The following is a 281723-nucleotide window of genomic DNA, read 5'->3' on the forward strand; positions in this document are numbered from 1 at the left end:
CTGAATTTTGTATAGTTTTGTAGCTCAACTCTCGCTCTCCATTTTTGTAATGGACAACTTTTTGATAGCTATTCACGCTTTTGAGATATGCGCCTTTAAAGTTTGTAGGGGGTAGGTGAGAAAGTAGGAGGGAGGAGACGCAGAGAAGCCAGAGTGTTTGACTTCTCTGCGTCTCTTCTAGTTCTCTTTTTCTCTTTCTTTTCTTATCATTGTTCCACCAAGCGTCTAGAGAGAGAGAGGGAGAGAGAGAGAGACGCAGAGAAGTCAGACACTCTAGCTTCTCTGCGTCTCTCTCGCCCCCTCTCTCGCTGTTTCAGGTACCTATCTTTAAAGGAGCGTATCTCAAAAGCGTGTAGAGCTATCAAAAATCTGTGAACTACAAAAATGTAGATCACAACTTTCTCTACACAACCAATACAAATTTTTGCAAGTTTGAACAGTTTCTGGCACCAAGACTTTCTAGGAAGAACACAAGTTCCTAATTCCAAGTGAAACCTACATTTTAGATATTCTTGTCAATATCCCCTCATCTTTCCCATTTTGCAATGAATGAAAAATTGGGGGGATAAAGATGAAGACAAAAAGTGTGACCCACATTTTAGAGCCAATTTTGTTTGTGTTGCAACCATAAAAGTGATGTCACCTTGGCTCAATTTTATGTATAAATTATGTACAATTTCTCAATTTTTTCGGTTAAATTGACATATTTTATGGAAGAGAACACTTACAGTAGTCTTGTTCTTATTCCAATTAAAGATAATTTTTTGTTTTTCCAATTCCTTTGCTGTCGTCACTTCCAATTAAAATTAATTTATAATAATTAGAATGCATCGTTTTTATTTCTTTTTTTCTTTTTCTCTTTTTCCATTTTCCAGAAATTTGTAGATCAAACTTCTCGGAACATGGAATAGGTCAAAGTTTTTTGATCTCTATTGATGACATGTGTCATCAAGATGAAGAAGCCATTTCTGGTTGACTAGTAAACATTGGTTTACTAGAAATCTGGAATTTTTGTATGTCTCGTACTTTCTGACGTGATCACTCACGCCCCCTTTTTGGATTACAACCGGAAATTGAATGGGGCGACAATATGACATCGGAAATTGATTCTTGTTATGTTTGAATTTTTTTTTGTTTTGTTTGAATGTCGCCATTTTCAGCGAACTATCATTTTTATATTTTCGAATTCCTCGATTCCATATCTCCATTTTTGTAGTTGACAACTTTTTGATAGCTATTCATGCTTTTGAGTTATGCGCCTTTAAAGATATCCTGCAGAGGAAGAGACACAGAGAAACGAGGGTGTCTGTCGTCTCTGCGTCTCTCCCCCTCCTCCCTCTCGATCGCTCTCATACCTGTCTTTGAAGGCGCATATCTCAAAAGCGTGAATAGCTTTCAAAAAATAATCAACTACAAAAATGAAGAGCTAGAATAGATCTACAAAAAACAATTAAAATTTTTTGAATCCGATCAGTTTTGAGAAAGTTACAAACTTTCAAAATGGGTGTTTTTCCCAGAGCTCAGTTATTCCATGTAGGCAGTTTTTCACTAAGATTCTCACTAATTTTCTGTCGCAAATTTTTGTAGCTTATAGTCAGCTAGAGTACGTTTGTCATAAGGAGACGCAGAGAAGCGAGAGTGTCTGTCTTCTCTGCGTCTCTCTCCCTTCTCTCCTTTGCTATCTTCAAAAACGCATATCTCAAAATCCGAGGGAGCTATCAAAAAGTTGTCAACAGCAAAAATGAAGGTCTTAACTAAATCTACATTTTTTTAATTAGCAACTTTTTGACAGCTATTCAGACTTTTGAGATATAAGCTATTTAAAAAAAAATTAATAATTTAGGAAAAACACCCAACTTTGAAGACTTGTAACTTTAACAAAAGTAAACAAATTTGAAAAATGTTAATTAGTATGTGTAGATCGATTCTAGCTCTTCATTTTTGTAGTTCATCACTTTTTGATAGCTATTCACGTTTTTTAGATATGAAGGCTCAAAGTTTGGTAGGCGACACGACGAGAGAGGGGGAAACGCAAAGAAGTCAGACACTCTAGCTTCTCTGCGTCTCCTCCCTCCTACTCTCTCACCTACACCCTACACACTTTAAAAGCGCATATCTCAAAAGCGTGAATAGCTATCAAAAATCTGTAAACTACAAAAATGTAGATCACAACTTTCTTCATACAACCAATACACATTTGAACAATTTTTCCCAGTTTTTCTACTCATATCTCAAAATGTAAAATCCTTATCAAAAAATAGTCAACTATAATGCAAAATGAGGCTGATCTCTGATCTGAAAATATTATTTGGTGTGTGGTAACTTATTTTTCATCTCTTCCGTATTTTCCAGATAAAGTGCAAATAACGAACTCCGTTCCACTTCTCCATAAAAACTTTATTTCCTTCTTCATAGAATTCCAATAATCCCCCTCCTCAATATAGTAAAAAAGTGAAAATCTTGTGTTCCGAATGTGAAAATCTCAATATTTTTCTATCAAATTCTATTTTCGAGACGTCTTCTTCTTCTTCATCTTCACCTGCTCCCCTCATCTCTTCTGATTCTCGAAATGTGAGGAATAAATTCGTAAACTCAATTTTCGCCTTTTTCAACAAGACGTGACTTCTCTTATTTTTGGACTTTTTCTATGGTTCAATTTTTTTTTCGAAAATTTTGAAATTTGGAGTCTTATACGTCATGCACGTTACTCTTTGCAAATATTCTCATGCTTAGTTGGGTTCTATTTTGTGATCTACTTACTTATAAGTGCAAGCGCGCTCTACGTGATATGCAGCCACATGGATAACACATTGTTTTTGTTAGTGTGCAATCGCGCTCTGTTAAACTTTGAAAACGTTCACTGAAAAACGATTATGCAAACGCGCTCCATCGATAATCTATCAGTTTTTTTAAATGTTTAGTCTGAAAAACTGAAGTTAACAGTGGAGCACATTTGCATAACATAACCACTCGAAAATTGTTTTGGAAGTTCAATGGAGCGCGTTTTCGGATATAAAAAGTTTTGAAAAAAAAATCAAAATTAGCCATGGAGCGCGTATGCACAATTCCGCGTTTTGAAAGTTTCGCGAAATTTCCATAGAGCGCACTTCCTCACCCAGACAAATTTTTGGTCTTTTTGATCTTACCTGAACTCAATTTTGTCTTTTTTTCCCTTGAAAAAAAATTTGCATAGGGAAATAATTTTATTCTGGTCGCTCCGTAGAGCGTAGTTTTTTAATTTTGAGATCTCCGGTGAGAAAACGCGCTCTACCGAACTCGTTTGTTCAGTAGAGCGAGATCAGTTTCAGTATATTAGCACGGCACGCTTCTCACAACCGAGCTCTACCGAAACCGAAGAAAATTGTGTGCGAAATTGAGAGATGCAGAGAAAAAATGAAAGGGGTTTCGGTGGAGCGCAGTTGTAAGAACAGTGCCGAGCTAATAGCTCAAGTTCACACTACATACTTTTTATCCAAAAAAAAAGTTTAAAATTCGAAAATCTCAAAGTTCAAAATCGTGAGTTTTGTGCTCGCTGGTCCGTAAATAAGTGTACATACTCATTTTTAGAAATTTTTGACTCAAAAATTCTCACTTTTTGAGAGTTTTCTCCCCAAAAAACGTCATAAACATTCTTGACAGCCCCCCTCTATGTGCCCCTTGAGAGAACGGCCTCCTCCCCCCCCCTCCGTCTCTCCCTCCTTTCCTCATGGTCACTTGTTCCACTCTTCGGTCGGCGGGGGTATAGCTCAGGGGTAGAGCGCTCCCTTCGCATGGGAGAAGTCTGGGGTTCAATTCCCCATACCTCCAAATCTCTTTTTATTTTTGGTATTCATCACCATTTAATGATTTTTTCAGATATGAATGAAGAGTCGCCATTAATTGAGTCGGCTATTGATGTCCCCCGGCTCCCAGATATTGTTTTCGTCAACGTTGGCGGCCGAAAAGCGCGTCTTAACTCTGAAATCATCACACGACGCCTTGCCACGTCACGTCTCGCTGTATTCTGTGAGAAGAGTCATGTGGAGAGGCTCACGGATTGTGATGCGTATTTTGAGACGACGTCCGAATACTATTTCGAGCGGAGTCCCATCATTTTCGAGTATGTCATTGATTTCTATGTGACTGGGAAGTTGCACAGGCCAATGGATATTTGCCCGATTCGGTTGAGATATGAGTTGGATTATTGGCGGATTCCGACACCGTTCATGTCGCCGTGTTGTATACTGGAAGAGAATAATAATATTGCAGGGAAGATGTCGACGGAGAAGGTGAGCAACGCAAAAAAAAACAACTAATAAAGCGATAAAAATTTTTTGAAACATTTTTCACCAGAAAACCCCACTTTTTGGAAATTAAAATAAGTTTAGGGAAATTTTCGAAATATCATTGCTACGAAACACCAAAACTTCACTGAACTCGGTAGAAAATTTATTAATGGTGTAATTTTTGTATACTGTATAAAAACTTTTTTTGATATGCGCCTTTAAACTACAGTAAGTTTTTTGCACTGCTGAAGCGTCAATAATCCCTTGGGTCATTTGGGTACGTAGGGGCTTGTGTTTTACAATAAATTCGTAGTTTATTCGATTTTTAAACGTGTTTAGCTCCGCCCACGATAACCTGCCGCTTTTGGTTTCAGCCCGCTAAAAAATTGGAAAATTCTTGCGGAAACTTTTTTTTCGACAGTACCGCAAATGCGCTCCACCGACCAAAAATTTTCCTAAATTTCGGAGTTACAGGCATTCGTCGACTCATCACTACCGTCCTCTTGTTTCGACAAAGTGGTATTTGGCCCTCAGCGACTGAAGCTCTACAGACTTATGGAGAACCCAAGATCTTCGTCCGGCGCAAAAATATTCTCGGTTGGCTCCGCACTTTTTGTGCTTCTCTCCCTGCTTGGACTCATTTTAAGCTCGATGCCAGAACTGCAAGACGAGAATAAAGAACCACATTATTTACTGCATTGGTTGGAGTTGTTGTAAGTGCGCTCTACCGAAGATCTGCTTGTTTTAATTAGAATTGCAGATGCATGGTATACTTCACGTTCGAATACTTGGCACGTCTTCTTGTGAATCCGAAAAAGGCGGAATTCATCAGAAGTCCGCTGAACGTCATCGACTTGTTGACGGTGTTACCGTTTATGATTGAGGCGTTTAATGAGTTGCAGTGGATGAAAGAGTTTAGAGGTAAGAACTTTGAAAAAATACATACAATTTTCTTAAAAACTCACTAAAACTCACTAAAAACTCACTAAAACTCACTAAAACTCACCAAAAACTCACAAGAACTCACAAAAAGTTTTTTTTTCAAATTTTCTCAATTCCAGGTGCCATGCTGGTTGTCCGTGTGATGCGACTCGCCCGTGTCGCCCGTATTTTCAAACTGGCTCGCTACAGTACTGGTCTACGTGCTTTCGGTGAAACTATGAAGAAAAGTGCGGCGGAATTGAGCATGCTCGGCATGTTTTTGGTGACAGGTAAGGCACAGTAGAGCATTTGCATAATTACGTCAAAATAATACTTTAGAATGTTCGAGTAACAAAAAAAAGTTGGAAAAAAATACTAACAAAAATGAATTGGTCCCATCGGAGTAGTAGTTTTGACGCAGTGTTTTTCAGTTTTTACAAACTAAAATTTTTTTCGAACACCCCAGAAACTGCTGACGAAAATGAATTGTGGACTCTGACTCCAACTCCAGACATCAACTTTTTTTTTCCAGGAATCATGCTCTTCTCGACAGCTATCTATTTCTTCGAACGGGATGAGCCGAATTCGAAATTCTACAGTATACCGGCTGCGTGTTGGTGGTGTAAGTTTATTTTACTTCCGAAGATTCGCGAAAATTCATCAAAAACCAAAAATTTAGTTAATTTAAACCGCGCTCTTCCGCAACGATAGAAAATTGTGTGCGAAATTGAAAGACGCTGAGAAAAATAGACAGTGTTTCAAGGGCATTTCAGTGGAGCGCAGTTGTAAGAACTGTGCCGAGCTAAAAGCTGTACGGAATGCAGTTTTTGATTTCCAGAATCCGGAATCCGGAACCGGAATTACCAAAACACGGAATTTGGAATCCGGCATGATTTATAGAATTTGCAAGGCCAAGTAATTTTTTCAAAAAAAAACAACTAAATTTTAAATTCCGGATTCCGGAAATCGCAAACTCAAAAACCGGAATTCGAAATCCGGAACGAAATTTAAAACGATCGGAATCCGGAATTCCGTACAACTCTGCTGTGCAAATGCGCTATTTTGCAGGAAATGAGAAAACCACTTTAACAGTCTCATTTGCCATTTTCTGCACTTTTTTTTAGAACTTTTCGCAATCACCGCTTTGAAAAACGTTATGGCGCCGATCCCTTGCGCAAATATCAGATTATTGTCCAATAATGCTAACGCGCTCTACCGAAACTCATGCATGCCGCGTCGTCGTGTGAAAACTTTTGAAAAATTTCAACAAAAAAAACACTAGACTTCTATAAGTATGGCACGGTTCCTACAACCGCGCTCTACCAAAACTGAAAAAAATTGTGTGCGAAATTGAGAGACGCAGTGAAATAGAGACATTTCTCAAGGGGATATCGGTGGAGCACAGTTGTAAGAACTAACATACTTGCAAACCGGGCCGAAACGGGCCGACACGGGCCGGCGCGTAACTCGCTTCAAACTGAGTTTTATGAGCTGAAAAATATACCAAAATGTAGATCTCAGCGAGTTCTATGTCCGTGACCTACTACGGGCCGGATGGCTTATTGTTATTGTGCCGCGGGCCGGAAAAAAGTGCCAAAAAACGCGAAAATGGCCAAAAAAGCCATTCTAGCCCGGCCCGCGGCACAATAACGAATAGCCATCCGGCCCGTAGTGGGTCACGGAGATAGAGCTCGTCGAGATCTACATTTTGGTATATTTTTCAGCTCATAAAACTCAGTTTGAAGCGAGTTACGCGCCGGCCCGTGTCGGCCTGTTTCGGCCCGGTTTGCAAGTATGAGAACTAATACTAGAAAATCGCATTTTCTTAAACTGTGTTGCCACCGAGCTCTACCAAACAGCAATGACAGTCTCGGTAGAGCGCGCTTGCACTTAATCCACCATCCCCGTCAACCCTTCCCATTATTTCAGGCGTCATCACAATGACAACAGTCGGCTACGGTGATCTGGTGCCGATCACAGCCGGCGGAAAAGTGGTCGCCGCGTTGGCATCCGTCTGCGGAATTATTGTTCTCGCCTTCCCGATCTCCATGATTATCGACAAATTCGCCGAGTCGACAGGCGGTTGGAGTGGAGGAGAAGGGGATGAGGAACATGGTGGACATCATCATCTTCCAAGGACAGTCCATCCGTTGAATGGAGCAGGAGGAGGAGCTGTTGGCGGTGGGGGACAACCGGTGAAAAAGAAGAGCAAACGATATGTTGGATTTTAATGCAGTGGAGCGCACTTTATATTATTTGTTTTCTGTAAATAGTGAATCGGGTACATGATCTCTCTCTCTTTCCCAGTTTCCACAGTTCTCATATACAGAGTCTCTCAATTTCCTATTTTCTTTCATTACATGGCATATTTCTGTACTTTTTTTTCTGAGGAATGGAAAGTTGAAGACGTGAGGATTCTGGACACGTCTCCAGAATGTTTCTAGCGTTGAAATAACCCGAGTTATATGATAACCTTGTAACTCGATTCATTTCAACACTAGACAAATTCTGAAAACAGATTCAGAATCCTCACATCTTCAGCTTCCCAGTCATACATATTTCTTATAAACATTCCTGAACCATCTCCCAGTTTTATCCCCCTCAAACTCGTAGTGTTTCATTTTTTGTTCTGGTTAGGCACACCTTTGGGTTATTTTCTTCAAAATGTATTTAACACAATTCGGAATTTTCAAAATTAATAAAAAAAGAATATTGTCAACGAAATTACACTTGATTTCTATCTTTTCAGAAAGTCATACCAAACAAAAGGTTTCGCTCAACTCACAACAGCTGACCCGTTTTCATACCAACCTCCTACAGTAACCTGAATAATCGCATTTATCATTAGAGCGCACTATTTCTACAGCGATAGAATGTGCATTGTATTAATGTGTTGAAACACAATGTTATCATCGTAAAAATATACGAATATGTACCCTCGATGTACCCCTTTGAATTGTCGAAAAAAAATTTTTTTTTAGTATTGAACTTCAGAAATTCATACTTGTCAACGGGCCGAAACGGGCCGACGCGGGCCGGCTCGTAACTCGCTTAAAACTCAATTTTAAGAGCTGAAAAATATACCAAAATGTAGATCTCAGCGAGTTCTATGCCCGTAACCTACTACGGGCCGGATGGCTATTCGTTAATGTACCGCGGGCCGGGCTAGAATGGCTTTTTTGGCCATTTTCCCGTTTTTTGGCACTTTTTCCCGGCCCGCGGCACATTAACGAATAGCCATCCCGCCCGTAGTAGGTTACGGGCATAGAACTCGCTGAGATCTACATTTTGGTATATTTTTCAGCTCATAAAACTCAGTTTGAAGCGAGTTACGAGCCAGCCCGCGTCGGCCCGTTTCGGCCCGTTGACAAGTATGCAGAAATTCGAAATTCTGCGGAAAATGTATAAACTTGAACGGAAAAATTTTAAGTGAAAAAAGAATGCGTGAACTTCGCAATGATTGCAAAATGAATTTTTGTTTTCCATTTTGTCTACCGTAACCTGACCCCTTCGTCTACTTTTCTTTTTTCATTTGTTTATATTAGCCCGACACGCTTCTTACAACAGCGCTCTACCGAAATCGAAGAAAATGGTGTGCGAAATCGAGAGACACAGAGAAAAAGAGGCATTTTTCAAAGCCATTTCGGTGGAGCGCAGTTGTAAGAACTGTGCCGAGCTATTATTTAGAATTTATATAATATTGATTCATTCCTACTATTAAATTTTATAAATTCAAGATAATCTCATGGAAGATGAAAACTTCATCTGTGCCCTTTGTGGAATAAAGAAAAGGTAAGTAGCTGAATAATGTATTCTTGATTTAACTTGAATTAAATTATTTTTAGATTCAAATCTCACTTCACAAACCATTTGACAAATCGTCACACGAAGGTGGAAGTTTTGAATGCGATCAAGAAGGCGCAGATGGAAAAGAAGAGAAAGGAAGGAAGGAAGTCATGGAAGGAACTCCCGACGATTCTGGAAGAATCGGAGCCAGAAGAAGAGGCTCAAATACTCGGAAATCTGCCTCTGAATTTTAGTAAATAAATTATTGCATTTTTTTTTCAAATTTTAATGTAACAACTTGAGTTCACTAATTTTTGGTACAGAAAACTCCTTGACAACCTCCCGAAAGAAATTCGATGAATTTTTCGCTCTTTTCACCAGAAAAAAACCGAATTTCTCCCTTTTTACAGTCCCAAGTTCAAAAATTTGAGATTATTAGGCGGTTTTCTGAAAATTTCGATTTATTGACTTAACCAGAATTTTTCCTACACAATTTCACTTGAAAACTTGCAAAAAAACCATATTTTTCAGCGAACTTAAACAGACCGCCCGAATTCAAAAATGCCACGTGTCAACATGCTCGTAAAATCGAACGCATCGTCCGCAGTACACTCTGCACACATTGAGAACTACCGTAGTAAATTCAAAAATTGCGACCCGCCGGAAAACTTTTTAAAATAATTATTTTTAGGATTTCCCGCGCAAATTTTACAATTTTCCCGATTTTTCTTGTTTTTTCTTCATTTTTTCCGATTTTGCCACGAAATTCGAGTAATTTAATTTAGTTTTCACTTCAGATAATCATAGAAAACGACTCGAATCATTGCTTCAACTTCTTGTACAGATTCGTCCAGCATATCGCTTGGCATAGAGGTTTTTAAAGGGATTGGGATGGAAACTTGTATTAGAAAGTTATAAACTGGGTTATTTCTGGTAAAAATTGGTGGGAAATTCGAAAAAAATCCATTTTTTCTGAGAAAAATGCTTTCTGATACAAGTTCCACCCTGATTTCTCCATGATTTCCCTCAAAAACTTGCAAATTTCCAGAGAAAATCATCGTCAACTCCACGGAAACGAGCGGCGCACTCGAAAATGGTCCGGCGTGGGAGTAGAACGGGCGGTCCGCAGTCGTCGGTGAACAACACCTCGTCGTCATCGGGCTCAAATGAGGCACAATGGAAGGCGGGACGAGCGGATACTGAGCAGAGTGCCGCCGACTCGTCGAGTCTAGCTAAAAGTGTGAAAAGTAGTGATAGTGCCGAGAGCAGTAGTCCACTTTCTAGACATAGTGTGAGTGGAAGGCCTTATTGTATTGATGAACTGGGTCTATTAGCACGACACGCTTCTTACAACCGCGCTCTACCGAAATCCAGCGATATTGTGTGCGAAATTGAGAGAATCAGAGAAAAATAGATATTTTTCAAGGGGGTTTCGGTGGAGCGCAGTTGTAAGATCTGCGCCTAGCTAATAGAATCGGTGGGAATCGTCTTCCCGGGCTATTTTAGCCGAATTTTGTTATTTTTCGATCTCTTAGCTGAAAAAGGCTATTATTATGAGGTTGGGCGTATGAAGAAGTGCGAAAGGCGAATTTTTGGCCGAAAAAAAAAACCTAAAATTAGGTGAAAAACCTTACTTCCAGCTGAAAATGGAGAAAAAAGCAAATTTTCAGCCAAAAATACGCAAAAAAACCTAAAACTAAGTGAAAAACCTTACTGGATGAGCATTTTTCGAGTTTCAGCGCTTTTTTTTTGGCTGAAAAGGCTTCGAAATCGTTGTAAACCTGTTTTCGAACACCGCCGGGCGTCTCTGTAGACAGTTGAAATCCGTACAGAATCTTAAATCGCTTTCCAGGGCTATTTTGCGAAATTTTCGTGTAAAAAGTCTCAATTTTTCGGTCTTTCAGCTGAAAAAAAGAGGTTGGGCGTATGAAAAAGCGAATTTTTAGCTAGAAAAAAAGCTAGAACTAGGCAAGCAACCTTACAGGATGAGCATTTTTCGAGTTTCAGCGCTCTTTTTGGCTGAAAAGGCCTTGAAATCGTTGTAAAACTGCTTTCGAACACCCTGACGGATTTACAGAGATTTTTAACCGAAACGGCCCGTTGAAACGCATATTATATGCAGAATAACGGATGATATTGGAAACCAGCGTTTTTTGAGTTTCTGAGTCCTTTTTTCACTCAAAAAAGTCTCCAATCGTGCAGATTGATCTAGAAAATCGAAGTTTTCAGTTGTAAAATCTTGATTTCTAGCCGTTTCTGCAGGTAAAGCTTTGTTTTTAAATTCGATGCGTTAATTTCGATCATTTCTAGACCAAAACTATCTTTAACGGCTCAAAAAAGTCTTTTTACCTCCGTTTTTCCATGAAAAAGTGAAGCCGAAAATGCGCAAAAAACGCTGCTTTCGTGAAAGAATGAGCATTTTTCGAGTTTCAGCGCTCTTTTTGGCCGAAAAGGCCTTGAAATCGTTGTAAAACTGCTTTCGGACCCCCCACATATTCACAGAGATTTTTAACATGTTTTCGAGAAACGCGCTGAAGGTGCGCCAGCCTACTGAAGAATTCGAGAATTTTGAGCAAAAACCGTGAAAAAGTTGCAAAATTCGGCCATTTTTGACGGAATTGTTGGAAATGCGCTGAAGGTGCGCCAGAATCACTAAAAAAATCGGATATCCGGACAGACAGGCGCACAGACTGACCGACATTCAGACCGAGTCCTAATGCGCCCAACCAGCGTTTTTTGAGTTTCAGAGTCGCTTTTTTACTCAAAAATGCTTCCGATCGTGCATAATCACAGGGTCTAGGGGTGAGTACTGAAAGTAAACACGCTCCGGTGAGATCAGCGAAACTTTTAGAGCGAATATCAAAATACATTTTTTATTTAAGAATTTTATTTATTTTTTCAATAGAATTGATCTCGAAAAGACGTGCGACGGTCGAAAAACTGGCCAAAAATGCGGGAAAACTGGCATAAATCGGCTCAAAAACTGGTTGATTAGGCTGCGTATCAAAGTGCCACAGTGAAACAGCGAATTGCAAAAATTAAAATTTGAATTTGCCGCCAATGTCTAGTGGATACGCTTTCACTACTCACACCTAGACCCTGTGCATAATGATCTGGAAAATCGAAATTTTTAGTTGTAAAATCCTGATTTTTAGCCGTTTCTGCTGGAAAAAGCTTGGTTTTTAGATTCGAAGCGTTAGAAAATGCGAAAATTCTAGACTAAAACCCAGATGATATACGTTTCATCTGCCTTTTTTCCAGTCCAGCCCGTCGATCCACAAGAAATCAGGCGTCAAAGCGACTCGTTCGAGCAGCAACTGGCGCGCGCGCGGCGCTGGTCCCGGACGAAATTCTGGTGTTCACGACTCGAAGTTCACTATCACAAGCGAGGATTTCCCGGCGCTTCCCGGAGGTCCTCGTGGAAACGGAGGGACCGCTCAGTCGACACCGGCGAAATATGCGAAGAAGGACAAGGAGAAACATAGCTCCTTTAATGTGAGAAAATTTGAAAATTTTAGGGGAAAAGATGGTCGAAAATCGCGAAATTCGGGGGTTTCCAGTGATTTTTTCATTATTTTCAGACTTTTTCGTCCAATTTTCCACCAGAATTTTTGAAAAATGGTCGAAAATCGCAAAATTTGGGGATTTCTGCGATATTTTCAGACTTTTTCATCCGATTTTCCACTGGAATTTTCGGAAAATGATCGAGAATCGCAAAATTCGAGGGTTTCCAGCGATTTTTTCATTATTTTCAGACTTTTTTTTGTCCAATTTCTATTAGCAGTTCACCCCCTCTTACAACCGCGCCCTACCGCAAACGAGACGGCAAGAGACGCAGACTTTTTCTCGCGCCAACTCAGATTTTCACGGTTTTCGACCTATTTTCGCTGTTTTTCAAAAGGTTTTTTGTGAATTTTTATGAAAAATAGCAAAAATAGATCAAAAACTGTGAAAAACTGAGTTAGCGCGAGAAAAAAACTCTGCGTCTCTCTCGTCGATACTCTCTCGTTTGCGGTGGGGCGCAGTTGTAACAAGGGGTGGGCTGTTAATATCTTAAACCGAAAAAAATTTGGTGGTTTTCAGCGATTTTTTCATTATTTTCAGACTTTTTAGCCCCATTTTCCACCAGTATTTTAGGAAAATGGTCGAAAATCCCAAAATTTGGCGATTTTCAGCGATATTTTCAGACTTTTTCGTCCAATTTTCCACCAGAATTTTTCGAAAATTGTCAAAAATTGCAAAATTTTGCGGTTTTTAGCAATTGTTTTGTTGTTTCATAACTTTTTTTTTCATTTTCAGACGGATATGTCGACGACAGACGACAGTGGAGTCTCCTCTTCTGGCCTAAGCCGTGGAAATACGCCTCCAGACAACACGACGTCCACTCGCACTTCTCATCCAAATGTCGTCAAACTCGGAAAGGAGAAATTTGAGAATAAGAAGAAGTTGGCGGCTGCTGCGGCGGCGGCAGGAGGGGAATCTGGAGACGTTGGGAAGAAGAAGAGTTCTGGAACGTCTTCTCCGAGTAAAGAGAGACATCCACGTGAGAGTTACAAGAAGACGCATCATCAACTTCGTCTCGCCGCGCATCAGACGAGTGTGGGCGCGTCGCCGAAAAAGGTGAAATTTCCAGCAAACAAATCTGGGTTCTGGGTGATTTTGGGGCGAAAATTGCGGTTTTCCAGCTAAAAATCAGTATTTTTCACGTTAAAATGTTCGAAATGCTAGTTTCTGCACTATATTTCCCCTTAAATTCAGATATTTTCCGAAATGGTGAATTTGGAGATGAGTTGCTGAAAATCTTTGCTTTCTGGCAAATTTTCAGTTGAAAAATCTAGGTTCTGAGTGATTTTGAGACGAAAATTGCGGTTTTCCAGCCAAATGTCGGTGTTTTTTCTCGTGAAAATGCTCGTTTCTGCACTAAAAACCAGCGATTTCTCTTCGAATTCAGATATTTTTCGTCACTTGCACCCTGAAATTGGTTATTCCATTTTCTCTTTTTATGGAATGTTTCTAGCTCGGAATCGCTGCTTTTTGGCCAATTTTCAGGAGGAAAATATGATTTTCATAAAAAAGACCGAATCGCAGAGATTGAGAAGCTCAAAATCCGGGTTTCGGGTGATTTTGAGACGAAAATTGCAGTTTTCCAGCCAAAAGTCTGTATTTTTCTCGTGAAAATGGTGAAAATGCTCGAAATGCTAGTTTCTGTACTAGATTTCTCTCCGAATTTCGATATTTTTCGGCATTTGCGCCCTAAAGTAGTATATTCTCGTTTCAGCAGTATCAGAGCGTGCTAAAACTGGAAATAAACAAGTTTCTGTCCAAAATAGTGACATTTTAGCTGCAATTTTCGTTCAAAAATTGGACTATTCACGTTATTTTTCATCAAAAAACAAGAATCTTTGCTTTTGATTGCTCATTTTCAATGCTCTGAGCCGTAGTGAATCGAGCCTGAAAACTTTGGGAAAATAGACTTTTTTTAAGATTCAAATCCTCTCAAGTTTGTTGAAAATCAGTGGTTTTTGAAGATTTTCACCACGAAAATTGTGTTTTTCGAGTAATTTTTACTGAAAAAAACTAATTTTTGCACATAAAAACACATTATTATGTCGTGTTCAAAATCTCGTTGGAAAGACCTAATAATTCCCTTTGAAAGACATTTTGAATATCAGATGTTCGTTTCACTATACTTTCTAAAAAAATCTGAAATTTTCTAGCTGAAACTGTGAGAATCGAAAGGCCCGAAGGCCCGGCTTCAAAAAATGAACCAATTTTTTGAACTGTTTCAACGAAAATGTGAATATTTTTGAAGGTTTTTCAGAATTTCTTCTAATTCTGAATGATAGTCGAAAATTTGACTTTTTCACGAAAAAATTTTGAAAAAATTTGAAATTTGAACTTTTGCGGCAAAACACCCGGGCAGAGTTGCGCGGAATTCCGACTTCCGACTTCCGGCTTCCGACTTCCGTTTTGAAAATTTTACTTCCGGCTTCCGACTTCCGACTTCCGTTTTCGGATGTTTACTTCCGATTTCCGTCATTCCATAATTGTGGAATTTCCGAAAAGTATATTTTGCAGAAATACAAGGAAAAATGGTCTAAAAGGACAGAAAATAGGCTATTCTTCAGTCAAAAACTAATTTTCCACTGATTTTCGCGAATTTTATGAACTTTTTCTATGAGTTTTTGAATCTTTGCGAAAAAATCTACTTCCGACTTCCAGGCGTTTTTTTCACTTCCGACTTCCTACTTCCGTTTTCAAAATTTTAATTCCGGCTTCCGACTTCCGTATCAGAAATTTTACTTCCGACTTCCTACTTCCGACTTTCGTTTTAGAAAAAAAACCACTTCTGCGCAACTCTGTACCCGGGCCTTCGGGCCTTGACAAGTATAAGATAGTACGATTCCCACTATCAAATTCCCTCTCTTTTTGTCCAAAAACCACCTTCTCTTCCACCTTTCCAAATCAATACACCTTCCATTTTATTACCCTTTTCTCCTCCTATTTCCATCTCTATTTCTCTTCAATCTCTTCTCCTTTTCATCGAATGATTCTATGTTGAAACTGTCACTTTTCAACATACACACACATTGAAACACGTGCAATATAGCGGAGGGTAACGGCCTCTAGACGTTTTTCATATTGACGAACTTTTGCGGGTGTTTCTAGAAGGTTCTAGACATATTCTGGAACTTTTTCGAGCATTTTTTAAAATTAGAGATCTGAGAGAAGCCGGAGCTCTGATTTAAAAAAAAGTATTGATTGAAATCGAGCGATTTTTAATTATTTTCCCCCTTCCTTATCTCCTTTTCCCCCCTTATATTTTCTGCTATATTGTTCTACGAAACAAGAGAAATGACGATCTGAAATTGTGCTGTGGGACAGTATGAGGATTCGTCCGGTGAGTTTAGATAGGATTGAAAACAAGCTGAAATTCACAGAATTATTGCGAAAATTCGGTATTTTGAATGAAAAAACGACGGAAATCGACGATTTTTCACATGAAAAAGTGCAAAAAGAGCAAAAACTGAAATTCTGATTATCGGCTTGAAGAATAGGTTTTCAGGGCTAAAACCCTCTTATTTCTTGCAAGATCACCTCAAATCACGGGACCTGAAACTTAACAATTCAGAAAACTAGGATTTTCCACTGAAAAACATGTTAAAATGCCATTTTTCATGCCAACAGCTCCAAAAATATTCTAGAACGACGCTGGTAAAATTAGGGCGAAAATGCAACTTTGAATGAAAAAATAACGAAAATAGACGAAAAAAAAAACTGGAATTCTAATTATCGGCTGAAAAAATAGGTTTTCAGTGATTAAAACCCAGACTTGTCAAAAATCGGGCTGGCCCGGTCGGCCAGGATTCAAAAATGGGTACCCATTTTTACCAATTTTTTTTTTTGAAATTTTTCGAAAAAAAGAGTAAAAATGCTTAAATTATCATACATATTCACATTTTGATTCAATTTTAAATGTTTATTCGAAAACTATACTTTTTAAAAAAAAGTTCAAAAAATTTACAAAAAATTTCCAAAAATTTCCAAAAAAAGTTGAAAAACAAAAATGTTTTGAAAAAAATGTTTCAAAACGGGCCGAGCGGGCCGGGCCGGGCCGAGATTTTTCCTGATTTTGGCCCGGCCCGTGACAAGTCTGTTTAAAACCCACTTTTTCATGTCAAATGGCTCCAAAAATACTCTAGAACGACCTTTAACAGGTTATCTGGTCTAAAAACCTTATTTTTCTTGCAAAAATCACCTACATTACGCATTCATCTGACCCAGAACTTAAAATTTCAGAAAACCCTGATTTTCCGCTGAAAAACAGTTGAAAATCACAATTTTTATGTTACGCGGCTCCAAAAATACTTTAAAACGGCGCAGAACGCGATATTTCAGAAAACACCAATTTTCAACACAAAAATAGACTTTCAGCGCCAAAAATCCAAGTTTTCAAGTGCAAATACCCTTAAAAATCGCCTTTCAACCTCCCAATTCTTCCAGAAGACGATCAACGCGAATGCGGCAAACACGACTCCATCGTTCATGAAACTCTCGAAAGTCGGTCAAAAGATTCCGGAGAGAAGAGGCGGTGGTCCACGTCAGAATTCTCATTTTAACCCGTCGTCCGCCACGTCTCCACCAGATGACAAGGAGAATACGCCGAAGAAAGAGTACGCGGCGAAACTCGAATTGGTACAACATGTAGAAATAATAGAGAAAAAGGAGCCGAAGAAGAAGGAGGAGCCACATAAAGTGGGCGGGACGAAGACGACGGTTACTGTAGGGAATTCGAGTGTTCCTCCACACACTGTCGTTCCACCGTCGCATTGCATTTTTCATCCGTCGGATGTTCCGAAGATTATATTGGGACCGAATGGAGGTGAATACGACAAAAGAAAATGGGGATTTTTGAGTGGAAAGCGACTATTTTCAGCCAAAAATCGGCTTTTTTAAGGCAAAATAGACTATTTTTAGTCAAAAATCGACTGTTTTAAGCCAAAATATACTATTTTCAGCCAAAAATCAACTAATTTTTCGCCAAAAATCGACTATTTTCAGTAAAAAATCGACTATTTTCAGCCAAATTCGATGCATTTCTTTCATTTTTTGACGAAATTACTCGAAAATGCCGCTTTCTGATCGATTATTTCCAGCCAGAAGTCGACTTTTTTCAGGCAAAAATCAAGTATTTTCAGTCAAAAATTGACTATTTTCAACCAAAAATCGAGTATTTTTAGCCAAAAATGAAGTATTTTCAATCAAAAATCGACTATTTTCAGCTAAAAGTAGACTGTTTCCAGCCAAAAACGTTATTTTCGACTAAAATACTCGAAAGTAAAAATTCTATAGAACTTTTGTGACTCAATACGAAAAAAGAGAAAAAGTAATTTTTTGAGTGGAAATCGACTATTTTCAGTCAAAAACAGAAAATTATTAGCCAATAATCGAGTATTTTTAGCCAAAAATGAAGTATTTTCAGCGAAATACGATGAATTTCTTTCATTTTTTTCGACAAAAATACTCAAAAGTGAATATTCTTTTTTGTCAATTTTACCTAAAAATTCTCAAAATTTTACTGTTTCGGATCAAAAAGCTGTCAAACCCCTTCAAAATTGCCGCATTTGTGTTCTCAAGACGGAAGAGTGCTGAAAATTAAAAATCGAAAAATCTATGTTTATGAGTCTAGCCTACAAAATCCATTCAGAACGACCAAAATCCATGAATTCTGTAAATTTTTCCTATAAAACTGTGAAAATATCCCGAAAACAACATTTGAAACATGGGATTTGGGTGGTTTTTTGAGTGGAAATGGCCAAAAATCGACTATTTCGATGCATTTTTTTTCATTTTTGACTAAAATACTCAAAAATAACACATTTCTGTGTTCGAAACAGTGCTGGAAATCACCTCCAAGAACTTATTTCATTCAGAAAGAACAAAACTGGCATAGATTCTGTCAATTTTTCCCCCCATAAAACTATAAAAACAACATTTTCATCCAATTTTCTCTCAAAAACGTCCATTTTTCTCATCCAGAACTGAGCAACATTCCACCAACAATGCTGACGGATCAATTCGGTATGGCGGCGATGCTTCCGATTCTCGACATTGTCAAGAACAGATCCACAAACATTGATGAGTCGTGTCTTAGCAATGAGGAGCTCAACGAGAAGTATATGAAGGAGAATATCGAAATGACGACGATAGGATTCGATTTAAACGAGTTGGGAGTGCCGATGAAGACTCAGGAAGTCAAGTAGGGCCGATTTTAAACTGGAAAAATATAGAAAATTTGTGATTTTCAGCAATAAAACTGTCTGGGAATCGTTTGCGGGACCGTTTGGAGTTCAGCCAATCTTGCCGACCAGTATCGGGTTGCATGTGAGTTTTTGGAGGATTTTCAGAAGATTTTCAGCTAAATCATACTTGTCAACCGGGCCGTCACGGGCCGGCGCGTAACTCGCGTCAAAATGAATATTATGATCTGAAAAATATACCAAAATGTAGATATCAATGTTCTATGTCCGTGACCTACTACGGGCCGGATGTCTTCGTTAATATGCCGCGGGCCGGGCTAGAACGGCTTTTTTGGCCATTTTTGCGTTTTTTGGCACTTTTTCCCGGCCCGCGGCACATTAACGATTAGACATCCGGCCCGTAGTAGGCCACGGACATAGAACTCGTCGAAATCTACATTTTGGTATATTTTTCAGCTCATAAAACTCAGTTTTAAGCGAGTTATGCGCCCGCCCGTGACGGCCCGGTTGACAAGTACTAAATGACTCATAAATTTCTTTTCAGCAAAACCAGGTGCCGAGTGCGTACTACACGGCGCGTACACTTCAGACGAACTTCGACATGCTTCAGAATATTCCAGACAAGTTCGGCATCGGCGCGATATTCTACATCTTTTATAATATGCCGAAAGAGATTTGGCAGCTGAATGCCGCCCGTGAATTGTAGGGATTTGAGAGTTATATATAGAATGAGACATCGTTTTTCAGACAATTCCGTGGGTGGCGATTCAATATTCGGGAGAAGATTTGGGTTAACAAGAAGCTCGGGGAATCGGAGGAATGTAAGGCTGAAATTTTCAGAATTTTCACTATATTGTCTATATATAACATATTTCTGGGCAATTTCAGTCAAATTTCGAGCTGAAATTTAATAATTTCCAATCTAATGTGGCATTTTATCCTTTCTAATTCTAAAATTTGCTCAATCTCCTTATGTCCAGACAAACCAAAGAAAAGTTATGTAAATTTGAAAAATGACATATTTCTGAGCAAAAAGTGATATTTTATGCTGAAAATTGCATTTTCATAAGGATTTCAGCCAATTTTCGTGCTGAAATTCAAGGATTTTTTTTGTCAGAAAATATAAATGTTTCCAGTCGCCGACTCATTCAACTCTGGACAATTCCATGACGATGTGATGACTGGACTCTTTGAGATTTACGACGCTGAAAAGGCTCGCATCTGCTCCGCTGAAATGACGCTCCGCCGTTCGGAATTTGAGATTCCCGTTTGGGAGCAAAAAGTTCCCGATTTATATCACAGACAATATGTGTCATATGTGCCAAAAGAGGCGTTGTGGGGACCGCGTGACGATCGAAAGAACTCGGGATTCATGCAGGGAATCTCGGGAATGTTACCCAATTTTCAGGGAAGACAGAGGTGAGGATCGTCGTTTTTAATAGAAAAATTCTGAATTTTTTAGTAAAAATCGTTTTTTTTTTTTTGAGTGATTTTGGTTAATTTTTGGGTCTGAAACGAAAAAAACACCGGTAATCCCTCTTTAAAGTTATGTAAATTTGAAAAATGACATATTTCTAAGCAATTTCAGTCAAATTTCGAGCTGAAATTCAAGAATTTCGAATCTGTAATCGTTGAAGGGCTGAAAATTTAGCCAATAATGGATCATTTTTGTTGAGAATCACACTTTTGTAAGGATTTCAGCCAATTTTCGTGCTGAAATTCATTTATTTTTTGTCTAGTGATTTTGGTCAATTTTTGGGCTGAAATTGCACTAAATTTGAAAAATGACATATTTTTGAGATGTCAGTCAAATTTCAACCTGAAATTATAGGATTTTTCGTCAGAAATTCTGAGAGTTTCAGCTTTTGCTCCTTTCGATCCGATTCTCTGAAATGTATGGAAATGACTCAAATTCCAGATAGTTTCCAGACATTTCGACTAAAATTCTCTATTTTTGAGTGATTTTGGTCAATTATTGGGCTGAATTTACACTATACTCATGTCTGAAACGAAAAAAGTAGTAAAATGACATGTTTCTGAGCAATCCCAGTAAAATTTTGTACTGAAATTCAAGGATTTTTTGTCTGATAATTCCAGCGTTTGCTGTTTTCGATCCGAATCTCTGAAAATTCTGAAAATAACTCGAATTCCTAATTTCCAGACAAACCAATCTCACCATCCCAAAACCGGCACAATCATCGGAACGTCGTCTTCTCAGTTTCGCCGACTCGCCGGATCTCAATCCAAGTTTCGAGAATCCATTCGGCAATTTCCAGCCGACGAACAGCGTCGACGACGCGTGTCGCAATCAGATGTATGCAATGCTCCTTCAGAAAATGCAACAGCATCAACAGCATCAACATCAGATGGCACAACAGCAACACCACCTGCAGCAACATCATCAAATCATCGCCCAGGCGGTAGCGGCAGCGGAGCTGAATCTGAATCAGAAGACGGCGACGTCTTCTTCGAATTTCTTCCAGAAATAGATTAATCGTGTTCATATATATCATCTGAAATCGTTCATCCAGAATTCTCATGTCTCCTCTCATCCCTCCACAAATTCCTAAAAATTCCAAAATTACCCATGTTCCTATTAGAAAAATCTATTAGATTTGTTATAAACGTCCCCCTAGAATTCTTCTAGAATTCTTTCCAGAAGATTCTATATCATCTCTTTCAGGGATCTCATTGATATGTGTAGGGTTATTGGCCCCGCCCCCTATTTGGGTTTTTGATAGTTTCTATCGATCATCCCACCCCTTGCTCCCCCGAATCCCAATGCATCCGTTTTTATACTATACAATCGAATTGCTTCACGACTTTCCACGATTTCCCATCATTATATTATATCATTTTTATTTGTTCTTGATGATATCGAAAAGTAGTAGCAGATGATGTTTCCCTTCCCATTTCTCATAAATATGTTTCGACGAAGAGAAAATGATGACAACCAGGTTTACCGAAAAATTGTAGCCGTAGGAATAACTATAGGATAACTATCAAATTGTAAAGCAATAGAGAAGAAAAAACGGATATAGAGAGATAGAGAGAGATCATCAAAATTTGAATTATAGCAGAGAGAAAACTGGGAAAAACCAAAAATTAAAGAAAATCCAAAAAATTATGAAGAAGAGAATGGGAAGAGTAGAAATTTGACGACGGCCGAGATGACGTACGAGTAGACGTTGTATTGGGCGTAGAACGATCCGAACCAGAAACCGTACATTCCGATGATTTTAGCCCAGGAGAATGCGATGCGAGTTCCCTTCTCTCCTGGATTGAATTCGCCGGTCGCGTAGTAGCGGGCTGCAAAAAAATTAATTTAATTTTTGATAATTTTGAGCGATTTTTCCTTCCTTTACACGCTTCTTACAACCGCGCTCTACCGAAACCCAAGAAAATAGTGTGCGAAATTGAGAGACCCAGAGAAAAAGCGACATTTTTCAAGAGGATTTCGGTGGAGCGCAGTTGTAAGAAGCGTGTCGTGCTAACAGTTTTCGATAATTTTATCACCGTTTTTTCCGCTTCAATGAAAAATGGTGTAGTTTGTAGTGTTGTTGTGTTCTTTGTGTCTTCTTTTTAGAAGATGACGTCGTCTATCTTCTCTTTGAACGAAAACATTGGAGATAAGATAGAGAAGGCGATGGTTTTTAGGCCAGAATTTGCGGTTTTCTACTTGTTTTGTGACTTTTTGAAGGGTTGAAACAGCAAGTTCGTCCAAATTTAATTTGCAGATTTCCTGATTTTACAGATTTTCTCAACAGAATTTTGAATTTTAGATATGCAGGTAATCTGTAAAATCAGCGAATCTGCAAATTAACTTTGGAAGGCGCAGATTCGTTGAATTTTCTGTTTTTTACTATTTTTTTCCGAAAATTTTGAGACCGAAAAACTCGAAAAAAAATTTGAATTTAAAAAAAAGTGATTTTTGAGCTAAAAATGAAATTTACAACGATTTTTAGGCCGAAAATCGTCAAAAAATATTTTTTAATGCAAACGCGCTCCATCGAGAAAAAGCGCATATTCAAACATTTTCTAGGCAAAGACTCTCTATTGAGAAATTTCGAACGGAATCTCGTTACGTTCAGTAGAGCGCAAATGCAACAGTGAGCCAAACAGTTCTTCCAACTGCGCCCCACCGAAATGGCCTTTAAAAATGTCTCTTTTTCTCTGAGTCTCTCAATTTCGCACTCAATTTTCTTCAGTTTCGGTAGAGCGCGGTTGAAAGAAGCGTACCGAGCGCTCAATTAAACGTTAGAATTCCGTTTTTTAGTTTCTCAATAGAGCGTGTTTGCACAAAAGATGATTTTTGACGAATTTGTGCCTAGAAATCGTTGAAAATTGAAAATCCATCGAAGGAGCATATTTGCACTAACAAAATTGCATTTTTAGGCCACGGCACAGTTCTTTTTTTGTGCAGAAGTTTGTGCAGAATGCTTAAAATCGGTCGAATGGACCAAAGTTTACACATTTTTTATTGCAAAGTTCTCTAATTCTCTAATAAACTGATAACCGTCTCTTCTAAATATGTCAAACTTTCTTTTAGTAGGAGGGGGGGATGCACTTAGGGGGAACCCCCCTCACAGATTCTTCACGTGAATCTGACAATGAGAATCTCACTTCAAATGAAATAAATGACCACCGAAAACTTGCTAACCCAATCATCTTCTTTTCTTTTTCAATATCTGATGTAATCTATCTTCTATCAAAAGTGAGGGGGGAACTATCAGTTGCTCTTTCTCCTCCAAATGCAACATTTTTCGTTTTCTCCGAAAAAAAAACAGATAACGAATTGAATGGAAATGAGAGAGAGGGAGAGAAGGTGCGAAGGTCGTGTCCTTCTTCTCTTTATCATCCTTCTCTTCTCCAATCAGTTCTCCCTCCCCACTTACTACCAAAGTTCGCCCCGAATGATTCGATAAATTTCGAAACGAATCACCAATCGTATCACTAATCAGTTCCAAACAACGTGCAAAACCCCTTTCACAATTTTCGATTTTATTTGTCTATTAGAATCAAAAATAATAAACTTTGCGAGTGAAAATCGAGTTTTTAGCTGTTTGGCAATAATCGTGAAAAACAATCTGAACATGCAAACGCGCCCCATCGAGAAATTGTCTGAGATTCTCTATGGAGCGCATATACAAATATTTATTTTCGGCAAATTCGCCCTATTGAGAAACTAAGAAAAACCGAAATCCTAACGAACTGTATTAGCACGACACGCGTCTTACAACCGCGCTCTACCGAAACCGAATAAAATTGTGTGCGAAATTGAGAGACTCAGAGAAAAAGAGACATTTATCAAGGGCATTTCGGTGGAGCGCACTTGTAAGAACTGTGCCGAGCTAATGGCTCATTTTTGCATTTGCACGTTAGGATTCCGTTTTTTTTTTAGTTTCTCAATTGGGTGTGTTTGCTTAGAACCGCGTTTTTGGTACATTTTGAATCCATAGAGAATCTCAGGCGATTTCTCTATGGAGCGCGTTTGCACGAAAGATGACTTTTGAACAATTTGGGCTTAAAAATCGTTGAAAATCGCATTTTTAGCCCAAAAATCGTTATTTTTTTCTCTTAATTTCTCCCGAAAAACAGTGTAAAACTCAATTTTCACTCCCAAAATTATTTTTTTTTCAAAAAAAAAAGAAACTTCAGACCCACCAAATAACAATTTTTGAATAATCTAAAGTTTCAATCTTTTTGATCTACTCGTTTCTCTTCTAAACTCGAACTGGAAGGTCAAAAAAGGAGAGCGATAACAACAACAACAAGACAAACAATGACTAGTTCATTTATCGCATTTTTTGTTTTTTTTTTTCTGAAAAAGTGCATTTTTTCGTCTTTTTATCCAATTATGAGTGAAAAAACTTTTCAAAATAGTGTGTTTTTAACTGAAAATTGCAAATTTTCGGGAATTTGAAGGTAAAAAGTAAAATTTTATTTGGAAAACTAGTTTTTTTTTCAGAATTTCGACGAAAATTTCGAAATTTTTCATGAAAAAGCCTTTTTTGCTGCATTTATCGATAGAGCGCACATTCAAAATCTGGAATTTCAGAGTATTTCGAATCGTAGAACTTTCCGTTTCACAATAACAACGTTGAAATCATCAATAGAGCGCACTTGACACACCTACCCCACTTTCTAAAAATTAACAATAGAGCGCGTTTGGAAAGTTGTGAAATTATCAAAAGAGCGCACTTGCGCTCATTCTACTCAAACCATCAGTAGAGCGCATTTACATTATTCGAAAATTAGCAATAGAGCGTACTTGACACACCTCGAGTCCCGCTACCTCCCACTTGCTTAAAATTATCAATAGAGCGCATTTGCAAAGTTGTGAAATCAGCAATAGATCGCAATTGCGCCCTTTCTGTTCAAATCAGCAGTAGATCGCATTTACACTATTCGAAAGTTAGCAATAGAGCGCACTTTCGCTGATTCTATCCAAATCATCAGTAGAGCGCGACTGCATAATTCGAAAATTAGCAATAGAGCGCACTTGACTAGCCAGTCGTCATTCGAACCGATATTCTTATTTCATTAGAGCGCGTTCACACCATTTGAGACTTCCTAGGAATCCGTTACACCAAATTTGCTCAAAATTATCAGTAGAGCGCCTTAGCACATTTCTGAATTTGGCAGTAGAGCGCGATTGCACAATTCGGAAACTAGCAATAGAGCGCACTTGAGCCAATCGGTCATCATTCGGGCCAGAATTTTTATTTCATTAGGGCGCGTTCACACCATTCGAGATTTGACAATAGAGCGCACATTGCTAAAATTATTCTCATTAGAGCGCGTTCGCATCCCCAAACTTTCGAAACTACACACATCTTTTCTTGAACAACACGTTATCAATCAAAAGAGTAATCTCTCTCATCAGGGGGCCGCCCGGCGGTCTCTGATGTTTCCGAGTGTACCGCCCATCTCTCACTTATCAGAAATACCGTTCCCCCTTTCCCCCCGCAGCCAAAAATGAAACAAACAACTCTAGCTGATAACGTACCCAACATTTCGTCCTTCTCCTTATACACCTCATACATCCAATCGCGCAATTTCTCCTCGTCCTCGAATGGAACCTGTAAATTAGTCAATTATCTTTAATTAATTTAATTCCAGCCGTTAATTACGCTCCGCCCCCCAGGCTCCCGCAGAATCAATCATCATGTTAGACCGATCGGATAGCGAAGAGAAGGTGAGTCCCAATCGCTGATTTCAGCAATTTCAGCAAAAAAAAGCAATTAAATATTTAATTACCTCATCGGCATCATAGATCTTATAGTTGACGGCAATGTCACATTTCTCGCGAGTTCCCAGACCGAACGTGGCAAGGGAGAGGGGAATTCCGTTGGGGTAGGCGATGGTGACGTCGAGAACGTATTTGATTGGTGGACGGGTGTCTGGAATATGAAAAATCGACTTTTTGAGCTGAAAAATGACTGGGAAAACTCATTTTCCGAGGTTTTTTGAGCCAAAAATGTCTGAAAATCGCATTTTTCAGCTCGAAAAACTCATTTGTTCGAGGTTTTTTGACACAAAATGAGTCATTTTTCGCTTAAAATCCTCCTACTCTACATCTAGTCGGCTTCCAAAGTGAAATTTAATCGAAAAATTTGCTTTTTTTTGCGAAATTTGAACTTTCTTTGCTGCAATTATCAATGGAGCGCACTTTCACAATCTGGAATTTCAGATTGTCTGGAAATTCTAGTATTTCGAATCGTAGAACTTGTTAAAAGAGTTGAAATTAGCAATAGAGCGCAATTGAGACACCTAGGGAGCCTCAAATCTCTACAGTTGCGAGATTATCAATAGAGCGCGTTTGTAAACTTGTGGAAATAGCAATAGAGCGCACTTGCGCTCTTTCTGTTCAAATCATCGTAGAGCGCAATTGCACAATTCGAAATGACAATCTAGATTCTAGACATTCTAGAAGTTTCCAGATGAAGCCAGGCTGAAGACTGGTGAGTGCGATGGAGCGAACTTTCCAGCTTACAGTAGGCCCAGCTGTCTTACAGAAAGCGTACCGCCGTGGCCAACCAGCTTATCTAGACGGTTCAAATTGCTGACTGTCAGTCAAAAATGAGCCAGGATGACCGGTTAGCTCTGATGACAAAGTGTCGATGGCTCCTGATTTCCGACTGAAATTTTTGGTCCACTGGCAAGATCAGACTGACATTGGGCACTTACAGTCAGAGTTCTGTCATGGTGATCAGTCTGAAGAACTTTTCGCCCGTTTTGAGCATTTCTGAGTTGCTACAACTGACTGACTTCTTAGATCAAGAGGTGTACTGTACACCTCAGAATCAAGTAAGAGCCAGAGACTGATCGAAAAGAGATACTGTAGAGTTGGGAAAAGAGTCAATATGTACTTTCCATCTCTCTCTCTCTCTTCCTGACTGTCTAGTCAGAACATACTTGTTTTCATTTTTGACAAAAAGTGGTCTGATTTCTAACTTTCACTATCTAATGATGAACGGAAGACTCCTTTTGGAGTCTAAAGTCCGTAAAGTAACAAACTCCGCCCTGACTAGTTTATTTAAGAGTGCTATCTATTCGATGTTCGATGGTCATTTCGGTTTCTTCAATGTGTCTAGAATTTCTAGAATCCACTAGCTGAAGTCTTCCGAAGTTTCAGACTAGGGTTAAAAGTTGAGATGAAGCTAGAATTCTCCCAAAATAGTCAAATTTCTGGCTAGAAACTATCTTCATGCCTTTGTTAAATGACTGAAAATGATCGAGGATTTCGGAAACTAGAAAATATGTTCAAAAATGTGCCAAAAAACAGAGAAATTCCAGTGATAATACTCAAAAACCCTTCCAAAAAAACGAATTTTCAGCTTGAAAGAATGCTTAAAATTGGTCAGTGCTGGCCGAACTTTCTGTTTTTGTGTTTCTAGGCCACGGGAAGTTCTTTTCTGTCCTTTTTGCAATTTCGCAACGAATAATCGCGAAAAGTACGAAGAGGAACTTTCCGTGACACCTAGAAACACAAAAACGGAAAGTTCGGCCAGCACTGAAGCCTTTACAGGCTGAAAAATCTCTTATAGGTGGGGTTTTTGAATGTTATCATTGGAAATTTCTCATTTTTCTGCACATTTTGGAGCATATTTCCAAATTTCCAAAATCCTGGGTCATTTTCAGTCATTTAACGACAGGATAAAGATCGGTTCTAGTCAGAAATTTGACTGAAACTATTAGCTGAGAACAGTTCTTACAACTGCGCTCCACCGAGACCCCCTCAAAAGTCTGTTTTTCTCTGAGTCTCTCAATTCCGCACACAATTTCCATAGGTTTCAGTAGAGCGCCGTTGTAATAAGAGTGTCGTGCTAATGACAAATCGAATCCGACTCTGATTCTCGAAACCGACTAGATTCCGTTATACGCTTTGTCTCTGATTCTTATCTTCCATCTAGATCTGACGTCGTCGTTTCGATTCTCATTAGAATTCGACGAACCTTCAACTTTTCGAATACTATGATGAAAAAGCATTGCTGTTTCTCGCAACACACAATTCAAACAATGCAACGACGCAATGCAAATTTGCCTCCTCCCTCTGTTCGAGAGAAACGTGTCTTTCTAGTTCTCACTTGTTCTCACTAGAAACACAAAAACGTTCAATGTCAGCAACTTTCTCGCAAACAATTCGCCTTGAACCATGTTTGTTTGTGGAAAGAAAGTAATACTCTTTTATCACAAATGTTTACTCCAATTTCTCTTCCTTCGAATTAGAGAGTCTCCGCCCCCTTTTCTCTCTTTTCTCCAAAACAATATATTGGGAGAAGAAGAAGTCAGTGGTCATATCATTTGTGTTGATATGATTGTGAGAGAGGTCTCCGTTTTTCCGTTTTATACGGGATGAACGGATGTTCTCGAATCTCTTTATTATAATTTGTGATTGTTATATGTGGGTGGATGCAAAAACTGCGAATCCAGCGACCCATTTTCCAGTCGTTTCTAGGTAGATTACTGTAGAATTCACGAAAAACGGATTACTGTATCTGGGTTACTGTAGGAAGTAGGAAAAACCCAAATTCCAACTATTTCGACATTTCCACATCCAAAAACTGCGATTCCAGCGGATACCGATTTTCCAGTAATTTCTATGTAGATTACTGTAGAATTCACGGTTTTCCGCTGATTAGCTTTCGGTGCTTTTTTAGCCGGATTACTGTAACTAGGTAACTGTATCTATTGGCTGCTCTCGTGGATCGGTCTGTCGATGGATAGCTATTTCCAGAGCCAAAAACTGTGATTACAGATGCTATTTCCGATTTTCCAGTAATTTCTAGGTAAATTACTGTAGAATTCACAGATTTTCGCAGAACAGATTACTGTAAGTTGGTTACTGTAGGAAAAATTCAAAATTCCAACTATTTCGGCATTTCCAGAGCCAAAAACTGCAATTCCAGCGGATATTTCCGACCTATTTTCCAGAAATTTCAAGCTAGATTACTGTAGAATTCACGGATTACTGTAACTGGGTTACTGTAGGAAGTAGGAAAAACCCGAATTCCAACTATTCTTCGGCCAAAAAGAGTTCAAAGTATTTCGAGTTGTTTGTGTCTCATGGAATCAGAGAAGGGTCCCGCAGAAAATTGTTACATCCAGATGGGGGGCTCATCGAGTAGCCCCCTCCCCCAACTGATAGGATACTTGATGAATTGAGTTCCGATTTTTTCATCTTTTTTTCTCCATTTTGTTTGCCTCCTAGGCTTTCGATTTCTTTTTGATTTATCTTCCAAAAAGTCAATTTTTCCGTAGAAAAGGCATCACGATGCTCCAGAATCCCCCGGAACTTCAAAATTTTGGGATTCTGAATCCAATGAATCCAGATTTTCAACATTTTGGTTTGTAGAATCTTCCTTTTTGTTACGGAATTTGAAATTTCGAGTCACGCCCACAAAATGAGTGGGCGTGGCTTCCAGGAAGATTCAACAAACTAAAAAGTTGAAATTTTAGATTTATTGAATTCAGAATTCCAAAACATTGAAGTTCCGGGGGATTCTGGTGCATCGACTGTTTTCCACCGGAAAATGGACTTTTTGAAGGGAGAATTCGGCGGGATTCTGAGAGATTCTGACGGATTCTTTGCTATGAAAAAATCGCCAAATTTCCAGATGCCGCACCTGCTCGGAATCGAATGGGCTCCGATGAACATCCCGCTCACCCGACGTCTTCAAACCCTCGGCGCTCTTCACTTCTTCTTCATCACCCTCTTCACCCCGGTGCTCGTGCTCACCGTCCCCTTCTACATGCTCTACACAATCGCCTGGCCACTTATCGTCGTCTACGCCCTCTGGCTGATCTACGATTGGGGATCGCCGAAACGTGGCGCCTACCGAAGCGAATGGTTTCAGAGGCAACGGATTCACTCGTGGTACGCCAACTACTTCCCGGTTCAGATGCACACGACGGCGGAGATGCCGGCAGAGCATAGCTATCTGATTGGCTACCATCCGCACGGTATCATTTCGATGGCCGCGTTCATCAACTTTGCGACGAACGGAACCGGAATACTCGACACGTTGCCACACATCAGATTCCATTTGTGCACGCTGGTCGGTCAATTCTGGACGCCATGGAGACGTGAATGGGGACTCCTTCACGGAATGATTGATTGCAGTCGTGAGAGTATCAAACACGTTTTGGAGCACGAGGAGAAGGGAAAAGCGGTCGTGTTGGTGGTGGGCGGAGCCGAGGAGGCACTCGACGCCCATCCCGGTTGCCATATTCTAACGTTGAAGAAACGGAAGGGATTTGTGAAGATTGCGTTACAAACGGGCGCTCAACTCGTTCCGTGCTATTCGTTCGGAGAGAATGACATTTTCAATCAAGCCGAGAATCCGAAGGGATCGACGATCCGACAGTTTCAGACGATTATGAAGAGGATTCTGGGATTCTCGCCGCCGGCGTTCTATGGAAGAGGAGTGTTCAATTATACGTTTGGACTGTTGCCATTCAGGTGAGATCTTGTTCTCTGTGGGCGGAGTTAAGGGGCTTTTTGTCTGAAATCTGAAAATTTCCAGACGAAAACCTCATAACTTCGCTCATTTTGACGATAGACAGATTCCGTCTACAGATTCAGAATCCCCACGTCTTCTGCATCCCAGCCGTATCTTAAAATCGCGAAACGAAGATGGTTTTTAAGCTACTGACGTGGGGATTCAAAATCCGTTTGTGGAATCTGTCTAGCGTCAACATAAACTGAGATCTGGAGATTTTTGTCTGAAAATTTCAGGTTTTTTGTGTTAAAACCCAAAATTTCAGACAAAAATCTCCATATCTTCGTTTATTTTGAGGCTAGACAAATTTCAAAAACGGATACTGAATCTTTATGTCTTCCGGTTGTCGTATTTCCAGAAATGCAAGTGCGCTCCATTGAGAATCCGTCAGTAAATCAGATAATCTCGCGGGAATTCGAATTTTTGAGTTAAATAGAAAAAATTCTGGTTCACTAGCAAAAAACTGCAAGAAAATTGATTTTTTAACAGAAAAATGCAAATGTGCTCCATTGAGAATTTCGCGGGAATTCAAATTTTTGAGATTTTAGGATGTTTCAACGAGATGGAGCACGTTTACTGACAGTTTTTGAGCCAAAAATGCAAGTGCGCTCCATTGAGAATCCCGCGGGAATTCAAATTTTTGAGAGTTTTTGAGCCAAAAATGATGCAATTGCGCTCCAATCCAAATTCCCACCATAATTCCAGAAAACCCATCAACACAGTGCTCGGCGCCCCGATTCCCGTCACAAAGACGCCAAATCCAACGCAAGAACAAATCGATACTCTCCACGAGACCTATATGAATAGTCTTCGTGAACTATTCGAGGCGCACAAGACGCGATTCGACGTCTCGCCGACCACTCAACTCGTCATTAATTAGGTCATTAATTAGAGACTCTAATTAGGAGTTAATTACCTCGTCCCCCTAATTACCCAATTATATAATCACTTTGTTTTTTCATATTTCATATTCCTCTTTTTTCCACATTTTTCCACATTTTTTTCCAGATTTCACACCAATTATTATACGAGTTTTCTATCCGCCCCAGTTGATTGATATTCTAGTTTTCAGTGGTAATCGATCTCTTTTTTCTTTGATTTTTTTCCGAGTAAAACTTTCCTTAATTAGTTAATTAATTAATTACCCTTAATTACCCACCCTTGACATATTTCTTCTCTCGAATCGCGCCGACCGTATCCTTCAACAACTTCAATTTACTATTACTCCTCTCTCTTGGCTCATCGTCATCTTGGCTCACTCGTGGTCCCACTTCTTCCAGAATTGCCTTCACGGCGCCCATTCGGGGGAGAGTCGTGTAGAGGAGATGAGGGAAACCGTTCTTCTTACCGTAGCTGAAAATATTGACTTTAGTCTCCAGAAAAATTGGGATTTTTCGGTCAAAAATTGCTTAAAATCAGAATTTTTGGATGTAGAAAAGCCATTTTCGAACAAAAAAACGACGAAAAACGTAGTTTTAAGAGGATAAAAGGGTTTTCGGGCTTTAAAAAATGGCATTTATCCCAAAAGAATAGTCGAAAAAAGGTTATTAGACGGAAAATTGCTAGATGTCTACGGAGAGGGTAGATATAACAATGGAGAGAAGGAAATCTGATTTTAGGGCTCGTTTTCGGCTGAAATACGCAATTTCAGACCATTTTTTCGGTGTTTTAAATCGGTTTTTTAGGTATTTTATTGATAAAATTACACCTGAGACCAGTTAAGATGTTGCAAATGGGCTTTTCACTGTTTCAATCGGAAATCGGCCACATTTTCAGTGAAAATCTCGTATTTTCAGAAAAAAGTTTTTTGGATTCTATTCAATTTAAAGACGACTTCATGGAATTCAGACATTAAGAATCTTGAAAATTGAGCGATTCTTAAATTTTCGTTAAAACATGTTTTTTTTTCGAAAATTTTTCAATTTTTCATCGAAAATGTGACCATTTTTGACAATTTTTCAGAATTCCTTCTAATTCTGAATGTTATTAGCAGAGCAATTTCGTTACAACCACGCCCCACCGCAGACGAGAGAGTATCGGCGAAAGACGCAGAGTTTTTTTCTGGCATGAAACAGATTTTCACCATTTTTGATCTATTTTTGCATAATTTTCACTCGGAAATTGGCAAATTTTTAGTTGAAACTTGTGAAAATAGATAAAAAATGGTGAAAATCTGTTTCATGTTTTTTTTGCTAATAACATTCAGAATTAGAAGAAATTCTGAAAAATTGTCAAAAATGGTCACATTTTCGATGAAAAATTGAAAAATTTTCGAAAAAAAAACATGTTTTAACGAAAATTTAAGAATCGCTCAATTTTCAAGATTCTTAATGTCTGAATTCCATGAAGTCGTCTTTAAATTGAATAGAATCCAAAAAACTTTTTTCTGAAAATACGAGATTTTCACTGAAAATGTGGCCGATTTCCGATTGAAACAGTGAAAAGCCCATTTGCAACAGGGGCGTGGTTGTAAGAAGGCGCGGGCTGCTAATAGTCGAACATTTGACTTTTTCGCGAAAAAATTCCAAAAATTTGAAAATTTGACTTTCGCGCCAATTTGCCCGGGCCTTGACAACTATGGAATTTTGGATTTTTCTCAAAATGTTTTGAAATAAATTTCCAGTTTTCTATTCTATATACCCTCTCCATTACAATTTCCCCTAATTTTAAGTACCTCTGACTGCTCTCAACACGTTTATAATAGAATCCTCCTTCCGGAAATAGAATAACCCATCGTCTATCTCTATCCCAGAAGACGTCATGCAAATGTTTTTTGAGTCGAATCAACTCTTTATCCCTCGTCGCTTTTCCCTGTTGAATGAAATAATCTCCGTGATTATTTCCAATAATTCCGAATGGAGTCCATCGGAACATTACATCCATCAACCATAACGTCTTTCGACTCGCCACGCCCTTATTCTGGAGTACTGTCATCAGAGTTGGCACGTCGGCTGTGCTCTGATGGTTACACATCATCAGAACTCGCTCGTCACGGTAGTACGTCGTGACGTCATCTCCGTATTCGTAGACATCGTACCCAGCGGTGTAGCCCCAGTAGGCGATGAACGATTGAAGCCAACGGTAGAGTTTTCCCTCGACGAACCAGTAGAGGCGAGGCCTGGAAATGACAAAATGGAGCACGAAAAATGAAAATGGCATGGTTAGAATGCTGAAAACGTGAGGATTCTGAATCTATCTTCGAAATTTGTCTTGAGTCAAAATGAGCGGAGTTATGGAGCTTTTTGTCTGAAAATTCCGACTTTACTGACTGAAAACTCCTTAACTCCGCCCATTTTGACTCCAGACAAATTTCGAAGATAGATTCAGAATCCTCACGTTTTCAGCATTCTAACCATGCCATTTTCATTTTTCGTGCTCCATTTTCTCAATTCCGAATTTGCGATTTCAAAAAACTCCTACGAAATAACCAACGGCAAGGTCGGAGATCCAAAATGGCATGAATAGAAAGATGAAAACATGAGGATTCTGAATCCGTTTGTGAAATTCGTCTAGCATCAAAATGGGCGGAGTTATAACGTTTTTTGTCTGTAAAATCAGAAATTTTCAGACAAAAAGCTCTTTAACTCTGCTCATTTTGACTCTATTTTCTGGGAACTTTTTGAAATCGCGGATTCGCGAATAAAAAAATGAATGAATAAAATCGGTATGGTTAGAATCCTGAAGACGTGAGGATTCTGAATCAGTTTATGGAATTTTTCTATCGTCAAAATGAGCTGAGTTATGAAGCTTTTTGACAATAACATTCCGATTTTACAGACAAAAAGCGTCACCAATCCGCTTGATTTTCACTCTAGGAAAATTTCGAATATAGATTCAGAATCCTCATGTCTTCAGAATTTTAACCATGCCAGTTTGGATCTCCACAACTTTATGAAATCGCGGATTCGGGTATGAGAAAATGTTGCGGGAAAAATGAAATCGGTATGATGAGAATGATGAAGACGTGAGGATTCAGAATCTGTTTGTAAAATTCGTCTAGCATCGAAATGGGCGGAGTTATAACGTTTTTTGTCTGTAAAATCCGAAATTTTCAGACGAAAAGCTCCTTAACTCCGCCCATTTTGACGATGGACAGATTCGGTCTTCAGACTCAGAATCCTTACGTCTTCTGCTTCCAAACTATGATAGTTTTGATGCCCGATCCTAAAATTGCAAATATGGAAATGGTGAAATGAAGGTTATCAATAACAACTGGCATGGTTAGAAAGATGGAGACGTGAGAATTCAGAATCCGTTTTTGAAATTCGTCTAGAATCAAAATGGGCGGAGTTACGACGTTTTTGGGTGAAAAATAGGAAATTTCACCCAAAAACGTCGTAACTCCGCCCATTTCCATTCTAGACAAATTTCGAATACAGATTTCAGAATCCTTAAAAACTGTTTTTTGCATTCTGGATATCTCTATGATTTTAAGTCTTTTTTTCAGTTTTTTGCTGAAATTTTGATGTTTCTCCATCCCAAAATTCCCATTTCTTACCATATAGTTCTTGCCCACATCACGGGCAACATGAATCCAAAGTAGGTGGCGAAGAATACAGTAACCAGTGAGAGACACAGCATTGTTCGGAATGGGGCCTTCACGACCCACCATAGACGACTAGCGAAGCTGCCTTGTTCGATGACAAGGCGACTTCCGGGCGGTCTGAAACTAGGGGGGACATTAAGATGAGTTTTCTTCGCTGAAATTTTTTCGATTTTCAGCCAAAATTCGAAAAATTTTAGAGGTAACTGGACCGAACGTGACCCAGTGGTCCTGAAATGCAGTTAATCTGAAATTAGGCTCAAAAATGAGCCTAATTTCAGATTGACCGCATTCCAGGACCGAATTTGAACTTTTTCGTTTGAATTTCAGCTTTTTTATTTCCAAACTTCAGCTGTTTTATTCGAATTTCAGTTTTTTCCCGAATTTCAGCTTTTTTGCCAAATTTCAGCTCAGCTTTTTCGTCGAATTTCAGTTTTTTTTTTTCGAATTTCAGTTTTTTTTTCGAATTTCATCTTTTTTTCCGGAATTTCAGCTTTTTTTTTAAAGGAATTTCAGCTGTTTTCATCGAATTTCAGCTTTTTTTTAACCATTCTCAGCTTTTTTTCGAATTTCAGTTTTTTTCTTGAATTTCAGCTTTTTTTAACGAATTTCAGCGTTTTTTTTTTCTCGAATTTCAGCTGTTTTATTCGAATTTCAGCTTTTTTCTTCGAATTTCAGCTTTTTTTTTTTCTGAATTTCAGCTTTTTTTTCTGAATTTCAGCTTTTTTCGAATTTCAGCTTTTTTCGAATTTCGGTTTTTTTTCGTCGAATTTCAGTTTTTTTTTCCGAATTTCGGTTTTTTTCGTCGAATTTCAGTTTTTTTCCGAATTTCAGCTTTTTTTCAGTTTTATTTTCGAGACGTTTCGAAACCAGTTATTTGGAAAATGGGACATTTGGCAACTTTGCCATTTCGAAACAGTTGCCAAATGTCTTTTATTTTTCAAAAAAATGTTTCACCTACCGCTGCCCATTGGCCAAATCGAGCAACTTTTGCGTTTGCTCGTCGCACATTGTTGACTTGTTTCTTTCTTTTTCTCTAAACGAAAATAATTTTTTTTTTGACGAGTTTTCAAGTGTGAGGGAGTGGCGCCACGGATAGACGGAGCAAGTTGAAGAAAGTCAGGTGAGGGGGGGATGAAATGGGCTCCAAAGAGCAAGAGTAATTTGATATGGGAAAGTGAGAAAGGGGGGGGGGGGAATCGTAAGAATACACTAGAGAGATTTTATTGGGGAGAGAAGCATACAAACATATGCTTTTGTATTTATTGGAAAGTGAATCATTTTGGAAGAAAAGAATGAAAATCGTACAGTTTTGGGAACGAGAAAGCGCGAAAAAATTGAATTTTTCGGGAAAATTTGGGATTTTTGAGTGGAAAAAGTCATAATTTTACAAGAAATTGTGACTTTTTCGTAGTAAAAAGGTATTTAAACACTGAACTTTTTGAAGGAAAAAAGGTTTTTGAGTCGAATATATAGAATTTTCAGTGAAAAGTTGAGTTTTTCGACAAAAAAGGGTGAATTTTGGGTGGAAAACAACCAATTTTTCGAGAAATTTAGACTTTTTTGAAGTAAAAATTGCAATTTTCGATGGAAAATTAGATTTTTGGATGAAAATTTGAAAAATTGGGCTAAAATTCTGAAAATTACTTTTTTAAAAAAGAAGCATTTTCTGGAAATTTAGATATTTTTGAGTGGAAAACTACCAATTTTTCGAGAAATTAGGACATTTTTGCAGTAAAAACTGCAATTTTCGATGGAAAATGCGATTTTTGGATGCAAAATTTGAAAAAATGGTCTGAAATTCGAAATATTACTTTCACAAAAGTCGCATTTTTCTAAATTTCGGTAGAGCGCACTTGACAGAACTGATGTTGTTTTGGTAGGGAAATTAGAGGAAATTAGATTAAAAAATAGGGTAAAATAAAGTGAATCGTTTTGGAAGAAAGAATGAGAAAAGGGAGAGAATCGTACAGTTTTGGGAACAAGAAAATACGAAAAAATTGAATTTTCGGGAATTTTTGGGGGATTTTTGGCTGGAAAAGTGGTTTTTGGAGCAAAAAAATACCCAAAAAATCGGTTTTTTTTACTCGAAAATGTTCAATTTTGACAGAAAATTTACCGGTTTTTTGAAAAAAAGGGCTGAAATTCTCAAAATTACCAAAAAATTGTTTTCTAAATTTCGGTAGAGCGCACTTGACAGAACTGTTGTTCTTTTGGTAGGGAAAATTGAGGACATTTGATTAAAAAATAGGTTAAACTCCAATTTTTTGTGTGAAAAATTGGGGTGTTCGACGAAAATCTTTATTTCTCAGTGAAAATTGCTAATTTTTAATAAAAAATCACAAAAAATCGGAAAATTTGCTCAGTAGAGCGCAGTTGCGAAAACTGGGTGGTTCCAATAAAAAGTAGAAAAAAGATAAGTTTTTAAACAAACAGTGGAGCGCAGTTGCTGAAAATCAATTTCTCAGTAAAAATTGCAATTCTTGACTGAAAAAAAGGGACCAATAGAAAATTTGCAAATTTTCCGAAAAATTCAAAATTCTGAAAAATTGCGCAGTGTCAGTGGAGCGCAGTTGCTAAAACCTGGCTGTCTAATCGGAAAGTTGATAAAATTTCAATTTTAAGCAAAAATTAGCCCAAAATCGACAGAAAACGGTCAAATTTCATAATTTCTTTACTATTTAAACCGATTTTCACTCAAACTTCCAGAAAATTCCAGAAAAACCCTAAAAAAAAGAGTAATATCCGAAAAACTGCTTCCTTTCAGTGGAGCTTGTTAAAACTTGATTTACAAGTAGTAAATTTACAGAAAATCTAAATTTTTAGCCGAAAAAATAGACCAAAATCGACAAAAATCGGTCAATTTTCATCATTTTTTTCTAAATTTCACACGATTTTCACTTAAATTTCCAGAAAATTCTAAAAACCCCTAAAAATTCAAAATTACGAAAAAATTGCTCAGTGCCAGTGGTGCGCAGTTTCTAAAACCAGGTTCACTATATTTTGAAAGTTGGTGAATTTTTATCAATTTTAAGCAAAAAATAGCCCAAAATCGACAAAAAACGGTCAATTTTCATCATTTTTTTCTAAATTTAACACGATTTTCACTTAAATTTCCTCCTTTTAAAAAATGATGTAAAAATTTCCTCATTTTCCTCTAAATATTTCATCACACACACACACAACACAGAACTCTCACTGTGAGACGTGTCGTAGTAAAGGGGGAACAACTTTCGAAAGAGAGGGAAGTATTTACTCTTTTGGAGGACAAACATTAACCAATTACCCAATTTTCCTCAGAAAAAAGAGGAAAAAGAAGACGTTAAAGTCAGAAAAAAAGGGGGAAGGAGGTGGTATCACAAAAGGACAATTAAATCAAGTGAAAAGGGGAGGTAGTGTTATCAAATGAAAAGAAATCACGGGGGAGAGAAAACAGCTGATTGCTGATCTTATTTATTTATTTTGATGTGATGAGAATTTCCTCATGATATATACTTGAGGGGAGACTTAGACAGAGAAAGTTATTATTGTTATAAGAAAAGTGTATTTAAATTTAAGGCTCCGCCTCTAAAACGGTACTCGGGACACATCTTTATGGACCTATTCTGGGATAGCAAAAAAAATAGTTTTTTGCTATTCAGAAAGTAGCGAAAAAAGCAAAAAACTCCTGGTTTGGAGGTTTTTTTTCTTGGCCTTTTCTAGGACAGCCGGCGGATTTCTAGGCCATGTGTAGATTTACGGGAGAGCAGTTCAAAAGTAGCGATAAAGTACATGGATGTTGAAAAAATCACAAAAAAATCTCCCGTAAATCTACACATGGCCTAGAAATCCGCGGGCTGGCCTAGAAAAGGTCAAGCAAAAAATACCTCCAAACCAGGAGTTTTTGCTTGATTTGCTACTTTCTGAATAGCAAAAAATAAGCAAAAAACTATTTTTTTTGCTATCCCAGAATAGGTCCATAAAGATGTGAAAAACCCGAGAAATCCTTTAAAAAATACCAAAAAATAGTCTGAAAACTAAGATTTTCTGGAGTTAAAAACAATGAATTTGTTTGAAAACTATGGGTCAAACTCCGCAAACATGTATTTGAGCAAAATATTTGAGAAGACTTCGGAAAATCACTGTTTCTGTTACTAAATTTGGAAAATTATGAAAATTAAGGCAATATCTGTCAAAAAATTTCAATATTTTAATAACAAAAACAGTGATTTTCCAATTTTTTGCTCAAAAACGTGTTGCCGGAGTCTTTTTATACAAATTCAAAAGTTACAGTCTCCGGGAAGTTGATTCAACGAAAAAAGGATTTTAGCAATTTTGTTGCTTTCTAACTACTCAAAAATCAGTTTTAAACCTAAGAATCTCACTTTTCACAGAAAAATTTCAACCAAAAATGCTCAAAACCACTGGAAAGTGGCCTAAACGCCTCATAAATCATCCTCATCAAAAAATTCCACGTCAAGCCGCTAAAATGAGGTCGATTGAGGAGGCAGGAATTGAAACAATACGGGAAATGAGGAGACGGAGGAAGCCGCACGCGTTTTTTCGCGCATCTCTCTTTTCTTTTGCAGTCTTTTTTAGAAAAATGGACTGCACAAAGCTTATAATTGAAAAATGGCAAAAAAAAAGTGGAAAAGACCGAAAAACAGTGGTGGGAGGAAGGGATATATCAATTACACTGGATGAGAGGGGTGTCACCTGTTTTTTCTGGGTTTCACACTATTTTTCACTGTTTTTTGATTGTTTTTATCGATTTTTATTGAAAAAAATGGTTTTTTCTTCATTTCTTCATTCAAAAATCACTTTTTCAAGCATCCAAAATTAATTAATTCAAAAATATTCGCTCAGCGTTTTGAAACGGCGGAACAGCGGCGGACCTGCGGCGAAACGAAGCTGCAAGTGCGTTCTCCCCTTAGCTCACCGCCGTTTCGCCGCTAGCCCGCCGCTGTTTCCTCGGTGTAATGGAGCGCGCTTGCGGCACTTTTTCTTTTTCTTGCGCTTGGTCCATTAATTCGCACTTAAAAATGTAGAAATTTAGATTTAAAAATGAAATTTATTAAAAGAAAGTGACAATAAAAATACAATATTAATTAGTGAAATCAAAACAGAACAGGAGATATCAGAAAAATGGTGAAGTAACACGAATAACATCACATTTAGAGGAAATTGAACAGAAGCTGCACTGGTTACTGGTAGACTTGAAGCGCCGTTCCTCCGTGATTCTTGTCATTATCGAAATCTTCTAGCTGAAATTTGAGGAGTTATTGCGATTTGTAATAACAGAGAAATAAGAATACCTAAATAGAATCCGAGACGAATTCCTGACTAATAAACTCTGTTCCGTCGATGTTTAACTTTTCTTTCGAATCGTGGATTTTCGAAGCTCATTTCTGAAAACTGTGTCATATTAGAGAGGGAATGAAATGATTAACTTACAAAGCTCTATGTAATTTCTCGACAACGATGATATTGAATTCGGAAACGTCGTCGGGAAGGGAAGAAAGATGTCGCATGACAGAACTGATGTATTTTTCTTCAATTGGAATAGAGATGCTGTAGGATTTGTAGGAGTTTTAGCAAACCGCTATTCCAAATATTGCTTACCTTTTTAGTAGTGATGGAGAATTTTCCAGAGTGTGGAAGCTTGAGAGACAAGGCGTATGATTCTTGTACTGTACTGGCCTCTCCTCCAATCAGAAGAGTCTTTTCGTCTTGGAATAGTTAACTGACTACTTGCTTGGTGTTCTGAGTAGAGCAGTGGGGCCAGCTGAAAAATTTGTTTTCCAAACTTACCTTCTGCAAAATGAGTTCCTGAAGATGTTTATTGGCATCGTCGGCTCTTTTGATATCACTTCTCCTTGTGTTTGCGACATCAGCGTATGTCATGTACGAACGAGTCATATTCTCTTTCTCCGTTTTGACTTTCTCGTAACAGTAACAAGTTTCAGATTTTCCGCAATGACCGCTCACAAAAAACTTCATTTTTGACATTTTATTCTACGTCGATTGAGAAATTTTGATAAAAATAAGAAAAAAAAAGTGGAGGAAAAAATATTACAACGACAATCCGATATTCCGCGCTTCGCCCCCGTTTCACCCGAGGAGTTCTACCATTGGTCTCGTAACGAATTTTCTTCGTTGAAACCGCGTTCCTCCCCTGTTCCATCAAAACCCCGCTTTCGCCGCTGTTCCGCCGTTTCAAAACGCTGAGCGTGTGTGGATTTACGCTAAACAACACGCGCCTAGCGGGATTTCGGAGTGTCGTTGTTTTATTTTTAATTCTGCATTTTTCAGATTTCTTTCTAGCTTTCTCTGGACCTAATTCACTGTTTTTTTTAAATTTTTTTGTGAATAAATGATTAAAAATTGCCCTTTTTAATGCATTACATCATCAACACTCGATTTACACCGAAAAAGTTTGAAAAAATTGCTCAAAACCCCGAATTTTCCGTTCCAGATATCATCGGCAGTGATGTCGACATCAGACACTAGTCATAGTCAAACATTCAAACGAATAGCGACAAAAGTAAGGGATTTAGGTCTAAAAAACTCGCGAAAAATCAAAAAATTCCAGTATTTTCTATCATGTACAGCGGCGTTGGTAGCCGAAACCGTCACTTATCCACTGGATATCACGAAAACGAGATTACAAATTGCGAAGAATAAATTCACGAGGGGAGGTGAGTCTTTTTGAAAAAAATGGAATAAAAAATTGGAAAATTGAGAAAAATTGCATCATAAATGGAAAAAAATATCTGAAAATTGCAAAAAAATGTTGAAAATTCCAATTTTAATCATAGAAAAATTGATCAAAACGTTTAATTTAATCTTTACCTGAAAATTAGTCGAAAAATACAAAAATTCCACTAAAATGTTCTAAAAACCAGTGGAAAACGTTATTTTTGTCAATTTTTCGATGAAAAAATTGTTGGAAAGCTCCAGAAACTTTGAAAAACACGTTTTTCATATATTTTAACAAAAAATTAGTGGAAAATAAGTGAAAAATGTTCAAAAAACGTCCAAAAGCTCAATTTTCATGTAATTAAAGTTTGAAAAAAACGCCCAAAATGTATCAAAAATTCTCTAAAATCTTACTTTTTGTCTATTTTTACGAAAAAAAAACAAGAAAAAATGTTGAAAAATGTTGCAATCCTCGAAAATCCACTCAAAAACCATAGAAATGCAAATTTTTCATCAATTTTTCTCGATTTTTTAATAAAAAACGCTTTAAAATCTTACAAAACAGTTTAAAAACATGAATTTTATGACAAAAACGCTGCAAAAGCTAAGAAATTCGTCTAGAAACCTTCAAAAACTACGATTTTTTCGTCGAAAATTGGTTCAAAATCGCTTTAAAAAAATAATTCAAAACAATTTAAAAAACCTGTTTTTATGACAAAAAAAGCTGAAAAAGCTTGAGCTTTTGGGCGTTTTTTGAACATTTTTCACTTATTTTCAACTAATTTTTCGTTAAAATTTATGAAAAACGTGTTTTTCAAAGTTTCTGGAGCTTTCCAACAGTTTTTTTAATCAAGAAATTGACAAAAATAACGTTTTTCACTGTTTTTAGAGCATTTTAGTGGGTTTTTTTGTATTTTTTCGACTAATTTTCAGCTCAAGATTTCTAAGAAACCTATAAAAATGATTAAAAATCTCACTTTTTTACAAAAATTAATCTAAAAACGTTTTAAAAACTATGAAAATTCTCATTTTTCTTAAATTTTTCCATGATTTTCTATCGAAAATTCATGAAAAACTCTCAAAAATTTATCAAAAAACCTTTAAAAACCAATGCGAATTCTCATTTTTCTAAATTTTTTTGACATTTTTTGCTCCCAATTTCCATTCTTTTCGTTTCCAGGAATGATGCAAGTGACATATGATATAATCCGTCGAGAAGGAGCAATGGCTCTGTGGACAGGAGTCGCACCGGCGATCACTCGACATTATATTTATACGGGAATTCGAATGGGCGCTTATGAACAGATACGATTACTCACCTTTGATAAGGAGGTGAGAAGATGGAAATATACAGTGTCCGACAAAACCATAGGTTCACTTTTCCAGTTGAGTTTTCTTGCGATTTGAGAAGTTGCAAGAAAATTGTCCATGGGCAAAAAAAGACCCCTTAAATACTCTAAAATGTAAACAAGATTACATTTGAACACCTATCATTCTACTCAAAATATGATGAAAAATGTTGAAAATGGCCACTTGCAAACGCGACAAAACTATAGGTTCACCCCAAAAAATCAAAAATTAAAAAATAATTTTTCCCAGTGAGTGAATCAAAATGTTCTTTTATCAAATTTAGAATATTCGTCGAAAATTAAGCTCGTTAAATACATTTCTAAAACATTTTCAGTTAAAAAATTTTGAGAAAAATGAGGATTTCTGGAAATTCTCAAACCTCTTCGTTTTTCATTTGTCTCGTCCATATAAGTTTTATCTAGCATCTCATTTTTGTTCTTACAAATTGTGATATCTATGCGGTAGAGTTCAGTATAGCTTTTTTGAATATTTGACACTTTTTGAACAACTTTGTTTTTTCAACTGTATCGTATGGAGGAAAATTTATAGCACTTTTGAAAATTGTCGCGGCGGTAATCTAATTCTAAAAACCTAACGAACACATAATGATTAATATTTTGTATCCTGGAATATTACCATCATTGCTCATTGAACACATTTTGAATGAGCTGGTGATTTTGCGTCTACTTTTCTGATCTAAAAACTATTTTTGCTACTTTTTTGCTAATTTAAAGTAAAGCTACTCTAGGAAAAATGTTAAAAAAGTGAACAATAAGACCAATTCTGTGTATACAAGCAGAAAAAATTAGATAAAATGAAAAATATCAAGAAATTTCAGAGTAAGTGCGTGCCCAATTTCAAAAAATTTTCGACTCTTCTGAACCAAAGTTGTTCAAAAAGTGTCAAATATTCAAAAAAGCTATACTGAACTCTACCGCATAGATATCACAATTTGTAAGAACAAAAATGAGATGCTAGATAAAACTTATATGGACGAGACAAATGAAAAACGAAGAGGTTTGAGAATTTCCAGAAATCCTCATTTTTCTCAAAATTTTTAACTGAAAATGTTTTAGACATGTATTTAACGAGCTTAATTTTCGACGAATATTCTAAATTTGATAAAAGAACATTTTGATTCACTCACTGGGAAAAATTATTTTTTAATTTTTGATTTTTTGGGGTGAACCTATAGTTTTGTCGCGTTTGCAAGTGGCCATTTTCAACATTTTTCATCATATTTTGAGTAGAATGATAGGTGTTCAAATGTAATCTTGTTTACATTTTAGAGTATTTAAGGGGTCTTTTTTTGTCCATGGACAATTTTCTTGCAACTTCTCAAATCGCAAGAAAACTCAACTGGAAAAGTGAACCTATGGTTTTGTCGGACACTGTAGATGGGAAATTGAAAGAAAAATGGATAAAAATGATCGAAAATTTGAAAAAAAAAAACTGAAAATCGGTGAAATTGACTGAAAATTTTTGAAAATTTTTAAAAAATGATCGAAAACTTGAAAAAGATGACTGAAAATCTACTTTTTATCAAAAATTTCCTTAAAACTCATTATAAATAAATCGATTTCTTTCCGATTTAATCGAAATTTTCCTAGGTTGGAAACTAGATAAAACTCTCAAAATCCTGCTTAAATAATCAAGAAATAAACATTTTCTTCGATTTTGAAATTTTCGATTTTTCCAACTAAAAATCTCTAATTTTTCCATTTATTCATACTAAATCTTCAAATTTTTATTTTTAGCCCAAAAAATGTAGAAAATCTATCAAAATCCCAACAAAAAAAACCTTCCCAAACCCATGAAATTCTCATTTTTACATTTTTCCCCCATAAAAATACCTCGTTTTTCAGATAAAAACCGATTTTTAGTTCCAAAGTTTATTAAAAACGCTGATAATCTAGATTCTATGAAGAAAAACTACTCAAAATTAGATTTTTCTCCCAAAAATGCAAGAAAACCTTCACCAATCCGTTTTCTCTTCTGAAATCTCAATTTCCAAACCGAAAAAAACTGTCAAAAATGAAGAATAACTATCAAAATCCCCGTCTAAAACGTTTCCAAAACTTTCAAAAATATCTTCCCAAATCCATCAAAATCCCTCTCAATTTCCAATTTCCAGACGGAAAAAAAGGTTTCCCCTGTGAAAATCAATGCAAAAAACTATGGAAAAACTATCAAAATCCCCTCAAAAACCTTCCCGAACCCATGAAATTCTGAGTTTTCCCCAGCGAAATCCCTCAATTTTCAAATAAAAACACTATTCAAGCCCACTTTTTTTGTGAAAATTGTGCAATTGTATGCTGAAAAACTAATCAAAATTTGATTTAGAGTGTAAAAATCATAATTTTCGCTCTAAAATCTAATAAAAAACGAATCAAAATTCGCCTTTTTCGCCAAAACTGCAAAAAAACCTTCTCAAATCCATAAAAATCCCCAGAATTTCAAAAATTTCAGACGGAAAAAACGTTTCCCCTATGGAAATCAATGCTGTGCGGTGCGTTTTCCGGTCTGATTGCCCAATTCGCTGCGAGTCCAACTGACTTGGTGAAAGTCCAAATGCAGATGGAAGGACTCCGACGTCTTCAGAATCAGCCTCTGAGATATACGGGCGCTTTGGATTGTTTCAGAAGTCTCTACCGTACTCAAGGGTTTTTTGGATTATGGATTGGATGGATGCCCAATTGTCAAAGAGCCGCCCTTCTTAATATGGCTGATATTGCCACGTATGATAGAGTCAAACACGGATTAATCGATCATTTTCAGCTCAAAGTTAGTCCGATTTTTGGGAACTTTTTCATTCAAAATGTCCAGAATTTTCAAAATTTTAGACAGATTTTAGTCCAATTTGTGCTGAAAAACTCAAGTTTTGAGTCAATTTTTGGCGGAAAGTCCAAAAAGTTCACTTTTTTCGCAGATTTTAGTCCAATTTGTGCTGAAAAACTTAAAGTTCCAGCTAAAATTTCAGTTTTCATCCCAGAAAATCTCATTTTTCTTCAGCTTTTTTTCACTTTTCCAGATTTTTTCCACGTTTTTTAAATGAAAAACTTGCTTAAAAGTGAAAAAAACTAAAGAAAAGCAACTTTTCTGAGATGAAAACTGAAGTTTTAGCTGAAAATTTCAGTTTTAATTCAAAATGGACTAAAATCTATCCGTTTTGGGCTGAACATCTCAAATTTTCAGCTGAAATTTAAGTTTTCATCCCAGAAAATCTTATTTTTTATATAAAAACTACTTTTCCATATAAAAATATTGAAAAAAGGTATTTTAAAGCTAAAAATAATCATTTTCATCTCAAAAAATTTATTTTCCTTCAGAAATTAAGGTTTTTAAAAATAAACAATCCAGAATTTTCAATTTATTGGCAGGTTTAGTCAATTTTGAGCTGAAAACCCTAAATTTTCAGCTGAAATCTCTTATCTTTTCAGTTTCATCACTTAAAAACTACTTTTTCCATATTAAATTGTATATTTTAAAGCGAAAATCGGGCATTTTAATCTTTTTTTTTTTCATTTTTCATTCGCTTTCCTTCTTATTCCAGGACAACTGGCTAACCCATGCGGTCGCGAGTTCATGTGCCGGACTGTCCGCCGCCATCGTCTCATTGCCATCAGATGTTGTGAAGACGAGAATGATGGATCAGATTCGACACGAATTGGATGCGAAAATGTACGGATTGTTAGTTTAACTTTTTTTGATTTAAAGTACCGTTTCTGCTGTGAACGTTCAAATTTCTTGAGATTTCATTCAAAAATTTCTAAGAATCTAGTAGGAGAGGTATCGAGTTTAATCGTATTTTCAGGTTTTTATAGCCTACCGGAGCTCTACAGTATAGAGAGTGTGGAGATATGGAAGGTGACTTATATCATTAGAAAGCTGTGAAAAAGCTGATTCCAAGTATATATTCAGTTTTTGCCCTCGAGACTTGATATTCGAGAAAAACGAGGTAAAAGTTGGAAAAATTGCATAAATTATTACCTTTAATGAAAAAAAAGTGATTTTTTTTGCGATTTTCCCGTTTTCTCGAACTTTGACCTTGTTTTTCTGGAATACTATGCCTCGAGAGCAAGAACTGAATATATATTTGGAATTAGAGTTTTTCCAGCTTTCCAATGATATAAGTCTCATCCTATAACTCTATATTGACTCGAGGGCCCCCTCTAGTTTGATCACTTTGTCTGAAAGATCCATCACATAGGTGGTCTTTTATTAAACTTTCACTCTCCGCCCACCATGTCATTAAACAGTTTTATTCGTCTACGGCATGTTCTCAGCTTTCGATTGATATATAACACACATGTGTGTGTCTGGAGAAGAAAACTGGATACCTCCACGATGATTTTTTCGGAACCACCTCCTTCCATTCTCACGAGTTTTTCTCGAAAATGAATTGTAATTTTCTGAAAATTTTCTGTAATTATCCGAGGTAACTGGAGGATCTATAGCAGTTTTAAAAAAAGTTCCGAAAATTTTTAGTCGTTTTCGAGAAAAACTTGTAAGAATGAAAAGAGGTGGACCTCCCATTCAACGGCGATTTTGCACTCAAATTTTCCATACTTGTCAACGGGCCGAAACGGGCCGAAACGGGCCGGCGCATAACTCGCGTCAAAATGAATATTATGATCTGAAAAATATACCAAAATGTAGATCTCGACGAGTTCTATGTCTCCGTGACCTACTACGGGCCGGATGGCTGTTAGTTAACGTGCCGTGGGCCGGGAAAAAGTGCCAAAAAACGCGAAAATGGCCAAAAAAGCCATTCTAGCCAGGCCCGCGGCACATTAACGAATAGCCATCCGGCCCGTAGTAGGTCACGGACATAGAATTCGCCGAGATCTACATTTTGGTATATTTTTGAGCTCATAATATTCATTTTGACGCGATTAACGAGCCGGTCCGTGTCGGCCCGTTTCGGCCCGTTGTCAAGTATGAAATTTTCGGATTTTTAGGCAAATTTTTGTCTGGAGGCACTTTTTTGTTACCTAAACTTAATCTTAGGCTTAGGTTTCTTAGAAATTCGGAAGAAAATTCACCAAAAACGGTATATTTTTGTCGTTTTTGTCGTTTTTGTTACTTTTTTTCGGAATTTCCAAGAAACGATTTTCGATTCCGCAAAAAACTGCTATCACTTTCTCCCCGCACCTATCACCACTCTCGTCCCTCCTCCCCCCGTCCCCCCGAACGATTATCAACCGAGCGCATTTGCATTGCAGGCAACATAAAAAGAACACCCACGTGGACTTGTACACCGGCGTCATCGATTGTTATATCAAAATCATTCGAAACGAGGGATTCTTCTCACTTTATAAGGGATTCTTGCCCTCTTACATACGAATGGCTCCGTGGTCTCTCACATTCTGGGTCTCCTATGAAGAGATTCGCAAGTGGACTGGAGCTTCCAGCTTTTAGGATTCGGATTTTTCTTCCTTTTTTTTTGATGAAAAAAATTTTTTTTTCGAATTTTTTTTAGACCCCAGTTTTAGTTGTAAACCCCACTGGTGGACCGGATTTTGTTTTTTAAGAAAAAATGTTTTTTTTCGAAATTTCAGACAATTTCAGTTTTGTTAGGCCCCGCCCATAATTGTGAAGTTTTTCTAAGAAAGGGGGCGTGGCCTGACAAAGTTCCTTTTTTAGGCCCCAGTTTTAGTTGTAAAGAAATCCCCACGATTTTTAAAGAATTTTTTCAAAAAATTTTTTTTGCAAATTTCATACAATTTCAGTTTTGTGAGGCTCCGCCCATAAATATGGAGTTTTTCTGAGAAAAGGGGCGTGGTTTGACAAAGCTCCGCCCATTTTCAGTTTCCTTAGGAATTTTTTTTCGAATTTCAGAAACTTTCAGTTTTGTTAGGCTCCGCCCATAATTGTGAAGTTTTTCTAAGAAAGGGGGCGTGGCCTGACAAAGCTCCGCCCCTTTTTTCGTTTTAGTCCCCCAGTTTTAGCTCTCTTGTTCGGGTTCTCTCTTGTTTTTAGGTACTTTTTTCCTTTTTTTAGATTCTTTTTTCTTTTAAATCCATGTCCCCGCCCCCTTAAGCCCCGCCCTCTTTTTCTGTGCCATTTCTATGTCCCTATGTCCTCTCCCAGTTGCTCATTTTCTCACATTTTTCGGTGTATTTTCTCATTTTTTCTCATTTTTTTTCTCTCATTTTCAGATTGAATGTAGATTATAGATTAGCCTAAAATCGTTTAAATTCTCTTTTTTTCAGAAAAATGGCCTAAAATCCACCGTTTTCTTTTTTTTTTTCGCAAAATTTTTTTTCTTGATTTTTTGAAATTTTTCAGCCAGAAATTTTCAGATGTATCGATTCCAGCTGAAACTTGCGAGCGTTCGTGTCATTTCTTCATCGCGAAACGCCTCGTCCTACTATGATGCGGTGATTGTCGGCGGTGGAATGGTCGGAAATGCGATGGCGTGCTCGTTGGGTACGGTAGAATATAAGCCACGCCCACTTTTTTTTTTGAAAAACGCTGAAAACGTCGGGAATTTGTGGTTTTTGAGCATAAAACCAGCGGAAACTTTAGATGGGCGGAGCCTGGAAGAAAAATTCGAAAAAAAAAATTTTCAACTAAGCAAAAAGGGGCGGGGCTTGGTAAGCTCCGCCCATTTTTTGAGTTTTGTGTTCCAGGTTTTCGCCGAAAACGTGGGTATTTTGGCTCATTTTCAGTGTTTTTCGATTTTTTTGGTTAATTCAAAAGTGGGCGGAGAAATAGGAGGTTTTCGCTCAATTTCAGAGTTTTTTGCGGAATCTGAAATGGGCGGAGCCTAATAAGCTCCGCCTCTTTAGATTTAACGATTTCAAATTCAATTTTGCGATCAAAAATGAATTACCGTACACTTTTCTTCCTCGTGAACTCCTTTCACTGCCATCCATCGAAAAATGGGCGGAGCCCTACCGTAAACCGGTTTCCATAACACTTCGATCATACGATTATTCTCAAATATGGTTCCCCAAAAGTGAAAAAAGTCAAAACTACAGTATACTCTGTCATCATCACAAGCTCCGCCCACTTTTCGCGGCAGCATTCCTCTTCTTTCACTTTCTCCACACACACAAAAGAAACGAAACGGTCATAAATCAGTCGGCGAAAAAACACATTACAGTCTAGACGAAAAGGGAAAAAAACGACCCCATCATATCATAAATGATCAAAGTGTTATGGAAACCGGTATACCCGAAGTATACGGTAGGGAAGGCTCCGCCCACTTTTCAATGGATGGCAGTAGACGAGGGGAAAAGTGTACGGTAACTGATTTTCGATCGAGAAATTCTTAAAACTGCCATAAAAATTTGTGAAATCTCAACACGGAAACCAGTACAACCGAAATAGGGCGGAGCTTGTTAGGCTCCGCCCACTTTTGCTGTCTGTAATTCGTCGTAATATTCGACTATTTGCTAATAAGCCGGCAGAAAATCCCAAAAAAAAGGGACGGAGATTCCAAAACCCTCTGAAAATCCGCCTTTTTCAAAATTGTGGAGATTTAAAAACTCTTTTAATGCATCATTATTTCAGGACTGAACGCATCGTTTGCGTCGAAAAGTGTTCTCCTCCTCGACTCGGGAAAACCACCATCACTTTCTGCATTCGAAACGGGCGCCCCATACAAGAATCGTGTCGTCGCGATCACTCCGACGTCACAGGATGTCTTTAAGAGTAAGTGGTGTAAGTGCGCTCCATTGATAATATTTGTTTCGGTGGAGCGCACTTGCTATCTATTCTCATTAGAGCACATTTACGATCCATTCTCATTAGAGCACATTTTCGCTCCATTCTCATCAGAGCGCACTTTCACTTCGTTCTCATTAGAGCGCACTTTCAAAACTTTCTCATTAGAGCGCACTTGCTATCCTTTCTCATTAGAGCGCATTTACGCTCCATTCTCATTAGAGCGCACTTACACTCCGTTCTCATTAGAGCGCACTTTCAGAACTTTTCGTTCCATTCTCATTAGAGCGCATTTACGATCCATTCTCGTTAGAGCGCACTTTCGCTTCATTCTCATTAGAGCGCACTTTCGCTTCATTCTCATTAGTGCGCACTTTCCAGAACATTCTCATTAGAGCGCACTTTCAAAACTTTCTCATTAGAGCGCACTTGCTATTCTTTCTCATTAGAGCGCACTTTCACTTCGTTCTCATTAGAGCGCACTTTCAGAACTTTCTCATTAGAGCGCATTTACGCCCCATTCTCATTAGAGCGCACTTTCCAGAACTCGACATCTGGGATCGAATGAACGCTCATCGCGTGAAGAAAGTGAATCGTCTCTACGTATTCGACAGTTGTTCCACTTCTGAAATTGAATTCGAACGGGAAAAACAAGAAGAAGTCGCATTTATCATAGAGAATGAGCTCATCGTCGCCGCTCTCTACGATAAACTTCCCGATTGTCGGAATGTTGAAGTTAGAACTCAGGCGAAAGTCGAAGAGGTCTCGATTCCGAATGCGTTGGAGCAGATGGCCTATGTCAAATTGGCTAATGGAGACGTCATTGAGACGAGTCTATTGGTACGGACAATTTTTGAAATTTTCAGCCAAAATGTGTTAAAATTCACGTTTTTATCATCATTTTGAGCTAAAAATCATCAGAAAACTATCATTGCTGGATTCAGCTCATCGAGAGCTTTCAGAAAAGTATAATCATGCCATGGTTTGGTGCAGGTTGGGTCTCGCCACGAAATCAGAAAATTTTCGGGTTACTGTAGTTTTCGTGTCGAGACCCAAAGTGATCGGAATCTAGGCGTGTGGGTACTTTTCTGAAAGCTCTCGTTATGCTGATTGCAATGGTTTCAGAAATTTTGGGATTGCTGGCCTAGTTTGGGTTTTCTAGGCCACCAAACAAAAAAAGTTCGGCCAGCAATGACCAATTTTTGGGATTTGTAATATATTTTTCTACATAATTTGAAAAATCGAAAATTGCATCATTTATCGATTTTCCAGATCGGCGCCGATGGTGCGAACTCGAAAGTTCGCCGTGCGGCCAACGTCGGCTACACCACGTTCGACTATAATCAACATGGACTCGTGGGAACTGTCGATATTGAGGTAAGTGTGTAGTTTGTAGTGTAGATTCAAAGGGGCGGAGCCTGGAGATTTTTCTGCTAAAAATTGGGTAGTTTTGGTTGTGGAAGTGTGCGGAGATTCATTTTAGCATGAAAATTGTTCAAATTTTACAGAAATATTACCCTTTTGTCAGTTTTCCCACGAAAAACCGCAGAAATCTAATTAAAAAGTTAAGAGCCGCTTTTGGTGTCGATTTACGAGGCGCCACGTGGCGAACTCCGTAAATCGACACCGAAAACGGCTCTTAGCTTAAAAATGGAATTCAGGCGGTTTTGATGAATTGTTCAGAGATTCTGAAGGAAAAACAGGTTACATGAGTGATTTTCAGCATGAATGTCTGAAAAAAATAACCAAAAATACTCGAGAATGACCTGAAAATCGGTAAAATCTTAAAATCGACTTAAGCTCCGCCCAAATATGGAATTTTTCTTCAAATAATGAAATTCGCACTTGAAAAACTGTTCAATTTACCGATTTTTAGTACAAATATTCAGGAAATTCATGAAATTTCAGGAAATTTCAGAGTTTCTTTGCTGCTTTCAGTTAAGAGCCGTTTTAGTGTGGATTTACGAGGCGCCACGTGGCGCGCTCCCGTAAATCGACACCAAAAACGGCTCTCAACTTAACTTCGGAATTCTGACGGTTTTGATGAATTTTTCTGAGTTTCTGAATGAAAAATAGGTTACATGAGTTGTTTTCAGCATGAATGTCTGAAAAAATACCAAAAATACTGGAGAATGACCTGAAAATCTTAAAATCAAAATGAGAAATTGAAAATTTGAAGTTTTTCTTCGAATAATAAAGTTCGCACTCTAAAAATTATTTAAATTTCTAGATTTCAGTCCAAAAACTGAACATTTCAGGAAATTTCATGGTTTCTGTGCTGTTTTCAGTGAAGATCCGTTTTTGGTGTGGATTTACGAGAGCCCGTAAATCGACACCAAAAACGGATCTTTGCTGAAAAACGTCGATTTTGATGATTTTTTTCAAATTTTTTCTCCAAAAAATCGAAATTTTGCAGACAACGAACGGAAAAAACGAGACTGGATGGCAGCGATTCGCGAAACTCGGACCGGTCGCCCTGCTTCCTCTCTCCGATTCTGTGTCCGCGTTGACTTGGTCGACGAGTCCAGAAGAGGCGAAACGTTTGAAAAATCTTCCAGCCGATCAATTCGTTGATGAGTTGAATAATGCATTGGTAGGTGGGAAACAATGGAAAAAATCCTTTTTTTTTAGGAAGAAAGCTTCAAAATGTCAATTTTTTCAACGCGAAAACTTGTAAAAATCATAATTTCAGCGGGAAAATCGGGAGAAAGTGGCTAATTTTTCAGCAAACGTCTTCTAAAATGTCATTTTCAACTCTAAATTTGATTTTTAGGCAGAAAAAAGCAAAAAATCTTATTTTTGAGCTGAAGAATGCGATTTTTGTCGGAGATTTGCTTTCCAGCGTCATTTTTAGATGAAAAATGCTCTTTTTCACTGAAAAATAATGTTTTTTTCCCGCAAGAATCGTAAAAAAGCAACTTTTTCAACCGAAAATGTAATTTTTAACTAAAAAATTGACTTTTCCACCACAATTTCTCCATTTTACCCCATAATTGAGTCACTTTTAGATTAAAAATGATACTTTTTTAACTGAAAAGTAACATTTTTCAGCAAGAAATGTGTTGAAATTGTCATTTATAACCGAAAATCAGTCGCTTTTAACTGAAAAATTGACTGTTTAGCTGGAAGAATAACTTTTTCAGCAGGAAACGTGCTAAAATTATCATTTTTTATCTGAAAAATCGACTTTTCCATCACAAAATTTGCCCATTTACCCGCATAAATGGTCCCAATCCCACCGGAAAACTAAAAATTGGTTATTTCGGCAAAATTGTTCTAAAATATTATTTTTTTGCGAGGAAAAAGCAAAAAATCTTATTTTTGAGCTGGAAAATGCGATTTTTGTCGGAAATTTACTTTCGAGAGTCATTTTCAATAGAAAAATAGCTCTTTTTCACAAAAAATAACATTTTTCAGCGAAAAACGTGCAAAAACATACATTTTAACCGAAAATTAGTCATTTTTTACAAAAAATTTTACATTTTAACCGGAGAAAGAGCATTTTTCAGCGAAAAAACGTGCAAAAATTGCCATTTTAACTGAAAAATTCGACTTTTTGCAGTTCTCCCAAGAAGAGCAACAACCACTCGTCAACCAAGCTCTCTTCGCCTTCAACCGTCTGAATCCATTCCGTTGGGAGACTTTCGGACGGAAACCCGACGGAACCACGCCCCCTCACGTCATCTCTGTTCGTGATAATCGTGGAACATTCCCTCTTGGCTTCGGAAGTGCTCACAAGTACATTGCTCCACGATGTGCTCTCATCGGAGACGCCGCCCACAAAATGCATCCTTTGGCTGGACAAGGTGTGAATCTCGGATGGAGTGACGTTCAGATTCTCGATCAGATTCTGGGAGACGCCGTTCGAGAGGGCGCCGACATCGGAAGTCTCACTTATCTCAAGGAATTCGATTCGGCTGCTCAGAAACACAATCTTCCCGTCATGGTCTCTGTTGATCTACTCAATCGATTGTATCGTACCGATGCGCCGGCTATTGTCGCCGCCAGAGCATTCGGATTGAATGCATTCAACTCGCTGGGACCTGTCAAGAATTTCCTCATCAACTACTTGTCTGCTCATCGTTAAAGTGTTTGCACCCCCCCCCCCCCTCCGTGACATTTTGTATGAAATAATTGTATCTTATCTGTTGACTAGAGAAGAATGTATGCACCGGTGGTTAAAAAAAATAAAGTTTATATACAAAATTGATATTTACATGAATACATTTCAGATTATGAAACATGAAATTATATACATTCATTATGAAGAAATTACTCCATCCAGAGCCATCCATATTTCAATCGTCGATGACGTCGTTCTGCATCCTCCACCAATCCCGAACCATCCTTGTTTCAATCGTCGCATTTCCCCCAGAATCCATTGATCGTCGTCGTCGTTTTGCAGCATCCGCCAATCCGAGCCATCCAATTTTGATCGCCGCCTTCTCATCCAACTATCCATCCCGAGCCATCCAAATTTCAGTCGCCGTTGTCGTCGTTCTTCTCTTCGCCAATCCCGAGCCATCCATCTTACAATCGTCGAATTTTCCTGTCCAATCCTCCCGAACCATCCGAATTTCAATTGTCGTTGTCGTTGTTCTTCTGCTCTTCACCAATCCCGAACCATCCAATTATTGATCGTCGCCTTCCCATCGTCCTTCCATCCCGAGTCATCCAAACTTTGATCGCCGTTGTAGTCGTTCCGCTTACTCCACCAGTCCCGATCCATCCGAATTTCAGTCGTCGCCTTCTCCATACTCCTTCCATCCTGATTTCAATCGTTGTTGTCGTCGTTTTTCTTTCTCCACCAATCCCGAGCCATCCATCTTACAATCGTCGCATTTTCCTGTCCAATCCTCCGAAACCATCCTAATTTCATTCGAAGTTGTAGTTGTTTTTCCGCTCCTCACCAATCCCGATCCATCCAAATTCCAATCGTTGCCTTCTCCATCGCCCTTCCCTGCCGATCCATCCAAATTTCAATCGATGTTGTCGTCGTTCTTCTTCTCTCCACCAATCCCGATCCATCCAAATTCCAATCGTCGCTTTCTCATCCAACTATCCATCCCGAGCCATCCAAATTACAGTCGCCGTTGTCGTCGTTCTTCTTATTCTCCACCAATCCCGAACCATCCACTTCACAATCGTCGCCTTCTTATCCAACCATCCATCTGTAACCATCCAAATTTCAGTCGTCGTCGTTACAGCTTACTCCACCAGTCCCGATCCATCCGAATTTCAATCGTCGCATACTCCATCCTGATTTCAATTGCCGTTGTCGTCGCTTTTATCATCTCCGCCAATCCTGAACCATCCTTTTTTCAATCGTCGCCTTCTCCATCGTCCTCTCAGCCCGAACCATCCAAATTTCAGCTGACTTTGTCGTCGTTCTCCTGCTCCTTACCAATCCCGAGCCGTCCTATTTTCAATCGTCGCCTTCTCGTGTCCAATCCTCCGAAACCATCCTAATTTCAATCGATGTTGTAGTCGTCCTTCTTCTTCTCCACCAATCCCGATCCATCCCAATTTCAATCGTTGCCTTCTCCATCGCCCTTCCTTTCCGATCCATCCTAATATCAATCGTCGTTGTCGTCGTTCTTCTTATTCTCCACCAATCCCGATCCATCCAAATTCTAATCGTCGCCTTTTCCTTCCCATCCCGAACCATCCTAATTTCAATCGATGTTGTCGTTGTTCTTCTCCTCTCCACCAATCCCGAGCCATCCAATTTTCGATCGTCGCCTTCTCCATCGTCCTTCCATCTCGAGCCATCCTAATTTCAGTCGCCGTTGTAGTCGTTCTTCTTCCTCTACCACTCTCGACCCATCCACTTTACAATCGTCGCATTCTCCTGTCCAGTGTCCCCGAGCCATCCTAATTTCAGTCGCCGTTGTCGTCGTTCTTCTCTTCTCTACCAATCCCGAGCCATCCATCTTACAATCGTCGCCTTCACCACATCCATTTAAGTCCGGTCCGATGTCGTTATCCGTCCACTTCTCCCATCAACTCCAACCATCTGAATCCCGACATCGTTGCTCTTCTTTCCACTGAAACTCTCGATTCCCTCCGATCCAGTCGAATGTCCTCATCGATTTTCTTCTCCTCTCCAATCGAAACCAGTCTGCAAGTATCTTACCTATTCTTCCCGATTCAATCCAGCATCCAGCCATTCCATCGTCCTTCGACTTTCTTCTCCCAGTCCTTTCGATCTATCCGAATCCACATCGACGGTCTCGTCCTTTGTGTTCGCCAACCGTTTCGTATCATCCCAAGTCCAATCGATTTCGTTCCATTCGTTCGCGTTCCAGCCATTCCAAGTCCATTCATCGCTCATCTCCTTTCGATCCTGGACCGTCCATTCGCTGTCGAGCCAATCCATCCATCGAAATAATCGCCTCCATCACTAATCCATCCATCGTCCTTCTCCTTCATCTTCGCTATCTCGACATCCAAATCCTTTCGCAACTCCTCAACTCCAACTCTTCCTTCTCCTCTCCTCGCTATTCGAATCCTTAACTATCTTACCTGAAACCTACCCTACATCCAAAACTTCTTCCTTTCAACACTGAGCCTTCCGGATTCACTCGAATATCGCCGTAATTCGTCGTTTCGGATCCATTCAAAGTCCAATCGGTCCTCATCCAACTCTTTTCGAACCTTCATCGCTCGCCATCCGATTCGCTCCATTCCAAGTCCAGCCGTCGTTCTTCTCCATTCGATCCTGCTCCATCCATTCGTTTTCGACCCATTCCATCCGTCTGTTTCATCGTTTCCCTGCTCCCATCCATCGAAACCATCGCTTCCTTTTCTCCACCTATCGTCCTCCTCATCGCTTTCGATCTTCTTCGTCTTCCCATTCGAATCCTTTCGCAGCTCCTCAACTCCAACTCATTCGCCTTCTTCCTCTCCTCGCTATTCGAATCCAATCTTAACCATCTTACCTGAAACTTACCCTACATCCAAATCTTCTTTCCTTCAACACCGAGCCATCCGGATTTCTCTCGAATCATTCGTCCTGCTCCGAGTCCTTTCGCTCCCTCTTCGCATCCATTCCATGTCCAATCGTCGTTCTCCATCCATCCAATCCGATCGGTCTCGAGCCGTCGCAACCGATGTCGTTGTTCTTCTTCTCGTCCGATCCAAATCCATCGTATCCCAGTTCCATTCTTCGCTTTCACCCTCTTCCAAGTCCTTTCGCTCCCTCTTCGCATCCGTTCCATGTCCAATCGTCGGTCGTTCTCCATCCATCCAATCCGATCGTCGTTGCTCATCTCCACACTCGAACTCCACCTCTTTCGTCATCAATTTTTCTTCATCGTTCGAAGCCAATCTGAATTTTTCTTACCTGAAACCTACCCTACATCCAAATCTTCATCGCAATACTGATCATCCGAATTTCCACAAACTACTTTCGATCCATCCAATTCGACTTCGTTGTTCCTCTTCATCGCATCCATTTCGAGCCATCGCAAGTCCCTATTCGTCGTTCTTCTTCATTCAATCCACTTGATCTCGATCCATCCAATCGTCTTCTGGAAGTTCCAAGCGATGTCCTCGTCATCGTTCTTCTCCATCCCATTCGCCGTTGTCCTTCATCTGTCCATCCACATCATCGTTCTCCTCTTCCTAGCCATCCATTCATCTCTAGCTCTCCATTTTCGCTTCCTCTTCCTTACGATCCATTTGAAACCAATCTAAAATTGTCTTACCTCAGCACGACACCCGAATCTTCTTCTTCTTGGTCCAATGCGCACGCCAAAATCATCCCGATTCCCTCATCACCCATCTCGAACCATCCCATGTCCACTCGTCCTTCCAATACGTCTGAATCCCGATAGTCATGATCCGTTTCAGCCATTTTCGTCGCCAGTCCATCAGAAGCCATCCGAATCCCCAGTCGCTGTAGTCGTTGTCTCCTCTTCTTCTTCCAAGCCATCCTTCATCTTCGTTGTTCTTCTCCTTCCTCGTCTTCATCTCACATCTACCACGAATCCAATCCAACCATTCCGATTTCTCCACTCTTCTCTTCTTCTCATCTCACATCCATCTGAAATTATCTTACCTATACCATGTATCTATATTGTCACTCGCTTCTCTCTTGTCTTCAATTCGAACCATTCAGAATCCTTGTCCTTCTTGTCCACTTCCAGCCTCCCGAATCGTTATGAATGTAGTCGCTTCTTCCACTCCATCCGATTTCCAGCAAACCATCCTTGTCGTTTCCTCATCTCCATCTGGTCCAAACCATCCTTATTCGAATTTCGCCGTAGCCATCGATCTCCATCTTCTTGTCAGCCATCCCGAACCACCGTCACCACCGATTCCTCGACCATTCTGCTCTTCTTCGTCACAACTCGATTCCTATCGATCCTCTCCAGCAACTGTCAGTCTTCTTCTATGCCCCGCTTCATCTCACTCCAATCACTTCGACCTAAAATCCCCTTACCTTCTCTCCGAATCTTTCTCATCCAATCTATCCGACCCATGCAGGAATCCGGTGATCGTCGTTCTTCTCCACATCTCCAACTCATCCGTCCTGATTCATTCTTCTACCATCCGTCTTCCTTGTGTTCCTCATACATCGATCACCGCCTCTCCAGTCCCTCTCGATGCTCTTCCACTCTCCATACCGACCATCGCAAGTCATCTGAATCCTATTCGACGATGTCGTTGTTGTCCTTCTTCTGCTGAGCCATCCTTCACCATCAACGTCTTCACCTGATGACCATGTCTTCCCCCAATTCTCGCCAACCAAACCTTCTTCTATTCCTACTCAACTCCACCTGAAATTTTCTTCTTCAAACCTACAATCCAGCCAATTTTCTTCAGAATCCCGCACATTTTCCGTCTACACTCATCAAACGACGACCAAGTAGCACGATTCGCCAGTTTCACAGAACACCGCCCATTCTTCGATACACTTTTCAGATGACCTTCTTCGCACTAGCCGTCGTCGACCCCAACTTCTTCCGATCTTCATGACAAACCAATTTTCCTCTGAAAACTTGCTCCCCGCCAGCATTCTTGGTTGTACTCCTGTTTTTTGAACCATAAACTGCCCCCATTCGAATAATTATGCAACTACATTTCTTCTCAACCACCACTGCACCAATAGCTTGAGTTTAGACTCATTCGACAGAAACAGAGGACCATCTCACAGAGAAGAAATACACTTTGAACGGAATCAATTGCTTATTTTCTGTGCTTGATACATCTGGAAAAGGGCATATGAAACTTCAGTGAGCCATCAACAGCTTCTTTCCTCACCTACTCAACATTCAAGTGTTATGTCTTCGCGTTTACCCACTTTATTTTGCAATTTTCTCAAATCAATCGCTATCAGGAACATTTGATTTTCAGTTGATAAGCTTCATTCTTTTATTTTCATTTTTGTGCGACTTCTACGTCTTCTCAAATTTATCACCAACGTCGACCCCAACATCTGCAAGAAAGCTTTCTGCCTTACCTTCACAGATGTTCTACGACGTATTGAAACCAAATCATATCAGCCCTCTCTATCTGCTAGCGTGTTCGCTTTGTTGATTGAAATCATTATCTTGCAACATCATTCCCTCTTTGTTACTCTATAGCCAGATTGTGCCATCTCATCGCTGTTTGTACTTTTTTCAATCAGAGCGCAAATTGTTCGGTGAAGCTTCCCTTATGTTCCAGATTCGGATATATCAAGTGCGCAATTGCATTTGTTTAAGACTTTTGATTATTTTCAGAAGGAAAGAAACGATGATCGAAGATAAAGTTTCAGAAGTTCCAGAGTTGTCGATCCATGTAGACAAAGCGATGTCCAGTCGATTGCAAGTGATGTTGAGAAGTCCGGGAAGCCAATTTGCCATAGATGATTGTTCGAAGAAGGAGATATGGACCAATTGGATGCCAAAGAAGATCGATTCGAGAGATAAGGGTGAAAAGCAGGACAGGGAGTCTCAATGAACCAACGGAAAGGAGATGAAGAGCTAAACTGTTCGGGGAAATTATCAGGGGACCCCCCTCTTAACCCCCGTTACCACCATGTTCTTCCATTGATCTCATCATGAATGGGGAAATGGTGTATGCGGCGGAGCGCAGTGCTGTCCGACTCAATGAGCTCCATCAGGCACTAGAAAGCCAGGTTGTGTTTTGTTTCCTAAGCAATGACTGCCCGCGTCATTCAAGGACATCGACTCAAGGGGAAAGATTGTCATTGGGGAGCTGATTCGATACTACATTTGTCCCTCAGTTATGAGTTCAGAAGTAACATCTGTAAATCGACATTTCAGCTGAAGTTTGTTAATCTAAAAAACTATTTGAGCACATAGATACCAATCACCAATCCCCCTATAGACGTTGCTTGCGTAGCTTCAAGTTTGTATCGATTTTTGTACAGGGGAGGGCGTCAAGAGATTACACGGGACAACTGAGTTTTGAGTGAACGAGATGAACGTTTGACCTATGAACAAATCCGGATTGAACCTCTCACCGGTGATCTGTAAACCGATATAAAGTCGGTTGTATTAGGAAAGGGTGAAACTATAACACATAAATACCAGTCCCCAATACCGCGCGCTTCGATGTGATGTTGTTGTTGAGGAAGTCGTTACCGACGTTCTACAATGAGAGTTGAGACGAGAAATAAAGAAAAACCAGTTTTATTTGAATTCGTCCAATTGAGACGCTGCCCGTAAAATGATGATTGTTATAATCCTATCCATGGCGACATCACATCGTCCTCAGGAAGTGCTGGTGAGCGTGTTCGTCGATGTCGCTGAAAAAAAATTGAAATGAATTATGAAATAGACTAGTTTCAGTCTGATGAAACACAGCCGATTCATGCGGCATTCCATCAAACTTCAATAGCAGACAACCGTACTCGAGTGGGGTTTCTCAACGTGAACGGTCCAATTTCGGGAGGTGGCTTGTCCATCGTTAGCGCAGTAGGATACCTTGAGAGAATCATATTGATTATCGATTCATAGCCTAGAGTCCCCAGTAATAACCAACCTGCCCTCGGAATTCCCCAGCAAAAAAATGAAATTACTAACCTTTGTGTGGTCGGGAATGGATGTCCCTGAAGAAATCCTCCAATCCGAATGGATCCATGAAGTTGCTGGTCTTGGTTTTCTTGACAGCAGGCTCCTCGACTTGTTGTTGATCATTCTGAACCAAAGGTTCGACACTTGGAACGGGATTCGCCCCGGAGGGTAAAATGTCAGAAAAGGTATTAGAAACGTTCGACGAACTATTGCTCCTGGAGCGCTTCTTTCCCCCACGCCTATGGCGCTTCCGACTTTCCCCCATATGCTTACATAAACTAGTAATAAACGAAGTTTGCAAAACCTCACATCGCATATTGCGCTCCTTCTGGCTGAACAGTGCTCGACGTTTGCTCATCGCGAGACTTAACAGGTCCGTTGGGCGCATCTCCGGCACGAAGGTGTCGTCGTCAGATGACGAGGAAGAGGATGAAGACTCGGATCCGTAGAACATCTTTAATTATTTGAGACTTGAGAACGAAGAAAATGGGAAATAACTGTGGCAACGACAACGACGTGCGACAGCAATTGGGTGAAGAAAGGTGAATGAACGCGCGTGCGACGGGCGGCCCCTTATATACCGCACGCTACGTGGAGGAGGGAGACGCCTCCGCAAAGAGCGCGCACCACACTTCAAACGCACGCTACTAGCCCAATTTTTAATTATTTTCAAAATCAAAAATACGACTATAATCAGAAAAACAAGGGAACTCGAATTGTTAGGTTTAAAAAAATTTCAAACATAAAATAAAAAATCTGGAAAATCACATGACTTTCGAAACATCTCGAATGTCGGCGGCCGCGTTGCGGTTTATCGATCGGCGAATTCGCGCGACAAGTGACGAATGTTTTCGAAGACAGCGGCGGGTGCACTCGTGGGCGCGCGTGCGTCATGAGAATTCAGAATAATAAGAAATTCTCTAGAAAAACACCGGCCTACGCAAAAAGTGCATCTGAAAAAGAGCAAAAGAAATAAAAAATAACGATTTTCGGAATCACTTTGGAAACCTGGAAGAAAAATGAAGAAAAATAAAGAAAAAATTAAAAATTCATCATTAAAATCACAGAAAATTAGTAGATTTTTATATACAGTTTCAATCGCGATACTTCATTTTAGTGAGCTCCTCGCTTCTGAAGAGCACCTCGCCGGTCGCCGTTTCTTTCTCAGTGCTCTGATCAGTGTCCAGAGAGGAATCGGTGGCTTTGTCGAATCTGAAAATCAAAATCTTTGGGTCTGAAAAACGTTAAAATCCACTTACACCGACGCAATAACATGCCGGATCGGTTTCTTCTGCACAATCCTCGACATTTTCTCGCCTCGATACCCGAATCCCGTCTTCTCCCTGCTACTTTGTCCATCCTCCTCAACATACACCGCCACCGGCACAATCTTCCCTTGCTCCTTCTTTCCAAGTCCCATTCCTTGTCTCCATCCCATTTTGGAGAGCATCGTGCCGCCGATTCCTTTGTGAAGAGTGTCGGAAGCGACGGCGGTGGTGTCGCTGTTTCGTCGTTTTCGGTTTGTCGGTTTCCCAGGCGGTTTCCCTTTTGTGAACACCGATTGTTCCAGTTTCCCAGCGCTGAAAAATGTGAAAATCATAAAAATTCTCATAAAAATGGAGAGAGAGAGGGCGCAGAAAATCTGAGAATTCCCATACCGTTGCAACTCGTCATTCCTCATCTCGACGGCCGCTCGGGCGTCCATATCACCCGCTGATTTTCCTTCGTAGTAGACGGAATAGTCGACGTCCCAATCGTCAGCCCAAGCCCAGTCGCAATCCGTGCCTGGAATTTCGAGGTTTTGGGGATTTTCAGTTTTTTTAATGAGATTTTTAGTAATTTTTCAGCCATTTTTCAGCAAATTTTTAGTCATTTTCCGACGAATTCCAGCTTTCTTGGCCATTTTCGGTCATTTTCACCGATTTTCAGCCATTTTTCATCAGTTTTCCAGCGATTTGAAGCTATTTTTACCGATTTTCAGCCATTTTTCGTCTCTTTTTCAGACGAATTCCCAGTTTTTTAGCCGTTTTTCAGTCATTTCTCGTTAACTCTCAGCGATTTTTGACTGAAAATCGGCGAAAAAAAGCTGGAATTTGCCGGAATTCGTTGGGAAAGAGACGAGAAAAGCTGAAAATTTCTCCAAATCGCCAAAAATTTATGAAAATGGCTGGAAATGGTTGAAAATACGGTGAAAAATTACTGAAAATACGGTGAAAATCTGCGAAAAAAACTGGAATTCGTCGGAAAAGAGAAGGAAAAAGCTGATAATCGGTTTAAAAAATGACTGCTCAGGCAACTGAATATCAATCTAATTAGACGCGGCATCAGTTAGATTAGCTTGAATGTTGGCATGATTAGATTAATGCCGCGTCTAATTAGATTGATGAGCAATCTTGTAAGATTAATGCGCCGTCTCATTAGATTGATGTGAAATCTTGTGTAACTAGTCATAACATTTGAAAATTCTTTAGGTAAAAAAGAAATAGTAAATTTATTCAAATTAAAAACAAGAGTTTTTACAATCGAAATGTACAAAAAATATAGAAAATTATACAGAAAATAAAAATTAGAAATTAGTCGAAAATCCATTGCAATGGAAGTGGAAAAAGTCATAGTTGTTCTCTGCCCCCGCTGCTGTCCATTGTCGTCCGGACGTCCACTCAGCGAATTTTGCTGTAAAATGAACGAAATTACCAAAAAGCGGTTTGATTTCTGAACTCACAAAGAAACACTTTTTACGAAGCTTGTGTAGAGAGCGCTGATGTAGAAGAGGTAGACGATTATACCTGAGCAATGAACTATTATTCACGGTTAATTGTAAGAGAAACAATTTGCTTACCTAAGAATTTATTCGTGATTTCATCACAATGTTGACTTTTCTTCCAAACCAAATGGAAGTTGCGGAAGAGTGAAGACTGCAGTTGAAGACTTGAAGAGCCATACCGAAAAATAAAATTTTTATTAATTGAAAATCGTGAAAAAGTTGATAAAACCGCAAACGAAATTAATTCGCAGCGATTTCACAGACTTTCGAGACATAAATAAAGAAATAAAACTTGGAAAAAAAACATTAAAATAAAAATTGAAAGAAATTTTGCGCGTTTTGTACTGACTTATTCTTGGATCCTGGCGCGATCGAAGTTTGCGCAAGCAAAATCCACTAATCTAATTAGATTGTGATTAGATTGATGCGGTTGTAGGATTAGACTAATATTGAGTTGCCTGAGTGGAAAACCTTAAATTCGCCAAAATTTGATTAAAATAACTCAAAATCGGTGTGCGAAAAGAGTTGGAATTAGTCACTAAAGAGACGAAAAAACTGCAAATCTGTGAAAAATGATTGAAAATAGCTTCAAATCACAAAAAATTGGGGAAAAATGATCGAAAGTCGGCGAAAATTCGGTCATTTGAAGCAATTTTTAGCCACTTTCGTTTCTTTTCCGACGATTTCCAGCTTGTTTCGCCGATTTTCACCCACTTCTCTCTTTCAACGAGTGTTCGGTCGCTATAGGTCTTTTTACACCGATTTGAAGCTATTTTTTCCAGCTTTTTTGCCGATCGTGAGCCATTTTTTGACAAATCTCAGCGTTTTTCGTAAATTTACACGTATTTTCGGCGATTTTGAGCCATTTCCCATCTCAAAAACCTACCCTTCTCCTGCTCATCCCAATAGTTTTTATCCGTGTACCACACCAATCCGGGACCTCCTTTCTCCCACGTAACCTCCATTTCCTCTTCATATTTCTTTGGTTTTATTCGATCTTGTTCCGTCACGTCTTCATGAAGAGCCTCATGACGTTCCCACTCTTCACATTGATCGTCGTCGTTGTCACCGTCAGAATCATTGTCACCTGGATTCTGATTCCGGCGGATTCTCTCTGTCGGATCCTCTTTTTCCTCTTTTTCCGGCGGTTCTAAGGGCTCTTTTATAGTTTTTTGAGCACTTTTTGAGCTTTTTGAGGTTCCTGGTTCCAAACTTTGGTCAATATCATAGCTAAACGGCACTTCTCCAAACTTTTTCGGTCGTTTTTGTGTCTCTATGCCTAGTTTTGAGATAACTGAGGCAGGCAACCGACACATTCGGATTTGTTCCAAAAAATATTGACTGGGAGTGCCGATATTTCCATTAGGCATGACGGCCGGTGGTTTCAACTCGATCATCTCCTTCAAATCATCCACAGATATCGATTTTTCACCGATTTTCAGCCGATCTACGAAGCATCGGCGGGGAATTTCGACGCCCGATGAGTTTTGCCAGTTTCTTTTGTGAAATTCGCCGATAAATTCCTCTCGATCTTTTGGGGTGTTGAGGGAGATCAGACAGCAGCAGGTCTTGCTTTCGGAGGATTCCTGTGAGGTCTGGAAATTAAAAAATGGTTTTTAATTCAATTTTTGCGAAAATTTCTTGTTTTTTGGTCAAAAAACACAATTTTCCGTGATTTTTACAGGTTTTAAATGATATTTTCCTCTATTTAAAGTCTAATACAAGGTCTTGCTTTCGGCTGATTTTTTTGAGGTCTGGAAATTGAAAATTTGATAAATAAAGGGAAAAATACGAAAATTTCTTGATTTTTAGCCAAAAAATACGATTTTCTGTGATTTTTACAGGTATTTTTCACAATTTTAAGTCAAAAACCCGTTTTCCTCGTCCTTTTTTCCACCAAAACCCACCGATTCCGCCTGAAGCTCCGGCCGATGTCGATAATGAAAACATTGGAATTTTTCCGCCTCAATGAACCGTTTGAAGTATTTTCTTAAGTCTTTCGAGTGCAATTCTTTTGGAATATTCCGGATTATTGCGTAGCTGACTGAAAAAAAAATTCGAAGTTTTTTTTTCAGTTTTTTCCATTTTTCCACATTTAAACTCACATTTACCCACTTCCTTTTGCTCCTCCTTCGATTCTTCTTCGTTTTTCTTATTTTTCGCAAAAAAACGATCCAAAATATCTTTATTCGTCCGGTTTCTATTCATTAATTCCAAAAAAAAGAGAATTAAAAAATAACAACGACACTCCGATATCCCGCACTCGCGTCTTGTTTACCGTAAATCTACACCAACTTTTTAGCGGGAGTTTAAATTACAATTATTTCAGATGGATTTAATCGGAGTGGTTTTGCTGCTCTTTCAATGCTCCTACACAGTATCTACCGATATAAAACTGAAATATTATAGTGAATTGAGTATTTGTGTGTCTTTAAAATGAAAATAAACATTTAGACCCCGAAATCTGCGGTCGCCAGTCGACTTACACCAGTTTCGTGCTGACCGATGACGCAGGGAACACTGGAAATCCAACTCATCTTGCTCCATGGGCGGTTCAGATTCGTGTAAAAGCACGTGGCGGTGACTACGAGGTCATCTGTGGTGGTACTTTGATAACTTCGAGGCATGTGCTCACGGCTGCTCATTGCTTTCAGAAGCATTTCGGAGCAAAGAAGGAAGGTGACGATGAGAGCAGTATGTCAGGCAGATATTGTGAAGAGTAAGCGTTGAAGAAAGTTCGCTCTGTTGATAATGTCGAGTAGGGCACGTGCGCTTTGAAAAAATCTAGGTAAACGCGCTCAAAAACAACAAAAAAATTCAAAACCCACTGCTTTAACTTGTCCACGTGAAGTACACCATAAGATGCTCTGTGTAGTACACGTGGACAAGCCGATGCATGTATTTTGAGCGAAACTTAAAAAATTCTGAGCAAACGTGCTCAAAAACCACAAAAACACTCAAAAACCCTCTGTTTCAAGTTTTCCACGTGAAGTACACAACGAGGGATGTCGTGTATTTCTCGTGGACAACTGGAATACATTTTTAGAACTTCCGGCGGTGGATTTTGTCGAAAATGTTGCGAAAACGCAAAAATTTCCAGCAGAAAACGCAGAAAAACCATGACGCGACTTGTCCACGTGAAGTACACAGCGAGAGGTGTCGTGTACTCCTCTCGGACAACTGAAAAACATTTTTTTGAACTCCCGGCTCGGCATTTCATCAAAAATGCACAAATTTGTTCAAAAACCCGCTCAAAAACCAAGATCCGACTTGTCCACGTGTACTACACGCTCCCTTCTCAATAGAGCGCATTTGCCAACCTCTAATTTAGAAACCAACGCTTCACCGACACTGAAATCCTCACCCGAACAATGGTGACTGTCGGAGCGATGTGTACCCGAAAAGCTGAAAAATACGGATGTGTCAATGAGAAACAAAACGGGAAAACACTCAAAGTCAGCAGGTAACAATTGATGAGAATTTTTGATCTACATACCTGACACGGATTACTGTAGATTCGCGATCGGTGACTTTTACAAAACTCACTGCGAACAGGGCGGAGACATTGTGATTCTGGAATTGGAGAAGTCAGTGGAGGACGTGGAAGGCGCCAATTATGCGTGTCTTCCGTTTGCACCGAAGACTGAAATCAAGGAAGGTGTCAATGTGACATCGTTCGGTTGGGGGTCTGATCCAGGCAAAGGATTCGATAATAGCGCGTTTCCGATGATTCAGATTTTGAATTTGGGTGAGTATAGTATAAGGCGCGTATCTCCTAAGCGTGAGTAGCTATCAAAAAGTTGTCAATTACAAAAATGTAGCTCAAGATTTGATCTCCAGTTTTGTAGTTGATAATTTTTTGACAGCTTTCCACGTTTTTGAGTTATAAGAGGTCAAAGTTTGCATGCGAACGGCAACACAGTAACAAGACGCAGAGAAAGCACGCACTATCGTCGTCTGCGTCTCCCCAAGAAGAAATAATATTTTTTAAGATGCGTATCTCAAAAACGTAAGTAACTATCGCAATATTGTTAACTACAAAAATGTAGCCCTAGATTTGATCTCCATTTTTGTAGTTGACAGTTTTTTCATAGCTTTCACGTTTTTGAGATATCAGTAGTCAAAGTTTGCTAGCAAACAGCAACACAGTGAAGAAATGAAGAGACGCAGAGAAAGCAGACACTCTCGTCGTCCGGGTCTCACTGAAAAGCTACCATTTTTAAAGACGCATATCTCAAGAACGTGAATTCCTATCAAACAACTGTCAACTACAAAAATGAAGGTCTAGATTTGATCTCCATTTTTGTAGTGGACAGTTTTTTCATAGCTTTTCACGTTTTTGAGATATCAGTAGTCAAAGTTTACTAGCAAACAGCAACACAGTGAAGAAATGAAGAGACGCAGAGAAAGCAGACACACTCGTCGTCTGCGTCTCTCGCATACCCCCTGCTGTTTTTAACGACACATATCTCAAGAACGTGAGTAGCTATCAAAAAGTTGTCAACTCCAAAAATGTAGGTCTAGATTTGATCTCCCTTTTTGTGGTTGATAATTTTTTGATAGCTTTCCACGTTTTCGAGATATTCGGCTTTTCATATTGGTAGCTGAGGAGGGAGAGACGCAGAGAGAAACAGTTTCCGACAGTCTGCGTCTCGTCTCCAGCTTTGAGGACCCATATCTCAAGAACGTGAATTCCTATCAAAAAGTTGTCAACTACAAAAATGTAGAGCTGAATGTGATCTCCAGTTTTGTAGTTGACAGTTTTTTTATAGCTTCTCACGTATTTGAGATATGAGGCTTGCAAGATTGCGTTGTTACTGCGAAAGAAGAGGATGGCGCAGAGAAGCAAGAGCGTCTGACTGTCTGCGTCTCGTTTCTATCTTTGAGAATTCCAGCCCCTGAGACCCTCGAAACTTGCGAAGAGAACTGGGGAACCTCGATTCCATCCGATTCGTTTTGTACTGCTGAGGAAGAGGACAAGAATGTTTGTTCGGTAGGTCAAAATAGGAGGAGGAGTCTAATTGAAGATCTTCAGGGCGACAGTGGCGGTGGCCTAACTTTCCACCAGACCGATTCCTCTCGTGAATTCCTCATCGCTATCGTCTCGTATGGTTCGGATTGTGTTCAGTTGATCGGTGGATCTGAGCCAAGATCCCAGATTAACACGGATGTCAGAAAGCATCAGAAGTTCATCGTCGATTTTGTGAACGGGAAGAAATAATGATATTTGTGATATTGTGATGATAAAGCTTTATGTTGATGGCCTAGAAAATTCAAATTGTGTTTCTAGGCCACGTTTCTAGTTCAAGAATCGTTGAAACATTTTTCCATTGAAAACTTGGAAATTGCATTTCAGAGTTGCATGGAAGTGAAAATTTCTTATCCGGAAGTCGGAAGTCGGAAGCGATTTTCCTTTTCCGGAAGTCGGAACTCGGAAGCGATTTTCCTTTTCCGGAAGTCGGAACTCGGAAGTCGGAAGTGAAAAAACGCCCGGAAGTCGGAAGTCGGAATTCGATTTTTTCTCAAACTTTCAAAAACTCCAAGAGAAAAATCATGAAATTCGCGAAAATCAGTGGAAAATCAGTTTTTGGCTGAAGAAAAGCCAATTTTCTGTCCTTTTAGACCATTTTTTCATGCATTTTTGCGAAATGCACTTTTCGAAAATTCCACAGTTATGAAATGACGGAAGCCGGAAGTGAAATTCCTTATCCGGAAGTCGGAAGTCGGAAGTCGGAAGAGATTTTTGTTATCCGGAAGTCGGAAGTCGGAATGGAAAAAATTCCCGGAAGTCGGAAGTCGGAATGGAAAAAATGCCCGGAAGTCTGAAGTCGGAAGTCGGAAGTGAAATTCCTTATCCGGAAGTCGGAAGAGATTTTTGTTATCCGGAAGTCGGAAGTCGGAATGGAAAAAATGCCCGGAAGTCGGAAGTCGGAAGTCGAAAGTAAAATTCCTTATCCGGAAGTCGGAAGTCGGTAGTCGGAAGAGATTTTTGTTATCCGGAAGTCGGAAGTCGGAATGGAAAAAATTCCCGGAAGTCGGAAGTCGGAAGTCGGAATTCCATGCAACTATGTTGCATATCTCCGATTCTCAGAAATCTGATCTTTCGAGCTCAAGTAATATGGTTATAATTTGAAAATCAAAACTAAAATCGCTTCTCAATTCTCGATTCGGATCGATTTTATTACCAATATTCAAAAACAATTCATAATTCTTTCTATTTTTTAGCCTTTCGACGAGCCGTCTTCTGCTTCTCCGCCACTTTCTCCTTCTTTTCCGTTCCTTTTCCATCTGCTTTGTTGTCATTTGGAGCCCCGATTTTCGATAAATCACTCATCCCCACTAAGCTCCTCTTCGGTGTAGCTGTATTTGATTTTCCGGTCGGTGCAGATCTCAGAGTTGATACTCTCGATCCATCGGAGACACTCATGAGCTGGACGCGGAACTTCGGATCGAATGGGGGACGTTTCTACAAAAATTTTAGCTTATTGTTGGGGGAGATTGTAGTGGGGCAATTATTAATACCATAGTTGTACGGAATGTCATTTTTCGATTTCCGGACTCCGGAATCCGGAACCGGAATGACGTAAAAACCCGGAATTCCGGAATTTCGGAATCCGGAATTCGGATTCCGAATAAATATGATTAATACTTGCAAGACACGGACCAACAGACTGAAAGATAAACCAAACTGTAGATCTCGGTGAGTTCTATATTAATGACCAGAGTTGCGCGGAAGTGATTTTTTTCTAAAACGGAAGTCGGAAGTCGGAATTCCGCGCAACTTTTTTAGTGACCTACTACGGGCCGGATGGTTAGCATAGTTGTCCGGAATACAGATTCCAGATTCCGAAAATCCGGATTCCGGATTCCGGTTTTTTGAGTTTCCTTTTTCCGAAATCCAGAAAGTGAAATTGTGAAATTGTTTTGAGTTTAAAAGACAACTATAGTACTTCTTTTTTGGTTTTGATCCTCAAAAGTAGTTTCAGACTTTATTTATCATCGAAAACACTTGAAAAAATGACTTGGCCTTGCAAATTTATCGAATCATTCCGGATTCCGGATTCCGAAATTCCGGAATTCCGAGTTTTTTTTGTCATTCCGGTTCCGGATTCCTTATTCCGGATTTCGAGAATTTGATTACGGTTCCGGATTCCGGATTCCGGAAATCGAAAAATGTCATTCCGTACAACTATGATGGTTAGTCATTAATGTGCTGCGGGCCGGACTAAAATGGCTATTGGCACTTTCCCGGCACATTAAAGATTAGGCATTTGGCCCCTAATAGGTCAGAAATATAGAACTCGCCGAGATCTACATTTTGGTATATTTTTCAGCTCACAACATTGGGTTTGAAGCCAGTTACGCGTCGGCCCGTGTCAGCCCGGTCTGCAATTACAGTATCGGTGGTCAAAAGATTGTAAACTTTGGCCGTTTTTAGTTGAAATTGTCCAACTTTGAGAGTGTTCCATGGTAATTCTGAATGTCACACCAAGAAAACTTTTAATGGATCATACAGATCAAGGGTAAAACTTTATTTTTGTAGTTGACAACTTTTTTTAACGGACACTCCCTAACAAGTTACATTTCGCGATAAAGTATTTTCTCTCTCAAATCGATCTTCGCGATTTTTGAGTTGTCGTCTTAAAATGACTGTAACTCGATAGGGAGTGTCCGTACAAAAAAGTTGTCAACTACAAAAATGGAGCTCTATTTTTGATCTGTATGATTCATTAAAAAGTTTCATGGTGTGACATTCAGAATTACCATGACACACTCTCAAAGTTGGTCGTTTTCAGTTGAAACCGGGCAGAGTTTACAAATTTTTGACCGGAGCTGTATGATCTACAGTGACATCACTATCACCCAGTGCTGTTACAATGACTAATTTAGCTCAAGAGATAAACAACCAACCTCCACATGAACCCTAACTTCATCAGCGATCATCTTCGGAAGTGTCGGAAGAATCTTCTTCTCCACTTCATCCGCCATCGCTGCCAACTCGATACGATCTCTCGTTTTCAAAGAGAACATTCTGTCGAACATCGGCTCAAAAAGCGGGGGCAAGAATTCAACATTTTCAGTGATTTTCAGATGTTTTCCATCGTTTTCACTGCCAATATTTCTTTTCACTGAAGCTGCGGGCGCTGCTGGTGCTCCTGTTGGTCCTCCACTAATCTTCTTTCTTCTTCTAGTCACCGTTTTCGTATTTTTGTCCGGTACTGCTGCTGCTTTCGGTGCTACCTTCCTGACGGTGTAAGCCGGCTCGGCGCCATTGTGATATATCTCCCAAATGCACACTCCGAACGCCCACGTGTCACTTTTTGTGGAGAACGTCCAAGTTTTGAGGACTTCTGGAGAAAGCCATTTTGCAGGAATCTTTTGAGTCGCTCCAAGCTGGAATTGCTTTAATTTTGGAGGGTGCTGACACGGATTACTTACCGTAAACCTCAATCCATGCTTTGCCAATCCAAAATCAATGATTTTAACGAGACGACAATCGTTGGACACCATCACATTTCGTGCAGCAATATCTCGATGGATATAATTGTTTGTATGCATGTACAGTAATCCATAGAGGATACCGACCACTACCGGGAAACGCATCTGATTGCTGACTTTGTTCTTTTGAAGAGCACTCAATAGCGATGTTCCTTCGATAAATTCAACTGCCAGAAGAATTGGAAGCTTCTCGACGACGACTCCTTCGATTCGGATGATGTTGGGATGGATGAGACGTCTCATGGCTCGCGCTTCGGCATACATATCGGAGAACTGGAATTATTAAGGTGATTTTAACCGGTCATCTGACTAGGGAAGGCCCCGTAGAGTTATAGAATGTGACTTATATCACTAGAAAGCTGAAAAGACGCTGATTCCAAATATATATTCAGTTTTTGGCCTCAAAGCTTGTGATTCGAGAAAAACGTGGTCAAAGTTTGTAACTCACGTCAAACTCAATATTATGAGCTGAAAAACATACCAAAATGTAGATCTCAGCAAGTTCTATGTCCGTGACGTGCTCCGGGCCGGATGGCTTTTTGTTAATGTGCCGCGGGCCGGGCTAGAAAGGCTTTTTTGGCCATTTTCGCGTTTTTTGCCACTTTTTCCCGGCCCGCGGCACATTAATGAATAGCCATCCGGTCCGTATTATATCAGTGAGATAGAACTCGCTGAGATCTACATTTTGGTATATTTTTCAGCTCATAATGTTGAGTTTGACGACAGTTACGGGCCGGCCCGTGTCGGCCCGTTACGGCCCAGCTTGCAAGAATTTGAAAAACCGATCCGAACTTTGACCTCGTTTTTCTCGAATTCCAGACTTCGAAACCAAAAACAGAATATATATTTGGAATCAGCGTCTTTTCAGCTTTCCAATGATATAGGTCACATCCTCGGTCGCCTTCTCTAGTGATACTCTTCCCCAACTCACCACGTGTGCTCCCTCCTCTGTCGAACTCTTGAGTGCAACAGTGATCGGCTCTCTTCCTTCTCTCACTAATCTCGCCTTTATCACCTTTCCATATGCTCCTTTTCCCAGCAAAACCTCCGGATTCGGATACTCTATACATTTCGAAAGAAGCTGCCATGGTTGTCTTGTCACCGCTTTCACAAGCATACCTCCGTTTGGAAGTGACTGTTTCGAGTTGATCAGCGATTCACATAGACTTTGGACTGTTGCAAACTTTTCCGAACATCCTTGAACATGGAACACGTTGTTATCCGATGTGAGTATTGCGTAAGTTCTTAATCGAGTCGTACATGTTTCCTGGAAAATGAAACAAATTGGTTATTCTAGAAGACTCACGATGAGGCCAGGGGCAACCAATGCAGCCGCGCTCTATTGAGTCACGGTGAACATTCGAATTTATAGAGCCGGTATAGTATGCACACAAGTTCGAATATTCACCATGTACCATGCTTGTCAATAGAGCGCGGCTGCATCGTGAAGACTCCACGTCACTTTGCAACTAACGTAGGTTTTGTAACTCGTCATTTCGCAACCGCATCACATTTATGGGCCAGCCCCACTCAATTTTTAAACATAATTTTTTGAAATTTATCAAAAATTTAGAGCAAAAGTGCTTAAATTATCATACATATTCATCTTTTGATTGCATTTTAAGTCTTTAGTCGAAAACTATACTTTTTCAAAACGGGCCGGGCTACGGGCGTAGCCCGACCCGTGACAAGTTTGCTTCCCAATCTCTAACTAGGGAAGGCCCTCCTCGAGTCAGTGTGGAGACATGAGACGTGACTTATATCGTTGGAAAGCTGAGGAAACGGCGATTCGAAATATGTATTCAGTTTTTACCCTCGAGGCCTGGTATTCGAGAAAAACGAGGTCAAAGTTTAGACCCTTGACAAGCAATTACCTTCTTGATGTGTTTCTCGAATACCAGGCCTCGAGGGCAAAAACTGAATATGTATTTGGAATCAGCGTCTTTTCAGTTTTCTAATGATATAGGTCACGTCTCATATCTCCACACTGACTCGAGGGTCTTTCCTAGTAAGGTCTATGTCTAAATTGTTTAATTTTTCAGATCAAAAGTGTATTGCAGTTGCAAAATGACCAGTTGCGAAACGACTTAGTTGCGATATGATACAAAACGCACCTTGAATGAATAGTCTTCTGGAATAACTTTTGATTTTGCAGATGCTTGATCCGTGGTCACTGCAACAGTGAGGAGACAATGTATCGAAGTGGGTGAGCCCGTCGGTTCCAACTCTCGAACGAAGTTTCTGACCAGAAAGTCACCCAAGTCAGGTAACAGTTCTCGACATTCTCTTCTACAAAATTTCAGGCATCATTTGCTATTCTCTTTTTTCGGTAACTTACGTGTCAACAGTGCCATGAAAATAAGGGAGATCAGAGAGAGGGGTAGCCATTGTTTTGTTGTCGCGTAGTTATTGTTATTAATTTTTCATTTTTGTTAGAAACTGTTTTGTAATCCACGGGGCTGAGTCAGTTCACGTTGAAAATATATTTTAATATTGAACTTTCTAGAAAAGTGGAAATCTGGACATCCGGAAATGCGGACATACAGACAGGCATGGATAACAGTTTCAATTTCATTAAGATATCGAAAACGGTGGACAACCGGAAACATGGACACACAGACAGACACAAAGACATCTTTAAACAAGGAAACATACCCTCAGGAGACTGTTGCTTAGAAATGTGACATCCGGACATTCGGACATCCAGACACACAGACTGACATTAACATCATCAAGGAAGAAAGCAATAACAGTTGGACATCCGGAAATGTGGACACACAGACAGACACACAGACAGACAAGCATCGACTATCTATAGTCGTGGTAGTTATCGGACGCCCGGACAACATTTACACTAAAACATACGGACATCCGGACACGCCGGATACACAGACACACAGACTGAGAGACTCCTTTGACTTGTTTTTCGGAGAGTAGAATTTAAGTTTTCCTCACTTCGAATACCAAAAGAAGCAATTGAGCACTTTGAGAGCCCATAACTCTCTTGAGACTAACCTTCAAAACAATTTGTTTTCAGGCGTAAAATTCTGAGTCGTCCCATATATAAATGTCACAAGTTTCGGTCACTTTTGTAGAAACACTGAAAACTTGTGACCTCGATTTCTTAGCCCACAGATGCATTGGGCACATAATTGCAAACCGGGCTGACACGCGCCGGCGCGTAACTGGCTTCAACCTCAACATTATGAGCCGAAAAATATACCAAAATGTAGATCGCTGCGAGTTCTATGTCTGTGACCTACTACGGGCCGAATGCCTATCTGTTAATGTGCCGGGAAAGTGCCAAAAAGCCATTTTAGTCCGGCCCCCAACACATTGACGACCAACCAGCCGGCCCGTAGTAGGTCACTAACAGAGTTGCGCGGAATTCCAACTTCCGTTGGTCAGTAATATAGAACTAGCCGAGATCTACAGTTTGGTATATTTTTCAGCTCATAAAACTCAGTTTTAAGCGAGTTACGGGCCGGCCCGTTTCGGCTCGGTTTCGTTTATGACATGGTCTCCGCATTTCGAATGAAAGTAAAAAGTATACTTGTTATTTTTTCAATGATACTCGAGCCGTCTTTCCCAATTAATACGTTTTCAGTCGTTTCAGCCTATTTTTTTTCAGATGGATAATCAGTACAACTGTTTCGAGAAGTACAAATTCTTGATAAGTTGCCAAAGCAGAAATCACTGTTTCTAAATCACTGTTGATAAGACTATGTGGTTTCTGCACAATAATCATTGCACTCAATACCGAACTAAATTAAAATCGTTATCACATTTCCTAGGGAGTTATCACACGTGACGGTTATTCAGCGATCACGTCAATAGGGAGCACTATGTACTTCTCCGAAGACGTTCTCCCACGTTTTCCACATTAGAGACTACTTAAAGCCACACTTTCTTATCAGGCATCAAGTCATACATTCGGAGAATAGCGTGGTTTCTGCCAGCCGAATTTCCTTTATAATAGGGCAAGCCTGTCAAGATTCCACAGTTTTTTGAAAAATGTCACTTTACGAAGCAGCCGATGGTATTCTGGAGACCCATGTCACTTGGGAAGACGTCGAGAAGTCTATGCAGCAGTCTTTGGGGACACATGCAAAGTTTGGAGAGAATAGGAAAGTGACTAATATTAGTGATATGAAGGTAAGGATACTGTAGATTTTTGAAATGTCTTGAGAAATCCCTTGGTTTAGGGATTCATGTCTCGAATCGCCATGGTAGAGCCGGATTGGATCAACGTGGAAGAGGGGAAAACTCTTCCGCACAAGTTTGCGGTGAAGATCTCCACTCAAATTGCTCTTCTAGCCCTTTCCAAGGTGCTCATGTTCGATGGAGAAGGAGGATTCGGAGAGGAGAAATTGAAGAAACTGGGAGTGGTGACAAGAGAGTGTCATAATCGGGAAGTGGATAGTTATAAGCTTCTGAAGAGATTCAACCATCCGGATATTCCGTATTTGAAGGTTAGTAACGTGTAGATCAAATCTAGAGCTGTATTTTTGTAGTTGACAGTATTTTGATAGCTCTGCAAGGTTTTGAGATATGCGCTTTTAAAAATGGTAGCTTTTCTGTGGATTTCTCTGCGTCTCTTCACTGTGTTGCCATTCGCTAGCAAACTTTGACCTTTTGTATCTTAAAAACGTTAAGAGCAATCAAAAACTTGTCAACTACAAAAATGGCGGCCAAATCTAGCGCTACATTTTTGTAGTAAACAACTTTTTGATAGGATTTTCCGTTCTTGAGATACGCGTCTTAAAAAATAGTGATTTTTTCTTGGGGAGACGCAGACGACGATGGTGTCTGCTTTCTCTGAGTCTCGTTACTGTGTTGCCGTTCGCATGAAAACTTTGACCTCTTATAACTCAAAAACGTGAAGAGCTATCAAAAAGTGGTCAATTACAAAAACGGAGATCAAAGCTAGATATATATTTTTGTAGTTGACAATTTTTTGATAACTCTGCAAGGTCTCGAGATATACGCCTTTAAAGATAGACACTTGGAGAGAGCACGAGAGAGAAGGCGCAGAGAAGCTAGAGTGTCTAACTGTCTGTGTCTCTCTATTCTTTATCCATTTAATGGTTTTATAACACTAGAATAGCTTTTCAACAAAAAGATATTTTTAATGGGAAATACGCAGACAGTTAGACACTCTAGTTTCTCTACGTCTCTCTCTATCTCACTCACTTCAAGTCATGCGATCTTTAAACGTTTATAACTCAAAGGCATGGATAGGTATCAAAAAATTATTAATTACAAAAAAGATCTACATAAAATTTCCTATATTTTCTTAGTTGATAACTTTTTCATAGCAACTTTAGATTTTAAGATACAGCGTGTCAAAGCTAGGCACTAGGGGAGAGGAGAATGAGAGGGTGCAGACAGTCAGACATTCTTATTTCTCTTATTTCTATTGTTGTCTATAGGTATTTTCGACTCTGAGAATTCGAAAACTGCAATAAAAATCAGCTCGCAACAGAGTTTTGAGCTAGGCGAGACGCAGAGAAGCGAGAGTGTCTGACTTCTCTGCGTCTCTCTTCCTCTATACATTGAAATCGGCAATCTCTTCACTATTCCCACTGTTTCAGGTCTACGCCATGAAGAAATTCTCCGATGAGCACGATCTCAAAGGATTCCTGATAATGGAATTCGTACCAAATATCTATTCTCCTGGTATGCATGTCCCTATTCCAGCAGATGAACTTGTAACACTAATCCGTGGAATCTCTACATTCTCGGCACTCAGTGAATCCTTGTCCCCCGAAGAGAAAAAGTTCGCAGGAGGATCCGACTACCTGGAGAGAATGTTTAAGGAAGTATTCACAAGCGATAGTCTCAAAACTCATTTTAGTAAGATGTACGCGGTGTTCGGAGAGGAAAAGCATAAGCAAGTTGACAAATTGGTTGACACATTTATACATTATGAATCTCTTCTAAAAAAGTATTCCGAGATTTCCGAGTTGTTAGGCCACAAGCTTGTCTTTAACCATGGTGACTTGTGGCAATCAAACATGATTCATACAAAGGATGAGGATGGGAAAATGAAGTTGGTTGCAATGATCGATTGGCAGAGTACATCAATACTTCCACCTGGTTTGGACACTTCCAGGCTTATGATGGGGTGTCTTTCGACGGAGGTAAGGATTTGTTTTATGAGAATCTGAATGAAAGACAGTAGTGGAATCAAGGCTGTCAGAAATCGAGACCGGCCGTGAAGGGCCGCGGCCGGCTCTCTAGAGATCTCCCCTGAAAACATGAATTTATATACTTTTGACTTTTTGGTACCAATCTGACAACCAGGGTTCGACCCCCACTGGTGCCAAATCTTTTTTGGGCCGACCGCGGCTATTTGAGATTTTCAAGAAAAAGCCGCGGCCGACCGCGGCCGACCGTACGACAACCTTGAGTGGAATGACCTCCGAGTAGATTTTTGGCGATTCAAACAAGAAAAACGCATTGGAAGCGCCCCAGTCTTGATTTTTGTGATTTTAACAAGAAAAACGCGTCGTGGGCGCTCCAGTCTTGATTTTTGTGATTTTAACAAGAAAAACGCGTCGTGGGCGCTCCAGCCTCGATTTTTGACGATTTAGACAAAAAACGCGTCAAAGGCGCCCCAGACCAGTGTGTGTTTTTCGAAATTTCTTATTCGAAAATATGTATTTTCGAAAAAAAATTCGAATGCTATTCGAATAATTTTTCGAATATTCGTTCGAACAGTTGTTCGAAATTTTAATCGAACAATTATTCGAACGACTTTTCGAACATTTCTTTCGTTGAAGAGCTGCAAGATTTTGGAACCGAAGAACTTTAAAGATAAATATGAAATTTGAAATGATTTTCGTCTGTTTTTTTTTCAATTTATAATTATATTTTTGATTTAAAACTTTGCTCAATTTAAAAAAAAAATGAAGATATGTGTCAGAACTATTTCAAATGTTTTGAACAGTTCAGATGGAAATTTATCCTCAAAACTAGCAATTCTTGCGAAAATTTTCCGTCGGGAAACAATACTTTTTGAAAAACAGTAAAAATTTTCAAATTTTATTAGAAACGATATTCGAAAATTGTTCGAATAAAATTGCCTTCGAATACTGTTCGAACAATTATTCGAATAGTTCGAATAATTATTCGAACATATTCGAATAAGTATTCGAACAAAATATTCGAACAGTATTCGAAAAATGTTCGAATAATTATTCGAATAAATTTTCGAATAATTATTCGAACGTTGTCGAAAAACACACACTGCCCCAGACTCGATTTTTGGGGACTCAAACAATAAAACCGCGTCGGAGGCGCCCCAGTCTCCGAAATTTCGTTATTTAGGACAGAAAAAAGAACTAAATTAGAACAAATCCTGATGATAATCAATGAGTGTTTTTTTTGCAGTCAAAAAATCGATTATTTTTATCAATATTAGAGTTTTTCCCCGAAAATGTGTATTAGCTCGACACAGTTCTTACAACTACGCTTCACCGAAATGCTTTCTCTGAGTCTCTCAATTTCGCACACAATTTTTTCGGTTCGGTAGAGCGCGGTTGTAAGAAGTGTGTTGTGGCGTGAACAATAAACTTTTGCTGTTTTCAGTGGAAAATGACCAACTTTGAGAGTGTACCATAGTAATTCTGAATGTCACACTATGAAAATTTTTAATGAATCATATAGATCAAAGGTAGAACTTCATTTTGTAGTTGACAACTTTTTTGCACGGACACTCTCTATCGAGTTACAGTCATTTTAAGACGACCGCTCAAAAATCGCACTAATTTGCACTGAAATTGCATTATCGAGATGTAACTCTCTAGGGAGTGTCCGTACAAAATAGTTGTCAACTACAAAAATGAAGTTCTACTCTTGATCTGTGTGATCCATTAAAATTCACTTTGTGGGGAAAATTGTTTTACTATGACACCCTCTCAAAGTTGGTCATTTTCCACTGAAAACAGCCAAAGTTGATACCTTTTTGTCCGGTACTATAACTCCTGTTTTGAGGGAGGAGCCTAACTTTTTTGTCAGAAGTTTTCACTGTCTGAATCCCAATCAGAACTCTCACAAGCTATGTATAATATTTCCTTCTTTCTTCCAGGACCGCCGTGAAAAAGGACCGGAACTCTTGAGACTCTACCATCAGACGTTCACAGAGGTCCATGGCCAAGAGCTTTTCTCATTCGAAGAACTACAAGACTCGTATAATCTTCACTTTCCAATGGCTGCAATGCTAATTATCCCTGGTTCGATATCCTTCATGGCAAACGGAGAAATGACTGAAAATGAGAAAGAGGAGACATTACAGAAGGTCATTGCACTTATGGAGGATGTACTAGAAGTTCATGAGTTGAATTTGAAAAAATTCCCCGATTTTATGAGAGTTTAATTGAAATTGAAGGTTTTCTAATGAATGATTTGATAAATTTGAGAAAGATTTAATCAATTTGATGACTAGAAAAGATTTTTTGATTCCGAAGTAGGCTCCGCCCAGAAAACAGTATAGAAATGACACTTTTTGAGTTATTTTCCATCAGTTTTCACCAAATTTATCTGGCGTGCCTTTGACGCGTTTTCGAAAACAAAATAACACTTTTTCATCTAAATGCCCTAAATTTTTAAGTCCACAAATAATGAAGAACTCATCTGGCGCGCCTTTGACGCTTTATCAATTTTGAACCGTCTGAGGACGAAAGCTAGGTAAGAAATTACTCACTTTTTACCCCAAAAACTCAAATTTCCATCAAAAGTATAGTCAAAACTCGTCAGGTGCGCCTTTGACGCGTTCCAAACTATTTGGGAGGGCGGAGTCTCAAGTTTAGAAATTGCGCAACAAAATGCAATCGGTACTCATACTGTCGACACACCGCTTATCATTTCCAAAGGCAGAAAAAAACGTGCTGTCTTATCGTATAAAATTCCGGTCTGTTTCTTTTTCTCTCAGTTTTCATTCTTCAATCATGTCGCTCTATGAAGTATCTGATGGTATTCTGGAGACCCATGTGACGTGGCAAGATGTGGAATCGGATCTTCAGAAGAAACTTGGAACGAATGCGACGTTTGGAGAGAATAAGACGGCGGTTAATATAAGTGATATGAAGGTGAGTCTGACTAGGGAAGGATCCCGAGTCAATATGGAGTTACAGGTCGAGATATATATCACTGGAAAGCTAAGAAAACGCCGATTCCAAATATATAGTCAGTTTTTGCCATCGAGGCCTGGTATTCGAGAAAAACGAGGTCAATGACGGTAATGACTTGTCAGAGGTACACACTTTGACCTCGATTTTCTCGAATACCAGGCCTCGAGGGCAAAAACTGACTATATATTTGGAATCGCCGTTTCCTCAGCTTTCCAATGATATAGGTCACGACCCATAACTCCACACTGACTCGAGGAGGGCCTTCCCTAGTTAGAAAACTATAATTATAGGGGGATTTTGGTTCAAAATGTATATTTGAAAGTATGGCTGCCTGAAAATGTTCAAAATTCCAAAGTGGTGAGTGCTGGTCGAACTTTTTTGGTTTTTGTGTTCCTAGGCCACGGTAAATTCTTCCCCCGTCTGTTTTGCGAACGTTGACGGCAGAGTTGCGCGGAATTCCGACTTCTGACTTCCGGGCATTTTTTCACTTCCGACTTCCGTTTTGAAAATTTTACTTCCGACTTCCGACTTCCGGATAAGGAGTTTTACTTCCAACTTCCGTCATTTCAACACTGTGAAATTTAGGAAGAATACATTTCGCAGAAATACATGGAAACATGGTCAAATAGGATAGAAAATAGGATTTTCGACAGCCAAAAACCAATTTTCCAATGATTTTAGCGAGTTTTATGATTTTCTCCTAGAATTTGGAATATTTGCGAAAAAAATCTATTTCCGACTTCCGACTTCCGGGCGTTTTTTGAATTCCGGCTTCCGACTTCCGACTTCCGGATAAGACAAATCACTTCCGACTTCCGACTTCCGTTTTAGAAAAAAATCACTTCCGCACAACTCTGGTTGACGGAAAACACTAGAAACAAGTTAAACTAGAGAATAATCCCAAAACAGACGTGGAAGAATTTTGCGTGGCCTAGAAACACAAAAACAAAAAGTTCGGCCAGCACTGGTCATTTTTGGGCTGAAATGGATAGTTTTTCGCAAACTTGTCAAGGGCAAAAACTATTTACCGTAAAAACTGTATTAGAGCGACATGTCGCTCTATTTTTCAACCTCGTCTCAGAAAAATTTTGTGGTTTCAGAAACTCATTAAAGTTGAACGGAAAACATTTTTTTGAAAGTTCTATTTGTTGATCTAGAGGTTATTATTTACGCTGCTTCTAATCAGAATCAAGAAAATACACTGGGATAATCATATTCATGAATCTTGAGTATAGATGGGTGTCGTTCTATTAGAGGTGTCGTTCTATTAAAGGTGTCGCTCTAATACAGTTTTTACGGTATATTAAATTTAAAGAACTTTTTGCCGAAAAATGTCGAATTTTTGTCTTTACTTCAGAATTCAATCGGAACCTAGTTATGCATCAAGAAATTGAATTTTTTGAAAAATCAAAAAATTTGGTTAAAAAATAGAAACCTTTACTTTTTGGTTTTTGAGTATTATCATAGAAACGTCCATATTGTTCTACACATTTTGACCCATTTTACCAAATCCCCTGTCCCCTTTCAAATAATAGTTTCAGGGGTTCATGTCTCGAATCGCTTTAGTGGAACCTGACTGGCAGAATGTTGAAGAGGGAAAGGAGTTACCTCAGAAGTTTGCGCTCAAGGTAATCTTGAGAAAAATTATTTTCAGAATCACAAACCTTCATTTTCAGATTTCATCCCAGCTCGCTCTAATCACACTTTCGAAAATGATGAATTTCGAAGGGGGTGAAGGGTTTGGTGCAGAGAAATTGGCAAAGTTTTCGACATTGACAAGAGAGTGTCATAATCGGGAAGTGGAAATTTATAAACAACTGATTAAATTCAACCATCCGGATATTCCATATACTAAGGTGGGTGTTTTACTGTCATGGTCCTTCAGTAAATAAGGATTACATTAAAGAAACCACGTTTTTTTGAATGTCTAAACAGTTGCTGCATGACAATACTGAAAAGTATAATGAAGCTATGTACGTTTGTCGGGTCGTTTCAAAACCGAATCAGTTGACAACCTTGATATTTCGAGACCAGGAAACTTTGACAATCCACGTGCTGCGGGACACCCCAAATAAGAACCACCCTTATCAGAACTGCCCGAATTGAAACTGATACAATTGAGGACTAGTTCTCGTCCAGAGTAGTGTGTCATAGTTTCAAAACGTCTGGTTTCCAAGTGTCAAGGTGGAAATAGTATTTTGTCAATGCTGGATAATGACTGACCTATAAACAAATCTGACTTTATCCTAACACATTTCCAGGTCTACTCATTGAAACCGTTTGACGACAATGAGGATCTAAAGGGATACATGATTCTGGAATTCATTCCCAACATCCACACTTTGGAAATGTATCAGTCTATTCCCGCAGACGACCTCCTCCCACTTGTCCGTGGAATCGCCACGTTCTCAGCTCTCGCTGAATCTCTGTCTCCAGAAGAGACAAAGTTGGTGATAGATCGAGATTATCTGGAATTGATGTTCAAGGAGTTCTTCAATGAAACTGAATTGACCAAAAAGTTTGAAAATATCCGTAAACTTTTTGAAGAGGACCACCCAGAGAATGCAAAGAAGTTAATTGAAGCCTTCCAACATTATAAGGAACTCGTTCCAAGATACACCAAGATTTCTGAAATCCTAGGGTTCAAACTAGTTTTGAATCATGGTGATCTATGGCAGTCGAACATGATCTACAGTAAGAATAAAGATGGAGAATTGGAGTTGAAGGCTATGATTGATTGGCAAGCAGTTGCAAGAATGCCACCAGGATTAGATCTTTCTAGACTTCTCTTGGGATGTCTATCGGTGAAAGACCGTCGGGAGAGAGGTCAAGAGCTTTTGAAATGCTATCATGAGACTTTCAAAAGTGTGCATGGAAAGGAATTGTTCTCGTTTCATGAGGTACTGTTAGAAATAATTAGTGTCCTCTAAATTCATAAATTTGATATTAATTCCAGCTCCAAGACTGCTACAACCTGTACGCTCCAATGATGGGTATGCTGTTGGTCCCAGAACTTTATATGTTTATTGATAGCGTAAAGATTTTGGAGGAGGAGAAGGTGGCGGCTCGAAAAGAAGCTAGAGCGAAGATAGTGGCGATAATGGAGGATGTGATTGAGATTCATGAGCAGAATTTGAAGAATTACGAGGATTTTATGAGGATTTGAATGTTTTTATTATGAAATGAATAGTTGTTGAACATTACATCTGTAGGTAGCACAGTGTTTTCCAGATAGACATGATTTTTCTGTTTTTCTTGATCGGATACTTATGCAGTCAGGCAGATTGTTTAAATTATTTGAAGTTTGAGGTAAAAATGAAATAAATTGTCTGAAACATGATTTAAACAGTTTTAACCAGAGTTCAGAGTTGTGCGGAAGTGATTTTTTCTAAAACGGAAGTCGGAAGTGAAAAAACGCCCGGAAGTCGGAAGTCGGAAGAAAAAAACGCCCGGAAGTCGGAAGTAGATTTTTTTTTCGCAAATATTCCAAATTCCAAGAGAAAAATCATAAAACCCGCTAAAATCATTGGAACCGAAATTTCACAGTGTTAGTAGAATGACGGAAGTCGTTAGTCGGAAGTGAAATTTCTTATCCGGAAGTCGGAAGTTGGAATGGAAATAATGCCCAGAAGTCGGAAGTCGGAAGTCGGAAGTCGGAAGTCGGAAGTCGGAAGTCGGAGGTCGGAAGTCGGAAGTCGGAAGTCGGAAGTCGGAAGTCGGAAGTCGGAAGTCGGAATTCCATGCAACTCTGTTGATTACGCATAGCCAAATGTTTGTTTTGTGCTCTTCACTTGCCGCTGGGAAAATCCGTCTCAATGTTTGTTGGAAGTCATTCTCGATATTTTACAGGGCTTAACCACAGTGATGAAACTTTCAGAGGGGTTTTCACAGAGAAAAGTGACGAGCACAAAACAAAAATTTGGGATACGCCTAATCAAGTTGTCCTTAATACCTGGTAGCACTTTGGAACTGTTCCAAATTTGGGACCCCCTGAAGTTTCCATGATATTCAGTCAGACAGATTATTTCAATTATTTGAAATTTTGGGTAAAAGTCAAATAAATTGTTTAGGTGTATCAACCTATTTTGTAACATATTCAAACTACGCATTCATAAGTAGAATGAATTTTAGATCTGGAGTCTGATTACCCGAGTAACGATTTTTACTCCAAAATCCCTCTGAGAGTGCTCCGATTTTCCCGAGCACGCATTTCGTCAGATATATGTCGTCGTCGTCGTCAAACTACGTGCATCATATAAATTCTGAGTAGAATTACATACAATTCATTCGAATATATTTGTTCCTCCCTTTTCTTGTAGTAGTGTTCTGTCGACGACACGGATTTTTGATGCACCAGTTTTTAGATAGCGTTTTCAGGGTACACGAGATGTTAAATCTTCTCAAATGAGTATTGACTATGTAGATCATATCTAGCTCTACATTTTTGTAATTGATCATTTTTTGATAACTTTTCGCGTTTCTGAGATAGGAAGGGTCAAAGTTTTGGTAGTGAGAGCAAGGGAGAGGGAGAGAGGAAGAGCGCAGACAGTCAGACACTCTCGCTTCTCTGCGCTCTCTTCCTCTCTCACCTTCTATTGGCTAACTTTGACAGCTTGTATCTCAAAAGCGTGAATAGCTATCAAAAAGTTGTCAACTACAAAAATGAAGCCCCATTTCCGATCTACATGAATATGCAATTTTTAACATTGTGAATTTGTAACAAAAGCCAAGACGCTATGCCAAAAATAGCCTGATTTTGCTGACCTGTGTGTACCCACGCAATCACATATATTAAATTTGCTGAACTCAAGCAAGTTCAGCTATCTGGGAAAAAAAAGGAAACTAGAAATATCTCAGGTTAATCTAAAACTAATTACTTTTTCTTTCCATTTCACTGACAAACACAGAGTCTAAAAACACGCACACAAATCATATCAATCCCTGAATTTCTTTCTTTTTTTCTTCTTTTGCTTTCGAGAGAACGAAGAAAGACCTTTTCGATATAATTGTAGACTTTTCAATTGAGCCCATGTGATTGTCTGATAGCAGTCAATAACAGAAACGCGATTATTTCAGATTTTCAGACTTTTTTCAGAGAAATAATTTTGAGAAAATCTGCAAAACATTTTTCTTGACTGCTTTAAACTATGCCCATGGCAGTTTAAAACGGTAGTGGGCGGAGCCCAAAGAAATGATGCTGAGAAGGAAAAAACGCAAAGAAATTAATGTGTCTGCTTAGAAATGCAGAACATCAGTCATTGTAATAAACAGAAAAAGCAGACGTAATATAAAAAGTTTATATATAATTTTAGGCAATTTTAGATTCATTGTTTAATTACACAAAGCTCTAGAGGGCAATATGAATAGTCCGGCACACAATAAATGTTTTGACTCCTGTTGTTTCGAGGGCGGAGCCTAATTTTCAACAATTTTTCTTTCTGTAAGTCCAGATGTCTTCGGCTTTTCTAATACCACACAATTTTTTTTCATGTTTCAAAGCATTCTTTTCTCTCCTCACAACCCCTTCGCTGAGAACACGTGCATATGTATGTTTTCCGTTTTCATTTCAGTATTACGGACTAATTTGCATCACACGTGATTACTCACTTGGGAACTGTCTATGCTGATGTTTTTAGACGTCTGGCTAGCTGACGTCGTGAGAATTCTAAAACTGGTTTTTGAGTTTTTACTTTGAGATCTGAGTTGCCTACAAACTTTGAGTACAGATTCAAAATCCCCATGACGTCAGCTTTCTAGAAATACACATTTAAAATATAGACTTTGACATTTTCTAGACTGCCAAGAGGTGTAAAACAGGGAAAAAAATAAAGAATTTCGCTCAAATTTTTTGATCTGAACAAAAAAAGTGGCGATATTGGACTCTCGAAGTGTTTTGAATTCGCAAAGCAGCGACTTATGATACGTAGCTAATTGAAAAGCAACTCGAAATTAGAGTGTTGCAACTGCGCTCCGCTAAACTTGGCGCCAAATTCAATTCGCTGCGTCCACATGGAGCTTCGATACGTAATTAACAATTTTCAATTTTTCTAACGATTTTAAAATTCGCGCCAAACATTTTTTGCCAAAACTACACTGCTCATGAGTTCAAACGTTTCTTTGAGCGCTGCATGAACGCTGCGGCCCTTTTACCAAATTTTTTGAATTTAAAAAAAAATTTTACAAAAAAAAAAATCAATTTTATGATGCATAACTAGCTTTTGATCGAATTCTAAAGTATAGTCAAAAATTCGACGTTTTTGGAAAAAAGTCGAAAACATTCAAATTTTTGTTCAAAATTTAGTTTAAATTTTTTCAGCCAGGTCATCGGGCGGGGGCCGGTCTGTTGCAAGTATGTTTAAAACTACCGCCAAAAATGGGCGGAGTTTAAGGGTACAGTGCAGAGTTGCATGGAATTCCGACTTCCGACTTCGGACTCCCGACTTCCGGATAAGGAATTTTACTTCCGACTTCCGACTTCCGGATAAGGATGTTTACTTCCGACTTCCGTCATTCCATAACTGTGGAATTTCCGAAACGCACATTTTGCAAAAATGCATGGAAAATTGGTCTAAAAGGACAGAAAATAGGCTTTTCTTCAGCCAAAAACACATTTTCCACTGATTTTCCTGATTTTGCTCTTAGAGTTTTTGAAAGTTTGAGAAAAAATCTAATTCCGACTTCCGACTTCCGACTTCCGTATAAGAAAATTCACTTCAACTCTGGTACAGTGCTACACAGAAATCTGGAAAAAAATTGTATGACCACATATTTTGTCATAATGATTCCTCGATCCAAAATTCAATTTCCGGGAATCAAAAAAAAAATTCTTCAAAAAACCTTAAATACAATATAACCGAATAGATACAATCCAGATATTTTCTTTCCTCTGCCAGACACCCTTATTGTACTTTCTCCCCCCTTCCCCTATGATTCATCTATTTCATTTTTCAATTTCATATCATCTCCGTCCGCTCGAATGAACATTGTCGCCTGACTTTTATTAATATTATCTCCTCTCTTTTTTCTTCTTTGCTCCAAATGAATCAGAGCTGTCACTTCCACGACGTCATCTGAATCCATCTGAATCCATCTCATCTGAATTCCCCATCTATGATCACTCCAGAACACAACGAGATCAAGTTCCCACCATGCTTCATTCCACTTTTCCCGATCTTTTGAGCCTGTTATCAGAGAAAAAAGAAAGAAGGAGAGAGCCTTGGTTTGCCAAGTCTCCATGACAACACGTCCCCCGTTATGATTTTACCCGCTTCTTATTTTCTTTTTCTTTTTCTTTTTGAGTTATATACCCCTTCCCACTCCACACCTCCTTTAGCCGCCGGTGGGTGTTTCGTTTTGACGACGACGACGCGTTTTCCTTTAAATTTAATAAGCTTCTCTCTCTGATTCATGAACCTTCTTCTTTTTCGGTTTGATCTTATTATAGGTGTTTTGACGTCATATGTATGTTGCTGACTTTCAGAGGGCCATATTCCTTCTACTATTCCAATTTTATATGCATTTTGTAGATCAAAATTAGAGCTTTGTTTTTGTAGTTGACAACTTTCTGATAGCTATTCACGTTTTTGAGATATGAAGGCTCAAAGTCAGAGGCGCAGATTTTCGTAAAATTTTCCACTAACTTTGACCTATTTTTTCAAGCTGACGTCTTAGAATGAGCAACTTGGAATTACATTGACTAAATAGAAAAAGTCTCGCTCTACATTTTTGTAGTTGACAACTTTTTGATAGCTCTTCATGTTTTCGAGAAATGAAAGGTCAAAGTTTGTGTAGTGAAAACAAAGGAGAGGGGGAGGGCGCAGACAGCCAGACACTCTCGCTTCTCTGCGTCTCTCACCTCCTTGCTGGGATAGCTACCATTTTTAAAGGCGCGTATCTCAAAACCGTGAATAGCTACAGGAAAAGTGTAAACTACAAAAATGTAGAGCTGGATTTGAAGTTTTTGAAAAATATACTTTTGAACTACGCTGACTAAAGTAAGGTTATATAAAAACGCTGGGAAAATGGCTCATTTTTTTGTTTTTTTTAATGCTTCAGTTCCCGCTAAGTTCGTCAAAACGGAAATTTTGATATTAGTCTACAAGTAAACTTGTATCTTAGGACAAAGTTTCCAGAGTTTGTAGTTTTTTTCTCTGATTCCAAAGTTTTTCTTGACATTTTTATATCCGAGACTTTTACTCAAGTTTATAAACATATCCGCTAATCCTCTGGTTTTCGAAACAACATGACTACGTGATTAACATAAAAATTAGTTTTACTATTTTCTGATAACTTGGAACTAAATTGTCGCCAATTTTCAATTTGATTCAAATTGAGTAGTCTATTGGAGCGCATCTGCTGAAAAACTTATGACACTTCGAACTACTGTCGTTTTTTTGTCTGATCTCAAAAATCCCGTCACAAAACCAAGAAATAATTATGACTAATAATTTTGTAAAATTGTGTTGCAAAAATTTAAAAGTAAAAAGTGATCATTCACAAGAAGGAAAACAAGACCGATCAATTGTGGTCTAGAAACCAATTCCATAGAATTTTGTTGATATTTTGACTGATTTGACACTGATTACGAAATGATCTCTGAAAAGTTTACTCTTTTTTCATTCAGGTATTTCACCTGTAGTAGTTGAAACCAGCTGATTTGGTTAAGTGAAATGATACTGGGAAAGATCAATACCAATATATTATTTCAAAAGTGATTTATGAGGCAATGCTTATTTTTGAGGTTCCGGGAAGAACTGGTCACTTCTCAGAATTTGCACTTTTCCATATGATCACTCCCGGTATCAAAGAGTTAATCTGGAATCTTTGAGTTCTTAACAGGTCCCCTGACTCTTCTTGCTCTTTTAAGAAAAATAGGAACCTGTCATGAAAAATAGAGCAGACTTAGCTCTACATTTTTGTAGTTTGAAGTTTTTTGATAGCTATTCACGCTTTTGAGATAAGAGGAAGGGAGAGAGCGCAGACAGTTAGACATTCTCGCGTCTCTGCGTTTCCGTTGTTTTACGCCGCAATTTTCTCAGACCCGATGACATGCCACATTTTTGAATTTACATTGCTTGTGTAGATCAGAAATAGGCCTCCATTTCTGTAGTTGACAACTTTTTCATTGCTATTCACGTTCTTGAGATATTTGCCCTTAAAAATGGTAGCTTTCCTTGGAGAGACGCAGACGACGAGAGTGTCTGACTGTCTGCGTCTCTCCTTTAGTCATTTTGGCGCCTCAGACTTTAATCCTTCATATCTCAATAGCGTGAATAGCTATCAAAAAGTTGTCAACTACAAAAATGAAGCTCTTGACTTGGTCTACATAATGAATATAAATTTGAGAATATTTAGACAGTGAAATTTTCCCACCGAAACTTTTTCTCCTATTTTTTTGTTCCGATGCTATTTAAGTAATTTCCGGACTAACAGATTAACTTTTTCGTAAAAAGTTCAAAAAATCTCTCTTAATTCCATCCCATGGCTAACGCAGAAAAACACAAAAAATCAGCCATTTTCCAAGCGTTTTTTCGTAGCCTTATTTCAGTCTGAGTAATTCAAAAGTATACTTTTCAAAAACTTCAAATCCAGCTCTACATTTTTGCAGTTTACACTTTTCCTGTAACTATTCACACTTTTGAGATACGCACCTTTAAAAATGGTAGCTATCCCAGTGAGGTGGTTATAGACGCAGAGAAGCGAGAGTGTCTGACTGTCTGCGTCTCTCCCTTAGCCATTTTGGCGCCTCCGACTTTGAGCCTTCATATCTCAAAAACGTGAATAGCTATCAAAAAGTTGTCAACTACAAAAATGAAGCCCTTGATTTGGTCTACATAATGAATATAAATTTGAGAATAACTACACAGTAAAACTTTTTCTCTCATTTTTTTGTTCCGATGCTATTCAAGTAACTTCCGGACTAAGATATTAACTTTTTTGCAAAAAAGTTCAAAAAATCAATCCCTCTTGATTCCTGATTTTCAACTTTTTTTTCCTTCATCCAGCTGATTCACTTTTCTGCACTTTCTCTTCTCATTACCCTCATTAGTAGATCTCTCACATATACCAGTTCCTTCTGTTTTTTTGTTAGACTGAATACAATCCCCCCCCCCCCTCATTGACTCATTCGTTTTCAGACATATATTTTCTATATATTTCCCCCTTACAGACTGCCAATCTCATTGTTTTTTTCTCTTTTTTTGTGAGTTTTGAGTCACTTCGTTACCTTACTTCTCATTAGTCTCACCGTGAGAAAAAGTTCTGTGATTTTCAATGTCTCAAGTTTGAAATATGTACTTGGAACATATAAATTTATACAAATCTTGTTTTTTTTTTAAATTTCAAAACATTCTCCATGTAGTCAACAATAATTAAAGAAGAAAGAATTCTGAGTATACATAAACTCAAGAAGAAAAATTATATGTATTATTTGAGATTTATAGTCAGGTGAGAGCGTGCTCAAAGATCAGTTAGAAAATGGCGGGAAAATGGGGTTCTGGTGATTTCATATTGTTGCTCAGTCTCTATTTTTCTATCGCTTTTCTGCTTTTTTGAGTGGTTTTTTGCTCATTGAATGAGATTTTCTTCTAAAGACTCGGGTAAAATCTGAATTTAGGAATGTCCAGAAATCCCGGTGACTGAAACTGTAAAAATATAAAATCCAACAAAGGCAAAATCCGGGGAAGACCTAAATCTGGGGAAGACTAAATTCCAAGAAAGAAAAAATAAGTTAGTTAGATTCTGAAGTAGACTGAGATCTGGGGAAGACTAAAATCCGGGGAAGAACTTATCTGGATTGAAAAAAAACTAAAAAATCTAAAATTCGGGTAAGACCGAAAGAGCCCGGTCAAAGCTCAACTCGACTATAGGACGTTTGGAAATCTGACATTTGGAAATCGACTATAACATCTATCTTTCATTCTCTAAACATCCGTAATGTCTTAGTTGCGATCTGTGAGGGGAGAGACGCAGACAACGAGAGCGTCTATCTTCTCTGCGTTTCTCCTCACTCTCCTCGCTGATGGTTTGAAATTTTTTACCAAGTTTGACCCATTTTTTCAAGCTGTCATCTTAGAGTGAGCAAATTGAAATTACATTGACTAAATAGAGAAAGTCTCGCTCTACATTTTTGTAGTTGACAACTTTTTGATAGCTATTCACGTTTTTGAGATATGATAGGTCAAAGGTGACGCATCGAGTAAGCGCAGACAGTCAGACACTCTCGTCGTCTGCGTCTCTCCAAGAAAAGCAACCATTTTAAAGGACGCATATCTCAAGAACGTGAATAGCTATCAAAAAATGGTCAACTACAAAAATGAAGATCTAGGTTTGATCTATACAAATAATTAAATTATTTTGGATTTGAACCAAATTAGACCAAGTTACAGGCTGTCGAAAATTGATTTTTTGTTGGGATTTTTTTCTCACTATTCTCGTTATTCTCGTTCTAATTCTGACGTAGGGGTCACTTTCTCCGTTTAACGCCAGAACACACACACATTCAACTCAATCATATCATTGCTCTATTTGGTTTCATTCCTTCTAACAACATTTTTTCTTAAAGATTAAGCTGCATACTTTGTAGTTACCTTTGTAGTGTTTTTTTGATCAGATTAGCTCATTTAAGTTTCTAAACCAAAGTTGCCAAATGTCTCTTGTTTTGACAGCTGATTCCCGATTCCTAATTGATTTCTCAACGACCAAATCCTTTCCTTTTTTTCCAGTGACCACTATGTACACTCATAATTTATTATAACTAATTACCTTCCCAATCAACTTTGAACCTTTCACTTACTTATTAGATCAAAAAAACTTCTGATCTTTGATCTCCCCTTTTGATATTTGAAAGTAGTCACGTAATATGTAGTCATCTTTTATAGTGCTCATCGAGGTGTGAAATTTGAAAACTTTTTCTTTTTTTTCTAGAAACTAATGAAACAGTCTAGCCCTTCTTAATAAGAATGCGTTGGTGTTTTTGTTCTAGAATTCTAGAATTTTCTAGAAAAAGTTTTCCCTCCCCAGATTTTTAATCAGCTACATGTGGTAGAATTTTGAATATTGTTCCCGGAAATTCTAACAATCAGTTTTATTATTTTTCCGGTGTTCCTTTCTCAAATTAATTCAACGGAACCAGAACAATCAAATATATTTTACCTGGAAGTTAGAAAAGAACCTTCTACCTAACATCATATTAACAATATTCTCTTTTTTATTCCCTTTTTCTTTTCCTTTTTAAGGATTAAGCGGTATACTTTGTAGTTAGTGAGCTATTCAGTTTTTCATCTCTTTTTTTTCGAATGAATTCATTAGAATATCTCTATTCTAAAAGTGCTCGAGCATTAAGATCAATTTATCTACCTAACAAGAATTCGGGGCGGAGTGGAAGTGATTCATCCGATTTCATTCTGTCTGATTCGTTCTAGTCACGAGAGCGGCTTGTATGTGTGTAACGTGTCATTAGAAATGGCGAGTTTTTGGTTTGTTTTCAAAAATTTTGGTTAAGATATCTCAAATTTATATGTTTTTGTCTCATAGTCTTTACTCGTTTTTTCCCAGATTTTGCGTTAAGCGCGATTTTTTCTTCCACTAGTTTCAATTTCCATTTGTTTAACCGGCTCTATTCCAGCATGTTCTTTAAAACTCGAACGTTGTTCAAATATTTTTTCTGGGACGTCTAAATATTCAAAACTATATTTTGGATTTTCAAGGGGCGTCTAAATATTCTTTGGGGCGTTGAATTGTTTTGATACGGGACGTTTGACTTTTTAAGGGACACCTACAGTACCGGACAAAAAGGTTTCAATTTTGGCTGTTTTCAGTGGACCAACTTTGACAGTGTATTTCGGTGTCACTTGATTGTCCGACAAACTCAAGTTAATTTGGGTAGGACAGAGCAAAAATAGCACTTCATTTTTGTAGTTGACCATTTTTTGTAGGGACACTACCATGAAAGTTACAGGTAAAGAAACCCATTACTCCCTGAAATCGACTAATTTCAATGCAAATTAGCGAAATTTTGGAGCTTTTCACTTTGATATCCTGTAACTTTCAAGATAGTGTCCCTACAAAAGAATGGTCTACTACAAAAATGACGTACTATTTTTGTTCTGTTCAGCCCCCATAAACTTTAGTTTGTCGGACAATCAGGTGACGCCGAAATAAACTATCAAAGTTGATCATTTTACACTGAAAACAACCAAAATTGATACCTTTTTGTCCGGTAGTGTAAACTGGAATATAATATGTTTAACCTCCCCCAGATTGGTCTTATCAGAACTCTTTTTCCTAGAATTTGTCTTTTTTTCCTCATTGTTATTCTTCCTCAAATTTCACCATTCTCAAATATTCTGTGCTAAGTGTTCTAGTCCTCTGGATTTCATCTTTACCGGCAATTTTCTTCATCCTATAAAGGTTTGAAAACGTTTTGAATTATTTCTTCAACATGTTCAGTGTCGTTCCTTTTCTTCAAGCTCGGTTATTCTAAAATTCAGTTTTATCTGAATTTACCTAATCAGGATTATATTTTTCCAACTTCTATAGGTTATACCTCCCCCGTTTTTGTGTGGGACACAATTCTTCTTATATGAATATAACTTTCTTCCGATATCAGTTTTCTCAGATTTTCATGTATTCCGTATCCTAATTACCCTGAACTTTGTCTCCCCCTGATTTCTGCTTCATCGGCTTTTTTCGATTTTAATTTTCCCTTTTGGCAACCTGGGATTTTCATTTATTTGAATCTCAACTTCCGCTGAATTCATTTTTAATGCCTTTTGCTTTTGGTTATCCCCGAATGTTATCTCATTCAGGTTTTATCATCAATCAATAACCACTTCACTCAAATCCTAAAATTCCTATTTCAAGATCACGATTCTATGTCAAATTACTGCTTGCTGATAGACTAAGTCTCAAATGCCATGACAAAAATTATGCACTCCGGCAGTATTCAGAGATCATATTTCCAGCATCTCCTTTTCAACATTCTGACCAGAAAATTCTTCTTCTTCTTATTCACCACCAAATTTCCATATTTGCCTATATCACGCTTCTCAAGTTGGTGATTTCTAAACAAATCTCATAACTTAGTAAAAAAGTGCGCTCTATTCAAATTAGTCCACAAAGTACAGTGGAGCGTGTTTAACGCAAGATTACTGTCCTTCAAGTTCCATTCAAGACGGGTGGGGTACTGTAGCAGTCCTTCCTTGTCCCTAATTAACCCCAAGACACTTTTTGTTATTTTGTTAATGATAGTTTCCTAGAATCGTACAACTCTCACTATACGGTAACCTCATGGGGACCCGAATCCTCAGAATCCTCGATATTTATCTATTTGACGCCCACTATGTTGTTATTCGCATTTCGTATTGTGATGCAACTCGTTTTAGTGAAACTTAATGAGTGAAGCTTAATGAAAATTGGATATTGCATAAGCCTGACTTTCTAGAAGTTTCTCTCCGATATCACCTGCCATTTCATTCCTTCTAAATGAGTTTTTGCTTCTTGTTTTTACATTTTCTGATAATATTTATATGACAAGTATTATAAAATTTCAAAACAATGCAATGCGGAAGCATGCTTGACTGACTTCATTTTAGAATTTACATCAGTCTCCGCTCCTTCTTTTGCTGGTTGCCACTAGTGATATGTGTACAACTTATTATTATGGTCACCACAGCGAGACAAATCTTGTTATCAGAACTTTTTTCTTCTTCTTCTTCTAATTGGATATAGATTTTTTAAGGCTAGGTCTTTTTTATGATGTCATTAACTTTAAAAATCTCTTAAAACTTTAATTTTCGTCAAAGGTGATATTCCTACAGAAACTACTCTCCAAAAATGAAAGACTTTAAAAATTCTAGCACCACTAAAAGTTGAAAACGTGAGGATTCTGAATCTGTAATCAATTTCGGCATATGAACAGAGATACACCCAAAAATGATGCTGAAACTCTACCTAAGACAAATATTTCCTCTACAAAACCTATATTTTCAGAAAGCTTAAGATAAGAGGATTCTGAATCTGTACTCAAAATTTTTCAAACATAAAAACTTGGCGAGATACACGCATTGTTAGTGATACGGTTCTGAGGAAATGTTGTGTAGCTTTGGTGATGGTTTAGAGACTAATAAATTGAAGTTCTCAAGAAGAAATTTATAGTTTCAAAAACCTGACGTTTTGAGAATTTCAAATCAATTTTTAGATTTAGTGTACCATTAAAATTAACCGAGATGCGATACTTTAAAGTTTGGGACTTTCATGTGACTTCAAACGAAAAACACGTCAAAAATCAAAGTACCGTATCTCGCTTAATTTTGACTTTGCACAAAATTTAAAAGCAGATTCAGAATCCTCACGGCTTCAGCTTTCCAGATGTATACATTTTGTGCAGGATTTTCCTAATTTAAATTATGTTAATGAGCACACAAAACTTCTTGTATCTCCGTTCATTTTAGTCCTACACAAGTTTTGAAAACAGATTCAGAATCCTCACGACTTCAGCTTCTCAGATGTATAAATTTTGTGGAAAATTTTGCCATGTGCACATGAAACCTCTTGTATCTCCGTTCATTCTTTTCCCATACAAATTTTGAAAACAGATTCAGAATCCTCACGTCTCCAGCTTTCTAGATGTATAAAAATGGTCGCAATGCCTTATCAGATGTTCTGTGATTCTCATAATTTCTAAAAATAACAAATAAACTCGATGATTCTCCTCCTCTTCTATACATATACACACATGTACGAACAAATGCAAATTTTATATCGTGTTTCATATCCATAATCCTTCTCATTCTCCGATCCCCCATTGTATTCCACAATATGTATTGTGATTGTGCGTGACGTAAACAGAGTTCTCTCACTCTCCCTCTCTCTTCTACTCAGCCAATGCTTTCAGTCCGTTGATTTGCACCTGTTATTTCTCTTCTCTTTTTCTTATTCATTTTCGCATGTCCCCCTCAGCGACCACGTCGTCGTCGAGTTACTTGAGGCAAGATTTCGAGAATTCTCGCTTTCTGTTTATCACGAGATTCTTGCCATTTCTCACTTTTTAAATGGCTGGGTGTAGTGGTGATAATTATCGTGAAATGGAAAAAAATGACAGAATATTTTTTTTTCGAAGAATCTGTCAAATAGCGTCATGGCGTCCCCAGAGATAGTTAAAAGATTGTTCACAAAGTTTGACCCATTTTTTCAAACAGACACCTTAAAATGAGAAATTTGAAATTACATTGACTAAATAGAAAAAGTCTCGCTCTACATTTTCGTAGTTGACAGTTTTTTGATAACTCTTCACGCTTTTGAGATATGAGAGGTCAAAGTTTGGGTAGAGAGAGTAGGGGAGAGAAGGAGGGCGCTAACAGTCAGACACTCTCGTCGTCTGCGTTTCTTACATACCTCAAGAACGCTACCATTTTCAAAGACGCATATCTCAAAAGCGTGAATAGCTATCAAAAAGTTGTCAATTACAAAAATGTAGACCTATTTTTGATCTACACAACCAATGTAAATTCAAAAAAGTGGCATGTCACCGGGCCTCAAGAACATAGCTCTAAGTAAACCTTTTTGTCACTTTTTTGAAGTTAATTCTCATTGCTTTTCTATCAAATTCGTTTTCAAATTTATATCTAATCCTCGAGACTTGGTTTTCAAAGCAACTTGACAATAGGCTACGTGACTAACATGAAAACTTTGTCTCTGATAAATCCGGACAAACTAGATTGTCGCCACTTCAAACTTAGCGTCCAGCTTGCATCTTTCTACAGTAGTCAAGTAGAGCGCAGTTGGTCCTCCATGGATTACGTCACCTGATGAAATAGGAAGATTCTTCGAAAACAAAACTTCTGATTCCTCCTCTCTTCTCATTTTCTCATTTACCCCCAAACTACGCCTCCTCTCAAATTTTAGGTTTTTCCACTTCATGCCTTCTGATTTTAAACTTTTGCTTTCTCCCCTTTATTCTTTGTTTTTCCCCTTTTCTTCACGAGAAAATTTATTTCATTTTTCAGGTTTTGAGCAACGAACTTATCTAGGAGCCAGCATGGGATTATGCCAGTCTGCGGAGGACAAAGAGTTGACTCTGAAGTCGAAGGCGATCGACAAGGAGATGATGGCCAATCATATGTCACAGTCGAAAGTTGTCAAACTGCTTCTTCTTGGTTCGTCAATTAATCAGTTTTGGAAAAAAAAATGTTGTAAAATTTTTCATCAACTTTGACCCATTTTTTCAAGCTGACGTCTTAGAGTGAGCAATTTGAAATTACATTGACTAAATAGAAAAAGTCTCGCTCTACAATTTTGTAGTTGATAATTTTTTGATAGCTCTTCACGCTTTCGAGTTATGAAGGGTCAAAGTTTGGACATGGGGAGGGGGAGGGCGCAGATAGTCAGACACTCTCGCTTCTCTGCGTCTCCCCTCTCTCGCTCCGTATTGCCGGATAGGTTGTCATCTTTAAAGGCGCGTATCTCAAAACCATGAATAGCTACAGGAAAAGTGTAAACTACAAAAATATAGAGCTAGGTTGGAAGTTTTTGAAAACTATACTTTTGATCTATTCTGACTAAAGTAGGGCTAAGAAAAAACGATTGGAAAATGGCGTTTTTTTCGATGGGAACTAATTTGTTAGTCACACATTTTCTAATAAGTTCATGAGAATGGAACTTTCGATATTAGTCGATGGCCTTCTCAAAGACCTCCACTCTTTTCATTTAGACGTCATTCGGTCATGCGAAATCCAATTTTTGGTTTTCAGCTGTCCTTACAAGCTTTTCTACGAAATTAAATATCGCCTTTCAGGAGCCGGAGAGTGCGGAAAAAGTACAGTACTAAAACAGATGAGGATTCTTCATGACCACGGATTCACAGCCGAGGAATCAGAGCAGCAGAAGAGTGTAGTATTCAATAACACACTTCAGGCAATGATATCAATATTAAAAGGGATGGAACTACTTCGGATGACATTCGACAAACCAGTCCGGGAAAATGACGCGAAATTTGTGATGGAGGCTCATAAAATGCTCCAGGAGGCGAAGGTTTTTCCAGAGGAGTTGGCGAACGCACTTATAGCTTTGTATGCGGATAAAGGGGTACAACAAGTGATGGCAAAGGGAAACGAGTTCCAGATGCCAGAGAGTGCGCCACAGTAAGCCCGTTTATAAGACACTTAACAACCTAATTCCCTGTTTTTTTCTTTCAGTTTCCTTGGAAGCCTCGACAGAATCAAAATGCCCGATTACACGCCCACTGAGCAGGATATTCTATTGTCGAGAATCAAGACCACCGGTATTGTGGAGGTTAAGTTTCAGATGAAGAGTGTGGATTTTAGGTGAGACTTGATACCATGTCATGTTAAGTCATAAGGGTTTCAGAGTATTTGATGTGGGGGGTCAACGATCGGAGAGAAAGAAGTGGATTCATTGTTTCGAGGATGTGAATGCGATTATCTTTATTGCAGCGATTTCGGAGTATGATCAAGTCTTGTTTGAGGATGAGACAACGGTTAGTCGGAAATGGGAGGAGTCTGTTTTGCAACATCGCCGCACAGTTTATACCGAAACCTTAGATCGCTGATGATGCCGCTACTTTCTCATGAAATAGTTATGCTTCTAACTCATGTCGAGTCAAAACTACAATAGCATCCCTTCTGGCCGGTAGACTTCCGTTCTGATTTGCTCCACAATTGGAGAATGGACTTCCCCCTTTTTTTCTGTGAATAACAACATTTTTGTGTTATGGTGAGGTGTGAAGGCGGAGGTGGGCACGAGGGAAAAGTCATGGAGTCCATTTAGAGATATTTGACGTGACTTATATCATTGAAAAGCTGAGAAAACGCTGATTCCAAATATATATACAATTTTTGCCCTTGAAGCCTGGTATTTGAGAAAAATGGGCTTTTTCTCATGTCAAAACTTGTTAGGAGTCGAAACTTAGACCCCATTTTCCCCCCGAATACCAGGTCTCGAGGGCAAAAACTGAATATATATTTGGAATCAGCGTTTTCTCAGCTTTCTAACGATCACCAAATCGACCTTTGGCTTAGTTATAGCTAAAAATGTATTGCTCATGAAAGACCGGTTCGCATCAGACCGAAAATTACTTTCGGTGAAGGCTTTGCTCAAATTTCAATATTTTCACCAATTTGGTTCCTAACCGGTGTAGAATTTTATAAGAATTCTAAATATGCAATTAGTTTTTTTATAGCCTAAATAAGAACTGAGATACATGCCAAACTACATGACGATTATTAAACTCCTAAGTTTTGCCAATGTTAAATTTTATGGAAAACTTGAATATGTAAAAATGAAAGCCGAAAAAGTATTCTGTGTTATCAAAATCTAGCTTAACTTTTTGAATTAAAATTTTATGAGGATTTCAAAAATCATAACGGTTTTTTCTCATGGTTTTATTGAATAGAGATATGATCGAAATCCGGCAAACTTTATTAGCCCGACATGTTTCTTACAAACGTGCTCTACCGAAATCGAAGGAAATTGTGTGTGAAATCGAGAGACACAGAGAAAAAAAGACATTTCTCTAGGCCGTTTCGGTGGAGCGCTGTTGTAAAAACTGTGCCGAGCTAATATTAAGAGATTTTTTTCGATTTTGCAAATAAACTCAAAATTTCACGAGAATTCGAAATATGTAATCAGATATCTAATAACTTTTTACGCTAGTGATAATTGGCCAATTAACAATACCTTGAACACCTCCTCAGAATTTTATAAGGACTTCGAATATCTGAACAGTTTTTTGCTAGCTAAACTATTAGCAGAGATATTAGCTTGCAGAATGCCAAATTTCACAAATCAACAAGATTCTGAATCTCTAATTCCAGAACCGAATGATCGAATCAATGCGCCTGTTCGAATCAATCTGTAACTCCCGATGGTTCATCAACACCTCCATGATTCTCTTTTTGAATAAAAAAGACCTGTTCGCCGAGAAGATCAAGCGTACCTCAATCAAATCGGCATTCCCCGATTATAAAGGTAAGTAGGGCATGCCTCAGTTATTGTCATCTGTCATCTGTCACTTCAGGAGCACAAACCTACGACGAATCGACACGCTACATCGAGGAAAAGTTCGACGGTCTGAACGCGAATCCCGAGAAGACGATATACATGCATCAGACGTGCGCGACGGATACCGATCAGGTGCAGATGATTCTCGACTCCGTCATCGACATGATCATCCAGGCCAACTTGCAAGGATGCGGTTTGTACTGAAATGTTTGTCACCTTTCCCTCTCTATCGTTCTATTGCCTGTACTATGCAAGTGCGCTCCACCGGAGTGTCAGTGGAGCGCACTTGCTACACCAGTGTCCTCTATTTATACAAATCAATATACATTTTTGTTCTTTCTTTCCCCAAAAATCTTCTTTCTCTGTCGTTTCCCTCGGTTTTTGTCTCATTTTTCTTGCTTTCAGGCCTGTAACCCTAACCGCGATCGCTGATCTTCTGTACACTTCTCTATTCTTGCACCACCACCACGGGTTTGCTCCGATCTATAATCCTTCCTTCCCCCTCTTCTATTTTATTTTTGTTGTGTCTCTAACCTGGTAGTTTCTTTTTTTTAATTCGGAAATTCGAAAAACTAATTTTATTAAAAAAAGAATATTTGGTGGGGCGCGAGTGCCGAGTTCATAAACGCCCTGACGACCAACTCGATTATCCCCTGTGTGGCGCAGCTGGTTGCGTTTTGGGGCGCCGCACCGAGTCTCCCGGGTTCGACTCCCCGCCTCACCAAATGTCTTTTTTTCTTTTTTGCTTCTCTTTTATTGTGCTCGGATTTCATCAGATTCTTTGCCGGTGTCCCCTCTTCCCCCATCTCTTCCCCTCTTAAATCATATTGTGACACTTTTCAATTCTTACATTTCCCTCTTTTTGTATATTTATTTGTCTCTCGTTTCTCTCATTCCCTCACTTGCATTATGTAAAACAATTCAAATCAGAAAAAGTAAACAATAAAAATTCGAAATAAAAACTGATAAAAAACAAGTGATAACAAGAAAGTGAAGAGAAGAAATGCTATCGATTTTTTATTTGCTCTTTTCCACTTCTCTCATTTTTCTAACTGCTGAAACTCATGTGCTCACTGTCAAAGGACACCTACAGTGTGCTGAATATCCGGCTTCAGCGGTTACAGTCAAGTTGTGGAAGAATTCGGAAAGTAAGTTTTAGAAAAAACTAGAAAAAATAACCGAAAAAAATAGATTTTCCGTGAAAAAATTGTCAAACTTTGAGATTACGTAGCAGAGTCTAATGCAGCTGAAAATACAAAAACGTTAATTAGTTGTGTAGATCAAATCTAGCTCTACATTTTTGCAGTTGAAAGTTTTTTGCTAGCTATCCAAGGTTTGGAGATACGTGCGGTTAAAGATGAGTTGATAGCGCAAGAGAGAAAGCAGACACTCTCGTTTCTCTGCGCCCTCTTTCTCTCACCGCTTATCTTCAAAGGGGCATATCTCAAAAGCGTGAAACGCTATCAAAAAGTTGTCAACTTCAAAAATAGAGATCTGGAATCGAAGAATCTAAAAAATATTATTTTGCAAATTTTCGTCCGTTTTTTGACAGAATTACAAACGGTCAAAGTTTGACTTCTTTTCAAAAATTAAAAAAAAAAATTTCATGATAATTTCAGTTAGGTGTTACTCTAAGACACTGCTTTTCGAAATACGTCTAATGACCTTACTGCGAGAGAAAGAAAGGGTGAGAGACACAGAGAAAGCTAGCTTCTCTGCTCCCTCTAGCTCTCTCGCTTTAAATTTTAAAGCTTCATATCTCAAAAGCGTGAAGAGCTATCAGGAAATAGTCAACTAAAGAATTGGAGAGTTAGATTTGAGGAATCTAAAAAATATAAATTCAAAAAAGTCGTATCATTTCTGAAAAAGTTAGACCCTTTCAAAGTTTTCCTATTTCAGAATCCATCATCGACGATACGCATTCCGACAAACAAGGAAACTTCCAACTCTCCGCTGACACCATCGAGAAAGACTACACACCCTACATCGTCGTCTACCATGATTGTGACGACGGTGTGAAGCCCGGGCAACGGAAGCTGAAATTCCAGATTCCCAAGTATTATATCGGATCGGAGAGCGCATTCGACCTGGGATCGTTTAATTTGGAGACGAGAGTGAAGCATAACGAGGAACGACAGAAACATGTGGATAGAAGAAGAAGAAGAAGGGAATTTGTGGTTGTGGAGAGGAAGAGGACGACTCCAAATGTGTTTAGAGGACGGGATGAGGAACCAGACGATAGAAATGAGCCGTGGTGATAATGATAACTTTTTATTAGCCCCACATTTCAGTGGAGCGCAGTTTTAAGAACTTTGCCTAGTAATTTTAATCAATAAATTATTGTTCCATTCGTTGTTATGGTTATTGTTACATCAAAAGTAATCTTCTTATTTTTTATCGCAACTGACCAAAAAGCGTTAAAACAAATATAATGTTTGAGATTTAAAATGCACTATTGTTATTATGCTCTCCTAATTGCTATCACCATTGGCCACTCGTCACTCGCTTTCCGTCTCCAGGGAGTAGCCGTGAAGGGCAAGTTGACGTGTGGTGGGAAGCCGTGGAAGAATGCGAAAGTCAAGTTGTATGATATTGATACGAGTAGGTGTTGGGGGCTTGTGGGTGTCCTTGTGGCGAAATTGTAACAACCTTGTGACCTCTTGGAGGTAACCTTGTGGGTGCCGTGTCCTTGTGTGTGTATAAATTGTGTGTTCAGGGCATCTAGGTGACAAAGGACTAGGATTTTCGAGATCAGCATAAAATTTCCAAAATTTTGAGCCCCATATTGACTATATTCTGTCACTTTCGAAAATTGGTCCATATTTTAGACACTCCAAGCACCAAATCTCAAAGTTAACGGATTACAGTCAATATGAGGCTCAAAATTTTGGAAATTTCCTGAAGATTACAAATATAGGACTGAATTTTGTCCCAGATATCCCAGATGTCCCCTAACTGTCACCTGTCACCAACCTCTGGGTGTGAAACTGTTAATTTTGGCTAACAGTGCATCTAGGTGACAAATGACTATGATTTTTAAGATCAGCATAAAATTTCCAAAAAGTTGAGCCCCATATTGACTACATTCTGTCACTTTAGAAAATTGGTCTATATTTTAGACACTCCAAGTACCAAATCTCAAATTTAACAGATTATAGTCAATATGGGGCTCAAAAGTTTGGAAAATTTGTAAAGATTACAAATCTAGAACTGAATTTTGTCCCAGATGTCCCAGATGTCCCCTAACTGTCACCTGTCACCGTTCTACGTGTGTTTTCCTTCAGATCCCGGTGACTCCGATGACCTACTCGACGAAAAGTACACTGACAAGGACGGCGAGTTCCGTGTCGATGGAACCACCCGTGAAATGACTCCAATCGACCCGGTTCTCTATATTTATCATGATTGTGAGGACTCCATTAAAGTTAGTCGCATTTTCCAATTTCCAGACAAATAAGTTGAGAGTTTCAGCCATGTCAAAAGAGGATAACATTAATAATACCAAAAAAGTTTATACATTTCGGACAAGCCACTGCATGGATGGACATCGGGACACTCAGTCTGGAGACAGGGTTTCCGGAACAGGATAGGAGTTGTTATCATTGATAAAAATAAATATTATGAAATTTGTAAAAATCAATCAATATTTGGAGACGGATACGGTAGATCGAAAACCTTCCACTCGAGAGTTATACTTTGAGTCGTTGGGGCGGACTTTTCGCATGGAGGATCTGTAGAGATAGGCACGGAAATCCGAGTTGCACGCGATGCTGATGGCTCTGGAAAATTGGGTTTTTTAGATTCAGATTTTCATAAGGATTCGGAATATTTGATTTGTTTTCGGTTCGGGTTGAATTAGAAAGAGTTATTATCGAAAAGGTGGGAAGTTTTTTGATGCATGATGATGGCATCAACGTTCTGCAGCTGATGGTTGTGTATAATTAGAGAAATTGGCAACAATGGAGTTCACTAGATTCAGATTTTCATTAGGATTCTAAATATTTATCCAATTTTCGGATAGCTCTATATTGGGAGGAGTTATAGACGACAGAGTGAGACACCAAGAAATACAGATCCGGAAGAAATTTTACTACACAAAGAATTTCCTGAAGATTTCAAATGATTAAGTAGGTTTTCTGTACTACTGTACCAGACAGAGATATACCTATAAGTGATAGCTCAAGACAGTCTAACGAAGCTCCTCCATGAAAAGTCTGAGAACTGCGCATCATAATGAATTTACTATGAAAATACAATTTTTCTCTTCAAATTTTAATCAGAATTTCGAATGTTAACCTATTTCTTCCGTGCCGCTTTAATGAATGAAGTTATAGCCAGGAAAGAAAATATTGCAGGTTTTCAGTTTGTGCATGACCGTGGAGGGAAGGTTTTAAACCGCGAAAAATAAGTGTCAAATCAAAAATTCTATAAGGATGCTGAAGGCTCAGTCGTGCTGCGAGACAGTATTTTCTTCAGAATTACTCCAAAACGAAAACTTGCCCATTAAAATGAATCTAGATGCCTGATTTGTTAGCCATTACAATTTTTACAAACCGAGATTTTCATTCTACAAGTTTTAAAAAGTTCTAAGCTTGCGTTGTGCGGTTTTTCCCCTAGATTTAACAAAATTCCAGTCAACATTTTGTCCTTACCCATCACACGCATGTATAGTAGAAAATGCAAATGTTGTCATGAAGAACCGAACCCATGTGTTCTCCACTGTCGGGGAAATTATGAAGTAGCAAATCAACTCAATACTGAACAACACTCCTTGTAGACATGTCTGAAAATTATTAGTGAGTCAAAAGTGACAAAACAGTCCCTGATTACCTGAACCAAAAAACAGATTTCCTTAGAATTCATCTGCCGACTCGTCGCGTCCGTCCGTGATTTCTGGTACATGAGTCTCGCTTTACAAATCACGAAGACGTCGATCAACACGACGATGAATATGATCGTGATGTATTTACAGAAGATGGCGTAGAATGAGAAATTGACGCATTGGTTGGAGACGTGGTAGAGGAACATCCACATCTCACTACTCCAACTGTATTTGCAACCGCTTAGGAAGAAGATGATGATGGATGCAAAGGCGTAGATGTTCACAGCGATTATCATGGTTAGCGTTAGTTTTTCGCTGGAAAAATAGGATAGAATTTATATTGGTTGTGTAGATCAAATCAAGGGCTACATTTTTTGAAACGAGAGTGTCTGGCTGTCTGCGTCTCTCCCTTTCCCCTTTGCGGTCTTTAAAGGCGCATATCTCGAAAATGTGAATAGTTTTTGGATAGTGTTGTGGCGTGAACTAGCATGGCCTAGCCTAGTGATCGTCTAACCCTGAGGTCATACGTGGCAAGAAGATCTGCCCATATAAGCCGAGAGAACTAATAGTTTTCGGTTATTCCTTATGTAAATAAATGGTTATTTATACTCCACTCTCCTGCCACCTAACGATATAACATTCGATATAACAGATAGCTCTTTTTGATTAACTCACTTATAAAGTTGAAATTTCAACGGAAACGCCACCACACACAACCGATTTAGAGCCAGTAGAAGATGAGTTAAGACAGAGATGTCATATCCCAATAGCATTGTGAGAGAAATGTAATTTGAGTTGGATTTTAGGATTTCCAGGTCGCTGAAACATAAAAATGTGTCCAAATGGAAAAGGAAAAACTGAACCTACAAAAAGACCATCGGAACGACTAAAGTGAAAACCGTAGTGGATTGAAGGGCATCTCCGAAGGCTTGATTCCAAGTGAGATATCCAAAAGATTTGTTGAATGACCCCACTTTTGGCAAGAATAGAAGAACGGTCCAGTTGGTAAGGACACCGAAGAAGGAGATCTGAAGGAAGGGTGTCACAAAATCAAATTCGAATTTACTACCATGAATTTAGGATCGTTGGATAGAGCATGTCTAGATCTTTATTTTTGTAGTTGACAACTTTTTGATAGCTATTCACGTTTTTGAGATACAAGGGCTTGAAGTTAGGCGGCGGGGAGCGGCGGCGGCGGCAAAGGAGAGAGAGCGCCGACAACGAGACACTCTCGTTGTCTGCGCTCTCCTCTCTTTTCCTAGCAAATAGCTAAACTTTGACCCTTCATATCTCAAAAGCGTGAAGAGCTATCAAAAAACTGTCAACTACAAAAATGTAGAGCGAGACTTTTTCTATTTATTCAGTTTAATTTCAAATTGTTATATCTACTATGTCAGCTTGAAAAAATGGGTCAAACTTGCTGAACAATTCTTTTTTTCGGTTTGAAGTTAACTACCCAGGGAGTGGCGAAGAAGAGAGGGCGCAGACAACGAGACATAAATAGCTAAACTTTGATCCTTCATATCTCAAAATCTAAAAGTGCTATCAAAAAATAGTCAACTACAAAAATATAGAACTCGATTTGATCTACACAACTGTCAAAAAACTGAAGTTATCCAAAAAATATAGGCCAAGTTACACGTCTGGAAAGTTAGCTAGGATACTTACATGGAACAAGATGAGACCGACGATGAGGCTATCCGACATTTCTGTTTTGTTGAAATTTCCCAAAACGATTTATATATTGCTATTCTGGATTCCTGGAAAATAAAGGTACAAGTTTGCGGGGAAGCCAGACAGGGTAAGAATGGTTGATGGAGCAATTGAATGAGAGTTGTTTTTGAATGGAATATTATTCCGTTTTGCTTTTTCAGTTAGTCGTAATCTAATTTCATATTATATATCTTTGATTAAATTTTCGTTTTTTATGTTATAGAAAAAATGGCCAATAACTACCGTACACATGGTGAGAATTGCTATTTTTGTATATCCAATTGGTCTCTTATATTTACCAGAAAACTAATAACTTCTCAGAAAACCCCTGGCATAATTCGTATGTATTGTTCAACTATTAAAAACAAAAGAAAAAAGGAAGTGAACATGCAAAAATTCAAAAAACCAGATGGCGACAGGTGTTTTCTAATAATTTCACTGATTTTTGAAACTTGAGATGAAAATTTGAAATGAATGAGACACGTAATCACAGGCCAAAGAAATACACTCTAATTGAGGCTTATTGAGAAGTTTTATTTTTTATTTTTCAAAATGTCTCGACGGACGTCATGACTTTGTCATAGGAGTTCCAATTCTTGGTATGGCATAGAGCAAGTCTGGAGCTTTATTTTTGCAGTTGACAACTTTTTGATAGCTATTCACGCTTTTGAGATATAGCGCTGCAAAGATAAGCGTGAAAAGGAGGGCGCAGAGAACTCAGACAGTCTACTTCTCTGCGTCTCTTCCTATCGCTGTTTCAGGTACCAAATTTATAATGGTTGTGTAGATCAAATTTAGTTCTACATTTTTGTAGTTGACAACTTTTTGATAGCTCCGCCCACTTTTGAGATATCCGCCTTGAAAGATAGGAAGCGAGGGAAAGAGAGACGCAGGGAAATCAGACACTCTTGCTTCTCTGCGTCTCTCCTTATCGCTGTTTCAGGTACCTATCTTCAAACGCTCATATCTCAAAAACCTGAACACCTATCAAAAAGTTGTCAACTACAAAAATGTAGTTCTAGATTTGATCTACAAAGCGAATGTAATTTTGAACAAATTTGGTCAAATTTGATGCTGTGGACGACTTCTCTGACTTCATCAATTTTCAAAATATTTTTTGAAAATCAGAACTTCCAGAAAATTGCCAAGAGTCAGGAAATGGTCTAATCCTGACAACTTTATATTTAAATTGTAGCTCGAACCTATTTTGAAAGCAAAAATTCAGTCCACTTTTATCAAAAACTACAATGACTATCAGAAAATTGCCAGCTGTCAAATTGAAAGTGGGGACACAGTTAGCACAAATTCGAGAAAAAAAACCCAGACAGAACTTCAGACTGAAAATTGATTATATTACGAAGTTTTTGAGCTATGAACATTAAAAAACCCAGTTTATTTGATTAGGAACACTGATGAGGCTCAAACTACACCCCTGGGAATGAATGAGCAATGTCAGAATGGAAAAAAAAAGTTGATGATAGGGTCCTAGTGCTCGAAAAGTGTACACAAGTGATCTTAAAACCAGAAAGTGTGCAAGAACTTCTTCTAATCGCATGACTGAATATCCTAAAAATGGAAGATAATGACCGATAGATCATATCAGAAAGTTCAGAATCTCACGGTTTTTTAATCAGGGTGAACAATTTGATTCTTACGATTATCCGTCACAAAACTAGGTTTCAAGTGTTGAAAAAAATATAGAACAACTCTCTTCAAGATATATCAGAAAATCAAGTCTCATATCTGAAATTGAGTTTATTCGAAGGTTTATGATTTCTATCTGGTTAATAGACAGGTACTCTAAGTGTGTTATGTGTTAATACCTGGAAAGAAAGGGAATTGATTGAATCATGACAGATTCTTAAAGGTTGTTGGTCTTTTGGAACCACCGTAGTATATATGCTCCAGAGTTGCGCGGAATTCCGACTTCCGACTTCCGGGCTGTTTTTCCGTTCCGACTTCCGTTTTGAAAATTTCACTTCCGACTTCCATTTTTGGAAGTTTACTTCCGACTTCCGTCAGTCCATAAGTGTGGAATTTCCGAAAAGTATATTTTGCAGAAATACAAGAAAAAATGGTCTAAAAGGACAGAAAATAGGGTTTTTTTCAGCCAAAAACTAATTTTCCACTGATTTTCGCAAATTTTATGTACTTTTTCTAGGAGTTTTTCAATCTTTGCGAAAAAATCTACTTCCGACTTCCGACTTCCACCTTCCAACTTCCGGGCGTTTTTTCACTTCCGTCTTCCGGCTTCCGACTTTCGTTTTCAAAATTTTACTTCCGACTTCCGACTTCCGACTTCCGTTTTAGAAAAAATAACTTCCGCGCAACTCTGATATGCTCAAAGACGAATATTCATGTTTTGTAGATTCCGACACTTTTGCAAATTCTTATAAACTTTAATTATTGACTCGTAGGTTGAAAATCGCACACTTCCCGTTCTCTTGACTCAAAATTAGCTTTCGCGGAAGAGTTTTTCTGCGCAGCCGTGTAGTCCTCTCGGACAAGATTTCTCACGGGATCTGAGGCTGATTACTGAAATCAAGTTCGCTCCACTAGACATTGGCGGCAAATTCAAATTGTAATTTTTTCAATTTGCTGTTTCGTTATGATATTTTGATACGCCGCTCAGAATCTGCAGTTAGAAAAATTTGACTTCAGTACTCCTATGCACTCTCTTGAGATACAAGTTAGTATGATGAGAGAGAGAGAGAGAGAGAGCGCAGAGAAGTTAGACAGTCTCGCTTCTCTGCGTCTCTCCACACTAGCTAAAATCTTAAAGTCCACAAACTGAGTAATCCGAAAACTGTACATTGAACAATTTATTTTAAATAAAAAACACCCGATTAAAAAAAAAGAAACCAAAATCTTAAACTCTTCAAAACCGTATCTGCGACTCGCTCCTCGCACCAACTTTACTCAACGGCCCAGAAAATTTGTTGAACGAATTTCTAAACACCATCGTCCGAAAGTCGTTATTGCACATTATACTTATAGCTCCATCACAAGCGTGTATAGTAGAAAACGCAAAGGTGGTCAGAAAAAATTGAGCCCATTTACTTTGTACTCTGGGGGAGATAATGAAGTAGCAGACAAGTTCAATACTAAACAGCATTCCTTGTAGACAGGTCTGAAAACATATGGGTGCTAAAACTTGATACAGTATGACCTACCTGCACCAACAAGCCCACTTCTTTCTTATTAATTTGTTTGGTCACACAGTCACTATGCGCGTGTCTGAATAGCAGATGAGCTTTGTAAATACTGAATAAATCAATAACCAAAATCACCACAATAATAGTGAGATATTTACAAAATATCCCATAGAACGAGATATCAACACAGGAATTGGAGACATGGTACATGAACATATGGAGGTCACTGCTCCAGAAGTACTTGCACCCCGAGGCATAGAACATGATGATAGACGCAAAGGCGTATAGATTGGCGATGCCTATCATGACGATGGTGAGACGTTGACTGAAACAAGAAATAAGAATATTCTAGCTTCTTTCAGTAGAGCGATATTGCTTACCTGTACAATTGGTGATATTTCAGTGGACTTGCTACTGCACACAATCGATTGCAAGAGAGAAGGAGATGGGATAAAACGGATACTTCATAGCCGAAGAGCATGATGAAGGAGATGAGATTCGAGTTGTCTTTAAGGATTTTGATGTCGCTGGAAGTTTGTATGGCTTTAATTGAGGTAAAGCTGCTTTGAGGCACGTAAAGTGCGGTCTTTACCAGAGTTGTTGGGAAGTAAACTCGGAAGTTAGACGGAAGTGAGTTTTATTTCGACAATCTTTACTATTAACAAACACCAAATTCTGTGTGTATGTGTGTATGTCGCCGATCCTACCGCCCTTCCTACTGAACCGATTTTCTTCGAACTTGGACCAAAAGATCAGGAATTTTCCCCTCGCAATGCCCGTCTATTTTTTTAGTTAGAATAAGTCTCAACTAGGTCACTAGGTGAAAAAACACGGTTTTCAAGCCATTCAATGGTTTTCGCTTCCGAAATAGGGAAATAGGAGTTCACGGGGGAAATAATTATAGAACTTTTTCATTCTTCAAACGAATTCATTTCTTCAAATTTTCAACACGGGTTGTGTAGAAAAAGAGGTTGAGCAGCCGTTAGGCTGCGTTAACCGACTGGTATGAAACGAACGGCAAAAACATAAAGTGAATACGTTGTATTGATGGTATTACTATCATTCGAGCATAAAAATTCCGACATTTTACCTATCCCCTACCAGTAGACTTGAAAAACGAGCTGATTTTAAAACCCGGAATATCCCGGAAGTCGGAAGTTGGAAGTGAAGACTTTTCCAGGTCTACTGGTAGGGTAGGGGATACTGGTAGGGGATAAGTAAAATGCCGGAATTTTCTATGCTCGAAAGGTAGTAATACCATCAATACAACGTATTCACTTCATATTTTTGCAGTTTGTTTTATATTGTCGAAATAAAACTCAATCTGTCTAACTTCCGAGTTTACTTCCATGTAACTCTGGTCTTTACACTAATTATGAACCGGAACGACTGTCTCGCGCGCCATTTGCTTTCAAATAGTATAAGTGGAAAAATATACCAAAATGTAGAACTCAGCAAGTTCTATGCCTCATATCTACTTTAAGTCAAATGACGACCGCGGGCCTGGGTGTACTGTCAAAAAAACCGTCTACCACAACTCGCGGCAGACCAACCATTAGTCATACTGCTCAACACGTGGATCTGTCTCCTGCGAGATTTGAATGAAGCGTTGCGGACACGTCGCTTGCGTCAGTAATAAGTAATAACTGGGATAATTAATTTATTGCGCAAATGCACCTATTTCTAATAGTAAAGTAACGATTTCACAAAATATCAAAATTGCTAACCCGTCAAGGTACCAGCTCGGCTACTTCCCGCAACAGTTACGCAGCATTCACAGCTTTTGCAACAGTTACGCGACAAGATTGCAACAGTTCCACAGCAATTAGGAAAAATCAGAACATATGCAACAGTTACACAGCTTTCACGTCACTGCGACTGATGGTTCCCTTGTTTTTGGGGCATGCACCAGTTGTGCAACAATCTCACAACAGTCGCGCAGCAACTGTATATTCGCTCCAATGCAAATTGGACTTTGGCTGCATTTTTCAATTTTTTCCAATGATTATTTAATGTCTATTTGACAAGTTTTATCATTTTTCCGACTTATTTTTACTCTATTTTTTGAAAATATTATTTTTCAGAAGAAGAATGTGTCTGGATGGCAAAGACGAGTCAGAGAGAGCAGCTGATCAACATAATTCGCCTATTCGATAAAAAATTTGGACTATTGAAGCGTTTTCAGCAAGACATGATCTAAAAATGTGAGTTGTTTCCCAACCGAATTTCATTGAAATATTCTTTTTCAGTTCTAGAGTCGATGAGCTTGAGGCACCGGACGTCTACAGATAGTAGGAACTGGGAAACTTCACCGACCGTCGGTCACCATGGAATTTCAATGACGTTTCTAAGTTTTTTGTTTTCGCTTTTATTTTTTTTAATGTTATATTCTTAAAATAAATATTAATAGTTATTTCTGTTATTCTGTTCACAAATTAACTATACTGATTAGAAGCGAGAAGTAATGGGCGCATGCAGCACGCCGGCAGCACTGATGCAACAACTGTGCAGCATTCATGCAACACTTGTGCGCCTCTGACGCAGCAGGAGTAAACTCTACGAATAACTGCTGCGTTAGTGCTGCGCAACTGTAGCGGAAAGTAGCCGAGAGGCCTGATATGTAGCGGAAACCCGACATTCCAAAATTTAACATGGTTGTCAAGCACTACTATATTCGCAAGATTACATGTGTCAGTAGAGCGCACTAGCTTAACAAAACGTTCATAAACCCTTTGATCAGACTAAAAACTGTTCGCTTAGCTGCAAAACACCTTTAAAAATATCAGTAAATTCGTGTAGGCGAACAAATTTTTCAAACTGATATCTTCTAGGCGGCAGGCGATAAAAGTCTGTGAAACTCACAAAAACACCATCGGTACCACCACGAAAAGAACAGTTGTCGTTTGAAATGCATCTCCCAGTGCCTGGTTTCGTGTTAGTGAACCGAAGGAAACGTGAACAGAGCTGACTTTTGATAAGAATAAGAGAACGGTCCAATTGGAGAGAACGCCGAGGAGAGAGATCTGAAAAAATTAATACTAATTGAAAAAATTAAATTACATTCGCAAATGTGTCGTGTGCATTCTGACGTGGTGGTGTTTGCGTACTGGTCGTTGCTTACCGTAAGGCTTGTAAGTAAATCGTAAATGCAACAGGCTATTCACGGGATTTCAGTGTAGCACTGCGGTCGTGTGGCTTTTTTAATAGAAAACTAATTCGCGCTTATCAATAGAGCGCACTAGCTTAGCAGAATTTTAGCTTGCGCCTTGAAAACCATATCTACAGACGGTTGTATGCGACTAACTAGTTATAAACATACTTGCAAACCGGGCCAAAACGGGCCGGCACGGGCCGGCTCGTAATTCGCGTCAAAATGAATATTATGAGCTCAAAAATATACGAAAATGCAGATCTCGGCGAGTTCTATGTCTGTGACCTACTACGGGCCGGATGGCTATTTGTTAATGTGCCGCGGGCCGGGCTAGAATGGCTTTTTTGGCCATTTTCGCGATTTTTTGCACTTTTTCCCGGCCCGCGGCACATTAACGAATATACATCCGGCCCGTAGTAGGTCACAGACATAGAACTCGCCGAGATCTACATTTTCGTATATTTTTGAGCTCATAATATTGAGTTTGACGCGAATTACGAGCCGGCCCGGTTTGCAAGTATGGTTATAAAATGTCCTAACCCCGTTTTAAAACTCACATAAAGCAAAATGAAACCAACGATGAAATCTTCCGACATGATTAGAAGAATAAGTACGGGAACAAGGAATGTATCGGTCCGCCGATAAATATTAATACACTTGGGATTTGATTACGTAGGGTGAAAACTTGGAAACGCCTGAAAAATATTATATTTCTTATTCGTGAGAACTCTCTTATTTTTCATTTTCAGAGATCAAAAAAGTAGCGGAAAGAAAGCAAACATTTGGTTTTTTTTTGGTTTGGAGGTGTGCAACATGCAAACAACTCTACACAGGGGTATATAAAATGAACAGGAACTATTTAAAAAAATGAAAAATAAGAATAAACAACTAATTAGTCATATTACTTCTGTTTTCAGGGTGGTATTAGGTGTCTCGAACCGGTGAAAATGAAAAAAAAAGTGATTCTAGGAAATGTGTTTTCTAGACCACAAACAGATATACTACTTAATGAGATTTTAAGAATGTACGTTTCAGACGTCAGATGTGTTTTATAGGGATGCCTTCAAATAAATATCTGAGAAGCTGAGGGTATGGATAGTGCGCTCTACTGATAAACGCGGTCATTACGGGTTACGGTAGGACTGCACAACTTTCAAAGATCAACAACACCCAGAAAGAAAATATCAAAATATCAGATTCGTCAAATCTCAGTTTCTCAGAAGACCGAGTTCTCAGGCTAACAAGAAATGTTGCAGAATCACATGTTCGTTGGTTTTTGCAGAATTGGCGGCTTCGAGTGATTATGGGAATGATTATCCAGAATTAGGTTTGATAGATGTGTCTGTAACAGCACATACAGAAGACTGGAGCAAAATAATCATTTAATTCAAGTTTCATTGGTTTTTGAACTGTTAGAATTGGCGTTTCACTAGATATGAAAGTAATTTGAACTTTTTTGGTTTTTTTTCTATCAAAAGGGACCAGGGTTGGGCGGAATTGTGCCTGGAGGAAATCAGCTCAACAACTGATATTTTTGAGTTGTTTTGCAGCAGAGCTAATAGTTTTCACCAAAAAACGAAATATATCACAAACTTAAACATTTTTAGAGGCTTTAAAATTGGAATTATGTATGTACCGGTTTTGATCTATTTTCGCGACTCACGAAGTCGTAATAAAAAATAAAAAATAAACTATTTTTACAACAAACTAAGGACAAAATTGTCTTCTAAAAAATGACTTTTTTCCGTCTTTCGCTTCCAAAACTGTCACATTCCCTTTCCCTACCGTAACCCTCGTGTTTTTATTAGTAGGGCGTATTTACTCAGCAGCATTACGGTGGAGCGCATTAACCAAAACAGAAACAGAAGTTAAATTACAAATGAGAAAATGGATGAAAGGATACCTTTGAACATAAATCAAAACTTTTGGTTGACTCCGCCCCCAAAACGGAATCGAAACAGTCGGTACATACCATACAAACCCGCTGTATGAACAGTTTGAGGGGTTTGATGTAACACCAACTTGGGGAGGGAGCCGAAAACACTCGATAGGAGCAGATGATTTTCAGGGAATAATGTGTATATTGAGTATAATTGTTTCCTCGAAGTTCGAAAGATCACATTCCTGAAAATCATAAACATGTAATTTTCCATGAGGCAATGGTCAACGATTCTTAAAACTTTCTGCCTTGAAACGTGGCCTATCCCAGACTTGCGTGGAATTCCGACTTCCGAGTTTCGGATTAGAAAAATCACTTCCGACTTCCGTCATTCCATAACTGTGAAATTTACGAAAAGTAAATTTCGCAGAAATACATGGAAAAATGGTCTAAAAGGACAGAAAATAGGCTTTTCTTCAGCCAAAAACTAATTTTTCACTGATTTTCGAGAATTTTATGATTTTTCTCTTGTAGTTTTTGAATATTTGCGAAAAAAACTAATTCCGACTTCCGATCTCCGTTTTCGGATTTTCACTTATAAAAACCGAAATAGTTCTGAAAGTTGTTACTCATAAAATAGAAAGCAGCCAAAAACTCGGTTTTTTTCCAAAACTGAAACAACAAAACCTTTTTTTGGGGGACGAAAATAAAAACGCAAAAAAAAAAATTCTGGTCGAGATAAAGTGCCAAAAAATCATTCTAGCCCTGCCACATTAACGACTAGCCATCCGGCCCGTAGTGGGTCACGGAGATAGAACTCGTTGAGATCTACATTTTGGTATATTTCTCGAATCATAATATTGAGTTTTCAGCGAGTTACACGGCGGCCCGGTTTTTATTACTATTATTATTATTTATTTACGCATGCTCGATACGTGAAGGTTAATCAATTAAAAATAGAATACAATAAAAAAATACAATAAAAAGAGGAGGGGAAGTCAGAAGTCAAGTTCGGAAATGTCAGAATCCGTGTTTCTTCTAGGGCTTTTGATTTACTATTTTATTCAGCACTCTGTTTGTAAAAAATAATCTGCCTATTTTAGTTTTTAATTTCTTCCATCGGTATTATCAAAATAAAAAAGTTCCGACATTTTTTCTTACGACAAAATGCAGACTCAGTACAAAATTACTACTGTGTCTGCATTCTGACGTGAAAAAAAATGTCGGAACTTTTTTATTTCGACAATAGGAGTGGCCACGCCTGGTTTTTGTGGGAGAGTAATTAAAGTAATTTAACTGTGAATTTAACTGTGAATAATAGCCCCACTGCGATCTCCCGACAATTTCTTCAATAAGGTAAATATTTTGTAGAGACGTCCACCATTCGATCCGAAGTTCCGCGTCCAGCACATGAATATCTCCGATGGATCGAGAGTATCCACGCTGAGATCTGTACCGTCCGGAAAATCAAATACGGCTACACCGAAGAAGAGTTTAGCGGCGATGAATGATTTATTGAAAATCGGGGCTCCAAATGACAGCAAAGCAGATGAAAAAAGAGCTGAAAAGAAAGAGAAAGTGGCGGAGAAGCAGAAGACGGCTCGTCGAAAGATCAAAAAATAGAAAGAATTATGAATTGTTTTTAAATATTGGTAATAAAATCGATCCGAATCGGAAATTGAGAAGCGATTTTAGTTTTGAATTGAAAAAGCAGATATTTTAAAGGTGTATTTAGGTCTTTTCTGATGTTTTCATATTGTAATGTCTACGTTCTTGTGAGCTCATTCCCTAATTGAAATTTTCATTCCGGAAAGATCTCTTGACTGTTTTTGACAAACGACAATGTCAGAGGGCGTCCATTTTCTAGTTCTAGAATCTAGATCACTGTAACACTGCACCCTATCACTCCGAAATCTACTTTTGAGGCGTCAGCGCGACAGGAAACGCGTCAGAAGTCTACTGTGCGCATAACGCGATAAAAATGTTTTGAAAATGTTTTCAGTGGAAAAAAACCAATGTATTGGAGATTGAAAATAAGTTTAGGAGGAATTTCGTCATTTTATTGCTATAAAACACCAAAACTTCACTGATTTCGGTAGAAAACGGCTGATTTATTAATTTTTGTATACTGTAGGAAAACTTTTTTGCTATGCGCCTTTAAGCCTACAGTAAGAATTTGCACTGCTAAAGCGTCAGCAATGCCTTGGGTCATTTGGGTGCGTAAGGACCTGTGTGTAAGTTGTATTCGTCAAGCAGGTGACAATTTTTTTCGATTGATAAACCTTTGATATAAATCTTATTAGAATTTCAATTAGAATTTCTGACAACAGAATTTAAGTTAAAATTAAACGATTTTCTAACATTTATGATTAGAGAAATAAAATAGACGTTGAAATTATGAGCAAAGAACAGTTGTTACCAGCTATGATTCATAGCTTTTAACAATTAGCAAGGCGATAAGTCTGAGAAAAGAGACTGTCAATGGCAGCCTCTCAATCATTCGAATACCCGCAATCAAACATTTCATAAAGTTAAATACGAACAAATTCAAGATTAACGGATCTATCTGGAATTTTAGCAGAAGTATATGGCAGTTGATCGGCTGTCGACGGCAATTTTTTGTGTGGTTTGATGTCGTAACGGAGCAACAGATTGCCAAACATCTGGAAAACAATTTTTGTATATAGACATCAGACTCTTTTTTTTCTATATAAACTTACCAAATACAAATTACTTCTAGCCAAGTTCTCTCCAACACATGATCGTTTCCCGATACCAAATGGTATGAGCTGGTGTAGCAGTTTTTCATTCTCCAGGAATCTATCCGGATTGAATTTGTCTGCGTCCTTGAAAATATTTTCATTCGCATGTAAACCACCGAGTTGAGCTGTGAGAATTTCTCCAGAATCCAGTTGGTATCCGTTTATTGTCGTAGGAGCATCGCTGGTTTTCCAAAAGTTCACGTTAAGAACCGACGCATGTCTCTGAATTTCAGCCACTGTTGCATTGAAATATGGAGTTTCAATTCGGTCGTTCTGACTTAAAGATTTTGATCCATTATTGGTGACTCTCATAAGCTCTTCTTTCGCTTTTCTCATCACTTCAGGATGATTCATAAATTGATTAAAACCAGAGGTCAGTGTAACAGCTGTAGTATCATGACCAGCTAACCAGAGATCCGAAAGAACGTACTTCAGAGACTTTATTCTGCAATTTCATTCATTTCCAACTTTTCAATAAAAACAAAAATCTTACGTATATGCTGGGTGACCACCATTCTTGTTTTCTTTCTCCATTTTTATAAAGAATGCATCAACAAAGTCCTTTGGGTTTTCTTCATTCAAAACATACTTTCCAGATTTGACATCTTCCCATCTTTGCTCAGCCACTCGACCGATGTAATCACTAACTGCATTCATGCCTGACTTAGTTTTTGCATAGCGTTTCGGGAAAAAGTTTTTAACAATCCATACAGGAGCCATCATGTCGAAGATGGTGAAAACATCGTTTAGTTGGTGAGTAAGATGTTTGAGATGGAAGAAGTCGTTCTTGTTATGTTCATCGAAGCGTATCCCGACAAGAATGCTGTTGATGACACTTCCAACCATAAGATCTAAGAATTCTCCGTGATTCACGATTATCTTTCCGTCGACTTCTTCTTTGTTCAGTTCAGCGCATCTGAAAGACAAACATGATTAAATTATTCCTTAAAAGCAAATGTTTCTGAAACTAACCTTGCATCAATTTCCTCCAGCACTCTTTGCTCCATAATATCTCTTCCAACTCCCATGTTTCTTAAAGTAAGCATTGTGAATCTTCTCATCTCCGTCCAAATCTCTCCATTAGCGAATAGCAATCCAAAACCAGCATTGAAATGCTCAAACAAGGGTGGCAAGAGCCGATTTTTGTAGTTGTTTCCATTCTTCACAAAGACTTCATGATTGGTTTCATAGTCGGAGATGCTGATATGAGGGAACGGGCCCAGCCATAGTGTGAATACATTTCCATATTGCTGAAAGTTTAATATTGAAATGTAGAATCAAGCCATTCTCCGTTACCTTCCGGAAAAATTCGAATGCTGGAACTATTCCTTTATGTTTCCATGACTGGTAAACCAGTTGTGGAATATTTCCAATTATTGGTAAAGCCATCGGACCCGGTGGTAGTTTACGGGCTCTTTTGTATTGTCTGACAATCAAAACAGCAAGAATTGTAGTTAGAAGGAAAATAAGAATCATTTTGAGAGTGAATAATAGCTAAAAAAAAATTCCCTATTTATAGAGAGCCTGTTAACTACAAAATAACACTTTGTTATCAAGGGACGTACAGTTTCCTACAAAACACGGTTTTAACAAATAACAATTGATTAGGGTGTATTGCGCAATGTGAACAAATCAAGAGACTACGCCTATTGCAAAAACCACAAACTACAAAGTGTTTACGACAAAGAATAGTCTCGCTTCACTAAAAAAGATAAGACTCTTGTTTTTCTTGCCTATAGCATGTAGAAGAGGCTGAGGCGGAGATTATCACATTGATAGGAGATACTTGAGTTTGCATGACGTTTCAAAACAACTGATAACTTTTATGGATAGGTGTAAGAATGTGTTTCAACCGTGTAGACACTATCCTTAGGATGAAATTTGGAATAAAACATGCGCGAAACACATGTATCAACTTTGGATTTGACCCAGATTTCCAGACCAGAATATTTGGATTCTGGAGGGTTGTCAGCAATTTGTGAAAACTGATTTTCCACTAGAATTTGATTGTCTATCGATTTCTGCTAGGTTTGGCAATTTTACAGCACTTTAATTTATCTTATCTTTTGTTGAAGGCAGTAGACTAATGAGCTTTGATGCAGCGCTGGGCATTGTTTGAGAGGTCAATTAAATAGTTTGACTAAATCATGTTCGAAATTTTTTCCAAACTATTTATTCGACCAAAAATTATTTGATTTTTTCTGAAAAAAAAACGGAAATCGGAAGTCGGAATTAGTTTTTTTTTTCGCAAATATTCAAAAACTACAAGAGAAAAATCATAAAATTCTCGAAAATCAGTGGAAAATTAGTTTTTGGCTGAAGAAAAGCCATTTTTCTCTCTTTTTAGACCATTTTTTCAATGTATTTCTACGAAATTCACTTTTCGTAAATTTCACAGTTATGGAATGACGGAAGTCGGAAGTGATTTTTCTAATCCGAAACTCGGAAGTCGGAATTCCACGCAAGTCTGGGATAGGCCACGTTTCAAGGCAGAAAGTTTTAAGAATCGTTGACCATTGCCTCATGGAAAATTACATGTTTATGATTTTCAGGAATGTGATCTTTCGAATTTCGAGGAAACAATTATACTCAATATACACATTATTCCCTGAAAATCATCTGCTCCTATCGAGTGTTTTCGGCTCCCTCCCCAAGTTGGTGTTACATCAAACCCCTAAAACTGTTCATACAGCGGGTTTGTATGGTATGTACCGACTGTTTCAATTCCGTTTTGGGGGCGGAGTCAACCAAAAGTTTTGATTTATGTTCAAAGGTATCCTTTCATCCATTTTCTCATTTGTAATTTAACTTCTGTTTCTGTTTTGGTTAATGCGCTCCACCGAAAGGCTGCTGAGTAAGTACGCCCTAAAAATAAACGCGAACACAAGGGTTACGGTAGGAAAAGGGGATGTGACAGTTTTGGAAGCGAAAGGCGGAAAAAAGAAGTCATTTTTTAGAAGACAATTTTGTCCTTAGTTTGTTGTAAAAATAGTAAATAGTTAATTTTTTATTACGACTTCGTGAGTCGCGAAAATAGATCAGAACCGGTACAAACATAATACATAATTAAAAGCCTCTAAAAATGGTTAAATTTGTGATAAATTTTGTTTTTTTTGGTAAAAACTATTAGCTCTGCTGCAAAACAACTCAAAAATATCAGTTGTTGTGCTGATTTCCTTCAGGCACAATTCCGCTCAACCCTGGTCCCCTTTGATAGAAAAAAAAACCAAAAAAATTCAATTTACTTTCATATCTAGTTAAACGCCAATTCTAACAGTTCAAAAACCAATGAAACTTGAATTAAATGATCATTTTGCTCCAATCTATTTATGCTGTTCGTTCCAGACACATCTATCAAACCTAATTCTGGATAATCATTCCCATAATCACTCGAAGCCGCCAATTCTGCAAAAATCAACGAACTTATGATTCTGCAACATTTCTCGTTAGCCTGAGAACACGGCCTTCTGAGAAACTGCGATTTGACGAATCTGATATTTTGATATTTTCTTTCTGGGTGTTGTTGATCTTTGAAAGTTGTGCAGTCCTACCGTAACCCGTAATGACCGCGTTTATCAATAGAGCGCACTATCCATACCCTAAGCTTCTCAGATATTTATTTGAAGGCATCCCTATCAAACACATCTGACGTCTGAAACGTACATTCTTAAAATCTCATTAAGTAGTATATCTGTTTGTGGTCTAGAAAACACATTTCCTAGAATCACTGATTTTTTTTCACCGGTTCGAGTCACCTAATACCATCCTGAAAACATAAGTAATATGACTAATTAGTTGTTTTTTTTCTTATTTTTCCTTATTTAAATAGTTCCTGTTCATTTTCTATACCCCTGTGTAGAGTTGTTTGCATGTTACACACCTCAAAAGCAAAAAATCTGATTTTTTGCTGTTCCGCTACTTTTTTGATCTCTGAAAATGAAAATAAGAGAGTTCTCACGAATAAAAACCATATAATATTTTTCAGTTTCCAAGTTTTCACCCTACGTAACATAGTTGTCCGGAATCCGGATTCCGGAAATTCCGGATTCCGGAATTACGGGTTTTTGAATTTTTTTTCCGGAATTTTGAATTTTAAATTAAAAATTTTTTTTGAGTTTTAAAGACAACTGCATTACTTCTTTTTCGGTTTTGAACCTCAAAAGTAGTTTCAAACTTTTTATATCATTAAAAACACTCGAAAAAATGAGTTGGCCTTGCAAATTTATCGAATCATTCCGGATTCCGGATTCCGAAATTCCGGAATTTCGGGTTTTTTTCGTCATTCCGGTTCCGGATTCCGGATTCCGGAAAATTAAAATTTTGATTCCGGTTCCGGATTCCGGATTCCGGTATTTGAAAAACTTCATTCCGGTTCCGGATTCCGGATTCCGGAAAATGAAAAATTTGATTCCGGTTCCGGATTCCGGATTCCGGTTTTTCGGAAAATGGCATTCCGTACAACTATGCTACGTAATCAAATCTCAAGTTTATTAATATTTATCGGCGGACCGATACATTCCGTGTTCCCGTACTCATTTCTCTAATCATGTCGGAAGATTTCATCGTTGGTTTCATATTGCTTTATGTGAGTTTTAAAACGGGTATAGGACATTTTATAACTACGGTTAGTTGCGATATGATTTTCGAGACGCATAATTCTGTTTAGTGCGCTCTATTGATAAGCTCGAATTAGTTTTCTATAGAAAACTGCACGATATTTTGTGCCGTCACTAACCACAATTCCCGTTTTCCTGACTCGAAAAGAGCCTCTGTGAATTGGTAAAGATTGCTGTTTTTTTACAGTTCAAAGAAACATATCGAACAATGAAGGCGGAGCTTGGAGCAAAGCATCAAAAACTGTAGGAAATGAATGCGACGCGGAATCAGTGGGGGAGGAAACAACTAGAGAAGCTATTGATAAGGTAAATATTAAGAGACAACCTCTGGACCACGTTACATCAGGCAAAGTTATCCATTCTGGCTGATTTCTAGATATGTTAGTACCCCGAGAATTCTAAAAATTATATGCTATACCCTACTAGGCTGTGCCCTCTTTGACCTACCAAAACGTTCGATTGAAGTTAACATTTTTTCGAAAGATAGGATTGAAATTTTTATTTTTTTTAAAGTATTTTATTAGATGACAATTGAATAGATTTCAATCCTATCTTTCGACAATCGAACGTTTCGGTAGATTAAAAAAGTCACAGCCTTGTAGCGTATAGAATACAATTTTTGAATTCTCAGGGTACTAGCATATCAAGAAATCAGTCAGAATGGACAAGTTTGGCCGGTTTTTAACAAGGCCTAGTGGCTTGAGCGAGACATTGTCTCTTATGGATTCCTCATTTTCAGAGAACTCCTTCTGTTCGACTTTTCAATCGAAGACCCAACCGATTCCACTATTCCACAAGGAGACAACGACAGTTCTATTAATATTGAAAATGAAATTCATCTTTTTTTATTATTTTGTATAATTTTTTTAAATAATAAATTTTATCCATACAACTGTTCGCGATCAGCATATATGTTGACAGTTTCGAGCGCGATAGGTCCGGAATAGGTCGGATCAGAACAACTTTTTCGCAATTTGTCTACAATATGTCTATAATATCAATGAAGCGCAGTACCCCTCGTAACGACGTGCAAACCACATTTCACCTACATATATGCTTGCGCAATTCACCTGTGACCTCTTAAACCCAACGTCTTACCCACTCGACCAACCAACCGTTGGAAAACGTTGATTATCTGGGCAGTGAAGAAAGTATTCCCACGCGACTGGACCATGAAGAGAAGGAAAAGTTCGGGAAACGAGAAGCTAACGGGAAGAATTTCATGAAGTGTGTCCACTAAAGGTAAATATTCCAAGCTCAGCCTGGAACAACAGATTAGCAGCAGGCAATCAAAGGTGGCGTGATTCTGGATATGGAGTCGGGAGAATGAGACCACTTCGATGAGAAACAACAACTGGTTGCCGAGCCACGACAAGGACGGATGGTTCTACATGTCGGGTCGGAGGTTTAGCTGGATTTTGGAAGAAAAGTCGAACGTTTCTTATTGTGGAGGGAGGTGTTGTGTAGCATTGCTTACGTGAAACCCTGTTCACGTGCCCCGGTTATTCTAAGTATTCATTTCCATTAGAATTCAGTTCTTAATAAAGATAGAAGTAAAGAATCACGTCGAGTCGTTTCTCTCCTGATAGCAAGTAGCTATACAATAGTAGGTTTTTTAGGCGCTGAATTTAATAATTTAAACAATTTTTTTTTAATTTTTGGTTTTCACAGAAATCATGAAAAATTGAATTTGTGGAAAAAAAAAGTATTTTTAAATCCTATATTCCTGAAAAGAGGGCCAGGCCCCTCATTTGACAAGCATGGTTTTCCCGGGGCCGAGGAATTTGGCTGCGGAGTCCGCGCGTCGTTGCAGCCCCGCCGTCTAGACGGGTAGAGCGTTTATGACGTCATTTGTTTTCTCTCTGTTTCTCTCGCGCCTCCACGAACTTATGTACTCTCTCCCCTTTTCTCTAACATTCTCATAGCCGTTTTCAAAGGCTCTGGTCTTCCTCTATAGGCTACACATAAAAGATCAAATTGTGTCGCAATAACCAGCCATATTGCGCAACAAAAGGCAATCGGCACGCATACCTATAAATACATTGACTACACTGTGTATTTCTCTTGCACTTTTCTTTTTTCACTCTTCAAACATGTCGCTCTATGAGACGTCTGGTGGTATTCTGGAGACCCATGTGACGTGGAAAGATGTGGAATCGGATCTTCAAGAGAAACTTGGAACGAAAGCCACGTTTGGAGAGAATAAGACCGCGGTTAATATAGGTGATAAGAAGGTGAGTCTCGTAGCTGAGAAAACTACTCTCCGAGTTGATCGTGCATCGATCAACTGACCATAGGCACACGAAAAAAGTTGCCAATCCTTTTGATCAAAGATAGTATCAAGTGTTCTCAGCAAATTTATTTATTTATTTTATTCTTGTAGGACATTATCAGTATAGAGGACAAGAGGCTAAGAATAATTCCCTCACGAGACCATTCAAAGGGTGGAGACCATTCAAATTGGGGTATATTTTGGCCGTGTCCGTCACCTGGATACATAGGCAAATCAAAAATCGATACTTTTCGAAAAGAAAATTTCTGAAGTAGTTAGCTATGAAATCTCAACGGAAAATTGATGTAGACACTATTCTAAGCATTTTTTGTGCTTAGAAGAAAATTCCAGCTCAACACCTTCATTGTGAAATTTTTCAAAATTCATGAAATTTTCGGGTTTTTTTTCATGAAATCGTTTTTATCTCGGCAGTGACCCGAGAAGACAGCATTTTTTATTTGAAATTCGGAATCTACATAAAATTTTATTTTTGTATCCATGTTGTCCCTACTGGTATCTCCATCCCCCAAAATATACTTTTTCGGAAAGTAGGAGAAAAATTGGATTTTAATTTTCGAGCCCATCCGGTAAATCATTGTTGATGTTCCAAAACAATTTTTTGAGTTTTTTATTCAGTTAGCTAGCGAAGGCCCTCGAGTCAAAGTGGAGATATGGTCAAAGTGGAGATACTATTCAATCATCAAATGATAAAATTTTAAAAACTTTTGCAAATATCTTTTCTTTATATTATTAGCTTTTTGATATGTTTAAATATCAGTCTGTGTTTAAAAAGTTTTCAAAATTTTGTCCATCACTTGATGATTGAATAGTCTCGAAATATTCGCAAAACTCTTTTTGTTTTTTTCTCACAATTCCTTTCTTTTCTCATATAAATTTGTATTACATTACTCAAATCTTGAAAAAATCAAGTCAGTGCCAAACAGAACATCTTGAAAGTTCCTTAAAAATAATAATAATAAAGTTTTGCATGGCAGGGAATCGAACCCACACCCTTCCTCATGACAGACCGCCTCACTACCACGCTGCCGATATTTTTAACATGTCGGTAAGGTATTGACTTGTCAAGGGTCCAAACTTTGACCTCGTTTCTCTCGAATACCAGGCCTCTAGGGCAAAAACTGAATATATATTGAGAATCAACATTTTCTAAGCTTTCAAACGATATAGGACAAGTCCCAAATCACCACTTTGACTGCCTTCCCTAGTAAGTCATTTTATTTCAGTCCCAACACAGTTTTTGATCATACCACAAAAAATTCTTCGAAAAAATGGAATTTTTTGAATTTTTGAATTTTTTCCTAAATAGAATCATTCGAACTGAATTATTAAGGATAACAATTTAAAATTAGGAGAAAATAATTGGAATATAATTTAGGTTTATGACTCATTTCCATTATCGGGTCATCTGCAATTTACGCTTTCATGATGAAATTTATCGAAATGTTCAACTTGGGAAGTTGATGCAAAGATTCTTCAAATTTGCAACGTTTTTTTGACAAAGGACTACATGACAGGAAGAAAAAGGGGGAGGGGCGAGCAGCGACGGCATTTTTATCAGGAATGTAGTGACAATGTGAATCATCAGGTGGCCCCAAACCTTTCCTAAGCCTAGGTAAAAAGGGGCGTGAAATTTAGTTTTGCTGAAAAATTTTAAAGTTCCGAGTTGGGACCTTTCTTTGCGGTTGGGACCATTCAATTCGTTCTAGCTTGTACCCTGAAATCTAGGGACCATTCTTTGCCTATTGAGCCAAATTTTCTTCTAAACACAAAAATGCTTAAAATAGTATCTACAACAATTTTCCGTTGAGATTTCATACCTAACTACTTCAGGAAAAATTTTCCAAAAAATATCGATTTTTTGATTTTCCTAGGTACCCAGGTGATGGACCCTGCCGAAAAGTATTCCAATTGGTTGAGAACACTTGATACTATCTTTGATCATATGGGTTAGCAAATTGGAGATGGTCAACTTTTTTCGTGTGTCTACGGGTGATCGAACTAGTCAGAGAGTTCATCTTAACATGGTTCAAAATGTGTATAGAAATATGGAAATTCCGGCTCTATTGGCAAAGAATGGTCCCAACCGCAAAAAACGGTCCCAACCGCAAAGAATGGTCCCAACCGCAAAGAATGGTCCCAAAATTTTGGGTGACCCAACTTTCAGAATTGAATGGTCCCTACCGCAAAGAATGGTCCCAACCGCAAAGAATGGTCCCAAAATTTTGGGTGACCCAACTTTCAGAATTGAATGGTCCCTACCGCAAAGAATGGTCCCAACCGCAAAGAATGGTCCCTCAAAATTGATACGAAAAACGTTTCACCATTCTCTTAGGCTTAGGTTTCTTAGAAATTGGGAAAAAATTGACAAATACGATTAATAATCGGTTTTGTCAATTTTTTCACCAATTTCTAAGAAACCTAAGCCTAAGAGAATGGTGAAAAGTTTTTCGTATCAATTTTGAAGGACCATTCTTTGCGGTTGGGACCATGTAATTCGGAAATTTGGGTCACCCAAAATTTTGGGACCATTCTTTGCGGTTGGGACCATTTTTTGCGGTAGGGACCATGTAATTCTTTGGGACCGTTCTTTTATTTTTTGGGACCGTTCTTTGCGGTTGGGACCATTATTTGCCAATAGAGCCGAAATTCCTATGATAATACTCGAAAACCCCCCTCAAAGCGAATTTGAAAATATCTGAAATTGGTCAGTGCTCTGGCCGAACTTTTTTTGTGTTCCAGACTTTGGAAAGTTCGTCCCCGTCCGTTTCGAGAATGTTTTTTTTAAATAAATATTTTTCTTCAACTGCTTCGTTTTAACAGTATCGAAAAACTGACAACACTGAAAACAGGTTTCGGTGGCCTAGAATCACAAAAACAGAATCAGCTATAAGGCGGGGTTGAGTGTTATCATTGCAATGCCCATATATATTTTGTTACAAATGTTGTACCATGCTCCTAATTTCCCGAACTCCCCCTTTCGAATAATAATTTCAGGGATTCATGTCTCGAGTCGCTTTGGTGGAACCTGACTGGCAGAACGTGGAGGAGGGAAAGGAACTTCCGCAGAAGTTTGCGCTCAAGGTAACCTTTAGAAAAATTAATTTCAGAATCACATGATTTCTTTTTCAGATCCCATCCCAACTCGCTCAATTCAATATTATGAGTTTTGAAGGTGGTGAAGGATTTGATGCAGAGAAGCTGGCGAGGTTTTCGATTGTGACTAGAATGATTCATAATCGGGAAGTGGAGGTTTATAAGAAACTGAATAAGTTCAATCATCCGGATATTCCATATGCTAAGGTGGGTATCTTACAGTCATTTAGAGTAACGTGTCGACCAAATTCTCGATTATTTTTGAATCGACGGAACACAGTTGATGAATAGTCGATTATCGTCTCAAAAATATCGATGACTATCGACGATTATGCCACTCACAATTATCGATAATTTATCGACCGGCGAGTATCGATAGTCGGTCGACGATTATCGATAATCGTCAATCGCCCCCGGCGGTCGGTGATTATCGACGATAATGAGCAAAATTAAAATTCTCCGGAAACGGTTCAAATTGACTCAAACTGGTCAAAAATGGTGTTTTGGTGGACTTCTGGAGCTCCGCTATTGATTTACGCTGAGAAAAAATAATTTTAAGCAACAAAATTTTAAAAATTTCAATGAATCGGCAGAAACATTTAGAAGACTATCAAAACATCATTTTTGACCAGTTTGAGCCATTTAAAACCGTTTCCGGAGTCTGTTAATTTTTTTAGGCCAAACTTTTTTTTCACAGTAGCGATCGACACGTTACTCTACTGTCATTGTTCTTGAGTATGTTCTAAAATTAGGATTTTATTCAACAAACGATGTTTTGTTTGAATTTCTAAGTTCGTTGTTGCATAACCGTATTTAAAAATACAACGACGCTCCCTTTGCTTTCTTAGCATCATTTCTGTCGGGAGGTTTCAAAACCGAGGAAATAGACAATGATTTGGAAAAAAAAACAATTTTTCAGGCCTACTCATTGAAACAGTTTGACAACAGCGACGATCTGAAGGGATACTTAATTCTTGAATTTATTCCGAACATCCACACTATTGAAATGTACCAATCAATCAACGCAGACGATCTCCTCCCATTGGTTCGTGGAATTGCCACGTTCTCAGCTCTGGCTCAATCACTGTCTCCAGAAGAGACAAAGTGGGCAATAGATCGAGATTGGCTGGAAATGATGTTCAATGAACTCTTCAATGAAACTGAGCTTGCAAAAAAGTTTGAAACGATTCGAAAACTTTTTGAAGAAGACCATCCAGAAAATGCTGAGAAGCTAATCGAAGTCTTCCAACGTTATAGAGAGCTTGTGCCAAGATACACTAGGATTTCTGAAATCCTAGGGTTCAAATTGGTTCTGAACCATGGTGATCTATGGCAGTATAATATGCTCTACAGTAAGAATAAAAATGGAAATTTGGAGTTGAAGGCTTTGATTGATTGGCAAATAGTTGCCAGAATGCCACCAGGATTGGATCTTTCCAAACTGCTCTTGGGATGTCTATCGGTGAAAGACCGTCGGGAGAGAGGACAAGAACTTTTGAAATGCTATCATGAGACTTTCACGAGAGTTCATGGAAAGGAATTGTTCTCGTTCCATGAGGTAAAACACTCGCGAACAATTACCTACATAAAATTAAAGTAATTTCAGCTCCAAGACTGCTACAATCTGTTCGCTCCATTGATGGCTATGATGGTGGTCCCAGAAATTTATATGTTTATTGATAGTGCAAAGATTTCGGAGGAAGAGAAAGTGGCCGCTCGTAAAGAGGCTAGAACAAAGATGGTGGCAATAATGGAGGATGTGATTGAGATTCATAAGTATAATTTGGAGAATTATTCAGATTTTGTGAAAATTTGAATTTTTTCTATAGAATGAACAGTTGTTTAACATTGAATTTGCAGGCAAGACAGTACTCTCCGGTCCCGTACATTTCCAGATAGACATTGTTTTTCATGATCGGATACTTGGGAAATCTTTTACATTTCAGCCCAAGACCCGTCTACTTCTGTAACGAAGGGTGTCCTTTGGGGGTGCTCGCTCTGACCGAGGTCTTCACGACAAATCAAGCGAGCCTGGGGTGCATTAGTGGTAATTACCGGCTTTGGCCGGGCCACCAGTTGCTGGGGAGCTTATTTTGTGAGGGGACATTAAAGTGTTCCGCTCAGAGAGCAGTCACAACTCGGGTCCGGTCAAGCAACGTACAGTTACATATCCCACTGGTTTGCGTAGTCGCAGGACGATGATCTGTAGAGAAGCTGTTACCAAGCCAGCCTCAACATCTCCCATAAATTTCTCCACTCCCAGGGTTCCTCTTGGCCAGGGCTGTCGGATATAACGCGTTCTCTGTAGGACTCGAGCAACGCGCGCCCTAGGCTTAGATTTTTATATGATCGTGTACTATGAATGTTGTGTGACACGTATGCACAATATTGGGTTGCAGCTCCGGGTTACTGTGTAGGTGCTCATAGGTTGAAAAATGAACTTTTTGAAAATTGATCGAGGAAAGCTGAAATTTTTAGCATATATTGATTTTTAGCATATATTGATGATTCATTTAACAAAGTTTCAGAATTTTTGTAATTTTTCAACCGAGTTATGGCCAAAAACCCACTTTTTTTTGGCCGATTTTTTGAGAAAATCCAAATTTGGGATACTTAATCGGAATTACCCCTTTTCAAAACTATCATTTGCACATTTGTTAATATTTTCCCTATTGATCAAGGCTGTCGCACGGCCGGCCGCGGCCTTCGACTTTTTGGGTCGTCGAGGCCGCGGATTAACCAAATCGGCTGAATTTTTGTACATCGACAAATCTTTTGGTAATCTACAAGGCCGCCTGAGCGAAAATTTGGGTGGGAACTGAGATATATAATCGGCTCACGGCCTTTTTGACAGCCTTGCTATTGATTTAAAAAAATCATCAAAGAAAACATCGACCAAAGGGTTGAAACTTAATCTAGAAGAAACCCAAATGTTTTTTTTTGAGATTTTTTGAATTTCGTTTTAGAAATGCATACTCCGTTTTCTTTCCAACATTTGAGTGTGTGAACTACTGTCGAAAAAATAAAGTTTCGACAAGGATTTCAAAAAAAAAATTTCGCGGGCTGGAACACGCAAGCGCATAAAGTTGTAGGCGGAGCTTAAATCTGCAAGCAGCGCGGTTCTTAATTTGAAAAAAAAACAACTGAAATTAGAAATGCGGCGATTGCAGTTTAAAATCCGCCCACAAATTTATGCGCTTGCGTGTGCCAGCCCGCGAAATTTTTTTTTGAAATCCTTGTCGAAACTTTATTTTTTCGACAGTATATTTGTATTTTTTAATGAAAGTGTATAAAATTGTTACTTTCGCAAACAATTTTTCTTCTCGTTTACGTATTTTTGTCATGTTTTCACATTGTTTCACTTCAGTAATTTATATTTTTCAGAGAACAAGAGAAATGCCATCGAAGAAGTGCTTCAGATCAACGACTTCATCACTGTTCCGACGTTCTTCGTGTTAGTTGTAGAAGAAACAAAACGATTCTCTCCGATCGAACATTTTTCAGGTTTCAAGGATGGTGGAAAACAAGAAAAAGCGACATCATCGTCATGCACATCTGTTCGGATTGTTGTCGAGTTAGTTTTATGATTGAACTAAAACCGTTTCTCTCCGCCTGAATTTTCAGATTTCCCCGTGCTGCCTTCCCCGGTCAACAACAAGAACAACTTTATAACAAGAAAAATTAATTGATGAATGTGCTGACTTTAGAGGGAAGGTGAACCCCGTCAGACTTAGAATGCGAGAATAACAATAGAGGAAAGGTGTGACAGGTTTATTCAATATTGTGAATGGGACGTGAGGATACTTTAGATGCCTGGAGTTCTTCGGGAGCCGGAGCATTGGTGGAGTAGTTGTCGGAGACGCGGTTGAGACGTCGATTGATGGAGCTTCCAGCAGTTGAATGTCCAGTAGAGCGAGAGAGTGTTGAACAAGAGAAGAGCGAAGTTTCCCGTTGATTCCGTTTCCTTATATGCAGCGAATCGAGGGCGATCGTTATCTTGGGGTCGGCACAATCAGAGGCCAGGGCACGCAAGTAGTCGACGAGAGTTGTTGAGCATTTCCTCGGGAAGGTCACATAACACGTATTGAATTCATTGTCAAAACCATTTCTTATAGCCATTTTGGTTAGATATTTGTGAATCTAACAGACGCCATAGAGTTGTTAGGCTGGTTATTGAAGGTGGTGAATTAATGGCTAGTTAATTCCACGACAATGAAAGTCAGACAAAATGATGTGATGAAGACGTTGTGGTGTGAAAGATATTTTAAAGTTCCATTTTTCCAAACATAACTTCTTTCTTCAATTCTTCAATACAAATCTTCCAGAAGCCGGAATACGAGTCTTCCATCACTTTCCTCGAATGGCTTAACTACACAGCACCGCGAGACAATGACGAGATTTCCGAAGTCATCGAGTGGACAACCGGTGCGTGGCTATGCGAAACGAATCGATGTGCACACACAGGGGTGCAAAACGCAAGGTCACCTAAACGCGCTCCGTCTCACAGCGGCTGGCACCGTGCCAAAAAAGGACTTGGCTGAGTGCCAAGTTCAAGTTTAGCGTGTGTTTGTCGCATCTTTCAATGAAAAACGCGACGCACACGCATCGCGTCCGGTAAATTCAAAACTTTTCGTTGCGGACCTTACGCCTCGCACCCCTGTGTGCACATCAAGCCAACCAATGAGTCGGAAGATGATCAAACAAAAAAGAATTGGGAGAGGAAGCCGTCGAAGAGGTGGATGATGAGGAGACAGCAAAGGATGAAGAATTGGAAGTCTAGTTAGTGTTATGATTGAACTAAAACCGTTTCTCTCCGCCTAAATTTTCAGTTTTCCCCGTGCTGCTGTTTCACGAACAACAACAACTACACGTCGTCACCCGCCTGCAACCATAAATGCAACATAAATTATATAATTGTTTAATTAATATGATTTAATATTGTTGAATATTAAAATTGTTTGCAATAAATATGTGATTGAGACGTTCTGTTGAGGGCTGGTTTAGATTATTTAAGGAAATGTCCTGGGTATCAATTTTTAAATGGAACTGCCTTATAGGCGTGACATGATCAAACAATGTGTACGGTCGCCTTCCCGAGAGCAGAAACACTTCCGTTCTTCTGAAACTCAAACTTCTCAAACTGTTTGTAGAAAGACAACCCAGACTCCGAAATCTTTCATGAAACCAGAAACATCCCACGATCTGAAAGAGGAGGTTAGACGCGAAGATTGTAGCGATAATGGAGGATGTGATTGAGATTCATGAGTACAACTTGGAGAATTATTCGGATTTTATGAGGATTTGAATTTTTTCTGATTTTGGAATGAAGTGTTGTTGAAACATGGCTTTTGTATTCAAGACAGAATTCTCCGTTTCCGTATATTTCCAGTTTTTCAGAGTCGGAGACTTACTAGGGAAGATCATGGAGTCAGTTTGGAGTCATGGGACGTGACTTATATCATTGGAATGCTGAGAAAACGTGGATTCCAAATATATATTCAGTTTTATCCCTCGAGGTATGGTATTCGAGAAAAATGAGGTCAAAGTTCGGTGAAATAGCAATTAAAAAAAAACATTTTGTATGTCTGAAAGTTAATAATTTGTCATTTTTCTGTACTTTGACCTCGTTTTTCTGGGGAAACACTAAAATCAGTTTTTTCTCAGCTTTCCAATGATATAGGTCATGTTTCATAACTCCAAACTGACGCCAAGATCATCCCTAGTTAGACAGTTAGGCATGTTATTTGAATTATATGAAATTTGGCATAAAAATCAAATAAATTATTGGAAACAATTATTTTAACAGTTTATTTGTTTTGTGTTATTTTTCTCACTCTATCTAAAAACATGTGTTCTATTTTGTAACATATTCAAACTTCATAAGTAGAACAAACTTCAGATAACCTTTAACAAAGGTAATTTTGCATTCTTCCAGTTTCTACAATCGAATTGCAGCTGACGATTCACCAGTGGGATTTGAATGTTAATTTTCTGAAAAATAGTATAGTGTTGCTGCTACTAGAGACTGATTAGACAACCCAGACTCCGAAATCTTTCATGAAACCAGAAACATCCCACGATCTGAAAGAGGAGGTTAGACTATAGATTTTCCAGTCAGAAAGATATCCAGTTTTTGTAGGTGTTTGCTGAAGTGGGTCGAGTTATTTGCGCACTAAAGTTTGATCAGTTTCCAAAAATCGACACAGGCAAACATCTCAAAAATAGCCGAGAGGAAGTTGTTCAGCATCTGAGTAATGGCATTCACAACATCAAGGATTTGCTCGGAGACGGTGGCAAGGAAACTATTTTCAACGCACACGATTCTAATTGTTCTGTAAGAACAAAAAGACACTTGTTCAATGAAGTGTAATGTTTAGATTTTGGTTTGTTTGGATCTCGTCGCACTTGCAACCCTGCAGACGACGCTTACGGTTCGATGATCTGAAATATAATCTTTTAATCCTTTCGCCATCTTAGACTTGTTTTATTCCAATAGTCTAATCGAACTAACTTGGGTTCGCGAATGATCTTTATTTGAACTATTGATCATTTCGGACAGACTTCCTTTCACTCGTTTCGTGTCTTCGGCTCCTCTTTCTTCTGATTTTTTGTTTAAACATGAGAAATATCTATCTCGTTATTTTGTTATTGCTCGGCAGTCACCGGCAACTTTAGCGCGGAAGTTGGTCGGATTCTGGACAAGACCGCTGCTAAAGCCGACCAAGATACGACCAACTTCCGACCAACTTCTGACACGGACCGCATGGAACCCCTCGATCGCCTTATTGATTTATTTTTCGCGCACAAAAACAGCTGAAATATCATATATTGCAATTTATTCACCGAAAGGACTATACATAAAAAAGTATAAGTTTTAAAAATACAAAAAAACAACTAAATATAGGGACCGCAATGAACGTGGGCGGAGTTATTCATTTTCTTCTCTTGGGCCGTCATGGGGAGCTTATTGAAATGTTTGACGGTCTGCCCTGAGAGCCCAGTACGCTAAAACAGAATGAAAACTTTTGACCCCGATGTAATCGAGTACGTAGAATTCAATGAACACACTTTCCTTTCACCCAATTGTATAGTTTTCTCAGAAAACTGAAAAAACATTTTGCTTTTTTCAGAAAAATGTCACGTTTAGGATGTTCTAGGTCGAACACGCATCATTTTTTGACAGTTTCTAATAGTTCTGGACATACTCTAATAGGTTTTGAAAGAAAATTCGATTTTCATGGTGTCGAATTTTCTTGGGAGCCATCTGAACTGCGAGGCATCACATCAAAAAACTTTCTGTGATAAACTATCTATTTTCTGACGTACTCTTTTTTGACATCTCTTCAGGTACCTGGGCTCAAAATTTTGAAGCTCATTGATTCGTAAAATGTGACTTTTTCGATGTCGGAAGACAACAGATTCAAAAAGAAAATCAGTTTTCCCGGCAGTTCAGGTTAAAAAAGGTCAAACACGCATCGTTTTTTGACGGATTCAGATTCTACGCAAAATTTCGATCTAGATCCGCTTGGGAACAAAAAATTTCGTGCTGTCGAATTTTAGATATTTGATGTTTTATCTCGAAATATGCTGAATATCCTTCAAAAAATTCTCTTGAATATTAAAAAATCACGTCAAAAATATATTTTCCTACTATCAGCGTCACTTTTGTGCTTCACAGGTAGACCGCAAAGTCCCAAAAACGGGCCAGCGCCGGTTCACCGGCGAACATTCTGTGGCTGACCGACGGGCCGTTAACGGTCCGTCGAACATCCGTAGACGGCCCGTTTTCTCGCTTTTTGCGCCGCTGACGGACCGTTTTTCATCCGTTTTCAAACCATTCTGCTCCCTTCCCGCTCCCCATTAGGCTTGTTCAAAATGGCTTTTGGAGAACAGTACTCGTTATTATAAATACATATTTATTTTCAAATTAAAATTAATAACAAATAAATTTTGACACTTATAAAAAATAATACTAAAAAGAAACATCATAAATAGGTGACTAATGCTTTAGAGAATTCGCCTTTTGGCTCGCTACTCGTCGATTTTCCGCATCAAACAGGCGAGTCGTGTGTGACTTTCTTCACTTCTTCCTCTTGTCGCTCCTGTTGATGTCCAATCTTCGTTGCGATGAATTCGGTTGTTGTCGAATCGAATCAGCCTGAAAGATAATAAGATACAATACAATTCATAGTTATTGGACAACTTACTTATCATTCGAAAAGTTGTTACATGATACTCGGCACTTCTCACTTTGTCCTGAACGTCGAATCTCCGATAGCCAGAAGTTGTCAAAGTTGAATTTCTCAGATCGATCTCTGAAAAAAACCTAGTTTAGTTTGCAGTATTTAAAATAGCACGAATATCTTACTTTTGTTTTTCAATGAGCTCAATTTTCACTGAAACTTCTTCCCCTCATCGATTCCTCACTGACAAGCTCTTCCGCTTGTCGATTTGGTCACATATAGTAACAACGTAAGACTTTTGTACTTAGAACTACTAATTTATTAACGAACTTTGAGTTTACAATAAAGAGGTGAAAGGCGAATAAGGAGGAAAATCAGTCTCAGGACAAACCCCGTAAGAACTGCCTAGATTACGAGAAATGTCAGCTTAAATAGGGATGAAAAAGGGGCGGAGTTAGAGAAAGAGCGCTTAGACGGGTCAAATGATAAATGGCGCCAATGTCGGGAGATGTGTACGACGTGAAGGTGAAGAAGCGGGAAACTGTTGAGTGCGACGTGGTTGCAGGTCTAGGAGTTGGCTGTGAGTGACGACGAACAGTTACAACCTGAAAACATACACTTTCGGTAGGTCAAACATTCCTTGGGGGTCTGAGAAGACTTTATGAGCCGGGTTAGGCTTAAGGTATTGACCGAATACCTTACACCTCCCCCCTTTAAAACGAGACGACCGCCCTCGGTCGGGGAAAAAGATGTTTTAAACGGGAAGTCCAAAAGGGACTAAAATAACCCAAAAATAAACTTGCGGTTATTACGTTGAAGACGTTGATTGATATGATGTTGACTTCGAGAAACTTGTTGGTTGGTTAAGTTGAAATTGGTTGAACAGAGGAAAAAATGAGGAGGCCTGAGAACACGTCGGTTTTACAACCTTCGTATACGTCTCGGTGTCTCTTCACTTGCTTGAGTTCCTCAGGAATGGAACGGCGGTGGCATTGATGATTGACGACTTCGCGGTGGCGTCCAACAGAGCCTTCCAATTGTCTGGCTTCATCATTCTACGGGTGTTGCCCAGTACTACCAGTGCCTCTCGATGTCTTGAAACGGCTACAGTAAATCGTTCGGGTGAACACGCAAACTCCGAAAATTCTTGACTTCTTGTGGTGAGCAGTACCACGAGATCATATTCGCGACCTTGAGTCGCATCGACAGAGCCGACATGGATTCCAGCTGGTGCTATTGCTGCCACTTCTTGGCTCTGAGCCAAGTAGAAAGAAATGATTGCCATGGTCTTTCCTTCACACTCTGGAGTTGCTAAGAATCTTTCTGCCAGCCGTATGGCGTACATCATTTCTTGCTGATTCGTCCAGGAAGTGCCTTCTTTTCGTTCCTCCGAAGATGTATTGATGATGACGGAAGGCGTTCTATCAGGTAGACCCAGTCTTTTCAGCATCGTATTCTCATTGGATGGTTTCTTTGCAGCGGTCAGCTGTCCATTATAGTACAGTCGAGAAATCAGCTCCACGCTCTGACTGGGGCATCGGTAACAACGAGTGAGTGCTAAATTGGGAATCAACTGGCGGTGGATGGTGTTGGCGAAGACGGGGCCACTGTGTATGCGGTACAGGTTCTGAGGGTAAGAATGCTCCGCGTATGGTGGTAACTGCATCGCGTCTCCGACGAATAGAAACTTGCCCCGTGGGAAACAGAAGGCTAAGTTCGTTACTGTGTGGTGTCCGATCTGACTCGACTCGTCCACCACGACATTTCTCACCCAAGTCTTCCAGTTATCCAAGAATGGTTCAGTTTTGAAGGTCTGGCGCAGAGTGTCAGCCGTTCCTATGATCACTTTAGGCTTCATGATCCGGAAAAGTGTTTCCATCAAGGAGTGTGCCGGTTGCTCTGGCTTCTCTCCTGGCTTGTCAGTGATTGCATCCCGTAGGTATCGATTTCTCAAATCACGCTTGCGAATCAACAAGTTCCTCTTCAGGTGCATCACCGCAGAAATTGTATACTGTCGTGGTTTCAGGTCACTTTCATCCTCCAACAGAACCTGTTTTCTGAGAACTTCTGGCCAGACGCAAGGGAAGTCGATGTCGGTTGTTGCCGACTCGTCAACGACTTGTCTGTGACTGGCTGAGATCAGGCGTATAGCTGGGATCGAACCTTCCGGATCCAAACGCTTCAGGGTCGCAACTCCCTGGGTCACCGCGGAATTTGAGTTTCCCGTAAACACCGCGAACTCGTGGCTTGCTGACTTGACGCACTTGACCAGCGCAGACATGACTGTGGTTGTCTTGCCTGATCCTGGTCCGCAGTTTACCGTGCATGCGATAAACTCTTCTGACTTCATAAGACTCAAAACTGCTCCCTGTTCATCCGTCAAATTCAATCCGGCGATACTGTAAGCCGCTGATCCTTCACGTTTTGCTAACGGTGGGAGTGGTTTTCCGCCATGCAGCGCAACCAACAACGTCATTGCTGGCATCCAGTTCCTGAAACGAGGAATTGTCTTGATTCCCATTAGTCTGAAGATCCGCTGTCTTGGATTTTCCAACTGGTGCATCGCGAACACTGGGAGACCGACTGCTTCTGCCGCTTTCAACACGAACGAGTCCCTCCTTAGTGGTTTCACCCTAATTGTTGCTGAGCCCTTGTCGGCGACGATTGACAGAAGAGTTACCTTCAGAGCTGTTGATTCGAATCTGAGAGACAGGCGAGTGCCTTGACGCCACTTCTCCTTCGCGAAGTGCTGACCTTCCGGCAGTGTCAACTTGATAACGATTTCCGTGTATCTTCCTTCGGTCGCCCTTTCCACTTGACCATAATATTTATGACCGTCGTAGTATGCTGACGCCATAGCCTCGCTCGTATAAATTCCGAACTTTGTCAGTGTCTGCAGGCGCATGAAATCCTGTTGAGTCGGCTCGACATCTCTGCTGAACACGTCAGGTGCGTGCTCCAGAAGCTTCACACGTCGTTCATCCAGCGGATATACCTTGATTGCTTGTGGCAGAATGTGAGGCAGGTCAAGGTGATATTGGACCGATCTTAATACTCTGTCTTCCACGCCGAACGGAGGCTTGAATCCGGGTAACCACGCTCCGGGTTGGATGAGTGGTCGGATAACATCAATAGCTACAAACTTGGAAATGTCAGCACCTCTACAATCTTTCACTCGTGCAACTGCAGTTTCTTCTACGTTGTTGACTAAGAAGGACTTCGTTTTCCGGGTGTCGCAATCGACAATGTGCATGCCAGACTCATTATACAGCATATCTCGTGGCAGACGGCAACAGGTCTTCACTTTCCAGTACCTATGGTTCGAGAGTTTTCTTGCTTGCTCGACACTCGTAATGAAATCTTCCGGCCTAGCGTCCTGTCGTCTCACGATCTCTTCGATAAACAGGATGTCCATCAAGTAGATATCGGTGGTGTCAAAATTTCTTGCCGATGCCGAGTCGTACGCTGAACAGTCCAATCGAATCGCATATAAATCAGGCCTGTCATCCGCAACGACCTCACGTCTGATTGGTGTACAAATGAACGAGCCTCCGTCAGTTTCTACAGCCATGTACAGTGCATACGGTCTCGATGATGGAACCATGACGAACTTGTTCTCCTGGAGGCTCTGCGGTAGTGCATCCGGCGCCTCGTACGGATCCTCCCTGATACTCCACGTATACTTGCGAAACTGCTGGATAGAGGCCGATGTTTCGCGAGCCAGAGCTTTCTTCTTCGGATCTTTCGGTTTCTCTTCACCTTCTTCACCGTGCTCATAGTACTGTGCATATTTGTGATAGTCTGACATCATGATTTCTTCGATATCTTCGGATTCATTGACAGTTTCCATTGTTGGTGCTACAAGCCACGGATCCGGTGATGGCGCTCTAATCGGAATTCTGCTGGGAACAGTCTCAATGCTTCCGTCTTCTGCTGACGAATCTGGTGTTGGCGCTTTTATAACGTTGACAGCCGGATCTGTAACCATCGAAGATGTTGCAACATTCTCAGCTCTCCTACCGTCCGAGCTTTGCAGCTCATCTACGCGGATTTCCTCCTCCTCGCACTCGTATCCTGGCTCTTCAATTTCTCGGATGAAATCCGACATCTCATCTTCAGCTATCTGTGGTTTCTTTACCACTCCCTGACTTGACTCCGTATCCAACTTCTTCTCTTCCAACTCGAGTGCACAACTCGTGTCCTTGACCAAAATCATCTCAGTTTGCTCACAGAGCGGTTGACAAGTAACAATGGTGGATGGGAGTTCGGGGGTAGCAGCCGCGTCGGTCTTGCGACCTTCGCATGTGGCTGCCCCCCCGCCATCCTTATCGCCTTCAGGCGCAAAACTCGGCGGGGCTTCATTTGCGGGAGTTCCCGCGGACAAGTCAGCCTTCTTGTCCTTCTTCATCTTCTTCTTGACTGGGGACATCGGACGCCAAGTCGAGAAAATCTGAAAGACAGCGAAAAATTAATCAATTCGCACGCCGAAACGCTTATTCAGTCCTTTCGCAGACTTTTCAACTTTGTCAGCTTAAAAAGCGTTGAAAATTGAGAAGAATTTTCAATTTTAAATTCTATACAAGAATTTATCCGCCGAAATTTCAGAAAAACTCGATTTTAATGACAAAAATCAGCTTTCCACTTTGAAATTTAACATTCAAACATGAGCGGTTCGCGCCACAACGTGTTCGTTCCAGAATTTCGTTGCGGGACCTTCTCGCCACTCGACATGTGCCTTTGATACCGTACTCCGAGGTGAGAAAGTTTTTACTGTAGTTCTTTCACCATTCGCCGTGTATAATTGTTGAAATTGAACGAAATATTACAAATATCGAACAGACATTCGTTGAAGGGGATTTCCAGATATCCAGATCTCTCAGCATTCGTTATTTTCTCCAGAATTCATTATTTTTCTTCGGAATTCGTCGTTTTTTTCTTTTGCCGTCGCCGTTTTCCTCAGAATTCGCTGGTTTTCCTCCGAATTCGTGAATTTTCTTCAGTATTCATCCTTTTTTCTTTCAGAATTCGTCTTTTTCTTCGGAATTCGTCTTTTTTCCTTTCAGAATTCGTATTTTTCCAGAATTCGTTCTTTTTCATTGACGTGAATATTTTGCACGCCCTCGTCTTCCTTGAATTGGCTTTTCCTCTGATTGTAACACCTTATTCAAGCACTTGCGGTACTTTCTTTCCTTGTTCGTTGACATCGCGTCGGTATTTCGACCTTCGCATAATTTGTCCATGAACTTCGCCTGCGAAACGTGTTTCATTCGCCTCCGTATTTTCTTTCTTGTTTATTACTGTCTTTGATGACGACTCCTTCTTTCTGGCGACCGTGTGATAGTATTCAGGTCCCTTTTTGCTTGTTCCGTCTTTTGATTTTCACTGAGCGGTAATCATCTCCTTATTTTATTTTCTTTTTATAACATTTGCCACAAATGCTCTCCAAATTTGAGCATAATTCAGCTTGATTGTTTTTGCGTTGTCCTTACATGTTATTACTATCCACCGCGTCGGTATTTCGACCTTCGCATAATGTGGCTGAGACAACAGGACCTTCTTCTTACGTCTTCGGCTTCAGAAGACCCCTCAAGACCATGTTCCTGAGCGTTAGCGGTTGTTGAACTGTCGTGAATTTGTTCCACCAAATGTTATAGGTTCGTAAAATTCTTCAATCGTTTCGCAACCTCCTCGAACGAAGTTGCTCGCGATAACGACCATCATTCACTGAATGTGTGAATCTTTTCTTGAATTCATCGACCCGCTTGTCGAACGTAGCGGTTTTCTTCCTATCCAGGATTCCCTTATTTCCAGACTTCGTTGTCTCTTTTGTCGTGTTGAATCCGTCTTCCATCGACCGAATGAAGTTGTCCAGATCCTCTTCGCTGGATCCCTAATACGGCGCGATCGTACCATATCCGCCAATGCAGTTGTCATAACACGTGACAGTGTTTCAGAATTTGAGTCGAGCTCGGTTTATAATGTTTCCGTAACTGCCCTCTACGTTATCACTAGCCCCCGCGTCGGTCTTGCGACCTTCGCATATTGTGGCCGTGATACCAGGGCTCACCTTTATGTCTTCAACTCCAGAAGACCCATCAGGACCAAGTTCCTGAACAGCTCCGATTGTAGTTGCAGGAGCAATGACTTCAGGCTCTCATCCTAGCCTAGTCCATATCACAGTATCCAGTGTGGACGTCTCCACATCTTCTTGTTTCTTCAGCTTCAGAAAGGCCTTAATGTCCTGCCTAGAAGCGAATACAGGTTCCATCCGAACCGAAATTGACTCGACTGATGCCAAATCTCTTGATCCTGTCGTGATTATCAAGGGAATACCCCTCCTCACAATGTACTGGACTCCCATCCGGTTATCCCACCAATGCCCAATGCATTGAGTTGACCACTGATTCCAGACTGTACTGTCCTGGTTGTATATCCGATTCAGCTCGCGCTGAATTGTCAACACTTGTCACGATTTGTTCCTCGGTTACAGAAATGACGATCTTCTTGTCCTTCACGAATTCCGGATTGTTGCAGAAACTTGTTGATTGCTTGCTCCAGAATCCTTGACTTTTCTGTGTCAGCATCCTTTTCAGACCATCCGAGAGTCAATCCGAATCCATCGAAACTGCTCCGATCCGAGTGAAGAAGAGCAATGAAACGATACTCGAACGATTCGAATGATCACGGCCGAAAACTGAACCGGGCTTCCATTTCGAGAAAAATTCTCCGGCAGCCCATGTGCTACCGAATAGGGAAAGTGTGGCCGAAGCCGGTTGAAAAATTGTACGGATAAAATCAAGAGATTTTAAGGCCGTAGGCAGCGCGTCGGTGTTTCCACCTTCGCATGTGCTGCCCCGGTAAACAAACAACGAGAAAATACGTGACAAGATTAAAACGAAGCTTATAAAACGGGAAGCGCAACTTACGCCGATTACCCCCATAGAAAATTCTAAAACCTAACACTAACCTACACCAGACAAGAACCTAAAAGGAGACGCGCGCTGTCTACAGATAGGGGTGGGTGGGTGGGGTGTAAACACAAAGAGAAAGTCGGGTTATGGTCCCGCGCCAATGCTAATAAAAGAAAAGAGTAGAAAGTACGGGTGGGAAGCGTGGGTGGGTCTTAAAGTTAGTCTTAAAAGGAAAGAAAAACAAACGATGCTGCTACCAGTAACAACGTAAGACTTTTGTACTTAGAACTACTAATTTATTAACGAACTTTGAGTTTACAATAAAGAGGTGAAAGGCGAATAAGGAGGAAAATCAGTCTCAGGACAAACCCCGTAAGAACTGCCTAGATTACGAGAAATGTCAGCTTAAATAGGGATGAAAAAGGGGCGGAGTTAGAGAAAGAGCGCTTAGACGGGTCAAATGATAAATGGCGCCAATGTCGGGAGATGTGTACGACGTGAAGGTGAAGAAGCGGGAAACTGTTGAGTGCGACGTGGTTGCAGGTCTAGGAGTTGGCTGTGAGTGACGACGAACAGTTACAACCTGAAAACATACACTTTCGGTAGGTCAAACATTCCTTGGGGGTCTGAGAAGACTTTATGAGCCGGGTTAGGCTTAAGGTATTGACCGAATACCTTACAATATTTCGAGCGCCCCTTGACATTCGCTGATAATATTCACATTACTACTTAGATTACGCTATTATCTGATACAAACCTTACGAATCCTTTGAAATTCCTTGTTTTTGGTTCCAGTAGGGGCGCGCCGGCGAAGATATTCTCGATTAGCCTGAAAATAGACAATTTCATCGAAATTAGTAATAAATAACAAGTGAAAAGTTTTTGACAGATAAATAAACCATTTTTACTGGAAAGAATGTAAGAAAAACAGAAGAAATACCATAAAAATTGAAGGAAAACGAACGTAATAAAATTTTGACGCGGAAAAAATTCAGTGTCGATTTACGACAAACAAGGCGCGCTTCCGTAATTTCGGAGTGTCGTTGCAAGCTTTGGCTTCAACGAGTGGACTCGAAAAACGCGAATACTCGGAAATTTCAGTGAAAAATGATAGTTTTTTGAAAAAAACACATAAAATGAAAAAGCCTGATAACTTCTGAAACAAATTTTTGAAAAAAATCAAAACTGTCTGAACAAAAGTAGGAAGTGATCAGATAGCGAATCTACAGTAATACTTGTGAGATTGTGAATAGAAGTTACAATAATGTATCCCTCTGGTTCGGTTTTCTGATTTAAAAAATTCTTGAATATGAAAAGCTGAATGTTGTACAAGGTCAGTAAACCAAGTATTGACATTCCTCTCGCTCTATTGCTGTTAGTTGAACCACTAGCAGCATTATTTCTTTACATGATTTCACTTAGTTTTAAAAATCAAGCATAAAGACTTCTATATAGTCACTGGAACACTAAAACTACTTTTGTATAGATTTCAGTGTTTTTTCTACACCAAATATATTCTCAGCCTGTTTGAATACTTTGAAACGCCAATAAGTCGCTATTAGTCCGTTTTTCGGCCGCCATTAGCCCGTTTTTCGGCCGCCATTAGCCCGTTGTTCGTCCGTTTGCTTCATAACATGTCGAAAACAAGAAAATAATAGCCTCAAACTACTTCTACAGACTCTAAATGACATATCAATGATTTTGAAGCAGTATTTCGACAATCCATTTTTTGACTGGTTTTTAACAGTGATTTGGCGGCCCGGTAACGGACCGTCGTTGGCCCGTTTGCGGTCGTTTAGCCGCCATTGGTTCGCCACTCGCGCGTCTGCGGCCGCTCAGCCGTCGGTCGTCCGTTTTTGGGACTTAGCGGTCTACCTGTGTTGTTTGGTTCAGTGGATAACACGCTGTGTTTTTAATCGAAGGGTTTCTGGTTCGAACTTTCCCAATTTTTGCAAAAATTTGACTGAGTGAACGTGAAAATAGAAAAACATTTTTTGCGTGGTCAGGAAAACGAAAGAATTCTCCAAGAGAATTCAGTAGAAACCATGGCTGACTAAAAGGTCCTGTAACTTCGGTGAGAGTGAATATTTTCGGAAAAAAAATTGGGAATGTACTTCCATTCATCTGAAGAACAGGGCAGGATGGAAATTTTTATGAAAAAATGAGTTTGAAAAAAATGTTGCGGTCTCTAACTAAATACAATGATTTTTCGAAGTATCCCTGGTGTGCTCGTATTGTTGTCCAGATGTAGACTTCGTCAGTGAATTTCTGTAAAATACATTAATTAATTACAATTTTTTCTTGTAAATATTACCTTATGACGATACATTTAAGGTGGGAAGTTCGTATTGTTTGCTTTTTAGTGAGAACCTGAAAAAACTTAGAGATTTTTGGTTATGAGATAAAAATCCACTTACGATAACTTTTCCACTGAACTTGTGCACCTCCACTAACGAAATTCGATTTTTTCCATGAAATGTCATGAAATGTAAGATTTGATACCAATAAGAAAAATTCACTCAAAAAGAATAAATCTCTCATTTTAGACCATTTTTTCAAGTATTTCTGCGAAATATACTTTTCGGAAATTCCACAGTTATTGAATGAAGTCGGAAGTTAAATTCTTTACTTCCGACTTCCGACTTCCGGAAGTCGGAAGTCGGAAGTCAGAAGTGATTTTTCTTATCCGGAAGTCGGAAGTCGGAAGTCGGAATGATAAAAATGCCCGGAAGTCGGAAGTCGGAAGTGGGAAGTCCGAAGTCGGAAGTCAGAATTCCATGCAACTCTGTACTGTATGTCTCGACAGGTAACTCCAACTCGACCCGGGATCCTTCCCTAGAGAGAGTCTACACTATTACCTTCTTTTCCCTCCTCTATCTCTCATAAGATTGTCTGGCCACGCCCACTGGCAGCGCGAGCAAAATATTTTCATTCTTTCCCTCATTTCCCAAAAAGAAGCCTCGTCTTGAAGTTTCTTCTTTTTTTTTCCTTCTTTCCAAATCATTCGAGAAGCTTCTTACATTTTTCTCCCCATTGCCACTCTTTGGGAATCTTTACTAAGAAGCTTCCTCCCTTTCTTTTTCCCTCATTGTTATGCTCACATCTTTTTATCTTTTATAGTTATATAATAAAAGGTTTAATTATCCAAGTTTGAGGAATCAAAAAAAAAACTCTTTGGTTGAGAGCGAAGGATCCGCCCAGGAGAGCATAAGAACCGCCCGATCAATCAGACACCTTGTTGTTTTTTTCTTTTCCCACTAAAATACGAAAAGTCAAAAATCAAAAATATATACTTCCATTTCTCTATTTCAAATCTCGAGGTATGAAACTCCTACAATATACGGGTCTCACTTTGGTTCCGGTAGGTTTTCACAGTTAAAACTAAAGTTGAGAAGATACTGAATCTATTTTCGCTTTTTAATGAGTGTCTATTTAATTAACTGGTGTTTACATATACAATAGCCGGACGTTTGGAAAATTAACGGATGTGAATCATTCATTGTTTCAGCAGTTTCTCGTTTTTTTTTTAATCACGCTCCTTTATGAACACCCGTTAAACCATAAAGTACCTTAGTCGATGACATGAGAAGTTAAAAAAATAGATTCAGAATCCTCTTGACTTCAGCTTTCTAGTCATGCAACTTTCTTCAGGTCACATTGTTCGGCGTCACCTGTAATGGCTTAGTAGTCCTTGCCATCCTTACCAACCGAACTCTCAAAGACTCATTTGTAATTCTCACTGGAAACCAGGCGATCTTCTATTGGATCTTTGGGATGGTCTATGCAATTTATATAATCCCAATGCTGGTGGTGTAAATTTTACCTGAAATTTATATTTATATTAAGGTTAAGGTAATTTCAGCGACTCAAAATTCATGATGGAAAAGTCCCATTATGCTGGATATCTGTTACTGATGTGTTATGACGTAGGTGTTCAAGCACATTTCTTAGTAACTGTTAACCGATTTTGTGCGGTATTCATGCCAATGGTTTATAGGAGTTTATTCAGGTGGGTAAGTGCGCTCTATTGATGAAATGAGTTGTTAGACTTTATTCCATTTTTTTCCATTTTTCAGCGCCAAACTTACCAAACTAGAAGTATTTACATCCTTCCTTATCTCCTTTACCACGCTCACTATATTCTTCCAGTTTTGTAAGTCCCGCCCCTCCCTTTCTTACCATCCAGTTTTTTTCAGTACCCTGTCGTTGCTACTACGGTGAGGAAGACCTCAGCTTCATCTTCAACGATTATCCAATCTGTTGGGATTATGACGCCATAGATGCGATTAAAGTTTGTTCGATGTGCCTTTTTAATGTGATAGTTGACACAATTACTATCTGGAAAGTGAGAAAGATAAGAAGCTCGCAAAGGACGACAAAGTTTCAGAAGAAGGAGATTGACTATTTGCAACAGGTACAGTACAGTAACCAAGAGTGGTAACTATGGTTAGAAAGCTGAGAGATTACAAATCTTTCAACTCTAAATTCTACAGTCACAGACTATCTTAAAAAACCCCTCCTTAGCACTATTCATTCTTAAATTTTCAGTCCTTCGTCCAAGCTCTTTTCATCTTTATATCCATCCCTGCTATCTACATTGTCCCATTTTTCACTACAACTCCTCTAGCCAATTTCATCATGAAGACTTTATTTTGGGGATCCATTCATGCTGTCGATGGTGCATTAACCCTATATTTCAATGCCGAAATCAGAAAGTCGCTAGCTAAGCAGTTCAACCTTAATAAAGTAGTTCCGGAATCAATGCAGAGGGCTAGTTGATTTTTGTAAAAGTGAAAAGAACTACGTTCTCATGTCTTGGTAAAGTTATAAGTATTTATTTTTGAAATAAACGGTTTAGTACTAACAAGTTGAAATTTGCTTCCATGTTTCGTATTTCATTGTCTTTTAGGTTTCTGAAATAGCGAATCATCGTGTTTCTTGAAAAATATGTCTAGCTAAAAAACCAAACAGAAACTAGTTCCGGTTAGTAAGAAATTTAAACTTTTCGGTTCAATGCGTGTGAAACTGAAAACAGCAGGCATGACGTGTAAATAAGAGCCATAGCCTAGAACAAATATTTTAAACAATTCTTTATCTCATATACTGATCGGTGTAATAAAGGGTAACCCAGTTGGTGAAGGAGTAGATGGGTTCATGATGAGTATTGAAAACTGGGGAAGCAATAGCTAACCATAAAACAACACGATAACAGTATCGAAGTTGTATAGTGAACCGGAAATTAAAAACTAGTGAGTTTCCACTGTCTGGCGTCGTCTGGAACGGAAATTATACCGGTTTTTCGAAGAATTATGGCACAAACAACGATGTATACGTACAGAACGGTGATTAGTTATGCACGGAGTATATAGACCTAAAGAAGCGTATCTTGAAGCTTAGCATCGTCATCAAAAAATTGTAACTAATAAAAGGATAAAAAGATGAGGGATAAAACTAGGAAACCAAGAAATCGTGGAAGAACGTTTTGAACGTTATTCCTTCAAGAAAGTAACATTGTTCGACACGTGTTCGAATAGACACGCTCTCTTGAAAATCAACATCAAATATTTTCTTGAGAGTCTACTCAAATTATTCTGGAACGTTGACAGAGTTGAGCAGGAATTCCGCCTTCCGCCTTCTGCTTTCCGCCAAATAAATTTTCTTTCCGCTTTTCTCCTTCCGCCTTCCGCCATTTCAAAAACCGCATTCCGCTCAACTCTGATGACGATGTGTGTTCTGGTTGTGATATGTTTTCATATTCGAATGGATTTGCCTAGTGATTCATAACCTATTTCTGCGCCTACTCAGATGATAATGCCAGGAAGTCTGTCAGGTATATTAGATGGTCACGTCACTAAATACATGTTTCAATTTCAGAAGCGAGATGCATGAACAATACCAACTCGGCAAATGTCGCCAAGTCTAGGCCAAACTCTGCGGCTGTACAAGTCTAGGCGCAACCTTCCACCAGTCTTGGCCAAACTTTGGGTGATCAGAGCCAATGATAGAGGGTCACCAAGTATTGGCCCAATGTTGGATATTGATTTTCTCTTTGGCAGCCACTCATTTAAATTTATTTGATTTTTCTGTTTTTACCCATTTTTACGAGTTTTCGGTATTTCCCTTGTTGCATTTATCATTCCGAACTTTGTTTCCAAAATATTCAGATTTATATGTTTTGAAACTTCAGAGAAACTCAATGGGTTCACACCGGAACATCACTTTCAGTGAAGAGGACAAATTGTTCCCAAAAAACGAAAACTCGGATTCGCAAAAGTAGCAGTATTTCTCGGTGAGCTAATAACAATTTGTAGTTCCAAAAACTTATAATTGTATTTCTAGAGAACCTAGAAAGCTGTCAACTCAGCTCAATCATACGGAAACAACGGAAGGAAATTTCAAGAACACCGCCAATGGAAAGTTAATAAATGTGAGAATTATTCTTGAAAGTATGAAATTTTATTCTTGAATTTTAGAGCTCATAATCAATCGGATTTCTGGACAACGTCTACATCACCTATGTTATCATCCCCATCATCTTCACCTACATCAGATCCGAAGGAATAATAACTGACTCGTTCGAAATATATAATTTTTCTTTGTTTTTAACATGATTGTCCTTCGTTTTTTGTTTTAATAAATCTAATAAATTTATGAGTTCTAATGAATTATATTTAAGCAAAACAGGAGAAAATCAATAAGAAGCTGTTCCAGGGCCTGGACCGCGCTTTCACCAAGCCTCCCACCAGTCTCCCACAAGCCTCCCACAAGTCTTGGCCTGCTTTTACGTAACACTTGTGGGAGATGTGCGCCTAGACTTGTGAGAGGCTCGTGCTAGACTTGGCGACACTTGCCGAGAAGTGCATTCCAACGACGTTCCCTTATTCGTACTTTCCCCTTACGGAGAACGAGAAAATAACACGAAATTCGTTAGATTTCAAAGCCTCATTTGTTTATTCGGTGATATGGGAATTATGAAGCTATAGTACTCGGTAAACTCGTTCAACTTTCTGCAGCAAGTTAGAGGTTCTGGCGACTTTCTGCAGCACGATGAAGGCTCTGACGACTTTCTGGAGAAAGTTGGCATGGTCCTTTGACTTTCTACAGCTAGTTGAACTACGGTAGGCGTACGACCTGATTGTCGGTCTCTATACTCGCAACTTTCTGCAGCAACTTGCCACCTCTCCCCTTTTTCGGGGATATCGTGTGGGTGCCTCCGACTTTCTGTAGCAACTTTAAAGCGAAGCGTGTCCTCGTTGCGTGCTTCTGAGCTTTTTTTAAAGAGATATTTTCTAATTTTTTTTCCGTTTTAAACCGATTTCGTTATTTTTCTGGTTTTCTGACTTTAACTTAACAGGATCTTTAGTTCCAGCACAAGGAAAATCATGGAACAGAAACTCCGAAGAGTCGACAGATTTCTCACAATAATAGTTAGCCCGATGCGACGCCATGAACTTTGTTGTCATGTCGATGAGAGATCGAGTTGTATAAACATCTGTGTTTCGTCCAAGTGATTGGTTGAGACGTTCAAATGGAGCCGCACTTGACAGCATTGGGCTGCTTTCGAATCGTATATTTGGAACCATGTGATCCAGGATAATCTAGAACAAGTTTTTCAGGGCTGTAAAACGTGACGAACTTACGTGAAGCTTCATTGTGAATAGTAAAGGATACGCGATTCCCAACAAATTCCGTATCACTTGAGACAAGCTTTCTAAGAAGTTACAGCAAATGTAGCCAGTTCCAAAATGATCGTAACATTTTCCATCAGAAAGCAAGTAGAATATCTTCTTACCAATGGATCATTCGATGATACACTTCTGGTGAGTCATTTTCCACTTATCAAAGAGTGTAAAGTTTTTTTCAGAATCGTGGATTAAAAAGCTCATCATTGTCCTCTAGACTCTGCGATACACCACAATATAAAGAGCGAATATCGGAATGTGAAACCAAATACCCTGATTACATTACATTACTTTTAACAATGAATACCGATGGATTCAGAAAACGTGGAACTCTAGGTTTGACTGAAATTAACTTGTGTTGAATACAATTTTTGTTGCAGAGGAGAAGTATGGCCAGTTCTATGAAAAAGAGTTCCTTTGAAGAGTATCGTCCGGAAATCGCGATGATGTCAGCAATCATGCTAACGACTAACAAGCCGAATGATTCGGATTTTTCGAGTATTTTTGAACGTCTCAAAAACAAAATCGACGATACAACTAAAAACCCTATTCATGTTTTAATCAGAAATGTGAATTACAAAGTACGACTTGAAATCTATCAATGTGTATTAGACATGGACGCTAGCAAGAAGATTTACGGGTATCCTTGTTGGCAGTCATATGAGGGGTGCTCAAGATGCTCTGTTCGCGGTTCTCGAGAACGAACGAAAAAGGGAAGTATGATTTGTTGGTTTACACAAAGGGAGACAGTGAAATATAATGATCTTATTTCTCCTGAAAGTGAGTTGTTGGAAGAGTAATTGTGCCGTAGCTTTGTTCTCAGATGTGAAGAAAACAAGTCTCCCTCCTCCCTGGAAACATGGTTATGACGGCTTACATCTAATTTATGAAGGAAGTAGTCGGGACATGTTAAAGGAGTTATTGGGAAAAGGCGGAAAATTGATGCATGATATCAATCAAAGCGAGAGGAAACGGTGGGAAGTCCGTGTAGACAATCGTCTGTTTTATAATCTATAATGTTGTGTTTTTAGAATGTTCTAAACAGCTCCAGTGTTCCCAAAGGCCGCTCATCGACAAGTCTAATCGATCCTATTACTCTCAACAGTAGAACAGGAAGAGAAGTGCAAGAGGTTAACTATCAGTTGATAATATCAGAAATAAAGTTATGTATTCCAGATGTACAATCAAGCTCTTCCAACATTGTTGATTTGCTGTGAAAGAGCGGACACCTGGCAAGCCGCCGTATTATTTCACTGGCTTCTCACCAGAATGACGACAATTCCATCTTCGATACTTCGATACTGTTATCGTGTTGTTTTATGGCTAGCAATTGCTTCCCCAGTTTTCAATACTCATCATGAACCCATCTACTCCTTCACCAATTGGGTTACCATTCATTACACCGATCAGTATATGAGATAAAGAATTGTTTAAAATATTTGTTCTAGGCTATGACTCTTATTTACACGTCATGCCTGCTGTTTTCAGTTTCACACGCATTGAACCGAAAAGTTTAAATTTCTTATTAACCGGAACTAGTTTCTGTTTGGTTTTTTAGCTAGACATATTTTTCAAGAAACACGATGATTCGCTATTTCAGAAACCTAAAAGACAATGAAATACGAAACATGGAAGCAAATTTCAACTTGTTAGTACTAAACCGTTTATTTCAAAAATAAATACTTATAACTTTACCAAGACATGAGAACGTAGTTCTTTTCACTTTTACAAAAATCAACTAGCCCTCTGCATTGATTCCGGAACTACTTTATTAAGGTTGAACTGCTTAGCTAGCGACTTTCTGATTTCGGCATTGAAATATAGGGTTAATGCACCATCGACAGCATGAATGGATCCCCAAAATAAAGTCTTCATGATGAAACTGGCTAGAGGAGTTGTAGTGAAAAATGGGACAATGTAGATAGCAGGGATGGATATAAAGATGAAAAGAGCTTGGACGAAGGACTGAAAATTTAAGGATGAATAGTGCTGAGGAGGGGTTTTTTAAGATAGTCTGTGACTGTAGAATTTAGAGTTGAAAGATTTGTAATCTCTCAGCTTTCTAACCATAGTTACCACTCTTGGTTACTGTACTGTACCTGTTGCAAATAGTCAATCTCCTTCTTCTGAAACTTTGTCGTCGTTTGCGAGCTTCTTATCTTTCTCACTTTCCAGATAGTAATTGTGTCAACTATCACATTAAAAAGGCACATCGAACAAACTTTAATTGCATCTATGGCGTCATAATCCCAACAGATTGGATAATCGTTGAAGATGAAGCTGAGGTCTTCCTCACCGTAGTAGCAACGACAGGGTACTGAAAAAAACTGGATGGTAAGAAAGGGAGGGGCGGGACTTACAAAACTGGAAGAATATAGTGAGCGTGGTAAAGGAGATAAGGAAGGATGTAAATACTTCTAGTTTGGTAAGTTTGGCGCTGAAAAATGGAAAAAAATGGAATAAAGTCTAACAACTCATTTCATCAATAGAGCGCACTTACCCACCTGAATAAACTCCTATAAACCATTGGCATGAATACCGCACAAAATCGGTTAACAGTTACTAAGAAATGTGCTTGAACACCTACGTCATAACACATCAGTAACAGATATCCAGCATAATGGGACTTTTCCATCATGAATTTTGAGTCGCTGAAATTACCTTAACCTTAATATAAATATAAATTTCAGGTAAAATTTACAACACCAGCATTGGGATTATATAAATTGCATAGACCATCCCAAAGATCCAATAGAAGATCGCCTGGTTTCCAGTGAGAATTACAAATGAGTCTTTGAGAGTTCGGTTGGTAAGGATGGCAAGGACTACTAAGCCATTACAGGTGACGCCGAACAATGTGACCTGAAGAAAGTTGCATGACTAGAAAGCTGAAGTCAAGAGGATTCTGAATCTATTTTTTAACTTCTCATGTCATAAGGTACTTTATGGTTTAACGGGTGTTCATAAAGGAGCGTGATTTTAAAAAAAAACGAGAAACTGCTGAAACAATGAATGATTCACATCCGTTAATTTTCCAAACGTCCGGCTATTGTATATGTAAACACCAGTTAATTAAATAGACACTCATTAAAAAGCGAAAATAGATTCAGTATCTTCTCAACTTTAGTTTTAACTGTGAAAACCTACCGGAACCAAAGTGAGACCCGTATATTGTAGGAGTTTCATACCTCGAGATTTGAAATAGAGAAATGGAAGTATATACTTTTGATTTTTGACTTTTCGTATTTTAGTGGGAAAAGAAAAAAACAACAAGGTGTCTGATTGATCGGGCGGTTCTTATGCTCTCCTGGGCGGATCCTTTGCTCTCAACCAAAGAGTACGACGATTCCTCAAACTTGGATAATTAAACCTTTTATTATATAACTGTAAAAGATAAAAAGATGTGAGCATAACATTGGGGAAAAAAGAAAGGGAGGAAGCTTCTTAGTAAAGATTCCCAAAGAGTGGCAATGGGGAGAAAAATGTAAGAAGCTTCTCGAATGATTTGGAAAGAAGGAAAAGAAAAGAAGAAACTTCAAGACGAGGCTTCTTTTTGGGAAATGAGGGAAAGAATGAAAATATTTTGCTCGCGCTGCCAGTGGGCGTGGCCAGACAATCTCATGAGAGATTTTTCTCTTGAAGTTTCTGAATATTTGCGAAAAAATCTAGTTCCGACTTCCGACTTTCGACTTCCGGATTAGAAATTTTATTTCCGACTTCCGACTTGTTGTCAACTGTACCATGCTTTGCATTTATTTGACAACTTGAAAGCACTTTAATCTCTTTACGGTTTTGTTACGGTTTTGCCTACAAAACTAGAGTCATTAAATGCTTTTATTATTTCCGGTTTACTACTATATACTTCCATTTCTCTATTTAAAATCTCGAGGCATGAAACTCCTACAATATATGGGTCTCGAGTGTTTGTTTAATTAACTGGTGTTTACATATACAATCGCCGGACGTTTGGAAAATTAACGGATGTGAATCATTCATTGTTTCAGCAGTTTCTCGTTTTTTTTTTAAATCACGCTCCTTTATGAACACCCGTTAAACCATAAAGTACCTTAGTCGATGACATGAGAAGTTAAAAAAATAGATTCAGAATCCTCTTGACTTCAGCTTTCTAGTCATGCAACTTTCTTCAGGTCACATTGTTCGGTGTCACCTGTAATGGCTTAGTAGTCCTTGCCATCCTTACCAACCGAACTCTCAAAGACTCATTTGTAATTCTCACTGGAAACCAGGCGATCTTCTATTGGATCTTTGGGATGGTCTATGCAATTTATGTAATCCCAATGCTGGTGTTGTAAATTTTACCTGAAATTTATATTAAGATTATATTAAGATTAAGGTAATTTCAGCGACTCAAAATTCATGATGGAAAAGTCCCATTATGCTGGATATCTGTTACTGATGTGTTATGACGTAGGTGTTCAAGCACATTTCTTAGTAACTGTTAACCGATTTTGTGCGGTATTCATGCCAATGGTTTATAGGAGTTTATTCAGGTGGGTAAGTGCGCTCTATTGATGAAATGAGTTGTTAGACTTTTTTCCATTTTTTTTCCATTTTTCAGCGCCAAACTTACCAAACGAGTAGTATTTACATCCTTCCTTATCTCCTTCACCACGCTCACTATATTCTTCCAGTTTTGTAAGTCCCGCCCCCTCCCTTTCTTACCATCCAGTTTTTTCAGTACCCTGTCGTTGCTACTACAGTGAGGAAGACCTCAGCTTCATCTTCGACGATTATCCAATCTGTTGGGATTACGACGCCATAGATGCGATTAAAGTTTGTTCGATGTGCCTTTTTAATGTGATAGTTGACACAATTACTATCTGGAAAGTGAGAAAGATAAGAAGCTCGCAAACGACGACAAACCCGTTAAACCATAAAGTACCTTATGACATGAGAAGTTAAAAAATAGATTCAGAATCCTCTTGACTTCAGCTTTCTAGTCATGCAACTTTCTTCAGGTCACATTCCTCGGCGTCACCTGTAATGGCTTAGTAGTCCTTGCCATCCTTACCAACCGTACTCTCAATCACTCATTTCTAATTCTCACTGGAAATCAGGCGATCTTCTATTGGATCTTTGGAATGGTCTATGCAATTTATATAATCCCAATGCTGGTGTTGTAAGTGTTACATGAAGAAAATATTATATATGTATATTATGATTGAGATAATTTCAGCAACTCAAAATTCATGATGGAGAATTCCCATCATGCTGAATTTCTGGTACTAATCTGTTATGATGTATCGATCCAGGCTCATGTCTTGATAACTGCTAACCGATTTTGTGCGGTATTCATGCCAATGGTTTATAGGAACTTATTCAGGTGGGTAACTGCGCTCTAGTGATAAACTGACAATTTTTCAGCGCCAAACTGACCAAACTAATAGTCCTTACATCCTTCCTTATCTCCATTACCATTCTCACTATTTTCTTCCAGTTTTGTAAGTCCCGCCCGATTTCTCACCATCAAAGGCCTCTTTCAGTACCCTGTCGCTGCTACTACAGTGAGGAAGCCCTCGGCTTCACCTACAAAGATAATCCAATCTGTTGGGATTATGCGACCGTAAATACGGTGAAAATTTTAACGATGTGTATTTTTAATGTGGTAGTTGACACAATTACTATCTGGAAAGTGAGAAGGATAAGGAGTGCCCAGGGGGTGACAAAGATACAGAAGAAGGAGATTGATTTTTTGAAACAGGTATGTATGTACAGTAACCCAGAATGGTGAATATGGTTGGGAAGCCGTACTCAACTCAAGAATCTTTCACCTGATACTTTCAAGTCTGTAGATTCCGAATCTACAAAAAATTCTGCTGAATCCTTCTGTGTCCCGAGTTATAAGCCGCCAAACTGATGTTGTGTTTGGCTATGTTAGGGTAGACATTCCGACTTATAACTCGGTTTACTAAAGGATTTAGCAGAATTTTATTTCAGATTCGGAATTTACGGACTTGAAAGTATCAGGGGTCAAATTCTTGATCCGTTCGAAAAAGGACACTCCGAGGATTTCCCTTAAATTTTTAGTCCTTCGGCCAAGCTCTATTCCTCTTCATCTCCATCCCTGCTTTATACATTGTCCCATTGTTCACCACTACCCCTCTAGCCAAATTCGTCATGAGAACCTTATTTTGGGCATCTACTTATGCTGTCGATGGAGCACTAACCCTGTATTTTAATGTTGAAATCAGGAAATCGCTAGCTACGCAGTTCAAGCTTAATAAGGGAGTTTCCGGACCAACGCAGGGGATTATTGGATTGCTATAAAAGTGAAAAGGATTACGTTAAAAAAAATTTCATTATCACATCAGAGAAAAAAAATTATCACATCAGAGAATCGATGGAACCAGAACAATCATGGGGTATTTATATAATTCCGGTGAGTTTCATATATCTACATTTGTTGGATTATGTATAGCTAGTTGAATTCATTTCTAGCTGTCACTTTTGGGAGTTAGCTGTAACTGGCTGATCGTTTTTGCAATCTATTCCAACAAATCTTCAAGACACTCGTTCTCCCTGCTCACCGCTACTCAAGCAGCTGCCAACGGTCTCTTTTCAGTACTATACCTACTTTACGTCTGTCCGATGATAGTTTTGTAAGGAAACTTGAGTTAGAAAAGAGTAGTAATCAATCGTGTGTTCTTTTAGTGACTTGCAAGTTTTAAGAGACAATTCTCATCATGTGGGATACGTGTTGCTTATCTGCTATGACGTGAATATTCACATCCATGTGCTCTCGACAGTCAATCGGTTTTGTGCTGTATTCCTGCCAATTATGTACAACAATGTTTTCAGGTATGTTAGAAGTTTTGGAGCGAAATTCTAGACCTGTAATTATAGTTTTCTCAACTATGGGACTCACCTTCATATCAATTATATTAACCGCCGTCTTATTCTCTCCAAACGTGGCTTTCGTTCCAAGTTTCTTCTGGAGATCCGATTCCACATCTTGCCACGTCACATGGGTCTCCAGAATACCATCAGACTCTTCATAAAGCGACATGTTGTTCAAGAAAAAAGTGAGAGAGAAAGAAACACCAATTTATTTATATACACTATCAGATAAGATTACATCACACGAGTTTTTTTTCACTCGACCAGAAGTCTGTTCACCTAGACTTTCCATGTTTTAGGTGTCTGGCTTTCATAACACGGACTCATTTCCTCGCTTTTACATTTCAACATTATCACATCAGAGAATAAATAGAACCAGAACAATCATGGGGTGTTTATATTATTTCGGTGAGATACATATATCTATATTTTTAGGACTATATCTAGTTGAATTCATTTCCAGCTGTCACTATTTGGAGTTATGTGTAATTGGCTGTTACGAAGGTTTTCGTTATGAAGATATTCGAAAATGGTAAGTGCTGGTAGATCATTTTAAAATTTCGCACAACCCTGGTGTGGATAATTTCTGTTTCGTTTTGGGGCGGAGCCTAATACGGAAGCAAAAAATCTTTCTCAAGTCCTCAAATTGATTAGTCGTACGGAATAAAAAAAATATAAATAAAAAAAAAAGGACACATTTTTTCAAATGGATTATTTGTACAAATGTTCAATAAAATCTTTCTCAAATTTATCAATCTTTCATTTTAAAACCTTCAATTTCAATCAAACTCTCATAAAATCGGGGAATTTTTTCAAATTCAACTCATGAACTTCCAGCACATCGTCCATAAGTGCAGTGATCTTCTCCAAAGTCTCCTCTTTCTCATTTTCAGTCATTTCTCCGTTTGCCATGAAGGATATTGAACCAGGGATAATTAGCATTGCAGCCATTGGGAAGTGAAGATTATACGAGTCTTGTAGTTCTTCGAATGAGAAAATCTCTTGTCCATGGACCTCTGTGAACGTCTGATGGTAGAGTCTCAAGAGTTCCGGTCCTTTCTCACGGCGGTCCTGGAAGAAAGGAGGGATTGCATAGATTGCATTGTTGAGATTCAGACAGTCAGAACTTCTGTTAGACTCCTCCCCTAAAATAGGGGGTGGATCTCATTCTGAAACTGTTAGTACAGGTCATTGTACTCAAAAGCATCGGTTCCAGTTTTGTTTTGGGGCGGGGCATAAAGACGATCGCAGGTTATCAAAAAGTTACGCTGAGGAGAAATAAAATTATGAGCAAAGAACAGTTGTTACCAGCTATGATTCATAGCTTTTAACAATTAGCAAGACGATCTGTTCGAGAAAAGAGAGATACGAGAAACTTCTACTACAAAAGAAAATAATCGAGTTGATTTTCTGATTCATTTTCGGGGGTATTTGAGTTTAGAACTTGGAAGAATAGAACTGCGGCAAAATAAAACTGTGAAAATATAGAACAGGAAAAAATAGAACTGAAGAAAGTGGAACTACGAAAAAATGGAAGTGTTAAAAAATAGAACTCTAGTTCGAATGGAGCGCGTTTGCATTTTTTTGCAAAAAATCAATTTATTTTTGACTTTTCTCAAATAAATTCTTTTTTTTTCAACGAATAATTGTTCAAATTGAAAAAAGTCGTTCTGATTCTTCTAAAAAAATATATGCAAACGCGCTCCATTCGAACTAGATTTCTATTTTGTAGCAGTTCCCTTGCGTTCAGTTCTATTTTGTTGAGTTCTGTTTTGTAGCAGTTCTAACTTTCACTGTTCCACTTTGTAACAGTTCTATTTTTTTCCGTTCTATATTTTCACAGTTTTATTTTGTCGCAGTTCTATTCTTCCGAGTTCTAAACTCAAATACCCCTCATTTTCTCCATTTGAACTTAACTTCCAGATGTTTTATTGTTTCAGAATTCTTTGCAGCTTCAAGCTCCTCCCACTTGCATTTTTGTCCTTTTCTTCGCATAGTCAGGGATAAGACCAACGACACATGTTTGTCTGGCTTTCTCTCTCTCTTTTCTCACACTATTCCACTATTTTTCTGTGAGACAAGAGACCCAGACGTCAACAATCAGCAATGATGATCTTCTTTTTATTTCGCCTTCTATTTAAAGTGTGAATTTTTCGTTTTCTTCGTAGTTTTTGATATGTTCCCTCTTAACGTTATCAGTTTCTTTTTCTGGAAGCATTTTCACTATTAAAAAACGCAAACTGATGTATGTTTGTTTGTATGTCGCCGACACTACCGCCCTCCCTACTGAACCGATTTTCTTTAAATTTGGACCAAAAGATCGGAAATTTTCTCTTATTGATAACCGTCTTTTTTCTTTTTTCGAAACGTCGTCTCTTCTTTTCTCGCCCTCTCTCTCTCTTTCTCGCTTTTATTTTTATATACACGAACGAATTTCTTCATTGATTGTTCTGAAATCTTAAAGTTTTTAGGATCAAGTTATTGTCATCGCCTTCTGTCTCTATATTGTCTTATCGAATTGCATCTGCTCATCCAACAGAGATATCGGGATTAAAGATGCCGATAGTAAACACAACAGAGTGTATAATTTGTTTTAATGAATACGGTAAGCTATCTTTTTACTTTTAATATTGGAAAAAAATGCTCCTGAATTACAGATTCGGATTCACGAAAACCTTGCGTCGGAACATGTGGTCACTCAATTTGTGAGGATTGTAAACATCAGATGGTCTCCACAAAATGTCCGCAGTGCAACCGAGAAAAGGCTTTTGAAATTACCATCATTAATTATCAAGTGTTGGAACTAATTAACCATTTCAAGATCATGGAAGCGGGCTGTTCATCGTCAGGGCAATCGTCATTAGACGATCTAATAGTGAGTTTTCAATCAATTCGCACAGTTTAATTATCCGTTTTTCAGGATCTCGACGAAGGAACTTGTAGCGAATGTACATTAAGGTCTCGACATCTTCGTCTTTGTATCACGTGTGCGGTAAAAAGACAAAGTACCCGCTTCTGTTGAGGAGAAAATTAATCAAATGCAGAAAAACGCTGACCAAATATGCGAAGAATTGGCTGATAAATTCAAGGGAACAATTAACTCGCTTAAAAAATACTTTGAGCACTTCAACCTATTGCCCGCTACCGAAAGAAAAATCGAAGCAAGAATAGAAAAAGTCAATGATACTATGTCATTGGCGAGAGATGCTCTGAAAAGACTGGACTTATTGAATAAGGAGTTTGAAGAAAGTGCAGATGTAGTCAAAAATAATGCAAAAGCAGTCACAAAAGCTACTACCGTGTTTGTGAATATGGATCCAGTTCTTGTCGCAGGTGAGCTATTTTTTTATATAAATAAAAAATAAGTATTCGTCGTTTTTATCAATAAATCAAGAATTAATTCCATTAAAATTACAAAATTCTTTCAGACCGAAAACAAAGTGCTCGCGAGCCACTTCTCGCTGGTCTCTTCAAAGACAACGTTTGGACGCCACTTGGACGAATGCCGAACCCAAAATCAAACTTTGCGGTGGCGAGTAACAAATCACAAATCTTTGTTGTCGGAGGAATATTTAACGGGTCCCGACTTCAAGAAGTCGAATTGTATGATACGAATACAAAGTCGAGAAAAAGTGTAAGATTAATGGCATAGTGTCTTCTAGATAATCCTTGGAATTTCTTATAGTGTGCTCCAATGAAACGTGGCAGAGCTCGGGCATCTGCCGGATTTCATAACAACAAAATCTATGTCGCTGGAGGATACAATAGCGATTATATGGATTCTGTCGAAGTTTTCGATCCTGATCATGAAACTTGGGAAGATGGACCGTCACTTCTGAGACCTCGTGCGGATGGAGCTGTAGTTTCGTGTAATGGAGCACTTTTTGGTATTGTTTTAGATATTTTTGAACATATTTTTTTATATTGACATTATTCAGTTCTCGGAGGGTTCAATGGAAACGATAATGAAGAGGAGATCGAACAACTGATGGAACAGACGCAAAAATTTGAAGTGATTGGTGAAATACGAGGGAGTCGAGCGGGATTTGGTGCATGCGAATTTCGTGGAAGAATATATATTGCTGGGGGATGGAATGGCACAAGTGATACGTTGAGATCTGTCAGAAGTTACGATCCAATAACTAATTCGTGGAGAGAGGAACCATCAATGAATAGAGCCAGAAAGTATTTCACACTTTGTGCAAGGGAAAACACGATTTATGCTATCCGAGTGGGTCCAGATGATTCCAGTGAGATCAACGAAATTGAGAAGTTTGATGTGGAAGGACAAAAGTGGAACCTCATACCGCATAACAATCAAGACTCTAAATAATGAACTACTCACTTTCTCTTCCTGAATACCTTTGTCAGACTGCTGAATTCTCCCCGAAGACCCATGAATCTTATTGTAAGGTATTCTGTCGAAACCTTAAGCCTAACTCGGCTCCTGAAGTTTTCCCAGAGTCATCAGGAATATTTAACCCGCTCAAAGTGTTTATTTTCAGGTCGAAACTGCTCGCTTTCGCTCACAGTCTCTCCCACACAATTCCTAGACCTGCAATCGTCACCGTCGTCACTGTCGCGCCTGCCGTCTCTTCGAGTCAACGCTCACACCCTATCCGTCCACTAATACGTCTTCGACGTATCTGACGTGTTTCTCGTCACCGCGCACGAGAAAGGCGCTAATACTACAGCTGATGTTCATCAAATTGGAACGATGATGTTTTTATATTTTTGTTTTGTTTTTCATTGATTAAAAAAAAATTTGTTGTGTCACCCAAAATTTTTGGGACCATTCTTTGCGGTTGGGAGCATTCAATTCCTTGGGATCGTTCTTTTATTTTTTGGGACCGTTCTTTGCGGTTGGGACCATTCTTTGCCTATTGAGCCAAATAACGTCTTCTGAGACAGAAACACGGATAAATCATATGGGAATCAACAACGTAAAATGGGGGAATCGGCAAAGCTGTTTTATTTTTATTTTTTCTATTTTTTCCTAATTTTGAAACTTGCAAACACGTACCGATTTCATAATTGATTGTTCTGAAATTCGTATCTTTGAAAAATCGAGTCTGACTCATTTTCCCAATTCGAATTGTATTTTGCATTGTTTCAAACTGCTTTGCGACGCGACTTCTTCAAGCTCCGACCATTCCCTTATCAGCGTTGTGTTCACCTTAAAACTGCCGAAAAGAGCGGAGCTAATCAAAGTTTAAACTGTATTTGGGAAAGTAAAAACTTGTTAATTTCTATTTATAATTTCTTTTCCCTCCCTTAAAATAAATAGCGAATGAAATTCCAATGACACATGTTTGTCGGTCTGAATTTCTCTCTCTCTCATTTTCTCTCACTATTCCCCTATTTTTCAGTGAGACGAGAGACCTAGGCATTAACAATAAGCAATGACGATTTGCAAGATCCTCTGTTCATTTCCCTTCTGTGAGGATTAGAAATTTTTTTTTTCACAAACACAAAATTTGCTCACTCTTAATCGTTATCAGTCTGTCTCTCCTTCTCCAAACATCATTCTCTATTATTTAGAAAGAGGGTTGTCATCAAACTGCAGGTTTTCAAATAGTACCTACTTTTTCCTTTTCTATTACCTCTATCCTGTGTTTCATAATATTGCAACCATTATATACCGAAGTCAAGTAATCTGTATCTTCACAATTTTCTTGCAAACTCTTTCAAAATAGTATAACGACTCAGAAAAAAAAATTTGCTTTTCTTACCAATTGATTGCCTTTCTTCAAAATACTTTACTAAATTCGTTTCTTGCAGGTTCACTCAAACAGTCAGATTGAATAAAAGTTTGGATTCTTCGAAACAGAAGAACCAACCTGCCGACACCACGGGTTATCAAAGGAGACCAGCATTGTTAAATCGATTCACTAAGAAGTTGAATTTGTTGAAAAAACTTCAGAACTTAAACTCAGAACAAGAGAATAACTCGAAGAAGAAGAAGAAGACTTTCGAGTACTGGTGGTTTGGGAGGATGAAGTTCAGAGAAATCAAATAAGGATCGCATTTTTGAAAAAGGATTTTGGCTACTGCTAGGTTTACAAGAAAAATTGGTAGCGGTTATTTTTTGGTGTTGCTGGGTTGACCATCTGTGAGTTTTTCAAAATCAATTAATAAAAATTTTAAAGAAATACAAAGCCAACAGAGTTTTAGTGTGCCAGATCTTAATTCGCGGTCATTGTTCTTGTTACTCCTGCACACTCGTACAATAGTTTTTGTGGCGTAATTTTGCGTAGTTTTTTAGTTTTTTTCGGTTTATATCTAGAAGGTTTTAATTATCTGAGGAAATAACAGATGACCTAAAGTTCAATATCAAAAGATCATATCACATGACATTTTGACATATAAAAGAGGCGAGAAAGACAATATCAAATCTTGATGACTCATTAATCTGAGGAATTTGTTTTGTAGTTGTTTAATCAAATTTTGTTCGGTTACATATTTATAAACCTAAGGCCTGAAAAACAAATCTGAACTGATTTTCCGATATAATCCAATTTTTCGAATGGTTTTTTCTTGTTTGCGCATCTCCCTTTTTTACTGTAAATTATGTACCAAAAGATGCTTGTTTGGTTGGTATCCAAGGCTTCTTCAAAATAGTTTACTAAATTCGTATATTGCAGTTTCACTCAAACAAGGGAAGTTGAGGTTCTGAAGAAGTCAAAAAAGGATCGGATTTTTGGAAAAGGATATTGGTTACTGCTAGGTTTACAAGAAAAAGTTCGTATCGGTTATTTTCTGGTGTTGCTGGGTTGACCATCTGTGAGTTTGTCAAATTTTTTCAAACAAAAAAGGGAAACAAATCTGAACTGATTTTCCGATATAATCCAATTTTTCAAATGATTTTTTCTTTTTTGTGTATCTCCGTTTTTACTGTAAATCATGTACTAAAAGAGGCTTGGTATCCAAAGCTTCTTCAAAATAATCTACTAAATTCTTTTCTTGCAGGTTCACTCAAACAGTCAGATGAAATAGAACTTAGGGTTCTTCGAAACAGAAGAACCAACACGTCGTGGCGACCGATTATCAAAGAAGACGAGCTTTATCGAATCGATTCACTAAGAAGTTGTAATTCAAAAAACTTCAGAACTTAAACTCAGATCAGGAGATTAACTCGAAGAAGAAGACTTTCGAGTACTGGCGGTTTGGGAAGGTGAAGAAATTGAAGTTCAAAGAAATCAAAAAATAATCGGATTTTTTGAAAAGGATATTGGTTACTGCTAGGTTTACAAGAAAAAGTTCATATTTTCTGGTGTCGCTGGGTTGACCGTCGGTGAGTTTTTCAAAGTTATTTTTGAAAATTAAAAAAAAATCCAACAGAATTTTAGTTGGCCAGATCGTATACAGAAGTTCCATGACTAATCTTGATTTTATATATTATGAATTCTATTCTTTCTGAGCAAAAAACGCTCGCTCCGCCCCCTGGCGGCGGCCACGCCCATTTCTTGCGGAAGTGTTCAAAAATTGAAATGGCAGTGGGCGTGGCTGCCACGTGGGGGCGGAAAAAAAAACTGTCAGAAATCGCGGCCGATCGCGGCTTTCTAGAGTTTCACCTGAAAACATGAGCTTTCCTTGCACAGAAAAATTTGAGTTCATAATAACCCAGAAGTTATTCAAACCTAATTGACTGTCTCTTGGAATCTTTATTTTTGCTCAACGATCAATTCTCATGATCAATTCCCGATCATTGCAGACATGACTGACAATGGCAAACTCATAGACTTGAAGAACTTGTTTTGTAATTGTTTAATCAAAATATTTCAGTGAGCCGTTTCTTATTGCAGTTTACATTTTTTGGTGTTCCTATTGTGTTCTTTCTTATTTCTTTTTAGTTTTTTTGAGTTATTTTAACGGAATTCGAAGAAAGCTGGAAATCCGCCAATATGTTTTCGCATCTGTACATTTTTACGTAGAATCGTGTGTGATACGGAAGTTGCCCGCCCCTAATCCATGAATTCTTTTTTTCGCTGAAATTCTCTTTTTTCCAATTAATTTCTGGATTTTCAACGAAAATCTTTATGTTTACTTGGTTCCGAACAGTCCACTTAGCTGATTTTGAACAAAATATGTATAGTCATCGATTTTCGAACTTAATTAAACTTCTTTACTTATTTTTTCCGCTAGTGAACAAGAAAACATACATTTCACTCTCCAAAGAATATGTTAATTTATTTCACTTTGTGGTATTTATATTGAGTTTTCACCTTTGATTTGCATCACGCAAACAAAAATCCAGAAAAATCGATAAGTCTCACCACAAACTCTCGCACTTCTCGTTTTCCTTCAATTTTATTTTTGTTTTGCAGAAAGAAACAAGACGGGTTGGCGAAGGAAATATGTCCATCGTTAACACAACAGAATGTATAATTTGTTATAATGAATACGGTAAGGTGGCTTTTTGCTTAATTTTTTTAATGTTCTTGAATTACAGATACTGATTCACGCAAACCGTGCATCGGAACATGTGGACACTCGATTTGTGAACGTTGTAAACATCAGATGGTCTCCACAAAATGCCCGCAGTGCAACCGAAAGGAAGCTTTTGCAATTACCACCATCAATTATCAAGTTTTGGAACTGATTAAGCACTTCAAGAGCATGAAAGCGAGCGGATTAGACGATGTCAGTTTTTAGTCAGTTTTCACAATGTTGCTATCCGTTTTTCAGGGTCTCGACAAAGGAACATGTTGTGAATGTTCACTTAGATCTCGAAAACTTCGACTTTGTATCCCGTGTGCAGTGAAAGCAGGGATATTGAAACATGACGGAATGAAGAAGGAGTTTGTCTTGAATATCGAGAATGATGATGTAGGAGCAGCTCTGCAGAGAGCCAAAGGAATCGCAATTTGTGCAGATTGTGCACTCGATGGAGTTAAACACAAAGGCCACGAGATCTTGCAATTGGCTGTTTTAAGAAACAATTTGGAAGGCAGAATACATGAAGACGTCGAATCACAGTGCAAGAAACTGATTGATAAATTCAAGGGAGCATTTAACTCCCTGAAAAAATACTTTGAAAGATTCCATCAATTGCCGGCATCTGAAAGACAAATACAGTTCAATAATATTGAAACCATCCTGGAAAAACTCAATGATACAATTAGTGAAGTGAAACAGGATGGCCACTCAGCTCAGCAATGCACAGTTTTGCAATCGAACATTGAAGACAGAGACACGACTAGTTTAAAAGAGAGAATCGATCAGCTGCAAAATATCGGTGGTCAAACTGTTCTGGATCTACAAAATACGTTTGCAGATACGGTTGAAATACTCAAAAATAAACGTGTTGAATGCAACGCATCACCGACTGAAGAGAGAAAGAAAGATCTGAAGGATTATGAAGAAAAAGTTGAACAAATGTTAAATAATCTATCGTCGGTTACAAAAAAATTTGATATATCTCATCTGGTCGATCCAGTTCTGGTTGCAGGTAAGTGTAGTGAGAATAATAGGTGAAAACAGTTAGCTGATTTTGACAGAAAAATTTCGCATTAAAAAAATATTCGGAAAAGTTACAGTATGTCAAATGACAAATGTCTTAGAATCAGATTGAAAATTGAACATGTAGGGCAAACTTGTTTACTTTGACTATGAAATATTGAACGTTTCCAGAACATATTGTCAAAAACGAGTATTATCGGTTCGCGATCTATTGCCGGGTTGGGTTAAAGGTGCATCGAAAATTTTCTTACTGCAGTAAATTTGATGGGGTTTCAAGAAAAAAAAGTAATCGACAATATAAAAAAAGTAACAAAGCATTTTTCACGAGAAACCCTATAAAATTAAACACACTAAAAATTTTTCGCACCAAGACCCATTCAAACAACTAGATGCTCCTTTTACGTTAAGACTCCTTTACGTTAAGACACTTGGACGCCAGTCGACACAATTCCAAATCCAAAGCCTCACTTTGCGGTGGCGAGTTATGGATTACAAATCTACATTATTGGAGGAATGAATAAAGGGTCCTGGCTTCGAGAAGTTGAATTGTATGATAAGAATAACAAATTGAGAAAAAATGTAAGATAAATGGCATAGTGTCTTCTTGATAATCCTTGGCATATCTTACAGTGTGCTCCAATGAAACGTGGCAGAGCTCGTGGATCTGCCGGATTTCATAACAACAAAATGTATGTCGTTGGAGGATACAATAGCGATTATATGGATTCTGTCGAAGTTTTCGATCCGGATCATGAAACCTGGAAAGATGGACCGTCACTTCAGAGACCTCGTGCGGATGGAGCTGTAGTTTCGTGTAATGGAGAACTTTTTGGTATTGTTTTAGATATTTTTGAACATATTTTTTATATTGACATTATTCAGTGCTCGGAGGATTCAATGAAAAGTGTTATGAGGAGAAGATCGAAAAACTGATGGAACAGGCGCAAAAGTTCGAGATAGTTGGGGAAATGGAAGGAAGTCGAGCGGGATTTGGTGCATGCGAATTCCGTGGAAGAATTTACATTGCGGGGGGATGGAATAGCTCGTGTAATATGTTGAGATCTGTGAGAAGTTACGATCCCATAACTAATTCGTGGAGAGATGAACCATCAATGAATAAGCCCAGAAAGTACTTCACTCTTCGTGCAACGAGTAACTCGATTTATGCTATTCGAGGATGTCCGGATAATTTCAGTCAGAACAACGAAATTGAGAAGTTTGATGTGGAAGGACAGAAGTGGGACCTCGTACAACAAGTCTCTAAATAATGAAGGACTAACTGGACTAACTGGAAAATCCCCTATCTATGTTTGATCTTATATCTATGCTTGATTAATTCGTGTATGTATACGTGTACTGTAGGATAGTGTCACACCATCGCTAGTGTTGCCCTTAATTGTTGAATATCAATATGAATATACTGTAGGATGATGAAACTGAGTCACTTTGAACTTTCATGTATATTCAATTTAATTATGTATAGTCTGTAATAAATGTATAACAATACCATTTTATAACATTTTCCTTCTTCACATACACTATTTTCTTGACACAAAAAAGGAAATTCTAAAATTTTGTACTTAAAGCTTACAAAAACGTCAGTAACATTTGCTTATGTTGCAAAGAGATTTGGAATCAGCGTAAAATTTCCTATCAAATAGCCTTACTCTCCTTTCACCACGCCAAATTTGTAGAGGCTTCCTATTTCTGCATGTACGACAGTCCTTGTTGCAGGATCCGCTGCCAGAAATTAACATTTTCGGGTCCAAAGGTTCATCGGTAAATAGGTGAACAGCAGAATGTGAGAACTGATCGAGATAAGACGACTTCTGACAGATTTTCCTTTCTTTTATGCACAAAGTGATCCAGATCCTACTCCAAGTCATACGTCGGAAGTTTTCGACTCTGAAAAGATGAACCTGTAATCATAAGCATATATCCACTAACTGCCTTCATTCTTCATATCGCCTATCTCCGAACTTGTCAAATTTCGGTCCGGCCCGGCTTAAAGAAAAGGTACCTATTTTTGACCGAATTTTTAGAATTTTTAGAAGGTTTTACATTAAAAAATTCAATTTCTAGATGCATAACTAGCTTTTGCTGGTTTCAAAAGTATAGTCAAAAATTCGACGTTTTTGGAAAAAAGTTAGGGCCGGCGAGCCGGGCCGAGACCAATTTCGGCCCGGCCCGGCCCGTGACAAGTTTGCCTATATCCAGTATATCTAGCCGCAGGGAAAAAAGCCGAATAGAGGCTATTCAGATTCATATCGCTCATCCCTGAATGACCTTCACCCGCAGTGACCACAGAGAGGAGACTACTACGGACCTTTTTATTGTACTTCCCTTATTTCTCCGTTTCATTCTTTCTTTGCTAACGGTGTGTTTCATGACAGCATTTTAGGGCATGTTCGCTATTTTCAGTTGAAAATGTGGAAGTATGTGTCACACTGATTGTCACTTTTGTACGGGCGGTTCCTGGTGTAAAGTGCAGTTGCTTCTGTTGGTTTTCATTTGCACCTTCTTCAATTAACTTTTATACAGAAAAAATAGCAAAAAAAGTTAATTTACAGACATTCCAAACCATGGTCGCGCCTATCTCCCACTCCCCAACTAAGAAGCTCAATACGAATCTCGATCTGATACTCCAACAATTTCCTTCGTCTGAACAAAAGATGCAGGTGTCTGAACAAGGATTGCATCCAGCTAGCGACGAATTGTATTTGTTGGAAAAAGCATTTGTTTATGAATGGGAAATGCAACGGAATGAAGTTAAACAACGAACTATTGATTTTTGTTATACTGTAAGTTGCACAACAGTGCGAGGCGTAAGGTGGCGGAAACGCGCTCCGTCGCACAACGTTGTTAAAAAAGACTTGGCTGACATGGAATGATCGCGAATTGATATGCGTGGTTTTGGCTCATTATATTTTCAAACGAACACCCATGCAAAAGTAAAATGTTCCTGAAAATATTGTGTTTTGTGCTATCATAGTTTTTGAGAAAATTGAATTTTTGAAAAAATGATGAAAAACGTTTTCCGCGAACTTCAAACTTTCATAACTTGCTTCAATCCAACTCAAAATGGAAGATCTAAAAAATAAAAGAAAGCTAAACTCTTCTAGTTTTAGAAAACAATAACATAAAAATGGTACGAACTTTAATAATATGAAATTAGAAACAAAATAACACTTTTTCTCCAGTACGTAAAAACCGTATAAAAAATTCTAACCGTAGAAATCCATTGAAAATAGTGTCATAAAGTAGTGAATGCATAACTTTGTTGAAAACACTCATAAAACCCCGAGGCACTCCAAAAGCAGAAAAAATATAGAAAAAAATTTGAATTCAAAAATTTGAAAAAAATTGAAAATTACATTATTCCATGAAAATATGTATAGAAATAATATAATTTTGTCTCAAAATTTAATTTTTTGTATCTTTTCCTTTATCTTGAAACATAAACAAACATAATGTGAAGTGTTTTGGCTGAGCTATAATAGCTTGAATTGTGAATAACTTTAAAAAATTAACACTGGTATTATCCGGCTTCCATCAACGACTTTCTAAAACATTTTATAATTTTATTTAATTATTCGAATATATCTGGTTTCTAGCTTTTTAAAAATATTTGCATTTTTGCTGTACGTCACGATTGAAGACAGTTACCATTATTTTTGTGAGGTCAGGTGTGAACAGGTAATTACAAGGTGGCTATTCAGTATTGTGACTTGTGTTTCACTCCATATCCAAAAATTAGATGCTTACAACTAGAGTTCATTTTGTTATATAACAGAATACAATTTTAAGAGTAAGTTTTTCACAAAAATAATCTATGCTTGATTGCGTGGAGCGTCCTCTACTTTTGATGACAAGATACCAGACCACGGAATCAAACATAGATTTTTTTGTAAAAAAACGTATGGTGTTGTATTTTGTTAGATAATAAAATTAATTTTAATGTATGCATCTAATTTCGGATATGGAGTGAAACACAAGTCACAATACTGAATAGCCACCTTGTAATTACCTGTTCACACCTGACCTCACAAAAATCAGGGTAACTGTCTTCAATCGTGACGTACAGCAAAAATGCGAATATTTTTAAAAAGCTAGAAACCAGATATATTCGAATAATTAAATAAAATTATATAATGTTTTAGAAAGTCGTTGATGGAAGCCGGATAATACCAGTGTTAATTTTTTAAAGTTATTCACAATTCAAGCTATTATAGCTCAGCCAAAACACTTCACATTATGTTTGTTTATGTTTCAAGATAAAGGAAAAGATACAAAAAATTAAATTTTGAGACAAAATTATATTATTTCTATACATATTTTCATGGAATAATGTAATTTTCAATTTTTTTCAAATTTTTGAATTCAAATTTTTTTCTATATTTTTTCTGCTTTTGGAGTGCCCCGGGGTTTTATGAGTGTTTTCAACATATTTATGCATTTGCTACTTTATGACACTATCTTCAATCGATTTCTACGGTTAGAATTTTTTATACGGTTTTTACGTATTGGAGAAAAAATGTTATTTCGTTTCCAATTTAAAGTTATTAAAGTTTGTAGCATTTTTATGTTATTGTTTTCTAAAACTAGAAGAATTTAGCTTTCTTTTATTTTTTAGATCTTCCATTTTGAGTTAGATTGAAGCAAGTTATGAAGGCTTGAAGTTCGCGGAAAACGTTTTTCATCATTTTTTCAAAAATTCAATTTTCTCAAAAACTATGATAGCACAAAACACAATATTTTCAGAAACATTTTACTTTTGCATGGGTGTTCGTTTGAAAATATAATGAACCAAAACCACGCATATCAATTCGCGATCATTCCATGTGAGTGCCAAACTCAAATTTAACGTTTACTTGTCGTATCTTCTTCACTTCTAGCAATCCGTTTAAAAAATAACGAAAAATTCAAAAGTTTTTGTTGCACCTCGCACCCCTGTAAATCAGTTCTGCACTTTCAAAAAATATAATTTTCTATATGAAGTTTTACGTTGGGGTACTATCAGTGACACATCGACACACTGTAGCTGGAGTAGAACCATTTTTGATGTGGCGTATCACAGGAACTTATATTTTTATATGTCTACTCTTTTTTCTATACCTTTTATATCTACGCTGGCAAATCAAGTGAGTTTTTATCAGTAATCAAGTTCACCATAGTTTATCTTTTCCCAGGATTGAGTATCAAGAACCGAATATTGAAAAAAAGGGATTCTACGACTGTGAAAGTCCGATTTGTCTGGATTTGCAAAGAACGAAAAAAGACGATTCTTCACTGCAACTGATGGAACTTGCGAACTTTCATTCTGAAGAAGTTTTGCCTCTCAAGCAATTATCTCATGAGATGAATCATCGACGATTCTATTGGGTTTGATTTCACATTTTATTTAAAGGTGGACTAAGGTCAACTCTGATATTTTCATAGAATAATTTATGAGTACCAGTGAGTTCATTTTCATATCGAAGGAATTTTAAAAATCGGTCTGAAACCCGCTGAGAGCGATCGCCGGTGAGTTTGGGCATTTCGGTGGCCGGTGAAAATTGGCGTTATGGCCCAGAAATTCGACTTCGGCCGTATGTTCATTTCTTCATTTCCGTGAGTTTATTCTCATATCGAAAGAAATTTTCAATTCGGTACATTCCCCGCCGAGAACGAGCCGCAAAACAGTTTGGGCATTTCAGTGACCGTGGAACATTCTAGACATTTCACTTCGACAATATGGATTTTTCAGGTTTTCGTCGTTTTTTTCTACTATTTTTGTAGTGTTCCTATCAATTTTTGTCGTTTTCTATCAAATTCATTGAAAAACCCACAAAAATGAGCGAAAAGAGCGACAAAATTCGAAAAAATCCACATGCGAAGTCGAGAATTTCTAGGCCACCGAAATACCCAAACTCACCGGCTATCGCTTTCAGCGGGTTCTGACCGATTTTTAAAATTCTTTCGATATGAAAATGAGCTCACCGGTACTCATACATTGTTCTATGAAAAAATCAGAGTTGACCTTAGTCCACCTTTAATACATACATAGACAGTACCAGAGTTGCATGGAAGTAAACTCTAAACGGAATTGAGTTTCTTTTTCGACAGTATGAAACGAATGACAGAAAGAGGAATTAAATATGTTGTAATAAAGGAATTACTACCCTTCGAGCATAAAAATCCCAACATTTTACTTATCTGGTATCAGTGGACCTGTAAAAGCATCGACACATGGAAGTCGGAAGTCAGAAGTGGAAACTTTTTCAAGTTCACTGGTACCAGATGAGTAAAAGTAAGAGCTTTTTTATGCTCGAAGAGTAGTGATACCATCAATACAACTAATTAACGTTGTGTTACTGCTGTCAGTTTCATACTGTCAAAAATAATTTCACTTCCATCTTACTTCCGTCTTTACTTCCACGCTGCTCTGTACCAGACTCTCAAAGTTCTTCTTCTTTCACAAAAAAAGCAAAAGTTTCCGAACCTTTTGAGCAGCTTCATTTTAAAGTGTTGTGACAATTGAAACTCAATCGAAATTATTTCAGGACACTGTCGGAGCATCTGTTATGTTACTGGTTTTGTGGATTATTGCGTCTCATAATGTAATTGAAGCTGTTAAATCTCCCACTAAAGAGAACATTGACTCGGCGGTGACATTTGCCCTTAACGCATTTGGTATGACCGTCCAATCTTACATTCTTACCAAGGCAGATGCCAGAAGCTTATAAGTTTTAATATATTCGTTTTGTTGTATGGAGTGTTTTGCGAATATCGATTAAGAGACAATCTCTGACTGGCTCGAGCTGATTCATTTGGCTTATTTTTTCATATGTTATTATCCTCTTAAGTGACTCTCTTGTCTCTTAAATATATATCTCCTACTGAAAATGCTCAGTCTTCTTACAGATTTGAAAGAAATGTAATGCATGAACTTATTGATGTTGCATCTTTTCATGTACCAAACCATGTATAGTAAGCTATAAATAAATGTGTTTAACTTTATCATTTTGCTTTTCTTTTCTATTAAAAGAAAAAAAACCAGAAAAAATATTTATTGTCACATTGCTTTAAAATTTAAGATGTGCTAGAATATATACCGTAAATACTGTATTATAACGGCACCTGTAATAAAACGGCACTTGCATTATAACGGCGTCCTATCTATTCCCAAAATTAATATGATCATCCCGGTGTTTTTTTCTTGGTTTTGACTAGAAGCAGCGTGCATAGTAATTTCTTGATAAGTGAAAAAAACGACCAAAAAAGTGTATTCCGTTTAACTTTAATGAGTTTCTGTAACCACAAAATTTCTCTCGGAGTTGGTAGGAAAATATAACGGCATGCCGTTATAATACAGTATTTACGGTATCTACCTGACTGCCTTCATTCTCCATATCTCCAGAGTACGTCTGTAGAGAAAAAGGAGGAAAAACCGAGTAGAGGCTATTCAGACTCATATCGTGCCGTGATGAATGACCTTCACCCGCAGTGACCACCGAGAGGAGACTGCTACGGACCTTTTTATTGTATTATCCCCTTTCTCCTTTCCATTCTTTCTTTGCTAACGATGTGTTTCATGACAGCATTTTGGGGCATGTTTGCTATTTTCAGTTGAAAATGTGCAACTTTGTACGGGCGGTCATTTCTGTAAAGTACAGTTGCGTATATGTCTCTGTTCGTTTTCATTTGCAGCTCCTTCAATTTAATTGACTTTTCTTATACTGTAAGTTTTTTTTAATAAATATATATATATTTATTTCATCGAAGGGTGAATACCACTTACACGTGAAAATGAATTGATTTTAAGAGATACATGAAAGAGATGGTTAATAAATAGGAAAAAAAATAGATAACCGGGAATGGGAGCAAACGGGGAGTAGAACAGAAAGATAAAGAAGGGTGAAATAGTTAGAGTTATGGGCCTATTGACAAGGTAGCAGAAAAGGAAGCAAAAAAAATTTTGTGAGTATATATATAAAAAATAGTTTTTTGCATTTTCTGCTACCCTGTGAGTAGCTCCATCACTAATTGAAGTAAGACAAGAAATATAGTTAGATGACACGAATTGCTATTAGCTAGAACCATAAAAGTAAAGTAAAGTTAGTAATTTGTTGGATTTAGTGACAAGAAATGATTGAGATTGTATTTCTATATTCTGGTCTTAAAGACAGCTGTGCTCGGTTTAACCGGAAACATCAAATCAGATAAAGAATTCCAGCAACGGAGAACTCTATTAGAGAGTATTTGAGAAGATAATTTTGTCGAGTTCCTAGTTAACGATTTGAGATAGTATCTATGTCGACGTAGTTTTGAATGGTCCAATAGTTCAAATATAGGGTCATCGATAATAATTTCCTTGGTCACCATTAGTTTATAGGTAAAAATCAAATCGATACACAGTCTCCGATGTTCGAGTGATTTTAGATCACATTCGTCAAGCGCCTCGAAATACGATGTATACGTCATATTGAATTTCTTATAAACTCTGAAAATAAAGGACTTCTGGACTGATTCCAGCATTATAACGTCCTCCTTTAGAATAGGAGATGTGACCACAGTGCCGTATTCCAATAGTGGACGGGTGTAAACAACATAACATTTGATGAATATTTTCCACGACGAATATTTTAAGACGGAAAAGAATATATTTATCCTTTGATGAGCTTTCCGAATAGTTACCGCATGATGATGAGTAAAACTGAGTTGGCTGGAGAAGTGGATACCTAGGTCACGGACTGTGGACACAGCTGGTATAGGCATATCATTCAGTTTTAGGTTTATATCATTGACACAAGCTGACTTGTTTTTGTGTGAGAATATTATATGCTCACACTTTTTGGGAGCCACTTTCATGGGGCAGATCAAAATTCCCATGGTGGTCAGAGGGCGGAAAGTGAGAGTAGTTTTCCAGTTGGTTGAGAATTGGGTGGAGAAGATACTGATAGGAACTAATGCTTTTGAGAGCATTGGCGTTGAGTTGAAATGGAAAGATCCATATGGTTTGGTGAATGCCGAAGAGAACTCGGCAGAAGTACAGTTCATTGGAGGTGAGAAGAAACTGGAGAGACCAGGAGAGAAACTTCGGAGGGTTCCGACGGAGGTATCAGAGATACAGTGCAAGAGCGTGGCCGTGCGTGGAGAGAGGGGGAGAAGTGCAAGCACGGGTGACGTGGGAGAGGTGTTCAAGTCGGAAGGGGAGAAGGAAAGAAAGAAGGTGAAGATTCGGGCGAGTGTTGCGGTCATCGGACCTAGATTGGAGGCGAGGGGGCCAGGTGTTCTCGAGTATCGTAATAAGACGATAACGGGGTGGACTCAGAAGTTCGATTGGGGAGAAGTGAAGGAGGCAGTGGTGCTTGTTGAGTACACTGATAAGGAGGATGAGAACAGCAAGAGAGCTGAGTTCGTAAAATCCGTTGCGAAGGAAGTGGAGAAAGTCTGGATGATGCCGAGAAGCCTACAATGTGAATTCGGGGACGTCGACAATGTGGCCAAACAGTGGAAAGAATGGTTGAAGACATCAGCGAACGTGGAAGTTGTGGATCCGTTGATGCCCGTCGGAAATCACAAGACACCGTTGATCTTGGAGAAATGGCATCGGAAGTCGCTGGATGGTCTACAGAAGTACTTGCACAATGCGTTGCCGAGCCATTCAGTCAGATGTCAGTGGGAGAAGAACGTAGACAGTAGACCACAATCTGGATTGAAGAGAGACCTCGGAAAAGGATGCCCGATCGCCGAGAGGAGGGGGAAGTGGCTTCGCCGAAGTTCTACATTCTCGAAACCCATTGGAAGAGAAAAAACAAAAGGAGAAAAGTCACGTGGAATCTGGACGACCCAAGCCACGTCAAAGGCTGATGTGAAATTGAACTTTCCTTAACTAATCAGTTCTAAGTTCTAAGTTTGCTTTTGGCAACGAATAAACGCTCTTTGACTTGTAAGTTTTAGTTGTGTTCTTAGTTCTCGAAGTCTGTTTCTGTCCTAACCGATAGAAATAGATAACTATTGGCTATACAACACCAATGTGACAGATCCATCGATATTTTGTCAGTTGGGAATAATCTTCTGATATTTGGAATAAAGTTGGCATATCCTCTGGGAGATTCTGATTTTGGATAGCGAACGCCTAGATCTCTTACACAATAGATCGAATCCGACATTTCCACATCGACATGAGTGAACTTTAGATCTGGAGACTTCTGTGTTTTGAAATATGGATCATTTAGTCTGACTCGAGCGAAATAGTCATACTGTAACAAGTCGACACTGCACATCCCTTCACTCGTGAAATATATCATATTGAGTTGAATAGATTTTACACTCCATTTCCTCAGAATGCTATCGATAACTTCTCGTGGCATATGACGATGGTCATACTCAAGACCTTCCATTCCATCCGGGAAAACTCTGGTCTCATCTATCCAAATAGAAAGTGTATCACAAGAAATAACTGGAAGAATAGTTTTCTCCAGTTCTTTGAAACATTCTTCTTTGTTTTTTGACTTAGAGATACAGTACTCTGCAATGACTTCGAATAGTTTATCAGACACATGCAGTTTATTGTAGTTCTTTGAATAAGTCATAGTTTGTAGTGTACTGAATCTCAACGGACCATACTCGACACACTTCTTGGCAATATTAAAACACTTCTCACATCCATTGCAGATTTCCTCCAGGCTTATTAGAGATTGGATATGAGCTCCTGAATAGAATATAAGAATATAAACTGAATTTTTCGAAATTTTTCAAGAAAATATACCGTTGCTCCCAATCAGTTGAGAATGAATGAGGTCATGAAGTCTGAGCATGAATTTATTTTTCAACATCCATAACCTTCTTGTTGTAATCTTCTCAACCCTAACATCTACAGCAGTATTTAGGAAACTGTAAACAGATTTTTTTAAGTAAGAAGTTAGAAGAATGTACCAAATCTTACATGAAGTATCCGAGAACATCCTGAGTCTTGACTTTTCGATAATTGATGAAAATAAAATCCTTTGAAGTTTTCTCCTGTTCTTTCCGCTCACAAACATATTCAATCTTCATTGTTCGATGATTTCTTCTGATTAGCCGTAGGAATGTGGTGTTTATTGATTTATTTACCAATCTAACATCCAAATTCTTCCTAAAATCATCAGAGAGATAACTGAGAATGTTTTCACGGAGATGTTGGTTAGTGAATACTTTTGCATAGAGCATTTCAGGTACAGAGGTTTTGACAGACATTTTGGCAGAGACCTGAGGGAGTGAGAGTGAAAAGAGACTACACACAGTCGATGTTATCTCAACAATAGAATTTATCAAATCCGGCTCGTCGGGAAGATAAAGATTGAAGTTGGTAATTCACTAAACGTTGGTTTGCCTGGACGTACTTTGGGTCAGTTCTCAGTATTCTTTTACCACAGGGATTGTAATATACAATAAGGATTGTGGGTGACGGTGGAGGATAAGATTAATTAGGGTGTGAAAGAGCCATTCAAATATCCATCTGTACCGTGGGAAACTGGCATATTTCATCTAATTTTGAGCATTTTTTGATGAGTTATGATAATTTTCCCGAAGGCACTAATTTTGTAAAATGATAAAAATGTATTTCAATAACGGCCAACAACTTACAAACGAAAAAAGTTCCACTGGTTTTTCACAAACGATATATTGCTTCCATTTCCATTCAGCAGTGAGTTTCTTCTTCAGCATATCAATTTCATTTTCCGTTACTTTCAAACCATTTTGAGTTTTACGAACTAGTTCACTGTGAAAGTAGGTAAACGAATAATATCTTCGTAAATCCTCTTCTTCAGATTCTTCTGGGGAGAGCTCTTTAGACTGGTTTAGTGAGATGGCAATAGTCATTGTATTGTTCTGAAAAACAAAACACAATCAGATAACAAGATTAATATTGTATGAAGTAAAATAGCAAGAAAACACACAGAGGGAATGATAAAGAGGACGAGTGAAGAGGGGATGAAGGTCACTCTTCCCGTGCCGGCCCAGCCCGGTATAGATAGATTACCTCCCAAAAAACTACAAGCTCAAAAGAGTCATTATTTCAAATTAAAATTCGTCTATCCGAGAGAGAAAATGTTTTGATGATATAAGAAGGGTCAAATTTCAAAAGTTTTTATTTTCGGCCATAATTCGATAGGTTTTGTGATATTCTGTAGCCAATCCATGTTTTTGCATGATGAGAGGACGCCATAAATTAGCTGTATAATAATACAAGAATTCTTGAATTAAAAAGGAAAACCAAATTTACAGTGTTTTTCTATAAATTCATTGCTGAGTTTTCTATTTTTGCCGACGTGACCTATTAGTTTGTTAAAAAACTTTATTGAACAGAAAAAAAACAAAGATACTTGAATAAATAAAGAAAAACACGTGAACTACAGAAAATGAACATGTTCAAATTCTGTAGTTTAAGGAGAAAGCCATGTGGACGGCTCCAATAGAGAAGTCACAGTCACTTTCGCAAAAAAACCCGAAATCTGTTTCGAGCCGTTTCTGGAATATTCCGTTCAAGCATTTTATCACATCATATGTTTTTTGTTTTTTGTTTCATATGTTTTTCATATGTTTTTTTTTGTAAACTACAAAAATGGAGTTCTACTCTTGTTCTGTATGGTTTATACATAATTTCTTTTGTGATAAAATCAGATGATACCGTAACACCCTCTCAAAGTGGGACATTTTCCACTAGAAATTGCAAAAGTTGATAGCTTTTTGTCCGGTACTGTATAAGTCATTGAGAACACATGTAGATCTTTGTTTTTGTAGTTGACAACTTTTTTGTACGGGCACTCTCTAGCAAGTTACATATCGACAAAGAAATTTCTCCCACAAATCGACCCATTTCAGTGCAAAAAATGCGATTTTTGAGCTGTCGTTTTAAAATGACCATAACTCTCTAGGGAGAGTTGGTACAAAAAAGTTGTCAACTACAAAAATGAAGCTCTACGTTTGATCTGTATGATTCATTAAAAATCTACTTAGTGGGAAAATCAGAATTACCTTGACACACTGTCAAAGTTGGACAATTTCTACTGAAAACGGCCAAAGTTGATAACCTTTTGGGTGGTTCTGTAGATCTTTATTACTTGACATATTGTTATGTGGTCATTTTTTGAAACTCCAACTGACAAATTGGTTTTCAGGAATAACAGCTTAGAACAGGTTAAAAATTGTTGGAAAAGCATAAATCACTTAAATACTCATATTACCTTTTTTACTTATTAAAGTACTTATCATACTTATCTTTTTGTAGGAATAATTAACAAAGAATCTCAGCGCCAATTTCCAGCTTTTGGCAACTGTGCATGTTGCACAGGACAATTGGTTACATACAGTACAAAAAATACAAAAAAAAAAGAAAAAAAGTTGTGAGATTATCTCAGAAAGTTGAAGAAAATCCTATTGCCTTTGCCTACAATTTCCTTCCAGGTAATTGCCGACACTTGGAGAGTGACCCAGACGGCTAAGGCGACACTTCTTCTCGCAAGCTTTATGTCTTCGTTACTGCCGGTTTTGAATGCTTTCATCACGGGTTGAGCAGCACAATACCAACAAAATAATATGATCACAGATGTTGAGAACATTGTCTGAAAATGAATTCTTATACAATGTACTGTAGCGAATGTACAGTAGCGAGCATAAGTGAGTACCCTTAGGTACTTCTATGTGTCACTCAGCTGAATCATGTCCGTTTTGCCTAAACTTTTTTTTGAAAAGAAGCTAAAATATTCAGCAATACGAATATATGTATGTTTTTTGAAAAACTTCCATCACTGACTTTTTCGATAATCGAATTTTCCTGATCTTGATTTGAAAATTCGAAAAAAAAACTTTTTATTTTTCTCTTGGAGTTATTGAGTTTTTGATGTCAAAATGATGGAAAATGATCAGATAAACAAAAAATTATGTTGAATTGGCTTCTCAACTCCTGAGCATCGTGCTAGAGCTCCAGAAGTCAAAATTAGTGCCTTCGGGAAAATTATCATAACTCATCAAAAATGCTCAAAATTAGATGAAATATGCACTAAAAGACGTGGCTTGTGTTTTCCTACAAACCAACATCAAAAAATTACAGATTAAGAAAAAATAATTTTCTAATTTTTTTCACTAAATTTTTTTTTAATTCCTATTTTTCTCAATTTCTGGTATTTTCTGACTACAACACGAACAAGGAACACATAAATGTGTTTTATTATGTGTGATAAAACATCTTGCATGTAGTTTTTTGAAAGTTATGTTTGTTTTTCATCCAGAAAATACCAGAAATTTAAAAAAAATAGGAATAAAAAAAATTTAGTGAAAAAAATTAGAAAAATTATTTTTCTTAATCTGTAATTTTTTGATGTTGGTTTGTAGGAAAACACAAGCCACGTCTTTTAGTGCATATTTCATCTAATTTTGAGCATTTTTGATGAGTTATGATAATTTTCCCGAAGGCACTAATTTTGACTTCTGGAGCTCTAGCACGATGCTCAGGAGTTGAGAAGCCAATTCAACATAATTTTTTGTTTATCTGATCATTTTCCATCATTTTGACATCAAAAACTCAATAACTCCAAGAGAAAAATAAAAAGTTGTTTTTCGAATTTTCAAATCAAGATCAGGAAAAATCGATTATCGAAAAAATCAGTGATGGAAGTTTTTCAAAAAACTTACATTCGTATTGCTCAGGGAATTTTGGGCGATTTGCCCGTCAATTGGGCAGGCTTGCCCAGGGATGTGCCTATGGAGGCGCTTTGGGCGCTGAAAGATTTCAAAGTGGGCGAAAATGCGACGAGAGAGAGTGTGTAAAATCGAGAGAGTGTGTCTGCGTCTCTCCATTTCGCACACTCTTTCTCGTCGCATTTTCCAATTTCGGCTGAAAATGCGAGGCGCTCAACGCCACCCGGGCACATGCCTGGGCTTGCCGCCACGATGCCGGCAAGGCCGCCCAAATTGAGGGCGAATTGCCCATTTTATGTTGTTTCTAGCGTGCACTTCGCTTGCTCCTCTCGTCGCGACCTGCTAATTTTAGTAAAAAACAGAAGAAAATTTATGGATTCAATCAGCATTTATTAATTTGTTCAAAAATACAAAATCAAAAACAAAAATATGTATGTGAGAAGAGTTGGTGAACGAAGAAAGAGTTAGAAGGGAACAAATTCTATCTGAGTAGTGGAGAGAACGGCGGGCAGTAGTGTGTTTCGACGTTTCATAATCACGAGAAGTCTTCGGCGAGGGGCCTGAAATGATATTTATAATAGTAGAATTCGATAGTAGCAGCAGTGATCCTCGTCTTCGAAAAGATTTCGCTGTTTATCATAACACTAGCAAGAGACTGTTTAGCAAAGGAAGAAGTCGAATCATGAGCTGCCGTCCCCATAAGACACCACTTACTTGAATGAGTCGAATCCGTGTGGCTAGCATCAGAAAGTCGAAGTGCCGACAGTCAAATCAGTAGCTGCCGTTAGAAGATCCGAATAGAGAATAGTTCATTTCCATCGAACAGTGTTCTGAAGTCTCAAATTATTTTATTGTGGATCTATCAGTTATTTCACTTACGAATATCTCCTTTACTCTCGAATCGCATCATCTTTTCCGGGACTTTAATAACATGCATTTGATAGAATAGTGTATTTAAAACGAATAAATTAGAAAAATAATAAATATCGTGGCTGCAAATCTGATGATTTCCAGAGTGCAGTAGAGCGCATGTTTAAAGTGTGGGCGAATTGCCCTACAATTGGGCATCTTGCCCACTCCATCATCGCTCACAATCCCACTCCTTCCACCTCACCCTCGCCCAACTCTTGCCCAACCCTCGCCCAGTGGGCAACCTGCCCAAAGTGAAGGCAATTCGCCGAAAATAGAGGCAAAAGGCCGGCAAGGCGCGCAACCCTTGCCTAAAATGAGTGCTGAATATTTTAGCTTCTTTTCAAAAAAAGTTTAGGCAAAACGCACATGATTCAGCTCAGTTACACATAGAAGTACCTAGGGGTACTCACTTATGCTCGCTACTGTATGTACACTCTGAAACCAGAAATTAAATGTTTTTGCTGAAAATTTCAAATCATCATGACTAGAATGAACCTTTCTAATCTGCTCCAGATCTATTTTGTATTAGTTCTGACACGGTTGTTTCCAAGGACAACACCGTAACCCAATTTGTTTCAAAAACGTACCCAGCAGAATGTTTGATTGTGCAATAGTTGAATCTTCTCATTCAAAGGATCAATTTCTTGGGAATACAAATTCTTGAGTATCATCAGTTGCTCTTTGTCGGACTTGTTATGTGAATCAAAACAAAACCGAGTGTTGCATCCGTTCTCAATATCTTCTTCTATAATTTTCTTTTCAGATTCACATTCAGATCTGGAATAAATTATAGACTATCTTCCTAAAACACCCCAAAACCTACTTGATTTGTCTGCGTTGACACCATAGTTGTTGAACAATGACTAGAAACAAAACAGACTCGATTCCAAAAATACAACACTGAATCCAGAAGTCCAGTCTTGCCATGTCCAGAATATCTTTCGATACGACAGCACATAATAACATCGTTATAAATGTTAGTTGCAGCTTCTGAAAGTAATTTTCGGGTAGAATGTATTTAGTTGTTATCGGCTTACTAAAGCCCCCAACTGTTTGATAATTTGAAAAAATGATGCCAGTTATGCTGGAATGCAGTTTATCAGGCTAAATTTCAGAAAGGTAACTCATTTTTGCAGTCATCATGAAACACTTCAATATTTCAAGATACCCACATTTTAAGAGACAATGTCTAAGTTTGAGCATAAGCCCACAAGCCATGTTCCGACACACTGATCCAATCCGATAGTACTAGAAACCGATACCTCGAGGTTCTAACTCTAGAGGTATCAGTAAAAAAACAGAATTCGAAGAAGAGCTACCAAAAATACCTACTGAAGTTTTCAAAATTTCCTCAATTTTTGAGATGATAACTTTATTTTATCTTAAAAATGAGTTTTCGGCGCTAAGCACTTTTGTGTTTGTTCTCAAAATTTGAGCTCCTAAGCGTCATAGTGAAAAATTACTATTGTAACATGTATTTCAATAACGGCAAAAACTTACAAATGTACAATTTTCAACTAGTTTATCACAAACTTCATATTGCTTCCATTTCCATTCACCAGTAAGTTTTTCCTTCAGCATATCCATTTCTTTTTCCGTTACTTTCGAGCATTTTTGAATTTTACGAGATAGTACACTGTGGAAGTAAGTAAACGGATAATAATAGATTCGTAAATCCTTTTCTTCTGGGGAGAGCTCTTTAGACTGGTGTAGTGAGATGGCAATAGTCATTCTATTGCTCTGAAAAACAAAAAATTTAGACAACAACGAGTGAAGAGGAGACAAGAATAAACGCTCAAAACGTGACACATACTCAAAGTTACATTTTTTCAACTGAAAACAGAAAAAAAAACTCGCTCGAAAATACTGTCATGAAACACACCGTTAGCGAAAAAGGAATGGAAAGGAGAAAGGGGATAATACAATAAAAAGGTCCGTAGCCATCTCCTCTCGGTGGTCACTCCGGGTGAAGGCCATTCATCACGGCACGATATGAATCTGAATAGCCTCTACTCGGTTTTTCCTCCTTTTTCTCTACATAGAGTTGTATTTAGGCTATATGGAGAATGAAGGCAGTCAGGTAAATACCGTAAATACTGTATTATAACGGCATGCCTTTATATTTTTCTACCAACTCCGAGAGAAATTTTATGGTTTCAGAAACTCATTAAAGTTAAACGGAATACACTTTTTTGGTCCATTCTATTCACTGATCAAGAAGTTTCTAATCACGCTGCGTAAAAACTGCTGCCACAAAATTTCTCTAGGAGTTGGTAGAAAAAGATAAAGACATGCCGTTATGATAGAGTATTTACGGTACCTAACTGACTGCCTTCATTCTCCATATACAACTCTATGTAGAGAAAAAGGAGGAAAAACCGAGTAGAGGCTATTCAGATTCATATCGTGCTGTGATGAGTGACCTTCACCCGGAGTGACCACCGAGAGGAGATGGCTACGGACCTTTTTATTGTACTCTCATATTTCTCCTTTCCATTCTTTCTTTGCTAACGGTGTGTTTCATGACAGTTTTTTTTGGTTTTCAGTTGAAAAAATGAAAAAAAGAAATTTTTCTGTTTTCAGTTGAAAAAATGAAACTTTGAGAATGTGTCACGTTTTGACCATTCATTTTTGGGCTCCGCGACAATTCGCAACTGCGACATTCCGCAACTGCGACATTCCGCAACTAACGTAGGTTTCGCAACTGCGACACTTCGCAACTGCGACATTTCGCAACTAGTCATTTCGCAACTGCGACGTTTCGCAACTAGAACATTTCGCAACTGCGACGTTTCGCAACTATTAAACTAGCAATAGTTTAACCTAGTTTTGTCTAAAAGTGGGTCAGATAACTTTTTATTCTATTTAATTATTTTCAAATATGTTCCCAAGCACTTTAGTACACTCAAAGTTTTTAGCTGACCCAAATATGCAAATGCCCAGTGGTTGCGAAACGTCGCAGTTGCGAAACGTCCTAGTTGCGAAACGTCGCAGTTGCGAAATGACTAGTTGCGAAATGTCGCAGTTGCGAAGTGTCGCAGTTGCGAAACCTACGTGAGTTGCGGAATGTCGCAGTTGCGAAATGTCGCAGTTGCGAATTGTCGCGGAGCCCATTTTTGTCTTCTCTTCACTCGTTGTTATCTAAATTTTTTGTTTTTCAGAACAATACAATGACTATTGCCATCTCACTAAACCAGTCTAAAGAGCTCTCCCCACAAGAATCTAAAGAAGAGAATTTACGAAGATATTATTATCCGTTTACCTACTTCCACAGTGAGCTATCTTGGAAAACTCAAATAGGTTTGAAAGTATCGGAAAAAGAATTGGATATGCTGAAGAAGAAACTCACTGTTGAATGGAAAAGGAAGCAATATGACGTTTGTGAAAAACCAGTGGAACTTTCGTCATTTGTAAGTTTTGGCCGTTATTGAATTACAATTCTACCATGTTACAATAGTAGTTTTTCACTATGTCGCTTAGGAGCTCAAATTTTGAGAACAAACACAAAAGTGCTTCTCATTTTTTTTGAAAACTCCTTTTTAAGAGAAAATAAAGTTATCATCTCAAATGCTGAGGAAATTTTGAAAACTTCAGTAGATATTTTTGGTAGCTCTTCTTTAAATTCTGTTCTTTTGCTGAAACCTCTAGGATTAAAATCATGTGCTATCGGATTGGATCAGTGTGTCGGAGGTGTAACATGGCTTGTGGGCTTATGCTCGAACTTAGACATTGCCTCTTAAGAGACAATCTCTGACTAGCTCGAGCATAGGCCACCAGGCCATGATACACATAAACCAAAGTGATCCGTTTTGGCTGATTTTTTGATATGTTAGTACCCTAGGAATTCTAAGAATTTTATACCATACCAGATTAGGCTCCGCCCCTTTTGACCTACCGAAACGATCGATTGAAGTTGAAAAATGAAAATTTTTCTTTCGAAACATAGGATCAAAATCTTTTTAGAAATGGATTTCAAGTTTTATTTTGTGCATTTTATAAGAAAACTACTTTTTTCTAGCTCTCCTGCATCATATAGAAAAAATCACTTTTTTGAAAATTTTCTCATTTTTTTCATGTTTTTTGGATTTTTCGGCAGGTGAAGTACTGTTGTCCGAAGTAAATTTATGATGATAACATACATATTAGTGATGCTTATCTAAAAATATAAAGACTTTCCCCAGATTCCACTGTCTAGGTGAGTTCTGATCAAAAAAGTGACAAAATTTGATGCATTTCAACGTACCCCCCTCCATGGTAAAAAACGGCTGGGTGACGAAAATCAAAAATATCTCTGATTAAAATTATTCAAAGCTAGATTAATGCTCACACCACTTTTCAGACAATTCTGACCACATTTCAGTGAGTTACAGACCCCTCCTCCATTTTTTCGACTCAAAAAGTTTGAGCTCTTGTAACTTTCCAGATTATTACTCAAAATCTAAGAAACTTCTAGAAAACATTGGAACATACTTCAAAAACACAAATAAATAGCTAAAAGTTGATTACAAAAAAGAATGCTGGCATTTTATGCGCCAGAATACCTCCCTATCGTAGACCCATGAAGCTATCAGATATGAAATGAAACGAAAGTTGAACAAAACGACAAAATTTGACATTTATATATTTATTTGTGTTTTTGAAGTATGTTCCAATGTTTTCTAGAAGTTTCTCAGATTTTGAGTAATAATCTGGAAAGTTACAAGAGCTCAAACTTTTTGAGTCGAAAAAATGGAGGAGGAGTCTGTAACTCACTTAAACATAACCAGAATTGTCTGAAAAGTTGTGTGAGTACTATTATAGCTTTAGAAAACTCAAAACAAGACTATTTTTGATTTTTGTCACCCAGCCATTTTTTACCAGGGAGGGGGGTACGTAGAAATGCATCAAATGTCAATTTTTGATCATATCTCGACTAGACACTAAAATCTGGGAAATCTGTTCATAATTTCAAATAGCCATCACAAAGATGTATCTTATCATTACAAAATTGCTTCGGACCACAGTACTTCGACCACCCGAAAAATCCAAAAAACATGAAAAAATAGACAATTTTTTCAAAAAAGTGTTTTTTCTATGTGATGCAGGCGAGCTAGAAAAAAGTAGTTACCTTGTAAAATGCACAAAACGAGGCTGGCAATCCATTTCTGAAAGAATCTTGTTCCTATGTTTCGAAAGAAAAATTTTCATTTTTCAACTTCAATCGATCGTTTCGGTAGGTCAAAGGGGTCGGATCTTAATTGGGTATGGTATCAAATTCTTAGAGTTCGCAGGATACCAACATATCAAAAAATCAACCGAAACGGATCAACTTGGTGCATGTGTAACATGACCTGGTGACTTGAGCAAAACATTGTCTCTTAAGTCATTTGGTATTCCCTGCGTCTCTTTCTCTCTCTCTCTCTCTCTCTAGAAAATGTCAGTTTTTTATGAAATAGGGAGTGACACACATATTATTCGACAATTACCTGACCGAGATGACTTTCGTTTTTTCCTTTTCTCTCCCCACAGAGAAGATAATTACTTCTTACTAAAGGGGAGAATTAGGGTATTGAGGTGGATATGGATGTCTTAAGGAAATGCAGGTTACTTTTTTCATGGAACTAATAGGTCTCATGGTGATTCTATTGGAATAATCCAGAAAGTCAGAACTTTTCAAAAGATTTTATGAACGTTCGTGCTTTCAACTGTCATATTTGGTATAAATCTTTATTACTTGGCATATTGTTATGTGGTCACTTCTTGAAACTTCAACTGACAAATTGGTTTTCATTGATAATAGCTAAGTACAAGTTAAAAATTATTGGAAAAGCATCAATCACATAAGTACTTATATTACCTTATATTACTTACCAAAGTAATTATCATACTTATCTTTCTGTAGAAATACTTATCAAAGCCCGCCCAAAGGTACTAGAAAATGTCGCTTGTGAATTGAATTTCAGCTCCAATTTCCAGGCATATTGCACAGAACAACTGGTTATATATGATACAAAAAATACAAAAAAAAGGAAAAAAGTTGTAAGATTATCTCAGAAAGTTATAGAAAATCTACTGTCTATTTCCTATCCAGGTAATCACCGACATATGGAAAGTGCCCCAGACGGCTATGGCGACACTTCTTCCCGCAAGCTTTATGTCTTCGTTACTGCCGGTTGTAAGTGCTTTCATCACGGGTTGAGCAGCACAAAACCAACAAAAGAAAATGATCACAGATGCTAAGAACGTTGCCTGAAAATGAATTCTTAAATGTTCACTCTGAAACCAGAAACTAAATGTTCTTGTTGAAAATTTCCAATCATGTGATATTGAATTCGATACCTTTTGTGAGAGGTTTATACGAAAAAAGCGAGAAAAATCAAAGAAAAGTGAGCTTCATTCGAACAGTTGGACTCCCTATTGTTCGTCCACGTTATAAACACGCGATTTGGCTGAGCGGCGACTCAATTGGCAACCTGCCAAGTCGTGTGCAAACGCGTTTCATTGCGGAATTTTATGACGCGCACTAAATTTCTAATTTGCTCCAGATCTGTTTTGTATCAGTTCTGATAAGAACAGTTTTAATTTGTTTCCAAGGACAACACCGTAATCCAATTTGTTTCAAAAACGTACCCAGCAGGATTCTTGATTGCGCAATAATTGAATCTTCTCATTCAAAGGATCAATTTCTTGGGAATACAAATTCTCGAGTATCATCAGTTGCTCTTTGTGGGACTTGTTATGTGAATCGAAACAAAACCGAGTATTGCATCCATTCTCAATATCTTCTTCTAACATTTTCTTTTCAGAGTCACATTCAGATCTGAAATATATTATAGATTATCTTCCTAAAACACCCCAAAACCTACTTGATTTGTCTGCGTTGACACCATAGTTGTTGAACAATGACTAGAAACAAAACAGACTCAATTCCAAAAATACAACACTGAATCCAGAAGTCCAGTCTTGCCATGTCCAGAATATCTTTCGATACGACAGCACATAATAACATCGTTATAAATGTTAGTTGCAGCTTCTGAAAGTAATTTTCGGGTAGAATGTATTTAGTTGTTATCGGCTTACTAAAGCCCCCAACTGTTTGATAATTTGAAAAAATGATGCCAGTTATGCTGGAATGCAGTTTATCAGGCTAAATTTCAGAAAGGTAACTCATTTTTGCAGTCATCATGAAACACTTCAATATTTCAAGATATACACATTTAAAGAGGCAATGTCTAAGTTTGAGCATAAGCCCACAAGCCATGTTCCGACACACTGATACAATCCGATAGTACTAGAAACCGATACCTCGAGGTTCTAACTCTAGAGGTATCAGTAAAAAAACAGAATTCGAAGAAGAGCTACCAAAAATACCTACTGAAGTTTTCAAAATTTCCTCAATTTTTGAGATGATAACTTTATTTTCTCTTAAAAATGAGTTTTCGGCGCTAAGCACTTTTGTGTTTGTTCTCAAAATTTGAGCTCCTAAGCGTCATAGTGAAAAATTACTATTGTAACATTGTATTTCAATAACGGCAAAAACTTACAAATGTACAATTTTCAACTGGTTTATCACAAACTTCATATTGCTTCCATTTCCATTCAGCAGTAAGTTTCTTCTTCAGCATATTAATTTCTTCTTCCCCTACTTTTAAACCTTCTTGAATTTCACGAGATAGTTCACTGTGGAAGTAAGTAAACGTATAATAGATTCGTAAATCCTCTTCTTTTGGGGAGAGCTCTTTAGACTGGTGTAGTGAGATGGCAATAGTCATTCTATTGCTCTGAAAATCAAAAAAATTTAGACAACAACGAGTGAAGAGAAGACGTGACACATACTCAAAGTTACATTTTTTCAACTGAAACAGGAAAAAACACAAAACTGTCATGAAACACACCGTTAGCAAAGAAAAGGTGAGGTGGAAAGGAGAAAGGGGATAGTACAATAAAAAGGTCCGTAGCCGCCTCTTCTCGGTGGCCACTGCGGGTGAAGGTCACTCATCACGGCACGATATTGATCTGAATAGCCTACACTCGGGTTTTCCCTCTTTTTCTCAACAGACGTACTCTGGAGATATGAAGAATGAAGGCAGTCAGGTAGATACCGTAAATATTGTATTATAACGGCATGCCGACAAACTCCGAGAGAAATTTTGTGGTTTCAGAAACTCATTAAAGGTAAACGGAATACACTTTTTGGGTCGTTCTATTCACTGATCAAGAAGTTTCTAATCACGCTGCGTAAAAACTGCTGCCACAAAATTTCTCTCGGAATTGGTAGAATAATATAACGGCATGCCGTTATAAAACAGTATTTACGGTATTTACCTGCCTGCCTTCATTCTTCATATCTCCAGAGTACGTCTGTAGAGAAAAAGAGGGAAAAACCGAGTGTAGGCTATTCAGATTAATATCGTGCCGTGATGAGTGACCTTCACCCGCAGTGACCACCGAGAAGAGGCGGCTACGGACCTTTTTATTGTACTATCCCCTTTCTCCTTTTGTTTGCTAACGACGTGTTTCATGACAGCATTTTGGGGCATGTTTGCTATTTTCAGTTGAAAAAAATGAAACTTTGAGAATGTGTCACGTTTTGACCATTCATTTTTGTCTTCTCTTCACTCGTTGTTATCTAAATTTTTTGTTTTTCAGAACAAAACAATGACTATTGCCATCTCACTACACCAGTCTAAGGAGCTCTCTCCAAAAGAAGAGGATTCACGATTCTATTATTATTCGTTTTCTAACTTCCACATTGAACTATCGCATAAAATTCAAAAAGGTTCAAAAGTAACGGAAAAAGAATTGGATATGCTGAAGAAGAAACTCACTGTTGAATGGAAAAGGAAGCAATATGACGTTTGTGAAAAACCAGTGGAACTTTGTTCATATGTAAGTTTTTGCCGTTATTGAAATACAATTCTACCATGTTACAATAGTAGTTTTTACTATGACACCTAAGAGCTCGAATTTTGAGTACAAATACAAAAGTGCTTTGCCGAAAACTCATTTTTAAGAGAAAATAACGTTCAAAAATTGAGGGAAATTTGAAAACTTCAGTAGATATTTTCGGTAGCTTTCCTTCAAATTCTGTTTTTTACTGATATCTCCAGAGTTAGAACCTTGGGCTATCGAATTGGATCAGTGTGTCAGACGTGTAACATAGCCTGTGGGCTTATAGTACTGGCCATGAAGAATGCGACACATATGGCTTTTAGTTGAAAGATCAACTTTGTGAGTGCGAAACGGCCATTCACAACATCGATTGTTAATGGAGTATAGATAACAATCAAAGCTTTATTTTTGTAGTTGAAAACTTTTTTGTACGAGTACACCCTAAGAAGTTACAGACCATCTATGTATACAGCTCAAAAATTGCAACAATTGCAAGCAATTTCTTTGACGATTGATAACTTCTCCGGGTTGTCAACTACAAAAATGAAGCTCTACTTGTGATTTATACATTCCATTTACAATCAATATGGTGAAGCTATCAGGGACTCACAAAGTTGACAATTTTCAACTAAAAACTGCAAATGTCGCATTCTTTATGACCAGTACTGTATGCTCAAACAACTTAGGCATTGCCTTTCCGAAATTTAGAAAAACTTAATAGAAAATAAACTTATGTGATAAGCCATGATAGCTAGTAATGTCTCTGTAACTGATAAACTGCATTCCAGCATAACAGGCATCATCTTTTTCAAATTATCAAACAGTTAAGGGACATTAATAAGCCGATAACAACTAAATATCACCCGAAAATTACTTTCAGAAACTGTGTATCTCATTTATAACAATGTTAACATGTGCTCTCATATCGAAAGATATTCTGGACATGGCAAGATTGAACTTCTGGATTCAGTGTTGTATTTTCGGAATCGAGTCTGTTTTGTTTCTAGTCATTGTTCAACAACTATGGTGTCAACGCAGACAAATCAAGTAGGTTTTGGGGTGTTTTAGGAAGATAATCTATAATATATTTCAGATCTGAATGTGAATCTGAAAAGAAAATTTTGGAAGAAGATATTGAGAATGGATGCAACACTCGGTTTCGTTTTGATTCACATAAAAAGACCGACAAAGAGCAACTGATGATACTCAAGAATTTGTATTCCCAAGAAGTTGAGCCTTTGAATGAGAAGATTCGATTATTGCGCAAGCAAATATCCTGCTGGGTACGTTTTTGAAACTTCAATTGAGTTACGGTGTTGTCCCAAATTGGAACTGTCCGTATGATACACAATAGAACTGGGGCGAAGTAGAAAATTATGGATAACTTGATTTCAGGTAGGCTTTAGTGCGCGTCATAAATATAGCGAACCTTCAAATGTTGCGTTTCTGGGATTCCCGCAATGCCATCCGAGCAGGCGTTTTAGAAAACTTAAAATTGGGAGCTTTTTGGAAAATCTCGAATGTAGTCCCCTGATCTGTCGCAGGTTTTCTGAAAATCAGCCGCCTTAAAAGTACAGCGCATTAGAACAACTGGATCTAGACTACATTTTAGATGGAAACATCAGAAATACGTCAGCGACAACTAAATATAATCAATTCCCTCTAATTATTCGGTTTTCAGTGCTCCCAGTCACAATTTTTTTTAACGCGCTGTACTTTTACGCGGCTGATTTTCAGAAAACCTGTGACAGATCAGGGGACTAGATTCGAAATTTTCCAAAAAGCTCCTAATTTTAGGTTTTCTGAGACACCGGATCAAATGGAATCAACCATTTGCTCATGCGGGAATTCCAGAAACGCAAAAAACGAGGGGCGCTACATATACATACTTATGACACGCAAAGTAGTCCAAGTTCTAGTTCTAATTAGGATGGTTCAAATCAGAAACCACAAAAAGTCTTTGTGGTTTACATTAGCATTTCTGGTTTCAGAGTGTACATTTAAGAATTCATTTTCAGGTAATGTTCTTAGCATCTGTGGTCATTTTACATTATTGGTATTGTGCTGCTAAACTCGTGATAAAAGCAATGACAACCGGCAGTAACGAAGGCATTAAGCTTGCGAAAAGGAGTGTCGTCCAAGCCATTACTGGCACTCTCCACATGTTGGTCATTGCCTGGATATCAAGACAGTAGATTTTTTATAACTTTCTGAGATAGTCTTATAATTTTTATCCTTTTTTTTGTACTGTATATAACCAATTGTTCTGTGCAACATGCATAGTTGCCAAAGACTGGAAATCGACGCTGAAATTCTTTGATAAGTATTTATACGAAAAGATAAGTATGATAATTACTTTAATAAGTAATATAAGGTAATAAGAGTATTTATGTGATTGATGCTGTTTCAATAATTTTAAACATGTACCAATCTAATAAAAACCAATTTGTCAGTTGGAGTTTCAAAAAATGACCACATAACAATATGCCAAGTAATAAAGATCTACATACCATATAAGACAGTTGAAATTACGAAAGTTCAAAAAATCTTACTAGGGAAGGTCATGGACTCAGTTTGGAGTTGTTATTGGACATGACCTATACAATTAGAAAGCTGAAAAGACGCTGATTTCAAATATAAATTCAGTGTTTGCCTTTGAGGTCTGGTATTCGAGAAAAACTAGGTCAAAGTTTTGAAACAAAATTGTTTGTAATTTTTTGTTGCAACATTCAATTCTCTATAACTTTCTGAAAACACAACCACATTTTGAGATTTTTCGACATCCAGACATTCGGACACACCGACAGACAGTTAAACACAGAATTTGAGTTTTTGGTGCAGCTTTAGGCTCAAAAGTATAAGTTTTCAACGAAATTTATTGTATTACAAAAATTTTTGCGTCTTTTTTAAAATTAAATCCTTATAACTCTTCGAAAACTTGATCAAATTTTAAGGTTTTGATATAGTTTTGATGGTCTTGACTTGGCTTTTCATATAAACTAAGTTTTGAGATATTTGGAGCCTTATGCCTCAAGCCTGAAGCCTAAAAAAACTTTGACCTAGTTTTTCTCGAATACCAGGCCTCGAGGGCAAAAACTGAATATATATTTAGAATCAGCGTTTTCTCAGCTTTCCAATGATATAGGTCACATCTCATAACTGACTACATGACCTTCCTAAAGTTCTGAATTTTTAAACATTTCTGGATCATTCCATGAAAAAAGTAACCTGGCATACTTGCAACGGGCCGGCCTGGCCCGGCCCGGCCCGGTCGGCCCGGGTCACAGTACAAAAATTTGAAAATTTGAATTTTTTTGAAATTTTTTTGATTTTTTCGCAAAAAAGTCGAATTTTCGACTATGTTTTTACATATCGATAAAACTCAAAAGTACATAGGATTTTTGACTATTTTTGATGAAAATTTCAAAAAATTTCGAAAAATTTTGTGAAAAAATTGCACTCATTTTTTGACTCCGGGCCGACCGGGCCGGGCCGGGCCGGCAACTTTCTCTACCGGCCCGGCCCGGGCCGATATTTTGCAAGTCTGGAACCTGGTAGCTTTCCTCAATATCCTAATTCTCCCGTCTGTAGTAAGAAGTAATTATCTTCTGTGTCCAGAGAGAGAGTGAAAAAACGAAAGTCATCTCAGTCAGGTAATTGTCGAATAATATGTGTGTCATTCCACCTCCCCTCGAACATATTTCATAAGCAAACTGACATTCTCTAGAGAGAGAGAGACGCAGAGAAAGACTTAAAAATATGTAAAGTGTTGCGAAATGTTCAAAAAGGTAGTCAAGTGCATGAGCTCTTTCTCTTTTTTCACGGCAACCTGCCTCTAATGGTCATTAAATACGGAAGAGGGGACAGGTGGCCGTTCACCGGTTGACCTCTTCCTCTGGGTCATTTGACGACGCGACTCTTTTTGTGAATGAATTCACAAAACGTCTCCTTTTCTTGTTAGTCGTCTTCAAAGTCTTCAAAGGGAAGTTCATGTTTAGACAGGCGGTGGTTACTTGTCACAGAAAACTCAAAAAAGTTGAATTTTGTGACACATTTTTCTGAGTTAAACTTTATATAGAATCTTATTTATTTTCTCGTATGTCAAGTTCTTTTAAAATGTTACAGTGTCTGAGTTTGTCTGTATTTCCACTGTATCTAAAATTTCCAGTAATTAACTAACCGGTCATTATTTTGCGGTTTCGAAACGTCTTGGTTCTTGAACGTCTTGGAGCCACCTCGGGACGTTTTGACACCGGACGTTTCGAAATGCTGGTTTCGAAACGTCTCAACGATTTTAGTCATAAATGCGAGTAGAAGAGGAGCACACGAAAAAACGGGGTGATTCATCATCTCTCCACGTTTTGATTATAACACACACATAGTGACTGTCATAGTGACTGTCAATAGGTAAATAAACGGGAAAAAGGGGAGTTTCTGCTATTTCTTCTTGTTCCTTCCTTCTCTTTCCATATTTGGTAGTGTCTCTTCATTTCTAAACTTTTTTCCGTTTTTCAAAATAAATTTTAACTTGCACATTTCACGGTGATTCTGAATATATAACTTGTTTTTTGAAACAGAGAGGCAGAAGCTACTAACTGATAAAATAGCGAATTCGAAAGAAAACGCGATTCTGAAAAGCTTTTTTTAAAACTTACAGCTAGAAGTGAACTTCATACCGTCGTATCTTTTTTCTAGCTGTCCGTTTGAAAAACAAATTATATATTCAGAATCGTCTTGAAATTCTCTATAAATTGATACCAATTCGCAATGACAAGTACTTTATGATCCCAACTTTGTTGTCTTCTAACTTTCAAAGACTGTATATGTGCACAAACTTGCTAAAAGTGGAATTATTGACCTGGAAATGTATGTGTCAATAGATACATTTTTAAAGAGACTTAAAAATCTACATGTTACCATTCTCAAAAAGCTGTCGGTCCTGTTTGAAGGCGCATTTACAGTACCACCACAGAAGTTTTGGTGGAAGAGTTTTTCCGCGTGGCCGTTTTTTTTCTGTTCAATTCCTCGTTTCCTCGCTTTTTAAACAAACTTTCGTGTTTTTTCAACTTATATTGCGAAAAATTCTTGAAAAAAGTCAGAAAACAGAGAATTGAACATCTTGTCCGAGAGGACTACACGGCTGCGCGGAAAAACTCTTCCATCAAAGTTCATTTTGAGTCCGGTGAACGGCGCTTTTTCGAACATTTCGGTAGAGCGCGTTTGTAAGGATTTCTCCCAATTCTGATTCCTGCTAACAATGCATACTAGGAAACTGGCTCAGCACCTCCACCCCATACTTCTCATACAGTGCGCGTCATAAATATGCGCCGTCCCCCAAAATCGGTGTTTTCGGAAGAGAGAGTTATTTTTCTGGGAAATCGTTATTAAAATCGAATTCAGCGTATAAGAAAACCTATCTTCCCAAGTTTTGAAAAAAAATGTCGAAAAATACGTCCAGACCACCAAAAAGCCGCTAAAACGGCCGCGTCATAAATATACGCCACCTCCCAAAAAATGAGAAATAGTTCAAATTTTTCCGATTTTCTTCAAATTTTTTGGAGAAATTTGTTTATGAAACAGAATTTAATGATGTTTCGGAATACTTCCTTGATAGTTCTCAAAAAAATGTCTCTGAAATTTTGAAATTTTAGCACATTTAGAAGATTTTCATGATTTTTGAGAAATTACAGTAATTTTCAGGTATCAAAGTAGAGTACTTGTCTGTTCTTTAACATTTTTAAAACCTACAGCACTAAATCATCCCATTTCAAACTTTTTTGAAGCCAGAAATTTATATTCCAGGTCTTATTGTAATCAATTCAGGTAACTCGAGTTTACTAGGTCTGTCAGCTTTGCGAGATGTAGGATAGGAATGAGATTTCGGCGACCTGGAGGATCGTGTATTAGTTGAAACCGCACGAAACCCTTAATTTTGTGTTTGTTTATTCAATTTGCCTATATGTCTTGGAAATCTACCCTTGGTTAGAACCACTGAGAGCCTTTCAAACGAGCGAAAGAACCTACCATGTGTTATAGATTTGTTTCACACCTGTTCGGCCTAGAAATCGTCTGTATATCCTTATCAGACTCTCAATTGCTCATGGTGGCATGCATAATTGACTAAAACTACGCAAATAATGCCATATTTTGCTTATAAACAAGATTAGTAGGTGAGATAAGCTGCCTTAGTTAGATTAGTGTTTTGATGTCAACTACAATAAACCTGTGGAGAGCTAGAGGTTTTCCCCGGGGAAGATCACGGTAAATTATGAATGTTTTGAACTGTTCAAGTAGGAAACAGGGGTTTCGTGCGGTTTCAACTAATACACGATCCTCCAGGTCGCCCGAAATCTCATTCCTATCCTACATCTCGCAAAGCTGACAGACCTAGTAAACTCGAGTTGCCTGAATTGATTACAATAAGACCTGGAATATAAATTTCTGGCTTCAAAAAAGTTTGAAATGGGATGATTTAGTGCTGTAGGTTTTAAAAATGTTAAAGAACAGACAAGTACTCTACTTTGATACCTGAAAATTACTGTAATTTCTCAAAAATCATGAAAATCTTCTAAATGTGCTAAAATTTCAAAATTTCAGAGACATTTTTTTGAGAACTATCAAGGAAGTATTCCGAAACATCATTAAATTCTGTTTCATAAACAAATTTCTCCAAAAAATTTGAAGAAAATCGGAAAAATTTGAACTATTTCTCATTTTTTGGGAGGTGGCGTATATTTATGACGCGGCCGTTTTAGCGGCTTTTTGGTGGTCTGGACGTATTTTTCGACATTTTTTTTCAAAACTTGGGAAGATAGGTTTTCTTATACGCTGAATTCGATTTTAATAACGATTTCCCAGAAAAATAACTCTCTCTTCCGAAAACACCGATTTTGGGGGGTGGCGCATATTTATGACGCGCACTGTATTCCCATAACAGTTACCCTGAGAGGTAGAGAGGTAGAGAGACGCAGACTCATCGTCATTCATTCATTCATTCAGAAAGTCAAACACCCCAACGGAGAGACCGGCTCTCACACCGGCAAACAAGACTTTTCCTTATTCGGTACACAAACAGGCCGTCCCGAGAGAGAGAGACAGAACAGCTCATCCCCATTGCACCGTTCTCATCTCGAACCATCCCCAATTTCTGTGCTATTTCTATACCGGTTCCAGTTTTCTCTATTTGACCTCTGCTTCGGGAAGGTTCTAAACCCCAAAAATTCTATTTCTATTCTCCTATTTTTGCACACTTTTTTTTTGAGAACTTGGATTCTGGAAGTTTCTTCGGAAAATGCCTATGATTCTATCTATGGTCATAAATAAGTCAGATCTCGAGATTCCTATTTTATTACCTAGTTCCGCTATCCCATTAACCCCGATATCAATTCATTGTCTTTCTTTCGACAAAAAACTATCTATGGAATTTTTGATCTACGCAAGTGCGCCCGCGCGTACCACATTGGAATAAAAACATTAGCGCTTGTCATCCGTATTTATTTTGCCATTGAGTGTGTGTTTCTTTTCGTTTTCTGTGTGATGTCAGTAGTCACTGATTGGGCTAGTGATTTATCATGTCTATAGCTTTTTTTCAGTCATTCATCTTTTTTTGATTTTTTTAGGGGGAATGACAATTTTTGGTATGGGACTTTTGCTTTTTTTGGGGTTGAAATTCATGTTTTTCGCAGATAAAATCATCAACTTATTAGTAAAATTTTTAATTTTTCGACCAATTTTTTTTTTCAAAAATTTTTTTTCATTTTTTTTTGCGAAAATAACGGTTTTTGGTCAATTTTTGAGAATTTTTAATAAATAACTGACGATTTCTTCGTGAAATTCAGGAATTTTCGTAATTTTCGTTCATAAAACGTTTTCAGCTAAAAATATTCTTCTCGATCGAAAAAAATACCTTTTTCTGTAAAATTTTCGAATGAATTAGCATTTTTCTTCACTCCAAATATGTAATTTCACCTTTTTATATTTTTTTTCTCCCAAAAACTCTATTTTAAATCATAAAATCTCCTCAAAAATCACTTTTTCAGCTAAAAATTAGTAAAAAACACAAAAAATAATAAATTCTCCTACAGTAACCCGACTTTCGCGTCGAGACCCAACAAGAATTTCGCATGTTCCTTTAAAAAACATTTCGGCGCCACATTTAATTTTAATTATTTTTGCGTCATTTCGTCATTTTCTTCAAATTTGTTCAAATTTTCTTCTTTTTCCGGTAAATTTTAGCAAAAATTCATGTTTTCTTCGTATAAAAATCGAAAAACTATGAAAAAACGGCAATTTTCTCTACTTTTTCCGCATGACCGTCTCGACCAACTAGCTCGTCTGTCGACATGACATGTTTCGGAAGCACCTGAAAGTAGGCGCTTACGCAAATGTTCGATTTTAATCTTTTTCCATTTAGAGGAGGCATAGAGACATCATCATCGTTTAGTAGTAGTAGCAGTTGAATACCGTCCCAATTTTCGCTTTTTCGAATTTAAATCCTCCATCTTTTTGGTTTGAATTCGATTTCTTTTCGGATTTATTTCGGCTTTTATGATTTTATGACCTTATTCTAGAAATCTGAATTTTTACAGCGTTCTAGGCAGATAAAGTGGTTTTTCAGCGGAAAAAAAAGGAATTTGGCCTATTAAAAACAGTTTTTGACCAATAAAAACCTTGGAAAAGTACAAAAATTGGTGAAAAATCTGTTTTTAAAAGCAATTTTCACATAGAGACGAAAAATTTGCCGAAAATTTTGTCTAAAACTAGGTTTTTCAGAATCAAATCCTCGGAAACTCACAAAAACCGGTGAAAAAGTGTTTTTTTGTTGAAAAATCAGGTTTTTAAAGCAATTTTCACCTAAAGAGCAGAGTTTTGCTGAAAATTTGACAAAAAATGACGAAATTTTTTGCTGAAATTTTGACAAAAAATGATTAAAATTTTGCTGAAAATTTGACGAAAAATGCCGAAAATTTTGCTGAAAATTAGTCGAAAAATACCGAAAATTTCGCTGAAAATTTGTCGAAAAATGCCGAAAATTTCGCTGAAAATTAGTCGAAAATTGCCGAAAATTTTGCCTAAACTAAGTTTTTCAGAACAAAATCGGTGTTACTGACCATTTTCCATCGGATTCTCAGCATTTTCAGCCAAATCAACCTGAAAATCGACAAAATTTTGTGTTTTTAATCATTTTCACGATTTGAAAATGTCAAAAATCGGAAATTTTTTGAAAAATCTCTCAAAAATTGCATTAATAGATGTAAAATCTCCCAAAAACCCTAAAATTCCAACATTTTCCAAGATTTTCAGCCGATTCCTTACGATTTTCCGTTCAAAAGAAGGAAAAAACGGAATTTGAGCTATGAAAAACAGTTTTTGACCAGCTAAACCTCGGGGAAAGTACCAAAACCTGAGAAAAAATTAATTTAAAAAAAAAATCAGTTTTTAAAAACAATTTTCACTTTTATTGATAAAAAATCTCCCAAAACCTTAAATTTAGCCGTTTTTCAAGATTTTCAGCCGATTCCTCACGATTTCCCATATAAAATCCTTCAAAATTTGCCTAATTTTCTCAGTTTTCTCTGCTTCAAATAGTGAGACGAAGTGGTAAATACAGGTTTATTGGCCATCACTTTCATGCCGAACAGCTTCCATCATTCTCTCTGCGTCTCTCACTCTCTCTTCCTTCCGTCAACTAAATACAAATTTCCCTTTTTTCGTCACCTTTCTCTTGGCGGTGGTCGCCCCCGACAAAATGAATGACATATGCAGATCTGCTCTGGCGATAAATTTTCTGAAGGGCGCCGATTTTGAATTTCAAAAGAACTTTTAAAGCGGTTTTTTAAATTAGTTTTCACTTTTTCAGTTCAAATTTCTATTAAAATTTAAGATTTTCTACGAGAAAAAGCGTAAAATGTAGATAGATTTAATTCCTCGATTTCCTGCAGTTTCCACCAGAAAATAACTATGATTTTCGGATTCGTCGTGTTCCAAGCAGTGTGTTTTCTCGAGGCGATCTCGAGAAATTTCTCGATTAATTTCTCGAAAAATTTCTCGAGAATTTCTCGAGAAATTCCTCGAGAAATTTTTCGAAAAATTTCTCGAGAAATCCTCGAGAAATTAACGAGAAATTTCTCGAGGAATTTCTCGAGAAGTTCTCGAGAAATTCTCGAGAAATTGAGTGTTTATAGCATAAAAATATAAATAATTTGTTTGAAGGTTCCAATTAGAGTGTGATTTCAATATTTCATACTTGTCAAAAATCGGGCCGGGTCCGGGCCGACCGGCCCGCCCCGGATTCAAAAACGGGTACCCATTTTCACCATTTTTTTTGAAATTTTTCGAAAAAATAGAGTAAAAATGCTTAAATTTTCATACATATTCACATTTCGATTCAATTTTAAATGTTTATTCGAAAACTATACTTTTTTCAAAAAATTTCAAAAAATTTCCAAAAATTTCCAAAAAAAATTCAAAAACTCAAAATGTTTTCAAAAAGTTTGTTTAGCAGAATTTCTCGAGAAATTCTCGAGACATTTCTCGAGAAACGTCTCGAGAAATTTCTCGCGAGAATTTCTCGAGGAATTTCTCGCGAGAATTTCTCGAGGAATTTCTCGAGAAATTTTCGAGAAATTTCTCGAGAAATTCCTCGAGAAATTCCTCGAGAAATTTCTCGTAATGGCGTTTCTCGAGAAACTTTTTCTCGAGAACACACACTGGTTCCAAGCGTTGGTTTCTGGAAATTTTCGATTTTAAGAACCAATTTCGAAGTAGATTTTTGAGCATTTTGTCACATTTTTTCAAAGATTAGACTGACTTTGGACTCTAAATCAAGTTTTGACAGTTTTTTGTTCAAGAATTGGACATTCATCACACTTAAGCACGCCTTTTCAGCCAGTTTCTAGAAGTTTTCGATCGAAATGAAAGTTTTCTATAGATTTCCGCTTTAACTTCTAGCAAATACTTGAAATCAATCTTATGAGCTGAAAAATATACAAAAATGTAGATCTCGGTGAGTTCTATATCTCCGACCTCCTCAGAGCCGTCTGCCATTCGGTCCGGAGTAGGTCAGAAATGTAGAACTCGTCGGGATCTACGTTTTTGTATATTTTTCAGCTCATAAGATTGATTTTGAGCCAAGTTATTAGCTCGGCACAGTGCTTACAACTTCGCTCCACCGAAAACCCCCTTTTATCTGAGTCTCTCAATTTCTCACACAATTTTCTTCGGTTTCGGTAGAGCACGGTTGTAAAGAGTTTGTCGTGCTAATACGCCGTTTTTCAATACTTTTCGATATTTTCATTTATTCTGTTGATATATTCTTCTTTTTTGCCATTAAGTCATAAACAATAGTCATCACAAAACTAGTCTGGAGACGAAGTACACAAAGTAGTGTTCTTCCTAAAAAAGGGTGATAAATCACTAGTCTCTCTTCGCTTCGTTCGTAGCAATTGAATAGAAACAAGCTTCTCTTCCAAGGGGAACACCACCACTGTCCCCGCTAAGTGTCCCCTTGACAAGTTGCACACATTCTTCATCTCTCTTCTCAATGGGCGCCAATGTTCCCTCTAAATATCTCTTTTTTGTTTTTCATAAGTGGTGGCTAAAGGATATTGAGGAATGCATATATCTCGGCACCCCCACAGAAGACGGGAAGGAATCGAGGGGGATCATAAATTTTTACGAGGCGCCAAACCACCAGTCTCACGTCTCGACGAGAAAAATGTTTCATTTGTTTATTTTTGTGTGTGCGGTTTCGCCGATGTCGAACCAAACAACCGGAAAAGAGAGTGATATCAGACAAACAGATTATGCAAATATTTCAAAAAATCCTCGATTTTTAATGTTTTTTTTTGTGAGTTTCACACTTGAGTCTTATCACTTTCCAACTCGCTCGTCACTCTTCTTATCACATTTGAGAGTTCTTGAGTTCCATATGATTTCATAAGTGGGTTAGTGATTCATTGGAAATATTTCCAGCATTGATTGATACTTCGAATTCGCAAAGTATTTTGGAACCTTCCTATTCTGATATTTCACTAGCTTACTTGACAACAGAGATGAGCGGAAGAGTTGGCAGAGTAGCTTTTCTTTGGGACGGCAGCAAAAAGTGTTCAATAGATGAAATTTGCAACATGAATTTGTCTATCGATTGGAAAAACAGGACCCAAAAATATTAAAAACTAAACGAGTTACAGTCAGTTTAAGCCTGTATTCCGCCTTAATGACTGTAACTTGTTTAGTTTTTAATATTTTAATGTCTTGTTTTTTCCAATCGATAGACAAATTTATGCTGCAAATTTCATCTATTGAACACTTTTTGCTACCGTCCCAAAGAAAAGCTAATCCGCCAACTCTTCCACTCATCTCTGCTTGACAACCAGCGCCACACTAAAAATTGGTGATTTTTCATTGAAAAAGACGGAAATTGTAGTTCGTTATAGTCGAGGACTGTAATAGTGACAATCTTCTTGTGAAAATGCTCACTTGAACGTTTCGATTCAGTGAAATTTCTTACGGAAATTACTGTAACTCGCATCAAACTCATCGTTATGAGCTGAGAAATAGATCAAACAAATGTAGATCTCAGCGAGTTCTATGTCTTTGACCTACTCCGGAACGGGGTATTGTTCCACGAGAGTAGGTCATAGACATAGAACTCGCCGAGATCTACATTTTGATCTATTTCTCAGCTCATAACGATGAGTTTGACCTGGAAATCTCATTTTATCACATTTTCAATCATTTTATGCTTAAAATTGTTATTTTTGTGTTGTTCGCTTCCAAAATCTTGTTTTTTTAATGATTGTAGCCGAAATCACCCATTTTTTCTGTAAATTAGGTCAAGCAACTAATAAAATCTGTCATTTTGTCAAATTTTTAATGGAAAATTTTTTATTTTTCACTATTTTTCCACCAAAATACCCCATTTTTCCTCAATATTCCTTCTCAAACTCCCAATTTTTTTTTCCTTTTTCTCCAATTTTTCGTATTTCTCTCGCCCTCCGAAATTCTCATAATTCAAATTCCCGCCCATTTTCAGAACCAAAAGCAGAAATCCTGCAATATCACCCGAGAGTGAACAACAAGTTGAACCCATCTAATGGACGGAGGCGCCACTCTTGGCAGAGGCCAAGTATTCTCAGTCCAAAATTATAAGGTAAATGAGGGGAAAATTGAGAAAAATCACACGAAAATGGTCATTTTCAATAGATTTTTAGCTTGAAAATGCAATTTTTCGATTAAAAATCGTCATTTTTCGATTAAAAATCGTCATTTTTCGATCAAAAATCGTTAATTTTTCATAAAAAATCGTTTTTTTTTGATAAAACAGTCATTTTCAACAGATTTTTAACTTTAAAATGTGATTTTTCTATCAAAAAGTGTTATTTTCTGGTCAAAAATCGTCATTTTCTATCCATTTTTACCTAAAAATGCGATTTTTCGACTAAAAATGGTCATTCTTCGATCAAAAACGTCATTTTTTAACCGATTTTTGACTTTAAAATGCGATTTTTGTGTCTAAAATTGTCATTTTCTATCCATTTTTAGCTAAAAATGCAATTTTTCGATCGAAAGTCCGCATTTTTCGACCAAAAATCGTCATTTTCTATGGATTTTTGACTCTAAAATGCGATTTTTCGATCACAAATCGTCATTTTTTGATCAAAAAATCGTGATTTTCTATCGAATTTCAACCTAAAAATCCGATTTTTGGGTGAAAAAACTCGAAAAATCATTCAAATTAACCCATTTTTCTTCTAGAAAGGAGCCCGAATCTGGCACCGACACCCTCATCTCGTATGGATCGGTGGCGTTCTCGAAGAGGATATCAGTTTTCAGACGAGACAAGTCAGACTGAAATTGGAGGATGATACGGTAAGAGCGTTTTCAGATGAATTTTAATGGAATTTTGATGTGAAAAATGTGAAATTTTGCGATTTTTTCATGCGGAAAAATTGATATTTTCGATGAAAAATTGTGCGAAAATCGGTATTTTCGTATAAAAACTGGTAATTTTCTCGATTTTTCAAAAAAAAATTGAGTTTTTCGCTCTAAGGCTACATATTTTTCGCATTTTCCAGTTCAAAACTGCATTTTTAAAAATAATTTTGTAATTTTTTAAATGAAATTCAAAAGATTCTGATTTTCGATAGAAACCTTCAAAAAAATCACATTTGTCAACTCAAAAACATAAAATTTATTCAAAAATCCAACGGAAACAGTCTATTTTTCAACGAAAATCTTCATAAAAACGAGATTCTTGAAGATTTTTGCTGGAAAATAGACTTTTTCAATAATTTTTCATCGAAAAATGGGATTTCCAGCCAGTTTTCAGACAAATTTACTGTTTTGGATGGATTTATGAAGAAATTTGATGTTTTTGAGTGGAAAAATGTGGTCTTTTTGTCGAAAAATTATTAGCGGCCCACCTTTTCTTACAACTGCGCCCCACCGCAAACGAGAGTATCGGCGAGAGACGCAGAGTTTTTTCTGGCGCGAAATAGAATTTCACCATATTTGATCTATTTTTCATTATTTTATCCAGAAAATCGGCAAAACAATTAAAAAAACTTGTGAAAATAGATCAAAAATGATGAAAATATGTTTCGCGCCAGAAAAAACTCTGCGACTCTTGCCGATACTCTCTCGTTTGCGGTGGAGCGCAGTTGTAATGTAAATGCTCGGCTAATAGAGTTTGGAGTGGATTATTGTATAAAACTATTTTTTAAGTTCAATTTTCAAGATGTTTTTTCGAAAATCGAAGATTTTCCTTGAAAATACTCTGAAGACATCAATTTTTTCACCAAAAACTACGGAAATATCTCAAAAATTCATCTTGTCAGTTTCCTCGTTAAAAAATCGGGAAAATTACCAGTTTTTTGATGAAAATACCGATTTTCGAATATTTTTGTTGTAAAATAGCTCTTTTCCGCATGAAAATTCGTGAATTTTCACATTTTTCTTATCAAAATTTCAAATTTTCAAGGATTTTCGTTCTAAAAGTCAATTTCTCCTATCGATTCCCTCCATTTTTCCACACAGTCGAGAAAATGTCCATCGAAAAATCGTCCTTTTTTCATTTTTTCAAACAAATTAGGCATTTTTGAATTGAAAAATGAATTTTCGACGAAAAATTGACGTTTAGAGTGTATTTTTGAATAAAATCTACTTATCAAGGCTGAAAAAATGACAATTTTCAAGAATTTTCGTTCTAAAAGTCGATTTCTTCCATTATTCCATACGGTGGAGTACGACATCACCCGACGAAAATGTTTCTGAAAATTGTAATTTTCAAAGTGATTCTAACTCAAAATTTGACTTTTGCCACTTTTTGAGCCGAAACTCCTCAAAATTCTCATTATTCTGCCTCTGAAATCCCATTTTCAAATGGAAAATGTATGAAAATCGATGCTTTTATAACTAAAAATGATATTTTCAGACGTAAAATATTATAAAAACCGTAATTTTTCCACTTTTTAAGCTGAAAACCCTGAAATTTTTTAGATTTTGACCAAAAATGTGACATTTTCTTCGCAAACGCTCAATTTTCAGACGGAATTTCTATTGAAAATTCAGAAAATTCAATCAAAAATAGTCAGAAATTGATATTTTTCAATGTTTATGAGCGGGAAATATGATTTTATCACTTTTACAGCCCAAAATTGATATATTTTTGTGTCAAAAAACGATGAAAATCTGTCATTTTGCCAAATTTTTCGTTGAAAAATTATCCTTTTTCGGTATTTTTCCACCAAAAAATCACATTTTTCATCAAGTTTTCTTCTCAAACTGCCCATTTTCATTGAATAATTCCAGACGGTGGAGTACGACATCACCTCCCTGGAGCAACTTCCATTCCTCCGAAACCCCGCCTTTCTCGTCGGAAAAGATGATCTTACGTTGCTCTCGTATCTTCACGAGCCGGCGGTTCTCCACAATCTTCAAGTCCGTTTCGTGAATAGTCAATCGATATACACTTACTGTGGAATAGTGCTCGTCGCAATCAATCCATATGCAGATTGTTCTCACATCTACCGAGAGGAAATCATTCAAGTATATCAAGGAGCCGGAAAATCAGCGAGAGAAATGGATCCACACATCTTTGCAGTCGCCGAGGAGGCTCACTTCGATATGGGTGCATTCGGAAAGAGTCAATCGATTATTGTGAGTGGAGAGTCTGGAGCTGGAAAGACGGTATCTGCCAAGTTTGTGATGAGATATCTGGCTTCGGTGGCGGCGAGTCGATCGAGAAGTGATCAGGGACGGACGACGATTGAAGCGAGAGTTTTGGCTAGTAATCCTATCATGGAATCTATTGGAAATGCCAAGACTATCAGGTAAATTGCAGAGATTTTATGAAAAAATAGGGGATTTTCTCCAATTTTCCACCTCTGAAATCCTATTTTCATGTGGAAAAGGTGTTTTTCGAACTAAAAGTGATATTTTCAAACGAAAAATGTTTCTGAAAATCGTTATTTTCGCCACTTTTTGAGCCGAAAACCCTGAAAATTCACAGATTTTAACTAAAATTTGACACTTTCTTGAATGTTTTTAGCTGAAAAAACCGATTTTCTTGTTAACAAAAGATGAAAATCTGCCATTTTGCCAAGTTTTTCGTTAAAAAATTGAAATTTTCTCATTTTTCTACCCCTGAAATCTCATTGTCAAGTGAAAAACGTATGAAAATCGGGGTTTTTCGAACTATAAATGTCATTTTCAGACAAAAAATTTTCTGAAACTCCTCAAAAATTAATTTTTCCCCACTTTTTAAGCTGAAAACCCTGAAAATTACGAAGATTTTGACCAGAAATGTAAGATTTTATTCCATAAAAAATGTAAATGGAGAGAGAAATTTTTTAAAACTTTTTTTGTTTTCGATTTTTATGGCTTAAAATAAGGAAATTCCTCATTTTTCTACTCCTGAAGTCTCATTTTCAAATGGAAAATGTGTTTTTCTAACTAAAAATGGCATTTTCAGACGTAAAATATTATAAAAACCGTAATTTTTACCACATTTAAAGCTGAAAACCCTGAAAAGTCTTAGATTTTGACCAAAAATGTGGCATTTTCTTCCCAAAAACTCATTTTCCAGACGAATTTCTATTGAAAATTCAGAAAATTCAATCAAAAATAGACAGAAATCGATATTTTTCAATGTTTTTGAGCAGGAAATCTGATTTTATCACATTTTCAATCATTTTTATGCCGAAAATTGGTATTTTTGTTGTAAATTAAGTTAAAAAACGATGAAAATCTGTCATTTTTCCAAAATGTTCGGTACTTTTCCACCAAAATACCACATTTTTCCTCAATTTTCCTTCTCAAACCCTCAAAAATTGCCTATTTTTCCAGAAACGACAACTCCTCTCGCTTCGGAAAGTTCATACAAATCAATTTCTGCGAACGTGGCCGTCGAATCATCGGAGCGGAAATGAAGACGTACCTTCTGGAGAAGAGTCGTCTAGTGTTCCAAGCAGGCGGCGAGCGAAATTATCACGTCTTCTATCAGATGTGCGCCGCCCGAAATCATCCGGTACTCAAAGATCTTCATCTGGGACCGTGCGAAGCTTACGGATACTTGACTCAAGGAGGTGACAGTCGGATTCCTGGAGTTGACGATCGTGCAGATTTCGAGGAACTTCTCAAAGCGCTCCAGATGCTCGGATTCGATGGAAAACAGATCTCCGAAGTGTTCCGTCTTCTCGCAGGTCTTCTACTTCTCGGCAATGTTCACTTCGAGAATGGAGAGTCGTCGTCGGCAGTGTCCCCTGAATCCGCTCAGGAAATCTCAAGATTGTGTAGAGAGATGTGGGAGATTAGCGAAGGAGATTTGAGAGTTTGGCTGACGAGACGAGAGATTCGAGCGGTTAATGAAGTCGTGACGAAGCCGTTGACGAAGAATGAAGCTGTGAGATCCAGGGATGCTCTCACGAAGATGTTATACGCGCATCTGTTTGGATGGCTCGTTGAGAAGATTAATGAGGCGTTGAATGACAAGGAAAAGGCGTCATCGCCAAGTAAAAAACGCTCCGATCGCTTTATCGGCGTCCTAGATATCTATGGATTCGAGACGTTTGATATCAACTCATTCGAACAGTTTTCCATTAATTACGCCAACGAGAAACTTCAACAACAATTCAATCAACACGTTTTCAAGTTGGAACAAGAGGAATATGTTCGGGAGGAAATCGAATGGGTCCGAGTGGATTTCCACGATAATCAGCCGGCAATCGATCTGATTGAGGGACCAGTTGGAATGATCAACTTGCTGGATGAGCAGTGTAAACGTTTGAACGGGAGCGATGCGGATTGGTTGAGTCAGTTGAAGAATAGTACGGAATTGAAGAGGAATCCACAATTGGCGTATCCAAAAGTGCGGAGTAACGATTTTATTGTGAGACACTTTGCGGCGGACGTCACTTACAGTACTGATGGATTTGTGGAGAAGAATCGGGATGCTATTGGAGAGCAACTGCTGGATGTAGTGGTGGCGTCGAGGTTTCAGATGATGAGAACTGTTATTGGACCGGCTGCCGTGTCTTCTGGAGCAAATGGAGCCACTGGAACCCCTGGAAAACGGACCACCAAGAAAACTGTCGCTAGTCAATTCAGGGATTCACTGAAAGAGTTGATGCAAGTGCTCTGCTCGACACGCCCACATTATGTTAGATGTATCAAGCCGAACGATAGCAAGATTGAATTTGAGTTTGAGCCGAAGCGTGCTATACAACAATTGAGAGCTTGTGGAGTCCTCGAAACCGTCCGAATCTCCGCAGCCGGATTCCCGTCTCGCTATCCTTATGAGGAATTCGCACGACGATACCGGGTGCTCTACACGAAAGAAGCGGCGATCTGGAGGGATTCACCGAAGAGATTCGCAGAGTTGGCGTGTCAACAGTGTCTGGAAGAGGGAAAATATGCTGTGGGAAAGACGAAAATCTTCTTGAGAACTGGACAAGTTGCGGTGCTCGAGCGAGTCCGATTGGATACCCTTGCTGTTGCGGCGACGATGATTCAGAAGACGTGGAAGGGATTCGTGGCGAGACGAAAGTATGAGACGATGAGGAAATCTCTTCTGATTGTTCAAGCTTCACTGAAGGCGTTCTTGGCGTTTAGAAGGATCAAATATCTGCAAATGCATCGCGCTGTTATTACAATGCAATCGGCTACCCGTGGATTCTTGGAGCGTCGAAATTACGAGAGAATTCGAAATGCGACGATTGGAATTCAGGCGGCATTTAAAGCTCAGAGAGTCCGAAGATATGTGGAGAAACTGCGTTACGAGAAGTCGGCGATCACAATTCAATCGGCGTGGCGTGGATACGCGGCGAGAAGAGAGCAAATTGCGAAGAGACGGAAGGTGGTCATGGTTCAGTGTGCTGTTAGGAAATGGTTGGCGAAGCGAAGGTTGAGAGAACTCAAGGTCAGAGTTTTATTGCTGCTGAAAAGAGCAAAGATTTGGGAGAAGTTGATCAGAAATGCTTGTTTATACACTGCCCGACATAAATATAGAGCCACTTGTGATTATCAACTATCTCACAAAAATGATGATACTTCAGGAAGTTTTCAGAACGGCAAAAATATACATTTGTGAACTCCAAAATGTTGCATGCAAAACATTTTAACTCTACCTCTTTGTTTTTGGAAAAATCGAAAAAATGTGAAAAATGGCTTCAATCTATCCGACATAAGTATAGAGCCACTCACAAAAAGTGTCAAAAATGAGATAATCACAAGCTAAAAATATTGAATTCGGAATCTTCTTTGAAAGTTAAGTTGGTTAGAGATATTTCTCCAACATTTTCAGTTGAAAACTTTTGAGAAAAATGAGAATTTCTGCAAATTTTCAAGCCACTCCATTTTCCGTTTGTTTTGTCCAAATAAGTTCTATCTATTATCTGATTTTTGTCTATATTGAGTGTGTAACTCATGAATTAAGGTTTAATAAAGTTTTTGTAAACATTTGAATTCTTTTGAACAACTTAGGTTGTCTCAAATCAGAAAAGTCGGAAACTTTTTGAAATTTTGCCTGCATTTACATCGAAATTTCTGGTATTTTCCATTTTAACTAATTTTTTTTGCTTGTCAAACACCGAACTGGTCTTGTTGTTTCGTTTATCAACATTTTTCGTGAATTAGCTCTACTGTAAATCTGCAAAAAAAGTAACAACATGAAATTTTAGATCAGAAAAGTTGAAGCAAAATCATCAGATAATTTAAAATTCATTCAATGAGCAATTATGACAATAATTCAGCATAAATCATTGTTATTATCACAGATTTGTTGCATTTTCAAAATTTTACTGAAGGCGTTGCACTTTTTACCAGAGCTAAAAATATACCCTCTGTACGATACAGGTGAAAATTCATGTTGCTACTTTTTTTTGCAGATTTACAGTAGAGCTAATTCACGAAAAATGTTGATAAACGAAACAACAAGACCAGTTCGGTGTTTGACAAGCAAAAAAAATTAGTTAAAATGGAAAATACCAGAAATTTCGATGTAAATGCAGGCAAAATTTCAAAAAGTTTCCGACTTTTCTGATTTGAGACAACCTAAGTTGTTCAAAAGAATTCAAATGTTCACAAAAACTTTATTAAACCTTAATTCATGAGTTACACACTCAATATAGACAAAAATCAGATAATAGATAGAACTTATTTGGACAAAACAAACGGAAAATGGAGTGGCTTGAAAATTTGCAGAAATTCTCATTTTTCTCAAAAGTTTTCAACTGAAAATGTTGGAGAAATATCTCTAACCAACTTAACTTTCAAAGAAGATTCCGAATTCAATATTTTTAGCTTGTGATTATCTCATTTTTGACACTTTTTGTGAGTGGCTCTATACTTATGTCGGATAGATTGAAGCCATTTTTCACATTTTTTCGATTTTTCCAAAAACAAAGAGGTAGAGTTAAAATGTTTTGCATGCAACATTTTGGAGTTCACAAATGTATATTTTTGCCGTTCTGAAAACTTCCTGAAGTATCATCATTTTTGTGAGATAGTTGATAATCACAAGTGGCTCTATATTTATGTCGGGCAGTGTAGTCGAAATTCTGCAGAAAATCGCTAAAATTTGGAAGGAAATCGCTGAATTTTGGCTGAAATTTGGCTGAAAATCGCTAAATTTTGGCTGAAAATTGTCAATATTTGGCTGAAATTTGGCTGAAAATCGCTAAAATTTGGCTGAAAATTGTCAAATTTTGGCTGAAAATTGGCTGAAAATCGTTACAATTTGGCTGAAAATCGGTAAAATTTGGCTGAAAATCGTCAAAATTTTGTTGAAAATTGTCAAAATTTGGCTGAAAATTGTCAAAATTTGGCTCGAAATAATGGAATTTCAGCTCATTTTTTTTGTTGAAGAAATCTAATTTTCGTTTGGAATTTTTTCTAAAAATCGTCTGAATCCATCTGAATTCAGCTCGAAATTATAAATTTTTCAAAAAATTGTTGGAAATCCTCTGAATTTTCTTTATTTTCGATCAAAAATGCTTGATTTTTGCTGGAATAATGTAAAATTTGGATGAAAATCAATCGTCGAAATTCCTTTGAAAATCGTCTGAATTATTTGAAAAATTCTGAAAATTTGCTCGAAAACTTTCGAAATTTCGCATACTTGTCTAAATCTGAACATTGTTTTGGCAGAATTCTTCTAAATCTGGCTGAAAATCGTCAATATCACTCCCCAAAAACCCCTATAATATTCCAGATAGAAGCCCGTTCGGTGGGACATCTCCAGAAGTTGAACACTGGTCTCGAGAATAAGATCATCGAGTTGCAGATGCGATTGGATATTGCTGTAAGTTTGAGAATTCGGCTGAAAATTTAAAATTTCCGAGCGAAATTTGATCATTTTCAGACAAAAATTCCCCCCATTTTAGATTGATCAATATGCAATTTTTAGCTTAAAAATGGCCATTTTCTGACAGAAAGTTTCAATTTTTATCAACAAAAAAAAGTGAAATTTCAGCTGAAAATTTCTCATTTTCTATCTTTCCCAGTCAATTGCTATTTTTGGCTAAAATTTGCAAATCTGTTTCTGAAAATGGCTCATTTTTGGCTGAAAATCACTCATTTTTGTCTGAAAATCGTCAATTTTTATCTGAAAATCGTCAATTTTTATCTGAAAATCTTCAATTTTTTATGTAAAATCGTCAATTTTTTGCTGAAATTCATCAATTTTTGTCTGAAAATCGCCAATTTTTCTAAAAATTGCTAATTTTTCTCAGAAATTTGTCAATTTTTATCTGAAAATCGTCAATTTTTTGCTGAAATTCGCCAATTTTTTGTCTAAAATTGTCAATTTTTGTCTGAAATTCATCAATTTTTATCTGACAATCGTCAATTTTTCTCAGAAATTCATCAATTTTTTGCTGAAAATCACTCATTTTTGTCTGAAAATCGTCATTTTTGTCTGAAAATCGTCAATTTTTGTCTGAATAGTGTCAATTTTCGGCTGAAAATCGTCAATTTTTGTCAAAAAATCTCTAATTTTCAGTCATTTTTCGAGTAAATGCTCTAATTTTCTCTCTGAGCAAAGAGCATACAACAGAAGCAATGTTTGCAATCAGAGAGGGAGCCGATGACAATCAGCTCATGCAAAAATGTTGTCTTATTGTTTGCGAGGCGAAAAAATATTAGCAAATATTAGAGAAACATTTTGTGCTTTCTTCGATTTCTTCTTAATCAAAAATCCCCCTCTCAAAATGAATGGAAACCAAACTTTTTTTTGTTGTGTTTTGTCAAAATGGCAACATTCGGCTGTTGCTCCCTTTTACGATCTGTTTTATTTGCTCTTTTCGGAATATTTGATATACAGAGAATGCAACTTTTTGAGGGAGAAAAGCTTTTTGTGAATGTCCATGTTTGCAACAAATCGCTTTTGGATTGTTGACCTCATGAAGTTTTTATTCTGGTTTGAATGTTTGAAAATTCAATAGGATCATTTTCTGTCGAAAAATATGAAATTTCAGCTGAAAATTGGCAGAAAATTTCAATTTTTAGTCGAAAAATAGTCAAATTTGCACCAATTTTTGTCTGAAAATCAAAAAAAGATCTACTGACTGCTCACCTCTCAATTGGTAGATATTACCTAGGCTAGATAGAGATTTCAGCATAGTTTCAGTAGAAAATACTTGGAATTTCGGGACGAAAAGTCAGTTTTTCAGTCTGAAAATAGTTTTACATTTAGAGAAAGATTTTTTGCATAAACTCTATTTTTCAGCGGAAAAATTAGACTTCTTTGAAGGAAAAAAGATTTAAAAATAGTGTTTCTGCATTCTTTTACATATCTCTCACTTTTGGACTGAAAAAATCTAAATTCATGTGAAAAATGAGCAAAATCAGCAGGGTTTTTAGTAGAGAATCTAGAAAAAAACCTATTTTTTTGACAATTTCTTGGAAGATTTCTAGTTTTCTCTTTTGTGATCTCAATGTTCTATAACAGGATATTGTTAGACATTTTTTATGAAAAAATCGAAATTTATCTGAGAAATGAGTATGTAGACTTGAAAATTGTGATTTTTCAGTTCAATTTTATGCGTTTTCTGAAATCGAAATCGCCACTTCCTAATTTGGACTCTGAAATTTAAAGTTTTCTAGGAAAACTTCGAATTTTCTTCTCAAAAAATTATATTTTTAGTGCAGTTTCGTCCATTTTCAGCTAGATTTTAGTGACTTTTTCTTATTAGCCCGGCACAGTTCTTACAACTGCGCTCCACCGAAATGCCTGAATCTCTCAATTTCGCACACAATTTTGTTCAGTTTCGGTAGAGCGCCGTTGTAAGAAGCGTGCCGTGCTAATAATGCATAGTTAGATTTCTCACGATCACTTCCATATCCCATTCTTAACTTCAAATAAATACTCAAAAAGTTATCCAGATTTCTCAAAAAATCTGAAATTTTCGCTCAATCGGCTATCCTATCCCAACCTTTTTTGTTTTGTTTTTCCCCCTTATTCAAAAAGTCAATTGCCCCCCTCTACTCGAGTATTTTTGTGAATATTCAGTGTTGTGCTCTCACTCTCTTTCTGTGGTGTGAACTCCCAATGGGACTCTCCTTCTTCTTCTCCATCTCCGCCTCCTCCTCTTCAGAAAATTTGAGAAGAGAATTTTAGAATATTTTCTCAAAACGGGTGTCTCCAAGAGGTCCCCATGTTCCATGTCAAAAGTTGCTCCCATTAATCATCAAATGTTGGTCGGCTGGTGGCAGTTGCTCCGCCAGATATCAGATATTTGTCACCGGAAGAAAGTTTTTTGGTGGATTTTGAAGATTTTGACAATTTTGACCCAAAAAATGTCGAAAATATGGCATTTTTCAGTCAAAATCGCTCATTTTTTTTTGTGGTCCTAATCTTTGAGTTTTTAACAATGTTAAAAGTCATTTTTAACTCAAAAGACAAGTTACGAACACAGTCATTGGAATCTCCAATCCATTGTGCTAACAAACAAAAATCAGTTGAGAAGTGCTCACTTTGAAACTTATTTTTTTGTGAGCAGCCTCATTTTTCTCTGATTTTTGACAATCCAAATATGATGATGATATTATGGAGCACACTCGGACGTACTTGAGAGAGAGAGAGTTCGAAAATGATTTTTGCTTCCTTCTTCATGCTTTTTTTGTTGAGAAAAGATATTAAGAAGTTGTGTTTGCAAACATTTTCTTGAGCCCGAAAATCCGAAGTTTCTGCTCGAAATTTCATCGTCCTCGGTAGTTTGGTGTTTTCAGAAACAAAAACTGAAAGCTGACGGCGTGAGGATTCTGAATCCGTTTTCAGATTTCCCATAATCGCAAAATGAACCTATCTATGTTGCAATTCTGCAAAATCTGAAAACGGATTCAGAAACCTCGCGTCGTCAGCTTTCTAGTCATAACAGGTTTGCTGGAAACACCTATATTCTTTTGGATCATATAGTTGTGAAACTTACGGTCAAAAAAGGCGAGCTTCTGTTTGAAATTCCAGCTGAAACGGATATGACTCGAAAGCTTACGATGTGAGGATTCTGAATCTGTTTTTGGATTTCGCAAAATTGCAAAATGAACCGTGCTATAACTCAGTTCGTTTCGCGATTTTGAGAAATCTGAAAATGGATTCAGAATCCTCACATCTTCAGTTTTCTAGTCATAACAGGTTTGCTGGAAACATCCAATTTCTTTTTATCATAAAGTTGTGAAACTCACAGTCAAAAACGGCTTGAAATTCTTGAATTTATCGAGGTGAAACAGATATAACTAGAAAGCTGACGACGTGAGGATTCTGAATCTGTTTCAAGATTTCGTAAATTTGCAAAATGAACTGTTTTCATTTCGCGATTTTGAGAAATCTGAAAACGGATTCAGAATCCTCTTCACCTTATCATTTTTTCTGGAAACATCCCATTTCTTTTTGATCATAAATTTGTGAAACTTACTGTCAAAAAAAGGCGAGCTTTTGCTTGAAATTCTAGCTGAATTTCGCGATTCTGAAAAATCTGACAACGGATTCAGAATCCTCACGTCGTCAGCTTTGGAGCCATATATACCTTACCCCTCTTGCCCTCCACTTGATCCTAATGATACTCTGACGTATCACCACGTGTGACCACCTATCACTTACACGTGAGCCCCTTCGCGTTCACAAAAAGTGAAAAGTCCGGAAATCACGGATACGCTATAGAGGAGCAGGTTGTATCAATACATATCAATCGCCCTCTGGGCACCGCCACCCGCAGAGATGACAGTTTATTTGAACAAAAAATTGCCGTCGATTTTTCGTTTGGGAGGTGAGAAAACGCGAGATGATAACCACCACCTGTGTGGCGTGGCCAGTGCCATTAGTTTTCCCACGAACAGTTTTGAAGAGAAATTTCGTATCCGTTCTCTTTCACTCTCTGAATATATTTCGTTTTGGCTTCTCTTTTCTGCTAGTTTCTCACAAATAGTTGACCTCCAAAGAAGATTTATTAGTTCTTCGCACGAGAAGAGGTGATTTGGAGATTTTCGTTATCAGATAGTCACATAAGTTCCTTCTCAAGGCGTGTTTATAGCGTTTTGAAGTTGAAACATTTTCAGTTATTTGACACTGAAAAATGTGAACTTTAACTCAAAAAATGCTGAATTTCGAACGGCTAGAAGCCTTGATCTTCATTACTGTAGTTGATAACTATTTCCAGCTCTTTGAAATCCAGAAAATAGTATATTTTCATCATTTCTGACTGGAAAAATGGCTGAAATTTGACATTTTTCTTTTCGAAGAGCTAGAACTGTCCGTATAAAAGTGAAGAATTGTTCTATATTTTAGTATAAAATAACTGGAATTTCAAGATGTTTTTTTTTAATTTAAAATGCTATAACCGTCTAGATCACATCTTGAAGCTATGTGATTAGATAATCGTGCGAATGTACGTGACAGTTAACCTAGCTTATCTTCTATTGTGATTCGTTTCCAGCTTAACATGCTGATTTTGAGCTCCGATTTGTCTGAAATTCTCACATAATGTCCTAATAAGTTTTCCAACTGACTACACTTCTCACAGAGTTATGACTTCTAGTATTTGGAATTTCAGCGTTTTTGTGTATTTCTAGAGCTGATGGTGAGAGGATTTTCCTTTATGAGAGTTTCCAATATGCCTGAAATCAGTTTTTCAGTCAACCGCAAATCATTTTTCTGTACATTCCCATCACCTTTACACACCATCTGTGTCAAGACGATTGAACTTTTAATCGTTTTTCCTGTTTTTGATCCTAATTAGCCTAATTAGCATTGTTTAGATGAGAAGATGCTGATAATGTGATCTCTCGACAAACTACGTTTTTTTTTATTCTCCGCCGCCCATCATTGTTTGACTTCTCCATCTTCGTCGTCTTCTCCACTTGAAATCTCGTTTCCTTCCTCTCTCTCTCCATCAAGGAAAAACGAACATTCTCTCTTTTTTGTTGGTATGAGAATGCCATTTAAGAGGAGAGATACCTCCCATAGCCCTTTTTTTGGCGTTCACAAGATTGATAGCTATGGGATTTTGTTGGCACTAGAGGAGGGAGGAGGAGACGCAGAGAGTGTGGGAGAATCGTTTCTGAAATTCTGAGTTTTGAGCTCAAAATTTTTGCTGAAAACGGTTTTGAACCGATATCTTCGGAATTTCGAGATTTCGAGATTTCGAATTCTATAACTCATCTGAAAATACCTATAGAATGCTGAAACTTCGATATATAGAGTTTCAAACTATTCCAATCCTAGCTTCTGCTCTATTTTGAGTCGTTTCCTGCTTGATTTTGAGCTCCGATTTGTCTGAAATTTTCACAAAATGTACAAATTGGTCTTCCAACTCACTAGACACTTCTCACAGAGTTGTGACATCTAGAATCTGAAATTTCAGCGATTTTCGTGTATTTTTAGAGTTAATTAGCTAAAAAGAAAAGTTAGAACATCTAGAATCGGAATTTTCAGTGATTTTAGTGTATTTCTAGAGTCACTAGCTCTAGAAATACCCCGAAATCGCTGAAATTTCAGATTCTAGATGTCATAACTCTGTGAGAAGTGTCTAGTGAGTTGGAACACTTTTTGGATAATTTTGTAAGAATATCAGGTAAATCATTGCTAAACATCAGCATTTCTAACTGGTTACGACTCATGAAACAAGAAAAATCTAGGATTTAGAGATTAGAATTGTCTGAAACTCATATGAGATAACCAGAATCATCCAAATAACTAATTCTCGAAATTTCAGCATTCTATAGGTATTTTCAGATGAGTTATAGATTTCAAAATCTCAAAATTCCGCATATTCCGGTGATTTAAAAAAAACTAGGATTTTGTCATTAGAATCGTCTGAAACTTGTATGAGATATCTGAAACCGTCCAGATGAGCGATTTTCGAAAATTTCAGATGGGTACTTTCAGATGAGTTATAGCATCTAGAATCTAGATTTTCAGCGTTTTTTCTGAAGAATTTTGAATTTTACTGACCTCAACTCAGCTGGCAATTCCTTGATTCCTCAAACTTGAAGAGTATCTTAATGGCATCCTAGAGCAAATTCTCAGACAATTTTAGAGCTGAAAATCTCTATTTTTCTAGTAAAAACCAAGTTTTTAAAAACTTTTTGGACCTAGAAACACGATTTTCTACCTAAAAAACCGCAAAAAAGGAAAAGTCTTCTATAATTTTCCATCCCTTCCGATAGTAACAATTAAATAACTATAATTGTTTTTCCAAATTGTTTCCAATTTGACGAAATTAAAAAGAGAACTAGGTGATCCACGCAATGGACGGCGGTAAACTTGTTTCTCTCTCTCTCTCTTTCTCTTGATTACATTTTAATTCGATCACCTGCGTGTCGTCCAGATAGCCATGACCACTACCACCACAACAATCATTCCATCTAATTTCAGAACGCACGAACCAAAGAAGAGACGGAGAAGTTGACGACGAAGAGCAAGGATCTCGAGAAGACAAAGGCCGAGTTGGCCATGATGGAAGCGGAGAGGTACGTTTTGATTTTATTAGCACGACACGCTTCTTACAACCGCGCTCTACCGAAACCCAAGAAAATTGAGAGCGAAATTGAGAGACTCAGAGAAAGGGCATTTCGATGGAGCGCGGTTGTAAGAACTGTGCTGAGCTAATAAGAGAAAATGAATAATTGTTGAAGATTGACGCTTCTCGAAGCACGACACCGAGTGGAAGTGCTTCAGGAGGAGGTGGAGCGACTTGAGACGGAATGCGATCTGAAAGAGGCTCAACGTGGTGGAATGGAGACGAAAGTGGTGGATTTGCAGAGTCGATTGGAACAGGTAAAAAATTACTGAAATGGGAAAAAATAGGATTCAGATATCTTATCTCAACATTTGAATAGTGCAGAAATACAGAGAGTATCGGTCTGTACGGCGGAAAATCAATATTCAAATTTTGAGAATGGGTTCAGATTCTGAACTTCAGAATCCTTATGCATTCAGCTTCCTAATCATCTGAAAGTCATCAATTAGCTCTCAAATTGAAGCTGAAGACATGAGGATTCTGAATCCATTTTCAGATTTTGGAAATATTCAGAATGAACGGAGTTACAGTATTTCTGCTCCTTTTGACGTTTTATGAATTCTTATAGCGGATTCAGAATCCTCACGTTTTCAGGATCAATTAGATAATTTCTATATTGAAAGTTGAAGACGTGAGGATTCTGAATCCGCTATCAGAATTCGAAAAACGTCGAAAGGAGCAGAAATACTGTAACTCTGTCCATTCTGAATATATTCAAAATCTGAAAACGGATTCAGAATCCTCGCGTCTTCAGGATCAACTATAGGAATTCTATTTAATATAAATGAATTCGAAGCTGAAGACGTGAGGATTCTGAAAATAAAAATACGTTTTCAGATTTTGAATATATTCAGAATGGACAGAGTTACAGTATTTCTGCTCCTTTTGACGTTTTCTGAATTCTGATAGCGGACTCAGAATCCTCACGTCTTCAACTTTCGAAACAGTAATTATCTAGTTGATCCTGAAGACGTGAGGATTCTGAATCCGTTTTAAGAAATCGAATTGTGTGAAAACAAGTAGGGATATTGCGGTTTTTGTATAAAAAGTTAATTTAAAACCAATGTAACTTGGCTCATTTTGGGATCTTTCCAGTCCTATCGATTCATTTTTCCGCTCAGAATTCTAATTTTGAGCCAGAAAACCAGTTTTAAGTGGACTTTAGATATAAAAATAATTATATTCTGAAAGTCAATGTTCAGCTCATAAATTGATTCCTGACTGCTGAACACTGATTTTTCAGCTCAAAAAATGCTGTTTTAGCTCAAAATATTGCAGTTTTCAGGCTGAAAACACAATTTTGAGCTCAAAAAAAAGAGTTTTTAGTTTGAAAAGTTAGTTATAAACTTGCAAAATTCTATTTTAGTAATGCTAACTATGATTATGCTCCAGATGACGTTCTAGTAGGATTTCTTCTAAAAATTTCGATTTTTCTTGAAAAAATTCAAAAAACTTCCCCAGATGACGTTCCCATCTCAAAAATTCTCAATTTTCTCTCTGAAAAAGTCCCCGATCAGTCATAAAACGTGTCCCCTAATGTGACCAACTTTCTCATTAGCTTCTCCAGCTTCTCCCAGTGTTTGCGCCTTTGTTGAAACTCCCCACAAGTTCTCCATTTTTTCATCACAAATGTTTCTCTGAGAGTTAGCTGTTGTAGTTCGGGTAGTCGGCGGCTCGCTTTGCTCTACTCACAATGAGTAAATACATAAATGATGAGTAGAGGAGAAGGAAGGGATTAGAAGACACAGAGACACAAACACGGTGTCGTTTTTCCACAATTTTTATGTTTCTTTTGACATTTTTATGAAAAAAAATCTCGCTATTCTGAATCAGATGGCGTGAAGTGGGCGGAGCCTAAATTGGACTCGTTCGCCCTCAAACTTGTAGTTTAAGTCAAATTATGTGGAGTGGGCGGAGCCTAAATTTGGTTTTTTGATCCCTTGAACCCCTTGAAATCAGATGATGTAATCTAGCGTAGAAGGCGGAGCCTAAATCCGTGACATTTTGATTAAAATATTTAATGAAACTTATTTGAGTCCGATAGAACACATTTCGATCATGAGAATTCCAATTTTTGCAATCAGAATCGGCGGAATTTTGACAGAAATCAATTTACGAAGTTTTTTTCGAGCCACAACTCGTTTCCTGTCAGGATTCGGCTAGTTTTGTGTGCGGAAATGGAATCCTCATGTTCGAAATGCTATTCTTTCAAATTTATAGCGAGTTTGTTCAAAATCTGAAAATTTGAAGTAAAAGAATTCCAGGAAAATCGAAGATTTTCCCCGAAAAAACTCGAAGATTCGTGCGTTTTTTGACCCCCTAGAACCATAAAACTTGATGTTTCAGTCAGATGATGTAATCTAGCGTAGGAGGCGGAGCCTAAATCCGTGACATTTTGATCAAAAGATTTAATGAAAATCTTCTTTTCTAATGAAACTTTTAAAAATCTCATTTCCTTTCTTTTGTTTTTAGTGCAAATGTGAGTTTTCTCCCTACTTTTATGGCATCTTTTGTTAGGAGAATAACAAAAAAACGTCACTTTTCAATTTCAGCTTAATTACCAGCCATCATGATAGTTAGAGCCACAGCAGAGAACAATTGAATTATTTTTTTGTTTTTTGCCACTTTCTTAGGCTCTGTTCGATGAGAAAATGCCACTTTTTAGCAGTTTTTTAGCTGGAAAATCGGATTTTTCATAGAAAATTGAGAGTTTCATCTCGAAAATTGTCTGAAAATGTGATCTAGGGTCCCATTTTGTGATTTCGCGGAATTAAATTTAATTTTGCCATAAATCTGATAGAACACTATATCGATCATGAGAATTCAATTTTTGCAATCAGTATCAGCAGAATTCTAACAGTAATCGAGTTTTGTTTGAGCCATAACTCGTTTTCTGTAAGGATTCGGTTAGTTTCGAATGCGGAAATGGAATCCTCATGATCGAAATGGTTTTCTTTTGGATTTTTGGTTCTGTAATGTCACAGAATATCTTTGGGATGCTAAAGCAGATTTTCAGACAATTTTCGAGCTGAAAATCTGGATTTTTGTATTAAAAAAAACCAATTTACCAGCTAAAAACCCATGAAAAGTGATACTTTCGAGCTGAAAATCTAAATATGTTTCTATAAAAACTGCTTTGAAAAATACATTTTTGGCTGAAAATCTCGATTTTTCGGATTTTCAGCGAGATTTGATTCTGTGTTGTTACAGAATATCTTTGGGATCCTAGAGCAGAAAATCGCAATTTTTGGATTTATAGCGAAGTTTGATTCTTCAGGATCGGAGATGCAAAAAAAAAAAGATTTTCTCAATAGAAAACTCGCAAAAATCCATCTTTTCTCCGGTTTTTCTCATCCTAACCCCTTTTCCCAAGTTCCAGATGCAATCAGAATCTGGACAAGCCATCGCCGAGCTCACGGAGCAACTCGAGAAGGCCCGTACCGATCGTCAGCAATGGGAGACTGAACGACAGAAGATGGAGGCGGAGTTGCAAACGGAACGCGCCGCCCGTCATGCTCTCGACTCGGAAGTCGTCGCGATGAGAGAACAGCTGATGAAGAATGTTGATTTGTTTGAGTCAAGTACATTCCAGAAAAGATCGAGTCCCAAGAAGTTGAGAGATGAGGACGGTTGCTCGAGGACCACTTCGAATTTGAGTCAGTTGACAGGCTCGTTTACTGCTGAAACTGCTCCACGTGGATCGCCTGAATCCCTTCTTGACAACATGGCTATCACTTTCGAACAACTGAGAATGATCAACGATTTGCGGCAACGAAATGAGCATTGTCAACGAGAAACGGAGCGAATGAAGGCGATTCTCGAGGCGTCCACTCTTATCGAGACGCTTGATAAGAAGACGTCACTGAAGGCGTTCGAATCGATTCGCGTTGGAGAGCTGGAGGGAGCTTATAATAGGCTTAAGAATGATATGGAACGAATTGTTAGCGGACAGAATGGAGCAACTCATTCGGTGTTTGAGAGGATTATGGAGGAGAACGAGAGATTGAGGGATGAGGCTGTCGAGTTGAGATCCATGTTGTCTAGTCATTTTGAGAGACAATCTGTCGCTGGAAGTAGTGGATATCGGAGATCACCGAGACCTGACTCGGGGCATTGCTCTGGAGCGGATTCGGAGGATGGAAGTAGTGCGGCGGATTTGGAAGAGGATTTGTGTATTGAGCGGCAGTGTCGACATTTGAAGAATTTGGCTGAGTGAGTTTCAGCCCGAAAACTGAAATTTTGAAGTGAAAAAGTGGGAAATTCGGAAAATTTCGGCCGAAAAACTTGAAAAAAATATCGGAAAACGTCGAATTTCATAACATTTCAGTGGAAATTGGCCAATTTTTTATTAGCAGCTCACCCTCTCTTACAACTGCGCCCCACTGTAAACTAGAGAATGTAGGCGAGAGACGCAGAGTTTTTCCCTCGCACCGACACAGTTTTTGAGATATCCTCGCTATTTTCAGAAGTTTTTTGTAAAATTTTATAAACAACAGCAAAAATAGGTCAAAAACTGTGAAAACCTGTGTCGGCGCGAGAAAAAACTCTGCGTCTCTCTCGCCGATACTCTCACGTTTGCGGTGGGGCGCAGCAGTTGTAATTAAAATGCCCAGCTAATAAAATATCCAAAAATTCGTGGATTTTTGTCCGAAAAACTGGAAAATTCGTGTAAAAATATCAGAAAACGCTGAATTTTCATAAAATTTGACTGGAAATTTTTCAATTTTTGAAGAAAAAATCGAAAATTTTTCATCCAAAATGCTGTTTTTGTCCGGAAAAGTCTGAAATTCGTTCTAGTTTTCATGAAAGTTGACTTTATATTTTTGGTCGGAAAAACTGGAAATTCGGTTTTCTTTGTTCGAAAATTTCCTAAATTTGACGAAATTCTCATAAACTCGCACGATTTTCAGAAACCTCACCCGTATGCTCACAAATCAAAATCTGGAAATCGAACGTCTTCAACAACAACTTCGTTTCAGCGAATCGCAGACTGTCTTCGTAAGTTTCAGCCTGAAAATTTTCAGATTCAGCAGTGTTAAAAATATTCTGAAAGCGTCGACATCATCCATTTCCTTCCGCCTCTCAAGCAGATACTTTTGTTACTCACAAATAGATTGATATCTCTCAATACGTCGTGTCCGGTTTATTCGGAGAGGGGTGTTGTATTCTCTTATGCGCTGGGTTGATGACGACGTCTTCACTAGAAGAAAGTGATGTGACAGATGACTTTCCCTTTGAGAAAGTGACAATGAGAACTGAGATTTTTTTTGATTTTCGAGTCAAAATTATGGCTTTTTGACTGAAAAATTGGGTGTTTTTCACATTTTTCTTAGAATTTAGAATTAGAAATGTTGTTTTTGAGTCAAGAGCAGTATTTTCAGCATGTTTTTGTGCTGAAAATCTGATTTTTCTAGAATTTAGAATTTCCTCATCAGTTTCTGCCACTTTTTGACCTAGAAATCTTCTTCTTGCCAGTTTTTTTTCTATTGTCAACAATAAATTTGGTTTCTCTCAGTTTTCAGCCCCCAAATCCGCTATTTTCTCGTTCTCAACTTGTGTTTCTCCCCTCGATCGTTCCTTATTCTCCTCACCCATCCGAATGGATCATTTCGACCCAAATTCATCCACACCAATTATGCTCGTAAACCGTCAATTTTATTCTCTTCTTCTTCGCCTTTTCCTCGGATTTTGTTTATTTACCGCAGTTTTTGACCGTCTCTTTTCTTCTTTTTCCGAAATTCGAGAATCCGAGAATTAGAGGTTTTTGTTGTAGAATACAGCGTAAAAAAGATCTCGTTGTTACACACAGAGAAATGTGATACAAGTAGTCAACGCACAGAGAGATGTTTGTATTCTTTTGTATCATACTGGTGTTCGCTTCTTGTCTTCTTGTTCGACGAGACATATCACACGATAGAATTGTTGTGTGATTCGGATTACGAGGGAGAGAGAGAGGCATTTTTTGTTTCCAATTCAATTCATTCGATTGCATAGGTGTTGTGATGGTCAGTGTATAATAGCGATTACATTTGTACACTAAATCTGTATGTATAACTAGGATATACTAGGATTTGGGTCACTATGTGAGGAGGAAATTCTCTGTGAAAATGTTGAATAGATGCATAATTATTAGATCAGCACAGTTCTTACAACTGCGCTCCACCGAAATGCACTTGAAAAATGTCTCTCTTTTTCTCTGCGTCTCTCAATTTCGAACACTTCGGTTTCGGTAGAGCGCGGTTGTAAGAAGCGTTCAGTGCTAATAGGCGAGATTGAGTTCTGAAGTTTTTCTTTCCGCTGAAACCTGGATCAGGAGTAGAAATTCTCGAATTTTAGCTGAAATTTCTGAAAGTTTTCAGAACTGACATGAACAGAACGCTGAAGACGTGAAGATTCTGAATCCGCTTTCAAGATTTTGAGAAATGTGAGAGCGGATTCAGAATCCTCGCGTCTTCAGCTTTCTAGTCATGTCAGTTTTTTTGGAAACATCAACTTCCTCTTTGAACATAAAGTTGCAAAACTTACTGTCAAAAAAGGCGGACTTTTGCTTGAAATTCTAGCATTTATCGAGCTGAAACAGATATGGCTGGAATGCTGACGTCGTGAGGATTCTGAATCCGTTTTCAGATTTTGCCTGGTGTCGAAATTAGCAGAGGTACATTATCTCAAATTCTGGAATTTTCTTATTTTGCATTTATCTGTAAATTGAGTTATATACACACTTGATTATGAGGATTTCGAGTCTGTAAGTGAATTTGTTGAAAACCGATCTGGATTGGTTATGAGGATTCCAGATCGGTTCTCAACAAATTCAATTATAGATTCGGAATCCTCATAATCAAGTGTGTCTATAACTCAATTTACAGAGAAAATGCAAAGTAAGAAAGTTCCAGAATTCGAGGTACTGTACCTCTGTTCATTTTGACACCATGCGAAATTTGAGAACGGATTCAGAATCGTCACGACTTCAGCTTTTGGAGAATACAAGCTCTTCCCGCCAGTTTTTGGAAAAAATACGGAAAAATCACATTTTTCTATGCTTCCATTTTCCCGCAATCGATTTTTATAGCATTACAGTCATGATGATGATGACTAGATCAGATCACACGCTGTTTGTTATGTCGATGATGACTATTTGAACACCTTTAGTCATTCTCTCTCAATCCAGTCTCCTTATTGACCTCTCTCTCTCTTCCTTTTTACTCTTTTATAACCACCGCCGCCGCCGCCACCACACTTTTCGAAATGAAATATTGACAGAAAAGTGTGGAGAAAAGAAGAGAACACAACAGCCACCAACCAGTTAAAGCAAATCGTTTTCACACTGACTGCGTCTCCACTTCACTTCTCCTCTTCATCATCATCGTCATTTTTGTCGTCGCGCGCGCGCACCTGCAGTCTCTCTTTCCTATTCACGGCGATTAGCCGCCTTTTCCGAATTGTAATAATAATTATTAGTTCATCTTTTCATCGATTCTCTTTGAAAAGTTCAGTTCATTTTTCCTATTTTAGCCTGTTTTAAGACCTCCGAATTGCGCTCCGCTGAAATTTTGAGATATGACACTTTTAAAGTGAAACCTCGAATGCTGAAGAGTGTTTGCAACTGCGCTCCACCGAAATCCTCTTGAAAAATGTCTCTTTTTCTCCGAGTCTCTCAATTTCGCACACAATTTTCTTCGGTTTCGGTAGAGCGCGGTTGTGAGAAGCGAACGGTGCTAATAGGTTGGAAAAACGCGCTCTACCGAGATATAGAGAATTTCGGTGGCGCGCAATTGTAACAATCGTGACGTACAATTAGCAGTCTGATGATATAAGATTTTTGGAATCAGAGCATCTGAAAGCACAGGTTTCTATCTGAACAGCGCCATCTGGAGCAGCTTTAGAATCAAATCTCCATGGAGATAATCCTACTCCTCCTCCCCCCTCTTTCCTCTCAGGCTCACCTGGGTCTTGTTATTATTTATACATTCATCCTATGAAAAGATGAATGAAATAGTATACGAAGACTGGAGGAGACGCAGAAAGAGGGACCACCTCTTATGGTGGCACAGCTTTTCCTCTCTCCCCATTCAATTCTACTTCCTTTCCTCCTGCTGCTGCTTAGTAGCAAGGTAGGGTGGGCCTCTGGTCCTCCTTACCCGGAACGAACCGCCCAGTTTTGAATGGGAAGAGTTTTAAAACGAGAGGGATCTAGTTCTTAACCGGATTACAACCTTTTCCTGATTGGAAATTAGACAAATGTTCTAACCTCCTGACTTGAGTTTCTCCTAATCTATGAGAACGGAACTGTTCCAACTGAAAACTTCCAAATTAGAACAGTTTTCCATCAGATTCTTATCCGGATGGTTCTAATCCGTAACGGTTGCGAAACAGACGAGAACTGGGAAACACTGTTTTGAATCGCCCTGATTCATATGAACCGTTCTAACTTTACAGCTCTGTATGAATCCAAGTTCGTTCTTATCCGGACGGTTGTTATCCGTCCGAGTTCCGATATTGGGATCCCCTTGATAAATGAACAAATAGTTGCTACAAGCAGCGCTTTTTTTCTCATTGTTCATCTCTCTCTCTCTCTCTGTTTTCCTCTTGATTCTTCCAAAAGCAAATGGAAAGAAACACAAAAATCTCATTAAAAGATACCACTGAAAACATGATGACGTTGTTTCTAAGATGAGATGCTCTTCTTCTTCTTGTTGCTCACAGAGCTCTCCTTTTTTGAAGAATTGGTTTCTTCATGTGTTGTTTTGTGTCACGATTCCAATTTTCGAAATTGAAATGGATGGGACTTTGTACCTTCTCTCACACAGCACAGCAGGAAATGAGAATCGGTGGCTTTTCGTGTTTTCATTTGCATTGCAAATTTCCTCATCTTTTTGACAGTAGAAGCACTTTTTTAAAATGAATAGATGCTTTTTCCAAGCGATTTCCGCTTAAAAATTGAGATTTTTCCACTGAAATTTCCAGCTGAAATCGGCTTCCTGGATTTTACACGCCTGAAAATCGAAAAATGAGATTTTTCACTTCTGAAATTCTATCTGAAAGTTTCAGCAATTTTTGGATTCAGTGGCCGCTTTCAGACTTCTCTAGAGTTCTCAATGTATCAAATTCGCGCTGATTCAAATAGTGAGATTCATTGTCCGTTCGAAATTCTGAATTCTGAGAAAATTCAAGTTTAGAAAAGTGCTAATTATTCTGTAGATAACCGCTTTAATTGTCGGGGAGACCCGGCTTTTGCGACTTTTGCGAAAGTACATTTTTTAATGGACCAGTCGGTTCACGTCGCCTAACGGCGACTAAACCTCCTTCTCAACACCTCCCTTCTAGGTGTTACAGTGGATCGTAATTAATATGAAAACGGACGACTCGTTCGGAATCCCTGTTTTTCTGACTCTGACGATAACAAAAATGTTTCATACCGCCTCTGTGGATCAATCCGGAAACGGACGACACGGTTCGAATCCTCTTTTTTCTATATCTGAGTATAAGAAAAAATATTTCACGTCCACACATGGGTTTGAACCAACTGACTACAGCCAACGTTGCCGAATTTGACAGATAGGGTTCCTGAATGCATCGACCTTCGTTATTTGAAAGTCGAACATAGCTTTGAAGTATAGCCCTCGAAATATGAACAAATTTGATCCATCCTTCAGGTGTAGTGAAGATATGGTTGTACATCAGTAGTAGCTACTCCGAACTCCTTTCTTCTCGCCGTCACATCATCGGGCTTTTATGATCGTCTGGTAGCTTCCATGAAAGCTACTGAAGACAGTCTAGATCATCTTCGGAGACTCTTTTTCACTGCTGTTTCCAATTTTTTAGTATTGGTTCTGTTGCTGTTCGACTTCTCAGTGTCAGACTGTAGAAATAGTCGGAGTTCTGTATCATACCATTGATTTCGACCCTCAACTCTTGGTCATCCTGACTCTCAGCTTCTCGTTTGGCTACCATGCGATTTGAATCATCAGCTTTATTTTATATCTCAGTTCCCAGCCATGGAAAATTTTCGCTTCTTCAGGCGGCCTTGAAGAGAACCAAAAGATTAGTCGATATTCAAATATAGGGTGATAGGTCAGCAACATTTGCCATGGATTCTGGACAATCTCAAGTCCGGATAGCAGTGCCCGAGGTCTTCTTTTCGTCGTTTTTCTTCACCGACTCCTGTGTCATGCGTTGAATGTCCTGTATCCCATAAACTCCTCCGAGCTTCAATCTCCCATCTGATTCTGAGCGATGGAGCATGAAGGGAAAAAGGAAAATGATAGTTATCGGCAGTTCAAAAGAATGTGCTTTACGTGGCCCCAATGTCTGGACTTCATGCAACTTCTGCTTTTCACTGTATTTAAAAAAAAAGTAGGCGGAGCTAAAACCGTGGTAAGAAGAAGAAGTAAATGTTGGAAATGAATCCATCCCCTTTTAGCTTAAATCCATCCACAATTTATCCATCCCCTTTTAGCTGTCCCCAGAAAACTGTCCGTATTTGTATATTATTGATCAATCTGGAGAAAAACCATACGGCTGGAATCATCAACTTTTCTGAATCTTATGATACCAAAACATCTTTCACGTCTTCGCTTTTTCGAACGCGGACCGTATTTTTCCTTATTGGAAACAGACGACACGTTCGGAAATCTCTTTTTTCCGAATTAAAAAAAATATATATTAAAAATCTTTTTTCGCCCTCGGGATCAAACTAATAACTAACTGTAGTCAACGACGTATAACTTGCCAGATCGGACGCGTCGACACGCCGCCCTCAACCACGCGGCCCACGGGAAATCCAAGCCGAAGAAAGGAAAGAAATGACGACGCTTAGGTCGACAGTTTCACGCCTCTTTTTCCGTTTTTCATTCCCTTATGCTTTATCAGTGTTTTTGGCTCAGAACGCGTCATTTCGAGAATTTTGAAAAAAGAAAAAGACGGGCATCATGCGGGGGAAATTTCTGATCTTTTGGTCCAACTTTGAAGAAAATCGGTCCAGTAGGAAGGGCTGTAGGATCGGCGACACACACACAAACATACAGAATCTGGTGTTTGTTAATAGTAAAGATTTTGAGCGAATTTCAGCAAATTTTCGAACAAAAACGCGTCAAAGGTGCGCCAGACAAGAGTATAGCTCTTTTAAATTCTCGAATTCCCTATGTGGCCGATTTTTTTTTCAATTTGGCTATGTATTTTTTGGGTTATTTGTGTCTAAAAATGCCCAAATACTTATTATCTCTGCACAGTTCTCACAATTGCGCTCCACTGAAATGCCGTCTCTTTTTCTCTGAGCATCTCATTTTCGCACACTATTTTTTTGAGGTTTCGGTAGAGCGCGGTTGTAAGAGGCGTACCCGTGCTAATAGTCGTTTTTTCGAATTCTAGAATTTTCGGCTGCGTTTTTCCGGGCTCTCCGTTTCTGAAAGTGCCCAAATACTCATTTATAGCGAATTTCAGTCAACGCCTTTCTTGAATTTCCATCATTTTCTTTGTTTTTTTCTTCTCTTTTTCTCTTGAGCCACCACGCCCCGTCAACAAGTAGTTTCCCCCGGTTCGCCTCTCCTCGATCCCATTCTTTCTCTTCTCACACATTTGCACCCAAAAAAGAGGGGACCCTTCTTCTTCTTCTCTCTTTGAAAATTCTGTGTTTGCCCGAGAGTCGAATGATGAATGAGCCGCCCCTCTTCTCTCCAATTTTTTTGGAGTCGTTGTCTTCTTTTTCTTCATTTTTTTTGTTTCTCCTCGCCTCGTCTCCATTCGATCGATTTTTTCTTCCATCTTCTCTTCATTTCTTATTCATGAATTTCGTCGTCGACTAGTTTTTACTCGACTATTTCAGACCTCCTTTCCCCATCTCTATACCTAATTTCTGCTGAGTCTCCTCCTCATCGCTGAAATAGCTGAAATCATAATGCTGGAATTCGATGAGGTCGGCACCTCGACACCCCAACCGAGTCTACAGAGTCGAATGGCCTCTGCGGCTGCCTCGTCTGACTATTACTGTATGACTTTCGACGAGCCCGAAGAGATGGATGATGTCACGTTGAATAGTAGTAGTGCGGCGACGAGCAAGGTGTGCTGAAAAGTGCTGAAATCGGGGAAAAATGGATAAAATTCGAGAATTTTGTGCGAAAAATTGATGAAAATCGCATAAGAACTCTAGAAGTCACCTGGAAACTCAAAAACTAGAAATTTAGCGGATTTTCAGACAGTATATTGTCTTTTCAGCTTCAGAATGATAAATAGCCTATATGTCATTCTGAAAATGGAAAAATCATTTTCTGTCTGAAAAATCCGCTTTTTTTGAGCATCCAGATGACTTTTAGAGCTCAAAACTGACCGATTTCAGTGCAAAAATCGGATTTTCAGCTTTAAAATGGTATATAGTCTAACTTATAGTCTGTTTTTGCTGAAATTCAGGCTTCAAGCTGAAAGTCTTGTTATCCACAGAAAAATCTCTCATAAGACAGATTTAGACAATTTTTAAGAGTAATTTCAGTCCAACTGACTGATTTTCAGACAATTTCAGAAATTGAAGAATTTCGTGCGAAAAATCGGTGAAAATCGCATAAATCGGGGCTATATATCATTCTGAAACTGAAAAAAATCATTTTCCGTCTGAAAAATCCGCTAAATTTCTAGTTTTAGACCCTGCGGGTGACGTTTTCTGTGCAAAATCGGATTTTTAGCGTTGAAATGGTATACTATGAGTCTGTTTAGGCGAAAATTCTGGATCTAATCTGAATGATTAGAGAATTTTTGGCAGTTTTAGCGATTTAGACAATTTTTGAGTGCGAAATTCAGATTTTCAGAAAATTAGGCTGATTTTCAGACATATCCTTATCCCCCTATACCTCAATTTCTAAATTTTGCAGAGACCATCCGACTGCTCGCTGGATGAAGCCGTTCGTGGGGCTCACAAGCAGACTCAACTCCTCGCTCAACAGAATATGGTGAGGTTTTTAGTCTGAAAATCAAGAAAAATGACGGAAAAGCAGCTAAAAACTGTAGATTTTGTAAAACGCGCTCTACCGGACTCTCCCCGTGTAGTCCGCGTGGACAAGGCGGAATTTCGGATTTTGAAAATCTGACAGTTTTCGAAGTTTATTCGTGATTTTTCGCACTTTTTCGCAAAAGAACTGTCACATTTTCAAAATCCCAGTATTCCGCTTGCCCACGTGCGGTAGAGCGCGTTTACCAAAAATCAACAAATCTCATTTCCAGGATCTCAACGACAAGCTGACTCGCCAATCCGAAGAACTGACCGAGGCGCGCGCCCAACTCCGCGGCTACAGTGGACCATTGGGATTAGGTGAGCACGAACAACAAGAAGTGTGTCGTGGCATGTCGCCGGCGAAATCGTTGCTCTCATCGATAACGGATTCGGATGCGGTTGACGGTGGCGTTGGGGCGTCTGGAGACTATTCTTCACGACGTCATCGTCATCGCCGCCCCGCCGACCTCGAGCCACCGCCGTCATCGTCGGCGAGTTGCTCGTCGGGAGCAAGTAGTGTCTATCACTCGTTGAACACCTCTCAGTGGCACTGGTCTCACGTTTCGTCGTCGACACCGAAACTGTCGACATCGACACCGTTGTCGACGGCGTCGACTACTAGTAGCACGGCAACGACGGCACGACAGTTTGTCTATCCGCCAAATGTGAATGCGTTCTACAGTTTACGCGACGCGATGGGCACTCTGTTGTCACAATTGGCGCGTAGTCTGGGTCTCGCTTCCTCGTCTCCGTAGTCTCATCTATCTCTATTTTTTCTATTTCCGCCGGTTTGGTGGTTTCAGGGCTGTAGTGTGGTGGATTACGGTAGTTTGAAACTCTCAAGGCGCGTTACTCGCTTAAAACGAAACCTTTTGATCTGAAAAATATACCAAAATGTAGAACTCGACGAGGTCTACATTTTGGTACATTTTTCAGCTCATAATGTTGATTGCGAAGCGAGTTACACGGTTTACAAGTATGAAAATCGCGAATTTTCAGCCCCAAAACATGGCTGAAAGTGGTCTGTGGTCGAACTTTGACTGTTGGTTTTCTGGTTGCAAATTTGCGAACGGTGGCTTAGAACCACTTTTAAGCATTTTCGAGCTGAAATTTTGCAGTGTCAGAATCCTTTCCAGATTACCGTAATCCCTATTCAAAGCTTTAATAATAAGTGAAACGCGCGTTTAATAAAACATCTATATCTATATATATATATATATCTAAAAATAACCATATTTTCAGTGTGTGTGAGTGTCTTAATAAGTAGTTTTATAACAAAAAAAAGTCTCAAAACCACCATACCGACATTCCTCTTATCTATCTATTATTTGCACGTGTGTAACCATTCTCCCCCACTTATATCTCTTTTTGTTATATCACATGTTCCGTTCTTCTTTTTTTTTCGTTTTTTTTTCTGTCTGCTTGCCAATCCTATCCTACTGCACCGATATCGTGTTCGTTGTTACCTTCTTCTTTTTCCCCCACAATTTTCCATTTTTGTTCATTTTCCTTGGTTTTTACTTTCTATCTTATCTATCTATCTATATATCATTTTTCGAGTGTATTTCCCCCCGTTTTCCCCCGTTTTTTCACCATTTTTCGTTGTTGTGTTGTGTTACGATCTCTCTACCTCTCTCTCTATCTCTTACACAATATATGAAGTTTTAGCTCGGTTTGTGTCCATGGTTGCGGTGTGGTGATGGTGGTTTTGATGCACACTTTTTGGTTTGAAGCTTTCTAACTGTTGTTGCACTCCCCGGTTTTCCCCCACTATTACTACTCGATTTTAACATTTTGACGTTTTTTTCGTGGTTTTTAGTCAAAAAATCAAGAAAAATGACAAAAAAAAAACCCTAAAAACTGAAGATTTCAACAAACGCGCTCTACCGGACTCCCGTCCGTATTGTCCGTGTGGAAAGGCGGAATTTCGGATTTTGAAAATCTGACTGTTTTTTGAGGATTTTCGCCATTTTTCAAGGTTTTTTTCGCCAATTTTCGTGATTTTTCGTCAATTTTCGAGGATTTTCGCCATTTTTTGTGACTTTTCACCCTTTTTAATGAAAGTTGCGAAAAAATCCCCCAAAATCTTTCAAAATTTCACAATCCCAGAATTCCGGTTCCCCACGAGCGCGCTCTACCAGTTCGCACCGTGTACTTCTCGAGGACTATTGGCAACAAAGATTTCAAAACTCCCAAGCTATATTTCGTTACTTTTTCCTTTAAAAACTGATCTACCTGTCCCAATGGAGCGCATTTGCAAAAACTAGACCAAAAAACGTGATAATTCGAAACAAATTGGGTAATCGTATTAGTCCCCCCCACCACATGGTTGAATAGACACAAGAACGGTCATCGGTTAATCGGGACGATTCGATTTTAGTGGTGGCTATAAAACCCTGTTTGGTTGGCCTCAATAGAGCGCGATTGCACCTAGTTTGCAACATTGTAAATACAGCTGGCGACGACACGACACGCCCACTTTTTCTTGTTGGCACCCGAAACAGATGTTTCTATCTCCCTTCTTCTATACGATTCTCTTACAGAAAACACATCGGACGAGGAGATTATTCGACTCGAGGCGTTCGAAAAGGGTTCTGTCACGCATAGCGGTTTCTTGGAGGTGTACAACGTGCCGGAGTTTGCAAGAATTATTGTCTGTGGTGAGTGGTAAAAGAGGCAAAAAAGATTTGAACCAAGTGGGGATTGAACCCCCGACCTTGTGGGTGAGGGGAGACCGTGTTACCGCCTGAGCCATGCGAACGCGGTGAGAGTTGGAAAGAGGGGAGGTATATGAGCGCGAGAACTTTGGAAATAAAGAATACAAAAAACCACTGGCGCGGCTAGTGTCGAACCCCGAACCCCTCCGACCTGACCGCATCGTTACCGCCTGAGCCACACGTGTCGCGAGAACATAAACGTCGGCAGGCGATATAGAAGCGCGCGCTTGCTGCAAGCCTGCGGCTACTGTTAAAAGCGTATTTCTACAGTACAACTCCTTCTAAATTTCAGAACTGAAACCAAGTCTGGCTCGCCTTCTAACCAAGAATCTCCCCGCCTACCTCCTGCTCGCCGCATTCCGCTCACACGATGAGAAACGCGACGAGACGGCACTCACCGGTCTCTTTTCTTCGGTCCATCTTGTGCTCAAAGATACGATCACGCGTTCGCACGATCTCGATCTACTGTCGTTATGGCTTGTGAACTTGTGGCGACTGTTCAACCTGCTCCGACAGTACTCCGGGGAGGATAAGCACGCCGAGTGGCACGTGGCGAACACAGAAACCCAGAACTCGTACCGTTTCAAAGCGTACGACGTGGCACCCATTCGAGATCAACTGAAACTGAGAATCGAGGAGTGCTACTCGAGTCTGATGAAGAAGGCGATTGAACACGTGTTCAGTCCGAAAATCGTTCCCGGAATCCTTCAACACGAATCGAGTAGCGATCTGATGACTGCCGGCCAAGAGAGACGAGATCGTGTGGAGTCGCAGAGAAAGAGTTTGGATGAACTCATCGCTTTCCTGGATACGGTACACACTAAACTGAAGACGTACGGGGCGGATGAGGTGGTGATACGACAGGTCATCGGACAGATGGCCAATTGGATGTGCTCACTGGCGTTGAATCATATGATGTTCAGAAGGGAATTGTGCAATTTTGAGAAGGCTATTCAGATTAAGTGAGTTTTGTTCGGTAGAGCGCACTTTCCCCAGATCTCGAAAATCTTGAATTTCCCGCGGTGTTCATTAGAGCGCACTTGACGAAGATCGAAAGAATTCGCTTAAAATCTAGGAAAATCGCCAATTTGAATTTCCCGCCGATTTTGCGACAGAGCGCACTTGCCAAACTCAATTTTTCGAAAAAAAAAGCTCAAAATCGGACAAAACTGCATACTGTCGATAGAGCGCGTTTAGAATGGCATTTGCTAGAATTTTAACTTGAAATTTTGAATTTCCTCCCGGTATTTCGATGGAGCGCACTTGCTATAACCAAGTTTTACGGGAGAAAAACGCCTATTTTTCTGAAAACATTGCAAACACGCTCTATCGATATTCCTGTGAACTTCAACTCGAAATTTTGAACTTCCTGCCGATTTTCCGATAGAGCGCACTTGCCGAACAATCAATTTTTTTCAAAAATTAAGCTTGAAATCGATGAAAAACATAGATTGTCGATGGATTACATACGCGCTCTATCGAGAATGACATTTGTTTGAATTTTAACTCGAAATTTTGAATTCCCGCGATATTTCAGTGGAGCGCATTTGCCGAAACCTTTGTTTTTCCGACGAAAAAGCTCAAAATCAAAAAATTGTCGATAGAGCGCATTTGCAAGCAATCTTCTTCCTACTAATGGAATAGTTCTGTCTGTCCGTCCGACGCTTCTCCCTGAATAACTTTTTTCTCTCTGGACCGTTCCGAAAGATGTCTAGGGGTATACCCATGAACCTCCGAGCGCTTCAATTTTTTGGACCCCGGGTGTCAGATTACTGTAGGATTACTGTAGCTACCGTAACCCAAAAAATGAAAAAGGGTTCCAAACTGAACGAGGGGAGACCAGACTGGGGTGGTAACAACCTTGACCCTTCAGCATGACCCCCAAAAAAAGTTGGGCCGGTTACTGTAGGATTACGGTAGTTACAGAGTTTTGAACGTTAACAGTCGAATCTGAATATCTTGGAATGTTCGGATTCCCACTGATCGAGTACGTTGATAAATTTGTTAACTCTGTAGTCCCGTACTTTTCCTCGAGAGACTTTGCAGATTTTCCACTGCCATACCCCCGAAGGGATACTGTAGCTACAGTAACCCAAAAATCGAGAAAGCAGGTTTCAACTGAAAATACGTGGTCCATACTTTGGTAATGACACTCTGTGCATCTAAAGACATAAGTCCAAAACATTTGAGCCAGTTTGGCCACAATGTCCCAAAATTCCCAAGAGTTTCCAGAACCTTCCAGAATCTTCCAGAAGCTTCCAGAAAAACTTTTGAATTTTGGCGGAATTCAAAATTCCCGAATCTTCCAGAAGCTTCGAGAAAAACTTTTGAATTTTGGAGGGAATTCAAAATTCCAGAATCTTCCAGAAGCTTCGAGAAAAACTTTTGAATTTTGGAGGGAATTCAAAATTCCAGAATCTTCCAGAAGCTTCGAGAAAAACTTTTGAATTTTGGAGGGAATTCAAAATTCCAGAATCTTCCAGAAGCTTCGAGAAAAACTTTTGAATTTTGGAGGGAATTCAAAATTCCAGAATCTTCCAGAAGCTTCGAGAAAAACTTTTGAATTTTGGAGGGAGTTCAAAATTCCAGAATCTTCCAGAAGCTTCGAGAAAAACTTTTGAATTTTGGAGGGAGTTCAAAATTCCAGAATCTTCCAGAAGCTTCGAGAAAAACTTTTGAATTTTGGAGGGAGTTCAAAATTCCAGAATCTTCCAGAAGCTTCGAGAAAAACTTTTGAATTTTGGCGGGGATTTTTGGAAGGAATTGAAGCAAAATTTGCCAGAATTAATTTTTTCCCGACTTATTTTTTTCCAAAAATAATTCAGTCTTTGTCCAATAACGTTTGTGAGTTAAAACTTTCAAAAAATTCAAAGATTTATTCTCGAACTGAGGGCGCGACACCGACTTGACAGTGGGTAAAGAATTGTTTGTGGAAGAGCCGCGATTAAGAATATCTACAGGAAGAAGGTCAGAAATGTTTTGTACCGTACTTTATGCTGACCGGCAAGGGGCGCAATTAACAAAAAATCATGTAAAGATGAAAGGAAGAGTTATCGTTTCGAGGAAACGTCCAGAAATACTTTTTTGAGAAATTGAGGTTTTAGCGTTACTGCAGAGTTGGATACAGTTAAAACGGAGTGAAAATGTTCTATTCATGAGGAAGTGTTTGGTTTTGTGAAAACGTTTTACCGTTTTTCGATCTATTCTCAAATTTCGGAGAAAACTGTTTAGAGGAATTTCAGCGGTAACATCCTCAAGAAAAATAGAAGAAAAAGAGATTCATAAGTAAATTATCATTAATCATCGTCTCAAAAACTTATTTGAGTTCAGAAAAAGGATTCCTCCAGTTCCTGCTAAGGAACTTCACAAGTCAACTAAATCCAGCGAAAATCGCGGCGTAGCCGCGAATTTCCTGCTGGTTACATTCCCTAACAATGCAAACGCGCTCTATCGAAAATCGTGTGTATTTTAACTCAAAATTTTGAATTTCCCGCCGATTTTGCGAAATTGGACGAAAACGCATATTGTCGATAGAGCGCGTTTGCAAAGACTCTGAAATTTAAAAAAAAAAGAACGACAATGCAAACATGCTCCATTCAAAATCAGATTAAATGTCGACATTTTGAATTTCCCGCTGATGTTCGGTGGAGCGCGTTCGCTAAACTTTTTAGTCATCAAAATTGTTTTTAAAAGTAATGCAAATGCGCCCCATCGATAATCCTCCTGGAAAATTCGAAAATTCGATAGAGCGCTCTTGCAATGAAGCGTTCTGATTTTGCGGAAAAATCTCAATTTTTCAGTAGAGCGTTGCTTTGCTATGTGGAAAAAGTCGATAATAATTGTTTTTTTCTTTTCAGACACAACGTGACAGTAATCCAGAATTGGCTAAACGGAAAAGGTCTATCGGAGTGTCGTGACCACCTGGAACCCCTCGTTCAAGCGTGTCACCTTCTACAGAGTCGAAAGGATGCATCGAATCTGGATACGTTGTGTGGAGAGATGACGTCACGTCTGAAACCACGGCAGGTCGTCGCAATTCTTCAACACTACGATCCGTCGGATGAGATGGAGGACGCCAGTCTTTCGCCAGAATTTCTCGTTCAGATTCAGAAGAAACTCAACGAGAGAGCGATTGCGAACGGAGATCCCATCGAGGATAAGGTTTGTTTCTTTTTTTTTTGAAAAAACTTTTTTGAAAGCGCGCTCCATTGATAATGAATAGGAGGTGGGGACGCGCTCCACTGATAAACTTTGGAAAAGTTCAAAATTTTGAGTTAAGCAGGTGCGCTCTATTGATAATTTGCAAATTGTAGGAGGTGTAGACGCGCTCTACTGTTAAACTAGGGAAGAGTTCAATTTTTTTAGTTTAATTGATTATTTTTTCGAGCAGCGATATAAATCTTAAGTTTTTTTTGTTCAGATTTTCGAAAAATTTTCTTGTCGGATTGAAGGAAAATGCGCTCTATTGCAAATTTTGCGAATTTTTTTAGTATGGGAAAACGCGCTCTACTGATAGAATGGAAACCTTAGATTTTTTGAGGTTTTTGGAAAGTTTTCTCAACGGATTGGAGGAAAGTGCGCTCTACTGACCATTTTTAAAACGGTGATGTTGGGAAAACGCGCTCTATTGATAAAATGTGGAGAATGAGGAAAATTTTAAAATAAATTATGAAATTGCGCTCTATCGCTAAGTTGTTGAAAAAAAATTTGTTTTTTTTCAGGTTTTATTTTTTTTTCGCGAAAAAAACTCAATTATCAGTTTAAAAAAACGGATTTTTATATGAAAATAGCCAAAAAATTGGAATTTTCCGATTTTTTAAAATTTCCTCCAGATTATCCGTGGAGCGCACTTTCTCAACGCTATTTTCGCGATTTTCTTTGGTTTTTCAGATTGGAATATGCGCTCCGTAGCGGAGTTTGTCTGCAAAAATTCGAAAATTTGCAGAAAAAAACTGATTTTTTTTTCTTTAAAAATTAATTTTTGGAAATTTCGAATTCCCGCGCAATAAGCAGCACTTCATAGAGCGCACTTTCTCCATCCTACAATTCAAATTTTCAGGACACTCTAATCATGATGGGCACCTACTTGCCACCATTCAACACTCAACCATTCTCCTATTCGGATTTCCCGTTGGAAACTCTGAGTCTACCGAGTTGTCTTCATATGCAAAGTGTTTGTCGACTTGTATAATTATTGATTTTTTTTTTGAATTTTTTAAACCCAAAATTTGTGTCCTCTTACTATGAATACCGGTAGCACCCCGCCCCTTTTGTAAATTTTTTCTCTTTTTTTCTAACTTTTTTCTTGTAAATCACACTAATTAACACTAATTTAACATATTTGAGTGAAATAATGTAATCTAGTCTTTTTCCCCTCGCTTTTCTGTGCATAAAATTCACTTTTTGAATAGAACCAAATGGTTTTTGAAAACTCTCCCTGAAATACTTGTACTTTATTTATTTTCACCGCTTTTCTATCAATTCTGTCTGTGCTGAAATGAAAATTATCGATTTTCGTGTGAAATTTTGAGTGAAAAAGTCGTTTTTTGAGTCATTTTCTGTCGAAAAATCAGTGAAAAATAACGAAATCTTTACTATTAACAAACACCAGATTCTGTATGTTTGTTTGTCTGTCGCCGATCCTACCGCCCTTCCTACTGAACCGATTTTTTTCAAATTTGGACCACAAGATCAGAAATTTTCTCTTAATGATGCCCGTCTTTTTCTTTTTTCAAAATTCTCAAAATGACGTCTTCTGAGCCAAAAACACTGATAAAGCATAGGGAATGAAAAACGGAAAAAGCGACGTGAAACTGTCGGCCTAAGCGTCGTCATTTCTTTCCTTTCTTCGGCTTGCGTTTCCTGTGGCCGCATGGTTCGGGTTGGCGTGTCGCCGCGTCCGATCTGGCAAGTTAAGCAACGTTGACTACAGTTAGTTGGTTCGATCCCGGGGGCGATGAAAGATTTTTTGATTTTTTTGTTGATTAGATTCGGAAAAAATAGAGGTTTCCGAACGCGTTGTCTATTTTCAGTGAGATCTTCGCCACGAAAAAATGCGAACCGTTTTCTAAATAGGGACGACGTGAAAGACTTTTTGTTATCATCTGGCTCAGAAAAAATTGATGATTAAAAACGTTTCGTTTGCTTCCAGATTGATCGGTATCACAAAAAGATACGGGCAGTTTTCCGGACACAGGCAAAGGGAGATGGATCCATTGTTGATCCATATGGGTTCACTTTTAAAAGTTTTAATAGTCATTTGGTTAGCATTTCTCTGCTTTTTACCACTGTTTTCGCTCAGCCCATTTGTAAAGTCACGAGCGGAAGTTCTGTGAAGTCCAGATATGGGATCGGGTAAAACTCACGGCATTGAGATCCGATTACCGGTTATCAGATCGGACGATCTATGTCTGATGGCTACTGAAGGCGAGATTGATGAAATGGTGCTCTATCGCTCAGAACAAGAGGGGAGCGCGGAGCTCGGAGGAACCAATGCCAAACGGGTTGGAATTAGAAGGGAAAACAAGTCTAAAATGATTAGACGAGATCTAGGCGGGCTTCAGTGACTTCCCGGGCAGCTGTCAGACGATTAAAAAAAACTGATGACGTGACGGCGAAAAGAACGAAGGCCAGCACCATCAGAACTCCTCTAACTCGGGCAAAACTCAAGCTTTACTATTAACAAACACCAGATTCTGTGACGAAAAGATCAGAAAATTTCCTCTCGGGAAGCCCGTTTTTCCTTTTTCAAAATTCTCAAAATGACGTCTTCTGATCCAGAAACATTGATAAAGAATTGAATAATCGACAGCGGAAAAAGAGGGTCGGCAAAGCGTTGTCTCTTCTGTACTCGCCCCGGCCGGCATTCTTCCCAGCACAGGTAGACCGCAATGTCCCAAAACGGACGAGCGACGTCTACGCGGCCGCAGACGTGCGAGTGGCGAATCCATGCTGGCTAAACGACCGCCAGCGGGCCAACGCCGGTCCGTTACCGGCCCGCCAAAACACTCAGGAAAACCAGGAAAAATGGTTTTCCGAAATTCTGCTTCAAAATCATTCGGAAGTCGACACGTCAAGGAGTTCTCCTCGGAGTATTATCGGAATAAAAAAGTTCCGACATTTTTTACCGACGCGAAAGGTTCGCGCCAGTGATCTACGGAAACGCCCACTCATCATTAACATTTCTTCTGCAAGATCGGGGCACAGTTACATTGATTTCGCGGGTAAAATTTTGTTAAAAATTCCACTTTTTCATCACAAAATTTGATCTTTTCTCTCAAACTTCCATAGTGGAAATGACATTTCAAGGAAAATAGATCAAATTTGATGAAAATGTGGAATTTTTAAACAAAATTTTTACCCGCGAAATCAATGTAACTGTGCCCCGATCTTGCAGAAGAAATGTTAATGATGAGTGGGCGTTTCCGTAGATCACTGGCGCGAACCTTTGGCGTCGGTAAAAAATGTCGGAACTTTTTTATTCCGATAATAGCTGCTACTGATGCACAACCTGATCCTTAACACATGGGAAGGATGGATCCAGTTTGTTCATATTGCGAGGCGCTATATTTCAAAGCTAAATTTAAGTTCGACTTTTAAACGGCGAAGGTCGGTGCCTTCAGGAATCAGATCTGGCAAGTTAAGCAATGCTGACTGCAGTTAGTTGGTTTAAACCCATATGTGGACGTGAAAATGCTTTCTCTTTGCCAGATTTAGAAAAAGTAAAGGAGTAAGGGATCGAAATCGTATCAGAAAAGGAGAGATTTTACAATTGTGATTTACCGGAACGGATTGCTCACAGCTAACAAAGAATACCAACAAGTTAAGAAAAATAATACGATCCAGAAGTTTGAGATAATTCTGAGACCTCGATAGTTTAGGAAGCGCCGCAGGCGCTGTAACAAGTAGAAGGGTGGTGTAGAAAAGGAGGTTTAGTCGCCGTTAGGCGACGTGAACCGACTGGTTAAATGAAAAAAGAGAAAAAATGCAAACGCGCTCCATCGCACAACTGGGGAAAATTTATTTATTTTTGCGATTTTTTGGACTTTTTTCATCGAAAAAATCCGTTTTTTCACTTAAATTCTTTTTAAAAATCGATTAATAATTGATTTCAGATTAAAAAATCCACATGGCAAATCATATTCAGCATTTATTCATCATTAATCGAGCCGGAAGTTTGATTTATAGTTGGGAGGCCAGGATTGAGACGGTTTGTGCTGATTTTCAAGATGGAAATGATGATAAAATCATGATAAAACATGGAAAAATGGATTGCGGGCAAAAATTTGGCTAGAAACAGTTTTTTTCGGAAAAAATTTAACAAAAATCGATTTTTTGGAAAAATTTTTTCACTAAAATTTATATCAAAATGATGCAAATTTCTTCAAAAAAACATAAACAAATGAATTACTGGCTAAAATTTGGCTAGAAACAGTTTTTTTCGGAAAAAAATTACTAAAAAATCGAAATCGATTTATTTTTTAATAAAATTTTATATCAAAATGATGCAAATTTCTCCAAAATGCCGATTATTTCAATAATTTTCCAGCCAGAAGTCGAAAAAACGTACGAATGGCCGATAGATGTGCATTTGGAGGAGGTCGATCAGAAGGCCGTCGTGGTATTCGGTGAGAAGGAGGGTGTTAAGTTGAGGTAGGTTGATTTTAACTAATTTTAGCTGAAAATCACTGAAAAATTGATAAAATTCACATTTTTCTTAAGATATTATGTGAAAAGTGTGAATGGGGAGACGGTGACTGGCACTCGGCTCCAACAAGGCGCCCAACAAGTCAATGTACTCGAATTCTTGCAGGAAGAGGATAATTATCCGGTTAGTTTTATGTAAATTGGATTTACAGTGGAAAAACTGATTTTTAACCAGAAAATTAACGGAAAATTGGTGTTTTTTGGGTAGAAAAATGTGATTTTTGGTTTTTAAAGAAGAAAATCGATTTTTTAGTCGGAATTCTTTGTAAAAATTTTATTTTATGCTAAAATTCGAGAAAATCATGGTAAATACCAGAAAGTTGATGAAAAATTGTCTTTTTTCCAAGAAAAACCTCAAAAAATTTTCAATTTTTTCGAATTTTCGGCAAAAACTGCTGAAAATCTGCATTTTTATCAATTGTTAATCCAAAACCCGGTACGTGTCATGAAAATTGGATTTAGAGTGGAAAAAACTAATTTTTTAACTGAAAATTGACGGAAAATTGGTGTTTTTTTGGGTGAAAATATGTTTTTAGAGGAAAATCGATTTTTAAATAGGAATTCTTTGTAAAAATTTTATCTTATGCTAAAATTTGAGGAAATCATGGTAAATACCAAAAAGTTGTAGAAAATTGTCTTTGTCCAAGAAAACCTCAAAAAATTCTCAATTTTTCGAATTTTCGGTTTTCTAGAGAAGAAAATCGATTTTTAGACCGGAATTCTTTGTAAAAAATTTTATTTTATGCTAAAATTCGAGAAAATCATGGTAAATACCAGAAAGTTGATGAAAAATTGTCTTTTTTCCAAGAAAAACCTCAAAAAATTTTCAATTTTTTCGAATTTTCGGCAAAAACTGCTGAAAATCTGCATTTTTATCAATTGTTAATCCAAAACCCGGTACGTGTCATGAAAATTGGATTTAGAGTGGAAAAAACTAAATTTTAAACTGAAAATTGAAGGAAAATTGGTGTTTTTTTGGGTGAAAATATGTTTTTAGAGGAAAATCGATTTTTAAATAGGAATTCTTTGTAAAAATTTTATCTTATGCTAAAATTTGAGGAAATCATGGTAAATACCAAAAAGTTGTAGAAAATTGTCTTTGTCCAAGAAAACCTCAAAAAATTCTCAATTTTTCGAATTTTCGGTTTTCTAGAGAAGAAAATCGATTTTTAGACCGGAATTCTTTGTAAAAAATTTTATTTTATGCTAAAATTCGAGAAAATTAAAAGCTTCCTTTGGAAACACCAAAAATTTGAGAAAATTGACTTTTTCCAAACGAAAAACTCAAAAATTGCTCAGTTTTTCCAATTTTTGGCAAAAACGAATGGAAATTGAGCATGTTCCATCAAGAGAACTGTCTATAAGTTTTCCAGAGGCAAAATCGTTTAATTTGTATGAAAACTGTGAGTATTTCTAAGAAAAACTCCCAGAAACCTGTTTTTCAGTACAAAATTTCAGAAAAATCATAAAATCACTATTTCCATTACTTATTAGCACGACATGAGACTACCGCGCTCTACCGAAATCGAAGAAAATAGTGTGCGAAATTGAGAGACTCAGAGAAAAAGAGACATTTTTCAAGGGATTTTGATGGAGCGCAGTTGCAAGAAACGTGAAACCGATATTATCAAAATTTTGGAACGGTTTTTTCAAAAATGTTACGGAAAAGTTTTCGCACGACCCTTACCCAGGCATACTTGCAACGGCCGGGCCGTGACGAGAATTTCCAAGGCCCGGCTGAAAAATTTGAACTGAAATTTTGAACGAAATTTTGAATTTTTTTTGAAACAAAAAAAAATTCAAAAAGTTTGGTAAAAAATAGGTACCTGTTTTTGAAGCCGGGCCTTCGGGCCGGGCCGTGCCTTGAAAATTCTCTACCGGGCCTTCGGGCCTTGCCGGGCCGGGCCGTAAATTTGCAAGTATGTACCCAAGTATTCTTCTTCAGGTAACCGTCCGATTCGCCGCCCCAACCGTCTCAACCAACGAGAAGATCATTCTGTCGTCAATGTTTCACTCGTTGTTCACAATTGCCGTCCAACTGTCTCCATGTCCGAAGAGTTCCGGTGTGGAGGTTCTCGAGACGACACAATTCAAGTTATTCTGTTTACAGAGTAGAACAGGTATGGAGATGTTTGGGAAAATTCCCGAATTATTTTTCTGAAATTCTCAAGACAGTTTCCGTTATCACAACTAGATTCAGCTCGTCGGGAGCTTTCAGAAAAGTATAATCATGCCATGATTTGGAGCAGATTGGGTTTCGCCACGAAATCAGAAAATTTTCGGGTTACTGTAGTTTTCGTGTCGAGACCCAACCTGCTTCAAATCATGGCATGATTATACTTTTCTGAAAGCTCTCGGCGAGTAGAACCTAGCTCGACAGTTGAAAATGTGTGAAAATGGGCCAAGACGGAAATATTTCATTTGAAATTGCCAACATGTCAAAATTTCGTCAGAACCCATTTTCTTGTGATGAAACATATAAAATGAGATTCAGCTGATCGAGAGCTTTCAGAAAAGTATAGCCATGCCTAGGTTTGGATGGTTTGGGTCTCGACACGAAATCAGGAAATTTTCGGGGTACTGTAGTTTTCGTGTCGAGACCCAAAATGCTCCAAACCATAACATGATTATACTTTTCTGAAAGCTCACGACGAGTTGAATCTTGCAATACAGTTGAAAATGTGTGAAAATGGGCCAAGACGGAAATATTTCATTTGAAATTGTCTACATGTCAAAATTTCGTCAGAAACCATTTTCTTGTGATGAAACATATAAAATGAGATTCAACTGATTGCGAGCTTTCAGAAAAGTATAATCATGCCATGGTTTGGAACAGGTTGGGTCTCGGCACGAATTCAGAAAATTTTCGGGGTACTGTAGTTTTCGTGTCGAGACCCAAAATGCTCCAAACCATAACATGATTATACTTTTCTGAAAGCTCACGACGAGTTGAATCTTGCAATACAGTTGAAAATGTGTGAAAATGGGCCAAGACGGAAATATTTCATTTGAAATTGTCTACATGTCAAAATTTCGTCAGAAACCATTTTCTTGTGATGAAACATATAAAATGAGATTCAACTGATTGCGAGCTTTCAGAAAAGTATAATCATGCCATGGTTTGTAACAGGTTGGGTCTCGGCACGAATTCAGAAAATTTTCGGGGTACTGTAGTTTTCGTGTCGAGACCCAACCTGCTTCAAACCATGGCATGATTATACTTTTCTCAAAGCTCTCGATGAGCTGAATCTAATAGTGATAACTAAAAGTAAGGAGAAAGCACCCGTTTTTAATAAGTTAGGTAATACGGGTAGAAATTTCTGGAAAAAATCAGAAAACCCCTTGATTCTTTAAATTTCCAGGCGTCAAATTCGTGGTGATCACATCGGCCGCATCGAACATCGCCGCCGATTCACTTCTCTCGAAAATGTATGAATTATATACGGACTATGCGCTGAAAAACCCGTTTTATTCAATCGATATGCCAATTCGAGCACAAAAATTCGACGAAGCGATCAAGATTTTGTTGGAGAAAGCAGAGAAGAGCAATGGAGCCGTCACGTTTTAATTTGAATTTTTGATTGTTTTTTGCTTTTTTTGAATTGTGATATTTTTATTAACTAATTTATTGAAAACGGGTGCTTTCTCGTCGGTTTTCGTTGTTACAACTAGATTCAACTCGTTGAGAGCTTTCAGAAAAGTATAATCATGTTATGGTTTGGAGCAAATTGGGTCTCGACACGAAAACTACAGTAACCTGAAAATTTGGTGATTTCGTGGCGAGACCCAACTTGCACCAAACTATGGCGTGATTATACTTTTCTGAAAGCTCTCGACGAGCTGAATCTAGTAGTGATAACTAAAAATTGAATTTTGAAGCAATTTTTATTCAGCGATTCATTTTTTGGCATAATTATAGTGCATTTGGAACTTTTCGGTGAGATCATAATTAAGAGAGACGGAAAGAAATCAATCACATTTGATTGTCAGCGGAGAGATCGGTTTGGAATTTTTACAAGCGAAAGTTGGGGAAAAATCAATAATTTAGAGATAAAAAAGTAGATTTATACAAGCGGCGAGTCGTCAATCATCAAAGCGGGCGGTCCAGAATCATCGGATGGGCTCGCGGAGCCCGTGGAAATCGGAAGGAGCTCGATGTCACATGTCGTCTCTTTTTTCTCGATCACTTTCATTGGAATGTGCTGAAATTTCTCTAATTTTGAAATGATCTGAAAATTTTCATGCTTACGTGAGCAAACTCGTTTCCGTAGGTTCTGAAGCGCACTGATTCTCCACGTGTCCAGGCGATTGTTGGGGAGCGACGGGACTAAAAAGGATGAGATTGTGATTTTCGGATTCAACTCGTCGAGAGCTTTCAGAAAAGTATAATCATACCATGGTTTGAAGCAGGTTTGGTCTCAACGCGAAAACTACAGTAACCCGAAAATTATCTGATTTCGTGGCGAGACCCAATTTCCACCAAGCCATGGCATGATTATACTTTTCTAAAAGCTCTCAACGAGCTGAATCTAGCTATACAGTTGGTATTGTGAAAATCGGTCTAGACGAAAAGGAATTGTTTTTGAAAATGTCAGCATGTTATAATTTTGTTAGAACCCATTTTCTCGCGATGAAACATGTAGAATAAGATCCAGCCCTTCTAGAGCTTTCAGAAAAGTATAATCATACCATGGTTTGAAGCAGGTTGGGTCTCGACACGAAAACTACAGTAACCCAAAAATATTCTGATTTCGTGGCGAGACCCAACTTGATACAAACCATGTCATGATTATACTTTTCTGAAAGCTCTCGATGAGTTGAATCTAGCTGTTCAATTCAAAATGTGTGAAAATCGGTCTAGCCGGAAAAATTACATTTGAAATTGTCCACATGTTCTAATTTCATCAGAACCAATTTTCTTGTGATGAAACATATAAAATGAGATTCAGCTCGTCGAGAGCTTCCCGAAAAGTATAATCATGCCATGGTTTGGAGAAAGTTGGGTCTCGACACGAAAACTACAGTAACCCGAAAATTATCTCATTTCGTGTCGAGACCCAACTTGCTCCAAACCATGGCATGATTATACTTTTCTGAAAGCTCTCATCAAGATCTTTCTATTGGTGATATCTGTAACATACCGGTGTTCCATCCCCATTTCTCAGAAGTGGATCATTCGGGGTGACTTCAGATTCTCCAGTATTTGCACCATTCTCATCTTCTCTAACATTCGAGCGGGTATTTGCTGAAATCAATCGATATTATCAGTAGAGCGCACTTGCAGACCTACCGAAACTCTTATTCATTTGTGAGAAACTCTTAGTCCGATTCCATGGTCTCCGTGGGTTACAACATGCCAATCGACGGAATTCAGTCATTCGAAAATAGCAGAGAGGTTGACACACGGAATGGACACCAATCAATACTTGAAGCCACCAACGAATCAGAGTACTTCCATGAGTGATTTGAAGGAAATTGTTGATGTGGAGGAACGAGACCATCTGGATACCGGAATACGGACAGAGGAAGAGTAGATCAACGATTAGGACGGAGCCGATCACGTAGATGTACTTGTGACGTGACATTGCTTGGACACTCCGCCATTTCGAACCTCTGAGACTTTGAAAACTATTTAAAAATTCTTTTAAAATAATTTTTTGGTCAAAAAATTAGTCAACTTTGAGAGATTGTAACACAAAAGTTTGTGGTTCCACAGGTTTGAATTTTAACACATTTTGTAGATCAATCCCAGCTGTCCATTTTTGTAGTTGACAACGTTTTGATAGCTATTCACCCTATTGAGAAACGCGCCTTCAAAGATAAGGTGATTGAGGCGGCGAGAGGGAGGAGAGAGTGTGCAAAAAGAGGAGGGCGTCTCGCTTCTCTGCGTCTCCCCTCTCTTGCTCTCTATAGCCGGTAAGGTTGCCACCTTTAAAGGTGCGTATCTCAAAAGCGTAAATAGCTATCAAAAAGTTGTCAACTGCAAAAATATTGAGCGAGGTTTGATCTACAAGGTCATATAAGAATTTTTAAATTTTTACAAGTATGGAGCGCAGGGCACACTGCCAAAGTTGGTCGATTTTTTGAAAAAATTTTAAGTTGAAAAATGTTTTCCAGTTTTTCAGCATGCTCACCTGCTACCATTCGAACAATTCGACCCTTGTCCATTAATTGGTCTGTGCAAAGATCTGTTATGAATCCGGTGAGATTCATCGTTGTTGAGACATCCCTCGTCTTTGAATTTTCGAATTGTGCGGAGTATTGAGAGGTAGCAGACCTGAAAATTGTAAGATAATTGGTGGAGAAAAGAGAGAAAATGGGAAAACTGGAGGGTTCACTGAAGCTAGAGTGTCTAGCTGTCTGCGTCTCTTCAGTAAGTTTGATTTACTTTGAAAGGCTCTCTCTCGAAAACCTGAATAGATGGACAAAAGTTGTCAACTAATAAAATAATTAACAAACAATTTTCTATATTTCATTAGTTGACAACTTTTTGATAGCTCTTAAAGTTTTAAAGATACGCGCGCTGGAAGTTATGCTCCTGAAAGACGGAGAGGTTGCAGACAGCTAGAGTGTCTAACTGTCTGCGTCTCTCTTTTCGGACTGAAATGAAGCAAAATAGCAGGTTTTAAGATATGTCTTTAAATTAGAGTCCAATCTCAACAAAAAATGGAGAGACGCAGAGAAGCTAGAGTGTCTAACTGTCTGCGTCTCTCATTTTGAAGCTGTAACTTTGACGAGTCATATCTCAAAATGTAGATAGGCTAGAAAAAAATAGTTAACTACTAAAATAATCTACATAAAATTTTCTATATTTTATCAGTTGACAACTTTTTGATAGCTCCACACGTTTTTGAGATATGCACCTTTAAAGATAGCTAGCCGAAACGAGGAGGGGAGAGACGCAGACAGCTATACACTCTAACTGTCTGCGTCTCTCCCTCTCCTCAACTCACCACAACTGTCCCCAACGTCACAAAACACAGCGATGAGATCAAAACCATAGTAATCGTCGCCAAATCGATTCCTCTCTCCTCAGGAGGCAACCAATCCTGAGGGCTCTTCGATGACGAGTACAGTATGCCGATAGCCATCAGAATACTCATCGCCCAGCTGGAAAACATTGATGAGGATTGTATAGCTAGATTCAGCTCGTCGAGAGCTTTCAGAAAAGTATAATCATGTTATGGTTTGGAGCAGGTTGGGTCTCGACACGAAGACTACAGTAACCCGAAAATTTTCTCATTTCGTGTCGAGACCCAAACCATCCAAACCTAGGCATGACTATACTTTTCTGAAAGCTCTCGACGAGCTGAATCTAGCTATACAGTTGATTTTTTCAGAAAATGCTTACCAGACAGCGAGAATGATCAACACAAACTTCCGACGGAAATATCTTCGGTAGTGTAGAGGATACCGTATGACAATGTACTCGTTAGTTGTGAACACAAGTAGATTGAATATTGTGAGAAGGTTACAGACACGCAGGATGACTAGAGCAAAACGAGAAGCCTAAAGGTTACAAAAATAAAATAAAATGTCTGAAAATTTGCTTTAAAAATTACCTGGAATAGACTAATCCGTGTGGAGATATCCAAGTTGATATTGTAGAATGAGTTGGCGAAATATGGAAGACCGTAGAGCTGGAAATATGAGAGATAGAAAAAAGTTGTCAACTAATGAAATGTAGATAATTTTATGTAGATAATTTTTGTAGTTGACAACTTTTTGATAACTCTCCAGGATTTTGAGTTATAAGCGTTTGAAGTTCGAATAGGAATGGAGAGACGCAGAGAAGCTAGATTGTCTGTCTTCTCTGCGTCTCTCTAGATTCTTCTTCAGATTTTTCTTCACAGCTAAGACCGTCTAAACCCTCAAATACTAGAAATGTAAAAAATGAGAAAAGAGACGCAGAGAAACGAGAGTGTCTGACCTCTCTGCGCTCTCTCATTCTTCTCTCACTTGTTGTCTAACTTTGAGACGTTCTATCTCGAAATCTGAAAAAGCTATAAAAAAGTTTTCAACTAAGAAAATATAGACAATTTAATGTAGATCATTTTTGTAGTTGACAATTTTTTAATAGCTCTGCAGGTTTTTGGGATATGAACGTTTAAAGTTTGGATGAGAGGGAAGAGGCGCAGAGAAGCGAGAGTGTCTAACTTCTCTGTCTCTGTTTTGCGGCGAAAAACTTTTTTCTGAAGATCAAACTCAAAAAGCTCAAAAATGTCAAACGACATTAAAAAGAGAGAAGAGTCGCAGAGAAACTAGATTGTCTGGCTCGCTGCGCTCTCTCATTTTCTTCTCTCCAGGTACTTAACTTTGAGACGTTTTATCTCGAAATCTAAAGTAGGTAGAAAAAAGTTGCCAACTAGTAAAATATAGAAAATTTAATGTAGTTTATTTTGGTAATTGATAGTTTTTCAATAACTAATCACATTCTAGAGTTATAAGCGTTTAAAGACCGCTAGACTTGAAATAAGAGGGAGAGAGGCGCAGAGATTCGAGAGTTTCTGACTTCTCTGCGTCTCTCTCGAGTTTGTTTCCAAAAAGTGTTTTTTGAAGTCATTAAATACTCTTAACCTAGAAATGTCAAACTATATTAAAATAGAGAAGAGACGCAGAGAAACTAGATTGTCTGACTCTTTGCGGCTCTCATCCTTCTCTTTCCAGGTGACTAACTTTGAGACGTTTTATCTCGAAATCTGAAGTATCTACAAAAAAGTTTCCAACTAAGAAAATATAGACAATTTAAAGTAAATCATTTTTCTAGTTGACAACTTTTTAGTAGCTTTGCAGGGTTTTGAGATATGTGTCTTTGAAGATAGCAGTAGTGAAAGAAAGAGAGAGATCGCAGAGAAGCTAGAGTCTCTGTCTTCTCTGCGTCTCTCTAGATTTTTCTTCAGACTTTTTGCACCAAATATTATTTGCTAATAGTAAGATTGTCTGAACCCTCAAATACTAGAAATATCACAAAAAAAAGGGAGGTGAGGGCGCAGAGAAGCTAGAGTGTCTAATTGTCTGCGTCTCCTCTCCCTCTCTCTCTCACTGCTCCATCTTTAAAGGCGCATATCTCAGAAACATGAATATCTACAAAAAAGTTATCAACTAATAAAATGTAGCAAATGTTATAAAGATTATTTTTGTAGTTTACAATTTTTTGATAACTAATCACGTTTTAGAGTTATAAGCGTGTAAAGATCGCTAGACTTGAAATAAGCGTGAGAGAAGGGAGAGAGACGCAGAGAAGCTTGACTGTCTGCGTCTCTCCCAATTGAAAACTTTTTTGTTAAGAAGCAGTTATAATTCAGTTATATAGCTAGAGAATCGAGAGACACAGACAGTTAGACACTCTAGCTTCTCTGCGTCTCTCTCTCTCCTCCTTTCTCCAAGTGTCTATCTTTAAAGGTGCATATCTCAAAATCTAGAGTAGCTACAAAAAAGGTGTCAACTACAAAAATATATCAAATTTCCAGTAGTTTCCAGCAACTCACAATCAAACAAACTCCTCTCGCCACATCGAGTACCGCACAATGCAAAACAATCACATAGAAAACGTTGGAGAGGACGCGTCGTCGATGTCTTAACAGAGCGATGATAACGAATAGATTGAGAATGACGGATAGTGCACCGAGATGTCCGCAAAGGAACACTGCCGTTGTTGCCATCTGAAAATGCATAGAAATTGAGAGAGGAAAATAAAAAATACGTAACGGAAAGAGGGGGGATAGAAGTGTCGAAGAAATTGGATTTCGGGCTTGAGTTGTTCCGGAAACAACACACATCTCACTGACTGAATTAATGACAATGCCGTACGTTTTCAGAATACATCAGCACAATGAATGTGTCATTGTTTTGCTCTTCTTCTTCTTGAAAAACAGTTGTTTTTTTTTGAAAAATAGCTCAATTTTGACTGGGTACCACGGAGCCACCTGTAGTCCAAACAGTGTATTTTTTATTTGGTTGTGTAGATCAAACCTAGACCTTCATTTTTGTAGTTGACTATTTTTTGATAGCTATTCACGCTTTTGAGATATGCGCATTTAAAGATGGCAACCTAACCGGCGATAGAGAGCGAGAGAGGGAGGCGCAGAGAAGCGAGAGTCCCTCCTCTTTTCGTGTGCTCTCTCGTCATAATAAGTAACAATCTTTGAAGACGCATATCTCGAAAGCGTGAATAGCTATGAAAAAGTTGTCAACTACAAAAATGTAGATCTGGGTTTGATCTACACAACCAAAAAAATTTTTTTAGAAATGGATAAAATTTGACGTCAGTTCAGTATAATAAATATAGGCATTTTTCTCTCTCTCTATTTGAACTACACTATCTTTCAAGCGTTATATCTCAAAAGTGTGACATCCTATTAAAAAGTTATCAACTACAAAAATAAAGCTCAATTTTTGATCTACATAACCAATTAAAGTTCTTAACAATTGGATTATTTCTGATTTCATGGTAGAGTGTCAAAGTTAGCCGATTTTTCAGGAAAATGTTTTCTATCAGGAAAAGGATATTTTTTAGATTTAAACTTTATCGGATAGGTTTTCCAAGTTTTACAAAGTATATGTTTATTTAATTCCATCTAATGTAGGTGTGATAAAAAGGAGGCGCAGAGAAACGAGAGTGTCTGACTGTCTGCGTCTCTCTCTCTCTCTTTCTCTTGCTTATTGCTATCTTTAAAGGCGCATATCTCAAAAAGGTGAATAGCTATCAAAAAGTTGTTAACTGCAAAAATAAAGCCCCAGGTTTGATCTACATACACAAACAAAAATTTTCAAAATCTAACCAAATAGTACACCAGGACGCTTTCTCAAATATTGACAATTTTGAACAAGGAAATAATATTTTTTGTTTTTTTTCAAAGTTTTTTTGTTTTTTCCTTCAGATTTCTGAGTTTAAGACAACATGATATGTACCGAAGATTCTATTTCTCAGAACTGATCATATTTACATTAAGAGCCCGCACTTTAGCTGAAAAAAGGGAACATCCAAACCAAATAAACATAGAGAGAAAAAGTTTGCACGTATTGGGGAAGAATATGATGATGATGGCGGGGAAGTACATTGGTCCACCGGGGATTGTCATCGGATATCTCTGGTGCATGATGAATCGGAATAATTGATGGAATGGTTTCTGGTGATCCCGAACAAAAAAAGAAAATCTACTTTCAGCCCTGAAGCTTTCAGGGAATCAAAGGAACACGAGGAAAAATATATCGAAAATATTTTCATGTTCTTTATGCTCCTACCTCCCAGATTCGATTTGTTGCCTAACGATGCGTAAAAATGTACTTCCTCTTGGGAAGACTTAACAAAAAAAGCAACAAAAAAAGAAAAAAAAGGAAAAAAATTTCGGTGCCTCATGCTGGAATCGAACCAGCGACCTTCTGTTTACTAGACAGACGCTCTGCCACTGAGCCAATGAGGCGGACGGGAAACACAGGTACACAGGTGCGTATATAAAACCACCGGGGAGAGACACGCGAGTGAAGGAGTGTGTATGCATGTCGACGTAAGGATGGGAGGAGGAGTTGAGTTGATGAGAAACAATTGCCGGAGGGCATGAATGAAAAGTGATATATATCACATTTTATTTTCTGTCAGGACGGATGGGAGGAGGAGAAGTAGAAGACGTGACGAAGAAGAAGAAGAAAAAAACAGAAACACTCAAGAGAACAGTTTGCTCTTCTAGGGGGTGCTCTTGACACGAAGAAGGAACGTTCTTGGAATTTTAAACAAACCTCTTAAAGTGCAAAGCTTAAACATAAGAAAACAAGTTTTTAAAAATTTTAAGAGAAAAAAAATTTCAGAAAAAAAAATTTTTGGCTGAAAATTTTTTTTGGCTGAAATTCCTATCTAGTTTTATATTATATATATCTTAGTTATATATTTTAGGATTTTGGACTTAACGAAGACCCAAAACTAGATGAATTCGACAAAAAAAAGTTGTCCCAAATATGGTGCATCTGCTATCAAATTCTCAGTATTATCGGTGAAGTGCGCTCTACCGAACTTGTTTAAAAAAATTAATTCTGGAGTTTCCCAGAAAACGCGCTCCATTGTACTTGCGAGAAATGGTGCATCGGACCTCAAGTAACCGATATTTCTGAAAATTTCGGTGGAGCGCAATTGCCACAACAACAAAAACAATCACGATGAGGAAATGCGCTCTACCAGACTCAAGAGTCAAAATTGATTTTCACAAGATTTTCTGCTCCAAACGATTTTATCAGTAGAGCGTGTTTGCAGCACGGTGATTACTGTAGAAGTCAATTTTGGGTAATCGCGCTCCACTGTACTAACTCCACGCTCGTTGGGGCGCGTTTGCAAAGGCACCGCGAAATTCAAAATTTCGTTGAAAATGACGTTGAGTAAATGCGCTCCATTGAACTTTCGACAGGGAGTGTTTTTGAAAATTTGGGACCAAATATGGTGCATCGGTCACAGAATTTCAGAATTTCTCATGAGTTTTTTTTGAGATTTTCAGTGATTAGAATTTCTTTGACCTTTTTTTCCAGTTCCTTTTTTCAAAGTCACTTTCTCTTCTAATCAAATGAATAATTCATGAGAAAAATAGAGAAAAAAATCAAGGGAAAACAAGGAGAATCTAGCTTTGTCAGTTTTAATTAATTTTTTGAAGGGTTTTTTGAAAAAAACGTTATGGATTTGCGAAACGGAAAAAGCAAGGGAATTCAAAAATTTAAATGTTATGGTGCATCGGATAATGTTCAAATTGGCTGCGTAGCGACTCATGGTACCATTTTGGTGCACCAATTCAATTACGGTACCATTATACGTAATGCATCATTCTCAAAACTTCAATTTTATAAAAAATCTTAATATGGTGCATCGGGAAAACAAAAATTTCGTGTATTTGCCAAAGTATAGTGCATCGACCTCACTGAAACTCCAATATGGTACATCTAGCTCATTATGGCAACTATCCCCCATTATGGTACCAAAATGGTGCATCGACCTCATCAAATTTTCAAAACGGTGCATTGTTCCTGTAAACTCCAAAATCTTTGAAACTGAATCACTGCAAACGTGCTCTAAAGAACACTGCCTCTCAGGGAAATCCTGACATGGCGCATTGGGCCCATAATGGTGTCTCAACTTCATTATGGTACCGAAATGGTGCCGTTATGGGGCATCGGTCTCAAAATTTCAATTTTTAAGAGTATCCTATCATGGGGGCTAGTTAACCGCTTTAAAGTTTCAATATGGTTCTGATATTTTTCATCGACCAGAGTATGGTGCCATTATGGTGCATCGATGGTGTCAGAATGGGACATCGGCACCGTTATTTCAAAAATCTTCAAACATGGTTTTTACTGCAAATGCGCTCTAACAGACAGTAAATTTAGCTCAGGAAGTAATGGAGAAACGCTAATATGGTGCATCGGTCCCATAATGGTGCATCGGCCCCGTTTTGGTACCAATATGGTGCATCGACTTTTTTAAAATGGTGCCGTTATGGAACAATGCAACTATTATGGTACTGATATGGTGCCATTATTGACCAGAGTATGGTGCACCTGCGGTATGGTGTACTGACACCATTAATCTCGAAATATTTCAAATATGCTGCAAACGCGCTCTAACAGACAGGAAGTTTGACTCATGAAAATGTGAAAATTCCAATATGGTGCATCGGTCAGTAACTCCATTATGGTACCAAAATGGTGCATCGGTCCCATGGTGGTGCATCGACTTTACTTATGGTACCGATATGGTGTATCAGCCTCACAAGAATCTGGTATGGTGCATCGTTCCCATTAATCTCAAAATCTTCAAATATGGTTTTTTTTAAACTGCAAACTCGCTCTAACTGACAGTAAGTTCGGCTCATGAATCTATGGAAAACCCCTAATATGATGCATCCGTCCCAATGTTATGAATCTTCTCCATTATGGTACTGCATCGGTCCAATTATGGCACATCGACTCCATCATGGTACCGATATGGTGCATCGACTCCATTATAATACCGATATGGGGAATCGACCAAAATGATACCATTATGGTGCACCGGTTCCATTTTTTGTACCGATATGGTGCATCGACTATTCCCCATTGTCCCCCATAATAGTGCACCATCCCTCATAAATCTCATAAAATCTCCCTCATCGATTCTAAAAGCAACAAAAAAGTGCTCTCTCTTCTCTCTTCTCCGTCCAAAATGGACACAAGAAACAATTGAATTTTGGGTATCCTCTCTCTCAGAAGCACGAGAACTTTCTTTCTCTTTGCACTTAACCCGATTTCTCTTTCTGCTCGTGACGTGGCAACTAACCGAAGACATGATGATGATGTTCTCTTTTTGGAGAGATCCGCGTGGGGGGGGCGGACGATCTGTGAGCAAACAAGATTTGGAGCAAAAGAAAAGAAAAGGAATAAGTTGAGAGAAAGAGTATAAAATGACGAGTTGTATGTGAAAAATGAGAAAAAAAAAGAAAAAAAGAGCTACCGTGGGAACTTTTCTGATTGGATGCACTATAGAAGAAGGAAAGTGAGTAATGAGTTAATATGATCTGGTTGGTTTTTTTTTGGTGGCCGAGAAAATGCAAAAGTTAGGCCACCATCTGTGCTATGGTGCATCCGCATTTTTCCCATAATGAGGTCTCAATTTCATTATGGTACCAATATGGTGCATCGACTTTTTTAAATGGTGCCGTTATGGGGCATCGGCCTCAAAATTTCAATTTTTAGAATATCCAATCATGAGGAAGTAAACCGCTTTAAAGTTTCAATATGGTACTGATATTTTTCATCGATCAGAGTATGGTACCATTATGGTGCATCTGTGATGTGGTGCATCCACACCATTAATCTCAAAATTTTCAATTATGGGTTTTTACTGCAAACGCGCTCTAACAGACAGTAAGTTTGGTTCATTAAGCTATGAAAACCCTTATATGGTGCATCGGCCCCATAATGGTGCATCGACTCCATAAGTTTTACACGCCCACTTGTCATCAAAACAAAATTTGAGCTTGTGACATAAATGAGGAAGAAAATGTAATAGGACTGACTTCCTTGTCTCATTTTATTCTATTTTATTTTATTGTCTTCACCTTGGAAACATAAATCCTCCTCTTTTTGTTTTATGTCAAAAAAATGTGATGTCCAAGTAATAAACACAAAATTAAAAAAAAAGAACAAAAATCGCCTAAAAACGCCAAAAACGCCAAAACTTTCAGAGGTCCGTAAATTCCAAATCGCATATCTCAAAAAAAAGAATAGTTACGAAAAAGTTATCAACTAATAAAATGTTGAAAATTTAATGTAGATTATTTTTGTAGTTGACAACTTTTTGATAGCTATTCACGCCTTTGAGATATGCGCCTTTAAAGATGAAAGAGCGATAGAGAGAGGAGACGCAGACAATCAGACACTCTCGCTTCTCTGCGTCTCTCAACGTTTCTCTCCTGTTGTTCTAACTTTGTGATTTTGAACAAACTTCTTGTAAAATGAAGACTCCGAGATTAAAATGGAAAAATCTGTAGCCTAAATTTTTTGGACAAAAACCACTTTTCTGAAAGTTGTCCAATTTTTGCCCATCAAAAATGATTGGATTTTAAATAAAGTACATGGTTGTGTAGATCAAACCTAGATCTCCATTTTTGCAGTTGACAACTTTTTGATAGCTTTTCACGCTTTTGAAATACACGCGCTCAACGTTTGGAAAGAGAGAGAGAGAGAACGAGACGCAGACAGTCAGACACTCTCGCTTCTCTGCGTCTTTTCCACTGCAGGCTATCTTCAAAGGCGCATATCTCAAAGGCGTGAAGAGCTATCAAAAAGTTGTCAACTGCAATAATATAGAGCGTGATTTGATCTACAAGGTCAAATAAAAATATTTGAATTTTAACAAGAATGGACTCACTTGCACGCAGTCAAAGTTAGTCGATTTTTTGAAAATGTTCAAGGTAAAAAATTTCCAAAATGGCAAATTTAGAGTGGTAAAAGAGAATAATGCTTCAGTTCAAAATAGATATCAGAAAAGTAAAAATTGAATAGAAAAAGATAAAAAAGGTTCAGGTGACAACCGGAAACCCCAACAGGAAAGGTGATATTTGCAAAAGTTGTTATTTTATATATACCTAAACCAGCCTATCTGCCTCGCCTTCGGCGATTCAGTCGGCTGGTCTCTCTTCATTCACGTAGTCATTGACTTTCGAATGTGCCCGCATGGCCGAGTGGTCTAAAGCGGCTGTCGCTGTCCAAAGCACGCCAGTTCGGTTTTGCCCGCTGGCTCAGTTTCTCTTCTCTTTCCAAAACCGTTGCGGACAGTGCCTCAGACAAACAGACAAACACCACTTGTCTTTTATATATAAGAATGATATCAGCTATTGTGATTTATGAAAATAAGGTATTGACTATTTTCTTTGGAAATTTAATTACAGGATTAATTTCTTGGATTAATTTTTTAATTTCCTAGACAGGTTATCGGGATTATGGTGCATCGACACTTCTAGCCCAATAAACTAGAGAAATTGTGAAGAAAATCAGAAAGAATTATATATTTCTGAAAAGCTGAGAAAATGAGAATTCAGAATCTCTTTTCAAATTTTGAATAGGAGTGAAAATGGTGGAGATACGATGGTTTTTGTGTGGAACGCCAAGAATGGTGCATCGACCTTCGCTGCGTGGGAAATTGGTAATTAATGTGAAAATTTGGTCTAAAAAGTGCATAACTAGAAAGATGAGGATTCTGAATCTGTTTTTATTTTTCTTCTGGGATTAATAATCACCGAGATACACAAGTTTAAGTCCGTGGCTTATTAAAAGTGCTGTATTGACAACAAATTTGAAGTTTTTGAGCGTCTACTGTAAAAAGTGCTCTTCTATTATTTTATACCATTTGAATGATAATTTCACGAGGATTCTGAATCTATTCTCAAATTCCGTCTAGCACTGAAATTGACCGAGATACACAAGTTTGAACCTTGTACATCCAAGCTCAAAATTGAAAGAGCTGTAGCTCGCTCAATTTTTGCCGCAACAAAATTTCGAAGACGGAATCAGAATCCTCACGTCTTCAGCTTTTCATACATAAAATATTGAATTTTCTGTCAAAAAAACTGTAATGGAAAAGTACAGTAATCTAGAGTAAAAATACTTTGCGTATACAAAAATCTAGCGCTTTCAGTAAGCCTCGGACTTAACTTGTGTATCCCGGTGATTATTAATCCCAGAAAAAAAAAACAGATTCAGAATCCTCATCTTTCTAGATGAGGATGCTGAATCTTATGCACTTTTTGGACCAAATGTTCACATTATTTACCAATTTCCCACGCAGCGAAGGTCGATGCACCATTCTTAGCGTTCCAGACTAAAACCACCGTAACTCCGCTAATTTCAGTCCTATTCAAAATTTGAAAAGAGATTCAGAATTCTCATTTTCTCAGCTTTTTAGAAATATATAATTCTTCTTGATTTTCTTCACAATTTCTCTAGTTTATTGGGCTAGAAGTGTCGATTCCGATATTTTCAAGCGAAAAAAAGAAGGGGAAACTGTGCATGGAAGTGAAAACAACGGGCTCAGTGAATCGACCCGAATTTCCGTAAATCGGCACTACCATCCGTAAACCCACAGTAACCCACGTAAATCGACATGAGAACACGTAAATCTACACCTACCCCCGTAAATCGACATGAAACTCCGTATATCATTTGACTTTTTGACAAAAAAATTTAAAAAATTCAAAAAAAAGTTGTATTTTGGCGCCAATTATCCGGACCTTGACAAAGTACGATATTCAGTAAATCAAAAAAAATAGTACCGCCCGTAAATCGCAACTAACCCTCGTAAATCGACACAACCTTCCGTAAATTGGAACTAACTTTCGTAAATCGACATCAGAATGCGTAAACAAAAACTAAACCTCGTAAATCAAGACTAACCTCCGTAAATCGACATTAACGCTCGTATATCCACAGTACCGCTCGTAAATTCAAAATACCGCCCGTAAATCGCAACTAGTCCTCGTAAATCTACACAACCTTCCGTAAATCGACACTACCTCCTTAAAAACGACTGAAACCTCTCCCAAAAAAACTCCAAAATAAGTGAACTCTCTCTCGTGTGAAACAAAAGTGTCGTCAGATGGAAAAAAAAGAAGAAAAGAAACAAAAAAGTCTGAGGAAGGGGAGGATTAGGTTGAACTCATCGTCATCCTCAACTCCCTAATCCTCCAAATGATAAACTCTTTGAAAAGTCGAAAAGGGGGCGGAGCCTAATTCGAGGGGGACCTGCGACCTCTAAGACTACTGTAATGGGTTGTGTGGGATGACATTTCCGTTTTTTTCCAAATAAAACGAAAATTCGAGAATCTGGTTGCCACGTCACCAGAAGGCTCATTAAAGCGGGGTGCCGTTTGACATTTGACTAAAAAAAAGGGGGGTCTTAATGGGAGATCATAAAAAAAAAAGGGGGACACTTTTTGCAGGGATACGGTAGACATTTTTGCAAGATGAAGAAAGGAAGAAAATGTAGTTTGTAGTCGCCTAGATGGTGCATCTGCTCGAAAATTACAGTTTTTCCAAAATTTCGAATTTTTGGCTTGGCCCCTCCCCCCATGTACCCCGACTAATATTTTGGGGGCGGAGCCTAGAATTTGAATGAAAAATTAAAGATAGGCAAACTCCGAAAAAGGGTTAAGTAGGCTCCGCCCACTTTTCGATTTTTCTCAATAACTATGAGAAAATGGGAAATTTCAAAATTACTGCGTAGCGACTGTGAAATCCTTCAAATATATGCAAACGCGCTCCACCGAGACTTTTTTGAGTTTCCGTGAAGCGCGTTTGCTAACTAGTTGAAAAACCGCGAAAAGCAAGTGCGCTCTACCGAAATGTTCAGAGAAAAAGTTCAATTGAGCGCGTTCGCTCACTACTGAAATTTCGAAAAACCGTGAAAAGCAAGTGCGCTCTAACGGCTGGCGCAAATATGGTGCATCGACTTCAAAAAAAGAAAAAAAATCCGTAGATCAGAAAAAAATTACCTAATCTTTGAGTCAAAGTAAAAATCTGCACCTAGACTCTCCCGGAAATGAAAAAAAAGAAATGACGTCTCCATATCTCAAAATACAAAAGATAACTAGAACAATAGCAGAACGCTTATCTCTAGAAAATTTTCCCGACGACAACTTTTTTATTTCGGTGGATAAAAAGAAGAAACCTATCATTCAGAAGACACGGATTGAAGGCACACACACACACTTCACTTCAATTCGAACTTTGACGCCTTCATCCTCTTTTTCGCGTCTCTTCTTTTTCACTTCCGTCCACTTCTATTGTGCTTCTTATACGTGTTGCCTCAGCTTTTATAACATCTGCCAATTAGTTTCAAAGAATGTAAAAAAGAGAAAAAAGAGATTCCGTCGAGCCGGATTCGAACCAGCGACCTAAGGATACCCACTGACTCTACAGTCCTCCGCTCTACCAACTGAGCTATCGACGGCACGGAAGAACTGGGGGTGGCGGGGTAATCAGGAAAGTGAGGAAAACGGGGAGAGGGGACGAGGAGAGCGATCAGAAAGAATGATGACACATGTGTTAATTATCTATTGTAATGGCGAAAAACCAACAATTTCGAAAACTGAGAGCATTTCGGTGGAGCGCAGTTACTGAACTATTACAGCTGGAGTAAAAGATCCCAGAAAATTTGAAAGATAAGTTTTTTTGTGAAAATCGGCGGAGCGCAATTGCTCAAAATTCAATTTTTGAAAATTCAAAAGTTTTTCGTTAAAATTTTTATAATAATCACGTTTTTCTAATCTTGCCGCTCTTAATCATAAGAGCTCACTATGGTGCATCGGCTCCGAATAATGGTGCATCGACATGAAAATTGTTGTTAAAAAGCGAATTTCGGTAGAGCGCAGATGCTGAAATTCAAAAAAAACTGTCGCCAAACGTAAATTTATGAACATTTCAAAAAAGCAGCAAAAAACTCTAGATTTTTAAAAGAATTTTTAAAAAACCCCGTTTTTAATCAATTTTCAGTGGAGCGCGTTTGCTGAGCGTGCTGTGAAATAATATCAGAATTCTAAAAACCTAAAGCAAGTGCGCTCTACGGCAAAAAATTATTCGGCGGAAGTTTTGAAAACGCGCTCTACTAAAACCATGATATGGTGCATCGGTATCAGTCACTCTCAATTAAATTTATATACAAATTGGCTGCGTAGCGACTTATGTGAAGAAAAGCAAACGCGCTCTACTGCGAAATTTCTCTGAATTATGGGGATATGGTGCATCGACTTCTTCATTATGGTACCCATCATTATGCATCTGTCACAAAAATTCAATTTTTTTTTCATTTTTCGGAAAAATAAAAAAGTTCTGAGAAACCCTCCACCCAAAATAAAAATAAAATAAGTATCCGAATATATAATCGCATCCTGAATAACCGAGCGCCATACTCACCGTCTCCTGGCTGTAGTTTTCATAATAAGGGACACGTTTGATGAGATAGTAGTCGGACGTTGTGTTCTGCAACATTTTGATCTACCGGGTTCGTTAGAGCGCGCTTGCATTACTGTCTTAACTTTTTTGCTTTTTTTTGTTGAAATTCTTAATGACCTCACTTTTTTGCAATTACTCAAAAAATAAGAAGGAATTTATTTATTTGTGCTCATTGAGCATTTCATTGGGGCACATAAAAATATGAGAAACGGATAAACACCGATTTCCGATTTCCGGGTAAACTCAACTTAAACGTTCAAAGTTTTGGAAGGATTGGGAATCCTTAAAAATGGAAAGGGGAGAGACGCAGAGAAGCTAGAGTGTCGAACTTCACTGCGTCTCTCAAATGGCAGGCTCTATTTTGAAGCGTTGTATCTCAAAGGTGTGAAAAGCTAGAAAAAAGTTGATAACTGATGAAATGTAGGAAATTTTATGCAGATCATTTTGTTAGTTAACAACACTTTGATAACTGTTCAGGTTTTTGAGATACAGGCGTTTCAAGATTAGACGGTAAGATCGAAAGAGTTGGAGGGCGCGGAGAAGCGAGAGTGTCTGATTTCTCTGCGTCTCTTTTTTGAGGTATGTTGAATGGAATTTGAAAACTGAACAACTTAGATACAGATACAAATAAAGAGGGTGCAGAGAAGCTAGAGTGTCTGATTGTCTGCGTCTCTCAATTAACAGTCTCGATTTTGAAGCGTTATATCTCAAAGTGGTGAAGAGCTAGAAAAAAGTTTTCAACTAACAAAATGTAGGAAATTTCAAGTACAATATTTTATTAGTTAACAACTTTTTGATAACTATTCAAGTTTTCGAGATACGGTCTTTAGAACTTGGCAAACAATACTGGGGATTGTACTCAAACTTTGAACTATCATAACTAAAAACCTAGAATAGCTAGGAAAATGTTGTCAACTAAGAAAATAAAGCTTATTGTGTTTAAATTATTTTTGTGTTTAAAACCAATTGATAGCTATCTCCGCCTTTGAGTTATACCCATTTAGGGATGGAGAGTTCTAGAGAGAGAGAGAGCGCGCAGAGAAGCGAGACTGTCTGATTTCTCAGCGTCTTTTACTCTAGGTCAATTTTGCATAACTAATTGGTCATAAAACTACGAAAAATTGGCCTGTAAAAGAAAAATGACTCAAAAAAACTTCGCGTCTCCAGCAATTCCGAAAATAAACCCAAAAAACTCACCGAGTAGTAGTCCATCGTGGAATTGAGTACATCCTCTCCGGACTCGTCGAACTGAAACGGTTGCTCTTGAAGCATGGAGACGATAAGAGGATCGGTGACCGCCTGAGAATAGAAGAATGTAACGGAATGGAATGAAAATGTGATTAGTGGGGGGGGGGGGGGGGGGGTTTTCAGGCTACTAAAAAAAAGAGGAATGAACCTATTCTCCACCCCCATGGTACACGTCAAATGATGCGACAGGAAATAGATTTTGGATGAGTTTTCAAGTTTTCAAGTGATGATCTCATCTTTTTCTCCAAAAAAAACAAAAAAAAGAAAAATATTCCGCGCCCACCGCACCACCTTTATATCCGCCCTCGCTTCCGCGCCGCCGGCTCACTCTCATGGCGCAACTGGTAGCAAGCCACCCTATCAATCTCACTACCCTGGTTCGATTCCCTCCTCCCGCCAATAGTTTTTTTCTTCTTTAATTTACATTTTGACACTATAAACTCACCTCCTGTAAGCTGAGATTCGTCAGAATCGACTCCATTTTTGCTTCCTTTTCGCTGGATGATCAATGACGACGATGAAGAGGAGTAGAAGAAGAAGAGGGCAGAAGAAGAGATATTCCGCGTGATGACAGACTAAATGCCTCGGGGCGATATCTGACAAACTCATTCAATTATAACAAAAACAGAGAGAATGGCACAAAAATATGTATGTATAAGGAGACAGGGAACGGATAGTGTGGGGGATTGGGTCATTTCTTGTTGTCTTAAACTACAAAATCTGGAAAAATTGAGTAAATCCCTAAAACGGTACATTCAGCTCAAATATGGTGCATCGGGGGACGTTCGCCAGCGCTGCGTTCCCTTAAAGTTGCGAAAACCACCAAACATCTATATCGCTTGGCGCCACCTACATTTGTGTCCCTCGTGGCCGAGTGGTTACACAGGTGAACCGCGATGGATCCTATATGTGAAAGTGTGCATATAGCGTCCTATATGTGTCCATAAATGAAACGTGGACCGCGCGTGTGGCGTATATGTGCTGTCGTCTTTTCCTTGTACTGGCCGCGCGTGCATCCATATAGCATCCATATACGTTCCATATATGATCCATATTTGTGGGTGGCGGCCGACCGCCGCAACGACGCTCCGGAATTACACGTGGGCGTGTTGTTTACCGTAAATCGACGCGACATTATTTTTTATAAGTCCGGGCCCATTTTCTCCGTTCCTCGAAGTTTTTCAGCGAATTTCTTAGTTATTTTTGCTGAAAACAGATAATGGCAAATTTCAAAAGTAAAAATAAAAATATTTAAATTTGCGGTAATTTCTTTTTTCAATAGAAAACTTGTCGTTTTCTCAAGAAATTAGAATTTTAAGTTTTTGTTGAGAAGTTCGGGTCTGATGTTCCGCTTCACTTCGGTATGATAAGAAATCATATTTTTCAGGTGGATTTAAAGGTAAGAAGGTAAGTATTTGTCATACCGAAGTAAAGTAAAAATACCGGACTTCGAATTTCTTCGACGGGTATCATTTTCTTTCAGAGTTCAAAGAAAAGCTTAAGAATCAATTATTGTTTTATAACCGCCAATCTAATTTTTTTATTTTTATATGAAATCCTGTGTGGTTTTCAATTTTTCACGAAATATTGCCATTATCTGTTAAAAAATGAAGAACTTTGAGAAAAAAACGGAGAAAATGTACAAGTCCGAGAAATGGAAAGTGAACAAGTTGAAAAAGGAAAAGTAAAACAACATTATAGCATTACATAACAATCACAACAATGAATTAGGCCTTTCTAGTGTTTCATACGGAATAATCAACCAAATACGGTTGGTAGAATTAATGCTGATGTGCTATCCATATACGATCCATATGCGCCACACGCTTTTCGGCCGACCGCGCGTGGATCCATATGGACACATATAGGACACAACCCTGATTCTTTCTAGCTGCATATACGCCACCGCGCGATCACATATAGGATCCACAGCGGTTCACCTGTGTAGTGCTACTGTTTGCCGCGCGCGCATCCAGGGTTCAATTTTTTCCTCTGGTCAAAACCTTTTTTGCACTTTTTAAAACTGAACTTCCTTTTTCTCATAATGTTCATTTCAATACATTTCCGGTGTGGGGTGCTCCTCATCGAAATGCGATTAGGGCTCTTCTCCTTTTTTGCTTGTTACACCAAATGCACTTAGAAGACGCTGCGGCGAACTGGGATTTTGTCTTTCAAATGAGAACGAAAAGACATAAAAAAGGAAAATGGGATCCCCTAGGCATTCTTAGCCTTTTTGTCCGTTTTTGAGACAAGGATAAAACGAGGATAATTGGAAAGGAGAGAGAAGGGTCATTTGCATAGATAAACGGGGTGTTGATTCTGAAAGAATGGGATTTATTGGGGGCAGAGAGAGCACAAGGGCAACACATGTGCGCACATGTACTGATTTTTGATTCCGATGAAGAGAATCAGAAGAAATAAGGAAAAAAAAACGATGAAGGCTAAATGTTGCCATATGTAATGTCCTGGATATATTATAGTTGGCTTAAAATCAAAAAATGTTCGAAATTTTTGGGAAAATTTTATATGACTGGAAAGCTGAAGACGTGAGGATTCTGAATCTATAATTAGATTTTATGAGAAGTCAAAATTAAGCGAAATACGACACTTTGAATTTTGACGTGTTTTCCGTCTGAAGTCACCTGGATATCCTAAATTTCAAAGCATCGTATCTCGGTTCGTTTTAATGATAAAACAAATTTGAAAACTGTTTCCGAATCCTTGAAGTTTCAACATTATAAACATATAAATATCTTTCTGACAACTTCAACTTATTAGTCTCTAAACCATTACCAAAGCTACCCAACTTTACTTCCGCGCGGACTACAGTCGATGCATCATGTTGCTGTAACCCGCTACATAGTTAAACTAAACGTGTAATTTTCCGAAAAATCCAAATATCAAAGTCTAGTTGTCGTTTACAAAAATAGATGCAAAAATATTGTGAATTGGTTCAGAAACTACTTTCAAAAAAAAAATTTCAGAAAAAATTTTCAAAAAAAAATTATTTGACTTTGAGATTTAGACAACCATAACTATCTAAGAAGCGTCCGCACAAAAAAGTTGTCAACTACAAAACGCGAGAGAGAGAGCGGAGAGACGCAGAGAAGCTAGAGTGTCTTTTTTCTCTGCGTCTCTGTGTGTAGGCAACCCAACTTTAAAGACGCATATCTCGAAAGCGTGAATAGTTATCAAAAAGTGGTCAACTACAAAAATGGAGCTCTATTTTTGATCTACACAATGAATATATTTTTGATACGTTCAGACAGGCACAAACTTGGAGCAAAAGCAAGAAAAGCTTTTTTTTCTGATTTTTTCAAATAAAAAAAAACTCAGAAAGTAAGGAATACTCAATTTTTACAGAAAAAGACATCTGAGTGACTAAATTGTCAGAATTTAAAAGTTCTAGGCTACCAAAAATGAACAAATACACTACTCCAGTAGATCTTGTCATAGCGCGTCAAAGGCGCGCCAGCCTTCATAAAAATAAAAAAAGCTCAAAAGGTATTCACTTCACAACATTTTCTCCGTTTCTCTCAATTTCATATTTATGTACGCGAGTATGTTTGAAGTGCCAAGGGTCTCTCAATTTCGGAAATAAAAATTTCCAAAAAAAAAAAAAGTTGAAGAAATAAAAATGTGCACCACCTCATCTACGTGTATACCCTGACCCTCACCATTAAAAATTCAAAGAACTCTTTTTTATGGAAGTAGTGAGAGGAGGAACGTGTTGACCCCTCCCCTCGCCTTCATTCTGGAAAACTTCCCCGCAGATATTTATTATTTTGCAAAGAAAGAAACCTTGGTGTGTAGAGGAAGTCTTGGAGAGGAGGTGAGGGGGCGGGGCTTAAAGGAGGGAAGTGAGTGAGGGATGTCTTTTCAGAAGGGTCACCCCTATTTTTTGAATATTCGGTTGAAAATTGATCAAAAATTGGTCAACTTTGAGAGCGCGTCACGGAGCCCCCTGCCACCCAATTTAATCAAACTTTCATTTTTTCGGTAGATCAAAAATAGCTCTACATTTTTGTAGTTGACAACTTTTTGATACCTATTCACGCTTTTGAGATACGCGCGTTCGAAGATTGCAGAGGGAGAGTGAGAAACGCAGAGAAGCGAGAGTGTCTCACTGTCTGCGTCTCCTCTCTCTCTCTCTCGCTCCTCTCTCTTCCCAAACTTTGAGCGCGTGTATCTCAAAAGCGTGAATAGCTATCAAAAAGTTCTCAACTACAAAAATGAAGATCTAGGTTTGATCTACACAGTCGTTTTAATTTAAAAACGGGATGTCTGCCTATGCCTGCGCGGTGGATAGTTAAAGTTGAACAACTTTTATGGGAAAAAGATTTTTTGGAGGGTCGGGATCAGGCTTGGTCGGAGAAAATTTTTCGGAGAATCGGAGAATCGAAATATTCTCCGAAAAAAAAAGTCGGAGAATCGGATATCCGACTTTTTCTCCGAAAAAAAAAGTCGGAGATTCGGATATCCGAAATTTTCTCCGACTTTTTTTCTCGGAGAATCGGAGAATTTCGGATAATTTCGGAGAATCCAAAAATGTTCCCAAAAATGCTTCTAAAACGGATTTTCTTTTGCGTTTTTGAGAATTCACCTTTCTAAAACATGTTTTATCAACATTAAAAGCGTTTACCAGTAGAAATATCATCAAAACAGGGTTTTGAGTGTCGTCGTCTCCGGTTTTCTCCGAAATTCTCCGACTTTTTTTTCGGAGAATCGGAGAATTTCGGATAATTTCTCCGAAATGAAAAGTCGGAGAATTATCCGACGGATAATTTCTCCGAAAAAAAAAGTCGGAGAATTATCCGTCGGAGAAATTCTCCGAAAAAAGTCGGAGAATCGGAGAATCGGATTATCCGATTCTCCGACTCCGACCAAGCCTGGTCGGGATGTAAAAATCATAAGTTCTGTTATAATTACCAACTTTGTCCGTAATTTCCGCGAACTCGGACAATCGAAAAAGAAAGTTACAGTCTTTACAAACGTTAGCTAGCTCTTACAACTAAACCAAGGGTAACTTTTGTCAAAATCTTTACTATTAACAAACACCAGATTCTGTATGTTTGTTTGTCTGTCGCCGATCCTACCGCCCTCCCTACTGAACCGATTTTCTTCAAATTTGGACCAAAAGATCAGAAATTTTCTCTTAATGATGCCCGTCTTTTTATTTTTTCAAAATTCTCAAAATTACGCCTTCTGAGCCAAAAACACTGATAAAGCATGGGGAATGAAAAACGGAAAAAGTGGCGTGAAACTGTCGGCCTAAGCGTCGTCATTTCTTTCCTTTCTTCGCCTTCGTTTTCCGTGGCCGCGTGTCGAGGGTTGACGGCCGGCGCGCCCGATCTGGCAAGTTAAGCGTCGTTGACTACAGTTAGTTTTAAGTTCGATCCCAGGTGACGAGAAAGTTTTTTGAATTTTTGTTGATAGGTTCGGAAAAGTAGAAGTTTCCGAACATGTTGTTTGTTTCCAGTGAGATCTACGTCACGAACAAATGCGGACCGTTTCTTAAAAAGGGGGACGGCAAACATTTTTTGTTATCATCGGATTCAGAAAAATAATTGAGGACTGAAAACGTTTCGTTTCTTTCCAGATTGATAGGTATCACAAATAGATACGGGCAGTTTTGAAGGCACAGGCGATGGATCCATATGGGTCCACATTAAAAAAAGTATTAATAGCCATTTTGGCCAACATTTCCCTCCTTCTCATCACTGTTTTCGCTTCTCCCATTTTTCAAATATGACGAGCGGAAGCCGCGTGAAGTCCTGATATGGGCCACGTAAAATCCGTTGTTTTCCAACCGCTGATAACTATCATTTTCTTTCTAACTACTAACTGTTTCCGCCGATAATTCACTGGATGCTCATGGTGGTGCTTCTCCTGTTCCCCGTGATAGCACCTCCACCCCGAACGCTGTTTCTCGGCTTCGTGATAGTCTGACTTTTGGGTTGAATGGTCTAAATCTGATGAGTACAGAAGAAGAAATAGATGAAGGTGTGTTCCATCGATCAGAATCAGATGGGAGAGTGGAGCTCGGGGAAATTGATGAGCTAGAGGACACGACACAGAGATCGGCAAAGAAAAACGGCAAGAAGAAGACGTCCGGTGAAGCTATCCGGACCCGATATTGTCAGGATTCCATAGCAAATGTTGTTGACCTGACAGCAGAAAGAGACGAGATGAATATAAGTACGGATATCAGCTCGGATTCAGATGTGAGCGTAGAACTTAATAGAATTGACGAAATCGAGGGCACTCAGCTGATGACATAGGAGCCGGTGAAAAAAACCGTTGAAAAATATCGACAAAAAGGAGACGTCGGGCACAGCTCTCCGGCACCCAAGATTGTCAGGATCTTCATTACCTTTGAGATTAAAAATTATAGCAGATGATACATCAGTCCGACGGTTTCTACAGTCTGACACTGAGCAGTCGACAGTCGAACTATAACAGAACACCAAACAAATGGAAATCAGCAGGAAAAATGAGTCCGAAGATCAAATGAAACCTGGACGGACTTCAATGATTTCCCAGGCTGCTTTCAGACGATCAGAAGATCCCGAAGATGTGACGGCGGAAAAACAAGAGCCAACACCATCAGAGCATCTGTAACTCAAATGAAAGAGACGGGGAGACCACATCGAGTTCGGAAGTCGGCACGTCAACGAGCTGTTTCTCCAGTAGGTGCTACTGATGCACAACCAGATCCTCACTACATAGGAAGGATGGATCAAGTTAATCCATACTGCGAGGCGCTATATTTCACGGCTACTTTTGGTTTTCAAATGATGTAGGTGAATGCGTTTAGGAATCCGATCTGCCAAGTTAGGCAAAGTTGACTGTAATTAGTTGGATGTGTCCCATGTGGGGACGTGGAAGATTTTTTCTTATCACTAGATTTAGAAAAAATGGACGATTAAGGGAACGAAATCGAATCAGAAAAGTAGAGATTTGACAATTGTGTTTTTCCGGAACCGTCTGCTCACAGCTAAGAAACTACTAACAAGTTAAGAAAAATATTACGATCCATGAGTTGGAGAGAATTCTAAGACCTCGATAGTCTCAACCGTTGGGGAAGCGCCGCAGGCGCTGTAACAAGTAGAAGGGTGGTGTAGAAAAGGAGGTTTAGTCGCCGTTAGGCGACGTGAACCGACTGGTGAATAGTTTGACACAAAACTTTGCCAGAACTTACATATAGAGCTAATCTAAAATCCCTACCAAAAATTAGCTTGCCATGTAGCCTATGGAGCAAGTTACAGCTCTCTCAGTGTTTCCCTTAAATAGGCGGAGCCTGATCTGACCTAAGGTCCATATATTTTTAGCATACTCATCGTCAACTTCTAGAAAAACAAAATTTCACTCCGTATCTATAATCCATAATCGCTACGCAGTCAACATGATGCTAGGTGCTTCTTGCTCTACAGACTAAAAAAAAAAAGAATCTGAAACATGGCGACAAAGACCAGCGTAATAACACCCTGACGAAAAAACAAGGGAGAAATGAAAAATCGGTCTCTGTCCCCGTCGCCACCATCAAATGACTCCCCGCTCCTATAGAAAAGAGCCCCCATTACAGAAATGACTGCTTCATCCTCATCATCATCGTCGTCGGCTCATTCCGATTGCTCTTCGAAGTCGTCCATCGAGAGCATTAGCCTGCCGCAGTACACGCGTGAGGATAGTGTCGAGAAGCGAATGAAACGAATTGGTGGTGAGTAGTGTTAATTGGCTATACAACTTTTTGTCTATTTTTGTCCTGAAAAAAACCAATAACACTAGGCCACACCCCTCTGAGTAACCACCCCACCTCCTTTTGTCTTTCAGACACTGTAAAAGTGGACGAAAAGAGACTGGCGGAATGGACGGACAAACTCGGTCCACTCTATGGATCTGTCCCATTGTGCGAATCGATCATGGATCTTCACTTCCAGTTGATTCCCGCCATTGAGACGTTGAAGAAGGTGAATACAAAAGTATACAAAAGAAGAAAAAACGAATTGAGGGTAGAGGGAATCGAACCAAAAACCTTTTGATTAATAGTGGCGCCTCTTAACCACTCGGCCAATGTGTCGCTGAGAAATGATAATTGACTTTCTATATAAGAAGCTGCGGCCGCAGCAGGAGCATCGGTCACAGGTGAACCGCTGGGGAACACATATGGAACCGCGCGGTGGCGAATATGTGGCTAAAAAGAATGAGGGTTGGGCCCTATATGTGCCCATATGGATCCACGCGCGGTCGGCCGAAAACGTGGGGCGCATATGGAACGCATATGGATAGCATAATCAGCATTAATTCTACCAATCACATTTGGTTGATTATTCTGTATGAAACACTAGAAAGGCCTAATTCATTGTTATGATAGGTATGTAATGTTATTATGTTGTTTCACTATTCCTTTTTTCAACTTGTTCACTTTCCATTTCTCGGACTTGTACATTTTCTCCGTTCTTTCTCGAAGTTCTTCATTTTTCAAACAGATAATGGCAATACTTCATGAAAAATTGAAAATCACATACGATTTCATATAAATATTATAGGTTAGCTTGGCGGTTATAAAACAATTTTTGATGTTCGAGCTTTTCTTTGAACTCTGAAAAAAAACCCGCCGACGAAATTCGAAGTCCGGTATTTTGACTTTACTTCGGTATGACAAATACTTACCTTCTTACCTTTAAATCCATCTGAAAAAATATAATTTCTTATCATACCGAAGTAAAGAAAAACACATGACTCGAATTTCTCGACAAAAAGCTAAAATTTAAGTTTATTGAGAAAATAACAACTTTTGTATTGAAAAAAATAAGTTTTCGTAAGTTTAAATAGCTTTATTTTTATTTTTGAAGTTTGCCATTATCTGTTTTGTGCAAAAAGAATGAAGAAAATAGGTGAAAACTTCGAGAAACGGAGAAAATGGGCCCGGACTTATAGAAAAAAATGTCGCGTCGATTTACGGTAAACAACACGCCCACGTGTAATTCCGGAGTGTCGTTGCGGCGGCCGGCCGCCACCCTCAAATATGGACCATACATGGAACGTATATGGGAGCCAAATGGGTGCACGCGCGGCCAGTACACAGAAAAGACGACCACACATATACGCCACACGCGCGGTCCACGTTTCATTTGAGGACACATATAGGGCGCTATTCTGGCACTTTCACACATAGGATTCCCAGCGGTTCACCTGTGGTGGCTTAGTGGCTAAGAGGTTCGCCTATGGTTCAAAAGGTCAGGGGTTCGATTCCCACCACATTCAAATAAATTTGCATTGCTAATTTTTCAGGCTCGAGAGCACTCGAGCGATAAACTAAAAGAAGAAATCAGTAAACTCATCGTGGACTACACGATTTTTGCCGTCTTCCTCGAGAAGATGGTGGATCAAATGCATCATGACCCCGATTTTCTGCGAGCTCACAATGCGTTTCCAAGTGAGACCCTGTCCTTTTTTTGCGAAAATTTGAAAATTTTTCAATTTCTTTCTTTTTTCTTTCAGCGAGACGCAAACGAGACAAGTTGTGCGAGACGCCGAAAGAGTGAACAACAGTTCTGAGAGATGTGAATTTTTTCTGAAAGAAAAAATATAAATATCACAAATTCTTTCCTGGGATAATAGATACATAAATAGGGACAAAAATGCAAGATTTTGAAGTGTTTGGGGTCTCCGAAAATTAAGGCAAATGGGGTGATTGGGGTGAAGAGGTGATGAGCAGTGTGGGGGATGGGAAATACAGATTTTTTGAGGACCGACGAAAATGAAAAAAAATTGGATAAAAATTGACAAAAAAAATCGATGAAAAACGGCAAGAAAACGCCATAAAACACAACAAAACAACACTATCCGACGACGATGTTACACAGAGAAAAGGAACCATTTGAGAGTTGGGGCAGGAGAAAAAAAAAGAAATTTATACAATAAATTTATGAAATTTTTTGAAAATTTTGATACCTCGGATTGTTCAGAAAGGGAAGAATTTAAGGCAAAAAAAAGAAGGTCATATATGTTTATGATGAGAAGAATCGGAGCGAGAATGACGAGTTTCAGCATTGTTGAGTGGAAATGGAGCAGCTGAATAGTTGATTGGAGTTTTGGACACGACTTCTCGACGAGGGGATTCTGGAATTCTGGAAGAAAAAGCTTGAAAATTGCTGAAAATGCAGAAAATTCAAATGAAAATACTACTAAAAATAATAGCAATTTTGGAGGTCTTTCTCTATAATTTTTGACTGAAAATCGGCTGAAAACAGTGATTTTTCTCAAAATTTCAGCAAAAAAAAGCATTTTTTTCTCGAAAAAAAAATCAAATTTTCGACTATCAATCAGAATTAGAAGACATTCTGAAAATCATCAAAAGTGTTTACTTTTTCGATAAAACATTCAAAAAAAATTCAAAAAAATGGTTCATTTTTTGAAGCCGGTCCTTAAAATTGTCTAAAATTGAGGTTTTTACTACTAAAAACTTGATTTTTGAAGGATTTTTCCTCAAAATTCTTCCGAAATTGACAAAAAACCTGTTTCTATTCAAAAATTTCAATTAAAATGTGATTAAATCAAAACTTTTTCTTTGAAAAATAAGGATTTTTGAAGAAAATTTCAAATTGAAAAATTTCGGGTGTTTTCAACACAAATTCGCTGTTTTAATGGAAAAATTTCAAAATTTAAGGATTTTTCGGCCAAAAATTCTTGTAAAAGTAACAAAAATGTACTGAAAACTGTAAAAATTAGATTTTCCCATTGATAATCGCTGAAAATTGACGTTTTGCTGATAAAAAACCTTTAAATTCACATAAAAATGACAAAAAATTCCTTTTTTCTACTAGCTCCGTCCAAAAATAGGCAAGCGCGCTCTACCGAACTCTCACGATCATTGATTCAATTCTATTAGCTCGACACAGTTCTTACAACCGCGCTCCACCGCAAACGAGAGAGTATCGAGGAGAGAGACGCAGAGTTTTGTCTAGCGCCGACTCAAATTTTCACCTTTTTTGGCTTATTTTCGCTGTTTTTCATAATAATTCACAAAAAAACTTTTGAAAAATAGCGAAAATAAGTCAAAAACGCTAATAACTGTCTGCGTCTCTCCACTCTCCACACTATTTCCTCCATATTCTCAATAGAGCGTCCTTACCTTTCTAACAATCAGAAGAATACTTTCCTCCACCTCCTCCTCCAAGTCCATTACCCGTCCCATTACTCGGACTGCTCGCCTTCCCAATACTCGACGCCGCCGACGCCGGAATGACCGTCGCGGTACCAGTCGGCAGTGGCGCCGCACCGCCGTTAATCGTATTCTTGATAGTGTTCCAGAAGCGAAAGATGGGCGGTGAGTTGCTTCGAGACTTCTTCTCATTCGGGTATTGGGATGAGGAGGTTCTCATGATAAGACGATCGTCGTATTCAAGTGTATCACAGGAGGAGGCGGCGGAAGATGAAGATGAAGAGGAAGAAGAAGATGATGGAGACATACAGATACGATCAGAATTTGCTGATGAGGACGTTGACATTATGATGGCACCATTGGCGGTTCGATTATCGATTATTGTCGTACGCGAGTCTGGAAAAGAAAACGAGATTTTCAATTATAGATAAGCAGCTTCATTAGCCTCTTTCACTAAAAAAAACGAATTTTTCAGTGAAATTTCTGTTTTTTTTTCAGATTTTTACCCATTTTTAACTGAAAATTGTAATATTTTTCATTCACATCTGTCGAAAGTTCCATTTTTGACCGGGTTTTGCAATTTTTCACAAAAGTCCGATTTTAGTTCTTCTTCACGCGAAAAAGTTGGGCCCTTAAACACATGTTTAGTCAACTTGCTTAATACGGAATGTTATGGGCTGAAAAATATACCAAAATGTAGATCTCGGCGAGTTCTACGTCTGTGAGCTGATCAGAGCTGGATGTCGGATCGTTAATGTATCGAGGGCGGGGCCTGGTCCGGCCCGCGGCACATTAACAATTCGACTTACGGCCCGTTGTAAGTATCAGACATAGAACTCGCCGAGATCTACATTTCGGTATATTTTTCAGCCCATAACATTCCGTATTAAGCAAGTTGACTGAACGTGGGTTTAAGAACCCAACTTTTTCGCGTGAAAAATAACTAAAATCGGACTTTTGTGAAAAATTGCAAAACCCGGTTAAAAATGGAACTTTCGACAGATCTGAATGAAAATCACTAATTTTTGTCAAAAATAGCTTAAAAATCAGCTAAAAAATCAGAAAAAATTATGAATTTTCTTGAAATTTCACTTAAAAGAAGTTTTTGCAAAAATTTCAGCTACAAAACTGTAAACAAAACTTTGAATTCGTAGAATCGGGAGCTGAAAATGCTGTTCCGTAATCGGGACATATCGAAACTATAGAAATTCAAAATCAGCCGTTCCGAAACTCTCGAATCTAAGGAAAAACATTCCGTAACGGAATTTCCGTTTACAATTGCAAAACGTCCCCGTTTCAAGACGTCCGAATCTCAAAATTTGTCTTCTTCAGAGTTTCGATAATAATCTAGGAATGTAGTCAATGTATGGGTGAGCAATCCCGATTTAACTAGGATTAGCTTCCTTGTCTAATCGGCATGTTTACATTTCAGAAATTATAACGAAAACCGATCTAAGTTGGAGCACGTCTTCTTCTGTGCTCCGCGAAATTTCGCAACTACGACACTTCGCAACCAAGACGTTTCGCAACCGCACCGCATTAGCATATTTGGATCAGTTAAAAATTTTGAGTGTACCACATTAAGATAGAAGAAAAAGTTATCTCACCCATTTTTAAACAAAAATTGGTTAAACTATTGTAGTTTTATGGTTCCGAAACGTCTTAGTTGTGAAATGTCGGCGGGGCCTTCTTCTGACGCCTCCCATAACTCCAAACTCTCCAATTACTAACCATTCAACGATCTCACCACAAGTTTCTCTGTCGCCTCTTCAGCCGAATCGACGGATCCTCGCTTCTTCTCGTCGACAGACGCTTGTAACACAATCGGAGTCAACCATTCCTGTGGAATACATTTCTCAAGGAACGGAATACTTCCACTCAGATTCGCCAGCCGGTTAATCCATCCGGGAATTTCTTTTCCAGTCAGTTTACGCGCGAGCACCGCACTAAAATGATTACAATTTCGAGATATCAGATGATAGCGATCGCCGCGGAATTCGTCGCCGAGTTGTTTGATGAGACGACGGATTTCTGAACTGCTTTGATCCGTCTCCCCAACGACAATCGACTCTTTGAATTTGAATGTGTCGCCGAGCTCTTCGGCGTCTTGTGGCGAGTTTTCAAAGACTCCCGAGAATTGGTACGGGTGACCTCCGTATGCGTATTCTGCAAAAAAGAAGAGATGATTGGAAGAGCAAAATTACAGTTCTTACAACCGCGCTCTACCGAAACCGATGAAAATAGCGAGCGAAATTGAGAGACTCAGAGAAAATGAGACATTTTTCACGGGCAACTCGGTGGAGCGCGGTTTTAGGAACTGTGCCGAGCTGATACAACTGCGCCCCACCGAAATCCTCTTGAAAAATGTCTCTATTTCTCAGCCTCTCTCAATTTCGCACACTATTTTCTTCGGTTTCGGTGGAGGGCGGTTGTAAGAAGCGTGCATATAATGTTAGAAAAGTGATTTTTGCGATTTTTAATG

The 281723-nt window shown here is 38.3% G+C and overlaps 57 protein-coding genes and 1 pseudogene across 58 annotated transcripts in view; 33 read left to right on the forward strand and 25 right to left on the reverse strand.

Moving 5' to 3' along the window:
• Positions 1–3857: 3857 nt before the first annotated feature.
• GCK72_017038 (uncharacterized protein) lies at positions 3858–7417 on the forward strand (the record flags this gene model as incomplete). Its single annotated transcript, XM_003105856.2, has 6 exons — positions 3858–4268; positions 4740–4978; positions 5026–5186; positions 5327–5476; positions 5719–5808; positions 7116–7417. The coding sequence occupies 6 exons, from the start codon at positions 3858–3860 to the stop codon at positions 7415–7417; spliced, it is 1353 nt and encodes a 450-aa protein (XP_003105904.1).
• Positions 7418–21857: 14440 nt separating this feature from the next.
• GCK72_017039 (uncharacterized protein) lies at positions 21858–28393 on the reverse strand (the record flags this gene model as incomplete). Its single annotated transcript, XM_003105879.2, has 4 exons — positions 21858–22042; positions 25743–25815; positions 25994–26136; positions 28324–28393. The coding sequence occupies 4 exons, from the start codon at positions 28391–28393 to the stop codon at positions 21858–21860; spliced, it is 471 nt and encodes a 156-aa protein (XP_003105927.2).
• Positions 28394–29706: 1313 nt separating this feature from the next.
• Positions 29707–30465, reverse strand: GCK72_017040 (uncharacterized protein; the record flags this gene model as incomplete). Its single annotated transcript, XM_053731841.1, has 1 exon — positions 29707–30465. One exon carries the CDS (start codon positions 30463–30465, stop codon positions 29707–29709), a length of 759 nt encoding a protein of 252 aa, XP_053580754.1.
• GCK72_017041 (uncharacterized protein) lies at positions 29854–31618 on the forward strand (the record flags this gene model as incomplete). Its single annotated transcript, XM_003105837.2, has 2 exons — positions 29854–30698; positions 31444–31618. The coding sequence occupies 2 exons, from the start codon at positions 29854–29856 to the stop codon at positions 31616–31618; spliced, it is 1020 nt and encodes a 339-aa protein (XP_003105885.2).
• Positions 31619–31889: 271 nt separating this feature from the next.
• On the reverse strand, positions 31890–35319 carry GCK72_017042 (uncharacterized protein; the record flags this gene model as incomplete). Its single annotated transcript, XM_053731842.1, has 3 exons — positions 31890–32091; positions 33413–33856; positions 35237–35319. The coding sequence occupies 3 exons, from the start codon at positions 35317–35319 to the stop codon at positions 31890–31892; spliced, it is 729 nt and encodes a 242-aa protein (XP_053580755.1).
• Positions 35320–40464: 5145 nt separating this feature from the next.
• GCK72_017043 (uncharacterized protein) lies at positions 40465–41260 on the reverse strand (the record flags this gene model as incomplete). The annotated part of the gene is made up of 2 exons (XM_053731843.1): positions 40465–40524; positions 41072–41260. 2 exons carry the CDS (start codon positions 41258–41260, stop codon positions 40465–40467), a joined length of 249 nt encoding a protein of 82 aa, XP_053580756.1.
• Positions 41261–41750: 490 nt separating this feature from the next.
• GCK72_017044 (uncharacterized protein) lies at positions 41751–48730 on the forward strand (the record flags this gene model as incomplete). Its single annotated transcript, XM_053731844.1, has 6 exons — positions 41751–41804; positions 41853–41958; positions 43140–43291; positions 45779–46093; positions 46863–46999; positions 48535–48730. The coding sequence occupies 6 exons, from the start codon at positions 41751–41753 to the stop codon at positions 48728–48730; spliced, it is 960 nt and encodes a 319-aa protein (XP_053580757.1).
• Positions 48731–49614: 884 nt separating this feature from the next.
• GCK72_017045 (uncharacterized protein) lies at positions 49615–55070 on the forward strand (the record flags this gene model as incomplete). The annotated part of the gene is made up of 6 exons (XM_053731845.1): positions 49615–49741; positions 50831–50971; positions 51528–51823; positions 52256–52360; positions 53400–53576; positions 54546–55070. 6 exons carry the CDS (start codon positions 49615–49617, stop codon positions 55068–55070), a joined length of 1371 nt encoding a protein of 456 aa, XP_053580758.1.
• Positions 55071–55225: 155 nt separating this feature from the next.
• GCK72_017046 (uncharacterized protein) lies at positions 55226–55621 on the forward strand (the record flags this gene model as incomplete). The annotated part of the gene is made up of 1 exon (XM_053731846.1): positions 55226–55621. The coding sequence occupies one exon, from the start codon at positions 55226–55228 to the stop codon at positions 55619–55621; it is 396 nt and encodes a 131-aa protein (XP_053580759.1).
• GCK72_017047 (uncharacterized protein) lies at positions 55245–55739 on the reverse strand (the record flags this gene model as incomplete). The annotated part of the gene is made up of 2 exons (XM_053731847.1): positions 55245–55542; positions 55597–55739. 2 exons carry the CDS (start codon positions 55737–55739, stop codon positions 55245–55247), a joined length of 441 nt encoding a protein of 146 aa, XP_053580760.1.
• Positions 55740–55969: 230 nt separating this feature from the next.
• On the forward strand, positions 55970–56452 carry GCK72_017048 (uncharacterized protein; the record flags this gene model as incomplete). The annotated part of the gene is made up of 1 exon (XM_053731848.1): positions 55970–56452. One exon carries the CDS (start codon positions 55970–55972, stop codon positions 56450–56452), a length of 483 nt encoding a protein of 160 aa, XP_053580761.1.
• GCK72_017049 (uncharacterized protein) lies at positions 56409–56651 on the reverse strand (the record flags this gene model as incomplete). The annotated part of the gene is made up of 1 exon (XM_053731849.1): positions 56409–56651. One exon carries the CDS (start codon positions 56649–56651, stop codon positions 56409–56411), a length of 243 nt encoding a protein of 80 aa, XP_053580762.1.
• Positions 56652–56658: 7 nt separating this feature from the next.
• GCK72_017050 (uncharacterized protein) lies at positions 56659–56916 on the reverse strand (the record flags this gene model as incomplete). The annotated part of the gene is made up of 1 exon (XM_053731850.1): positions 56659–56916. The coding sequence occupies one exon, from the start codon at positions 56914–56916 to the stop codon at positions 56659–56661; it is 258 nt and encodes an 85-aa protein (XP_053580763.1).
• GCK72_017051 (uncharacterized protein) lies at positions 56666–57034 on the forward strand (the record flags this gene model as incomplete). Its single annotated transcript, XM_053731851.1, has 1 exon — positions 56666–57034. The coding sequence occupies one exon, from the start codon at positions 56666–56668 to the stop codon at positions 57032–57034; it is 369 nt and encodes a 122-aa protein (XP_053580764.1).
• A 28-nt stretch (positions 57035–57062) lies between these two features.
• Positions 57063–57374, forward strand: GCK72_017052 (uncharacterized protein; the record flags this gene model as incomplete). Its single annotated transcript, XM_053731852.1, has 1 exon — positions 57063–57374. One exon carries the CDS (start codon positions 57063–57065, stop codon positions 57372–57374), a length of 312 nt encoding a protein of 103 aa, XP_053580765.1.
• A 268-nt stretch (positions 57375–57642) lies between these two features.
• Positions 57643–58919, reverse strand: GCK72_017053 (uncharacterized protein; the record flags this gene model as incomplete). The annotated part of the gene is made up of 3 exons (XM_053731853.1): positions 57643–57910; positions 57966–58313; positions 58693–58919. 3 exons carry the CDS (start codon positions 58917–58919, stop codon positions 57643–57645), a joined length of 843 nt encoding a protein of 280 aa, XP_053580766.1.
• Positions 58920–59147: 228 nt separating this feature from the next.
• GCK72_017054 (uncharacterized protein) lies at positions 59148–59705 on the forward strand (the record flags this gene model as incomplete). Its single annotated transcript, XM_053731854.1, has 1 exon — positions 59148–59705. The coding sequence occupies one exon, from the start codon at positions 59148–59150 to the stop codon at positions 59703–59705; it is 558 nt and encodes a 185-aa protein (XP_053580767.1).
• Positions 59706–60724: 1019 nt separating this feature from the next.
• On the forward strand, positions 60725–60931 carry GCK72_017055 (uncharacterized protein; the record flags this gene model as incomplete). The annotated part of the gene is made up of 1 exon (XM_053731855.1): positions 60725–60931. The coding sequence occupies one exon, from the start codon at positions 60725–60727 to the stop codon at positions 60929–60931; it is 207 nt and encodes a 68-aa protein (XP_053580768.1).
• Positions 60932–61663: 732 nt separating this feature from the next.
• GCK72_017056 (uncharacterized protein) lies at positions 61664–61953 on the forward strand (the record flags this gene model as incomplete). Its single annotated transcript, XM_053731856.1, has 2 exons — positions 61664–61720; positions 61786–61953. The coding sequence occupies 2 exons, from the start codon at positions 61664–61666 to the stop codon at positions 61951–61953; spliced, it is 225 nt and encodes a 74-aa protein (XP_053580769.1).
• GCK72_017057 (uncharacterized protein) lies at positions 61708–62464 on the reverse strand (the record flags this gene model as incomplete). The annotated part of the gene is made up of 3 exons (XM_053731857.1): positions 61708–61742; positions 62020–62134; positions 62315–62464. The coding sequence occupies 3 exons, from the start codon at positions 62462–62464 to the stop codon at positions 61708–61710; spliced, it is 300 nt and encodes a 99-aa protein (XP_053580770.1).
• Positions 62465–63104: 640 nt separating this feature from the next.
• GCK72_017058 (uncharacterized protein) lies at positions 63105–66982 on the reverse strand (the record flags this gene model as incomplete). The annotated part of the gene is made up of 6 exons (XM_053731858.1): positions 63105–63222; positions 63270–63590; positions 63669–63795; positions 65661–66369; positions 66682–66818; positions 66880–66982. The coding sequence occupies 6 exons, from the start codon at positions 66980–66982 to the stop codon at positions 63105–63107; spliced, it is 1515 nt and encodes a 504-aa protein (XP_053580771.1).
• A 121-nt stretch (positions 66983–67103) lies between these two features.
• Positions 67104–67497, forward strand: GCK72_017059 (uncharacterized protein; the record flags this gene model as incomplete). The annotated part of the gene is made up of 2 exons (XM_053731859.1): positions 67104–67182; positions 67229–67497. 2 exons carry the CDS (start codon positions 67104–67106, stop codon positions 67495–67497), a joined length of 348 nt encoding a protein of 115 aa, XP_053580772.1.
• A 648-nt stretch (positions 67498–68145) lies between these two features.
• GCK72_017060 (uncharacterized protein) lies at positions 68146–69995 on the forward strand (the record flags this gene model as incomplete). Its single annotated transcript, XM_053731860.1, has 4 exons — positions 68146–68237; positions 68290–68522; positions 69571–69767; positions 69810–69995. The coding sequence occupies 4 exons, from the start codon at positions 68146–68148 to the stop codon at positions 69993–69995; spliced, it is 708 nt and encodes a 235-aa protein (XP_053580773.1).
• Positions 69996–70988: 993 nt separating this feature from the next.
• Positions 70989–75661, reverse strand: GCK72_017061 (uncharacterized protein; the record flags this gene model as incomplete). Its single annotated transcript, XM_053731861.1, has 6 exons — positions 70989–71240; positions 72686–73168; positions 73214–73546; positions 74205–74540; positions 75388–75562; positions 75612–75661. The coding sequence occupies 6 exons, from the start codon at positions 75659–75661 to the stop codon at positions 70989–70991; spliced, it is 1629 nt and encodes a 542-aa protein (XP_053580774.1).
• Positions 75662–77287: 1626 nt separating this feature from the next.
• GCK72_017062 (uncharacterized protein) lies at positions 77288–81653 on the forward strand (the record flags this gene model as incomplete). The annotated part of the gene is made up of 4 exons (XM_003105814.2): positions 77288–77428; positions 77479–77745; positions 78868–79416; positions 81366–81653. 4 exons carry the CDS (start codon positions 77288–77290, stop codon positions 81651–81653), a joined length of 1245 nt encoding a protein of 414 aa, XP_003105862.2.
• Positions 81654–82224: 571 nt separating this feature from the next.
• Positions 82225–85573, forward strand: GCK72_017063 (uncharacterized protein; the record flags this gene model as incomplete). The annotated part of the gene is made up of 5 exons (XM_053731862.1): positions 82225–82365; positions 83949–84035; positions 84084–84263; positions 84669–85307; positions 85364–85573. 5 exons carry the CDS (start codon positions 82225–82227, stop codon positions 85571–85573), a joined length of 1257 nt encoding a protein of 418 aa, XP_053580775.1.
• A 13872-nt stretch (positions 85574–99445) lies between these two features.
• GCK72_017064 (uncharacterized protein) lies at positions 99446–102630 on the forward strand (the record flags this gene model as incomplete). Its single annotated transcript, XM_003105835.2, has 6 exons — positions 99446–99563; positions 100202–100547; positions 100602–100730; positions 100774–100903; positions 102240–102393; positions 102443–102630. 6 exons carry the CDS (start codon positions 99446–99448, stop codon positions 102628–102630), a joined length of 1065 nt encoding a protein of 354 aa, XP_003105883.2.
• A 799-nt stretch (positions 102631–103429) lies between these two features.
• GCK72_017065 (uncharacterized protein) lies at positions 103430–104684 on the forward strand (the record flags this gene model as incomplete). The annotated part of the gene is made up of 2 exons (XM_003105855.2): positions 103430–103574; positions 104326–104684. 2 exons carry the CDS (start codon positions 103430–103432, stop codon positions 104682–104684), a joined length of 504 nt encoding a protein of 167 aa, XP_003105903.2.
• Positions 104685–104873: 189 nt separating this feature from the next.
• On the forward strand, positions 104874–106032 carry GCK72_017066 (uncharacterized protein; the record flags this gene model as incomplete). Its single annotated transcript, XM_003105862.2, has 3 exons — positions 104874–105027; positions 105711–105850; positions 105898–106032. 3 exons carry the CDS (start codon positions 104874–104876, stop codon positions 106030–106032), a joined length of 429 nt encoding a protein of 142 aa, XP_003105910.1.
• A 34-nt stretch (positions 106033–106066) lies between these two features.
• GCK72_017067 (uncharacterized protein) lies at positions 106067–108955 on the reverse strand (the record flags this gene model as incomplete). Its single annotated transcript, XM_003105811.2, has 6 exons — positions 106067–106205; positions 107079–107209; positions 107257–107563; positions 107924–108067; positions 108116–108276; positions 108917–108955. 6 exons carry the CDS (start codon positions 108953–108955, stop codon positions 106067–106069), a joined length of 921 nt encoding a protein of 306 aa, XP_003105859.2.
• Positions 108956–110770: 1815 nt separating this feature from the next.
• Positions 110771–115863, reverse strand: GCK72_017068 (uncharacterized protein; the record flags this gene model as incomplete). The annotated part of the gene is made up of 6 exons (XM_053731863.1): positions 110771–110784; positions 112022–112091; positions 112135–112441; positions 112497–112643; positions 114979–115139; positions 115825–115863. 6 exons carry the CDS (start codon positions 115861–115863, stop codon positions 110771–110773), a joined length of 738 nt encoding a protein of 245 aa, XP_053580776.1.
• Positions 115864–118556: 2693 nt separating this feature from the next.
• GCK72_017069 (uncharacterized protein) lies at positions 118557–118769 on the forward strand (the record flags this gene model as incomplete). The annotated part of the gene is made up of 1 exon (XM_053731864.1): positions 118557–118769. The coding sequence occupies one exon, from the start codon at positions 118557–118559 to the stop codon at positions 118767–118769; it is 213 nt and encodes a 70-aa protein (XP_053580777.1).
• A 908-nt stretch (positions 118770–119677) lies between these two features.
• On the reverse strand, positions 119678–121384 carry GCK72_017070 (uncharacterized protein; the record flags this gene model as incomplete). The annotated part of the gene is made up of 5 exons (XM_003093761.2): positions 119678–119809; positions 119867–120353; positions 120402–120824; positions 120881–121158; positions 121205–121384. 5 exons carry the CDS (start codon positions 121382–121384, stop codon positions 119678–119680), a joined length of 1500 nt encoding a protein of 499 aa, XP_003093809.2.
• Positions 121385–126617: 5233 nt separating this feature from the next.
• On the forward strand, positions 126618–131726 carry GCK72_017071 (uncharacterized protein; the record flags this gene model as incomplete). The annotated part of the gene is made up of 5 exons (XM_003093751.2): positions 126618–126758; positions 129812–129898; positions 129947–130117; positions 130830–131468; positions 131517–131726. The coding sequence occupies 5 exons, from the start codon at positions 126618–126620 to the stop codon at positions 131724–131726; spliced, it is 1248 nt and encodes a 415-aa protein (XP_003093799.2).
• Positions 131727–131821: 95 nt separating this feature from the next.
• Positions 131822–134470, forward strand: GCK72_017072 (uncharacterized protein; the record flags this gene model as incomplete). Its single annotated transcript, XM_053731865.1, has 3 exons — positions 131822–131957; positions 133295–133484; positions 134236–134470. The coding sequence occupies 3 exons, from the start codon at positions 131822–131824 to the stop codon at positions 134468–134470; spliced, it is 561 nt and encodes a 186-aa protein (XP_053580778.1).
• GCK72_017073 (uncharacterized protein) lies at positions 133682–134029 on the reverse strand (the record flags this gene model as incomplete). Its single annotated transcript, XM_053731866.1, has 1 exon — positions 133682–134029. One exon carries the CDS (start codon positions 134027–134029, stop codon positions 133682–133684), a length of 348 nt encoding a protein of 115 aa, XP_053580779.1.
• A 9988-nt stretch (positions 134471–144458) lies between the features above and the next one.
• GCK72_017074 (uncharacterized protein) lies at positions 144459–144677 on the reverse strand (the record flags this gene model as incomplete). Its single annotated transcript, XM_053731867.1, has 1 exon — positions 144459–144677. The coding sequence occupies one exon, from the start codon at positions 144675–144677 to the stop codon at positions 144459–144461; it is 219 nt and encodes a 72-aa protein (XP_053580780.1).
• A 7261-nt stretch (positions 144678–151938) lies between these two features.
• GCK72_017075 (uncharacterized protein) lies at positions 151939–152656 on the reverse strand (the record flags this gene model as incomplete). The annotated part of the gene is made up of 3 exons (XM_053731868.1): positions 151939–152071; positions 152346–152602; positions 152645–152656. The coding sequence occupies 3 exons, from the start codon at positions 152654–152656 to the stop codon at positions 151939–151941; spliced, it is 402 nt and encodes a 133-aa protein (XP_053580781.1).
• Positions 152657–152749: 93 nt separating this feature from the next.
• GCK72_017076 (uncharacterized protein) lies at positions 152750–154108 on the forward strand (the record flags this gene model as incomplete). Its single annotated transcript, XM_053731869.1, has 4 exons — positions 152750–152824; positions 153067–153267; positions 153718–153816; positions 153863–154108. 4 exons carry the CDS (start codon positions 152750–152752, stop codon positions 154106–154108), a joined length of 621 nt encoding a protein of 206 aa, XP_053580782.1.
• A 312-nt stretch (positions 154109–154420) lies between these two features.
• Positions 154421–155872, reverse strand: GCK72_017077 (uncharacterized protein; the record flags this gene model as incomplete). Its single annotated transcript, XM_003093760.2, has 6 exons — positions 154421–154651; positions 154786–155003; positions 155047–155123; positions 155191–155337; positions 155388–155548; positions 155834–155872. 6 exons carry the CDS (start codon positions 155870–155872, stop codon positions 154421–154423), a joined length of 873 nt encoding a protein of 290 aa, XP_003093808.2.
• A 1191-nt stretch (positions 155873–157063) lies between these two features.
• On the forward strand, positions 157064–158974 carry GCK72_017078 (uncharacterized protein; the record flags this gene model as incomplete). The annotated part of the gene is made up of 7 exons (XM_053731870.1): positions 157064–157197; positions 157266–157342; positions 157386–157480; positions 157666–157826; positions 158072–158148; positions 158191–158408; positions 158735–158974. The coding sequence occupies 7 exons, from the start codon at positions 157064–157066 to the stop codon at positions 158972–158974; spliced, it is 1002 nt and encodes a 333-aa protein (XP_053580783.1).
• A 73-nt stretch (positions 158975–159047) lies between these two features.
• Positions 159048–163877, forward strand: GCK72_017079 (uncharacterized protein; the record flags this gene model as incomplete). The annotated part of the gene is made up of 11 exons (XM_053731871.1): positions 159048–159086; positions 159146–159306; positions 159359–159505; positions 160008–160076; positions 162016–162149; positions 162202–162419; positions 162465–162536; positions 162589–162877; positions 162973–163178; positions 163230–163431; positions 163483–163877. The coding sequence occupies 11 exons, from the start codon at positions 159048–159050 to the stop codon at positions 163875–163877; spliced, it is 1932 nt and encodes a 643-aa protein (XP_053580784.1).
• Positions 159372–159713, reverse strand: GCK72_017080 (uncharacterized protein; the record flags this gene model as incomplete). The annotated part of the gene is made up of 1 exon (XM_053731872.1): positions 159372–159713. The coding sequence occupies one exon, from the start codon at positions 159711–159713 to the stop codon at positions 159372–159374; it is 342 nt and encodes a 113-aa protein (XP_053580785.1).
• GCK72_017081 (uncharacterized protein) lies at positions 160328–160781 on the reverse strand (the record flags this gene model as incomplete). The annotated part of the gene is made up of 2 exons (XM_053731873.1): positions 160328–160689; positions 160742–160781. 2 exons carry the CDS (start codon positions 160779–160781, stop codon positions 160328–160330), a joined length of 402 nt encoding a protein of 133 aa, XP_053580786.1.
• A 4024-nt stretch (positions 163878–167901) lies between the features above and the next one.
• Positions 167902–170274, forward strand: GCK72_017082 (uncharacterized protein; the record flags this gene model as incomplete). The annotated part of the gene is made up of 6 exons (XM_053731874.1): positions 167902–167950; positions 167997–168187; positions 168233–168995; positions 169431–169585; positions 169637–169838; positions 169889–170274. 6 exons carry the CDS (start codon positions 167902–167904, stop codon positions 170272–170274), a joined length of 1746 nt encoding a protein of 581 aa, XP_053580787.1.
• A 7601-nt stretch (positions 170275–177875) lies between these two features.
• GCK72_017083 (uncharacterized protein) lies at positions 177876–178880 on the forward strand (the record flags this gene model as incomplete). Its single annotated transcript, XM_053731875.1, has 1 exon — positions 177876–178880. One exon carries the CDS (start codon positions 177876–177878, stop codon positions 178878–178880), a length of 1005 nt encoding a protein of 334 aa, XP_053580788.1.
• Positions 178881–178956: 76 nt separating this feature from the next.
• GCK72_017084 (uncharacterized protein) lies at positions 178957–180853 on the reverse strand (the record flags this gene model as incomplete). Its single annotated transcript, XM_053731876.1, has 4 exons — positions 178957–179702; positions 179760–179884; positions 179937–180238; positions 180617–180853. The coding sequence occupies 4 exons, from the start codon at positions 180851–180853 to the stop codon at positions 178957–178959; spliced, it is 1410 nt and encodes a 469-aa protein (XP_053580789.1).
• Positions 180854–182382: 1529 nt separating this feature from the next.
• On the reverse strand, positions 182383–186313 carry GCK72_017085 (uncharacterized protein; the record flags this gene model as incomplete). Its single annotated transcript, XM_053731877.1, has 4 exons — positions 182383–182595; positions 185170–185359; positions 185406–185572; positions 186083–186313. The coding sequence occupies 4 exons, from the start codon at positions 186311–186313 to the stop codon at positions 182383–182385; spliced, it is 801 nt and encodes a 266-aa protein (XP_053580790.1).
• A 4317-nt stretch (positions 186314–190630) lies between these two features.
• On the reverse strand, positions 190631–192333 carry GCK72_017086 (uncharacterized protein; the record flags this gene model as incomplete). Its single annotated transcript, XM_053731878.1, has 4 exons — positions 190631–190810; positions 191192–191381; positions 191428–191594; positions 192106–192333. The coding sequence occupies 4 exons, from the start codon at positions 192331–192333 to the stop codon at positions 190631–190633; spliced, it is 765 nt and encodes a 254-aa protein (XP_053580791.1).
• Positions 192334–193219: 886 nt separating this feature from the next.
• On the forward strand, positions 193220–195648 carry GCK72_017087 (uncharacterized protein; the record flags this gene model as incomplete). Its single annotated transcript, XM_053731879.1, has 4 exons — positions 193220–193450; positions 194334–194500; positions 194547–194736; positions 195472–195648. 4 exons carry the CDS (start codon positions 193220–193222, stop codon positions 195646–195648), a joined length of 765 nt encoding a protein of 254 aa, XP_053580792.1.
• Positions 195649–206549: 10901 nt separating this feature from the next.
• Positions 206550–227080, forward strand: GCK72_017088 (uncharacterized protein; the record flags this gene model as incomplete). Its single annotated transcript, XM_053731880.1, has 10 exons — positions 206550–206606; positions 207212–207325; positions 209267–209787; positions 210803–212873; positions 215166–215255; positions 221823–221917; positions 222083–222224; positions 225347–226179; positions 226878–226965; positions 227021–227080. The coding sequence occupies 10 exons, from the start codon at positions 206550–206552 to the stop codon at positions 227078–227080; spliced, it is 4071 nt and encodes a 1356-aa protein (XP_053580793.1).
• A 6780-nt stretch (positions 227081–233860) lies between these two features.
• On the forward strand, positions 233861–235698 carry GCK72_017089 (uncharacterized protein; the record flags this gene model as incomplete). The annotated part of the gene is made up of 3 exons (XM_053731881.1): positions 233861–234022; positions 234825–234902; positions 235174–235698. 3 exons carry the CDS (start codon positions 233861–233863, stop codon positions 235696–235698), a joined length of 765 nt encoding a protein of 254 aa, XP_053580794.1.
• Positions 235699–235951: 253 nt separating this feature from the next.
• On the forward strand, positions 235952–242851 carry GCK72_017090 (annotated as a pseudogene). The gene is made up of 5 exons: positions 235952–235985; positions 237487–237603; positions 237953–238622; positions 241518–241821; positions 242720–242851. Coding segments are annotated over exons 1-5 (1257 nt in total).
• Positions 242852–245788: 2937 nt separating this feature from the next.
• Positions 245789–249934, forward strand: GCK72_017091 (uncharacterized protein; the record flags this gene model as incomplete). Its single annotated transcript, XM_003090706.2, has 5 exons — positions 245789–245869; positions 246209–246312; positions 246382–246490; positions 248312–248486; positions 249729–249934. The coding sequence occupies 5 exons, from the start codon at positions 245789–245791 to the stop codon at positions 249932–249934; spliced, it is 675 nt and encodes a 224-aa protein (XP_003090754.2).
• Positions 249935–250430: 496 nt separating this feature from the next.
• GCK72_017092 (uncharacterized protein) lies at positions 250431–256028 on the reverse strand (the record flags this gene model as incomplete). The annotated part of the gene is made up of 9 exons (XM_053731882.1): positions 250431–250568; positions 250616–250693; positions 251508–251611; positions 251657–251979; positions 252501–252643; positions 253320–253476; positions 253718–253875; positions 253929–254006; positions 255855–256028. The coding sequence occupies 9 exons, from the start codon at positions 256026–256028 to the stop codon at positions 250431–250433; spliced, it is 1353 nt and encodes a 450-aa protein (XP_053580795.1).
• Positions 256029–275661: 19633 nt separating this feature from the next.
• Positions 275662–277622, forward strand: GCK72_017093 (uncharacterized protein; the record flags this gene model as incomplete). The annotated part of the gene is made up of 4 exons (XM_003091048.2): positions 275662–275794; positions 275908–276044; positions 277369–277513; positions 277579–277622. The coding sequence occupies 4 exons, from the start codon at positions 275662–275664 to the stop codon at positions 277620–277622; spliced, it is 459 nt and encodes a 152-aa protein (XP_003091096.2).
• Positions 277623–279215: 1593 nt separating this feature from the next.
• Positions 279216–281723, reverse strand: part of GCK72_017094 (uncharacterized protein) — a gene marked incomplete at both ends in the record, with an annotated part of 3492 nt that continues 984 nt past the window's right edge. The window contains 2 exons of the mRNA XM_053731883.1: positions 279216–279637; positions 280973–281407. Coding sequence (XP_053580796.1) covers positions 279216–279637; positions 280973–281407 — 857 coding nt within the window. The remainder of the gene's footprint in view (positions 279638–280972; positions 281408–281723) is intronic.
• On the forward strand, positions 279322–279672 carry GCK72_017095 (uncharacterized protein; the record flags this gene model as incomplete). The annotated part of the gene is made up of 1 exon (XM_053731884.1): positions 279322–279672. The coding sequence occupies one exon, from the start codon at positions 279322–279324 to the stop codon at positions 279670–279672; it is 351 nt and encodes a 116-aa protein (XP_053580797.1).

This window comes from Caenorhabditis remanei, chromosome V, assembly GCF_010183535.1.
Source record: "Caenorhabditis remanei strain PX506 chromosome V, whole genome shotgun sequence".
NCBI classification, from domain to species: Eukaryota; Metazoa; Nematoda; class Chromadorea; order Rhabditida; family Rhabditidae; genus Caenorhabditis; species Caenorhabditis remanei.